Below are 288358 nucleotides of genomic sequence, written 5' to 3'. Positions count from 1 at the left end.
AAAGAAGACAGAAGAGTGTCCGGTTGCTGCAAGAATTACAAACTATCTGGTTATCTGGTGGAGGACTGTGAAGAGATTGTCTCCATATTTATTCTGAATTTCTGGCCCAGAGGGCTCCTCAAAAGGGGCAAGATGTTGTGACAGTGCTGTGATTTGCTATTGCATATGAAATAATTGTGCAACCAAAGGTTTGCACAATTGGAGACAAAGGAGCTAAATATGTATTAAAAGTAAATGGAGTAAAGATAAGCCCTGAGGGACACCCCAGCTTAAGCTAGTAAGAGGTAGATTTAAGCTTATCGAGCCTGACTTGCTGATACTGAATGAAGACATTCTTTGAGAAAGAGAAAGCTGTGTCTACTTGGAAGGAAACCAGTTAACCTGTTGAAACTGTACATTTGCCTGTGGGTCTGCCTAGAAGATGCCTTTGCACAACTTGAGCCCATGGCTGCAGTTCACAGAGACGTTCTTAAAGGTTTGGAGACTTTTATAGCACCACAGAAAATAAGACAAAAATGAGGATGGCCTTGCTGCTTTTGGCAGTCTACCAAGAGTAAGCTAAGGATTCCTCATAGAAACCATTTTAAGCAGAATGTTTTGACTTTAGGGAAACTCAGTCACTGATCACATCAAGACGGAAATTCCTCCCCTTCACATAAAGCCCTATAAGGACTTTCTCAGAAATCCATTTCAGATGCTCTAGTATTTTGTCTTAGACTGCCTCCTGTTTCTCTTCCTTCAAATACTGGCAAAAAGCAGATGTCTTCTGATTGCTTTTTTTAATTTTCAATCATATCTCAACATTAATATACGAATAAAATTCATGAACATATTTTTTTTTAAAAGAAAAAGTTGAGTGCAACCTTTTTTCTTGCGTCTCAAATATTCTCAAATATTCTCCAGATTTAAGGGTCACCATACTTAAGTATTTATCTAGACAGAGCTACATTAAGTTCACTGCAGACAACTGCTTTTCAGCACTCCCCACAAACGAGTGGTATATTGCAACAAATAACTTCAAAATTACCTTGCAGTTTGTTGACAGAATGCACCAAAATGAAAAAATATATATTCCCCCACCTGGGGAGCCACAAATTCCTTCCCCAGAGCTGCAGACACACACAAATATAAACATCTACCTGTTGTTAATATGTTTTGTTTTGCTCTTTGATATAATGTATGCATGTATGTATGTATGTATATGGTATTAATGTAGCACAACCTTAGCCAATGATAATTAAGTGCTGTACAGGGTCAAAGGTTAAGAAAGGGTCATTGTGCAATAGGAAAGGAAGCTTGTTTGTGGACTAGTACTGCAACATTATCTTCTGTCCTTTAAAGAGGTGTGTTCACTTTTTCCTAATTTGGAACAGGGTTGGTACAGTCCTGGTGGATAGGGGAATATTGTTCCAGATCATAGGTACATAGATGGAGAAGTCCTGTTGTCTTGTTTTTTTATTCCTTCTTTGTTTCCATCTGATGGTGTTCTGGTTGTGGGTGTGCCAAGAGCCACTGATGATCGTGTCAGGTAGGCATGTAAGCAAGTCATGATGGCTTTGAAAATTATGCAGCTGGTTTGAAGATGGTGCAGTCCAGCAAGGGCAACCAGTGGCGTTCCATCAGGGTGGGCGTGATGAAGTCACTTTTCTTCAGGCTCTTAATGAGGTACGTTGCAATGTGTAAGATATTCTTAATGAGGGCCTGTATCAGTCTGAGCAGGGCATTGTCATCATACAAGTGCAACAGTACGAGGGCTTCAACAGCAGTTCTAACGTTGCTTTCTAATAGGAACGGCTTCACTTTCTAAAGAGAAAGAGCTGGTTCCAGGTTCCCTTGGTTTTGTTGACAATTAATTATTTGAGAATGATATTGATCGCCCGGGTGAATCAGAGTGACTTAGCATTGGACGAAAGTTGGAGTCCAAATATTCTAGATTCGGTTTGTTGAGCAGGGTTTGGACTAGATTTTGGTGAATAGCAGAAAGTCTGTTTAGATAGAGTTGTGTCAGGAAGGTGCTGAACTGTCATGCCTTGATTAAGTGCAAGCAGCATTTGAGGCTTTTGAAGACTGAAGCTGAGGAGTCTTTCAAACATAGTAGTGTGTTGATGGTGTATTGGTGACATTTGATGTGGTATATGTGTTTAACATGTATAGGTTAAAGATGGCAGGTAACAAGACAGAACTTTCAAGTTCTCCAGAACTGAGCTGGGTCTTCTTAGACCTGGGGGTGTCCATTTGAACGAACTGGAGTCAGTTGTATAGATAGGGGGAAAGCAAGTGAATAATGTTTCTAATGGATTCATTTTGAGACTTCAGGGTGGAGATGAAGTTATGGTCGTCGCCTGTGTTGAAGGCATCTGAGAGGTCAGGTAACATCACAAGGCAGGGTTTCTGAGTATAGTCACGAAGCTTGTTACGAAACAGAGCCTCCTGATACAGTTACCTAGCAATGTTAATCATTATTAAATCACAAGGAATTGTGTAAAATCTGTATTTTTAGTACTATCTGCCTTTAATAGGAGTGCTGCTGATATGGAGCTATCTCTGACATTAATGGTATTAAGCAGAGGCTGCTGTGATTTTCTCTAAACGCATAGCAGACACAAAAGTAATTACACTCATTTGGACAGTTAAACCTGATTTATTTTTAGTAACGATGTGAAGATTTTTTTTAAAGAACAATTCTTTGCCCTGGTTTTAACACTAAGTGAACAAATTGATATGTAAAATGCCCATGAATAATGCTGATGTTAAGCATGGTTATTTATTATAAGTTCCATTAAAGACGTTGCTTTGCAGGATTGTAATAAAAGTTTCTTATTAATCTCACCTTGCTTGTGCGTTGAAGATTGACTTGAAGCTATTATCTACAGCAGGAGACGATTCCATTATTTTTGATGGGTTAAGAAGGGGAAGCATCTGCTAACAGCGTTCAGACAGCTGGGCTCTGCGAGACCCACGGTTCCTCCTTATTACCCGCCTTTTATCCTGATCAGACATGTCACATGGTCGGATTCTTTCACAACTTCATTAGTTTTACAGCTGTGCAATCTCAAACAACTGAGTTTCTGTCGGCTAGGGCCAACTTTACCTTCCATGTTTGATTAAATACACTTCCACAGCTCACTTATCAGAACAAAAATAGAGAGAGCTCAATCCAAAATGTATTACAGTGTCTTTCACTAAAAGAAACATTACAGAAACACGTATGCTTAAATCTACTAATCCAAAAGCCACAGCGTATCTAATGCGTCAACAACACATATTCTTGATAAGCTTGAAACAAACCAAATATCCAACTCCCATGCGCAGGAAGACAATCCTAAAGAACACTCAGAGGAAAGGTAATTTAACAAAAGAGCGGTTAATTAGACATGTGTGCAACTCTACAATATTTGTATGTGTTCATCACCACTTAACAGAAAAGCCACTTTTAACACGTTTTTCAGCTTGTTCTGGTCCAGAATATCATAATAACAACTTTTCATAGCCTAATTGACAAATCAGAACCTCTGCTTTACCTTGCTCACCAACGACATTCAAATCTATTTGGTAAATCAGTGATCCTCATGATTCCATCCCGTTGTCCAAGATGTTAAAATTGGTCTACGAATTGGTCTTGGATCCCGTCGAGCCTCTAACTTTCCTTTTATCTGACCCCATAGTTTCCTGTAAATATAGCAGTGTTTCTTTCCAATGGTAGGTGCAGGCAAATTCGTGGCAGGTACCACTTTTACTAATTTCTATGAGCATGGTCCCAGTTTCCGCTGTTTTGACCCCTGTTGGTTACAGGCATGTGGGAGCATATTTTGAGAAGCATTTCACTTGGGGTTCGGCAAGCTGACTTTCTCTAATCTCCACTTGAGGAGGTGCAGGTAAATCACAGGTGGTGTACACATTGGTGCATTTTGGTCACCTCTGGTTGTGGTCAAGAGGTGATATTTACACGAAGAGTTCGTTTTAGACATGGGGTATTTTTTATTTAAATGACATGTGATGACACTGATTTTAAGCATTGTGGTAATACTCCTGACTTTATTTTTAGTGAGTGTGTTTTCCCTTGACCTTGTTGTGTACTGAGGAGGCGTTAAGACAGGGGCCAAAATGCATCAACGTCTCTGTGTAGAAGCATGACAACATACCTTCAAGGACAGAAAAGGATAAAAAGTTTAACATTTGTGCTGTCATGGACCTTTAGGATTGGTTTCCGGGCTATCTATAGGTAGGACCACATGGACACCTTTGTATTGAAAATTGGTGAGCGACAAAGAGAAAGTGCACTGGGACTAGTTGTGCTATTATTGAAGTTTTGATCAATAAATTTGCTAGAAAATGTTGTTGGAACATGCTCCTTTTGGACAGATACTTTATTTTACAGGTGAATGAGTATGTGTGCAACACATTGTGAAACAAATGTTTTAAAATAATTTTACAGGCTATCCAATGAGATTATATTATTGTTGACATAGTTAGATCGAACTTTATCCCTGCAGAGAACCCCTTTTTCAATAGTGTTTGATGCCCAGGTTCTTTTAAGGTTATTGAACCAAAATTCTGGCCTATAAAAAGGAGAACCTACGTTTGGTATCCTTTGCAGCATTTACTTGCTTCATGCCCGTGCAAGGGTCAAAGTTTTCTGTTTCCATACAAGGGCACATGAAAAAAAAAGTCTGGGTTTGGCAGGGACATTTTGGATGCTACTATCAATCAAGAAACAGATGGGTTTGCTTGATATGGGGCATAAGTATGATGAGAAGTGGGCCCCATTCCTCTGAGGGAAGAACATTGGATATGGATGTCCTAAGTTGCTGAGATCCTTACACCTCACTATGGCCCTCATTACAACCCTGGCGGTGAATGCCGCCTACCCCCGTGCTGACGGCCGCCAACATACCGTGACCATGGTGGTAATCCGCCACGGGTATTATGACCCACAAATAGAATTCCGCCACTATACAGACACCCATACAAGTCTGCCAAACCAAAGGTCAGTGATAAACTGGCGATAGCAAAACCCACACCGTTACACTAACAGGAATATGCCCACAGTATCACGACCCACAAATCACCGCGACGGTCTTTCAATTGCAGTAAAACATTGGTGGTACGCACCGCCGCGCTCAAAATACACACACCCAAACAAAACAACACCACATTGGACAATTCAAAATACACACACCTGACACATATACACACACCACACCCACACACTCACACCACTATAAAACACACACCCCTTACAGCAAAAAAACTATAGCACACAGAGAGAGACAAGGCAGGAGCACCCACTCAATCAGAGACACAGAACACCATCACCCATACACCATTCACGTACATCACAGCATACACCACAACACATCACGCCACACATTTTCCCACACATCCTCACACATATCAATCACAACACATCCATGGCACCCCAAAGACACCCCAGGTTTTCTGAGGAGGAGCTAAGGGTCATGGTGGAGGAAATTATCCGGGTAGAGCCACTGCTTTTCGGATCACAGGTGAAGCAGACGTCCATTGCTAGGAAGATGGAGCTATGGCAGAGAATAGTGGACAGGGTCAACGCCGTGGGACAGCACCCAAGAACCAGGGATGACATCAGGAAGAGGTGGAATGACCTACGGGGGAAGGTGTGTCCGTGGTATCAAGACACCAGATTGCTGTACAGGGGACTGGCAGAGGACTCCCACCTCCTCCCCCACAACTAACAACATGGGAGGAGCAAGTCTTGGCGATCATGCATCCTGAGGGCCTGGCAGGAGTAGCAGGAGGATTGGACTCTGGTAAGTCAAATCTTTACTACTAAATCCCCCCCACCTGCATGCCATCACAAACTCCTACCCCTGCCCTCACCGCATCACTCCACAAACTCACAAATACCCCACTATCACAACCCACCCACCCCAATACCAAACCCTGCATGCAACACCTATGCATGGACACCCATCACAGACCTGTATGGACACCCATCACCACAGCATGCCCAGTGAAGAGACTCACCCAGCCCACAAAATCACCACTCACACAAGGCAAAGCTGACAGGGAAATCAGAGATGGAAACACACCCATTCACAACATGGCCCACGCAGAAACATTAACAATGCATTTGCATCCCAACAGGACCCCTACTCAACGTCACCGGAGAGGAGGTGACAGCTACATCCAGTCCCCCCGAAGAGGCCCACAGTGACGACAGCAGCTCTGCACGCCTGGATCACGATGACCAACCTGGCCCATCAGGGGCCTCTGGACATTTGGTTCCCCTGCCACAGTCCCAACCCACCACAGAGCCTCCCCCCTCAGGAAACACCAGCACAGCACCCACCCAGCGGGCCCATGCCACTGTCCCCAGGACACGTCAATCAGCAGTGTGTCCACAACTACAGGGACCCCAGGCAACCCCACAATCCCAGGACGATCAGGGACCTGGGGTCAGTGGCAGTGGGCACACAGTTCAGGGGACAGAGGCACAGGACAACAGGGAAGCTGGGAGGACTGCTGTGCGACAGGGGGAGGTCAGGCTCAGGGAATCCACTTTCCACAAGGCACTCTCCAACATCCTGGGAGCACACCACCATTCCCAAGAGACCATGGGCCAGATACTTGCCAAGTTGCAGGAGACCCAAAGGCTGCAGGAGGGACAGTACTTGGGGATGAGGGATGACCTACCAAAAATCTACACCATCCTGGTCACCATTGCATGGGTGCTGGCTGACATGGGCAAGACCATGAGGGAGGCAGAGGCACAACAAAGGACGCCTGACACTAGCCAAACTGAGGAACATCCTTCCACCTCCACCGGCGCTAGTGGACAGGAGGCCACGCCACAGGAACAACAGGCCACCAGCACCCCACCACCTGCAGAAGGAGAACCACCCCGCAAACGATCCCTGCGATCCAGGCAGAAGACAGAGAACATTGCCAAGACCCCGCCAGGAAATAGGACTCACCTGATTGTCACCCTTCTGTCCAACTCTATTACCCTGTCGACCTTGAACTGCCATTGCTCCCCTTCCAGTGCCCCATTGGACAATGCATCTGTGATACCAAGAGACTGGACTCTACCATGGGCTTTCCTCCATCATCACCCCAGCCCCTTGCACATACCCCTATACTTATAAGCACCTAAATAAACACCCTTGAAACAAATAACAATCTGGAGTCAGTCTCATTATTCACAAATGTATTAGTACAACATTATCAAAGCATTGCAACATATATGCACAGTGAAATATACTACAGGATGACCTTTGGTAGGCAGCAGAACAAATAGCAGGAGCCAAAATGGAGCACAGTGATCTGAAAATAGAGATTCCAAAGGGAACAGTCAGTGGCCATAGACATAGGGAAACAGGCTGCCATGTACAATGTCCAACAGAAAACAGTAATGTAAAGTGAAGTTACAGTGTCTTACCTGTGTGTCACTGGATGTACTGCTGTATTATGCTTGTTCTGTTGTTCACATCTTCTTCCGCCGCCTCCTCTTCGTCACAGTCCACAGGCTCCACTGCTGCCACAAGACCATCTCCAGGCATATCCTCCTGCAGAAAAGGCACCTGGATTCTCAAGGCCAGGTTGTGCAACATACAGCATGCCACAATGATCTGGCACACCTTCTTGGGTGAGTAGTACAGGGATCCACCTGTCAGATTGAGGCACCGGAACCTGGCCTTCAGGAGGCTGAAGGTCATTTCTATAATCCTCCTTGTACGCCCACGTGCCTCATTGTAATGTTCCTCTGCCCTTGTCCTGGCATTCCTCTCTGGGGTCAGTAGCCATGAGAGGTTGGGGTAACCAGAGTCACCTGCAGATTTCGAGGGACAACTGTTAGACACACACTAACCATTAGGGGCAATCCATACCCATACATCAACATATACACTGATGGGGACCTTTGGCTCACCTATTAGCCACACCCGGTGCCTCTGAAGCTGGCCCATCACATATGGGATGCTGCTATTCCTCAATATATAGGCGTCATGCACAGAGCCAGGATATTTGGCATTCACATGGGAGATGTACTGGTCTGCCTGACACACCATCTGCACATTCATCAAGTGATAGCTTTTTCTATTCCTGTAAACCTGTAAACCTGTTCATTTCTCCGGGGGGGACAAATGCTACATGTTGAGGATATGTCCCAGGGCATAAAAGTCAGCTTTCACTGTGGCCAGATCTGCCACCTGGGGGAATACAATGTAGCTGCACATGTGTTTCAGCAGGGCTGACAACACTCTGGTCAACACGTTGGATGAACATTGGCTGAGACGTCCCTGATGCCATGGCCACTGTTGTTTGGAAGGAACCACTTGCCAGGAAATGGAGCACTGACACGACCTGCACTAGAGGAGGGATTCCTATGGTCTGGCGGATAGCTGACATCAAGTCTGGCTCCAATTGGGCACACAGTTCTAGGATTGTGGCACAATCAAGTCTGTATGTGATGATAATGTGTCTGTCCTCCATTGTCGCAAGGTCCACCAGGGGTCTGTACACCGGAGGATGCCGCCATCTCATATGCTGCCTCAGCGGTTGTAGCCTATGGAAGAGAACGGTGAGCAGAGGGTCATCATTCCACATCTTTTGCACTAATGTTGATTTTTTTACTCTACAGAAGCAGTATGTGAACTCGAGAGTCAGTTGATGTGCCAATGTCTGCTGTGACGCAGTTAGGTGCCATGCCCTGTGTCCCCCTGCAATGGCGGCTGCCTGACCTGTGAGGAGGGACAGGTGGAAAAGAGGTAATTGCACTGCCGTTGTGCGCCGTCACGGTAGGCGGTCGATGACCACAGCGCAACTTCACATTGGTTATCATTGGGCCATATGGGTTCCAGGAGCCAATGGCGATGTACGCTGGTGGTGACGGTACGCACCGCCGCGGACGTGACTGCCATTTTGTAACTATTCACTCACTTGCTACCTGATCTTCGACAGGAGAGGACCTACACAGCAAGTGCTGCTGTGACCTGTGTCTGGAAGCGACAATGACTCATGTGTCTTGGGAAAGGGCCCCTGCCTTCACTGCGGAGGAGTTGGAGAAACTGGTGGATGGGGTCCTACCCCAGTACACGTTACTCTATGGCCCTCCAGACAAACAGGTGGGGGGGCAGAGGGGTCCTGGGCAGAACGCTGCAGGTATGGTGGTCAATGTATGTGCGTAAGGGGATGGGAGGGATATGGTGGGCCATGAGTATGACAGTCTGGATGGTATGACTAACCCTTTTTTCTGCTGTCTTCTCTCTGCAGGTCAGCGCCCACCAGAAGAAGGGTATTTGGCGTGCCATCGCCAAGGAGGTGCGGACCCTGGGGTTCTTTCACAGGCGGAGCACCCACTGCCACAAGAGATGGGAGGACCTGCGCCGCTGGTCAAAGAAGATGGCGGAGGCCCAGCTGGGGCTGGCCTCCCAACGTGGAAGGGGTGCACCATGACCCCCCTAATGTTCTGCATCCTGGCGTTGGCCTATCCGGAGTTGGATGGGTGCTTGAGGGCATCACAGCAGCTACAAGGGGGTGAGTACAGATTTAGAGTCAAGACTTTCTGCACGTTAAGGTGTTACCTGGGTGGGGGATGTGGGCTGTGGGTGCCCCTAGGCCAGGGCGAACATGGCAGTGTTGGCCCCTTGTTGTGCAGGCTCTGGAGCACTCCTACCCCAATAGTGTAAGTGTCCATCTACTACTGGGCAGGGTTCTGTGGGTTTCTGGTGTGCAGATGCTGGCATTAAGCATGTGGGTGCCCCTAGGCCAGGGCGAACATGGCAGTGTAGGCCCCTTGTTGTGCAGGCTCTGGAGCACTCCTACCCCAATAGTGTAAGTGTCCATCTACTACTGGGCAGGGTTCTGTGGGTTTCTGGTGTGCAGATGCTGGCATTAGGCATTGTACCCCATGGGCAGGTGACTAGCTGGGTAACTGGTAGTGCATGCCTACTGCATAGGGCTGATCCCTGTGTGTAGTGTACGCCAAAGGTGGTGTTGTTGCTGGCATTGACCAAGTGTGTCCTCTGTCTCTTCCCTCCCCTTTGTTTTGTCACCCTGACCTTGTGTGCATTAGTATCATCTGGCGGAGGAGCAGAGGCACCGGCGATGGAGGGAGCTACATCCCACATGGGCCTGGAGGGCGACTCCACCGAGGGTGAAGGCCCCAGTGGGATGGAGGGTGAGGGGAGCACCACGACGGAGACAGGAGGGGAGACCACAGACAGCTCCTCCTCCTCCGATGGAAGCTCCCTGGCGGTGGCAGACACCTCTGTGCCCACCCCAACAAAAGGTACAGCCGCCACCCCCCCACCAGCATCGCCCTTCCAGCAGCCCCTCAGCATGTTTCCCGTGCCCGCTCACCCAGGAAGGTGGGCATCTCCTTCATCCCAGGCACCTCAGGCCCTGCCCCAGTCAGCCCTGCTGCCCTCAGTGAGGAGGCTATTGACCTCCTGAGATCCCTCTCTGTTGGGCAGTCAACCATTCTGAATGCCATCCAGGGTGTCGAGAGGCATGTGCAACAAACAAATGCATACCTTGAGGGAATTCACTCTGGCGTGGCAGCCCAACAGATGGCATTTCAGGCTCTGGCCTCAGCACTGATGGCAGCCATTGTCCCTGTGTTTAGCCTCCTCCCTCCAACTTCCTCTACCCAGTCCCAATCCCCTCAACCTCAGCCTATCCCAAGCACACCTTCAGACCAGCATTCACCCAAATCAACACACAAAAGTGGCTCAGGCAAACGTAATCACCACACCTCATCTCACAGGCACTCACACAAGCACCATGCCCATGCAGACACACTAACATTCACTGCCTCCACCGTGTCCCCCTCATCCTCTTCATCCACCTCCCTCCCAGTCTCGTCTCCACTCACACCTGCATGCACTACATCCTCATCCACTACCTCCATCACCAGCACGCCCATCACAACACACCCCTCACTGGCAGTCACCAGCCTGACAACCATGCACACATCCCCTGTGTCCTCTCCCAGTGTGTCTGTGATCCCTCCTCCCAAAGTACACAAATGCAAGAACCCACCCACCCAACAGCCATCCACCTCACAACAGCATCCAGCCCATGCACCTTCACTCAAACTCAGCAGACAGACATCTCCTACAACCACTCCCTCTTCCTCCACTCCCAAACCCTCTCCATCTTCCCGTCCCAGTGTGTCTAAAAAACTTTTCCTGGCGAACGTTGACCTCTTCCCTACCCCTGCCCCCGTCCCTCCCCTAGGGCCAGGGTGTCCAGATCCCAGGCCAGCACATCAGCCACCAAGTCGGCATCTGCTGTGCTCACTGCAACTCCCAGAGGATCAAAGGGGGCATCCGTCAGGCCAGGCAGTGTGCCACCGACCCCTGAAAAAGAGCAACCCATTCCGCCACCTGCCAAGGTGAAGAATGTGCCAGCATGCAGCACGGCCAAGGAGCCCAACCCACCCAGCAAGGCCTCCTCCAAAACTCAAGCTGCCAGTGCTAAGGTCCCAGCGGCATCTGCCAAGGTGAAGAACGGACAGAAAAGCAAATGGAAGGCACTTCAGGCCTCGGCTGCACTAGGTGAGGGCCTGGTGCCCACCATCAGAACCAACAGCCCCACCACCTGTACAGCGGCAAGCCGCGCCGCAAGCACCGTCACCTACACCGCCACCTGCACCGCCACCTGCACCACCACCTTCCCCACCACCTGCACGGCCACCTGCCCTGCCACAAGAAATGTCAGCAGCCGCATCCCCAGTGGGCAGCTGTCCGAGGCTGCAGAAGACAGCCAGGAGCCTCCCACCACCACTGGAAGCACCCCCACCAGCACCGGTACTACCACCAGTATGCAGCCTTAGTCGCCGCAGGATGGAGTTGGGCCCTGCCTCCATAGAGTATCATGCTACCTGTTCCCTGCTAATCTCGTGCCTCAGACACCCAGGGGAGGGAATGTGAACTGCCACACCAATAGTGCAGCATCACTGAGTACCAAGCCCCCTCCAAAACCATTGGAGTAATGCATCCCCTCCCCCTATCCTTGGCAGGATTAAGCAGACTGGGCGCAAAGCCCCCGCCAGAACCAGTGGAGAAATGCATCCACGCCCCCTATCCTTGGCAGGATGAAGCAGACTGGTCACAAAGCCCTCTCCAGAACCAGTGGAGATGCCACCCCCTTGAGAGACTGTGGCTTTGCACTCCCCAGGACCAATCAGTGGGCAACCCACCCATTTGAGAGACTGTGGCTTTGCACTCCCCAGGACCAAGCAGTGGGCAAACCACCCACTTGAGAGACTGTGGCTTTGCTCTCTCAGGACCAGGCAGTGGGCAAACCACCCACTTGAGAGACTGTGGCTTTGCACTCCCCAGCACTAGGCAGTGGGCAAACCACTCACTTGAGAGACTGTGGCTTTGCACTCCCCAGTACATCACTGTGGGCATGGAGCCCCCTCGAGGAGCAGTGGCGTAGTACCATCTTCCAGCTGAGGTGCCCTCCCCTTCCCCGTCCCCCTGAGGTGCCTGTGAGTTTTCTACCTGATGCCCCTGCAGTGTACTCTCCGTATTGAGGCAGAAGCCAAGTGTGGGCTTTGCCCATGATTTTTGGCCCAGTGGGCCACGGACATTTACAAAGGACAGTGTATGGCCTTCTGTACATATTGTAAATAATATAATTGTATATACTGTTTTTGGATTTGTTAGGTATATCTGCCTATTTCTAATATATCAAAGATGTGACTCAATTCCTTTTGTCCTTGCGTTCTTCCAGCGGGTTATGGGGTGTAAATGTAATGTTGATGCATGTTTTTGTGTGTATGGTGTTGTGGGTTAGGGTGGGGGTGTTGAGTGTTGCGTGTGTGTGTCACTCTCTTTTTCCTCCCCTCTCCCCTGTGTGCTAGGTGCAGTAATCACCGTGGTCGTCACCGCTGCCTCCTTTGATATTCCTCGTGTATGAGGAGGTAGACCAGCATGGGCAGAACGTGCACCTCGTGCTCCATGGCGTCCTGGTTCTTCGCTGATTGTCGAGAGGTGAGTGGTTTCCCTTCCAAGTCCTGTTTCCGCTGTTTTTTTGATGGCGTTGGTACTGCCCCTGAAAAGCTGGCGGATTGGCGGGCTGTGATGGGGTGGGCGGTACATTGCTTATATCGATTACATCTTGATCTAACCCTCTTCTGTTTCAAAACATGAAAAACATGTCAGAGCTGTTTTGGAAAGGTTCAAGGAATACGTACTGTTTGTCAAGTTAGAAAAGTGCAAATTACATGTCCCTTCTTTTTCATTCTTGGGATATATGTTGTCAGCACAGGGAGTTAGCATACACCCACAGTAAGTGATGGCTGTTACTCAGTGAAAATCTTTTCAGTCAGTTAAGGAAATGGAGAGCTTTTGGGGTCTTGCCACTGTTTACTGTCACTTCCTTATCAATGTTCTACTTTAGCTTCTCCCATTACTCAGTTGCTGCACAAGGGTGTGAAGTTTCAGTGAAATGCGGAAGCACAAAACGTCTTTCAACAGCTTAAGGCAGTGTTCACTATTTCCTCTATCCTACAACATCAGTCTCCCACCCAACCTTTAATTGTAGAGGCAGATGCATCTCAGGTAGCAGTGGGGGAGTGCTATCCCAAAGAGAAAAAGAAACATGCAACCTACACACAGTTGCATTCTTTTGCTATAAATTGAGCCCCACAGAAAGGAATCCTCAGTTGGGAATAGGCAATTGTTGCCTATAAAAAAGCCTTTGATGAGTGGCATCATTATTTGTTGGGTGCTCTCCATACTGTTACTGTCTTGACAGATCACAGAAATCTGAAGTTTTTGAAGTCTGTAAATGCATTGTCTATGAGACAATTGTGCTGGACAAACCTTTTCAGCAATTCTGATTTTGTTATCCAGTTCCGATCTAGTAGACAACATAGAAAGGCTGATGTTCTCTCACACTTGGGGTATAAGATTCTAGAAATGCCAAATGAATATTCACCCATGATTGGGGCTCTTTACTTAGAAGAATCGTTCATTCACAAAGTGTTACAGGCACAGAAATCAAAAGAAGCAGAAGGTATTGCTCACACACATATTGGGCAAAAGGTACATGATTTAATACATGTTCAGGGAGTTTGTTAATTCCCACAGTCCCTTTGCAACAACAAGCCTCAGAATGGTGTCACTCGCACATACTCACTGGACATCCAGGAGAAAAAAAACCTCTAGACTTGCTTATGAGATATTTCTGGGTGCTTGCCATTCCTATGAACACTAAACAGTACGTACAGAAATGCAGCATATGTGCACAAAGCAAAAGCTATCATCATGCACCCACAGGGTTATTGACACCTTCACCCACTCCTCCTGCTCCTTGGCATACTATTTCTATGGATTTCGTTGTGGAACTTCCAACCCCCAAGTAAAGTTTTACCACCATTTTAGTTGTGGATCTGTTGACAAAAATGTCTCATTTCACCCCTATGAAAGGAGTACCTACCTTGAAAGAGCTGTCTACTGTTTTACTATAGAACATTGCCTTCATGGCCTTCCATCTGTCATTTGTTCTGATTGTGGTTCTCAATGTCTCTAAATTCTGGAAGGGGTTGGGTGACACTTTGCAAAACAACATTTGATTGTCTTCTAGCCACCATCCACAGACAGATGGTCAAACTGAAAGGGTGTATCAATGTCCGGAACAATACCTACATTGCTAGTTGCTACATTCTTCCACTGATTGGGCTATTTATTTATGGGCTGATGAATCTGCTCTTAATAAAAGTATGCACAATTCTACAAAATTCTCTCCTTTCTATTGTAACTATGCATTTCATCATTGTCTCCTGCTCCTCCCTTCCTCTCTCTCACCAGCTATTCCTGCCGCACAGTGGATCACATATATGACATACAGCAATCAGAACAGGAGAATCTAGACAAAGCTTAGGAGGTCTACAAGAAATATGCTGATCTACACTATCCACGTGGCTCTGATTATTCTATGGGGGACGTGGTATGGCTATCAACCCAAAACATGGCCTTGAAAGGATCTTGCAATTCAAGCTTCTTTTTATCGGTCCCTACAAAATCATTAAAAAGATGAATCCTGTTGCTGTGAAATTGGATTTGACTTCCACATTACGGATTAATCCTGTGTTTCACGTTCTCACTGCTGAAACCTGTCTTGCCTGGTACTCAGTATCCAGCGAAACCCTTGCCACTGGTGATGGATAATAAACCTGGGTTTGAGGTAGAGTCTATACTGGGCTCCAGAAGGGTTTGGCGTGGGCTACGGTATCTTGTGTATTGGAAAGAATATGGTGCTGAGGGCTGTACTTGGTAACCTGCAGGTCATCTCCATACCCCCGTTTGCTCTGACTGTTCCATAGATGGTTTCCTGACGAACCAAAACCTGTTGGGGGTTTTGTTGGGGGAGTGTACTGTGATAACTACCGCAATCTGTTTTCTGGATACAACGGGGTAGAGCACGTCTAATATAAATGGGCATAGACAGACAGGAGGTTCCTTGGTATTTTAGTTGTTCTAGTAGTTCCCTGCCTGCAGCTCCCTGCCACCGGTTTCAGTTTCCTTGCTTCCAGGGTCCCTGCACGCTGCTTCAGCTCCTCGCTGGATCCCTTTAACACTGTGAATTCTGTTGTCTGCTTCATCGGATTCCTCTCTTGGTTGCTCAAGCTTTTCAATCCTGGATATCCTGAATAGCAAAAGAAGAAGCCTGTTATAACATTGATGCTCTGCAGATACCAAGCTGGGGGTAACACACTCTGTGCGCTCACATGATTAAAAAGTGATAACAGAACTATACTTATCTGAACTTGAATCTTGTCTCTGCATTCTGTATTATGAACTCTAGTCTCTGATGGCTTACCTAAAAGGACAAAGATACTTTGAATAAGATGGTTTCTATGAATGGAACTACGTTACATTGTTTTCATATCTGAGAACTTTTTAAGGCTCTTTATTTTTTGCTCTTTGACTTATGACTAGAAATGAAATAAATGTAGGAATGTATATTCTTTCCTTCCCTTTCATTTCCTTCTTTTGTCTAAATTTCTAGTCAGTATTTTTGAGCCTTCCAGGTGTGCTTTACTATTGAAAGTACATGTTCTATTCCCTTCTGTTGCCCTTTACCATTATTACATGTACTCTCTCTATATTTTCCCCTTAGAAACACACAAACCATAATTTAGCTGCCACTTATCTTTTTCAACTGAGAAATGGAAGAGATGAGTTGTTCAGGTATTTAGTTACAGATAGAAAAATATATGTACATTAACATTCACCTAAAAAGGCAACGTCACTGACTCCCTCTTTGTCTTTATTTTTCTATTAGAAGGAGTCTTGAGTAGCCTGAGGTAGACACTAGCACCACAACACAGATTCTGTGGGACACAGTTTCCTCTTCCATTCCCCTTTTCCCCATCCTCCTTGGTTTGCCTTGGTTTGCTTTAACAAATGTTGGGCTACTTTGGTTGAGGGTGAAGTTGGGAGCCAGCATTGTGTCTTCCTCTTGCTCCTACGGAAAACAGGGAGAGATTCTTACATACCCTTATTTTTACACTCCAAATGCTCTATCACTGAATTAGTCCAAATGCACGTACTGAACAGTTCCTCTTCTACATTAAGCTCTTATACCTTGGAAAAAAGCAGCCTCTAAATAGCAATTAGCAAGATATTGAAACTACTCAAACTGTTAGGCAGAAATAGACATTACCATTGCGTCTTGTGGTTCATCGTTTAATAAGTCTGCTTGGCAGTGCGTTGTGCAACAATCTCCACAATTACCTGAAAATTCACATTTCGGGCCTCATTATGAGTTTGGCGGTCTTTTGGCAAGACCGCCGCGGTGGCGGCCATGAAAAAATCACCATGTTGGCAGTAATCCATCAGCTGTATTAAGACGTAACATTGTGAAGCTTTCCAAAAAACAGCCACATTTCCGAAATCACCAGGACACTGGAGGACGGAAAAGAGGCGGTCGCAACCACCAGAAATGCTAGCACGACAAAAATCCTCCAACCAGATTACTATCCACAAATCACAACATTGGTTCTTCCATGAAATAAAACCATTGGCGGTGCAAACTGAGGGGGCCTCAACTCACATTACACTGAACACAACACCACATTCGATACTTTGAATACCCCCAAACCTGGCACACATCCACACATCCTACACACTGCACTACATAACACACCCCTATTGGACCCACAATCCTTTGCAAACAAAACACTACACACAGCCACAACCTACATATTAAACAGATACAAAAAGTAAGAATAGGCACCCATAAACACTTCACTATGCACACATTACACACATGCACAACATAAACATATTAATACCAGACAGACCGGACTACCATTTTACTACCGGACATAACCCACAACAACCGTCACCCACTCACATCACACCATCTACACCTCACCATTTACCTAACTCTTCAGCCTTTCACTTTGAACACTCCCACAGTGTCTTCACCACCATTACCATGTCCCCACAAAAACACCCAAGTTTCACGGATGAGGAATTGAGGGTCATGGTTGACGAAATTGTAAGGGTAGAGCCATGCCTGTTTGGGCCACAGGTCCAGCTAACATCAATTGCCAGGAAAATTGAGTTGTGGCAAAGGATAGTCGACAGGGTCAATGCTGTAGGCACCTACCCACGCACAAAGAAGACATCAGGAAGAGGTAGAACGACCACAGGGAGAAGATACATTCCATGGCCGCCAGGCATCAGCTGGCAGTAATGAAGACTGGTGGTGGTCTCCCACCTCCTCCCCCTACTTTCACATCTTGGATGGAGAAGGTCTTGGACACATTGCATCATGAGGGCCTGACAGGAATACTTGGAGGAGTGGAATATGGTAAGTCGCTAAAACATTCATGTCACTCAATTGTCAGGTATTGTATGCTCCCCCAACAAGTTATACCACCCCAGTAAACACAACACCAATGACACCTCTTTTCAAATTACCAATAACCCTCTCTGGCATGCCACATGTCCACTGAAGTCACCTGGCCTCACAGCCCATGGAAATGGCACATGAACGTCTGGCAAATTAAAGCACAAGAGCTCCCAGAATGCAAAATCCCATCATTGTGAAAACCTGGAAAGTGCATCGAATATGAGATGCCATGGATGTTAAACTAACTATCCAAACCATCTTGAACGCCCTACTGTGTAATAGACTATGGTAATGACAGCTATGCAATGGCTCACTCACACCATCATCACAAGCAAAACACAGCTATAGTCGAGTGCCCATTTGTAAAGGCCCCAGATTAAAGATTCCTAAAATAGAACTGTACTCACTTGGGTTGGAAAGTCAAATTGATGAGTGGATGCACATGCAGTACATCCAGATACAAGTCAATGTCCATTGCTTACTCACATACTGTGACCCTACAATGACACTAATGTTCATTGTACAGCTTTTATTTGTGCCACCCATCATGCCAGACAGTTCACTAGGTAACAGCGGTGAACAGCCGTGTCATAATCAGACAATATCAAATGGCATCAGCAGTACAATCACTACCAACATAGGCCCAGATTTATACTTTTTGATGCAAAACTGCACTAACGCAGTTTTGCGTCAAAGTTTAGCTAACGCCATTTCTTAATGCCACCCATGCATCAAATTTATACTTTGATGTGCGGTGGCGTACAGAACAGGTTAGAGTAATTGTTTCTGACGCTAACTATTGTGCCTTGTCATAAAAGGAAAAATTACTCTAATCTGGTTTGCGACATGAAAAAACGTAAAATGGATATGCGCCATTTTTCACCGAATACCGGCAAGAGCTACGCAAACGCAGCAAACAGTGCTAAGGAGCCCCAACATGGATCCCAGAAGCCAGGAGAGACCCCAGGGAGACCTCAATCAACCAGGAACCAGCCAGGAGGGTACAGACAAGACCCAGGGGAGAGACAAGAAGAAGAGGAAGTGTCGCTTCAGTGCAGAGGAGCATGAAATCCTGGTCAGAGAGGTGATGGAGCACCAGCATCAATTATTCATCACCTATAAATTCCCAATTGGAAGGAGAGAGGCAATTTGGCAACAAATTGTAGACAAGATTAACAGTGTGGCAGAGGTCAGGAGAAATGTCACTGAGTGTAAGAAACAATGGCATGACTGCAAGCGCAGGACAAAGGAGAAAATGGCAAGGAATAGGAAGGCAGCACTGCAGAACGGAGGTGGGAGTCCAGCACCTCAAGAGGATCTGGACGAGATGGAGAAGATGGTTGCAGCCATCATCCCAGAGGAAATCGTCACAGGAATCGCAGGACAAGACAGCGCAGACTACCAGGAAACAACATATATGCAGGGTAAGTTGCATGGGGGACCAAAATGACTAAGGCGGTCATTCTGACTCTGGCGGGCGGCGGTTGCCGCCCGCCAGACGGGAACCGCCATTTTGCCGCTACGCGGTCAAAAGACCGCTGTTGGCATTCCAACCTTCCCGCTGGGCCGGCGGGAAGGAGGTCTGCAACACAGAAGCCGGCTCCGAATGGAGCCGGCGGTGTTGCGGGCGTGCGACGGGTGCAGTTGTACCCGTCGCGCTTTTCACTGTCTGCTAAGCAGACAGTGAAAAGCTTCATGGGGCCCTGTTAGGGGGCCCCAGGACACCCGTTCCCGCCAGCCTCTTCCTGGCAGTGAAAACCGCCACAAACAGGCTGGCGGGAAGTGGTCAGAATGCCCAGGGCAGCGCTGCTTGCAGCGCTGCCCTGGCGGATTCGCCCAGCCGGGGGAAAAACGGCAGGAAACCGCCGGCCCCGGTTTTCTGACCGCGGCTTTACCGCCGCGGTCAGAATGGGCTTGGAAGCACCGCCAGCCTGTTGGCGATGCTTCCATCATTCGCGACGCTGGCGGTCAAAGACCGCCAGGGTCAGAATGACCCCCTAAATGTCCAGTGCAAGAAGGGGGAGGCAGATACCTACTACACAATGCATGTCAGTCCTGAAAATCAGGCAGTGGAAAGGGCACAGGGGCACGGCACGGTGCATGGGCTGTGCAGGGGCATCCAGGGGTGCAGCACAACACAACACCAACAACCTTTGCATGGGGGTACACCGCCATGCCACAGGTGCTGGAAATGTTGAAGCAGACCAGGAGGGTAGGGAAGAATGTAAAACTGGGTTGCTGTCACAGGACAGCTGGTATTGTCAGAATTTAAGCTGGAGGACAATGCCCAGTCTCAGGCCATTGGTCTAAGCTGCATTTACCATTGACAACACTTGCCACTACTGACTGTGCTGTGTGTGCTGGTCAATTAGGAAATAGCAGTTTCATCAGGCATTTTCACATACATCATGAAGTACACAGCAGTAATCTCATACCCATGCTGCCCATTCCAGGGTCGACCCCTGTGTCACAATAGCTGCAATGCCATCATGCAACATCTCAGGTGTAATAGTGCTTAGACAACTGCATTGAGGGGGAGTACATATGTATCGTAGCTAGGAAAACACACCCGCACAGTCATAAGAGGAACTGTGCTGTGACCCATCAGTGCAATGCAACGTAGCACACATACACAAACATCAACATGAGAAACTACCAATGGTGACACCTGTATTGTTTCATGGAAATGCAATGCATGGTATGGTGCTAGGTCTCTGGACAGTATAGGTGTATTTGAAAAATGATAGACTGGGACAGGACCAAATTGTTATGTGTGGTGGGTGTGGCATCAGCACACCAACAAGCAGTGCAAGGCCTCACCATGCTAATGGTAGCAGAGGGAGGGTTGATTAGGACAAGAAGGTGGCAAGCCCCAATTTGGACAGAAACCACACCTAGAAGATGTGATGCAGACAAATCCCCCAACTGCCCAAACTACATGTAACATGCAGGTAGGGCAAAGACCTGAAAGACTGCAAACATTAATGACAGGAACAATGCACGGGAACCCAGATTACAACATACCACCAATAGGAAGTCAGTGACGCCACATTACAACTGCCACAACACAGACACACTAATTGTACAATATCTCATTGCAGAGGACGATGGCTCTCCTGTGGATCTGTCTGTCCTGGACTACCCTGATGACATGGATGACCAGCTGACAACAATCAGCCAGGAAACCATCGAAGATGTCCTGGGAACCCTCTAGACACCACGTCCAGTCACAAGGAGGGGCACACATGTAGCAGCCAACCCAGAGGACACACCCACCACCCCAATTGTATGACCTGCCAGCTCAAACAAAGCTGATGACACTGGGACCACCTTTGAGAGGACAGTTGTGGGAGTACCGTGGGAGCTGGCCAAGGAGGTGCTGGTGGGGATGCAAACAATGGCAGCCAGCCTTGAGTGGACATGCATGTGCATGATGACATCCGCAGAACAGTCAGCAGCCATGCAAGTCACACAATCACTACAGCAAGAAGTGCATCAGTGGGTGAGGGACCTCACCACTGCTGTGAGGGAGTTGCCACAAACCTGCCCTCCCAATCTTGCAGCTGTATGCATGACAACAAGCTGGACTCCCTTAGGGCAGACATGGCTGCCTAGCACAGGGATGTTGCTGCCATACTCAATAATCAGCAGCTCCTCTTTGCTGCAGTTATGCAATATCTAGTTCCACAGAAGGCAGCTGCCGGGAATTGGGAGTCCATTTCTCCAACCACTGAAGTGTGTGCTGCCCACTCAAACCCACCACCACCACCATCGTGGGCAGAGAAGACGACACACACATGAGAGGATGAAGATGTGGAACAGATCATCTTTACCTGTAGGAGTACCCGGTAGCACCAGCCCATGTCACATGGACACTGTTTTTCCTTTGTCCTGTGCTTGACAACAAGCCAGTGTTGCTACTGTTGGTGACATGCACTCTTCACCGACACACTGTTAACCTTACCACTATGGACTGCAATTGTCTCTCAGTGCCCAATTTGCAATTCATGTTCCTCTGCACTGAATGACATTTCATCTCAGCATGTCCAATGACATGTCCCTCAAATTTGCACTTGTGTTGCATCACAATCGAATGCTTTACACCAATGGGCTAACAAACCTGGACTATGTAAATATTGCAGTACAACACTTTAAAATAAACAGCAACTACACAACAGCTTTGTCTCTGTGTAATGTGACACATCTACTTTGCTGGAGATTTGTGATGCATGTAACATGCCAATGGTCACAGAGTGTCAATACCAGAGTGCAGAAATAATGTGGGCAGATATTTACGCAGAAGGGCCAGGACTTCTAAATCTTCTGTGCTGCCTGTGCCTCATTCCTGAAGTAAAAGCAACGCAAACTTACAAAATATCATTGTAATTTGTACGTTTGCTGGGCTGTTGCGTTAAATAATGAGGCAACTGCATTGTAATAATAGTATATTTCAGGCCCAAGGTATCTACAAGATGAAACTCAATGCTGGCCACATCCCCTACAAGACAGTCATTGTGTTTGTGACATTTGCCTAAAAAAATACATGCCACACCCACAACATACAGCAGGAATGGCTGTGTAAGAGTGTTTGGCCAATAATATCAGCTGGGAGTACAATTTAAACACTTAGGCGTGAAGTTTGTATACTTGACCTCATCAGAAATTGACACTACTCAGTTTACCAGTGTTGGCATGAACATCAGGCTGCAGGCAGACGTCCCACAGTGGCCTACATTCCAACACAGGACCCAAATGATGACAGCTTTAAAATCACACTGTTCAATACATGGGAACCATAGTCACCTTGAGTGGTGGGTACAATGGATGGCAGATGCATAGAGATTTAGATTTGTTGTAGCTGCCAATGTGACAGCTCCATTGGAAGTGGGAATTAACATGTAAAGAGTGGGATGTGGATGCAGGACGGAATACACAGGCCAACAGAAAATTGGCCGTGTACACTCATGCAAAGACCCAGATCCCCAAGCATATGTCACATGTCGTAAAGGAGTACCTAAAACTTTAAAAACTAAGTACAAAAGAGAACTTAAATTATGTCACACACCTATACTAACCTAACCTATCCTAACTATACATTACCCACAACTGGCCATAACTACCCTATTCTAAACTTACCACATGTAACTAAACCCTCTAAACATTTACCCCCCCCCATTTTATGATGGGACACACATAGGACAACATATACTAACCTAAAGAGAAACTAACTAATACTAAACAAATATATATATATTTTTATTTTAAATTTTATTTTTATTTTTTATTAGAAGACACAAAAGCCCCAACATTGAAGCCCACCCACCTACAAACTAACATGTAATATTATGAACCCGCCATCCCCCAACCTACTTATCCTATCTAAACTACTAGCCTACTCTAACCTACCACTAAACCCCCTAAACCCACTAAAAAACTGGATAAGAAAAGAGAAGGGAGGGGGCGGAATTAGGGGTGAGGTAAGGCAGGATTTCAGAGGTTTGCCCTCTTCAGAGTTTTCTTGATTGCCTTTAGCCTCCAGCTATTTCTGTCCACGTCCCACTGGAGAGTGTCAAGCTTCTTTAGGACTTTCTTCATGTCCCTCTGTAGTTGTGTTATTGTGGCCATGTCCAAATCAGCTGCTGTGGTGGTCTGTGTCTCTGATGTAGTTGCTCCTGCAGGTATCGTGGTCGGGGGTGCTGGAACAGAAGGTGCAGCAAGTGTTGTGTGTGTTGGTCCCAAAGTTAAGGGTGCAGCAGGTGGTGGTGTGCTACTGCCTGCAGTGGTGGTGGTGGCTCCACCTGTTGTGGCCAATGCCAGTCTCCGTTGGCTGAAAGCCCGCTATGCTCCTGTGGCTCTCATCCTCCGATAGCGTCTTGTCATCATTCGGAACCCAAACTCCACATCCAGGATGTATTTGTACCTCACTGCCTGCCTCTGGAAATCCCTTATCTCCCGGCATTCATGTCGGCAGCTGTAAAAATGAGACAGGCAACCATTAGTGTCATCATTGGACGATGCTTGTACATTTGATAATCTAATATTCTCCCTCAAATTGCACATGCAGTCTGAATCACAGTACAGATGATATATTGTCCCTGAGGAATGACATGCAATGCTGCCTAACCATCAAGTATTTAACAGCACATCAAAATACAACAAGGGATGTACCAAATAAAGTGATCTGTGCATTTATGTAGTGCAATGTGTCACAATGCAAATGCAGAAAGTATTTAACATGTGCCAGGCCAACTAATCCCTATCAAATGGATCAACTTCAAGGCACCCAAGACCAGTGATTTGTAGATGTAATTGGCAGGATGGTATGCCTTTGCCAATCAAAAGGGGTCAGTGTTGTTTGGGACATATGCATGCTTGAGTAGGAGGACTGTCATCTACACTGTGACCATCACACCTACCTACATATTCTCTCCCTACCCATGTGCCTCTGGGGGGGATCGGCATGCAATACATCATCACAACTGTCAAGGACAACCACAGAGCCATGTCCACCTGTTCATGGATTTAGTGAGTGGAACACATGTGGAGGCCTGCCAACTAGGATTGAGGCATCCGTTGGTCAATCACATCTATATTCATGTTTCCATTTGTGGACAACCATCAACACCAGATCTGCCAACACTTTTCCAAAATCACCCACATTGATGCCAGCACACATCTGGCCTTGACCTGCATGTACGCCTATAACATACCACATAAGTGTCATGGAAATGGAGTACAACATATGGGGCAAGATGCTGGGGGACAGTTACCCATACAGTCCTACATGTACATTACAATACAGGGATGCACAATTTTGTGTAAAAAATGTATGCATCACTGTCTTGTGAAATGAGGGTATGACTTGCTGACAATATTCTGACACTGGAGCACTTCCAAATCAAATGTGGTCCCACCTTGTTCACATGCTGCTGCCTATTGCACAACACAACACTCCCAAGATATGACTCTCTGCCTGTGAATTTCTAACCCTTGCATGGAACACTATGTCAACCTCCAGTCAAGTAATATATCAGATCACGTGCCAGCTCATCATATCTTGCAATGAGTACAACACACAAGAGTCACTAACATAGCAGCTGCAATCACTACACAGGACAGACATTTTCACACTTACTGGATACGTCTGGGTCCTCAAATCGAGCCACTTCCCTGATGGTATAAGGGGCCGGTCCACCTGTAAAACATGGAAAGCAAATATATGCTCACTGTCTGATCACTGTGCAAATGCGTGGACAACATATCACAGTGTGTAACATTTTATACGAGTGAGCTGCTGATCCTGCATGTAGACACTCCAACAGACATGCCACTGCAAACTTGCACTGACACTGACACTCCAGTGAGTGATAGACACACATATACACACATGCACTGGGCCTAACAATCATGTGATGCTAAACCTGACTACAAAGATTTGTGGCTAATCCATTTCAGGTGGTACTCCATGTCATGATTTGTAATTGGGTGACAATTGCAATGGCACTTCCCTGGTGCACTGCAATACAAGTGACTCAGGTATTGTGGCTTGTGCATCAAGGGACAATGATTAACTGTGTGATGGACATGAAGGTCAATTTTCAGTCAACAATTATCGTGCAATCACTAGTCCATAACAGATGTGGCACAGTTGTCTGTGGGTAACAAATGCCCCATTGGCAGTGTCCCCTTAGCCGTAAATGCCCCCTATGCCAACATGATGGCAGAGATCATGTGTGTGTAATGATGACAATGTAGCGCTAAACATGGATAGGCCACTTTGCTGTCCCAAAACAGTGAAATATGGTATGCTGACAGTGTCTTAGCTGATCATCATTGACAGAATGCATGGGCACAGGTGTTGTCATTGCATCTGAAATGTGTTACTCAGGGCCATATGTACCAAGATCAGGTTTTGTGAGTCACACATTGCAAAACTTAGCAACGAGCAATTAGCAAGTCGGATGATCTGAGGTAGAACACTCTCAATGACGCAGTTTGCAATTCACAAATGGGGTAGCAAATGACCTACCTCATGAATAATGATGAGGTAGGTCTCATTTTGCAAACCCCTTGGGAATGGTGGCACTCACAGGGATGCTGGCCTGCTGGGCTCAGAAGACCACCATGTCTGTGACTACTTTCAAATAGGGATGTAAATATTCATTTTATTGCAGCCTTATTTCAGCAGGGGTAAACAGAAAGTATTTCAAAAACCTATATTAAGACTGAATTTTTTTTTAGAAGCAATCAGTGGTCCGTGGCACAACTTCCTGCTCAGAATACATTTTTGGCAATGCATTCACAAAGGGGAAGTGATCCCATTGGGAACCCTCCCCTTTTGCAAATGGGTTAGAACCAACTTGAAACGGATGGTAACTGCAATTGTTTAGTGCCAGCATTTGTGCCCAAGAAAAAAACAACCAGACGCTTGCGGCTCGATGATAGGATAGGGACACCCATTCCTAAATGCCACTAGCAAACCCTGTTTTGTGATTGGGCAATGTGATAGCAGAATGGCAAAATTGGGGTTGTGCATTTGAATGAATATTTTTCCTGACGTAAACACAAAAATTCAGAATATTAGTCAGTTTGTGAAAATTATAAATAGCTTGGTACATATGGCCCTAAGTAATAGTTGGACATGGCTCAACGAAGCTCTGGACTGCATTGTTAACATGTATAAACATATGTAATACATCTTAGTACTGGTACACTAACAGTTTGTTCTACTTGCATTACACATGGCCACAAACATTGCATGCAGCACGTCAAGTGATCTGCTACTGTCACTCAGGAGCATTCTACTGTACACATTTGTCAATGTGATACTCACCAACAGGGCCACCGATCACCACACCCAGGTGGTCCAGCAGGTTCTGTTCTCGGGCCACCAGGTCAGCCCAGCGATGCTTCAGCTGGTGCTCATTCCTTGAGGTTCACGTTTCAGGTGGAAAAGCACCTTGGCCCAACGCAGCCACCCTGCCTCCATGTGATACCGCTGTATCACATGGCCTCCGACTCCAGCATCATCAGAAGAAAGTGGCACACCAACCACACAAAGGCCCCATGCTGCTCAGCCTCACCCTTCCCGACATGTTATAGCACAGAATTTCAATAATAAAAGGAAAAAAGTAACGAAAATAAATCAGAAGAAAGGAAACGTACAACCTAAATTACAAACCCCAACTAACCCAACTAATCAAACCCCCAAACAGACACCGGCAGTACAAATACAATTCAGATAACACTAAAATACACAAAAACACATACACAGGTACAATACACAAATAGAATAGACACCACAAGATACAATATACGCTATCCAAACAAGAGCAACACCAAGACACAGCCACACAGTCAAGAAAAAGCACAGACTGTAAAGTGAAAGTGAAAGTACACCCACTGTACCATGTCTGTAAACAGGATTTCCTATTATGTCACTTCCTGTCCCCTTTGCACCACGTTTTCCATCTTGCGTGTTTCATTTTTTTGACGCATATGTAGTTTGGTTGAATCTATTTGACAAAAAAACCTACATGTGCCGAAAAATACCATGCATTGCCGGCTAACTACTATTTTTATGGATATCCACATGTGTGGGGTGTGCTGGTGGAATTAACGCTAGGGGCCCATTTATGTTTAGTATGCATTTGGGTGGTTTTTCAATTCATTTGCATCAAAATTTCCGACTAAAACCGTGTTTGCATGAATTTTAAATATTTAATATGCATGTAGCTTGTATCTAGATAAAGATAGGATGGTATGGCCTGCAGTGTGTGTTCTAGTGTTTGGCCACATGTTGTAGACCATGCAACTGCGGCCCACATTTATACTATATTTGTGCAGCCTTTCCTTTTTTTCTGATGCAAAAGCGGCGCTAAGTTACAAAATTATATTGGAATTTGTAAGTTTGCACTGATTTTGCATCAATAAATGTCGGCAAGGCTGCGCTACAAAAGTATAAATCATGGTCTGTGTGTTTTGTGTGTGAATTAACTGTTACAACTATATGTGTGCTGCTGATGGAACGGCATGCAGTACATTTGGCGTAATGGTCATGTATGAATGTGTTACAAATGGGTATCAACATTGGATGTACAACAGTCATGATATGTGTTTGTAATATGTGTTGACTCATTTGATGTATGTAGTGGCTTTAACTTTGGGGATATTACATTTCCCAAGACAAACAATACACAGGGATGATCGAGGATGGCTGATGCGGGCTATGTTGGATATGGTACCCCTCACATGTCATTACTTGTTGGCTACGACTTCATGGTGACTTCATGTGGAAACTACCCATATGTCGGCCATTTGTACATGTTTGGTAGGTACAGTGTTTGTGACACTGAGCCTCAATTCCAATCATAAAATTGTTATGTACACATCAGTTTGACTAATGAAAATTACCTATGTTACTCATGTTGCTGTGGTGGACCTGCAGCCCTGGCTACTTGTGTTCACATATTTTCGAGGTGCATTGCACAAAAGTGTCCAGTTCAAGTGTGTGGGCATGTGTAACCTGTGTCAGTATTGGGCTCCATGGTGTTACAGTTTCTTACAGGTCTAGTCAGGAGTCTGTTGGGGCAACCCATGAGTTCACAAAGTATCTTGCAAGGCAGATTTTTCCTAAAACAGAAGATCAGCTACAGGCATACAAGGGGATAGGGCAGCTATGGTATGGCAAATAATACAGAAAAGTGAATACAGAGCAACCTTAGTGTGGGCAAATGTGGAATGGGTCAGTAATGGACAAGCATGCAGGGCTCATCACTAAGATTGTACACAGGGTATGGCTCAAAACTTTCCACAGCAACAGTGAATGTCAGTGACGCTGTGCAGATTGATCTAACAGCTAGTCACCACGCACGCCCCATAGAAAGGTGGCAGCAGAAGTGAATCTGTGAACATGGATTGTCCTTACATACACAAGACTAGCCCTTGTTTGTTGGGCTGGAGACACAGTAACAAATCCTGGAATACAGCCATAGCACACTGTCACTGTTAGGCACTAATGACTACATGCAAAACTAGACCAGGATGGAGGCTGGATTAGCCTTCTGGAAACCAGGTGCCAGAACAAATACAAAGTGAAACAATTCTACATAGTTGAGGACTGATCGTACACTTACCAGACACAATATCCCAAGAGGAAACAGAGGGCAAGGGAACCAACTAGGAGGCAAAAGCAGGCCCAGGGAACAGGCTTTGGTTGATGTAAAGACTTGAACAAGGCTGAAAAACAGGGAGCAGAGTCTGACTGGAATAAGCAGGAACAACAGTGTGCAAACAGAGAGCAGTTTCAGGTGTAATCAGAACTGTAACACAATCCAACAAGGGCTCTGGTACCCAAATGAATTGTACTCCAATGGATGACGAGGAGCTTCAGGGAATGGCAGCTTCTAAGCAGTTCCAGGCAGCAGCAAGGCCAGGGCAGAGTCACATGGCTGTGCTGCACAAGAGAGCTCACAGGTGTGTGCAGCTTTAGTCTCTCACAAGTCCTGGAGGAGAGAATCCAGTATAAGGGGACAACCAGACTTTTGCCCTAGGAAGCTATGGACAGAAGATTAGAGGTCTTACTGACTACCAGGCAGTGCATTATGGGACCTGAAGTCCATGCAGGCTAATGCAGTTCTTTTAATGCATGCCATATGGAAAAGGGAAGCAAACTGGATTTGGAATGGGAGTCTGGGTGAGTGTCAATGATGATTCCCAGGGTACAGATAGTCCATTTACAGCGCCCCCTAGAGAAGGGAGGGCAGAGACTTCACACATGGCAGTGGCAGGACTTATTACCAGGGATGGACTGCTCAGGGCATATGTTGTGACCATTGCTTGTCATACCTGGGACACTCATGCTATCTATTTTCAGGATTCATGCACCTCTTGTCACAAAAGCTCCTTGCAGAGATAGCAAATGCCACACTTACTAATGTCAGAGGTCTGTTCATACATTCCTGTTACTACCATGATTTCACATCCACTGCCTCATGTATGAGGCTCTTATTTACCTTATGATTGGAGATGTCATAGTTGTGTGTCTTGTGTTGCAGTAGACCATGTTGGCAAGGTGGATGTGTGTCATATGCTGTGGTCCTATGATTTCGTCCTTCATATGTGAAATTAAAAAGATTTTTTTTTAAACTGTGTGTGATGTTTGCTGTACAATCATATGCATCACATGTGATGTTGCATCAGAAGTAGTCGGATTTGTCTTTGTGACATGCTCCCTGAGACAATACTCACATTCCTAAAGGACATGTGATGGAGAAATAAGTAACCAGAGCAGGATTGTGTGATGAAGTGTTTAATTACATATCCTAACAATGTGTTTAGAGGGATTATTGGTGAAAAACGTTTTGAACAATCTTCTGCCGGCGACGCATTCCTGCAGCTGTGTTTGGATGTTCCCCCTCATTTTCCCTGGCACCATCCGCCTCCTCCTCAGGCAGTTCTTGTTCGGGTTCAAATAGGGGGATGTTCCTCCTAACACAAATGTTGTGCAGGATGGCACAAGTCAATATGATCTTGCAGACCATTTCTGTGGAATATAGGAGGCTGGCTCCTGTGATGTCCAGGCACCTGAATCTGGACTTTAGGATGCCAAAGTTCTGTTTCACAATGGTGCGTGTCCTCCGATGTGCCTCATTATAGACACGCTCTGCTGCTGTGCTTGACCTGATATCTATGATTTAGTTTCCAAACTGCTGGTCTTTATGTATGTACCATTCGTTGTGTCATTAGCAACATGTTTTAGTGTGCTTTCACTGGAGGGGACATGATACTTCCACACACACAATAGATTTCAATGTGATGGTAACATGGTTGCACTACGTGGCCTGGACATCCCTTCCACTTAGACATATGTCATTGCTGATGAAATCCAGAAGTGAGGCCCTTTGATTAGGCTTTGTGACAATGCCCAAAACATCTCCCTAAGCTGGCAGTACAGAGGTGTTCAGTATTGACAATGCACAATTGTCCCATGTGTGACTTGGTTCTATGTAGACCTTTGTGGTTCCCTCTGCCAGTGGCTCATGTGCAACCATGCACCTACAGTACCCCACTTGCTCCAGGTAACATGGCTAACTACCTTGTAGAGGTGGATGTATCTGTGTAGGAAGGGCCATCTCCCTGTACCTCTGTTTTTTTGATGGACAATTCACTCATTCAGTGTATGCAGCAGTGTGCAGTTTGCATTAGTGGCACGTCAATGTGTGTTCATAGCACAGTCACTTCCTTATTGCTACCTGGCAACGTCACCCCAGGCATGATATGTGATGTTGGGACTACCTCAGTATTTCCATGTCACCTACATGTGAGTCAGCATCATCATGCTATGTGTCTCATGGTGTTTGACCTGCAGCAACACACATTGCACACACCTTTCACAGTACTTATTGCTTGGGAGGATGTGGGATTGACTACGTGGTCTAATGTAATAGTAAGTGGTTCATCTTCCAAATTTTACTTCCAGGACAGGCCATGTCATTGTCACTGTATGCTTTGACATTGAACCCTTGTAGCTCTTGAGTGGCATCTATTGTTGTTGGTAGTCGTCATTTGTCCATAGGTGAGTATCCCATTGTGTCAGAGTGTACAACATAACTACATATGTCACACCTCAGTGTCTTCCTGCCCACATGTCAATGTAGTGATGTATGTATTGTGTGTCCTACAGTGTTGCTGTACCGTGTGTATATTGCTAGGTTTATGGGCTTACCGACATGAAGGCCATTGCCATATCGTCCATCCTTGAAGTGCAGATTGATGGTGCTGTGACAGAAGATGACGGAATCATGTATACTCCCAGGATACTTGGCCAAGATGTTGGTAAACAATCCCTGGTGGTCAACTATGGCCTTCAAATTTATGAAGTGGGTGTGCTTTATGTTCCCTGTATAGATGCTCTGTTGCAGCAGGTGGTACAATCCAGACATAGGTACAGTCAATAGCGCCAAGTGCATGTGGGAAGCCATGTATTTGGTAAAATCCCTGTTACGTCTCCTGCTGCTTCTGCTGTGTGTTGGGGAAGTTGATGTGGTGGGGTGTGAGGGAGATAACGGCATCTAGGCCCTTGGGAAGGAAGGCGGAGAATGAGGGCTGTGATACCCCAACGATCAGGGTACCCGCTGTTTGGAAGGAGCCACTTGCCAACAGGTGCAGGACAGCTACCAGCTTGGTCATCAACAGTATATTGTGTGGTGTCTGCAGGCTGGCTGTTGTCTGTGGCTCAATTTGGTGCAGCAGCTGCTGTGTGGCTTGCCAGTTGAGTCTGTACCTCTGGATGATATCCTGTTCCCTGAGGCCCTGGAGGGTTGTCCTGGTCCTGAAGACCCTCTCCTGCCTTTGGTGTTGCCTTTGGGGTCCATATTGGGGAAGTGGTGGCTGCTGCTGTTGGTCCTGTGCTCTGCGTCGTATTGCATGGTGCATCAGTATTACCTCCATGTTGTCCTTCTTTAGCAATGATTGTGCTTGTGTGTGTTTTCCTTAAGTAGTTGTGTGTTTGCCCCATTTTAACGCCTGCCCTGACCTAGGCGTTAAAATTTGACGCAAATCGGGCTTTGTGTCATTTTTCAAGTCCGCATCCCACCCGTGCGTCATTTTTGCCCTGTTAGATAAATATGGCGCTAGGGTGTTTGAGTCATTATTTGGACAGGAAGGCCTTCCTTGCATCTCATTGATGAAAGGCGGTTTCACGCATCCTTGAAATGAAACTTCAAAAGTTTGACGATAGACGGGTCTAGCGTTAAAATATAAATATGGAGTTAAGTATGCGCCCGATTTGCGTAAAAAAAGTGACACAAATCCGGTGCATAGTTTGACAACTACAAACAAGGAGTATGGAATTCAAGTCACGGATTTTAATGTTGGTCTAAGCTATTCTGTGCAGCAGCTGTCATTGTCATCACTGGGGATCATGTTAAGGCACTGTCTGCATCTCAAACTACTGCAACAATACCCCCAATGTAACCTGAACGCTGTGTTCCACTTCTCCCACAGGTAACCTTGCCAGTGTCACTATGAACAGGATTCCAGAGACTGTCACTACCCCTCTGGATGGAGGCCCCAGTGAGGACAATACCAGGGATGTCTGCACACTGGCGATGAACCTGGCCCATCGAGAACACGTGGTCAGTCAACAACTGTCAGTCTCACCCTGCCCACATCCACTTCTCCCACCCCTGTTGCATCTACAACACAGGCAGCCATTCGCCCCCCATTCTGTTTCCCAAGGACAGTTTCATCCATTGTGTGCCCCACCGTACTGGTACCTGAGTCTCCTCTTGTCACCCTTGACAAAGATAATCCTGCCACCACAGGAGGTGGGCACACTGTGCCAGGGGAACAGGCATGTGGGGGTAGGGTGTGTGGGAGGGATGTTGTGAGCCAGAGGATGGCATCTCAAAGGGACAATACTGACCAGAAACCATCTCCCGAGGATTGGTAGCCTACCAGAATTCCCAAGGCACCGTGTTGGGGGAAAGACAAAAAGCTGCAGAAGGACAACCACAGGAAGTCATGCAGCAGTGGCAGGCACAAAATTCCACTCTGGCTTCCATTGCTTGTGTGCTGAGGGACATCAACACTACCCTGAGTAGGTCTGAAACACAACTTCAGGCCTCTTCCAGTAGTAATAACTCTTTTGTCCCTTCAACATCTGTGACTGCTAGCGGAATTGAGGCCCTGCCAGAGGAAGGACATGCCTCAGACACCCCACCCTCTGTAGCAGAGGAATCTCCCGCAAACATGTACATCTACCCAGACATCCAGCAGGAGCAAATGCCAAGACCAAACCCACTGCCAGGAAATGAACCTCTCCTGACTTGTTCCCCTTGCGTGCCTCAGATACACCCTGTTGACTCTTTTGCAACCAATCTCCATTTTCCCTTTTTGCAAGGACACTGGACTTGTGTATTCTAATGGTGTAGGAGCTACCCTGATGATTTCAGCCACAATGACTGAACCCTTCACTATTAATGCTGTGTTTCATTTAGTTACTGGTCACGTATACTTTTTTACTGTCCAACATAAATTAAACACAGGTCCTATGTATGTGTCATTTATCAACCATGTACAATAGTTATGCATGCCAACTCAAGTATGTATATGTCCCTCTGTAATGTGCAACCTTGATTGTGGATATCATACTTGAACTCTAACAGCAGGAGACTCATTACATTAGGATTGTAACATGGACAGATTTTTTTAAAGTTTAATACTACATCTACAGACATTTTTGGTAGATATGCATACAGCACATAGACCATAACTGACAATAACATCAGGATGTTTGCTAAGGTGTCAAACAATGCTACCACAGGATATAGAAGTTAGGGTCTTGTTAGACTTCCTACAAGGCAGGAGGCACACAGATTGGTCCTTTGTATCACCTGGCAAAGCTTATCACATACCCATACCTACGCTTCCAAATATTAATTTCCCATGGTACAGATAGAGATCAGTACTGATGTCCCCAGTATGGGGCTCTCTCACTTACATTGGTTACATAACTGTAGGATTGTCACTCACCTATTTCAGTTCACAGTGACATGCACATTGGTCTTCAAAGTAGGAACACACTGAAAGGTAGGTTCAAGTAAGAATACATACTACAGAAGCCATTATGATGGGGGAGGCCATGGTCCCACATCTACACATGAGCTAGGCACATACAGAGACATATATTCCACCTTCTGTACTCTATTGGTGAACTTGACTGGAAAACACATTTCCACTTCAGTGTCCTGGCAGTCTGACAATGTTAGTTACACTCCACATACTCATGGCTATTAGACCCTGGTTTCAGCCTTGTCCACTTCTCATGTCCGCCTGCAAATCCCATCTGCTGCTCACATAGTCTGTCACTTGCCAAGGTTGATGAGCCAAACAGGATCTTGGCAAATTTGTGATTGACTGAGAAAATGGATAGGACATAGCAGAAAAAATTCATCAAATCAGAGAAGTCATGTCCACAAGTGTGACTTTGCATCTGCTATAATAAAACATGTTACTGTAGACCACTCTGTCCTGCACACAATATAAATTTTCAGTCTGCATGCACAATTCGCTCATAGGCATTGGAGCTACCTACAAACCCACAGATGATGCAATAAAGAAGGTGACATGCTACCCATCAACTTAAGGTTGCAAAATTGAATCACAACATTAAGTAAACATCACATACCTTTTGGTCAATTGAAGTACTGATTGATGAGATCTGCCCTGGAGTCTACTGCTTCATCTTCCTCTGGCTCATCATATCTTGGCAAATCTGCATTTCCTCCCAAAGGTGTTGCTGACTCCCTCTCATCTGGTAGAAATGGTATGCAATGTCTCAACGCAAGATTGTGGGGCATGCAGCAGGCAACAATTATTTGACATAGCTTGTTGGGTGAGTAGAGTAGGGCTTCTCCTGAAATATCCAAGCACGTAAATCTTTCCTTCAAGAGTCCAAAAGTCCACTCCACAACATGCCTTGTTCTCTCGTGGGCATCATTGTAGTGGACTTCCCTGGCATGGTTTGGTACCTCACTGGTGTCAACAAACAAGGATGGTTAGGATAGTCAGAGTCAACTGTAAGCAATTTGGTAGAATAACACAAACATAAGTGTGGGACATGAAACATTGTGATGGCAAGAGACATACTTTACAAACACAAATTTCAATTGTTACTTACCAACCAGACAGGTCCGCACTGTGTTGAGTCATGTCATCAGTAGTGGGGCACTGCTGTTCCTCATGATGAAGGAATCATGGATTAATCCTGGATACTTAGCACTAACTTGTGAAATGTATTGGTCAGACAGACACACCACTTGAACATTTTCGGAGTGGTAGTTTTTCCTGTTCCTATACACCTGTTCATTGGCACATGGGGGAACCAATGCTACATGGTTACCATCTATGGCTCCAACCACATGTGGAATGTGTCCCATAGCATAAAACTCTGCCTTCACATATGCCAAATCCGCATGTTGGGGAAACCTGATGTAGCTGTCCAGGTGTACATCCTTCAAAACCAGACTGAACATGGGCTTAGACATCCCTACAGTTAGGGCCACTGTATTCTGACAGGGCCCAGTGGCCAGGAAGTGTAGCACTGACATGACTTGAATGATGGCAGGTATGCTATGGGAATTGTGTATGCAGGCATCAGATCTGGCTTCATCTGATCACAAAGATCCGCGATTGTATGCCGATTCAGCCAAAGTACCTGGTTGGTATGTCTTTCTGCTATGGTGTACAGGTCTACAAGTGGACGGTATACTTGTGGTTATCTTCCTCTCCTAAATGCAGGGTAAATATGTGGAAACATGTAAATATAGTATGTGACATGAAGCATGCACTCATTATGTAACTGTCCAATACAAGTCACACATATATTCTGTCTAGGTCGGTTACAACCTCTGACATCTACCATAGAGCACATAGCTATGCATCCTATGAAACTCTCCTTGGTGCACATTCCCTCAATTACCTAATGTATTACACATGCACAGTCATCTATGACTGGTTTTTTTGTTTAGTCCAACTGACTTGACATGTTATACACATACTGTTGCCCATTGTCTACATTAACAACGCATGTAGGATTCTCAGAGTAGGTGTACGTTGCTATCATCACATGTCCTTCAGTTACACAGCTTTTACTGCTCACATGCACTAATAGACAACTAAACATAAAGGCAGTACTTACAGATTATTATGCACAATATAGAGCTTAGTTTATGACACAAATTACAAAACTCTTCCCTACATTAAACGTGCTATAATGGCAGCCGCCTGACCTACTGTAATGGACATGCAGTAGTGACCTAAGTCTGCCGGCGGAAGTTGCCATGGCAGTAGCCGGTCACAACCGCAGTGGAAATTGCCATTGGAAGACATTGCTGCCTTTGGCAGACTTGGGCCAATTCTGATGTCTGCCGTCAGTGACGGTCATGTACGTGACGGACGTGACTGCCCTCTCCTGAAGTATTCTTCACTTGACTCCTGACACTGCTGCCAACAAGCCCTCCACTACCTGAGCTTCTGAACTGCCTCTGGGAGCTATCATGCCACGTCCTGCATGTGATAGGGCCCCAGCCTTCACCCCTGAAGAGGTTGACAAGCTCGTGGATGAGGTCCTACCGCTGTATGAACAGCTAAATGGAGCACCAGAGGAGCAGGTGAGTCCAATGCAATACCTATGTGTGAAAGGTGTGGTGCACGATGGTGTACCTGAAATGTACAGTAGTGAAGGTGTTGATGCATGCAAATGCTAATTTGTACATGAATGTGAACTGAGAGGATGAGAATGTTTGCCTACTTGCTGTTACTGAAGTGTTCTGTCCACTACTACTGGTATGGTCATCTGGAGCTGACTTTTTGCTTTTTTTGTCCATCCATGCAGGTCAAAGCCCATCAAAAAAAGGGATTCTGGTGTGCCATCACCAAGGAAGTGCGGACCCTGGGGGTCCACAGCCGGCGGAGTACCCAATGTAGGAAGTGGTGGGAGGACATGAGATGCTGGGCCCGGAAGATCGCAGAGGCCCAGCTGGGGATGTCCTCCCAACAAGGGAAGGGTGCCCATCAGAACTTGCCCCCCCCAATGGCCCGCATTTTGGCGGTGGCCTACCCTGTGGTGAATGGGCATTGGAAGGCAGCACAGCAGCCACAAGGAAGGGAGTAAGTACTGACAGAACCCATGTACATAGCTCTAGCAGTTAATTGTATTATGTCTAAGTATTGCAGCTGTGACAATGTGGTAAGTGCTACAGGTAGAGTGTCTCCTAGGAAGACATAGTACTACAGTTGCCAACCTTGCAACATAGATGTGTCCATTGCATTATGTATAGGGACATGTTAATCACCTATGTCAACCAAATAGTATACCTACATGTGGAGATAAATATGTGACTTTGACATATGTGTAAGTCTAATCAGCTATACATATGTGTAACCTGCTGTGTCATCCTTCCCACCTAGAGTTCCAAAGTCCATTTACTCAATTGGTAAGTTGTACAGCTCTTTGGTCAGACCAGTCCTGTTCCACTGGATATTGCTCTATGTGCAACATTGGGTCTGGGTAACAGGGCCAAGTAATCCTGTGTCCTGAGATATATTGAAACATAATGTGAGGCTGTCATCCTAATCAGGGTTTTGATATGGCAAACTTACTACACTCCCTAAGAGGTTTGAGAAGGTGTCCCCATTGTCATGTCAGATTCCTACATTGGGAAATGTGAAGTTTGATCAGGGTGGGCATCCTACATAGTGAAAATCAAGGTGGTAATGATACATTGACATTGCAAAACATAACATTGACGTGTTCAAATACTTTTCATTCTGATGTATATGTGTTGAGATGATAAGTGGATAGGCTGCTGATCCCTTAGCCCTTGAATATTGTCCATGCTATATAAGGCAGTACTATACCTATATGGGTGCAACATAAACTATGTTGTGCCTACATCATTTGTCAAAGGATACTTCATGCTTATTGTTATGCTCTTCTTTGCCAGAATTATCTTTGCTAATTTGAGGCTTTTTGGATAGTTCTAGTAATAGATCTGCTCATTTCTTCCTGTCTTAATAGTGTAGCAGGGCTTTCAGTTTACTAACACATGTTGGTGATATGGGATATGTTGTCATTTAATTTGCTTTCCTCTAGGTTTATGTGTTATTCATGGTTCATTAGTAATTGGTTGTGAAAGTTTTGTACTAAGGTTACATGATTCACATGTCAGGACAGCTTTTAGTGATTTAGGTGTTTAGAAGTTGTCATGTAGATGTTTCTAATCAGCATGTATATTGGAATGGTATGTGGCCTTCATGCACATTGTTTGGTGTCCATTGTATTGGAGGTGTTGGTATGCTTCCTGTGGTTGTCAGTGGTTGTATCATGTTTGATACAGAGGCCCCTATTTCAGGACATGGAATAGTTGTCTATGTGTCAAAGAGTGAGATAAGTGGACCCAGATACTCTTTATAAATCTTTTCACAGTATTTGGATAGATGTTTCGATGTCATACTATGTCATTTTGTGAGGCACCTTATTTGCTTATGCCATTTGTAGTGTAGGTTTTTTACATTGTGAAAGATATGGACAGATTCACAAGTAGGTATGCGATTGCAAAGCAACATGCTGTGTAATATTTGAAGTGAGATGAATTTACTTTCATGGAACATAACTACGGGTGATGGACTGGGCAAGTGTGGAGTATGGGGAGGCATGTTATTATGTTGTTAGTAAACTGCCTTTCCTAAAAATGATTGATTGATACACAGTGATGATCTGTAAGGAGCGAGGGTATAGATGTAGGCAATTCATCTTGTGCATGGTCTTTTTGAGCTACTGCTGAATTGATGGGATGGTGATGTAGTAGTCAAATGGTTGGCTTATGTTATGGGTGAGACTGTGGTCATATGGGAATGTTGGAAGTATGCAGTTGTGACATGATGTAGGATCTAAATGGTTCCTACCTCAGGCTTTATTTGACATAGATGTGTTGTTATTGTTGTGTGTGGTATAATGTATGTGTATGTAAAGAATGTGATGACCCTCTCTCCCCCTCTCTCTTTGTGTGCATCAGTGCCGCAGTCAAAAGAGACAGGGCACAGCTGAGTGGGGAAGCTGCTGGCCACGGGACCCAGAGTGTTGATACCACCAACACCAAGGGACCCAGTGCTCTGGAGGGTGAGGGGAGTGCCAAGGGGGATACTAGATCCTCTTTTTCGTCATTGGAATCCTCCTCTAGTGGACACTCCCTGGTGGTAGCAGACCAATCCGGGACCACCCCAGCAACTTCTAAGTCCACCAGCCCCCTTATTACAACTGCCCTCCCTCTAGCTCCCCTCCCAGTTGGCCGTGCCCACTCACCCAAGAGGGTGGGCATCTCCTTTACACAGTCACCTCTGCCCCTGCCCCTGTCAGCCCTGCTGCCCTCAGTGAGGAGGCTTTTGACCGCCTGAGGTTGATCTCTGTAGGTCAGTCAACCATCGTGAATGCCACCCAGGGAGTAGCAACTCAAGTCCAACAGAGTAATGCGTTCCTGGAGGGCATTCACAGTGCACTAGCTGGCCTACAGACATCCTTTCAGGCTCTGGCCTCCACACTGATGGCAGCCAGTCACCCTTTGTCTTCAGTCCCCCCTCTACCTTCCTCTTCCAAATGCCAAACCCTCTTCCCCAACCCAGCCAAAGCACACAGACAGACAAGCATGCATCCACCTCAACATCCAATGGTAGCTCAGACAAACACAAGCATTACAAGACACACCACCAGCTTGAACACAAGGAACTTACACCTGCACACACAGTAATAGTCACAACCTGCCCTGACACCCCATCACCCCCAGCATCACAAACACAACACCTGATATACCTGTAAACATCACACCAACCTTCACAGATCTAGCCACTATACCTATCTTACCCACAGGCAGCACCACGTCAGACCCTCAGACATCTACCGCAGTCACCACATCCGTAGACACTATGGCCGTCATTACAACCCTGGCGGTCGGTGTTAAAGCGGATGGTAATACCGCCAACAGGCCGGTGGAAAAAAATGAGATTACGACCACGGCGGAAACTGCCAACATAGACAGCCACTTTAACACTCCGACCGCCACAGCAGTACAGACCAACAGCATGGCGGTCACCGCCAACAGTCAAGCGGAAGACAATGAAACGCCCACACTATTCTGACAGGCCAATCCACCACCTTTTCTGGGACAGATTCAACGCAAACAAAAACACGGCGGAAACAGGACTTGGAAGGGGAAACACTCACCTCCACACAACCCACGAGGAACCAGGATGCCATGGAGCCTGAACTTAAAATACTCCCTGCGGTTTTCTTCCTGCTCCTCTACCAGGAGCATGACCGACGGCGGCGACGACCATGGTGAGTACTGCACCTACAACACAGGGGAGGGGGAGGGAAAATAGAGTGACAAACACACAAAACATGCAATACCCCCACCACCACCCTCACCCACAACAACACACATACCAATACATGCTGCAACATTACATTTACACCCCCCAGCGCAGTGACAAAAGGAAATTAGTTGAACGATTGTAATCATGTAAAATCTATTAGTAAAAATGTTATCTACACTATAAACAAATATGTACACCAAGAATTAAAGTACAGGTACTGCACCAATATAGTCTGTGAACCACTGGGCCCAAAATGCATGGGTGAGGCCCACACAAGATACTCGATCAAAACAGAGAGAACACTGCAGGGGCATCAGATCGAAAAAAAAACAGGCACCTCAGGGGGAAGGGAGAGCACCTCAGCCGGATGAGTGCACGACACCAGCTCCACGAGGGGGCTCCATGCCCATTGATGTTTCCTGGGGAGTGCAAAGCCACAGTCTCTCAAGTCTCTCCAGTGGGTGGTTTGCCCACTGCTTTATCCTGGGGAGTGCAAAGCCACAGTCTCTCAAGTCTCTCCAGTGGGTGGTTTGCCCATTGATGTATCCTGGGGAGTGCAAAGCCACAGTGTCTCAAGTGGATAACAGTCTCCACAGGTTCTGGAAGGGGCTTTGTGCCCAGAGTGCTTCATCCTGCCAAGGACAGAGGTAGTGGATGCCTTTTTCCACTGGTTCTGGAGGGGGCTTTGTGCCCAGAGTGCTTCATCCTGCCAAGGACAGAGGTAGTGGATGCCTTTCTCCACTGGTTCTGGAGGGGGCTTTGTGCCCAGAGTGCTTCATCCTGCCAAGGACAGAGGTAGTGGATGCCATTCTCCACTGGTTCTGGAGGGGGCTTTGTGCCCAGAGTGCTTCATCCTGCCAAGGACAGAGGAAGTGGATGTATCTCTCCACTGGTTCTGGAGCGGGCTTTATGCCCAGAGTGCTTCATCCTGCCAAGGACAGAGGTAGTGGATGCCTTTCTCCCCTGGTTCTGGAGGGGGCTTTGTGCCCAGAGTGCTTCATCCTTCCAAGGACTGAGGTAGTGGATGTGACAGTCCACTGACGGTGGGGCAACATGGAAGCTGCCGAGGACCCTGGAACTGACCACCAGCCTCATATGAATGACCACTTGGGATGGCAGCCATGTCTGCGGTGGTGCCACTGGCTCAGGATGTGGCGTAGCCACTGGCGGTGCTGTCGGCGGGCTCAGTAGTGGCGGTGCTTGCGGCAGTCATTGGGCAGTGGTGCTGGTGGCGGGCTCACTGACCTCGGTGCTGGCGGCGGTGTCATGAGCAGAGGTGCTGGTGGGGGACTCACTGACCTCAGTGCTGGCGGCGGTGTCATGAGCAGTGGTGCTGGTGTCGGGCTCACTGACCTCGGTGCTGGCGGCGGTGTCATGAGCGGCGTTGCTGGTGGTGGGCTCACTGACCTCGGTGCTGCTGAAGGGCACAGTGTCAGCGGTGCTTGTGAAGGGCTCAGTATCTTGGGTGCTGGCGGCGGTGCCCGTGGCGGTGGTGCATGTGGCGGTGCCGGTGGCGGTCTTGTCTGCCGTGCAGGACGCAGGGGATGTGTGAATGGTAGTGGGGGTGGTGACTGCACGTGAGTGGTGTGTGCTGATGGGTGTGCTGGTGATAGAGGTAGTGGCTGAAGGTGTAGTGCATGCAGGTGTGAGTGGAGACGTGACAGGGAGGGAGAAGTGGAGGAGGGGGACACAGTGGAGGCAGTGGATGTTGGCATGTCTGCATGGGTATGATGCTTGTGTGAGTGCCTGAGGGATGTGTGGTGCTTATGTTTGCCAGAGCCACCCTTGTGTGTTGAGGTGTGTGCATGCTGGTCTGATGGTGTGCTTGGGATAGGCTGCGATACTGGGGATTGGGTCTGGGTGGAGGAGGTTGGAGGGGGGAGGCTGGACACAGGGACCATGGCTGCCATCAGTGCAGAGGCCAGAGCCTGAAATGCTCGCTGTTGGGCTGCCTGGCCAGAATGAATGCCCTCCAGGTATGCATTGGTCGGTTGCAACTGCCTCTCTACACCCTGGATGGCATTCAGAATGGTAGACTACCCAACAGTGAGGGATCTCTGGAGGTCATTAGCCTCCTCACTGAGGGGAGCAGGGCTGACTGGGGCAGGGCCTGAGGTGCCTGGGGCGAAGGAGATTCCCACCCTCCTGGGTGAGTGGCCACGGGACACACGCTGAGGGGCTGCTGGGAGGGCGGCTGGTATGGGGGTGGCGGCTGTACCTGTAGATGCGGGGGGCACAGACGAGCTTGCCACCACAAGGGAGCTCCCATCAGAGGAGGAGTCGGTGTCGCTGGTCTCTGCTCCTGTCCCCGCCGTGGAGCTCCCCTCTCCCTCCGTCCCACTGGTGACTTCTGACTCAATTGTCTCGGCCTCCAGGGCCATGTGGGATGCAGCTCCTTCCTGCTCCGGTGGCACAGCTCCTCCGCCTGATGATGCTAATGCACACAAGAATAGGGAGACCACAAAAAGGGGGTGGAAGACAGAAGAAAGATATGTTCAGTGCATGCAATATCGCTACGGTTGGCAGACACTACAGACACAGCAGCCCGTGCACTACGCTGTGCACTTGGAGTTCCCTAATCAATCACAGGGACATGGGTTACAAGGCTATGCCCGATTGCTGCACACATGGATGTCACAGGAGCCTGACTAGGTGTAGTTGGCTCTGTACACAGGTGGGGTGGGGTGCCACAGGGCCTGCCTTAAGAAGGGACCTTGCCTACTAAACTCGCCATGGCCTAGGGGAACCCACAGCCCACCTCCCCCACCCAGACACCTACAATGTGCACTGAATCAGCAGAATGAGAGTGCACTCACCCCCTTGTGGCTGCTGTGATGCCCTCAAGCACCTATCCAACTCTGGGTATGCCACCGCCAGGATCCTGAACATCAGGGGGGTCATGGTGCGACGGGCACCCCTCCCACGTTGGAGGCCATCCCCAGCTGGGCCTCCGCCATCTTCTTGCTCCAGCGGCGAATGACCTCCCATCTTTTCCAGCAGTGGGTGCTCCATCTGTGGTAGACCTCCAGGGTCAGGACTTCCTTTGCGATGGCACGCTAAATGTCCTTCTTCTGGTGGGCGCTGACCTACAGGAATAGTACAGGGGAAAAGGAGAAGATATAACCGTCCGCACCGTCACAGTCATTCGCCCGCATCCCTACCCTTGCCATGATGCACATGCACTCACCGTTGTTTCATACACGCCTCATTCTCACCCCCCCAAACAGGCATTGCTCATACAGCATACTCACAGTGTACTCATCCGTTTCTCTGGAGGACTGTAGAGTAGCTTGTACTGGGGGAGGACTCCATCCACTAGTTTCTCCAACTCCTCCATGCTGAAGGCAGGGGCCCTTTCCCCAGACACACGAGCCATTGTCTCTTCCAGACTGAGGTCACAGCAGCACTTGCAGTGTAGGTCCTCTCCTGTCAAAGATCAGGTATCAAGTGATTGAAAAGAGAGAAAATGGCGGTCACGTCCACGGCGGTGCGTACCGTCACCTCCGGCGTACATCGTCATTGGCTCCTGGGACCCACAGGGTCCAATGTTAACCAATGCAGGATAGCGCCACGGTCTTCTACCGCCTACCGCGACGGTGTGCAATGCCAGTGCAGTTACCTCATATCCCCTTGTCCCACTTTACACTCAGGCACCCGCCATTTCAGGGGCCCACATGGCATTATTTTGGACTGCGTCACACATATCTAGACCTTGCTTAAACACTAATACATACATATGTCGATTTGCAAATATTTTTGGATTAAGCTGTGTTTACGTACCTCAGAGTTGGTTGACTCTCTGCTCGCTGTTCTCCTCCATAGGCACCGTCCGCTGGGGCAGGTGAGGAGATGGCGGCATCCTCCGGTGTACAGACCGCTGGTGGATCTGTCGACAATGGAGGAGCGACATGTGATCATCACCTACAGACTTGATCGTACCACAATCCTGGAACTGTGTGCCCAGTTGGAGCCAGACCTGATGTCAGCTATCCGCCATCCCACAGGAATCCCCCCTCTAGTGCAAGTGCTGTCAGTACTTCATTTCCTAGCAAGTGGGTCTTTTCAAACTACAGTGGCCATAGCGTCAGGGATGTCCCAGCCTATGTTTTCCAACGTGTTGTCCAGAGTGTTGTCTGCCCTGCTGAAACACATGCAGAGCTACATCATTTTCCCTCAGGTGGAGGATTTGCCTACAGTGAAAGGTGACTTCCATGCCCTGGGACATATCCCCAACATCATAGGTGCCATTGATGGGACACATGTGGCCTTGGTCCCCCCGCAGGAGTGAACAGGTGTACAGAAACCGGAAGAGTTACCATTCTATGAATGTGCAGATTGTGTGTTTGGCAGACCAGTACATCTCCCATGTGAATGCCAAATTTCCTGGATCAGTGCCTGACACTTATATTCTACAGAATAGCAGCATCCCTTATGTGATGGGGCAATTCCAGAGGCACTGTGTGTGGCTATTAGGTGAGGATATGGACCCAATACAGTGTGACTAGGTGTCTGGGTCTGGGGATGTCCCTATGTGTTAGTGTGTGTCTAACAGTTGTCCCTCGCCATTTGCAGGTGACTCTGGTTATGCCAACCTGTCATGGCTACTGACCCCAGTGAGGAATCCCAGGACAAAGGCAGAGGAATGCTACAATGAGGCCAATGGGTGAACTAGGAGGATTATAGAGTGGACCTTCGGCCTCCTGAAGGCCAGGTTCTGGTGCCTCCATATGACAAGTGGTTCCCTATTCTACTCACCAAAGAAGGTATTCCAGATCATCGTGACCTGCTGTATGCTTCACAACTTGGCTTTGCGATGACAGGTGCCTTTTCTGCAGGAGGATGGTCCAGATGGAGGTGTTGTGGAAGCTGTGGAGCTTGTGGACAGTGAAGACGAGGAAGCAGAAGAAGAGGACATAGACAACAGGAACATGGTGATCCAGCAATAATTCCAGTAAGACACAGGGAAGAAGACAACACTGCCTGCTACATCTGATTTAATTCTACTACCTCTCATCTGTCTGTCATTTTCACCCAGTGTATGGTCACTGAGTTGTCACTTTCCCTTACGATTTCACAGATGTGGGACCCACTGTGTGACATCTGTTGTGTTTCCGCATGGACTAGAGCTGTGTGACATAGGTATGTTGACATTACATTTGATATAGCATTTTGCCACTGTTATTGCTAATACACATTTTCGAAAGCACAGACAGACTCCTGATTGTTTTGTGATTTAAGGGTGTTTATGTAAGTGCTAAATAGTGGAGGGGGTTGTCAGGGGTGATGGTGGAGGAATGTCCATGGCAGACTCCAGTCTATTAGTCTCACAGGTGCATTGTCCAAAGGGGCATAGGAAGTTGAGCTGGGGCAGTTTAAGTATGGACAGGGTGACAAAGTGGGACAGAAGGATGACAATCAGGGTGGTCTCATTTCTTGGCGGGGGTCTTCGCATTGTTCTCTGTCTTTGTCCTGGATCTCAGGGACCGCTTGCGGGGTGGTTCTCCATCTGCAGGGGGTGGGGTGCTGATGTGATGGTCCTGTGGTGGTGCCTCCTGTCCACTAGCGCCGGCGGAGGTGGTGGGCAGTTCATCGTCCATGCAAGTGTCAGAGGCCCCTTGTTGTGCCACAGTGTCCCTCCTGGTGTTGATGAGTTCCTTCAGTACCCCTACAATGGTGCCCAGGGTGGAATTGATGGATTTGAGTTCCTCCTTGAACCCCAAATATCGTTCCTCCTGCAGCCGCTGGGTCTCCTGAAACTTGGCCAGTATCGTTGCCATCGTCTCCTGGGAATGGTGGTAGGCTTCCATGGTGTTGGCGAGGGCCTCGTGGACAGTGGATTCCCGGGGGCTGTCCTCCCCCATCGCACAGCAGCCCTCCCAGTTCCCCTGTGTTCCTGGGCCTCTGTCCCCTGAACCGTGTGCCCACTGCCACTGCCACTGCCCCCAGGTCCCTGGTGTTGTTGGGGTGGTGGGTTAGCCTGGGTTCCCTGTAGTGGTGGACACACTGCTGCTTGACGTGTCCTGGGGACAGAGGGATGGGCCCGCTGGGTGGGTGCTGTGCTGGTGTTTCCAGAGGGGGGAAGCTCTGTAGTGGCCTGTGCCAGTGTGAGGGGAACCGACTGTCCCTAGGTCCCAGATGGGCCGGGCTGGTCATCTTGATCCAGTTGGACACAGCTGGGGTCATCACTGTGGGCCTCTTCTGTGGGTGGAGTGGACATATCTGGAACCTCCTGTCCGGTGACGTTGGGTAGGGGTCCTGCAGGGGTGTAAAGGCATGATTATTGCATCTGTGTGTGCCATGGTCTGCAATGGGTGGGTGACCCTGTACCCCAGTGTTTGCATTCCTGAGTGGGACCTTGTGTGATAATGGTTTAGGGGGGTGTATGGGTATGTGCAGTAGACATGCTTTGGTGATGGGTGTCCATGCTTTGGTGTTACATGCAGGGCTTGGGTTTGGAATGTGTGGTTTGTTATATTGGGACATACGTGAGGAGTTGGAGTGATGGGGTGAGGGCGAGGGTGGGGCTATGTGATAGCATGCAGGTGGGTGGGGGATGAAGTAGTTAAAGGTTTGACTTACCAGAGTCCATTCCTCCAGCTACTCCTGCGAGGCCCTCAGGATGCAGTATAGCCAAAACCTGCTCCTCCCATGTAGTGAGTTCTAGGGGAGGAGGTAGGGGTCCGCCGCCAGTCCTCTGAACCGCAAGGTGGTGTCTTGAGACCACGGAATCCACCTTCCCCCGTAGGTCGTTCCACCTCTTCCAGATGTCATCCCTAGTTCTTGGGTGCAGTCCCACTGTGTTGACCCTGTCCACAATTCTTCGCCATAGCTCCATCTTCCTAGCTATGGTAGTGTGCTGCACCTGTGATCCGAATAGCTCTGGCTCTACCCGGATGATTTCCTCCACCATGACCCTGAGCTCCTCCTCAGAGAACCTGGGGTGTTTTTGCGGGGCTGTAGGGGTGTGTGGGTGGTGTGTGTTGTGATGTGTGGGGTGATATTTAGAGGTGTGTTGTGTGAGGTGCTTGGATGTTGGGTGAGTGATGGTGTTGAGTACCTGTGGATGCTAGTTTGTAGATGGTGGTGTCTCGCTCTGGCCTTCTTTCGGAATTGTTGATGTAAGAGTTTGTGGGTGATGTGGGTGTGTGTTTTATATTGTACTGGATGAGTGGGAGTGGTGTGTGTATGTGTATCAGGTGTGTGTATTTAGATTTGTCCAATGTGGATGTGTTTTGTAAGAGTGTGTGTATTTTGAGCGCGGCGGTGTGTACCGCCAATGGAATACCGCGGTTGAAAGACCGCCGCGTGGATTCGTGGGCCGTGATAGTGTGGGCGTATTCCTGTTGGCGTGACGGTGTCGGTTTTGTTATCGCAAGTTTATCACTGACCTTTGGTGTGGCGGATTTGTGTGGGTGTCTGGATTTTGGTGGATTCCGAGCTGTGGGTCATAATGACCGTGGCAGAATTCTGCGGCGGTGTGTTGGCGGTCTTCTGCACGGCGGTAAGCAGCTTTTACCGCCAATATTGTAATGACCCCCTTAGATTTCAGCAGACAGTATATCTATCACCGTTGTGACAGAGTAAAACATCTGGCAAATTCTAAATCAGGCCCACAGTCTAAAACTATTCAATCTAAAACTTTCATGGTTTAAACACATTTAGAATTTCAAGTTTACTTTCATTTAACATTCTCCACAGCTTGCAGGCAGAAAGAGTTAAGAAATAGGATTGAGTCATTCTGAGCCATCTGTGGTCAGGCTTCCAATTTGGAACAATATAAAAGCAGGTGCCAGGTGTCTGCAACAGAGAAATAAGCCCAATATTATTTGAGAAATCTTCAGAGAGCAATCCAGCTGGACTGTGTTGCTGACATTGTACATTGCAGCAATTAGATTACGATTCATCTATACATGCTCTCTCTTCACTCTACAAACATATCATACACCTTGATGATTTTAAAATGAAATAAAGATATTAGGATATCCCGGTATTAAGCCTTAAAGTAATAAATGTGCTAACTACACATTTTCCATTCTGTTTGCAAATTAGAAGACTATTTAAAATGCTAAGTGATTTAACAGAGAGTCGTAGTTGGATCTTATGCAGCTGGCATTGCAGTTAGAGCTGCATTATGCCATTGATAAAAATGGATTTAATTGCATGCAGAGGGTAAAGAAACCAAAAGTATTTGAGAAAAGGGAACTTAGTAGGACTGGTGATATTCTTTATCTGTAAATGTCCTTCCTCTACTTTGCAAAAAATAACATGTTCTTCAGTAACTTTATGACTACACAATGATAGCAAACACAAAGGTGTAGATAAAATGACTTTCCATTGGGCTGTCTGCTGAAGAAATTAATTTGGCTGGTTAGAATATTTTCCAGTCCGAATTAAGTAATGGAGAAAGGTAACTGGGCTCCATGTGAGAAGGAGGGCAATAGGTGCTTCATCATCGCTCCATTGAAAAAAAAACTATATGAGGGTAAATGTGAGCATCACTGTCTAGTTCAGTGTATAGGGGTGGACGGATGCAAAAGGCAATTAATCTAGGGAGGAGGAAGGAGAATACTCAGTTTGGTTGATAGAAAAAAATGAGTTAGAAATAGGATTCAATTAAGATTTGAAAACATGATATGTAGGTCTTATTTCACTTTGATGGGGGTAGATGAAATTTCAATGCAAATGATATAAATACAAAAGGAATTGTATTAAAGTGGATATACCTACAAAATCTCCATACTATATTGTTTCAGCAAAATCATCTGCTAAGTAATCCCATCATTTGGATACTAGGCTGACGTTCCAATGCCTTTTTTGAATATTCCAATGCTGAACATAGAGGAGTTACCTTTACTGTAAGCAGAATAACAATGTGAGACATTTAAAACAAAGTCTGACCTTGATGGCAGATTACCTTGGATTACAGTAGTCTTATAGCAAAACTGAATGATGTTCAGAGATTTAACCCCAAAATAGGTGCCTCTTGAAAAAGTATAAAGAACAAATAAAGCCAAAAATCTTCAAATGAATTTCATGATTTAAAATGGAATGGTGACTAGAATATCCATAGCAGATAGACAACCCAAATCCAGGGAGGGCCTGGCCTGGCAGTTCAGGCTGGACTGTTCTCCTGGAGAAGAGGATCAAGACTGATTTGCATATGGCTGGGCCCAAACTGGAGGGGGGCATGGTGAGCAAACATACAATGGATTTAACCCAGATCTGTATCTGGGGTTGAATTTCTGAAAAGTTTCAGCACTCCGTCCATCATTTTGTTGTGTTGCTATGTGCACCCTAAGTGGCCAGGGTATGCCCAGGTGTGGGTCCCTTGCTCACTCTGCCACAGGATTAAAGCTAGCCTGGCTGAAGAAGGGTGATACCCCAAAACCAGTCTCAGGATGCATGCTTCCGGTTCAGCGAGGGCCTGCCAGCTCAGGCTGGACTGTTTCCTTGGGGAACAGGGTCAAGACTGATTTGCATATGGCTGGGTTCAAACTGGGGTGGCATAGTGAGCAAAAGAACGTTGGATTTAACCCAGATCTGTGGCTGGGGGTGAGTTTCTGAAACGTTTCAGCACTCTGTCCATCATTTTGTTGTGTTGCTGGCAACAAAACTATCTTTTTGTTTTTCAGTTAGATGTAATTCATCTTCTGGATTAGACTTTGGGCCTCTTTATGAAGCCTCGACATGACGGTCCTTCCGCTGTGGAACTGCCACAACATGAGTTGTTGGCCTTGATAAATGCCAAGCCTCCACAACGCCGCCTGATCAGCCGGTGCAGTCGCACCGCTGTGGCCGGTGGTGAGCACCTTCAACCCTGTGGCAGGCTTCAGCCTGCCGGCTGGCTTATGAGTCTACAAACCGCCAGGCTTTTGTAGCAGTCACCCCACCACAAAAACCCGACACTCAAGCACCAGGTGACAGGATTCTCCATTACTGTTGCCGGCACACACATGCACACATGTCCCCACACATGCACACATCCCCCTCACCCGTCCATATACCCACAAACACCCCCACACCCCTTCATGCATGCATACATACACATACACACCCCTCAGCATATGCATACATCCACACAAACATCCCCACTCACTCGCAAACATGCACACAGACACCCCCACTCACCCCCATACACGTGCACATAAACCCACACACATTCACATTTACTCGCATACACACATGCATTCAACACCCCCCTCTGCAGACACACACCCAAACACACAGACACCCTCCCCCCTTTCAGATGCCCACTTAGCTCCTCTTTCAAGGAGGATGTCTGGGAGGGGATGGGTCCTGGCGGTCTTGCACCTCCAGCACCACCACAACAGCAGAACTCTGCCACGCCATATTAAGGCTTGATGCAACTGCCACTTCAGAGTCAGACTTTTGCCCAGAAATGGGCTGCAGTCCTCCAAGGAGTCCTAATATGGCAGCCAACAGACCGCAAGCACTGGCGGTATGTTGGCTACAGGGCTTTGGCGGTCCTGGAAAAGGACCACCGAAGTCATAATGAGGCCGTCTGTCTTAATTTACCACAGTAGATAGAGAAAGATTTCTGTAATAATGACAAGCAGCTTCTCTGGTCTCTCCTTAGTCATTTTGGAAATAAATATAGGAGTAAACAATCCCTTGATTTCAAGGTTGCTATTGTATTAAAAACTTTTATTAGATATGGCACGGACAAATTCAATGTGTTTATCTATTAAGGATTTTCTTTGGTACAACTTTGATACACTTCCTTTCTTTATAGTTTGGGATACTTTTAAAGCTGCATTTACAGTACAAGTAATATCCAGTACAGGTAAAATAAGAAAAGAAACAATGATTAAAATGTCTGACAAGCAAGCAGCTATGGAAACTTCAGCTGCTTAAATGTTAGTTACTGGTACAGAGGAAAGTATTCAATCAGGCCATTATCAAGGTACTGCAAAACTGCAAGCCTGTTCGAACTGTTGAAAAAAATTGATGAATAATTGTTGAACAAAAGAACTATATGACAGAAATACTGTCAAGATGTGAACACATAGATAACATGCTGGTTTGGGCCAGCAGAAATTATTGACCCTGTACCTAAACTGTCAATCAAGAAAAACAACCTGATACAACTAATATTTCTTGAACTCTATAAGGTGGTCCACAGGAAACCTCATAATGTTAATAATATTCTATTTGTTCAATACCTTCAGAAAACAGTTATCAAAACTATCTCAAGATAAAGGAGCAGAATTAAGCCAAAATATTACATTAGCCGAAGTCAAATTGCCAATGGGTAGCTTAAATAATGTAAAGGATACAAGCTACAATGACATTCCCACTGAATCCCATGAAGAGTTTTTCTCTCAGCTGAGTTGCAGGGCTTTTTATTAATATTATTTAATTAAATCATGTCAGTGAACAGATACCAAAGTTATTCCTGAAAAAACAATAAGCAATCAAGCACTCAAAACACTTTCAGACCAATTTGTTTGCTAATTCTGTTTGCAAACTATTCACAAAAATTTTTATCTGATTTTATTGCATGAGTTGCTCAGGAATTGATAAATCAGGGTCAAAATGCCTTCCTAGTTGGTAGAGTTATACTGGCAAACAGAAGTATCTCACAAACGTCATTGACTGTTTTTCTCAGCATAGCTATAAAACATCTATTTTAATTATGGGGCAATACAGAAAATGCATTCAAACTAGTAGATCATTAGAGAGGAAATTAAATGCAAAGAAATTAGTCTACATCAGACATCTGTAGAAAATTATATAAAATCATATGTGGTGAAAGAGCAGTGAAGGCCTAAAATGTCTGCTAATGCCGGAGAGGTGAAGAGTTCACTTGAAAATAGAATGGATGACCAGCAAGGTCTTAGTTAAAGAAAAAACCTGTACCTGTAATGTTGAAGGAATTAATGGTCATAGCACACAGGCATGTTTTCTGTGGTCCCAGTAAATTAAAAACATGACTGAAAAATAGAAGCAGAAATCTTGGGAGCAGAGTAATAAAACACTCACACAAATACACATACATTCAAGAGTAGTGAAGTTAGTTTGCTAAGCATTGTTAGAACAGCAATGAAGAATGTGCAAGAAATAGGTGAAAGGTTTAGAGACACTGGAAAAGTGACATTTTTGTAACAAACATGTAACTGCTAAGGAACTTACTATTTGACCTCTTGTAATAGTATTGTTCGTGTTGTTATATAAGTGGCTGCCTAAGAAGCAGCAAATTAAGACCAGCCATTTACCTGTATAGAGATAGCTACTCTACCTGCTGCAACGGTAAAAAGCTGTGCTTGCCTTGCTGAGAGAAGCTAAGCCTTTTTTATCTTGTTTCCCCGCAACAACTTCATTTGTTTTTCTGCCCCAATATGTACAATCATTTTAAAAATTATATTACGGTGCTTCAGCTACAATTATAATAATAATTAGGAACCAAAATTAAGGGCACTCTGTAGACAAGATAGGCATGTCTGATGTCCCCATAGTGTTCGTCCTGTTCATTGAATTATTTACTATTTCCAATAACACTCATTGTAACATGACATGACATATCTAGCCCTATACCAAGCATGGCTAAGCCTATGCCATCCACAGATGCCTACACCAATGACATGATTCTTTATTTAACAGCTGATAGAATAATTATTGAGAACACTTTAGATGAAATACAAGAATTCACTGAGATTGGCGGTTACGAAAGCAACCATGGTACGTCAGAAAATTTTATTGTTCAATGCTTCTTTAGACTATTTCTCACCTATTCTTTAATGCTAACACATTCTACCATTTCACATAGGATATCTGAGGATATATGTTACTACTATTTATTCTGATCTTTTCGATCTAAATTGCACTGACACTAGGACTAAAGTCATATGGCTGATTTATAGCCGGAAGCTACTTCTGCTTGCAATCATTGGTAGGATAGCCTTACTAAAAAATGGCCATTCTCTCCCTCTTCATATCTATATTTCTAAACAACCATATGCAAATTTCAAAAAAGTTTGTTCATCAAGTAGACAAGACATTTGTACTCTTTTGAAGCGATCACATTTAAAGATAGTATGTATTCAGCTTGGTAAAGAGTTAGGAATTCTGACCCTATCACATCTATGGCTATATTATTGGGCCTCACTAGTCATTGCTCTTTCTTGATTTATTAACATTGCACAATTTCCAATTTTTGATCATTTTCTTATTCTTACAATGATTTCAGACATTCATTTTTTTTAAATCATCAAATTGCCCACGATAATTAGATGTCGGAGTGTATAGGAGGTGGCTTTTTGATAGAAGGAGTTTGATGGATGTAATATATTTTATATTATCACAAATATTTGATGTTAGATATAAAGTACGTTGCTCTGGATGTAGCTGACAGATCTATCATAAAAATAGGAGGAAATTAGGTTTAGCCAAAATCTAGAACTTAATATGGCATGTTTTTGTCTTAGATTCCAACAGGTTCAGACATTCTTGCAGTCATTTCCTATATCCAATGACAGCAAGGTACAAACCTTTCTAAAATATCTACTTAAAAACTCACTTGAAGGTATTGGCTGTTGGTAGAAAGTCCTTAAAACACATTTGTACTAGTTCATCATTTCCGTAAAACTGAGAAAGAAATAGGGTTGAAAACTACAATGAAGGATCGGCTTGGAATGTTGCAGTTCATTTAAATGTTCTTTTGCTCAGCAAAGTTAGGGTCATTATGTTCTTTTCTAGATCAGTGGTTCCAAATCTGTGGTCTGAGGACCACTAGGGGTCCACAAACCCTCCTCAGGGGGGTCAGTGACTGCTTAGAATATTTAATATTATTAATAAATTAGGTCCCCAGCTTTCAGTAATGACTAAGTGAGGAGTTCCCCGAATTCCAATAATGATTCAGTGGGCGTCTCCGGGTTCCAGTAATGATCACAGAAGTTAAAAGGTTGCAACCCAATGTTCTAGGTGATTGTTGTATTATACTCCTCAATTAATCGATATGTTCTCTCCCACCTACTCAAGCTACTGCATTAAATGCAGAAATGACATGCTGAGAGATTGGCATTATAAAACTGCAGCTTGCCTTGTACTCAAACCCTTCTGGATTAAAGAATTTGGATTTCTTATCCTTAAACTCAATATTCATACCAGATCTACATATAATTTTGTTTGGCTTTGTTAAGAGTTCTATTGGATTAGCTAGAGTAAAAAGAAGATTCATATGTATATCTATGTCTTATGGAATACACGTATGGAATACACATGTCTAAACATAATACAATATGGAACTAATGTAATGTTTTTATACTACCTCCCAAAAACTATTTTCAAAAGTGCACACCTTGCTTAGCTTTTTGTCTTGAGCTCTCTGAAATGCTCTTTGTTGGAAACGTGCCTGCATTTTGCATGCTAGTCCATAGCTTGCTAAGATGTTGCTTGTGAGTAACTGAACAGTGGATGCATGAGATGGAAATCTATGTGAGATCTTTTTATTTACATACAGATGTTGCAAAGGTGGAATCAGTGATTGAAATTTACAGAAAACGTCTTGACACTATTATTACCAAAATACAATGTTCATATGGAAGACCCCGCTGCTTGTCTCTGTACAGTGAAAATGTGGATTATTAGTTGGAGGGAATGTGAGTCCTCACCAGGTAATATTGTCACAGTTCCTTACAACGTCCAGTTAGGTATCAATAATCTAAACCTAAGCTCATACCTTGGTAGGTGTAGCACAAGCAGACAGGCCTAACTTAAAAGAAATGTGTAAAGGATTTGTCTGTGCCAAGTAGAAAACACAAAAACAATAAGAATCCCACTCCAATTTGCAAACATAGAGTAGATTGGTTGTTGGAAACAGTATATATGATTTTTAAAGGTTTTAAGTAAGAATAGCATCTAAAAGCAAGAAGAGCAAATCACGATTCTCTGGTCATGCTTGACAGAGACCAAGTCAAAAGGTAACACCCACTGTGAGCTACTGCTGCTGGCTATAGGGACCAGGTTTATCCCGTGGAAAGTTTACCCTCTGACTTAGACGTTTTTCTGGAGAAAAGCCTTGGGGATAGTCCGACAACGGGTTGGGTTGCAGGATGAATCTGAAGATGGGCCTGATGAAGTGTGGGTCTTTGGTGGGAGCCTTGGTTCTGCCAGGAATATTGCCACATTCATGACAATGGTGGTAAACTTCTGAGCGTATTAAGTCTGGAATCTATGCCTAGGAAGGTCTCCTTGGTGGTCAGATGCTGTTTGATGTTGACCACAGTGAGTCCCTTCTACATTTTTGCTTATAAAAGTTTTTGTGAGTCAAAACTTTTTTAGAGGGGTGTCATAGAAAATATAGAAAAGAGAGAAGGCCCACTTTTGTCCACTTTTGCTAATGCATGGATCAGCTGGCAAAAGTGCAGAGTTGTATGTGGTCAAAGACAAACACAGGCCCTAGCTGTTTACGATGTCAGAATAGAGAACAATGACAGAGTGGGGGACTGGGTGAAAGGCAGAGGCATGAGTTGTGATAGATACAATAATTAGAAACACAGCTAAAATAGAAGGTTATACCATGAATCATAGGCCACATTGTTTATACTTTTATGAGAAAAGAATGTGTTTTTGCAGACTGGAAGACACGTCGGGAAGGCATGCTGATATGCTTCGGGTTGTGAGACTAGAAGATACTGTGCTTATTAGTAAAAAAGTATCAATTGAAGGGGCACAACAGTCGCATTCTTGTAACATTTGGTTAGATGTTTTGCAGAAAAATATTGCTTCGTGCTGAAATTAGTAGAGATAACAATATACTATACAAGCTCTTTGATGAATATGTATGCAAAGCAGTGAAAAAGCTTGCATTGCTTTTTGAGTCTATATAAGACACTGCCTGTAATGTTTCAGTTTGAGTGCGGGTTCAGTCACAAAGCTGATTTTTTCCTCCCGGCCGTATTTGATACAACCCAAACCATATTGCCAACCCGATTTGTGTTGTTTCTTCATTTCTCCAGCTTGACAACATTTGGCGAGCCAGCCAGGAGCTGAAGGAGGCACCACCTGCACTGGCTGAATAGAATAGTGCACAGAAAATCAGGTGAGCATACACCTGCCTATTCAAACAGATGGGCGCGGTTCCAGAGGTTGCTGTCCTAAAGGGTGAGGAGAAGTTGGGCTTCATATCATACAATTTTAATTGCATGATACTGTGGCAATTTTAGTATGGGGGATGAGAAAATATACGCATGATGTATTTGTTTTTTTTTGTAAATGCAATGTCATGTTACAGAAATTAAATCTGATTTTCCGGTCAGACTAGAAGACTAGATACTGGGAATCCCCTTTGAGACAGAAAGGTAGAATGACAGGTAATAGTGTATTACTTAGGGGACAGCTCCTGGAAGGGGCATTGCTTTGGGAGTAGCCAACAGGTATTTCGGTTAGATGCAGAGGGCCAGAGTAGAAGCAGTGAGCTGGACCGGATAACAGGTGTGAAGTCTGATGTGGCAAAGAGACTGTCACCTAATTGTGGCTGGCAGGGGTTTCTCTGAATAAGTCAGACGCCCCGGTTTCCAAGTGCCCAGATTTAAGAAACCTGGAAGGAGTCTTTAAAGGAGAACAACCAAGGCTGAGGCATCAGTGGGGAGTCTGATGTTTAGGTAAGGGGACAACTAGATGATTGGTGTCAATTAACTTCACCCTGAGAACAGTCAGACCCTTGGTTGCAAACCCAAACAGCACAGTACCGCTCCGGACACATGATAAAAACTTTCCGTTCAGACAACAAAAGGATGCAAAAATACTGTAAACAATGGTACAAAGGTACCAAGGGCCACGCCCAGCCATGGCCAAAGGAAGGGACATTGTATGAAGACATAGCTGAACATACACCGACTTTCATTCGTTCTAAGTATAAGAAAAAGAAAAGATAGAAAAAGGAAGCCACCCTGTCATTATGGCAGGTATTCTGTGATACAAAAACAAGCATGAAGCCAACGGCACCTGAAGAGGCAGTGACGCAGCCCTCAGAGTAGCCCCCAGAGAAGCCTACAGGGGAGCCCCCACTGATGGCCTTTATCCCATTCCGGGAGCTGCAGGGTACCAGGATCCCATTAGAGTTCAGCCTAAGGAGGAGAAAGAAGAATTATGGGGAGCTGAGTCAATGTCAGACCCAGCCCCTACAACTTCTCTGGCCAGTCCAGAACCAGACCGGAGAGACAAATGAATAAATATATTGCAGCATACTGCGAGACAGGCAGAATGATCTAGGAGTCTTGCCCCCCTTCGAGGGCAATTGACAACAGGGCATGTTGTTACTAGGTAGGGAGACACATCTGCAGCGGCTCTGAGAGAGGCAGCTGGGGAATAGATAAGAGAAGAAGAAGGATGGGAAAGGAAAGTAGGGATGCCACGATATAATGAACCCCCAACTGAGTAACAAGACATAGCAGGAGCAGAGAACGATGGGGATTGGGGAGAAAGGTCTAACAGGGGTACAGATGAACAGGAGACTTACCGGAGGCTATATAATTTCCACCCGTATCCTACAGGGGGCTTCTAATGACAGCAAGAGACATCTCAGACCTGTAGAGGAAGTCAATCCTAAAAATAAGCAAGCCAGATTTAACACCCATAGATATAATAGAGCAAAAGGAGGGTAGTTACTTTTGCCAACCCTTCTCAAATGAATTTGCAAGGTGGACTAAAAAGGAAGGGAGGAAGCCTTGGCCGACAAGGGTCTTTTTAACCCTTTCATTTGACAACTGCTGAAGATTGTATATGGCAGGGACAGGGTGACCCACATTGGAACTACCCCGATATGCAAGAGTGCCTTGTGGTCTGGGAGCAGTATGCGCTAGACAAACCAACAGAAGTAACACGAGGTAATAAACCAGACCCAAAGTTAGGCCCGAGGCCAGTCAACCCTCAACCAATAACTCAGTTACCCCTCATTTTCAAGGCTGGGCAAGTACCATGGCCACAGACTGTTAAAGAGAATTTAAAGCGAGCAATACCACCACTGTCCGAGGGAGCATGAAAATGGATTGGATGCTTTGCAAAACACACAGTTGGAGTGAACCTCACCTCAGGAGATGTTAAAAACTTGCTAAGTTCTTCATGGGAGATAAAGTAAATGCTAGTTTTGCCAGAGCAGGGTTCCCTCAAATAACATTGATAAATATGCTGTTTGATAGGTCATCCTTTAACAAAGTCCACCAATATGTTTGGAATGCACTCTGACTAACATACCCAGACAGACCAGACTTTGGAGCCTTTATAGAAGAAAGCATAAAACCGACTGAGGACATTGCAGAATCCATTACCAGAATGAAAGAACAATGGGTACAGGAAGAGGGATGTAATTAGGAAAACACAAGAGGAAATTCAATTTTATTTTATACTGTATTGAATTGGGGCCTGCCCGCAGATATACAAGCAAGTCTAGATGGAGTAGTGGGAATAGAGGCTAAACAGTGGCAAAAAATACAAGCCAATATAATACATTATTTCAAGCGGAAACAAGAACAAATTAAAGAGAGCACACAATAGGCACAGAGGGCCACAACTAAGTGGCACAAGAGAAACTTAAGAAACTGAGTACAGAAGGGGCACTTGTAACAGCACCATCAACAGCTGTTGCAATGCCAGTGCAGGTGGAGGCACCAGGAGGGCAACCAGCAAGTAGCATGGGAAAGGGACAAGTAAGTTTTTCGGGAGGCCAATGGTAAGCGCAGGGAAGAAGACAAGGAGAATATAGGTTAGGACAGTAGTGTTATTATTGTGGTAAGATGGGTCATTTTGCCAGGGATTGTAGAACAAGGAAGAACAATGAGCTAGCACAAGGATTGATCACTCTGCAGAGCAAGATAAGGCCACAACAGATGAAATGGGCACCCCAACGACAAGTAATACAGGGACCCCACAAGTCCCTCAAATGTAGTGGACCGCACAACAGGGGCAAATGACATAATGTGTACCCCAGGGTGTAAGAAACACGACAGAAGGACAAACACAAGGCAAGGTGGGAGAAGTATCAGTACAAGATGGTTACCCCTTTTACGCACAATCCCAAATATTCGGAGGAAGACCCCAACAGCTATACTCAATGACAGAGCCCACAGACAACTGCTATGTGTCCAATACTATTGGTAATGCACAGGTCAGATGTGGAGCCCACAGTGAACGTAGCCATAGAAGGCCGCCCCTACAGTTTTCTAATCAACACTGGGGTCACCAAATCATGAATAACAGAAGGGACACTTCCACTTTCTCACAACTCAATGGACACACAGGGGTTTTCTGGGGCTGGCAGGAGGATTCCTTTTCCTGAATCAGTGAGCATGATTGTAGGAGACACACAAATTGAAGGACCATTGTTATATACCCCAGAGTCACTGGTCAACCTTCTCGGAAGAGATCTAATGAGTAGGTTTAACATGACCATCTCTTTTCTGGAAGATTGATCAATGGTATGTTATACACCAGGGCCCTCATTATGACATTGGAGGTAAATCCCATTTACCGCCATGCCGACTGCCGCCAACATAATGCCGCTGCGTCAGATAACCGCCAACCATATTATGACACACACATACCAATCCGTCACTATACAGACACACACACAAGTCCGCCAGCCCAAATTTCAGTGATAAACTGGCGGTATCAAAACCCACACCATTACGCAAACAGAACAACGGTATTCACATTATGACCCATGAATCACTGCGGCTGACAATCAATGGTAAATCATTGGCGGTACATACTCTGCGCTCAAAATACACATACTCAAACAAAACAACACTACATCGGTCAATTCAAACTACACACACCTGACACCCATACACACACTGCACCCACACACCCACACCACTATAAAACACACACCCACATTACCCACAACCCTTTACGACTACAAACAATTGCCAATAGAGAGAGATACAGCAAGATCACCCTCACAACCAGACCCACATACCACCATCACCTATACACCACCCACGCACCTCACATCACACACCCCAACACATCACCCCAACACACCCTCACCCACACCACTCACACTACACCCATGGTACCACAACAACACCCCAGGTTCTCAGAGGAGGAGCTAAGGGTCATGGTGGAGGAAATCATCCGGGTAGAGCCACAGCTACTTGGATAACAGGTGCAGCAGATATCCATTGCTAGGAAGATGGAACTATGGCAGAGAATCGTGGACAGGATCAATGTCGTGGGACAGCACCCCAGAACAAGGGATGACATCAGGAAGAGGGGAACGACCTTCGGGGGAAGGAACGTTCCATTGCAGCTAAACACCAGCTTGCAGTACAGAGGACTGGCGGGTGGACCCCCTGCCTCCTCCCTCCCAACTTACAACATTGGAGGAGCAAGTCTTGGCAATCATGCATCCTGAGGGCCTGGCAGGAGTAGGAGGAGGACTGGACTCTGGTAAGTCAACTCTCTATTACTAACACACCCCTACCTGCATGTCATCACATACCCCCACCCTCAGTCTCATTACTCCACCACCTCCCACATACCCAACCATCACAACCAACTCATCCCAATTCCAAGCCCTGCATGTAACACCAATGCATGGACAGCCCTCACAGACCTGCAGGGACATCTATCACCACTGCATGCACACTGGAGAGAATCACCTAGCCCATCAAATAACAACTCACACAAGGCAAATCTGCAGGCCAATAACAACCATAGAGGGCAACACATCCATGCACAATATGTCACACGCAGAAACAATAACACTGCAATTACACCCCCACAGGTATCCCAGCCAATGCCACAGAGAAGACGTGGCAGAAACATCCGTTGCCCCCATAGAAGAGGCCCACAGTGATGACAGCAGCCCTGCTCGCCTGGATCTGGATGACCAACCTGGCCCATCAGAGATCTCCAGCTAGTCGGTTACCCAGGCACAGTCTCACACCACCACAGAGCCTCCTCCCTCAGGAAACACCACCACAGGACCCACCCAGAAAACCCATACCTCTGTCCTAGGATACGTCAATCAGCAGTGTGTCTACCACGACAGGGACCCCAGGCCACCCCACAAACACAGGACAATTAGGGACCTGGGGTTAGTGGCAGTTGGCACACAGTTCAGGGGACAGAGGCACAGGACAACAGGGAAGCAGGGAGGACTGCTGTGCGACAGGGGGAGGACAGGCCCAGGGAACCAACTCTCCAGGAGGCACTCACCATGATCCTGGGAGCATACCAACATTCCCAGGATACGCTGGGCCAGATACTGGACAAGTTGCAGGAGAACATGCGGCTGTAGGAGGGACAGTACCTGGAGATCAGGGAGGACTTGAAGGACATCAACACCGCCCTGGTCTCCATTGCAGGGGTGCTGGCAAACATGGGCAACACTATGAGGAAGGCTGTGGCACACCACCGGGCCTCTGACACTAGCCAAACTGCCGAACAGCCCTCCACCTCCGCCGGCACTAGTGGACAGTAGGCCCCGCCACAGGAACAACAGGCCACCAGCACCCCTTCCCCTGCAGAAGGAGAACCACCCTGCAAACGTTCCCTGTGATCCAGGTAGAAGCCAGAGACTATCGCCAAGACCCCCACCAGGAAATAAGACTCTCCTGATTGTCACCATTGTGTCCCACTCAGTCACCCTGTCCACCTTGAACTGCCATTGCTCCCCTTTCTATGCCCCCTTGGACAATGCACCTGTGATACAAATAGACTGGACTCTATCCTGGACTTTCCTCCATCATCACCCCAGCCCACTGCACTTCCCCCTCTACTTCTTAGCACTTAAATAAACACCCTTTGAAAAAGCATGGAGTATGTCAAATGATTTAAGTATGTATTTGTTTACAGGGTTTAAACATTGAAATTCAACTGTACAGTAATGTCTACATAGAAAAGACCTGTAGTTGACTGCAGTGAACACACCAGGAGCGATAGTGGGGCACCAACATCTGCAAAAAGAGTTGCCAAAGGGTGCAGTAAGTGGCCATAGAAGTGGGAAATCACATCCTGCCAGTGACAATGTCAAACACAAAACTGTCAATTAAATGTGAAGTTACACTGTCTTACCTGTGTGTCATTGGAAGTATTGACAAATAATTGCACTTCTGCTGTCTTCATCCTCTGCCTCCTCATCTTCACTGTCCACAGGGTCCATTGCTGCCACTCGGCCATCTCCAGTCTTGTCCTCCTGCAGAAAAGGCACCTGGAGACGCAAGGCAAGATTGCGCAACATACAGCATCCCACGATGATCTGGCCGACCTTCTTGGGTGAGTAGCACAGGGATCCACCTGTTAGATGGAGACAACAAAACCTGGCCTTTAGGAGGCCAAAGGTCCTCTCTATAATTCTTCTTGTCACCCATGTGCCTCATTGTGCGTTCCTTTGCCCTTGTCTTGGGATTCCTCACAGGGGTCAGCAGCCATGAGAGGTTGGGGTAACCAGAGTCACCTGCATATATCAAGAGACAACTGTTAGCCACAAACTAACCCTTAGGGCCCACACCATACCCATACACCAACATATACTGGGTGGGAACCAGGGCTCACCTATTAGCCACACCCTGTGCCTCTGGAGTTAAGCCATCACATTTGAGATGCTGATATTCGTCAGGAAAAAGGCATCATGCACAGACCCAGAATACTTTGCATTGACGTTGGAGATGTACTGGACCGCCAGGCACACCATCTGCACATTCATGGAGTGAAATCTCTTTTGATTTCTGGACACCTGTTCATTTAGCCAGGGGGACAAATGCAATATGTGTTCCATCAATAGCCCCAGTAATGTTGGCGATATGTACCATTGCATAGAAATCAGCTTTCACTGGGGCCAAATCGTCCACCTGAGGAAAAACGATGTAGCTGCACATGTGTTTAATCAGGGCAGACAACACTCTGGTCAGCACTATTGAGAAAATTGGCTGAGACATTACTGCTGCCAAGCCGACTGTCCATCGGAAGAAGCCAGTTGCCAGGAAATGGAGCACTGATAGCACTTGCACAAGAGGGGGGATCCCGCTGGGGTGACGGATAGCAGAGATTAGGTCAGGCTCCAATTGGATACACAGCTCCGTGATTGTGGCCCTGTCAGGTCTATAGGTGAGGATAATGTGTCCGTCCACCAGGGGTCTGTACATTGGGGAATGTCTCCATCTCCTATTCATCTGCAGCGGTTGCAAACAATGGGGTAAAATAGTGAGCAGCTGGTCATTATCTCAACATTCCAACCACTACAGTTCAATGCATGTTGTGATTGTAACAGTATTTTGTTGGAGATGTCTAAATGGTGCATTTGTGTACTGTGACGCAGTTAGGATCCATGGCCTTCACCTCCCCTGAAATGACGTATGCCTGCCCTGTATGGAGGGACAGGTGGTAATGAGGTAATTCCGCTGACGATGGGTGCCCTTGTGGTAGGTGGTTGAGAACCACTGTGCAACGCTTAACATTGGGCCCTATGGGGTACAGTGGCCAATGGTGATGTACGCAGGCGGGTGATGGTATGCACCTCCGCAGACGTCACTGACATTTTCTATCTAATTCCTCACTTGCTACCTGACCTTCAACAAGAGAGGACCTACACTGCATGTGCTGCAGTGACCTATGTCTGGAACTGACCATGGCTCGTGTGACTGAGGAAAGGGCCCCTGCCTTCACCTCAGCGGAGTTGGAGCGACTGGTGGATGGGGTCCTACCTCAGTACCGACTGCTGTATGGGCCTTCACACCAACAGGTGAGTACACCATTAGTACGATGCATGAGGCGTGAATGCATGGAGTGCTGTGTGTGAAGGCCTGATGCAGTGGGTGGGTGGTGGATGGGCCCTGGGCAGCGTGCAGCATGTATGGTGGGCTATGTCTGTGCTAATGGGGATGGGAAGGGGCATGGTAGGCCATGAGTGTAACAAGTATGATGGTCGGACTAATACCTTTCACTGCGTCTATTTCCCTGCAGGTCAGCGCCCATCAAAAGAAGGGTATATGGTGTGCCATGGCCAAGGACGTGTGGACCCTGGGGGTCTATGGCAGGTGGAGAACCCACTATCAGAAAAGGTGGGAGGACCTGTGACACTGGGCATGGAAGACAGTGGGGGCCCAGCTAGGGATGGCCTTCAAATGAGGAAGAGGTGCCCGTTGAACCCTGAACCCCCTGAGGGCCCGCATACTGACGGTGGCCTATCCGGAGCTAGACGGGTGCCTGGGGGCATCAGAGCAGCCACAAGGGGGTGAGTACAGTGCCCTAATATACAACTTGCGCATGGTGGGGTGGTATCAGGGTAGGGGGTGTGGGTCCTGTGGGTGCCCCTAGGCCAGGCCTGGCATTGCAGGGTAGGTCCCATGTTGGGTAGGGTTCTATAGTGAAAGTACTCCAACCAAGATAGTAGGCATCCACTAATGGGCAGGGGCCTGTGGGTCTCAGGTATGCTGCAATTGGCGTTAGGTGTCCCTATCCATGGGCTGGTGACTAGCATTGTGACTGGTAGTGCATTGCCTAGTGCGTGGGGCTGTTCCCTGTGTGTGAGTGTGTCGTGTACGCCAACGGTGGTGTTGTTGGTGCCATTGACCAAGTGTACCCTTTTTCTCTTCCCCCCTTTTGTTTTGTCACCCTGTCCTTATGTGCATTAGCATCATCTGATGGAGGAGCAGAGGCACGGTTGAAAGAGGGAGCTGCATCCCACAGTACCCAGGATGCTTAATCCACTGACGGTGATATCAACATTGGGACTGAGGGCGAGGGGAGCACCACAGCAGAGACAGGAGGGGACAGTTCAGACAAGGATACCTTCTCCGATGGGAGCTCCCTGGTGGTGGCAGACACTTTTGTGACCACCCCAGCTACAGGTACAGCCGCCACCCCCGGTACCAGCACCGCCCTTCCAGCAGCCCCTCTGCAACAGACAAATGCATTCCTGGAGGGCATTCACACTGGCTTGGCAGCCCAACATAGATCAATCCGGGGTCTGGCCTCCTCTCTGATGGCAGCCATTGTCCCTGTTTCTAGCCTCCCCCCTCCAACTTCCTCTTCCCAATCCCATTCCCCTCAACCCCAACCCATCCCAAGCACACAGTCAGACAAGCATGCACCCAGGACAAAACACAAGAGTGGACATGGCAAACACAAGCACCACACTTCATCCCACAGGCACTCATACAAACACCATTCAGAAGCAGACATACCAACATCCACTGCCTCCACTGTGGTCCCCTCCTCCTACTCATCCACCTCCCTCCCAGTTGTGTCTCCACTCACACCTGCATGCGCTACATCTTCATCCACTACCACCATCACCGCACACCTAACAGTACAAGTGTCTCACTGGAAGTCACCACCCCTACATCCTTGCACATGTCTCCTGTGTCCTCCCCCACTGTGTCTGTGCCCCCTCCTCCCAAAGTACACAAACACAAGCACTCAAACACCCAACAGCCATCCACCTCACAACAGCATCCAGCTCATGCACCTGCACCCAAACACAGCAGACACCTCCTTCCACCACTCCCTCCTCCTCCACTCCCAAATCATCTCCCTCTTCCCCCCCAATGTCCCTAAGAAGCTTTTCCTCTGCACCACTGACCTGTTCCCTGCCTTCCCCTGTCCCTCACATCAGGCCAGTGCAGTCAAAACCCAGGCAAGCACCTCAGCCACCCAGTCCACGGGCCCAGTAGTGTCCCCAACTACTCCAGGTGGGAAAGGATCCGGCCACCAGCCAGCCAGATGGACAGGGTGCCAGCCCCAAGTACGTCAACGAAGGGCAAGGAGTCATCCCCAGCTGCAGGAAGGAAGGGAGGGCAAGGAAGCAGCCCCAGGTGCAGGAAAGAAGGGCAAGGGGCATCCCCAGATGCAGAAAGGAGGGGCAAGGGGCCTGCAACAGCAGGCAGTAGAGACAAGGGCCCTTGTGCAGGGACTCAGTCAGAGACCCCACCACCAACCATGGTGGTGCAGCCAACCTAGGCTGCAGGGGATGGGCTGGAGCCTCCCTGACCACTGCTAGCACTGACACCAGCACCGCCGCCAGCAGCAGCAGCCCCAGTGGGAAGCCGTCTGAGGCTGCAGGGGATGGGCTGGAGCCTCCCCCCACCACTGCCAGCACCGCCACCACCACCACTGCCAGCAGCAGCAGCCCCAGTGGGCAGCCGTCCGAGGCTGCAGGGGATGGACTGGAGCCTCCCCTACCACTGCCAGCACCGCCACCAGCAGCAGCAGCCCCAGTGGGCAGCAGTCCGAGGCTGCAGGGGATGGGCTGGAGCCTCCCCCCACCACTGCCAGCACCACCACCAGCACCACTACCAGCAGCAGCAGCCCCAGTGGGCAGCCATCTGAGACTGCAGGAGATGGGCTGGAGCCTCCCCCTACCATTGCCGGCACCGCCACCAGCACCACTGCCAGTGCCACCACCAGCAGCAGCAGCCCCAGTGGGCAGCCGTCCGAGGCTGCAGGGGATGGGCTGGAGCCTCCCCCACCACTGCCAACTCCACCAGCAGCACCACCACTGAGCATCCGTCAGTGCCGGCGGACAGTGTGTAGTTCTGCGTCCATCGGCTGTTTTGCGGCCTGGCCCCTGCAAATCCTGTGGGTCGGACACCCAGGTGAGAGACTGTGACCTTGCACTCCCCAAGATCTGCATCACAGGGCACAATGCCCCTTACAGAACCAGTGGAGAAGCCATCCACTCACCCAATCCTCCCCAGGATGATGCTCACTGGGTACAGTGCCCCCTCCAGAACCAGTGGAGAAGATATCCACTCACCCTATCCTCCCCAGGATGAAGCTCTCTGGGCACAATACCCCTCCAGAACCAGTGGAGAAGCCATCCACTCACCCCATCCTCCACAGGATGAAGCTCACTGGGCACACTGCTCCCTCCAGAACCAGTGGAAGAAGCCATCCACTTGAGAGACTGTGGCCTTGCAGTCCCCAGGACCAAGCACAGGGCATGTTGCCCCTCCAGAGCCAGTGGGTAAGTCACCCACTTGAGAGACTGTGGCCTTTCACTCCCCAGGATCAAGCACAGGGCATGTTGTTGCCCCCTCCAGAGCCAGTGGACAAGTCACCCACTTGAGAGACTGTGGCCTTGCACTCCCCAGGACAGAGTAATGGGCATGTTACTACCTCCAGGCCCAGTGGCGTTGTACCATCTTCCAGCTGAGGTGCCCCCCATTCCCCACCCCCCTGAGGTGCCTGGCTATTTTCGACCAGATGTCCCTGCAGTGTTCTCCCTGTGTTGCTGCAGTAGTGAGATGGGGCCTTGGACTATGTGATGTGGCCCTGTGGCCCATGGACATTGAGGACTGGGCAGTGTCCCTACATTAGTAAGGATGCACGTATTTATACTATTTTATCTTAATACACTCACTTTAATTAATTCATTTTGTCCTTGCATTATTCCTGACGGGTACGGGGTGAATATGTAATGTAATGTTATTTCATCTGGTTATGTGTATGGTGTTGGGGGCGGAGGTGCTGTGTGTTGTGTGTGTGTGTCACTCTCTTTTTCCTCCCCCCCTGTGTGCTAGGCGGCAGTACTCACTGTGGTTGTCTTCACGGGCATTGGTGTTCATAGTGGAACAGAACGTAGAAGGGTATGGGGCTCCATGGTGGCGTGGTTCTTCCTTGAGTGTCCAGAGGTGAGTCACTTCCCTTCTGTGCAGTGTTTCCACCAGGCTTTTGATCTCTTTGGTTCCTCCCCAGAAAAGGTGGCGGATTGGTGTGTCATTATACAGTGGGTGGAACATTGTCTGCCACCGGGCTATAAGCGGTTACCTCTGTGGTGCCTGTTGATTTCACCCTGGCGTTCGGTGTGTTAAAGTGGTTGTCTGTCTCAGCGGTTTCCGCCGTGGTCATAATTTCATATTTAGAACCGCCGGCCTGTTGGCGGTATTACTGCCACTATCTCACCGACTGCCAGGGTTGTAATGAGGACTTAGGTTTCACACCAGGTAGGATACCTCCACTCATAGATCATGAGGAATTAGGACCACAGGTCAGAGCAATTCCTGTTGACACAGATGCTTTTTTGTGTGGCATATATGTTTGATAGCACACACACCAGCACTTTTGGGGAAGACATTGCAAATACCAAAAGAACTACTGTTCAGGCCTGACAAGCCTTTGGATCCTATAATATAACCTGATATGATATTTGAAATATCAGCCCTTGAAATAAGGCCAGCATATGCATTGTTAATAGCATTTGAGAGGAGACAGGAAATGTAGGCATCAATAGTACTTACGGATCCAGGGGTCAAATTGAGAGATAAACCAGATGAAGAAATGTCTGATGACAGTCCACCAATTGAGACAGTGGAATTTGAAATGGATATCACCATTAAATTGTAGCTGCAGTACAGGATGGTGCCAAGACACCCACAATACAGTACAATCAGAGAAAAAGATTTGGCAAGGGTACCAGATGGTCTATGGACAAAGGGACCACACAATGTGGGGTTGATAAAAGAAGCAGAGCCTGTGAACATTACACTGAAATATGGGGAGATGCTGCCCAGGGTATGTCAGTATCCTGTCTCCAAAGAAAAAAAAGGAATCTTTCCTACAAGTCAGGTGTTACTTGAGCAAGGAGTAATATATGAGAGATTGACACCATGCAATACTCTGATTTTCCCAATTAAAAAGCCAATGGGGGGACTAGGTGGGTGATTCAGGATTTGGGCTCCCTGAAAGATATAGTAATACCAGAATTTCCAGTAGTACCAGACCTGTCAGTCATACTGACAAATGTTCCTATGGATGCTACTTACTTTTCAGTGATCGATTTGAAAAATGCATTTTTTAGCAATCCATTGCACCCCGATAGCCAATATGTAATGGGGTTCACATATGAAGACACTCAATATTGCCACAGTAGGCTTCCACAAGGTTATTGTGAGTCTGCAAGTATATTTAACAGGACAGTGAAAAAGGATTTAGTGAGCATAGAATTCAAAAGTACCTTTCTACAATATGTGGATGACATTATGGTATGTAGTCCCACTGAAGAAATATGTAGAGATGACACTTTTGGTCTCCTTTGCATTCTTGCAGAAAAATGATACAAAGTGGACAAAATAAATTGCAATATGTGCAGGCAGAGGTCCACTATTTAGGGCAGATAATATCCAAAGACAGGAGGAGGGCGACAACAGACAGGGTAGAGAGATTCAGAAACATGCCTAAATCCACCACCACAAAACATGTGCAGCAGTTTGAAGAACTCTGCAAATACGTGAGGCGTAGGGTATTTGATTATGCCACCCTGACGGCATCACTTCTAACCACTCTAAAAGTGTCTCATACCAATGAGAACAAAAAAAACTGCACTCATGAGAAGAAGAGAGAGATAGCCTTTCTGGAGATAAAGAAAGCAATCACAAACGCTCCAGTGTTAGGTACACCTGACTATAGCAAAGGATTTTGCCTGTTCTGTCATTGTCATGGAATAACAATGACAGCAGTGCTAACTCAAAAGAAATCTCTGGGACACAAACCAATGGCCTACTACGGTGGGCTGCTAGATCCCGTCATGAAAGGTCACTACCCATGTAAGCAAGCACTGGCTACAGCAGCATTTGCAGTCCAGAAAAGCATCACTATAAGGATCACCTTTAAAACTTTATATAGACTATGCAGTATTTGCTATCTTACAAAGAGGCAAGAGCACCCTCAGAAGTCAGAAAGCATCTGGATACGAAGTAATACCTTCAATACCATCACTGCAAGTTGTTTGCTGTCACACAGTTAATCCAGAAACATTCTTTGCACACCCACTTACTGATGATGAAGTACATGACTGCGCTAATTACATACCAGATGAGGGAAGTAAGGTGGGATAAGACCCCATCCCAGGGAGCATGTTGCTCTTCGTTGTTGGGTCCTCTTTAATAAATCAGGAAATTGGGATTAGACATTCTAGAGCATTAGTTGTAAGAGCTGAACAGCAGGGAACATCTGATACATTGCAGATAATGAATCAGATACCAATACCTTCTCATTTTGCAGCACAGGCTGCAGAATTGGTGCCCATCGTTGCAGCACTGCAGCAATCTGAGAGATTAGAGGTCACCATTTACTTGGATTCAGCATACGTCACCACCACTGTACATTTTAGCATTCACAAGTGGGAAGGGAGGGGATTTCTTAAATCTGATGGGTCCTTTGAAATGCACAAATTATAGTGAATATGATGAACACACATTAGGAATGATAACAAGCAGGCACCAGGATGCTACTGAATTACCACCCCCATATATAGAAACAGCACAATTACATTAACGCGAATTGCAAGAACAAGCACTAGGGAGCTGTGGGAACATAGAGGCTGCAAGCAGTCACCAACAAATTTCATTTACAGGCAGGGTAGCACAGGTAAGGCAGTAATGACACAAGCCCTGTTGCACATTGCTACAGAGCAACTACATCTCTCAGTACATGCTGTCAAGCAATACTTTCTTGCTACACTACAGGCAGATTGGCTCATTCCACAACTATCTGAAATTATTACTATGTATATTGCAGAATGTGCAGTAAGCCAACAATACAACCCAAAGCCTACACTGAAAGTGATCACCTCAACAATACTACGTCCAACAGGTCCATTTCAAAATTTACATTTTGACATGATTGAGAGATGCAACAATTACAGGTATCTTATCGTAGTTGTCTGTCCATTCTCAAGATGGATAGAGACATGACCCTGTGTACACATTGATGCAAAAAGCAGCAGCCAATTTCTTAATAAGAGAAATAATACCCAGGTGGGGAATTGCAGAAGTGATTCGCTCACAAAAGGCACACACTTCGTTAATGCAATGTTCTAGCACAGTTGCACCTCCCTAGGAATAAAACATAAGTTGTCATCTGTTTATCACCCCTAAAGTAATGGTAGTGTGGAGCACCTTAATGGCTTCATAAAAAATAAAATGAGCAAACTGTGCTACATTACAAATTAACTGATTACAGTGCCTCCCTTCAGCTCTGTAAGCCTCAAAAATCAACCAGGAAGTGATCTTTATTAGACCCTGCACCCGAAGGTGACAGAGTGTCCCATGCCAACCCCCTCATTGATAGTGCAACAAAAGACAGATGCCCATAAGACAGCTGAGGTTTGGGGGGAAGAAATGATCTGTTATTTATCTCAGTTGTTGAAGTCTGCCAAGTTCTTTTCTAAACAGGTATCCTTACCCACACATTTTTGTAAGAACTGCTCAGTCACACTTAGGCCTCATGATTGTCAAGAGAGACCATATTTCATGGTAAATGGATCAGTATACATCCATGATCACTGGCACCATGACGCTAAATTTGGATGTAGAGCCCTTTCCTTATAGAACGGAAACCAGAGAGATAATATCATGGAACAAAAGTGTGAGGCTCAGCTGCGGCTCACAGGTGTTACAGGGTGCAGGGCAGCGTGGCACGAGGGGGTGAGGGGAGTTTGAAAAAGTAATAAAATTTAAAAAAAACAATAAACGTACCTGCACGTTGTGTTTCTCCACCGCTTCTTCTTCTTCTGCTGCAGGCACAGGCTCCCACTCTGCCCTGCAGCCAATCCTGACGCTGCTCAAATGAGCACTAGAATTGGCTGGGAGAGCCAAGCCAGGGCACTCCCAGGTAGACTTGGAGCCTGTGCGGGCTCTCTCCAGATCACAATGTGGCAGTGGTGCAGAACAGTGTTATGGTTGGTCTAGAATAAACAAGGTGTATCCAATGAGCACAGGAAATAAAGCAAGGGCATCACATTCTGATTGTATGACCCAAGAACTAAATGCACAGACTACAGGCCAGCAGTGCCTACCAAGAATAAATGAGTATGTAGCACATTCTCGTATTAGAGGGAAATATTTTAAAAACCACAATAAAAAAAAGATGGCAAGTTAAAAAGGAAATGTGAAATAGAGACCAAGGGCCTGATTTAGATTTTGGCAGATGGGTTAAGCCGTCACAATGGTGACTGATATCCCGTCCGTCGAAATGCAAATACTATTATTTCCAATGGGATTTAGACTTTGGTGTACGGGATATCCATCACCATTGGATGGAGTAAACCACCCGCCAATATCTAAATCAGGCCCTACATCAAAGGGGACTTGCTTATTGTCCACATCCTCCTTAATGCCACTGTTGCCATGACCCCTGATGTTTAGATGAAAAAACAGAAAGGTATGAGATATCACTATCACTTGGTATGATGATAGATATGCTTCTGGCACACACATTATTGGAACCAGAATAGGTGAAGAGCTCACAGTAAGACTTGTAATTATGCAGTATTCTTGCTGCAGAATTACTGATACCATGAGGCTTCATGAATACGAGAAGTAGGAATAATGTGATATTTTGAGTTTGACCCTCAGAGGCCTTCGAGACACTAGAAAACACTGTGGAAATCTTCTTCACCCATTTCCACTGTTTGGTTTCCATTTTCACCCAGACATTTCAGCAGCTTTTCTACACTGAAATGACTGGGAAGGAAACATCTGGAATGTAATTTTACAGCACTAGTAGTAATTTCCGACTTCAACAATGATCTTCAATCCCTGTCAGATAAAGAAATGTGTAAAAAGTGTGAAAGACTCTCATATAACAATGAGACTGCTGGATTTGGGTGGTTGCACCTCTACTTGTGGGTGACTGAGTCACTCCCACACCAGTTGACAGCTGTGAGTGCAACACTCCCAGCTCTCTAGCCGTACATCACCGAAACGCAAATGCTAAAGGTGATTTGTGGCAACCTTGCGCATGGAACTCTGAAAAACCCTCAGGGGAATCGTGGTGAACAAGCCTTTCTCTTTTCTCTCTGCACACAAGTCTCTTGCACACACATAAGAAAGAAAGGAGATGCAGGATAGTTTTTAGTACGTTTATTAAAAAAGACTGCAATCTACGATAAAATGCATGAGCTGCAATGATTAGGATAATGAGGATTAACAAAATCAGGATTGTGAAAATCAGAGCTGTAAATATAAACAACCTCAACATATTGCAATAACATGGATATACAATTCCTACCTAAAAACCCTAATCTTTAGCCCCCTTAGCGAGAGCACGGCAATGTAAGCCAAATCTGTCCATTAAGTGTGCATGAGAAGCACACCCCACCCCCGTTACCTTGGTACAAAGTTAGGCCTTCAGTCTCCAGATCAGGCTCCGCAGAGACACAAAGGCTGAGGTCACCTTCAAACTGGCATGAAGCATGGATGGAAAATCCTGGCTTGAACCTCCTCTACTGCCCTTTATCCTACTATATGTTTTTATAGGGGACATGTTTATGTTCTTGCACAGAAGCCTGACGTGGGTATGTAGCTAAGCGCTGAACTGTTTACGTATCCTTGTGATGGCAATTCAAAATATTTTCCTGTGTGCCTCGCATTCTGTTCTGGTGAAGCCAGGGTTAAAGAATATGATGCAAAGTATGTCATCCATAACACTGACAGTGATGCTCTTACAGAATAGCAACTGAATATGGAAATAAAAACATTGCCACTAAAATAAGCTAAACTAAAATGAATAAAAATGAATAAATGAATACATAGCATATTATCTGGGTAAAAGTGCACATGCCACAAGCTTAAGCTAAGCCATCACTGTGGACCCCTTATACAGTGGCCAAGCCAACAACCCTCACAGTAGTAAATAACCAATTTAATTTTTTTCAAAACTTCAACGTTCAGCAACAGCAGACAGTGGTGCACTAAAAGCGACAGACAAGAAAACAACTTGCAATTTCTAAAGATAATGAATTGACACTATTTTTACTGATCTCAGAATTCCAGGAGTCTGTGCCCACTAGATCTGGCAGCAACATTATGACACTGCTACTACCAAAATACATACTTCCTGTGTGGTGTGTTTTTTAAAGTTCTCAACAAGAACAATTGTAATGTCTATAGACTCTAGGCAAACTGTGAGTTGCGCTAAACATGGCTCAGGAGGGGCATTTGTCTCGCCTAGATAACAAACATTTAGTGGGCTGCCCTTGAAAAACAAACACACTGCCACTTCCTCTTGGTCAGTAAAGGAGATGATGATGCAGAAGCTAGCACAACAAGTATCAAGACACTAAACCACAGTGTGCCTTCTGTCTGGAGATTGCGCAAAGCTATCACTCTGTCCTTGTGCCCATGACCTGGTATTCGTTTAGGCTTCTTTCCTAAATTATGTGCATATTCACAGGACTCCATTATGAAAGCATTCAAAACACAAGCCAATGTCAATGCTGCTGTGACAAAGGGTATCAAATAAGCATAAAATAATCCTACTGATGATTGAAACAATGAGAATGCCAAAAAGATTTCCCCTTGACCTCCTTACATGTTCCTGGGGAAGAAGAATTCTGCAAATTTATGGAGATGGCTGTCCAAAATATAAGATAGCCAGCACGAGCCAAGCTCGAGTTTAAAAGGGGTATTTCAAATGAATGGTATTGTTGCTAGGCATGCTCCAAGGTGCATTCTTGCCCACCCCAAAACATATTCAATCAATTATTGTATTACGTGTATATGGTGACACATAACTTACTGATTCTGGGTCTTTCACAACACAACCTAAATAGCTTGTGGGATACATTGACTTGGAGACTGCAGCATTTGACAGCACTGCCATCCTATCAGAAACATACAACAGATTTACTAATACTTTGTGTCGGTTTGCATCACCAAAGTGACAAAAAACTGGCTCAAAATGTTTTTTGGGAACTTACTCCAGTGCAATTTATTTTCTGGAACCTTGTCTTAAAGTAACACAAAGCAGAACTTTTCACTGCTTTGCAGTACTTTGTTCCAAGTAGGGATTCCATGGCTGGTATATGGCAATCTTATGCTACTGTCCATGGTTTTTGACACAAAGCAGTATCTAGTATACCAGTAATAGACAGGACTTTTGCACCGGGAAATACACTCTCTTTGAGGCAGCAGTTAAAAAAGAGAAATGTTTTTAATTATCTAAACCTTTCTTGATTCACATGTGTGCCACACTATACAGCACATATTCAAAGTGGGAAATGTTTAAAAGTTTGTCTAGGTATAGTACTTTGTACTGGCAAGGTACAAAACCTATGCTAGATGTGGCATAGACATCTTTGCACTATGATGACAAGTGTGTGACACTAGGCAGCCTGTTTGTGCACAGGCACTAGGGAGAGCGAACTACAATGTCATATCTTAGTACAAATTGTGCTGTTCTGCTCACTTCCTCTCATGCAGTGCAGCAACTTTGGAAGCTGTGTATGTCTCATTGTGTGAGTTTTAGTATGTCTACCACATAAAGCTGCCACACCTCTTCCTTAGGTCACACACACATAATGCAGTAGATGTTGATGAAGCTATTCCGCAGTGTACAAGGATCTTACAGGTATTCGCTTTTGAACAGCAGAGTTATACACTTCAGTTTTTCAAAAACAAATCCTACAGGCTAAAAACTCTGACAACAGAGATACCTGTCAAGTGTCACAGAAAGTACAGCGCTTGAACTTAAATTATTTATTTTCAGCTTCCTGAATCAATGATTTGTGTGATTAAAATTACAATCTGTAAATACATCATACACTAATATAGAAGAAAAATAAAAGTTAAAAACATGATTAAAACAACTGATCAATAATATCCACATAATGCTCTACTGGTGTCTGAGTTTTCCAGACAGCTGTCAAAAAAGTAGTGCACCGAGAACAGCACAAGCAAGAACCTAGTTAAGGAACAGAGGCCCAGATTTAAGAAAAGTAGTGCTTCATGTCATGAAGCGCCACTTTTCTTGTGGCCCATTGCATCCCCCTAATGCCACTATGTGTGCACCGTATTTAATATTTGGTGCACCATGGTGCAGGTTAGGGAGAATAGTGTCTTAATTTGTTACACTATTGTACTTTGCAAGAATAGCACCAACAATGTTGGCGCTAATCCTGCAAAGTACATAGAGGCCCTTTATAAATAATGATGTGCCTCCTTTTAACGCCTGCTCTGAGCAGGCATTAAAAATGCTGCTAAAAATGACCCATTGGAATCTCCTATACTCCACTGCACTATCTTTATGGGTCCCCTAATGAGAGAATGACCCCCTTGCATACATTATGCCTGGCACAGGCATAATGTGGTGCAAGGGTTTTTTCAAAGTGATGCAATGCATGCATTGTGCCACTTTGTAAATATGACGTGGTGTTTTTGTCACACTGTCATCACATTAGCGTGAAAAATAATGATGCTAATGAGGCAGTAGCTAGGCCTCTTAAATTTGGTCCAGAGGGTCATTGCTTCTTTTGTAATTTATACGTCAATTTTCTTAAAAAACGAACTTAGCCATTTTTCATTGGCCTAGAACACAAATGGCAAAAATAAGTTCGTAATATCTTCACACTGTCCATATTCTCAGTACCAACATTCTCATTTGTTTACTCCCCCACTCGAAGTTAAGAAATTTAAGGATAAGTACTTGACTTGCAATTTAAAATGCACAAAGGAAGAACAGTCTAAAGTTCTATTTTCCAGAGGGGGCTCCATGCCATATTCCTCCTTCAGTTCCACATATTTCCAGTCTAGAGACGAAGTCCACATTGATGAATAATTTTTCGACTTTTAGTTCGACAGTAGTAATCTAGTCGTACTTGAACTGCTCATAGGATCATTATAGTACTCCTTTAAGCCTTTGTTGGAGCAGAGTCTCCTTAATTTATGCAACTGAGAGTAGTTCGACAGCACTGTTTATTTTTGCAGTTCCAAAAGAACCTACTTTTAGTCAGAGGTTTCATCCTTTAACCAAAGGCTGACCCAAAACAACAATAGTTTCAGACCTGTTGTGTCATTAATCGCGCTGTATCCCATTTCCAGTCTAGTTGATTTAACAGTGTTTCAGGGCCCAACAATGAAACCCCTTTCATAAATAGGTCGCATCCTTTAACCAAAGGGTGACCCAAAAAATCAGTTGTTTCAATCTTGTTGTGTCATTAATTGCACCGTATCGCATTTCAAGTCTAGTTGATTCAACAGTTTTGCAGGGCCCAATAATAAAACCCCCCTCAAAATGTGGTCACTAATATCTGATGCTTCTTGTAATTACACAGTTCCACCAACTCGCTGCTTATAGGGCAGAAAAAGCTCCATCTGCTTTGTGCACTTCGTTAAATGTGTACACCAGCCACCTCAGTTGCAGATTTCGAAACCTAATATTAGTTGCATAAATCAAGGCTGCTACTAACTTTTCAACCTGTGATGGACATTTGAATACCACAGCCTGATCTCATAGCACACATACATTGAAACATTTTGTGTAGACAACAGAACTATCCCTTGGGCTATCCACAGCCCACAAGCTATGACAATAGACAGCAGATCTATTTCCTAGGCTAAGCAGAATGTACAGGTTGAGGCGTTAGAGAGCAAATCTATTTCTCAGGCTACCCTGAAGGTCAACCCTTTCACAACAGAGAGCTGGGTGATCTCACAAAGCTAAACCTCCGATTAAGCTATCGCCCCGGGCCAACAAAGCTCCCCTCTCCACCCTCCACAAAGATATTAAAGACGTAGGCCCTCATTACAACATTGGCGGTAAAAGCCGCTTAACGCCGTGCAGAAGACCGCCAACACACCGCCGCGGCCGTGGAATTCTGACACAGCTATTATGACCCACAGTTCTGAATCCGCCAAAATCTAGACACCCAGACAAGTCCGCCACACCAAAGGTCAGTGATAAACTGGCGAAAACAAAACCTCCACCGTCACGCCAACAGAAATATGCCCACACTATCATGACACACGAATCCACGCTACAGTCTTTCAACCGCGGTATTCCATTGGCGGTACACACCGCCGCGCTCAAAATACACACACATTAACAAAACACAGCCACATTGGACAAATCGAAATACACACACCTGATACACATACACACACCACTCCCACACAACCAATACAATATAAAACACACACCCACATCACCCACAAACCCTTACGACAACAAATCACGAACGAAAGCCAGAGAGAGACAGCACCAGCAAGAACAACAGCATCCACAGGCACACAACACCATCACCCACAGAACTTCCATGCACCTCCCACAACACCCCACTACATAGCAGCACACTTATCACCCCACACTCCACCCCACACATCACCAACACCACCCCATGGCACGGCAAAGACACCCCAGGTTCTCGGAGGAGGCGCTCAGGGTCATGGTGGAGGAAATCATCCAGGTAGAGCCACAGCTATTCGGATCACAGGTGCAGCACACCTCAATTGCAAGGAAGATGGAGCTATGGCGTAGAATAGTGGACAGGGTCAACGCAGTGGGACAGCACCCAAGAAATAGGGATGACATCAGGAAGAGGTGGAACGACCTACGGGGGAAGGTGCGTTCCGTGGTCTCAAGACACCACCTGGCGGTTCAGCGGACTGGCAGCGTACCCCCACCTCCTCCCCCACAACTAACAACATGGGAGGAGCAGGTCTTGGCGATTCTGCATCCTGAGGGCCTCGCAGGAGTGGGTGGAGGAATGGACTCTGGTAAGACAAATCTTAACTATTACATCCCCCACCGTACCTGCATGCCAGCACATACCCCCACCCTCACCCTCATCCCCAGCACTCCAACTCCTCACATATGTCCCAACATCACAAACCACCCATCCCAGCACCAAGCCCTACATGCAACAACAAAGCATGGACACCCATCACTAAAGCATGCCCACTGCACATACCCATACACCCCCCCTAATCCATCATCACACAAGGTCCCACACAGGAATGCTAGCACTGGGTTACACGGTCACCCACCCATTTCACACCATGCCACACACAGATGTAATAAACATCCTTTTATACCCCTGCAGGACCCCTACCTAATGTCACCGGACAGGAGGGTCCACACATGTCCACACCACCAACAGAAGAGGCCCACAGTGATGACAGCAGCTCTTTCCAACTGGATCTAGATGACCAGCCCGGCCCATTGGGGACCTCGAGACAGTCGGTTCCCATCACACAGTCACAGGCCACTACAGAGCTTCCCCCCTCTGGAAACACCAGCACAGCACCCACCCAGCGGGCCCATACCTCCGTCCCCAGGACACGTCAATCAGCTGTGTGTCCACCACTACAGGGAACCCAGGCTAATCCACCACCCCAACAACAACAGGGACCTGGGGGCAGTGGCAGTGGGCACACGGTCCAGGGGACGGAGGCCCAGGAACACAGGGGAACTGGGAGGGCTGCTGTGCGACAGGGGGTGGACAGGCCAAGGGAACCCACTCTCCACGAGGCCCTCTCCTCCATCATGGGAGCCTACCACCACTCCCAGGAGACGATGGCAACGGTACTGGCCAAGTTTCAGGAGACCCAGCGCCTGCAGGAGGAACAGTATATGGGCTTCAGGGAGGAACTCAGAACCATCAGCTCCACCCTGGGCACCATCGTAGGGGTGCTGAAGTAAGTACTCAACACCAGGAGGGACACTGTGGCACTACAAGGGGCCCCTGACACTAGCATGGACGATGAACTGCCCACCACCTCCGCCGGCGCTAGTGGACAGGACGACCCACCACAGGACCACCACACCAGCACACCACCCCCTGCAGAGGGAGAACCACCCCGCAAACGGTCCCTGAGAACCAGGAACAAGACAGAGCACGATGCCAAGACCCCCGCCAAGAAATGAGACCACCCTGATTGTCATCCTACTGTCCCACTTTGTCACCCTGTCCATACTTAAACTGCCCCAGCTCCACTTCCTATGACCATATGGGCAATGCACCTGTGAGATTAATAGAGTGGACTCTGCCATGGACATTCCTCCGCCATCACCCCTCACCATTTTACTACCCCCTCCAATATTGAGCACTTCAATAAACACACTTAAAGCACAAAACAATCTGGAGTCTGTCTGTGATTTCGAAATAGTGTATTAGCAATTACAGTGACAAAATGCTCTTTCAATTGTAATGTCAACATACCTATGTCACACAGCTCTAGTCCATGAGGAATCTAAGCAGATGTCACACAGTGGGACCCACATCTGTGAAATCGTAAGGGAAAGTGACAACTCAGTGACCATACACTGGGTGAAAACGACAAACAGTAGAGAGGCAGTAGTGTATAAGTACATGTAGTAGGCAGGTCTGTACTCTTACCTGTGAGACACTGGAAATATTGCTGGATCACTGAGTCCCTGTTGTTCATGTCTTCTTCCTCTGCTTCCTCGTCTTCACTGTCCACAGGTTCCACAGCTGCCACAACACCGCCATCTGAACCATCCTCCTGCAGAAAAGGCACCTGTCGTCGCAAAGCCAAGTTGTGAAGCATGCAGCAGGCCACGATGATCTGGCACACCTCCTTTGGTGAGTAGAATAGGGATCCACCTTTCATATGGAGGCACCGGAACCGGGCCTTCAGGAGGCCGAAGGTACGCTCGATCACCCTCCTAGTTCGCCCATGGGCCTCATTGTAGCGTTCCTCTGTCCTGGTCCTGGGATTCCTCACTGGGGTCAGTAGCCATGACAGGTTGGGGTAACCAGAGTCACCTGCAAATGGCGAGGGACAACTGTTAGACACGCACTAACCTGTAGGGATATTCCCAGACCCAGACAACCATTCCCACTGTCTTGCTTCCAGGTGCTCACCTAATAGCCACACACGGTGCCCCTGGAGTTGACCCATCACATAAGGGATGCTGCTATTCCGCAGGATGTAGGCGTCATGCACTGAGCCAGGGAACATGGCATTCACATGGGAGATGTACTGGTCGGCCAAACATACCATATGTACATTCATTGAATGATAACTCTTCCGGTTTCTGTACACCTGTTTACTCCTGTGGAGGGGTACCAAAGCCACATGGGTCCCATCAATGGCACCTATGATGTTGGGGATATGTCCCAGGGCATAGAAATCACCTTTCACTGTAGGCAAATCCTCCACCTGAGGGAAAACGATGTAGCTCTGCATGTGTTTCAGAAGGTCAGACAACACTCTGGACAACACGTTGGAAAACATAGGCTGGGACATCCCTGATGCTATGGCCACTGTTGTTTGAAAGGACCCACTTGCAAGGAAATGGAGCACTGACAGCACCTGCACTTGAGGGGGGATTCCTGTGGGATGGCGGATTGCTGACATCAGGTCTGGCTCCAACTGGGTACACAGTTCCTGGATTGTGGCACGGTCAAGCCTGTATGTGATAATCACGCCTTTCCTCCATTGTCGACAGGTCCACCAACGGTCGGTACACCTGAGGATGCCGCCATCTCCTCACATGTCCCAGCGGACGGTGCCTATGAAGGACAACAGCGAGCACAGAGTCAAACAACTCAGAGGTACGTACCCACAGTTTACACAGAACACCATTTATACACAAAAAGTGGCCTGTATGTGTGTTGAGTCTAGGCCTAGGTATGTGTGACACAGTTGAAAATGAAGCCATGTGGGCCCCTGAAAGGGCGGCTGCCTGACCTCTAAAGTGGGACAATGGGATGTGAGGTAACTGCGCTGGCATTGTACACCGTTGCGGTAGGTGGTCGAAGACCGCGGCGCAATGCTGCATTGGTTAACATTGGACCCTATGGGTCCCGGGAGCCAATGACGATGTACGCCGGCGGTGGCGGTACGCACCGCCGCGGACGTGACCTTCATTTTCTATCTGTTCAATCAATCGATACCTGCACTTCAACAGGAGAGGACCTACACTGCAAGTGCTGCTGTGATCTCGGTCAGGAAGAGACAATGGCTCGAGTGTCTGGGGAAAGGGCCCCTGCCTTCACATCGGAGGAGTTGGAGAAACTCGTGGATGGGGTCCTCCCCCAGTACACGCTACTCTACAGTCCTCCAGACAAACAGGTAAGTACACAGGGAGCATGATGTATGGGCTATGCCTGTGTGGAGAGGCCTGGATGTAAGAAGGAAGGGGGGATAGTGCGGCGTGCTGGTAGGGATGGGGGCCAATCACTTTGACGGTGCAGTTGGTAATAACTTACTCTTCCCCCTGTACATTTCATGTAGTTCAGCGCCCACCAGAAAAAATATATTTGTCGTGCCATCGCTAAGGACGTCTGGACCATGGGGGTCTACTACAGACAGAGCACTCACTGCCGGAAAAATGGGAGGACATTCGCCACTGGAGCAAGAAGACGGCGGAGGCTCAGCTGGGGATGGCCTCCCAATGTGGGAGGGGTGCCCGTCGCACCATGACCCCCCTGATGTTCAGGATCCTGGCAGGGGCCTACCCGGAGTTGGATGGGCGCTTGAGGGCATCACAGCAGCAACAAGGGGGGGAGTACACTCTCATTCTGCTGACTTTGCGCGCAGTGGAGGGGTCTGGGTGGGGGAGGTGGGCTGTGGGTTTCCCTAGGCCAGGGTGAGTTCCGTAGGCAAGGTCCCTCCGTAAGGCAGGCCATGTGGCACCCCACCCCACCTCTATAGAGTGCCAAGTACACCTAGTCATGCCCCTGTGTCATATATGTGTGCAGATGTCGTCCATAGCCTTGTAGGCCATTTCCCAGGAATTGAACAGTGGCGCCCAAGAGCGCGGCGTAGTGCAGGGGGCTTCTGTGGCTGTCGTGTCCGCCAACGGTAGCGGTAATGCATGCACTCAACATGTCTTTCTTCTGTGATCCCCCCCTTTTTTGTGGTCTCACTGTTCTTGTGTGCATTAGCATCATCAGGCTGAGGAGCAGTGGCACCGGAGCACCAGGGGGCTGCCACCCACCTGGCGATGGAGGGCCACACTACGGACTTGGACTTCACCAGTGGGACGGAGTGCGAGGGGAGCTCCACGGCGGGGACAGGAGCTGAGACCAGTGACACAGACTCGTCCTCTGATGGGAGCTCCCTTGTGGTGGCGGCAACGTCTGTGCCACCCCCATATACAGGTACGGCCGCCACAACCCCTTCCAGCACCGCCCTCCCAGCAGCCCCTCAGCCTTCGCCCCGTGCCCGCTCACCCGGGATGGTGGGCATCACCTTCACCCCAGGCACCTCAGGCCCTGCCCCAGTCACCCCTGCGGCCCTCAGTGAGGAGGCCATTGACCTCCTCAGGTCCCTCACTGTTGGGCAGTCTACTATTTTGAATGCCATCCAGGGTGTAGAAAGGCAGTTGCAACAAACAAATGCATTCCTGGAGGGCATTCATTCTGGTCAGGCAGCCCTTCAGTGAGCTTTTCAGACTCTGGCCTCAGCACTGATGGCAGCCATTGTCCTTGTGTCTAGCCTCCCCCCTCCAACTTCCTCCACCCCGACCCAATCCCCTGTACCTCAGCCTATCCCAAGCACACCTACAGACCAGCATGCACCCACCTCAACACACAAGGGAAGCTCAGGCAAACATAAGCACCACACATCCCACAGGCACTCATGCAAGCATCACACACATGCAGACACATCAACATCCACTGCCTCCACTGTGTCCCCCTCCTCCTCGTCTCCCTCCTCCCTCCCTGTCTCTTCTACACTCACACCTGCATGCACTACCTCTACACCCACTATGTCCCTCTCCAGCACACCCACCACCACACTCCGCTCACGTGCAGTCACCACCCCCACTACCATTCACATGTCCCCTATGTCCTCTCCCAGTGTATCTGTGACGCCACCTCCCAAGATACACAAATGCAGGCACACACCCACCCAACAGCCATCCACCTCACGACAGCCTCCAGCGCATGCACCTTCACCCAAAGTCAGCAAACTAACACCTCTTACAACCACCACCTCTTCCTCCACTCCCAAACCCCCTCCAGCTACCCGTCCCAGTGTGTCCAAAAAACTTTTCCTGTCCAACCTTGACCTCTTTCCCACATCTCCCCCACCCCGTCCGTCTCATAGGTCCCAAACTAGCACCTCAGCCACAACATCTCCGGGACCAGTGGTGCCTGTAGTCACCGGATTCTGGAGTGCACCGGCCACCAGGGCAGCCAGTGTGGGACGGAGCCACAGCACAGACAGTCCCCCACCTGTGAAGCATCAGAAGTTGGCCAGTGCCCGGCGGAGAGGGGGAAGTCTCCAGCCACCAAAGCCGCTCCCAGGGGTCCCGGTGGGAGTGTGGAGTCAGCTGTGACACCTTCCAAGGTGGGGAAGGGCCACAAGAAACCCGGCAAGTCTGGGAAGAGCAGCACGGTGGAGAGGACCGCCATCATCCCCGCTGCCCAGGAGGCCACCTCCAGCACCAGCCCAGCTGCCCAGGACAGGACCGCCAGCACAAGCCCAGCTGCCCAGGACAGGACCGCCAGCACCAGCCCACCTGCCCAGGACAGGACCGCCAGCACCAGCCCAGCTGCCCAGGACAGGCCCGCCAGCACCAGCCCAGCTGCCCAGGACAGGACCGCCAGCACCAGCCCACCTGCCCAGGACAGGACCGCCAGCACCAACCCACCTGCCCAGGACAGGACCGCCAGCACCAGCCCACCTGCCCAGGACAGGACTGCCAGCACCAACCCAGCTGCCCAGGACAGGACCGCCAGCACCGGCCCACCTTCCAAGTACAGGACCACCAGCCCAGCTGCCCAGGACAGGACCGCCAGCACCAGGCCACCTGTCCAGGACAGGACCGCCAGCACCAGGCCACCTGTCCAGGACAGGACCGCCAGCACCAGCCCACCTGCCCAGGACAGGCCCGCCAGCAACAGCCCAGCTGCCCAGGAGGCCACCGCCAGCACAGGCCCAGCTGCCCAGGAGGCCACCGCCAGCACAGGCCCAGCTGCCCAGGAGGTCACCGCCAGCAAAAGCCCCGCTGGGCCATGAAGGACCGCCAGCAAAAGCCCCACTGGGCCATGAAGGACTGCCAGCAAAAGCCCCACTGGGCAATGAAGGACCGCCAGCAAAAGCCCCGCTGGGCCATGAAGGACCACCAGCAGCTGAGTCCCTGCAATGGAGACAGCCGCCTCAAGCACCGCTGCACAGGGCACCGCCGTCTCAAGCACCGCTGCACAGGGCACCACCGTCTCAAGCACCGCTAAACAGGGCACTGCCATCTCAAGCACCACTGAATAGGGCACCGCCGTCTCAAGAACTGCTGAACAGGGCACCGCCATCTCAAGCACCGTTGAACAGGGCACTGCCGTCTCAAGCACCGCTGCACAGGGCACCGCCATCTCAAGCACCCCTGAACAGGGCTCTGTCGTCTCATGCACCGCTGAACAGGGCACCGCCGTCTCAAGCACCGCTGGCCCATGAGCGGCAAGGGCGCTTACGCAACTGAGTCCGTCATGGGGTGAATGATGCACTCTGGGCACAAAGCCCTCTTCAGAACCAGTGGAGAAAGTCATCCACTACCTCTGTCCTTAGCAGGATGAAGCACTCTGGGCACAAAGCCCCCTCCAGAACCAGTGGAGAAAGTCATCCACTACCTCTGTCCTTAGCAGGATGACGCACTCTGGGCACAAAGCCCCCCCCAGAACCAGTGGAGAAAGGCATCCACTACCACTGTCCTTAGCAGGGTGAAGCACTCTGGGCGCAAAGCCCCCTCCAGAACCAGTGGAGACTGTCATCCACTACCTCTGTCCTCAGCAGGATGAAGCACTCTGGGCACCATGCCCCCCCCAGAACCAGTGGAGACTGTCATCCACTACCTCTGTCCTCAGCAGGATGAAGCACTCTGGGCACCATGGCCCCTCCAGAACCAGTGGAGAAAGTTATCCACTACATCTGTCGTAGATGGGAGCTCCCTTGTGGTGGCGGCACCATCTGTGCGCCCCACTTCTACAGGTACAGCCGCCACCTCCCCTACCAGCACCGCCCTCCCAGCAGCCCCTCAGTGTTCGCCCCGTGCCCACTCACCCAGGAGGGTGGGCATCACCTTCGCCCCAGGCACCTCAGGCCCTGCCCCAGTCAACCCTGCTGCCCTCAGTGAGGAAGTCATTGACCTCCTCAGGTCACTCACTGTTGGGCAGTCTACCATTGTGAATGCCATCCAGGGTGTAGAAAGTGAGTTTCAACACGGTAATGCATTCCTGGAGGGCATTCATTCTGGTCAGGCTGTCCTTCAGCGAACCCTGCAATCTCTGGCCTCAGCACTGATGGGAGCCATTGTCCCTGTGTCTAGCCTCCCCCCTCCAACCTCCTCCACCCAGACCCAATCCCCTGTACCCCAGCCCATCCCAAGCACACCATCAGACCAGCATGCACACACCTCAACACACAAAAGTAGCTCAGGCAAACATATACACCACACATCCCACAGGCACTCACACAAGCATCACCCACATACATACAGACACAGCAACATCCACTGCCTCCACTGTGTCCCCCTCCTCATTGTCTCCCTCCTCCCTCCCAGTGTCGTCTACACTCTCACCTGCATGCACTACATCTACAGCCACTAGGACTCGCACCAGAACACCCAGCACCACACCACGCTCACCTGCACTCACCACCCCCACTACCATTTACACGTCCCCTGTGTCCTCTCCCAGTGTGTCTGTGACGCCCCCTCCCAAAGTACACAAACGCGGGCACCCACACACCCAACATCCATCCACCTCACGACAGCGTCCAGTACCTGCACCTGCACCCAAAACACCTAAAGTGACACCTCCTACAACCACCTCCTCTTCCTCCACTGCCAGACCCCCTCCAGCTACCCATCCCAGTGTACGTCAGAAACTGTCCCTCTGCAAAGTTGACCTTTTTGCCCCCACCCCTCCAATTCATCAGTCCCGTCGTAGTGCCTCAGCCAAAAAGCCTACAGTACCAGTGGTGCGTGTTCAAGGTGTGTGGAGTGCACTGGCCACCAGGGCAGGCAGTGTGACACGGAGCCAAGGCACTGCCAGTCCACCCCCTGTAAAGGCTCTGAAATTGGAAAGTGGCCGACGGGACCGTGTGAAGACTCCTGGATGCAAAATAACTCACAGGGGTCCCAGGGGGATTGCAGAGTCAGCTGTGACTCCTCCAAAGGTGGGGAAGGGCCAGAAGAAGTCTGCACAGCCTGGTGTGAGCATCACAGCGGAGAAGTGCGGCATCCTTCCCGGCGGCCGGGACGCCACCACCACCACCACCACCGTCGTCACTGGTCAGGAGACCACCGCTGGAGTCAGTGCCCTGGAGGGCCCAAGTATCGTCACTGGTCAGGAGACCACCGCCGCCACCACCGGAGTCAGTGCCCAGGAGGGCCCAAGTATCGTCACTGGTCAGGAGACCACTGCCGGAGTCAGTGCCCAGGAGGGCCCAAGTTTCGTCACTGGTCAGGAGACCACCGCCAGAGTCAGCGGCCAGGAGGGCCCAAGTATCGTCACTGGTCAGGAGACCTCCGCCAGAGTCATTGCCCAGGAGGGCCCCGGCAGCCACAGCCCCGCTGGGCAATGAGGGACCGTCATGCCACACACCAATGCCCAGTCCAGAGAACGTCATGCCACACACCAATGCCAAGTCCAGAAAACGCCATGCCACACACCAATGCCCAGTCCAGAACCACCATGGCAAAGCACCGCTGAACAGTCCAGAACCGCCATGGCAAAGCACCGCTGAACAGTCCAGAGACCGCCATGGCAAAGCACCGCTGAACAGTCCAGAGACCGCCATGGCAAGGCACCGCTGAACAGTCCAGAGGCCGCCATGGCAAAGCACCGCTGAACAGGGCATGCACCGCTGAACAGGGCAAGCACCGCTGAACAGGGCATGCACCGCTGAAGAAGGAAAAGACTGCCACATCAAGCATCGTTATCCCATGTGCAGATGGGACAGTGACGGGACAGAAACTGTCACGGGGAGACTAATGCAGTCTGGGCCCAAGTCCCCCTCCAGAATCAGTGGAGAGATCCATCCACTCTGTCTGTCCTTGGCAGGATTAAGCACTCTGGGCACAAAGCCCCCTCCAGAACCAGTGGAGACTGTTATCCACTTGTGATGGTCCAGTGGGCAAACCACCCACTGTAGAGACTTGAGAGACTATGGCTTTGCACTCTCCAGGATGGTCCAGTGGGCAAACCACCCACTGTAGAGACTTGAGAGACTGTGGCTTTGCACTCCCCAGGATGGTCCAGTGGGCAAACCACCCACTGTAGAGACTTGAGAGACTGTGGCTTTGCACTCCCCAGGATACATCAATGGGCATGGAGCCCCGTCGTGGATCTGGCTTTGCACTCATCCGGCTGAGGTGCCCCCCACTTCCCTTCCCCCTGAGGTGCCTGTTGTATTTCTCTGATGCCCCAGCAGTGTTCTCTCCGTTTGTGGACAGGTATTTTGTGTGGGCCTCGCCCATGCATTTTTGGACTAGTGGTGCACGGACATTGATATGTGCATTTCTGCACTACTTCTCGTAATGTATATACTTTTGAATGATTTTCTAATATATCTGTATATATTTGAGACATGTATATTGATACATTACAATGTTTGAACTGATTTCGTTTTGTCTTTGCATTCTTCCGGGGGGGTTGTGGGTTGTTACTGTGATGTTTCTAAATGCATTGGTGTGTGTGTTGTAATATGCGAGGGTGGGGGTGGGGGTGTTGCGTGTGTGTCCCCCTGACTTTTGCCTTCCCCCTCCCCTATGTCGTAGGTGCAGTACTCACCGTTGTCTTCGCCGGCGCCGGCGTTGGTCTTCGTAGATGAGTAGGAATACAAGGGCCGGTAGGATTTGTAATTCCGGTTCCATGGTGTCCTCCTTCCTCGTGGGGTGAATCCGCCCCGGAAAAGGTGGCGGATTAGCAGGTTGTGATACTATGGGCGGTACATTGTCTTCCGCCTGTCTGTTGGCGGTGACCGCCGCGCTGCTTGTCTGTACTGCCGTGGCGGGCGGTGTATTAAAGTGGCTGTCTTTGTTGGCGGTTTCTGCCAGGGTCATGATTCCCATTTTTTGTCCGCCGGCCAGTTTGCGATATTACCGCACCTTTAACACCATCCGCCAGGGTTGTAATGACCCCCTATGTCTCTTTAAAATGTTGAATTTATACATCAGTGACTAGGCCACAACTCTAAGATAAAGTGCAGTAATGGTGGTGCCGAAACACTCTTCCAAGGAAATAATAATAATAATAATAACTTCTAAAGCTTATTGCTATCTCATTTGAAGTGTCCCAGTGCTAGGTGCAAATATCCATAGGCCTCCCTGCAGTTATTAAACCCTGTACGTACACCATGAGCTAAAAAATGGTTTAATTTTTTTCCTCAAACCCTTTTATGATTGGACCTGACAATGGGGTAAGAACAGCACATTCCTGAGAAACAATGAACAATCTTGTTTTCAATGAAAGAGATCAAATTTTATTAATTCATTAGTGACATAGAAGTTAGCATATGGTGATTAATTTACCTGCATTTAAAGGCCTAACAGAGAAAATAACATGATTTGTAAGTTGTGCGCGTTTGGATTAATGGTGAACCATGTGGCCACCATTTGTATTGTGCACTACGTTTTAACATGAGAGTTTTGCATTCGTGTTAAATGATAGTACTAAAATGAGCTAACGTTAAGAATGTTTAGGTAAACCTTGATGAACAATTGAAGTATTAAAATGAATATGTATTAAGCACATTTCTATTAAATTAATGAATTTTATGAATACAAGTTACATGTGTGCAGAAAAATAAATGCACATGTAAAATTATCTCAAAGATGTTATAAATGATGTTTGCAATAAACAATTTGCTTTGCGTATATGAATTGAAAGGTGTGCAATAGGTTTATTAATGTAGTAATGTATTAATGTGTATTAAGGCTTTCTTAGCTTGACTAGGCTAAAAGAAATTCATTTTGCAGCAGTAATGGAAAATCCCTTGCTTATTCTGTTCCCTCTGCCTGAATTCTTTACCCTAGGTTGCTAATGTGATGTTGAATGTCCTATTGTATTGAAGGCAAGAAATATGTTTCAAAATAACAACGTAACACAATTTGTTCTAGCTGTCGAACAAGAAATACATTTTTTAGTTCTCATGTGAAATGTATTAGTTTATATCAATCACAGATATTTATAGAGCGCGCTACTTACCCGTTAGGGTTCCAAGGCGCTGGGGGGGGGGACTACTACTGCTCGAAGAGGCAGGTCTTGAGGAGTCTTCTGAAGGCGAGTAGGTCTTGAGTCTGTTGGAGGTAGGTAGGGAGTGTGTTCCAGGTCTTGGCGGCGAGGTAGGTGAAGGATCTGCCGCTGGAGGAGGTTCGTTGGATGCGGGGGATGGTGGCGAGGGCGAGGCTCACGGATCGCAGTTGGCGGGTCGGGGTGTAGAAGTTGAGTCTGTCGTTGAGGTAGGAGGGGCCGGCGTTGTGGATTGCTTTGTGTGCGTGGGTAAGGAGCTTGAAGGTGACCCTTTTGGTGACGGGGAGCCAGTGGAGTCCTTTGAGGTGAGGGGTGATGTGGTTGTGGCGAGGTGCGTTGGTGATGAGTCGGGCTGAGGCGTTTTGGATGCGTTGGAGTCGCTGTAGGTGTTTTGCTGGGATTCCTGTATAGAGTGCGTTGCCGTAGTCCAGTCTGCTGCTGATGAGGGCATGGGTCACTGTCTTCCTGGTGTCGGTCGGGATCCACTTGTAGATCCTGCGGAGGGTGCGGAGGGTGTTGTAGCAGGAGGAGGTGACGGCACTGACTTGTCTGTCCATGGAGAGTGCGGAGTCGAGGATGAATCCCAAGTTGCGGGCGTGGTCGGTGGGCGTCGGGGCAGTTCCGAGGGTGGTGGGCCACCACAAGTCGTCCCAGGCGGAGTGAGATGTCCCGAGGATGAGGATTTCTGTCTTGTCGATGTTGAGTTTCAGGCGGCTATTTCTCATCCAGTTGGCCACTGCTTTCATTCCCTCGTGGAGGTTGGCTTTGGCGGTGGCAGGGTCGTTGGTGAGGGAGAGGATGAGTTGGGTGTCGTCGGCGTAGGTGATGATGTTGAGGTCGAAACGGCGGGCCACTTGTGCGAGGGGAGCCATGTAAATGTTGAACAGCGTTGGGGTCAGGGAGGAGCCCTGGGGGACGCCGCAGATGATGTTGTTGGCTTCTGAGCGGAAGGGTGGGAGACGGACGGTCTGTGTTCTGCCGGAGAGGAAGGATGAGGTCCAAGCTAGGGCTTTTTCCTGGATGCCGGCTTCTTGGAGGCGTGACATTAGGGTGCGGTGGCAGACTGTGTCGAAGGCCGCGGAGAGGTCTAGGAGAATGAGGGCGGAGGTCTTGCCACGGTCGAGTTGGCGTCTGATGTCATCTGTCGCGTCGAAGAGGGCGGTCTCGGTGCTGTGGTTGCGTCTAAATCCGGTTTGTGAGGGGTCGAGGACGTTGTTGTCTTCGATGTGGCGTGTCAGTTGAAGGTTGATGATCTTTTCTGCGACTTTAGCTGGGTAGGGGAGGAGGGAGATGGGGCGGAAGTTCTTGAGGTCCTTGGGTCGGCTTTTGGTTTTTTGAGGAGGGCGTTGATGTCTGCGTGCTTCCAGTTATCAGGAAAGGTGCCTGTTTCGAAGGAGGTGTTGATGATCTTGCAGAGTGGGGGCGCGATGATAGAGTCGGCTTTGTTGAAGATGTGGTGGGGGCAGGGGTCAGTCGGTGATCCGGAGTGGATGGAGTTCATGATTTTGCGTGTTGCGTCGTCGTCGACGTTGGACCAGGCGGTGATGGGGTTGGTGATGCTAGGGTACGAGGTGGTGACGGAGGTGGGTGCGGTCGGGGTGTTGAAGCTGCTGTGGATGTCGGCGATCTTGCTGTGGAAGAAGGCGGCGAGGGAGTCGCAAAGTTCCTGGGAGGTCGTTGACATTGGTGCTGGGGGTGAATAGTTCCTTCACGATGCGGAAGAGCTCTTTGCTGTCGTGTGCGTTGTTGTCTAGGCGGTCTTTGATGGAGGACCTCTTGGTGGTCCTAATGAGGTGGTGGTGTCGGCGGGTTGCGTCTTTGAGGACTGCGTGATTGTCCGGTGTGCGTTCCTGGAGCCATTTCTTTTCCAGTTTCCTGCAGGCGCGTTTGGAGGCCAGGAGTTTGTCGGTGAACCAGGAGGCTTTCTTGCTAGCGGGGTTGCTGGGGGGTTTCTTCAGTGGGGCGAGGATGTTGGCGCAGTTGTTGATCCATTGTCTGAAGTCACAGGCTGCGGTGTCTGGGTCGGTGGGCTTGTTCGGTGGGTTCTGGGAGAGGGTGCTGAGAAGTTGTTCTTTGGTGACTTTGCCCCAGTTGCGGCGGGGGAGTTGGCGGCTGTGGTGGTGTGCGGTGTTTTTGTTGTAGGTGAAATGGACGCAGTGGTTGTCGGTCCAGTAGGGTTCGGTGGTGTCGTTGAAGGTAACCTGGTCGCTGGTGGAGAAGATGGCGTCCAGTGTGTGTCCGGCGGCGTGGGTTGGTGACGTGACGAGTTGTCTGAGGCCGAGGTTCGTGAGGTAGCTGATCAGTGTGGTAGAGTTGTGGTCGTTGTTGTTCTCGAGGTAAAAATTGAGGTCCCCGAGGAGGATGTAGTCAGTGGAGGCGAGTGCCTGGGTGCTTGTGAGGTCAGCGATGGCGTCGCAGAACTGGGCTTGTGGTCCGGGGGGTCTGCAGACGAGTGTTCCTCTGAGGGTGGTGTTGGGGTCGGTGTTGATCCGGAAGTGTAGAAGCTCTGCGGTGTTGAAGTGGTCGTCGGTGTAGGTGGTGATCTTGAGGGAGGATTTGTGGACGATGGCGAGTCCTCCTCCGTGGCCATTGATGCGGTCCCTGCGGGAGATCTTATATCCGTCTGGGATGGCGATGGCGATGTCTGGCGCAGATGAGTCGTTCCACCATGTCTCGGTCAGGAAGGCTACGTCCGGGGCAGTGCTGTCGAGCAGGTCCCAGAGTTCTACGGCGTGTTTGCGTGCGGAGCGGGTGTTGAGGAGTATGCAGCGGAGGTTGCTCGGACTGGTGGTCGTTGACTTGGAGGTTCGGTCGCATGAGAAGTGGCAGTTGCGGCAGGCGAAAGGTCCGTGGGTGTGCTTCGGGCGGCTTGGTAGCTGCGTTGGTTTTGGTCTTGGTCGTAGTTGAGTGCGTGGAGGCAGGCGGCGTCGTAGCTGAGCCTGGGCGGTGTGCGGTGCGAGGTACAGGGGTCCTGGCGCTGGGCGCGGGCCAGGCGCGCGCGCCATCGGCGCAGTCGCGCAACGACCTGCATTAAGAGGGGGTGGAGTGAGGGAGGAGGAGCTGGGGGCGGGGCCGAAGCGGTGGCAAACGGGCGAGGGAGTGGCGAGTAGGGAGGGGGGGTGAAAATAATAACACTAGGTAGCTAGAGGGGCGGGAGAGGTGGGAGAGCAGGGGGTGTAGGCTGGGAGAAAAGAGTCAGGGAAGCAGGCGGATGACACTGGATTGAGGGCGGGGGGGGCCAGAGGAGGAGGGAGACGCGCAAGGGGAGAGAAAAAGAAGCGGCACAACACACAGGACAACAAAGACCACTAGGCAACAGATACAGGCACTAGGACACAGGGCACAGATGGAACAACAGTGAACAACAGTGACAACGAGACCACAACACAATACAACACAGTACAATACACAGAATACACAACAGGGAGAGACGGCGAGGAAACAGAGACAGAAACAGACACGACAGAGCAAACCTTACTGCCCACCACTGGGCCACCAGGGATGAGGCGCAGGCGGGGGCCTGCGGGTGGAGGAGGGCCTCGAACTCAGGCATCAGCGGCAGTCAGGGACAGGGCACCTGCAGGGTGTGCTGCGCGGCGGGGGGAGCGTCCTGTCCTGACAACAAGGTCAGAGAACGCACCCTCGGAGCGCAGCGACCTGCATTAAGAGGGGGTGGAGTGAGGGAGGAGGAGCTGGGGGCGGGAGGGGGGTGGTGCCGAAGCGGCAGCAAACGGGCGAGGGAGCGGCGAGTAGGGAGGGGGGGTGAAAAAAATAACGCTAGGTAGCTAGAGGGGAGGGGTAGGTGGGAGGGCAGGGGGTGTAGGCTGGGAGAAAAGAGTCAGGGAAGCGGGCGGATGGCGCTGGATTGAGGGCGGAGGGGCCCAGAGGAGGAGGGAGACGCGCAAGGGGAGAGAGCAAGAACCGGCACAACACACAGGACAACAAGACCACTAGGCAACAGATACAGGCACTAGGACACAGGGCACAGATGAAACAACAGTGAACAACAGTGACAACGTGACCACAACACAATACAACACAGTACAATACACAGAATACACAACAGGGAGAGACGGCGAGGAAACAGAGACAGAAACAGACACGACACAGCAAACCTTACTGCCCACCAGTGGGCCACCAGGGATGAGGCGCAGACGGGGGCCTGCGGGTGGAGGAGGGCCTCAAACTCAGGCAGCAGCTGCAGTCAGGGACAGGGCACCTGCAGGGTGCGCTGCGCGGCGGCGGGAGCGTCCTGTCCTGACAACAAGGTCAGAGAACGCACCCTCGGAGCGCAGCGACCTGCATTAAGAGGGGGTGGAGTGAGGGAGGCGGAGCTGGGGGCGGGATGGGGGCGGGGCCGAAGCGGCGGCAAACAGGCGAGGGAGCAGCGAGTAGGGAGGGGGGGTGAAAAAAATAACGCTAGGTAGCTAGAGGGGTGGGGGAGGTGGGAGGGCAGGGGGTGTAAGCTGGGAGAAAAGAGTCAGGGAAGTGGGCGGATGGTGCTGGATTGAGGGCGGGGGGGTCAGAGGAGGAGGGAGACGCACAAGGGTAGAGAGCAAGAAGCGGCACAACACACAGGACAACGAGACCACTAGGCAACAGATACAGGCACTAGGACACAGGGCACAGATGGAACAACAGTGAACAACAGTGACAACGTGGCCACAACACAATACAACACAGTACAATACACAGAATACACAACAGGGAGAGACGACGAGGAAACAGAGACAGAAACAGACACAACAGAGCAAACCTTACTGCCCACCACTGGGCCACCAGGGATGAGGTGCAGGCGGGGGCCTTCGGGTGGAGGAGGGCCTCGAACTCAGGCAGCAGCGGCAGTCAGGGACAGGGCACCTGCAGGGTGCGCTGCGCGGCGGGGGGAGCGTCCTGTCCTGACAACAAGGTCAGAGAACGCACCCTCGGAGCACCGCGACCTGCATTAAGAGGGGGTGGAGTGAGGGAGGAGGAGCTGGGGGCGGGAGGGGGGCGGGCCGAAGCGGCGGCAAACGGGAGAGGGAGCGGCGAGTAGGGGGGGGGTGAAAAAATAACGCTAGGTAGCTAGAGGGGCAGGGGAGGTGGGAGGGCAGGGGGTGTAGGCTGGGAGAAAAGAGTCAGGGAAGCGGGCGGATGGCGCTGGATTGAGGGTGGGGGGTAGCGGCACAACACACAGGACAACGAGACCACTAGGCAACAGATACAGGCATTAGGACACAGGGCACAGATGGAACAACAGTGAACAACAGTGACAACGTGACCACAACACAATACAACACAGTACAATACACAGAATACACAACAGGGAGAGACGGCGAGGAAACAGAGACAGAAACAGACACGACAGAGCAAACCTTACTGCCCACCACTGGGCCACCAGGGATGAGGCACAGGCGGGGGCCTGCAGGTGGAGGAGGGCCTCGAACTCGGGCAGCAGCGGCAGTCAGGGACAGGGCACCTGCAGGGTGCGCTGCGCGGCGGGGGGAGCGTCCTGTCCTGACAACAAGGTCAGAGAACGCACCCTCGGAGCGCAGCGACCTGCATTAAGAGGGGGTGGAGTGAGAGAGGAGGAGCAGGGGGCGGGAGGGGGGCGGGCCAAAGCGGCAGCAAACGGGCGAGGGAGAGGCGAGTAGGGAGGGGGGGGTGAAAAAAATAAAGCTAGGTAGCTAGAGGGGCGGGGAGTGGGAGGGCAGGGGGTGTAGGCTGGGAGAAAAGAGTCAGGGAAGCGGGCGGATGGCGCTGGATTGAGGGCAGAGGGGGCCAGAGGAGGAGGGAGACGCGTAAGGGGAGAGAGCAAGAAGCGGCACAACACACAGGACAACAAGACCACTAGGCAACAGATACAGGCACTAGGACACAGGGCACAGATGGAACAACAGTGAACAACAGTGACGACGTGACCACAACACAATACAACACAGTACAATACACAGAATACACAACAGGGAGAGACGGCGAGGAAACAGAGACAGAAACAGACACGACAGAGCAAACCTTACTGCCCACCACTGGGCCACCAGGGATGAGGTGCAGGCGGGGGCCTGCGGGTGGAGGAGGGCCTCAAACTCAGGCAGCAGCGGCAGTCAGGGACAGGGCACCTGCAGGGTGCGCTGCGCGGCGGGGGGAGCGTTCTGTCCTGACAACAAGGTCAGAGAACGCCTTATATTGTTTTGTGTCATGAGAGAGGATCTCAAGTAACAAATAATTAGAGAATGTAGTATTTTGTTGAAAATGTGTAAAGTCATGGAATTGAGCAATGAACTTTTGCTGAGAAGATCTGGAAAAGTTGCAGAATTGTTGGTGCCATCTGCAGCCATTGTATGCTGAATCTGACATCCAAAGTGCGCCCACCTGAAGGACCAATCGAAAGGATTGTGCATATTTTAATTAGTGAGAAATTTTTAGTTTGAGTGGAGTTCTTTAGTTAGCATGATGGAGTCAGTCTTAAATTAGATTCCCTCCTGTCTCAAAGCTGTCTACCCCTGTATTAAGTCTGCTGTCACCCTCCTATTCTTAATGTTTCCAGATGGGTTTGTCCATCTTAGTCTGATTGCTATGTGGTTCAGCACTAATAAGACCCAAAATTCTGAACTGCTGAATTGTCCTATGTGCAGCCCGTGTTCTGCACTGTCCTGATACTACTGTCAACTGATGCCGGAAGAAGGTGACTGTCCTGCCTGACTGTAGGAAAGTACCATCTTGCCTGGCATGTTACCCCCATATTTCACTGTATATATGTTGTTTTAGTTGTATGTGTCACTGGGACCCTGCCAGCCAGGGCCCCAGTGCTCATAAGTGTGCCCTGTATGTGTTACCTGTGTTATGACTAACTATCTCACTGAGGCTCTGCTAATCAGAACCTCAGTGGTTATGCTCTCTCATTTCTTTCAAATTGTCACTAACAGGCTAGTGACCAATTTTACCAATTTACATTGGCATACTGGAACACCCTTATAATTCCCTAGTATATGGTACTGAGGTACCCAGGGTATTGGGGTTCCAGGAGATCCCTATGGGCTGCAGCATTTCTTTTGCCACCCATAGGGAGCTCTGACAATTCTTACACAGGCCTGCCACTGCAGCCTGAGTGAAATAACGTCCATGTTATTTCACAGCCATTTTACACTGCACTTAAGTAACTTATTAGTCACCTATATGTCTAACCTTTACCTGGTAAAGGTTGGGTGCTAAGTTACTTAGTGTGTGGGCACCCTGGCACTAGCCAAGGTGCCCCCACATTGTTCAGGGCCAATTCCCCGGACTTTGTGAGTGCGGGGACACCATTACACGCGTGCACTACATATAGGTCACTACCTATGTGTAGCTTCACAATGGTAACTCCGAATATGGCCATGTAACATGTCTAAGATCATGGAATTGCCCCCTCTATGCCATCCTGGCATTGTTGGTACAATCCCATGATCCCACGGGTCTGTAGCACAGACCCGGGTACTGCCAAAACTGCCTTTTCAGGGGTTTCACTGCAGCTGCTGCTGCTGCCAACCCCTCAGACAGGTTTCTGCCCTCCTGGGGTCCAGCCAGGCTTGGCCCAGGAAGGCAGAACAAAGGACTTCCTCAGAGAGAGGGTGTTACACCCTCTCCCTTTGGAAAATGGTGTGAAGGCAGGGGGGGAGTAGCCTCCCCCAGCCTCGGGAAATGCTTTCATGGGCACACATGGTGCCCATTTCTGCATAAGCCAGTCTACACCGGTTCAGGGACCCCTCAGCCCTGCTCTGGCGCGAAACTGGACAAAGGAAAGGGGAGTGACCACTCCCCTGACCTACACCTCCCCTGGGAGGTGCCCAGAGCTCCTCCAGTGTGCTCCAGACCTCTGCCATCTTGGAAACAGAGGTGCTGCTGGCACACTGGACTGCTCTGAGTGGCCATGGCCAGCAGGTGATGTCAGAGACTCCTTCTGATAGGCTCCTTCAGGTGTTGCTAGCCTATCTTCTCTCCTAAGTAGCCAAACCCTCTTTTCTGGCTATTTAGGGTCTCTGCTTTGGGGATTTCCTTAGATAACGGATGCAAGAGCTCATCAGAGTTCCTCTGCATCTCTCTCTTCACCTTCTGCCAAGGAATCGACTGCTGACCGCGCTGGAAGCCTGCAAAACTGCAACAAAGTAGCGAAGACGACTACTGCAACTCTGTAATGCTGATCCTGCCGCCTTCTCGACTGTTTTCCTGGTGGTGCATGCTGTGGGGGTAGTCTGCCTCCCCTCTGCACTAGAAGCTCCGAAGAAATCTCCCATGGGTCGACGGAATCTTCCCCCTGCATCCGCAGGCACCAAAGAACTGCATCACCGGTACCCTGGGTCTCCTCTCAGCACGACGAGCGAGGTCCTTTGAATCCAGCAACTCTGTCCAAGTGATTCCCACGGTCCAGTGACTCTTCAGTCTAAGTTTGGTGGAGGTAAGTCCTTGCCTCCACACGCCAGACTGCATTGCTGGGAACCGCTTCTTTTGCAGCTACTCCGGCCTCTGTGCACTTCCAGAGGAAATCCTTTGTGCACAGCCAAGCCTGGGTCCACGGCACTCTAACCTGCATTGCACTACCTCCTGAGTTGTCCTCCGGCGACGTGGGACTCCTTTGTGTAACTTCGGGTGAGCACCATTTCACTCCTCTTCGTAGTGCCTGTTCTGGCACTTCTGCGGGTGCTGCCTGCTTCTGAGAGGGCTCCTCGTCCTGCTGGGCGCCCCTTCTGTCCCCTGACGCAATTGGCAACATCCTGGTCCCTCCTGGGCCACAGCAGCATCCAAAAACCCTAACTGCACGACTTGCAGCTAGCAAGGCTTGTTTGCGGTCTTTCTTCAGGAAAATACTTCTGCATGACTCTCCACGGCGTGTGGCATCCATCCTCCAAAGGGGAAGTCTCTAGCCCTTGTCATTCCCACAGAATCTTCAGCTTCTACTGTCCAGTAGCAGCTTCTTTGCACCCACAGCTGGCATTTCCTGGGCATCTGCCCATCTCCGACTTGCTTGTGACTTTTGGACTTGGTCCCCTTGTTCCACAGGTACCTTTGTTTGGAAATCCATCATTGTTGCATTGCTGATTTGTGTCTTTCCTGCAGAATTCCCCTATCACGACTTCTTTGCTCTTTGGGGAACTTTAGTGCACTTTGCACTCACTTTTCAGGGTCTTGGGGTGGGCTATTTTTCTAACCCTAACTGTTTTCTTACAGTCCCAGCGACCCTCTACAAGGTCACATAGGTTTGGGGTCCATTCGTGGTTCGCATTCCACTTTTGGAGTATATGGTTTGTGTTGCCCCTATCCCTATGTGTCCCCATTGCATCCTATTGTAACTATACATTGTTTGCACTGTTTTCTAATACTATACTGCATATTTTTGGTATTGTGTACATATATCTTGTGTATATTTGCTATCCTCATACTGAGGGTACTCACTGAGATACTTTTGGCATATTGTCATAAAAATAAAGTACCTTTATTTTTAGTATATCTGTGTATTGTGTTTTCTTATGATATTGTGCATATGACACTAGTGATACTGTAGGAGCTTCACTCGTCTCCTAGTTCAGCCTAAGCTGCTCTGCTAAGCTACCATTATCTATCAGCCTAAGCTGCTAGACACCCTATACACTAATAAGGGATAACTGGGCCTGGTGCAAGGTGTAAGTACCCCTTGGTACTCACTACAAGCCAGTCCAGCCTCCCACACTGACAAACTGCTCTTGTCTGTTGTCCCATGAGGAGAGGTATAACTAAATGTGGATTCTTGTTTTCTTTTAGTTAGTTACTTTAACCAGTGTAGTTTTAGTGAGTTTTCCTAGTTAGATGTTTTCTAAATAATTTTTGTCTTTCTTTTCTTTTTTCTTTTACCTGCATGTGTTATCCTGTTCCCACACATGCAGGTCCAAATGTGTGTTAGTGATAGGAATGGCCCAGCCCTGAAATCTGAAACTGATTGTAAAAACAGTATTTGATAATTTACTGATGTCACCACCATCTGCTTTGAATTCTAATAATAAGTGCATAATGTGTTGTTGTTAATCTATATTATTCTTTTGGAGTGTTTAATAACAGTATTAATGTTTAGTAGGCTAAATCTTTTCAGACATTTCAGTCAGCCTATGGTTTTGTGTATGTACACACCTTAGTTTTGTACACCATATACGTTACATTGATTTTGGAATTGTAATAAAGCTTTGAAACTTATTCAGTTTGGAGTTTGATTTAGTGTGAAATTGTTTATGGTGTCTAGTATTGTTTAGTGTATAATGTTATTATTTTAACTCTTTGCTAAGTCCAAAGGTTCAGTCGGCCTCTATAGGTGAGATTGGTGATGGTGTCTAGCCCGCACACTGGTGATTGTTGAACCGGAACCTGGGATAAGCCTTTCCTGGGCCCAGCTCGCTCCCACATCAACATGTTTTCAGAATTATAGTTTTCTGTAATATGTACAAGTGTTGTCACTTCATGCTGCTCACCCTGTCTTCAGGGGGTTACCAGAATATAACTATCATCAGATGCCACTGAGAAAGGGGGCTTAGGAAGAGACACTTGATGAATCGGCTACCTCTGAGTGCCACTATTTCCCTATAGCACTATTTCCCTACACCGTTGGTCATGTGATCAACATGCATGAGTTGCCTCAGATCTTAAAAAATAGAAACAGACTCTTGCTGCTAAGCCATTCATGAAATATAAACAAAGATCTTGTTAGCAGATTTTTGTTAACATTCCAAAACCTGAGACAAATGTTGGAGCTTCACTGTTTGTATATGGTTAAAGCAGTCTTTCACATCCACTTTTTGGCTTTCTAAACAATTTGCAATGGGTCTAAAATGTTTTACATAACATACACAATGCACCCCACATAAACCTGTTTGATACCCAGAGTACGTGCAGACTATTCCTGTCATACTACTGCATTGCAGATTTCATTCCTTTAAATTATGATTGGTATTAACTTATGTATATTTTATGAAAAACTGAATTGCCTTAACCAGAAAGCTTAACGCTCTTTTATTGTATTATTATAATTGATTATTTTGTTATTTACTTCTTTTGATGTGCAATCTAATGGCAAGATGTTGGCCATCCAGTCAAATGACTGAGAAGCACTGGCATAAGTGTATATTTCTATATCTAACTTTTAAATCCTACATGTTAGAAATGGGGTTTCTGGTTGGCTAGGGTATGCGCCTAAGCCAGGCAGAAGCCACCCACTCTAGTTAGGGCAAGGGAGTTACATGTCGAAGATAACCCCTGCTCACCCCCTTGGTAGCTTGGCGCGATCAGTCAGGCCTATCCCAGAGGCAATGTGTAAAGCGTTTGCACAACACACGTGACACAGTATCCCCATCACAAAGGAAACACAACACCAAGTTATATGAAAATATACTGTATAGTACACAACACAATTATTAGACCAAACACAAAAAGTCAGTAATACCTTAGCAGTTGTCAGAATATTACACATTAGTCACTCTGCAGAACTAGCAGTGGTCACATATAACACACAGGTTACTTAGTATTCTGCAACATAAGCAGTAGTCAGGAATCATATTACTACACAAAAGCACTTGTCATTAAAGTGTCATAAATGTCTGTACCAAGAGCATTATAAAACACATGGCAAGTCAAGAAAACATATTAGCATGTCATACCCATAGAAGGAACATTAGTACATATAAAAAACATCATAAACCAAACAGGTTAGCATGAAAAATTCATAAATTCCATATTAGGAACTTCATAAATCATATGTCCTTCAAAAGTACCTGCTTTGTGATGTAAAGGCACTCCTAGTGCCACAAGGGACAAAAGAGGGCCCCTGGCTCTCCGTGCGCTCCCTCGGGGCCACTTTGATGATGTGGGGTGGGGGGGTGACACGCACCCCCTCTGACTTTATAATGGGCCCCTCCTGGGACCCGCAATCTCACCCATGAAGGTTTCAAGGCACTGGGGGGGAGGGAGGGCCCTCATCCAAAGAGCCATGTCTTGAGGTTCTTCCTGAAGATGGTGAGTGACGGGCTTTGACGGAGGTGCAAGGGGAGGTTGTTTCAGCTCTTCACTGCAGTGTAGGTAAAAGATTGTCCTCGGGTGGTGGTTTTGTGGATGTGAGGGACGGTGGCCAGGGCCATCTGGGTGGAGTGGAGTGATCTGGCTTGGGTGTGGAAGGAGACATGGTGGTTCAGGTAGGCTGGTCCTGCGTTGTGTATGGCCTTTTACGTGTGGGTGAGAAGCTTGAAGGTGATTCGCTTCTCGAGCGGTAACCAGTGAATGGTCCTCAGGTGTTGGGAGATGTGTTCTCAGCGAGGGAGGTCCAGAATGAGTCTGGCGGCGGCGTTCTTTATGAGTTGACGTTTTTTGATGTTCCTAGTTGAGGTGCTGGCGTAGAGGGTGTTGCCGTAGTTGAGTTTGCTTGTGACTAAGGCGTCTGTGACTGTCCTGCAACAGTCTGCCGGGATCTGAAGATCTTCCGGAGTTTGCAGAGTATTTGTCAACAGGAGGAGGTGACAGAGCTTACCTGGCAGGCCAGGGATAGGGAGGAGTCGAGGATGATTCCTAAGTTGTGGGCGTGCTCTGTCCGCGCAGGGAGGTGCGCTGAGGGATGTGGGCCACCATGAGTCGTCCCAAGCTGAGGTGTCGTTTCCGAAGATGATGAGCTCAGTTTTCCGGATTTGAGCGTGAGGCAGCTTTCTCTCATCCAGGTGGCGATGGCTTCCATTCCTGTCTGAAAGTTCCTGTTGGCCATGTCTGGGTCTACGGCGAGGGAAATGATGAGTTGTGTGTCATCGGCATATGACGATGTTTATACTGTGGCTTCTGAGGATGGCAGCAAGAGGGGCCATGTATACGCTGAACAGTGTGGGAGTCAGTGAGGATCCTTGAGGGACTCCACAGTTGACTCCTGTGGGTCTGGAGGTGTAGGATGGGAGTCTGACCCTCTGCTTCCTCCCGGAGAGAAAGGAGTGGATCCATTCCAGGGCTCTTCCATGGATTCCTGTGTCATGGAGTCTGGTGCGCAGAGTGCTGTGGCAGACCATGTTGAAAGCTGCTGTGAGATCGAGGAGTATGAGTGCTGCGGTGTGGCCACAGTCTAGGAGTAATCGGATGTTGTCGGTGGCTGCCAGGAGCGCTGTCTCTGTGTTGTGATTGCTGTGGAAGCCGTACTGGGAGCTGTCAAGGGAGTTGTTGGCCTCAATGAAATTCCGTAGTTGTGCGTTAATTGCTTTCTCTAGTACTTTGGCGGGGTTGGGTAGCAGTGAATTGGGCCGGAAATTCTTTAGTTCTGATGGGTCAGCTGAAGGTTTCTTCAAGAGAGGGCATATTTCGGATTGCTTCCAGTCCTCAGGGAAGGTACCCGTGCTGATGGAGCAGTTGATTGTGTTACTAAGCTTGGTGCGATGGATGTGCTGGCTCTGATGTATATGTGGTGCAGGCAGGGGTGCAAGTGGGCTCCGGAGTGGGTGCTGTTCATGATGTTGACTGTTTCCTCTGTGGTGAGCGTGGATCAGTCATGGATAGTCTGGGTGGTGGGTCGGTTGCAGGTTCCTGTGCCATGTGACAGAAGATTGTCGTAGACATCCTGGAGCTTGTGGTGAAAAAATTGAGGTGAGTTTGCCGCAGAGGTCCTGTGACGGGGGATGCTGGTGGCTTTGAAGAGGGGATCTGTGAACTCGTTGATGACTGAGAAGAGTTCCTTTGAGTTCTGTGTGGAGGAGTTGATGCGCTCCTGGTGTGTGTCCTTCCTTGCATTTTTGATTTTTCATTGGTGGCGGCGGTTGCGACTGTGAATGAGGCGAGGTCTTGGCTGAATTTACTGTTCCTCCATTTTTTCTCTAAACGTACGCTTTGATTCTTGGATTTGGGTGGTGAACCAGCTGGCCTTCTTAGGTACGCGTTTGGCCAATGTCAACCAGAGAGGGGCTTTAGTGTTGGCTCATTTGGTGATCCATGCGTTGAGGTTGCGCGCTGCTGTGTTGGCGTCGTCAGAGGGGGGAAGGTGGGATTTTGCAAGCGATGAGGTGAGTTGCTCATTGGTGATTTCGTTCCATTTCCTGTGGGGGGTCCTGGAGGTGCGGGTGCGACTGCTGGGTGCGGTGATTGTGAAGTGTATGCAGCGGTGGTCAGTCCAGTCTGGGATGGAGATGGTCTTGATGGTGATCCGGTTGCTTGAGGTGAAGATGGGGTCCAATGTGTGTTCTGCAATGTGTGTGGGTGCGGGGACCAGGTGTCTGAGGCTGAGGGTAGCGAGGTTAATTAATCACACATTAAATAAAAAATTGAAAGTGAAGCACTGCAAAGATGCAGAAAATATGGTAATGCAGAAACGTGGGTATTCAAACAGAAAATTAGGACATATCAACTACTGTAGTTCCGGGAACAAAATGAGACAACCTGTTGCCAAACTGGATTAAAGACAGTTTTAAAAATGCCAAGATTTTGGCCAGACAATCAAATGGTTGAGTACACCTGCTATAAGTCCAAATCATTCTTTAACTCTTAACTACTAGACATTTCAAGCTAACAACTAGGTTTACTTCTTGCACCAAATGCATTGAGCCTGAGAGTCTCGTTAGAAGGAGATCAAAATTTCAGGTTAGGCTCCTGTTTTAGTACCTTACCCTCGTAAGGGTAAATTATACTCTATCTCTTGGATTATGAACCAAGGTTATCACCTCTAGAGAAACAATATGCTGTGTGATGAGTCCTTAAGGAATCACGGACAATAACTGGGAAACAGAAAGGGGCGGATTTAAAAAACATACCATGCAACACTTTGCAGCAACCAAACGTGCTGTGCTGCATTGTGTGAGAGAGAGGGAGCAGGAAAACACCAAATCTACTAAGATATAGATTGATTTTCCTTTCTCCTTTGCTCTGGTGTGCAATTATCCTGCCTAGCGCCATTAACACATCTTCATTAGTGCAAGTAAGTATGTGTGCATGATGTCTAGCATAGGTTTTGTACTGGGTGGGTATCCTAGGCAATCATTAACATGTTTCCCATTTTCCCATTCCGTTATTTTTGTCCTCAAACCCTGTCTACTATTGTTAGTTTCTTTGCAATACAGCACTAGCCTCACCTCACAATCTTCTGAAGCTCTATTGCATTTGTCTGAGGTGCCAAGTTGTTGCAACAAAACTGCAGCACACTTTCAGCCCTAATACATGACACCTAACACTTCCTAGATAGGCCACAACATAGATATGTACCCTTTGATTATTTTGTTAAAATTGCTGGTCTGTTACCATACAATACAGCTCCCCTGATCCTCACTAATGGTATGACTCACTATACACCTGTTGGAACACAATGCACTACAATTTGAGTCCATACAATATTCTGTGGAATATTGGATGCTGTACAAATGCTTTTCGTGCAGCGGGTTTTGGGTGCACCGGAGCACATGGGTGTAGAGGGTCCACTGTAAACTGAATATATTTTTTTACTAATCAACTCGGTATGCTATTGGCACTAATGTGCTCCTTGTATTTGGGGCCTTGGTAGCTTTGGTATGGTACAGTCTTGAGTATAACTATTGTTTTAGAATACATAAACATTTGATGCTAAATAAATGAAATCTTGAAGCACTGCATTAGCTACATGGACATCAAATTTACGTTGGAATGCCCCTTCTTCTGCCACACTTTAATGGTGTAATTTTCAAGGGTATATAAAACAAGCATGTAAAACAAAAAGTCTAACCTGTGTTCTACTGGCCCATCGGGAGTGATGCATGTGGTTTGCCGCCTATATCCCTTAGTGCTCTCTGAGTGAGGGAAAAGTTCACTTGCTCCAAGGGTAAGAGTGGTGTGAATGAGAGATGACATGAGAGACTAGTTGATGTTGCTTCACACTTGTTTGGCCTCATAATCTGCAATCTGACACTGTAATAAGGCTATCACATCTCATACATTAAGTTTGCACTACATACCTTATGGTCCTTTTGTAACATCTCAGAAAGACAGTATGTAGTGCTCAGCAGGGTTTGCATGAAGGAACTCAAGGAGCTACAAACTAGGGGGAGTTATTTAGAGGGAGCCTGCACCACCGAATTGTAACTTTTTTAGATGCTCCGGTGGTGCAAGCCTCTTACTCATACCTATGAGGCAACGCAAAGCCACCCTGAATGGTTTTTCGAGGCCTCATATATATGGACAGAGGCAAGGCAGCGCAGAGCGCTGCGTTGCCTTACTCTGCATCAAGGAGGCATTCCATGGGCATTGAGGTGGGTGTTTCAATGCAACACTCATGGATTTTGCCACTGCCCTGATTTACAAAGTAAATTAAAACTGGGGCAGCACCAAAACCTTACACCTCCCTAGAGCAGGAGTAACAAGAAGAAACACTTTAATTTCTCCTTGTGTTTTCCTCTATCCATGTGTGATGCATTCTACATCACACATAGAATGAGGAAAATGCCTCCATGGATTGTTTTTGTGCAGGAAGATGTTTTGTCTAGCACAAAAGCAATCCTGCCAATAATTCAGACACCCTTGCATCATGGTGCATGGGTGCCTGCGCTGGCGCTAGGCACCAAATGGCATGCCGGCGGAAAGAACAGAAATTCAGTGTATCTTCTATACAGTGCAGCAAAAAGACTTGCAGTGCTGCCCTATGCCAAACCTTTGTATATGAACCACCACTTTAGTCATGGCAAGCTAGATGCACACTTTAAATGTATCTGTGCTCACCCTCTGGTAGCTCGGCACAGAGTAGTCAGGCGTATCTAAAGAGGCAATGTGTGAAATATTTTAGCAACACACACACACACAGTAACACAATATAAACACCACAAAAACACTCCACACAGGCTTGGAACAATAGAGAATATTTACCTGAGTACAACAAGACCAACACAACAAAAATGAAATTAATAGAAGTCAAGATACAAATTTTTAACAAATAAATCCAAAATTATTTTGTAGCAGTTAATAGCGCGAAAAGATAATTTGAGGTCTCTCTAGACCAGAGGTCTTCAAACCTTTTGATGCTGGGACCCCCTCTCAAAATGTTGTAGGTGTAAGGACCCCCTTTGACTAAAATTTCTAGAACCAGGTACCCCTCATCATTGACAATCATAAACGTCTCCAATTCCCATAGCAAATCAAATTTACGGTGAGGAAATAATATTAAACAGTGTTTAGCAACCAACAGTCAGTAGTGTGGTGGGCATGGTCAAAGGTGTGGCTAAAACCTAAAGTCAGAATATATGAGGAATTGAAGTAGGGTACTGGCGCAAGTCTTCTTGCTACACTGCCGTACGGCAATATAAAAGGGCATGAATGGACCGTATTTATGAAATACAGTACATTCCAGTCCTTTCCCTCTGTGCTGGTGCAAAAATTGCTGCCTAGCACCAATGAAGGCAGGATTGTTTAGTGCAGGAAGGGCTACCTTCCTGCACAAAACCAATGCTGAGAGGCATTTTCATCTTTCTGTATGTGAGGCAGATAGCAACACACATGGAAAGAGGAAAAAACAAGGAGAAATTAAAACATTTTTCCTCATTATGCCTGCCCTGGGGAGGTGTGCGGTTTTGGCACTACTCCAGTTTACATGATTTTGTGAACCTAAGGCAGAGTCGAAATCCATGGGTGTTGCGTGGAAACACCCACCACATTGCCCATGGATTGCCTCCTTGACGCAAAGAAAGGCAACTCAGTGACTTTCGCTGCTTTGCCTTACTCCATATCTATGAGGCCATGCAAATCCATGCAAAGCCATGCAGGGTGGCTTTGAGTCACCTCATAGGTATGATTGAGAGGCTTGTGCCGCCGCAGCGTCAAAGAAAAGTGATACTCTGATGGTGCAAGACTCTCACGTATAAGCCCCAAAATATTCTGTAAGTTTTTTTTTTAAGTCTTTCACCATCAGGTAGCTACATATAAAATAATATTGAGCTTAAATGAAAAACAAATAAAAGAAAGATGTTACTCATTGGGAGGTGCACTGTAGTACATTATGAAACCTCTATTAGTTAGTGCACTGCAGAGGTAACAGAACTATGGACCAGATGTATCAAAGCTTTTTGCATTCGCAAACGGTGCGAATCACAAATCGTCTGTTTGCGAATGCAAAAATGGCTTTTGCGATGTATGAAAGGCATTCGCAGAGCGAAAATAAGGAATCACTTAAATAGCAATTTTTTGCGAATGAGACATGAATTTGCGTGTCGCAAACAGCGTATCGCAAATAGCAATATGAATTACAGAAATGCTAATTGTGAAATGCAAATTGCGTCACGATTAGCGAATCGCAGATAGCGATCCGGTAAATCGGGACGCTATTTGCGATATGCTGATTGCGACACGCAAAAAATGATTCGCAATGCATGCATCAAAAAATCGCAAATTGCGATTATTCGCAGAATGGCCTTTTGCACATGCAATTTACCACAAATTGAAACCAGGTGGTAACCAGGTGCAACCTATATAAAGAGGCCCATAATGCCTCAGCTGCCCTTCCACAATGGCTACATTCTACGTCATGGCGAGGAGAATTAGGATCTTTGCCGGTTTAAGGAGAGGGAGGAGGAGACAGGAGCTCATTTTCAGAGTGCGCATTACCCTTTTTGACCAAGCTGAGGAGGAAATTTATGAGAAATACAGGTTAAGTTCAGCCATGATACTTGACCTGATAGCTGAGCTACAACCCATGCTGCAGAGCACAACACACAGGACCAATAGCATACCTACCCATGTGCAGGTATCACGCTCCCCGCACCTACTAGCCTCAGGGAGCTATCATGGGGTCATAGCAGCAGCTGGAGGGGTATCACAGAGTGCCCTCTCTAGATTTTTCAACACATTCCTCAATGCCATGCTGAGCAGAATACAACTGTAGATAAGATTCCCCAACACCCCAAAGGCATTACAACAAACTAAAATTAATTTAGCCAGATATCACAGTTCCCACATGTCCTAGGTGCCATCGATGAGACATATGAAGCAATCTGTTCACCATTGGCCAGCGAATATGTGTATTGCAACCGTAAAAACAATTGTTCTATGAACATACAGGTGATATGCAATGCAACCTACATCATTACTGATCTTGTGGCCAGATACCCAGGGAGCACACATTACTCGTACATCTTTTGCCACAGTGGGATTCACACAAGACTGCTAGCTGGGGAGTTTGGTGAACGATATCTACTAGGTAATTTGATAGTTTACAATGTTGCATTGATGGAAGGGTGACATCAGATATCACAAGTATTTATTTTACTCTCTGTGCATTCAGGAGACAGTGCCTACACTGTGCGCACCTATATGCTGATGCCCTACCTGAGCCCTGCAACTCAAGGAGAAAGGAGGTACAATGCTGCACAGAGGGAAACCCGCAATGTGGTGGAGTGCACTTTTGGGCTGCCGAAGAGCCGCTTCAGGCTGCCGAAGAGCCGCTTCAGGTGCATCCATAAGAGTGGAGGTGCACTACAGAACAGCCCAGAGGCGACATGCAAAATTGTGGCCACATGTGCTATCTTGCACAACATTGCAACCACCAGGGGCATACCAGTGGAACTCACAGAGCCGGACTCAGATGAGGATGATGATCCCTTACCACCCCTTCAACCAGAAGACAGGAGCAGTGCAGCAGAGGGCAGGCAAAGATGTGCTGACATCACGCACAACCATTTTTGATGTAAATAATGACAACTCCACTTCAATAATATGTATTTCTGTAGTTAGCATCTTTATTACCTTGACTTCAGGTAACAAATGTGTCAATAGATAGACATGAATGATTAACAGTGTCACACTATTAGCATCATAATATATCTGTATTGCTACATGTTTAGGTAGTCCCCTGTAGCCCTCAACATCACTTCTTACGTCCACGCACTCCACTTGAGTGCTCAGTGCCCGCACTGGCACCTCTAGTAGCAGGTTCACATGCAGTACTGTGTCTGGCACTGCAACGCCTCGGATCAATCAGACTGCTGAGGCTAGACGCCTCCTCACTATCCCCAACACCCAGTTCGCTGGTTGTGGCACTGCGTGCTGTTTGCATTGCATCCAGTATGTTGGTTATTTGCACCAATTCCTGTGCAACGTCCCGACTGCAATGTGCCATCTCCACTTGTGTGGCCACGGCACACCATGATATCAAGGCTGTTGAACTTGATAGTTGATTGACGGATCTACAGAAGCTATCAAATCTTCCAAAGAATTGGTGATGGCGCCTGCGCTGGCTGACGCGCTCCTGCCGTATCTCAGTGCAAAGTTCCCCAATGGCGTGTGTCAACTCCTTGGTGTTTTCAACTGCTGTTTACTGTCCCTCAATCAGAGTCTCCAAATGCTTGTGTAGTAATCCCATATTGTAATTGTGAGACACAAACTGTTGTGAGTGACCTCATGTGTTTGCATTGCAGGCGCGGCACCTTCAGCATGGAAGCTTCAAGGCCGCCAAAGATTGATGGGCCCTCTCCTTCATCTGTGCACTGTCTGTCTGCATCGTGGCGCCTCCTGAGGGGAGTTGACTGGCGCTGGCTCTGGCGCAGGGACTACTGTCTTCCTGTGGATCTAGCCTCTGGTTGTGGTGTGGGTTCGTCTTCTGGCATCTCACCTGAGTTCAGGTTATATTCTGGGAGTGGTAAAACCCTTGCCCTACGTCTAGTAGGAGCAATACTGTAGGACTCACTGGCATTTGAGTCAGACTGTGGCTGTGTTTTTGCTTCCCCCACTTTTTCAGATCCTGCAGCAGCAGGGACCAGGTCTTCTGCAAGGACAATGTGCAGCATGCCAGTTTTTGCATTTTTCACAGAATTTCGCATTGTTGCTTTTAATGTACAATTAAATCGTGTCATTCTAAGTCGTTTGTGGTGTTTCTCTATGCGGTTGACCACTATCTTGCTATTTATGTTGTGTATTCACCTTAGGGTTGTGTGTTATCACTCCCATAAGGCATAGTTGTGTTGTATGTAAAATGTGACATGGACTGCTTTTCACCGTGCATCAAGCTAATATCTATTTGCTAAGGGGCATTTGTACATGCACATATGGGGATACACATAATTACTGGCCTTACCTTTGCTGGTGCTGGGTCTCTCTGAAGTGTCAATGTCAGTAACGCCACTGACAGCTTCTTGAAGCAATGTGGACTCCACCAGGTCTTCCATGGGGGTAGACGGTGTCAGGTGGATGGTCTGCCTCCTGTGCTCCTTGCCTCCTTTAGCCTGCTGGCCACCCTCTCTTTGGCACGGGAACGCAAGTTGTACCATCGCTTGCACATCTCCTCCACAGAGAGCTGCGCAACACTCACTGCGCATATTTTTGACTGGATGTCAGACCAGAGTTTCTGCTTCTCACTCTCAGGCACTTGGAGTGAGTTTTTGCCAAATAGTCTGTCATGGTTCCTAACAACCTCCTCAGTGAGCACCTACAATTCTTGCTCATTGAATTTGAGCTTCCTCTTCCTGTCTCCCTTCTCCTTCCCATTTCCAGCATTGGCCATGTTGCTGTTTGGTCCTGGCTTGCTCACAATGCTGGGTCCCTGGTGCTGGGCTGTGTCTCTCTCCCTGCTCATGTGGGTGTGGGCCCTGGAAACAGAATGGGCTGACTCACTTCCTGGTTGTGATGTCATCAGCCTGTTCCCGTTTGCCGTTTTCGCTATTTGCGATTTTCAGTTACTGAATCGCAACTTTTTTAGCTTTTCAGTATTTGTATCTTGCAAATTGCATTTGTGAATTTTAAGAAATCGCTATTAGCGATTTTCAATTTTGATACATCGCTTTTTACATTTCTTAAATAGCGATTTCTTGAAAATCGATATTTGAGAATCGCTAACTGGAATTTTGATACATTTGGCCCTAATTCTATGTTGGTGCACTGGAAAATAGCGACTTGTGTATTTTTAGTACCACGAGGACACAGCCTGTGACAGAAAGCACTGTGAATTTGTAAGGTTTAAGATAAAACGGTGCTTCCAAAATGTAGATTTAAGTAATATCAGAGCATATGTAATGACATATTTAATGTCTGTCCCTTCAACACCTCCAGGTGAAGTAATCCCTATGTAAATAAAATTACAATTAAAATCACACACTTCACAGTACAGTTGTTAACTCTGCACTACCACTCATAAAGAATAAATGTTTTCATAATAAAGCTTTGAGTGACTCAATCATTTAAAGCCAAGAACCTCCTTTACAGTTGCAGAGCAACTCGTAACGCACATTTACATTTAATTCAGGAAGCAGGCACCCTGGCACGAAAGCATTTTTAGCTGTATGTGTGGCTTTATTTCACAGCACAGGAGACTCAGTAAATCAAAGTTCTGCTGAGGCATTTTAATGATGGTATGAAGTGTGGCAGAGGGAATGCGCGACCCCCTGTCCATGTGTCCACGGCCCCCATGGGGCTTGCAACCCCCAGAATGAAGACCACTGCTCTAGACCGAGGTTAATCTAAAGTTCAGGCTGACTGCAATGGAGAGAAGGCCAGCTACAGGTCTCATGCAGACCAGATTGGAGACAAAACCTCTGTTTCGCCTTTATGGGACATCCAGCAAACCCCAGGGTTTCTGGTGGTTTTTCTAGTGACCATAACAGTAATCTACTTGCAATTAATTTTAAAGTACAAATGCTGATATTAGTCATAATTTGCAATTTTATATGGGTTTAATTGTGGGCTGGAATTACTTTATACTTGAAAAAATATTGCTATTATTTCAGTTATTTAGCACAAAATGAAATGTCAGGAAACATATGCATGTTTGCTTTGTTGACTACCACAAGTATACAAAAATCTGACACATTTCTTTCATGTTATTTTGGGATCGTTCCCAACATGTGTTTTCCAGTCCTTAATTAGGGAAATGATATGGCCTGCCAATAGACTTCTGAGTCGAGACCACTTCGGACTTGTGCCAGTGCAAGGTCATGCAAAATTAAGCAATGTGGTGCACAGCCTGGAAAGGGCATTTACCTTTCAGTTAATCTGTTCCAGAAAAGTGCACTTTTTTTCTGCACAAACTACACTTTGTGAAGCTTTGCACTGCTTTGTGCTTTGTGTCAGGAGAGCATTGCATGGGTAGTATTTGAATAAATCAGCAAAATCATGCATAGTTTTTGACACCATGCCTGATCTACTAAGACATTAAAAATGCAAGGCTGAGCTTTGCATAAAAAAGAATGCCTCCCTCAAACAGCACAAAGTTGGATAATTGTTTTAATTTCCCTCATCATCCCACAAACTGCATGTGTGCTGCACTCTTAGCATAGCATGTTGTACAGGAAGGGTATAAAACCTATGTGAAGCACCACACACACTGTTGCACCATGGTGCAAAGTTTGTGCGTGGCACTAGGCAGCTTGACTGTCCACCAGCACAGGGGCTGAGAGAAGTAGGAGGCCATTTTTAGGTTGAGCATAAGACCTCTTGTGTACTTGTAGTATTCTTCTGTGGGTTTAAAAACATTTCATTTGTTTGTTTCAGTGTCATTTTAAAATTCTTGCTTGCTAGTGACCAGTCATGCCTCCCTGTCCCTCTTTTTCCTCTTTGGGAGTGGGGACTAATTACTGTATCATTACACTTTGCCATGTTTATCTGTTCTTTGGCAGACTTTTTTTCTTGGTTTCCTGCTTGTGTTCGGTGAAGCTTCCCTTTTCAGTTGCAGAGCATTCTTGTTCTCAGCTAATGTAACCATGTTGTTTGAACTCACATTTCACATGCTTTACGTAATGCTTAATTCTCTATGAGTGTTTGCTTTTCCATGTTGTTACTAATTTTTTTTCAGCCAGCATATAACTCTTGTCCCCCCCCCTCATAACCTTAATGCACAGTGTAAAACATTTCTCGAAACAGGAGCTGTGCTTCATTTTTCAGCACTGCACCTGAAAGTCATTGGGGATGTGATGAATTCAAGATTGCAGGGTGCAGTACCTTATGTGGTCAAAAGAGGTCCCAAGGAAAACCTAGTGACAGCCTGTGGTACTGCATCCTTTCCCTGCTTCATGCATATTTTAATCTGTAAAGGCCAGATTTAAGATAAGATGACAGTGTGCGTTGCTACTTCACATTTGGCAGCGTTGCTCACCGTCATTTTTAAAATGCAGGGGTGCACTGTATTTACTCGAATACGGTGCACCCCTGTGTTTCCCCCTGCACTGGCACTAAGGTGCATATTCATACTCCGTTTGCGCATTTTGTGCGTCAACAATTTTGACGCACAATCAGCGCAAACGTTGCCCCGTATTTAAACTTTGACGCCCGAGCCCGCGGATGACAAAATTCTGCCGTGTGCATCATTTTTTGGATGCGGCAATCCGCCCTGCGTTAATGATATACAGGGTAGGCGTTCCCGTCCAAAAAATTACTTAAACGGCCGTGCGTCGTATTTATGCTTTCGGGCAAAAATGACGCACAGCCGGGAGGCGGAGCGAGAAAATGACGCACAGCCCGATTTGCGTCAAAATTTAACACCTGGGTCAGGGCAGGCGTTAAAATGGGGCAAACACACCTGTATTTAATCAGAACACACAGAACAAACAGCAGAGCAGCAGAGCAGCAACAGGGAGCCATGGAGGTCATTCTAATCCAGCGTGCACGCAGACGCAGAGCCCAGCAGCAACAACAGCAGCTACAACAACACCAGCAGGGACCCCAAAGGCAGAGCAGAAGGCAGGAGAGGATATTCCGCCCAAAAACCACCCTTCAGGGCATCAGGGAACACGACATCATACAGAGGTACCGGTTGAACTGGCAGGCCATTCAGCAGCTGCTGTGCAACATTGAACAGCAGTTGGCCCCCACTTTGGTGACACCCCACACCATACCAACAGAAACAAAGCTGCTTGCCGTACTCCACATGCTGGCAAGTGGCTCATTTCAAACAACTGGCGCCCTGGTAGGTGGAATATCACAACCATCATTCTCCGCATTTCTGCCCAAAGTACTGGATGCCATCATTCGCCTGACACCCCGCCACATCTGCTTCCCTAACACACTGCAGAAGCAGCAGGAAACTAAACAGGGGTTCTACGCAATCAGTGGCTTCCCACACGTCCTTGGTGCAATCGACTGCACACATGTACGCCTTGTGCCACCTGGTGCAACTGAACACCTCTACCGCAACAGGAAGCACACACATTCAATCAACGTGCAGGCCATTGTCAATCACCAGGGATTGATCACCAACATCGTGGCTAAATATCCTGGGAGTGTCCATGACTCATTCATCTTCCGTCACTGCACCATCAACCATCACTTCCAGGATGGACGGTATGGCAATGGACTACTTGTTGGTAAGTACAAAAACCTACTTATATACACACTGCATAGCAACCCTCTAGGACACACAACACATACACCACAACAGCAACATCTATACAGGAGCACACTTAGGTCCTGACATCACTAGCCATGTTTCTTAAGTCACACATCGGAAATTACTGTACAGCCTAATGTGAAGACATTAATGAGTGTGGTAGCCAAAATGTCACCTTGCAAATTGTAAATGTCTCAATGACCTTTACATTAATACACTGCCTAAGTCTAAAGGTATGGGATGTCCAGGGTACTTTCATATGAACGTGCTAACAACACTTATAAATTAAACTCTACATTGAACTATCTACTCACCCCAAGTGAAGACACAAGGACACCTGTATCACAAGTCACAATTCTCGGGAGGGCACACTGCACTGAAAATCCCAAAACATACTGCTGACAAACGGTTAGCAGACAAACACTTGCTCAGCCAAGGAAACAACACAATGCAGATGGTATAGCCTACAAGTATAGGATGTCACATCAGTACACAAAAGAGTCACAGACAACACAAGACAACTACTGCCATTAAAGGTCTTTTCAATAGTACCAGCTACATCAACATGATTCCATTCTTTTTCTCTTTCAGCTGATCAGGGGTATGGCATCCAGCCATGGATAATGACACCATTTGGCAACCCGAGTACTGCTGCAGAGCGGGCATACAACGAGGCCCATAAGAGGACACGCAGCATTGTCGAGCGGACCTTCGGCATCCTCAAGTCAAGGTTCCGCTGCCTCGACATCACTGGTGGTAGCCTACTATATTCCCCCAAGATGGTCTGTAGGATCATCCTCACATGTGCAATATTGCACAATATTTGTGTCAAAAGGAACATTCCCCTTCTCGAACCAGACCCATACATGCCTGAAGACGAGGAAGAGGAGGATGCTGCCCTGCAACAGGAGGGGGAACAACCAAACACGGCTGCTGGAGTGCGTAGGCGCCAACACATTGTGAACAATTTCTTTTAATTATTATCACTATCACCACTTAATGAACTATTGTAAATAAACACTGATAATAAACACCACATCATGGTCTGGCTGTTCATTTCTGCACACCTTTAGCTCTAAATATCAGAAGAAGAATGTCGTCTCATAGAGCATTAATGATATAACAATCAGGACACAGAAAAATACACTACAAATGTAATGCCTATCATACAACGGTCACATACACACACAATGTAAATGACTGACATCCTGTACAGTTCACCTTTGAAGGGCAATAGCTGAGGACCACACCTATTACACACATACATGTAGGAAACATGGTTCATCGCAGCAGATGGCACACAACTAAAACACCATCACTCAACTAGGGGAAAACAGGCCTCATACATCAGGCAGTTGACATGCTTTTGCCTCAGGAACAGGAATGTATTACCAGACTCTTGGCAGCAGTAATTCCAACTACATACAATCTTTGCAATGACTATCTGTCTCTAGAGTTACACATAAGCAGAACATACACAGCACAAGTGCCACACATATGACAAGCATCCAGCACATCACATCCCATCTACGTCAGCCCTTTTCTAAAAACCTTACACACCCATGCGCCTGGTCAGACCCCACCTGTCTGAAGAGGTCCCTGGAATGCTGACATGTGTACCCTGAGATTCCCTCATCTACATACACACACTCACAAGAGTCATCCAGTGTGCCACACCCTTTCCTATGCCTACCATTGTCATAGTACCGACTCACTGCATGGAACTCAGCTCATATAATACACTGGCTTGGAGTTTTTAAGGCCTGGTATCACCTGTAGATTGATTCTCGGTTGAAAGGTACTGTAGGCCATTTTAAAGCAAATCTCATCCGACAGGACTAGTGAGACACTGATGGAGGCCACACCAGTGATCCCCTCCATGCACACCACCCAAATTTACATGCCCCGTCCCTGCTGATGCCTCCTACAGCATAGATGTAGACATTTGAGCAATTACACCATTAAGCATTGCTACTAATGTTGCTGTGTAACACTTTATCAGGGTTCATGTGTCACCTTCAAAACAACACAGGACATACACAGTGTGACATGTCAACTGTCTACTCCTCCCTCTGACCAGTCCTAGTCAGACCACTGATCATGTAATTTGTGAAAGAGCTGGCTCCTGATTGACCCAGCATCCTGTCAGCCTGACTGGCAGCTGTCCGTGGGTCACCCTAAAGATACCCGGTGGCCACCTATGGACCACACTTGCTGTCCAAAACCTCTCTTTCCTCAGAGGCTAATTTGTCATTTGCCTCATCAATGTATACTCAAATACATTGTATTGCATCATCTGACTTTTCTTTGTATCATATTTGTGACAGTGCCCTTGAATAGCTAAATCATGGCCCATCCGTTGTCTGGGCCTCATTAATGCCTAAACTACAAAGTGTGACAGTGTACCTGACCCATAGCCTTTGATGGTGTACGTGGCCTCCAGCAGAACCAGCAACCTCAGATAATGTCCATGAAAAGTCAACACATATGAGGACCCTGACAGTTCACATGCTGAGTAACATTTTTCAAATAATAGAGATGGCTCGTGTGTGCTGAATACCAGCCATTTACTTCTCCACAGAGGCTATGATGTTTCCTGATGCATTTCCATCCACAGAGGCCAACTTGAGTACAAATGTTGCAATGACACATGCCGGATCCAGACACCTGAGACATTCTCTCACTCAGCACACCACGGTTGCCCAGTTGAAAGTCTCATTACAAGTCTTCAGTGACAGGGTGGGACCATCTACGTGTAGGTTACCATGTCCTCAATGACTTTACTCACATTTAGCTACAAACGATACTCATTAGATACACGATTAGCTGGCGATAACTCATGATGAGACCTGGACGTTACAGTGACAACATACACCTTAACAGTTAATACTGGATCAACATTGGACCACACACATGAACATGTACCATCCAATCAACAAAATGGTTGCAAGCAGCCTATCACAGTAGTGTCCCAGTTGTAACCTAGCAGGAAGAATGAAACATGCCACTAAACCAGGTAATGCATAAAGGGCCACATACATCAACAACCTATTTGCTATCATGACATAAGGAACGTTGAGAATTTGCTATTTAATCAATGCTAAATGGTATGTCAGAATTCTCCAAAGAATTAATAGGGCAAACGTCAAATGGGCAAATGGGATTACAGATTAGCAAACAAAGAATCATACTCAATTTGCATCTATGGGCCTGCTGTCAATGGTTTAGCATTACTGAATTTGGGAAAACCTAGGATAAAGTTGCAAGTCAGGAACAGCAAACCCCAGGGTGCTGGGGGCCTAAGTCCCCCTCTGCTGCACCCCAAATATACATTTTTATGCACATGTGAAGCACACACATGCATAAGGGGCATGTGTGCCCTGCATGTCAATAGTGAAACATATTTTAGCTACATTAACTCGTAATTAGCACATGGTTACCCCCAAACAAGGTTTAGGTGACAATTGCATTACCTAATTGGCCTTTATGCTATTTGGAATAACTTGATACATGTGCTCACAAATTAGCTAAGGAATACATCCTGGTATCTCTTTCATATTTTGAAATTTGCAATCAGCAATTACCTACATATGTGCGCAATTATGAGTAATATCCATTCTGGCCAATCATTACTATTGCACTGTGAATACCTTCTATACATCCTATAAGGGACATTTGCTATAGCTAACCCCAAAGTTTATCACTTAGCACCGTTTGGTCATGCAAAATTCCATTACTCATTTGGTCAAATGAAATACATATTTGTCATAATGCGTCATATTTTCATGCATACAGCTTGTGCGTCATAATTTTTGACGCACAGGAGTGCAAATAATGCAGAGTCAAAAATATTTTTCATAAATAGATATCATATTTGGCTGCAGCTTAATTTTCACCTCTAGAACTGTAAATTATGCCCCAAACAAATATTAATTACCAATTATGAAAAATATTTTGACTCTGCATTATCTGCACTCCTGTGCGTCAAAACATATGACGCACAACCTGTATGCGTGAAAATATGACGCATAATGGAAAAAAACGGCGGCCATGTTATGCAGGATGTGATGTAATAGGATATCCTGTTTACAGATTCTGTACAGTGGGTGTACTTTCACTTTCAATTTGCAGTCTCTGATTATTCTAGACTGTGTGGCTGTGTGCAAAGTGTTGTCCTGTGTATTAGTGCTTTTGTGTCCAGAGTGCCATCTTACTTGTTGTTTTGTCATCAATATATTGTTGTAGAATACTGTCTGAGTGTGTGTTGTATAAATGTGTCCAGTCCAGTGTTGTATTTATTGTCTGTGGGAGTCTGTTGTGGGCACTGTTATATAGGGGATAGTTGGCCTCTTCTATTTGTTAAGTTTTCTTTGTATTTCCTCACTCTAACTTTCCCCATTTCCCCCTTTTCGTTTTTTCTACTACTTTTTCCCCTTTTTCTGTGCTGAAATGTCTGGTAGGCCACGGCTTTCCAGGATGGGTGAGCAGGAATTGGAGGGGTTCATATGGCTGGTTTCCCATTTCCTCCCACTGATGCTGGAGGCTGGGGGTAGGGTGATACAGGGGTATCACACGGAGGCCCGAAAAGTCCGGTGGGGGAAGGTGCGCCATCACTTGGTGCGTCTGTATGGGAGCCAACGGAATGACCATCAATTGAAGCACCGCTGGGCTGCCCTGATCTCCAGGGAGCAAGATTTGCTGGACCACCTGGGAATCATGATTGGTGGCCATGTTGGTGAGTACAGATCATGTAAATGTGCACAATTTAAAGCTGTGTAGTGACATGAGATGATTGGTACCCAATCTGCCAGATAAGTAGCTGACTGTGTGTAATGCTAGAGAAACATACAGGGTAATTGATGCACTATGTGAAGGATGACAAATGCTAGCAGTCAGGCAGCTCATGTTTTCCACACATACAGGTTGCTTGTAGCAGAATGTAATGTAGTGCCGCCTTTGTGTCAGACAGGCGACACATTAATGACGCAATCAGGACTCTACAGGTCACAATTGCCAGTGAAGTATGGATGTAGTACCATCATACCTACATATGTTAACGCTATAGCTAGACTGACATTGGAAACCCTACATGATGCAGAAAATGAGTGCTGCCTTCACGTCAATTGATGATAGCAATGTGGCCCAGACATATGTCTCATGTGTGTCTGGTTAGTGTGTAGGGAAAGTGTTCACGGAAGTGCCATGCCTGTTCGGGATAAATGTGCTCCTTCACATTTTATTGATACATGCCAGATCTGAACATGAACCATATTTGTAAAGGACTCAGGTGCCCTCAGCTAACATATTAGACAGGTATTTATTGCCGCTTGTGCCAAAATCCGATTAGGGATGGCAGTCCAAAGGTATGGACTAGTGTACAAACATCTATGTTTGGTGTCAATCACCATTGTTTGGACACATCAATTTAGGAAACTGTAACAACATGAGGTATTGCCAAAGTACCTGGCCCTCTGTACCATGTACCTAACTGTCACAAATGTGTCATGACCACTTAGGCTGTTTGACATGTCATGCAGTCCTCAAGTAACCAGCTTTTGTATGTCTCTCTTGGATGCACATGATTAGATGAATACACACCTATATTGTTGCTGCACACTAATGGAGGTGCATGTTTGCCACCACATGACAGTCCGGGCCACTGCATGTGTGTAGAAGTGTGTGTGACTGTAGCATGAGACCCATCCTATGTAAATGTTGCACAGGAATTATTCTATGCAGTATGAGCATGTCTGAAAGTGTTTCATTACTCATGTCAGATTATCACATTGTGTTTGTATTTGAAATTGTTTGTCAGTGCACGGATTCTGAGCATATTCTTCCTTCCATGCTTTACAGGTGGACCTGCACCGTACACAGTGGGAGAGGTGGCTCGTTTTGAGGACCCTGACACCTACAGTGAGTGTTGACATGTGCGGTATGTTTTGTGTTTGCTGGTGATGTGTGATGGACTACTGTGTGTTGAACAGATTGCAAGGTGTGATGCGCTGCCCAATCATTAGTCTTGTTCCATTAGTGGGATTTCAGTTATCACTTTATTTTGAGTTGACCAATGCTTATCCATTAGTCTGATCTTGGGTCTGTAGGCCATTCCTGTAGGGCCCGCTATGGGAAATGGGGTGAGTCATGTGGAATACACTAGTTACATTAAGAGTTGCACTGGGACTCGTCTCGGACTGAGTCTGCATGTCAGACTGACATTCTCCCAGATAGCTTCTGCAAATGGCTTGTCTGAAAACTGCTGCTTCCCTATTAACCGTTGTACTGAGTACACTGTAGGTTGGATCTTCCGGGAGCATGTACTTCCACAAGTTGTACTAGAAGTGTGTGGGACTAGAGTGCAACGGCCTAGGTGTGCATGCTATTCATGATCATGGGTGTTCTTGCTCCTCTGTGTCTTTTGAAATATATGCCTCTCTGGAAGTATGTGATGTTGGCCTAGGTCAGTACATTTTGACATGTGTGGACCTTGGATAGGACAAGGTTTAGCTGACTCCAATTTGTTGATAGCCCTTACTGGTGGTGTGTGTTTGGAGGCAAAAACATATTGAGCTTTCTATACACTCCTGGGTGTGCATCTATTTTGGGATTGTTTGTTGTTCTTCCCACCCCCCCCTCAAAGACAGGCATGGCTTTGTGAATAGGGTACCTAGGACTGAAGCAACCAGTATGTTACACATACTTGTGATTATATGAAATATGGTTTTGAACCTAGTGTACACACTCAGTTATGGCACATGAGTTCTATACTAGCAAATCCCATTACAAATTGCAGACCTTGAAGTTTGTGATTGTTATCACATACACTGACATTTGTAGTCCAGGCAATAGGCGGAGGAGGTGCAGCATGATTGTTAGCTGCAACTGTAAGTACTTTGATGACAAGTTATTGCCAGTTGTTACCCATCATGTAGATTATTGTATATGCTATGTGTGAGATGACCTTTGTATGCAGGCTTCCCATGTACTTCCTCTGAGACTTTCAATGATCTGTATGGTGATATGAACTGTTACAAGTACAGTAAATGTATTGTCAGATTGACCACTTGTGCTATTCCACACAATGCAGTTCCTATGGTAAATAGTTGCCCTTTGTCTTCACAGCTGCAAACATGAGTGCCGCACAGAGGCATGAATTTGAGAGGCGGGCCATGAGGTACCGACACATCCTGCAGGTGCAGTCGGGGTTCCGACGGATGGCCCGAAAATACCAGTCGGATCGGGCCTCCGGAGCATGGTGGGCTTCACCACAGGGTGGCCCAAGGTTGCCCACTACAGCCACCACCACCACAACCACCGGTTCTCCCCAAGTGGCCCCAGCCACAGCGGGGACAGTTGTCCTTGCCTCTGCAGCACACCCAGGCCCCAGCAGTGTGACAGCTGCAGGACAGTCCAGTGGGCTAGGCTCAACATGCACACAGAGCACCTGTGCCGGGACCCAAACAGCAGCAGCACCTCCAATCGACCCTGCGGCATTCCAGGCTTTGGAACGCAAAATGGACAAATTTATAAGGAAGGTGGACAAGCTTAGCCAGGATGTGGCCTACATCAAGAAGCAGGTCAGGTCTATCAGGCGGACCCTCCGGAGGGCCAACCTCTAGGACTGATATATTCAATGGACATAATTCCCTCCCCTCCCTCCTCTTTCCTTGTTATCATGATTAGTGGGCTTGGGGGATTAGTGTTAGGTTAGTATAGGTTGTTAGCTTAGTTAGTGTTCGGGAGGAGGGTGGGGGGTCCTGATTCTTTCTACTTTTCCTTATTAAGTGTGTTGTCAATGTTGGGGTTCCTGTGTGTTTAAAAAAAAATATATATATGTATATATATATATATATATATATATATATATATATATATATATATATATGTGTGTAGGTTAGTATGTGTTGTCCTGCATGTGTCCTGTCTCATAATGGTGGGTGGGGGGTTGATGTTTAGATCGATTCGTTATATGTGAAGATTAAGTTTAGCTTAGGTTAGTTAGGGACAGTTGTGGGTAATGAGTAGTCATGTTAGATTAGTGTAGGTATGACTTTTCCCTTAGTTGCCACTGGTGTGATTAGTTATTAATAAATATATAGATAACCCTTTGCATTTTGTGTTAACTGCTACTTGATCATGGCCTTGCCATCAGTGTAGATGATTGTTGTGCTATGACATTTGTGTCCTATGCTACAAACAAAAACAAACTGAGGTGTAAAATGGCAGCTACCCCTGTGCTACCTTGGTAAGTATTCACCATTTGTTAGAACCACCAATCGGAGTTGACATGGATCACAAAGGATTTGTGTTGATGAGTATGTTTTCTACGTCACAAAGTGTGCTTCCAGACTTGGTATTGTGAAGACATTTTTAGATCGGACTGCAGTGTGATGTTCAGGGACATCTTTGAAGATGAGGTCTTGTTAACATTCTTGTCTTCTTGTCTTCATAAGTGACATTGATCATTTGTGCTAAATTTCAGCATGATTACCTATTTGGATGTTTACTCAGGAAGGTTGATTGATGCTGTGTTTTGTAGTTTTTGCTTAGATTAGACTGCATAGTTCAATGTGTTAGTATTGCATGGTGACAACATTTATCAGCCACTATTAGTTGACTTTGATTTCTCTTGATGAAGCATTATTCTGTACAACACAGCATGATGGTGTGTGGTTCTCCCTTCATCAGTTATTCTCCTCAGGATGGGCAGGCTATGATGCAATCCTGGCCACTGCACAGATGTATCTGACTACATTATGTCAGGACAGTTGTATTGACAAGCAACATGATTGTCACACAGGCACATTTGTGTTATCTGCACAGTTGATGTGTCAAATTACACAGAGACATATTTGGTGTGCAAGTGCAATGTATTGATAGGTGCTGTAGTGCAATATGTACATTGTCCATGTTTGCTGAGTCCGTTCTAGTGCAATCTTACATGGTGATCCTACAGAAGGGGTGTGGATAATGCTCCTGACATGCTGGAGTGATGTTACAGACAGTGCAGAGGGACATGATTTGCCGATTAGTAGGAGAGAGACATTCACTGGCAATGCTGACAAGTTATACAGTGGTTAGCAGAACAGTCATTGAGTATAGTTGTTGTAAGACTGGCATTTGACAAAACGTAGGACCTTGGTCAAAGTAGGCCATGGTGCAGGGACTAGTGCTTCCGGGTACTCTTCCGTGTGAATGTGATCTGTTCCATGTCTTCTTCTTCTGATGTGTGTGTTGCCTGCTTCGTCCTTGTTGTTGTTGGTTGTGAAGGGGCAACACACACCTCAGTGTTAGAAGACGTGGAGTCAGACATCCCAGTCGCTGCTCCCTGTGAAGGTCTTAAGGGCAGTACTGCAGCAAGGAGGGTCTGCTGGTTTTTGAGAATAGCAGCCACATCACGATGGTAGGCAGCCAGGTCGGCCCTGAGGGAGTCATGATTGCATTCGTGCATGCAGAGGAATGTTTGGGGTGTGAGGTGTTGTGGCAACTCCCTTACTGCATTGGTGAATTCCTTGACAGTTTCTTGTAGTCCTTGCAGTATGGATGTTAGGGCTTGCATAGCTGGTGCCTGATCTGCAGATGACATAATGCACGAGCGCACCCCCTCAAGGCTGGCTGCCATAGTTTGCATCCCCAGCCGCACCTCCTTGGCCAGCTCCCGCTGTACTCCAACTACAGTTCTTTCAAAGCTGGTGGCAGTGTCGTCAGAGTCCTCAGCTGTATTGGAGCTGGCAGGTCTTGCAATTGGGGTGGTGGGTGGTTCCTCTGCGCTGGCTGCTTGTTCTGTGCTCCTCCTTGTGACTGAAGGTGGGGTCTGGAGGGTTTCAAGGACCTTTTGGATGGTCTCCTGGGGAATGTTTATGGGCTCGTCATCCATGTCATCAGGGAAATCTGGGACAGGCATATCGGCAGGAGATCCATCTTCCTCTGCAATGAAACAGTGTACAATTAGTGTGTCTGTGTTGTGACAATTATGACGTGACGTGCCTGCCTTTTGATGAATTCACTTTGTGATCTTGTTTTGTATTGATATCTGCTGTCCTTCAGATGAGCATTGTTATAGGCCTATGGCACACCTGTGTGTCACATGTATGTTATTGAATTATCAGACTTGTCACCCTCATCGCCTCTAGGTGTTGCTTTATGCCAAATAGAGAATAGCCACCTTTTTGTCCTACTCGACCCTCCGTGTATATCCATTCTCATGTTGAGACCTTTCACTGGCTGTGGGTGTTCTGATGGTCCTGGCAGCACACTTGACTCTCAGGACCTGCCCCAATCCCTGATCGTTCACATTGACTTAATTGTAATTGACATGTAGCATATCCTATGCATGGCAATGTTATGATGTGATATGGATGTTGATATTGTTAATGTGTCCTGCTGATGTTGGGTAATGTGTGTTACATTGGATTGCCCTGATAGTCGTATCAGTGTCCTATTTCCCCCTCTGACTGTGCAGGTGTATTTCAGTGACCAGTTCCATGTGTCCCCTCCTCAATGCTGTTGTCTGAGCATTATGACTTTTGTGATGTTGCCTTGTTTGCCAGGCACGGGAAGGACCCTGACATATGCAGCATGGGTGTGTCCTTAGTGCTGTGTCACTCCTATTGTTGTTTACATTGGCTGATGTTTGTGACACCTATGGGCATTGACATTTGCGTGTACTGGGGCCTTTGTCTTGTTTCAGGAGATTGTTGCAGATGTCATCCTCACCCCCTAATGTAGGTATGTATGTTCCATGGGGAGGTTACTGCCATTGGCTACTATAGCTGCACACAGATCAGAGGTGGTAGTGTCAACTGTTGTGGCAGTTACATTGCAGTTGTCGTTTTGGCTAGAGGATTGCTAATAGGGCCCTAGTTAATGTAGGAGATATGTTGGTTGACGAGTGCCAGGATGTAAGTTTGACGTAGTGGCCTTCCCTCCTGTCGAGGTTTTCCCTTTGCTCCAGTGTTGGCATGACAGCATGCCCCCAAAGGACTGTTGTTGGTGTAGTGTAATGTTGTGCCCCAGCTTCTGTCTGTGCAGGCCATGCCCCCCTGCCGTGCCCCTTTACCCATGCCACTCCATGTATATGATGACTTACATGCAATGTGTAGTAGGTATTTCCCCCCCTACTTACAGTGAACATTATTGTATTTTAATTCCCCATGCGACTTACCCTGCATGTGTGTTGTCTCGTGGTAGTCTGCGCTGTCCTGTCCTTGAATCCCTGTGACAATCTCCTCAGGGATGACGGCTGCGACCATCTCCTCCATGTGGTCCAGGGCCTCCTGGTGTGCTGGACTCCCACCTCCAGTCTGCAGTGCTGCCTTCCTGTTCCTGGCTATTTTTACCTTTGCCCTGCATTTGCAGTCATGCCAGCGTTTCTTACACTCGGTGACTGTCCTGCGTACTTCAGCCACACTGTTAATCTTGTCAACAATTTGTTGCCATATGGCCTCTCTCCTACTGATTGGCAACTTTGAGGTGATAAACAGTTGGTCCTGGTGTTCCGTCACCTCTTTAACCAGGATTTCCTTCTCCTCTGCACTGAAGCAACACTTTCTTTTCTTTCTATAAATGTCCTGGTTGTTGTATGGATCGTCCTGGCTGGTTCCTGGTCTGCTGTCATCTTCCTGGGGTCTGTAGTGGCATCTGGGATCCATTTTGCCTCTCCTCTGGTGCACTTGCAGTGTTCGCGTTTTTTTTTTACGCTATTGTGTCAAAAAATGGCGCATATCCGGGTTGCGGTGTCGTAAATCGACCCACAGTCATTTCTGCCGCGTTAACGTAGTTTTCCTTTACGACTTGACGCCGCGATGTGCGTCAAAAATAATGACTCCCACCTGTTGATTGCGCCGCCGTGCGTCAAAGTATAAATTTGACGCTCGCACGGCGCTACAAAATGGCGTTAGCCGGCCGTAATTTTTGGACGCAAAACTGCGGCGGCGCAGTTTTGCGTCAAAAAGTATAAATATGGCCCTAAATATGCTGCTGTGCACCAACTCAGCAACTCTTGCACCATAGCACAAGGATGTTCTGGTTGAGGGGGAGATTGTTTTGGTGCAGGAAGGAACACTTTCCTGGACAAAAACTATCGTAAGTGGCAATTGGCTCTTTCTATGTGTACTGCAGAATGCAGCAACCATACAAAGAGCAAAAAACAAGGAGAAATGAAAGCATTTCTCCTCGTTGCGCTATGCTAATGCCAACCCTTGGTGATGTTAGATTTTGGCACTGCCTCAGGTTTATGAAAACTCGTAAATCTGGGGCAGCGTCAAAGTGCAATGGGTGTTGCTGCGGCACGCCCACAGCAACACCCATTGTACGTCCCTTCCACACAAAGTGCTGTGTATGAAGGGGCCGTATTTACAAGGTGGCATTAAGCCAGAAAAAGTGCCTTAATGCCACCTTGTAAATACGCTGCAGTGCATAGCGCCACCAGAGCGTCACTAGAAATTATGCTTCTGTGGCACCAGGGGCACTTAAATATGCCCCAAAATGTTTTTTATCAGCCATTATAAGTGTAAAAGCATTAACGTAACTAAAATACACCAGAATAGCCACACTTCAATCCCTCTGCCTCCAGTTCAACTGGGGATTCCTGTCTGTTGTCTCACTAGGGACTGGAAAATCCTTTTGAAAAAAATGAGACTGAATTAATTAGTTAGCAATAGCTGGAGGGAGGTAGATGAGAAGCGCACTCCATTACTTAAAGAAAAATCGACTAAGTTGGTATTGTGCTGCAAGGGTCTCTGTGAGATTTTTTGTGGTGGATTTCGTTCTCCTACAGTAGGGAACACTTCACTCTGCAGTGAAGGAATTGAATGAGAGGGTGGACATTTGGTAACAGTTTAATTGCAACAGCAATGTTCTACATGTTCGTCTAAGGGTCCAGTTCCAACATGCTGAATGGGAGAACACAACTAGAGTGCCTACTCTTGTCCCCTCACCCTTATAACCTGATTGCACAGTGTAAAACTTTTCTCGAAATAGGTCCTGTGCTTCATTTTTCAGGACGGTGCCCGAAAGTCATTCGGTATGTGTTGAATTTAAGATTGCAGGGTGCAGTACCTTATGTAGACAAAAGAGGTCCCAAGGGACACCTAGTGACAGCATGTGGTACTGCACCCTTTCCCTCCTTTGCGCACATTAGAACATTAAGGCCCTCATTACAACAGTGGCGGTATTGACCGCCTACCGCCATGGCGATGGCAGCTAACATACCGTCACCTTGGCTACCAGCCACCCACCCGCATTATGACCGTAGATGGAATTCCGCCAGAAGGCTGGTGGAATACCGTCGAAGGTCATGGCGGCGGTAAGGTGGCGCTGCTGTCAGCAGCAGCGCCACGCAGCAAAACACCACCGACCGTATCATGAGCAATGATACGGCCTGGCAGTGTTTTGCTGGTGGATGCTGCTGCTGGCAGCAGCGCCACGTCCCGTCTCCTGCTGGAGGATCCGCTGCAAGCAGGTAAGTCGGGTTCTCTGAAAGGAGAGGGGGCGGGGGTGGTGTGTGCATGTGTGGGGGTGTTGTTTGTGTTTGTGTGTGGTGGGGTGTGTGTCTGTTTTTGTATGCATACATGCGGGTGTGAGTCGCGTTGAATGAGTGCGTGAATGACTGAATGTGAGTGTACGTGTATGTTGTGTTGTGAATGCGTGTGCAACAATATATGTTGGTGTGTGTTGTGGTGTGTGGGTATGTATGTGTGCATGTGTGGGTGGATGTGGTATGCATGTGTGTATGAGTGTGTATGGGTGCACATGTGGGTGTGTAAATGTGTGGGGGCAGGAGAGGGAGGGAGAGGGTGGGAGAGGACTCTAGAGAGGGGGAGGGGGAGACCCGTTCCTACCGCCTGTTTTTCATGGCAGTACGCTTGCCACGAAAACCATGGCGGTAGGCGGGGTCATAATCCCGAGTGTGGGATTGTGAAAGCCGCCGGGCTGGAGACTGAAGTCTCCAGCCCAGCAGCCGTTACCACCATGGCGGATGGAGTGGTACATTACAGTTTGGCTTAAGCCAAACGGCCAATGTCATAATTTGTGAAAAGGTACCGCCAGCCTGTTGGCAGTACCTTTCCCCAATTTACCGCCAACTGCCAGGGTCGAAATGAAGGCTCAAATGTTGCAGTTTTTTTCAGCCAGCATATTATAAGTGTATAAGTGTAAATGTAACCATGTTGTTCCTGCTTGCATTTCACGTGCTTTACTGAACCTTGCATTCTCTATGAGCGTTTGCTTTTTTCAGCATGCTACTACTTTTTTTTCCTTAGCCAGCATATTACTCCCTCATAACCTATTTTCTGGTTCTATGCAAATAGCATCACTCCACTGTATACAAACAACTAAAGTAAAAAAAAAGCAGTTTTCAATGCCAAGAGCTCCAACATTCACAAATGCGAGACCGATTGCATTGCAAATGCTTGTTAATAAATAGGGCTCTGTGCTGCTTTGTCCCTGTTGTGCAAAGCAGGGCAGCAACTTTGCTTGTTGCTCTAAAAATTAGTTAAGCTCTCCCTTCTTTTGCTGGATATGAACAGGTCCGCAGTCAAGTAGAGCTACTCAAACCCTTCATCTTTCATTTAAGTAATGTATCGGAAGACATATACAATCATCTTAAGGCGTGAACATTGACATTTTAAAAAGCTACCTAATTTAAATGTCGGACATTAGGAAAGTATCAGTTTCAATTAAAGTTGATACTGGACACACAATATCCAAAAGTTCTACTGTATCTCATTACTTAACTGTCTAGTCCAATTAATGGCACTATTTGTCCCCGCAGGGGTAGAGGACATGGGATTGTGCCACATCTCCTGGGCTAAGATTGTTGCTTACTCTGCAGACTGCAGCAATCACGAATCTTCCTGCTTTTGGGTGCCAAGCGTACAGATGTGAATTATCTCTAGCCAAGGCTATTACTGTTCTAATTTGAAAGTCCGATCGCAGCCAAAGTCCAGACCTTGATGGCTCATCTTTTCATCTGATGAATATGGAGAAGCCGGCTCTGAAGGGAGCTGCTGGGTCACAATCATCATGACTCCTCCGTGGCTCTGCACCAGGCAGACTGCAGCATCACATGTTTGTCTTCTTAATTTTGTTAATTGCAGGAGTAAGTGATGAGCGTTCACTCTAGCTTGACTAAATATTGGACACTGGAGAAGGACATGATTCATTTACAAGAATTAACAGCTGGGCATGCCAATGCATTTTTAAATGGAGATTTTCATGGATGCAAGTGAAAACAGTGCACATAATTAGCATTTGAAAAAAAGTTTCGGATTATTTCCGAAGATTGCATCCCAGATATTGAAGCACCAGATTGAAATGAATATGTCTGAAGAAAAGTCAACCTCTGTCATGCCTTACTCTGTAGAGCAGAGAAGATAGCGTTAATAGAAAATGAACAAGCATTTGCAATGCAATGGGTGTCGTGTTTGCTTGAGTTTGAACTATTAACGTTGTAAACGCCTTACCGGACTTTTCTTGCCACATAAACTGAAAATTAAAAGTCAAGCAGTTAACATAAGCGAGCCGACAGCCACCATGAGCGCGAAGGAGACACATAAAAGGAAAAAGAAGTTTGCTCACAGTTAAACATATCGGCAAAAGTGCAATTATCCATGTAACAGGTTCGATGTCATGCAAAGAGCTTGACTACTGCCCAGCAGGATCACGCTGCGCAGGAAATAAAAAGAAAAAGTAAGCCAGAAGCCATGTGGAAAACACAGAGCCTCGTATGTTTTCAGTAGTTTACTGGTGCTCTCAAGGAGGGCTAAACACAGGAAAAGGCATGACGTATGCATGCCTTTCACTAATGAAATCAAGCGAATTTTAAAAGGTAAGCCCACGAACCAACTAAACTGATGGACATGACAGGGGCATGGTTAAAAGCCCACAAAGAGATTACAACAGGGGCCAGAGCGCTTGAGCGCTCGACCCTGAAACTACTGATCAAAGGTCACTGTGCAGACAGATAACATCATGCCTGTCTCTATTTTTATTATTTTCTCTAATGGTAAACAGCATTTGCTTATAGTTGTTTTTTAATGTTATTTATGTATTTCTTACAAGTACTTATATAGCACAGGCCTAGTCACATGGGCAGCGATGTGTCAGCGCCCATAACTGCTCATAAGCCAGCGGTCGGTGCTTTTAAAAGTCGGAGCACCAATTAAGAAGGCTGGGAAGTCTTTAATCCATCTTGTGCCTCTCGAATGCAAAACCTTATATTCCCTACCCTTTTATCTCACTCTTGTAGGCTCTTGATTTTGCTGTTTGAAATGGGGTTTCCTTCTTTTTCTACCTCCATCTTTCAGTCTTTTGTGTTTTTCACTCTCTTGATCTTAGAAAATGTATGATACAGAAAAAAAAAAAATGTCGTTCCCCAAAAGTGAGTTCTGCTAGCTCCCACCAGGAACCACGGCTCAAATTAAGCATTGAGAGGAGAGCTTTAGTACAGAATACATTAACCATAACCAAGATTAAACATGTGAACAAGGTCAGTGGCAAGTAAAGAATCAGTCTTCGAATAAAGTTTGAAAAGGTATAATTTGAGCGTTCATTTTGCTGATGCTTTTTATAAAGCACCTCTATCTGTGGGATAGGATAGTTCTGTGAAATCGCACTAGTTCTGGGATATCTCGTTTTTGTCGGAATTAGTGTATTTGTGAAACATCCATGGTCATACTGCTTTTTGCAGGTCTGCCAGCTTGTGATTTTCCGTGTCTGAGTGGCATGTTATGGTTTTGCAACTCGCTCGACTACCAATTATTTTGTCAGCACAGAAGGTAGGTGATAGATGAACAACCTCACGAGAACCAGAATTAATCTCAGCCACTGGTAATTACACGAAGCTGCATCCCAATTCATAATTTTTTCAACCACCACTTCATACTAGACTCAGCCATATACAAACCAGCCTTGGTCCTGCACTAACAAGAACAGTCCAACTCGAACTTCTACTTTAGCTCCAGTCAGAACTGAAGCACAAGCCACCCAAAACCAGTTATGGCCTATTCCAGTGGCACAGAGAGCACGAGATCCACATCTAGATATACCAATCACACTAAGGGCCATATTTATACTTTTCGACGCACAACTGCGCCAACGCAGTTGTGCGTCAAAACATCTAACGCCATTCTGAAGCGCCATGCGGGCGCCGTATTTATTCAATGACGTTAGCCGGCGTTAGCCGGCGGAGCTGGCTGGTGTGCGTCCAAAAAAATTACGTACACCAGGCAGCGCCGGCGTAGGGGAATATGGAGCTTGGGCGTCAAAAAATGGGGCAAGTCAGGCTGAGGCAAAATTTTCGCCTTAACCCGATTTGCACCATTTTTTTTTACTCCCATCCCCCATTGAAATGACTCCTGTCTTAGCAAAGACTGTGGACTGGGTGATTCTCTTTCTAGAATTGCACAGTATGTAATAAACAGTGGTCAGAAATGTGACCTGAGTGATTGTCAGTGGCTGAGATTAATTCAAGGATTTCTTTCCATTCACTTGTTGCTTTTGTGTATCAAGTTAGGAGCCCGATGTACAAAGATTACATCTGGAAAAAGAGGTTGCAAATTAAGTCTCAAGTTTTTGTGAATGTGGTCTGATTTTGCAAACCGACCTATATACTTACAGGTAGCCTCACAAAATACTGTATTGCAGGGGGTTTCCAGAACTGTGTACCTAATTCACATTTACTGGACAAGTGGCAATTTGCAATCCCCTCGGATTGGCAACAATCACAGGGTTGTGGCTGCAAAGGCAGCAGGCACCTTTCCCTGTGAATATTTTCCAAAATGAACAACTTTTCTTTAAAAGCAGCTCAATTTCCTTGAAGGATCCAGGGTTGGGAAAAAACCTCTTCCAATTTGGAAAAAAATTGTGAGAGCAGGCATGGTCCACTGTACCACTACCTACTCCCCCTGAAGCTGACACCATGATTCCCAAAGTGAAAGGGTCCAGTTAGCTCATAAGTTATCTCCCCTTGCTTGAGAGACAGTAACTGGTCAGTGGTATGCGACCAGAATTATGGTGACAAACCTTTGAAATATCATGGTATAAATTGCTATTTAAAGGGACGTCCAACACATGTGCCTTCCAAACAGTGAGTCAGAGCCCATTTCTAAACCCATTACTGCAAAATGGATTTAGAAAAGTAAAAATTGCTTTTTGCTGGCAGCAAACCATCCAATTAGGCAAATTTGAGAGTTTGCAACAGTAAAATGTTTTGATCATCAGGTCAAAGTAAGCAAAGGAAGTGCTAATTTCAGACAGGTCCCTGCAACAGATTAGTAATTACATCTTTTTTAAAATTGCATCTTTAATAGCTGAAAAGCTGTAGCTGGGTGATTTTACTACTTTAGACAGGGATATTTCTAAAGGCGTATGCTGCATTTAGCTTGAACTGTATTATTATTTGCTCTGATCTCTATAATAAAGAGAAGCTATGACACTAAACACACGCTATGTGTGAGGAATTGGGCGTATTATATGATATGGCTGTGGGGCCTTATCGTGGAATCCACTTGCAAAAATTGTCTTGGGCCCAATGAGGCTCATTTGTATCACCTTTAGCTCAAACCTGAGTAGCTGTGGCTTTGAGCAGCAAGGTTTAGCAAAGAAACGTATAGCCTGTTTAGGAGTTTGGCGGTCAGTGGACTGCCATTGCAGTGGTCAAACTGCCGCTGGTCAGACCGCCGTATTATGAGTTTGGTGGTCATACCAACTAAAGCTCACCAGCGCTTCACCGACACCCCAAGGCAGCACAGACCACCACGGTCATGAGGAAGTGCAAACAGGTCAGCGGAGTCTGTGTTGCTGCCGGATCCTTTGCACGGTTGCACACTGCCAATGTGACCGTGGTGGTCCAACCACCAAGTCCAATCTGGCAGAAACAGATAGCATAAAGGGAGACACTCAGCCTTACAATTCTGGTGCCGCCATGGAGCCCTTCATAAACGCCATGCTTCTGCTGATGCTCATTGTAAGACAATCAAATCAACAACGCCGTGGATGCCAACAACCATAAGTACGCACACACATGCCTAACTGTATCCTAAACCTTAAAAAACTGTCTGTTACACCAGCTCACAGATCATGGGGGGGTGGGCACACCACGGGCAGCAGGCACAAGTCTCATCCTATGCACACTCGCAAGCATACATCAACACGGAAAGGCACACAGTCACAATACTCCTCCTTTGTTCAGCACACTTACACTGCGCTGTAGCAGTACACAATACACATGGACACACAGCTCTGGCTATACAACATTGTCATACACATCAATCACAACACACCTACAACACATATACAAATACAAATCAAACACTCACATCCACCACTGGCCAGGGACTGTCCTCACATACAACAGACATATGTATTGATGTATCAATGTGGCAGGCAACACAAAAAAAAACACCATTAAACAACTCTGCAATGGACACACACGTCACACACACACAGCACAATGGAAGCACATTCACATGCACAAAACACAGAGACACAAAAAGACAACAAACAACAGGCCATCACTACCTGCACAATTGGGAGGGGGCCATCGGGGACACCCAGGGAAGAAGACTGCACTAGGACACACATCCCTTTCAACAGGCCCCTCATACAACATGTGCACAGGAAATGGCCCTACATGGCTCTCAGGGTTAAACAATTCTAAACCCAAATGCCATGCACATCTGCACAATGGGCAGGGCAAGTCAACAAAGCATATACAACTCCTACTGCATGGGACATCCCTCTACATGAACTAGCGGCAAGGGACACACACCTAAATGGACTCATGCAGAAGCAAATGCAAACACAGGTAGCAGAATTTAACACACTCCATGTATGCACAAACAAAAATCGAGCTGTAACACATCCCTTGAATACATACGCAATATCAGGGGGAGACGTCCAATACCATACAATCCAAGACTGGACAACACAAAAAGAAATAGTTGCCATACAAATCAGAACAGAATACCATTACACCACCATTCGAATTACACACACATACCTATACAAACAAGATATACCCTTCTCTTGGGGGGACACCAGAACAGCCCACAAACTCACATACCGTTAACAACAGCACATGGAGCAGCAAGCAGGCTGAAACACACACAACTGGAGGCATACAACAAAAGTCAATCAGGTAAAACCTCAAGGTAGAAAAGGATTTGCAGGAAAAATGTATACGCAAAAACTGTTTGCGAGTTATTAAAGATAAAAATATAAACATCCAAAGGCCATTGGCCGGTCTATATATCTTATTCCAAAGGTAGCACAGTATTGTGCCAAAACTTGACTCCTAACTGCTAGGGAACCTCCATAGGAAGGGGCATTGAGGAGGAAGGCAGGCATCCCAGGGATTATCCCAGGGTGAGTGATTGGATTGGGAGGTGGGGTTTGAGATTGGGCTTGAGAAGGATGGTCTTCTTCTTGGGAGGTTTAGTCTTCTTCTTGGGAGGGGTGGGCTTCTTCTTCGGGGGAGAGGTATGGCTACTTGCAGGGGGGGCAATTGAGGCCTTGGAGATGGAAGGGAAGGCCTGGGAGCTGGGTGGGGTTGTTCTGGGTCTGAGATGGGAGGGGGAACAGGCCAAAGGTCAAGGTTAGAGAAAACCGTTTTTGGGCACACAGGGACAGTCAACAGAAGGGGGTCAGTATTTGGAGGTTGAGGGAGAGGTTGTAGGTTTGTGCGGATGTCGTGGGTGCGTGCTTTTGGGAGCTAAGGATGTGTGTGGTGGGTGTCAATTGGGTTTGTGAGTGTGGGCATTTGTGTGTCTTTGTGGGATGGGAGGTGGAGGTGCTGGGGGATGTGTGAGTTTAGTGTGTGTCTGTTGGGGTGGTGACTGTAGATTGGCTGGATGTGGTGGATGTATGTGTGTGTAGTTGTGGTGTCTGTGGGTGTGGTGCTTGTGGTGGACAGCTGCAGGTCTGCTCAGGTGGTGTCTTTGGGTTTGATGGGTGTACTGGGTGTGCCTGTGACTGTTGATGTTGTACCTGTCAGTATGGTTGATGTAGTGGCTGTGATTCTGGGGTTGTGCGAGTGTCCAGGGAAGTGGGTAGTGTTGTTTTGTCTGTAAGTGGATATTGTTTGTGTGAGCAACATTTGGGTGCTGAGGTGGATGCCTTCAGGTCTGTCTGCGTGCCTTGGGTCTGTAAGCGGAGGGGCGGTTTGGATTGGGAAGAGGGAAGTGGAGAGATGACTGAGGGAGGGAGGGGTGACTGGCTGATGTCAGTGAGGAGGCCAGAGCCTAAAAAGATCTCTATAGGCCAGCCATCGCATCATGGATGCCTTCCAGGAATGCATTAGTCTGTTGGAGCTGCGCTGCCAATCCATGGATGGCATTCACAATGGCTGACTGACCCACAGTGATACTCCTCAGGAATTCAATAGCCTCCTCTCTGAGGGTAACACGACTAGGGCAGTGGTGCCTAGTGCAAAGGAGATGCCCAACCTTGTAGGTGAGCGGGCACGGCCAACTGGGTGGGGAGCAACATGGAGGGTGATGATAGAACAGGGGGTGGTGGACAAAGATGGTATAAGGGTTGCCCGATGAGTCCGCCACCACTAGGGACTGGCCACTAGAGGAGGAATCAGAGGATGATGAGGATATATATCCGGTCTCCCTGTGGAACTCCTCTCACCCTCCAGGCCACTGGGTCCCTCTTTGTCAGTGGTGTCTTCATCCGAGGTCCCATGGCCAGATGCTTCCCCACTTGGTTTGCCCCATCTCCTCCACTTATTGGTACTGTTGCTGCAAGGACAAAGAGGATTTGGGTCATCACATGTCCATGATAACACTTGACCCACAACTCTGCTTGACAAACAATACCTTTATGTCACATAGGTCCCAGCAAAAACTTGCGTCTAGGTGGCACAAAAATGGGCCATAACATATGTATGCATGCCATGTGGATTTCTGAAAGTTGTCCACAGGAAAATCAGGATCTCAGACAACTACAATTGTGCAGCTGAAGTCTTGGAACCACAATAACCATACAACAACTAGGAGACCTCTTCATCCTCAAAGCTGTCCATATGCAGCAGACCTCAGTTAACTAATGGTAAACAATAGGATCCCATTGTATAGTCCATTCCCACATATCTCACACAATACCATGCACACATCTCACTGGCACATATGTACTAAACCAACAATGAGAAATCATGCCCTGACATCCTGTAATGTTGCTTACAAAAGTACAATACCCAGAAGTAGGTGACATCGAAATACCTATGTCACAATGGAAACATATCAACACTGTACAATTCGCCAAGTGACATCTGTGCCAACAGAGTCAAGGAGGTAGTACCAAGTCACTCAGATAGTCCACACATGAGGCATTAAAAGGAACACTGTTGAGGTCAGATTCAAAATGTCAGGGAGAGATGTCTCCAGAATACACAAAACAATGAATCAGCAAGCCTCAAGATAGTCAGCACTAATGTCTGACACCCTTTGCAATGACATCCTTTGAGTGTTTCTGTTGAAGCCATCTGTCCTTTGTATGTTGGAGAAACACAGACCTTCCAAGGACTAATAGAAGGCCCTCAACCTGTTGCCCAATGAGAAGCCACAGCACTAGCCACATCTTGGACATTGTAATTCTGGTGTCTGTCTGTGGAAGAATGATTGCAACCAAACACATGTTATGTCAACATCACTGCAAGTCACTTCATCATGCATGCCAGCAGTCAAGGCCCAATTATTAACCATTAGACATGTGCAGTGCACTCTTCCACATGATTCCACATCAAGGGCATAGATATACTGAAAGTGGTTACACATTCTGGGCCTATCTGCCATGTCCATAATGCTACTGCAGTTTTACATGACAAAGGACATCCTATGACGCATTAAGTAATTTGTCAGTCAAAAAAACAATGGTGACACACTCTTGTCTGTGACACAAGATAAAATGTAACTCCACTGTAAATATTCAGTTCCACAAACAGGTTGCCATGCACATATATGTGAGGGAATACAGACATCATCCCATCTGCATAGGTAGAACATGCATGAAACTGCAGCTTACAAATGTTTCCTAAAGAGAAAGAGGCACATGCTGACATGCAGGCACGAGGAATGTTGGAAACAGTGATGGCACATAAATCCAGCCAATTGACATTCCCCACTTACCAAGGGAAAGTATTTTGCTACACTCGCAAACAATTAGTCATGTAAGCTATTTCACATTTATGATGGACACCTACACATCACAGACTGCAGTGATGCAGCAGCACCCATTACACACTGAATCTAAGTAGCTTTTGGCTGTCAGATGTCTACATACACAAATACACAGACACATGGCAGAGTGCAGTGATCCATAAACCACTTATCGCTTGGCCTGTAACATGTAGGAGTAGTGATTTCCTGAATACTAATTACACTCACTACAACAACAAACCGTATGTGAATAATCACTGTACACAACCATTTGTGCTCCCTGCAGAGCAAGTTGTTTCTGGATTCGTTCCACTTTTGTCCTAGACCCCAGATCCAAAAGGCTAGCCACAAAAATGTAATACACTTAACATGTCAACACAAACAATCTCCCATCTACTGTGTGACAAATGACCCATCTTTCTTTGTTAGGGGGAGCAGTCAATACGTCACTCAATCACCTGCCAATTGGACAGGCAGGACTTTGCTGTGTACTCACCCCCTTGTGGCTGCTGTGCTCCCCTCAAAAATCCATCAACCTCCGGGCAGGCCACCACCAGAATGCGGGCCGTTAGGGGAGTCATGGTCCAATGGGCACCCTGCCTTTGTTGGGAGGACAGTCCCAGCTGGGCCACCGTGGTTTTCTGGGCCCAGCATCTCAGGTCCTCCCACCTCTTGCGACAGTGGGTGCTCGACCGGCTGTGGACCCCCAGGGCCCGCACCTTCTTGGCGAGGACTCTCCATATCCCTTTCTTCTGATGGGCGTTGACCTGCATGGATGCAATAGACAAGACAAGGATTTATGTCCACAAGTCTCATCCAAAATGTCTGAGTCACATACATGTCAGTACACCAAGCTGGGAACATTCTTTTCTGCCCATACTGCCCAAGTATGGCACATACTAGCTGTAGGAAGTTGGCTCTGTATATACAATTTCAAAGTAAGAAATAGTGTGCACAGAGTCCAAGGGTTCCCCTTAGAGGTAAGATAGTGGCAAAACTAGATAGTTCTAATGCTCTATATTGTGGTAGTGTGGTCAAGCAGTAGGCTTATCAGAAGGTAGTGTTAAGCATTTGTTGTACACACACAGGCAATAAATGAGGAACACACACTCAAAGACTTACTCCAGGCCAATAGGTTTTGATATTGAAAAATATATTTTCTTAGTTTATTTTAAGAACCACAGGTTCAAGATTTACATGAAACACTTTAAATGTAAGGTACTTCACTTAGATACTTTAGGAACTTTGAATGGAAACAATATCATGTACAGTCTTTGTAAAAATGGCAATAAGCTATTTTAAAAGTGGACACAGTGCGAAAATCAACAGTTCCTGGGGGAGGTAAGTAAAGGTTAGATTAGGAGGTAAGTAAAATACTTACAAGTCTCAGTCCTGGGGCATAGGCAGCCCACCATTGGGGGTTCAAGGCAAACCCAAAGTTACCACACCAGCAGCTCTGGGCAGGTCAGGTGCAGAGGTCAAAGAGGTGCCCAAAACACATAGGCACCTACAGTATAGAGAACAGGGGTGCTCCTGTCCCAGTCTGCCAGCAGGTAAGTACCTGCGTCCTCGGGGGGGGCAGACCAGGGAGGTTTTGTAGAGCACTGGGGGGGGACACAAGTAGGCACACAAAACACACCCTCAGCGGCACAGGGGCGGCCGGGTGCAGTGTGCAAAGCAGGCGTCGGGTTTCAGGTAGGAAATAATGGAGGGACCCAGGGGTCACTCTAACGGTGCAGGCAGGCACAGGGGGGGGCTTCTCGGGACAGCCACCACCTGGGCTAGGCAAAGGGTCACCTGGGGGTCACTTCTGCGTTGAAGTTCGGTTCCTTCAGGTCCTGGGGGCTGCGGGTGCAGTGTTGGTTCCAGGCGCCGGGTCTCTTGTTACAGGCAGTTGCGGTCAGGGGGAGCCTTTGGATTCTCTTTGCAAGCGTCGCTGTGGAAGTTCAGGGGGGTCGTCTCTGGTTACTCACGGGCTCTCAGTCGCCAGGGAGTCCTCCCTGAGGTATTGGTTTTCTGCAGGTCGAGCCAGGGGCGTCGGGTGCAGAGTGTAGAGTCTCACGCTTCCGGCGGGAAACGTGAAGACCTTGGAAGTTGCTTCTTTGTTGCAAAGAAGTAGCTGGTTTTGAACAGGGCAGCTGTTCAAAGGAGTTTCTTGGTCCTGTAGTCCAGGGCAGTCCTCTGAGGCTTCAGAGGTCGCTGGTCCCTGTTGGATGAGTCGCTGGAGCAGGTTTTCGAAGTTGGAGACAGGCTGGTAGTGCTGGGGCCAAATTTGTCATCTTCCTCCTTCTCTGCAGTCTTGTAGGTCAGCAGTCCTTCTTCTTTCTTCAGGTTGCAGGAATCTGATTTCCTGGGATCTGGGGAGCTCCAAAATATTGAATTTAGGGGTGTGTTTAGGTGTGGGAGGGCAGTAGCCAATGGCTACTGTCCTTGAGGGTGGCTACACCCTCTTTGTGCCTTCTCACTGTGGGGAGACGGGGACACATCCCTAATCCTATTGGGGGAATCCTCCAAAACTCAGATGGAGGATTTCTGAAGGCAGGGTCACCTCAGCTCAGGACACCTTAGGGGCTGTCCTGACTGGTGGGTTATTCCTACTTGTTTTTCTCATTATCTCCTCCAGCCTTGCTGCCAAAAGTGGGGGCAGTGGCCAGAGGGGCGGGCATCTCCACTAGCTGGGATGCCCTGGGGTGCTGTAACAAAAGGGGTGAGCCTTTGCGGCTCACCGCCAGGTGTTACAGTTCCTGCAGGGGGAGGTGAAAAGCACCTCCACCCAGTACAGGCTTTGTTCCTGGCCACAGAGTGACAAAGGCACTCTCCCCATGTGGCCAGCAACATGTCTGGTGTGTGGCAGGCTGGCAGGAACACTAGAAGTTGGGTAGGTATTCAGGGGCATCTTCTAAGATGCCCTCTCGTTGTATGTTACAATAAATTGCACACTGGCATCAGTGTGCATTTATTGTGCTGAGAAGGTTGATGCCAAACTTCCCAGTTTTCAGTGTAGCCATTATGGAACTGTGGATTTTGTGTTTGACAAACTCCCAGACCATATACTCTTATGGCTACCCTTCACTTACAATGTCTAAGGTTTTGCTTAGACACTGTAGGGGCATAGTGCTCATGCACTTGTGCTTTCACTTGTGGTATAATGCACCCTGCCTTAGGGCTGTAAGGCCTGCTAAAGGGGTGACTTACCCATGTGCTGAGTGAGGGGTCCCTATGGTGGCATAAGACATGATGCAGCCCTTAGGGACCTTCCCTGGCATCAGGGCCCTTGGTACTAGGGGTACCAGTTACAAAGGACTTACCTGAGCGCCAGGGTTGTGCTACTTGTGGAGACAAAGGTACAGTTTAGGGAAAGAACACTGGTGCTGGGGCCTGGTTAGCAGGGTCCCAGCACACTTTCAAATCATAACTTAGCATCAGCAAAGGCAAACGTTAGGGGGTAACCATGCCAAGGAGGCATTTCCTCACACTAGCCATTGAGTACAGGGACATGACTACAGACACATTGGAATCTGCAGACCAACCCACCACCCTGCTCAGGCCCTGCAGTAACTAGAAGGGTCAACTTACAGCTTGTGGGAGATCTATCAATCTGAATGAGATCTGAGAAACTATGTGATGCATCACACCTCTGGCTACTGAAAGGTAGACGCATTAGGCATGAATGCATCAAAACATTCACAATGTGTGAAAATGGTCCTTTGCATACCGTCTCTACGGGCTCCTGCCAGGGTAAAAACTCAAACATTAAGCATGGGTAACATGGAAGAGACTGGAATGGCGGGTATAGAAAGAGTCTAGCCTGTGCATTTGTGGACATGAGCAGAAACAAATGCAGACTCATTCCACTTCAGGGGTGGGGTTCTGTGTGTCTTATCATTAACACATAACCCTTTTGGACATATGTGTCCAAATTACATAGATTGCAGAACAACATAGTCATGCATTGTCCGTTTCCAGCAATGTGACTAGACTACTGAATCCCATATTATGGTTTCCCAGGAAACAGCACACAGTTTGCACTTTTGAAATGTCAGAAATGCAATGAGCCTGCGCAGGACATATGTGACCTGTATGAAGGTGAAAAGAGGGCAGTGGAATTAAGGAACATGTCAGAGGTCTGAGACGCACATTGACAAGGAATCAACTGCACATTAGTCACAGATCATTAACTCTCCCCTAAAACCATTTACATTCTTAGCAGTGAAAAGAGCCTCATTAAGCTGTGTTAGCACAGAGCCAAAATATGGCCTCATGACAGGATATGCTGGGATACAGGGAGTGGGCAAAGTGCCACAGGTGCATAGCAAAAGTAATTTGACACCAGCCTAGTCTTGGACCCATACTGTGAGCTACAATTGACAGTCCCTGGTTTCTGCATGTTGAGCAGACAGAACCTAAATGAAACTCCATTCCCATCACTTCCATTCATGACAGTACATTTGTAGCCAGCGGCAATTTTGCATGTGGTGTGTGTGTTGCATCCTGAAGGGCAGAGTGAATCAGGATATCCTTTCCAAACAACAGTTTAGAAGAGGCAGATGTAGATTGGAATCTCTGTGGCGACATACACATTGCTCACTTCACACACATTCAACATAGATATGCAGCTCATGGGGTCATGCAAATACATATTGTCTCATGTTGACAACATCCATGAGGTAAGATATTTATGGTGATGGCTGTAATGTCATCTCAACTAGTCATGTGCATCCAACACAAGGTGCATCAGGGAGCACTGAATGCCCACACGACAATGTATTAGAACTCAACATCTAGCATTGAACACAAATGCATGCGCAATGACTCTCCCATTGATGCCATACTGACTGCACCTACATGGCCTTGAATTGACATTCTGGCACACATGGGCAAAACCTACCCTGTGAGGAGGAAATATATGGTGATGTCCCGAGAAAATATGTGCACATGAGGCACTTACCTGCTCCTCTGGTGCACCATTGAGTTCTTCATACGGGGTAGGACCTCAGATGTCAGCTTCCCCAACTCCTCTGGTGAGAAGACTGGGGCCCCATCACCAGCTGAACATGGCATTATTGCACCCAGAGGTGGTACACAGCAGCTCAGGTAGTGGAGGTCTTGTTGGCAGCAGTGTCAGGAGTCGAGTGAGGGATTTTGCAGAACATGGCGATCACGTCTGCCACGTATGAGGCCGCCATCACCGGTTGACACAGCTATTCGCCTGCGACCACCACTGGCAACAATGTTAGCCTATGGGTGTGTCTGCCGCAGTTACAACTGCCTGCCGACATGATAACTTCCACTGGCGTGCTCAGGGGGTTCCTAATGTCCACTGGAGAAGGTCAGACCAATGCCATTTTAAAGGCATAAAATGCGTTATATGCCTCTGAAAAATGCATCACAACTCAGAAACTGTTGTGTTTCTAGTGATAAGTGCCTGCCTTGTCCTGTCATGTAGCTCTTACTACTCAGACATCATGTTTGTACATTGTTAGGCACATATGATAATTTACTTTGAGGCACAGTCCCCCCACCAAAGGTCATTTTAAAGCTTAGTACATGAAGTCACAGTCCGAGGGGCAAGTACAATGCACAAATTATTGATTACCAGATAGATGATGTATACACATGTGTTGCAAAGCAATGGGGTAACATGTTTCATCTGTGTGATTAACAGTTGTAATGTGCACTGTGTATCATGTCCTCAACTTATGACATGAATTGTCACAGTTTGTCATTGACATGCATCATGTATGTTGCAAGGGACACATTACATGATGGCCAAAATCTTTTCTTGTCATACATAGGTACCTAGGGAAGCTGAGCATCAGACAACCTCCTGTTTATCGTCCAAAGCCAGACCTTCAGACCATGGAAGAACGTCATATCACCCAGATCTACCATATGACTTGGCAAACAATCATGGGTCTATGTCATCGGTTGGAGCCAGATCTGATGCCTGCCATTCGTTATCCAAATAGCATACCACCCATTGCACAAGTCATGGCAGTGTTGCACTTCCTGGCCACAGGCTCCTTCCAAAATACAGTGGCCCTATCTGCTGGGATGTCCCAGCTTATGTTCAGTCTTGTTTTGAAGGATATACTCCCAGCAGTGTTGAAAAACCTGGACAGTTACATCCAGTTTCCTCAATGTGAGGATTTCGCCCATGTGAAGGCTGAGTTTTATGGTTTGGCACACATCTCATATTTGGTGGGAGCAATTGAAGGTACAATGTTGCCTTGGTCCCACCACATAGCAATGAACAAGTGTATCACAACAGAAAGAGCTTCCATTCCATCAATGTCCAAGTTGTTTGTTTGGCATGGCTCTACATTTCACAGATCTGTGCCCATTATCCGGGTTCAGTCCATGATGCCTTAATTATGAGGAACAGCGCAATCCCCCAACTGATGTCACGACTGAACACAGAGAGGGGCCTGGCTGGTTGGGGAGTCACACATGTCCTGTTGGTTTGTGTGCAAGGTCTGCTGTAAACATTGCGATGAGAGGGACTCATAGTTACACATATGTCCCATTCCATAACAGGGGACTTTGCATACCAAAATCATTCATGGTTGACACAGGTGAGGAAACCAACTACGCCAGGGGAAGTTTACTTCAATGTTGTCCATGAAAGAACACAGCATGTCGTGGAGCAGGCTTTTGGGCCCCTAAAGGCCAGATTTATGTGCCTGGACAAGGCAGGTGGAGTCCTCTTCTACTCACCCAAAGAAGGTTGTAAGATCATTGTGGCCTGCTGCATGCTCCACAGTATTGCCCTGAGGAGGGATATCCCATGCATTCCAAATGAGGGTAAGCTAGCAGTGCCACCAGGTGAGAATTCTGAAATGCCAAGTGAGCATGAGAGTTATGAGGAGGAAGGTGAAGACGTGCGGGCAGATCTCATCAATCACTACTTTACTTGAGTGTAAGTATGTAATGTTATGTGATTACTGTGACTGTATAAGGAATTGTAGTTGTCAGGGTCTGTTGAGTAGGGTTTTTTCCAAAAGACAGGGGATCTTATGCTTTGCAGTATTCAGCCAATTGCTAAGTTGGACTTGAACATTTCACTACCTTGATTATCTGCTTTGTTTGAGTCAATCTCATTGTAATGTTAGTGGATCTACTGATGTTCAATACGCGGTTTTGGTCATGGGTATTAACTTTTCTGAATACACTCCTTGCATTGTTTTTGACCAGGTACCTTCACCTTGCCCTCCTCATGTAGGCATTTCAGTGTTGTGACACTGGCAAGTATATTTTGCTATTCTGACATATGAAATAGACGTGGATTGATCCAGGTAATGTTGGTCACAGATTTAGGGTGTATGAGTCCTGTGCCAATGCAGCTTGGACAGTGGGTAGGTGGATTTCCGAACTGCAGAATATACTGGTTTGATGTGGTGTGTTGTTCCATCAAGTGCACTCCATGCATTCTCTCTTCACACTGTGTAGACAATAACGCAAGATGGCCGCCAAGACAGACGCACCTCTCCGAGCTGATACTCGCCCCCCTTGTCAGCATCTCTTACCCCTCCCCCCCTCTAATCCCAGCTCTCCCCGACCTCTTGCCATTGCATGACTCCCCCTAAAGGGATGGCAGACTTTTGACCCCTGCCTCCCCGCCTCATCCTGACTGAAACTTTCTGGCGTTCATTTTTACAACCCCTCCTCCCTGGAATCCCCCACTTTGTTTGGCCCCCTCTGCTAGTGACCTTTTAACCCCATACTGAGCACTGGCATTTCAACTGGATCTCTTAAGTACCTACACCCAACACAATCAGTAGGACCACGTAACCCTTTTCAAGCAGCAATACCAAGGTAGGACGAACATTACATGGAGCCCCCCCCCAAGAGCCCCAGCCCCGGCCCCCAACCTTGCCCCACCTTATACCTTCTACCTCTGCTACCGACCTTTTAACCCCTTACCGAGCACTGGCTTTTCAATTAGATCTCCCAAGTACCTACACCCAACACAATCAGTAGGACCACTTAACCCTGTTCGAGCAGCATTACCAAGGTAGGACGAACATTACCTGTAGCCCCCCCAAGAGCCCCAGCCCCCTACCTTGCCCCACCTTCTACCCCTACCGCTAACCTCACTAGCCCATAATGTCGATCCCTACAGGACCAGCGCTCTCACCCATTTCCTCCTTCCGTAAGCCCCACGGGCTCAACTCTTTCTCCATATCTCCCCCCAACAACCTCTCCTCCACTGTGCTGAAAAACTTTGAGCGCAAACTTATCAGGCAACACCCGGAGCTACTTATCACCGACACCTATTACAATGCCCATAAAGGCCCTAAAAGAACAGATCCTATCTTCTTCACCAAATGTCCAGCTAGATGGAACACCCTCCTCAATAACCACCTCCTCTCCTCCAAAACTGCCAACATCCCATACGGCTGCAAACTCTCAATCTCCTGCTAACCCACGTTCCAGGGAAATGTCATCATCTCCATTTTCAGAAATGGAACCATCATGATTCAAGCTAACGACACTAACCTCTGAGCTTTCGATTCCATATTCCCTTCTTTAAAGTCAGCCCTCCCACACCCTCAACCCCCCACAACTCACAAGCCCCCCGTAAGATCCACAGCCCCTTGGAACTTCACTCCACCCCCACATCCGACCCCCCTCCCAACACCACTCCCAGCTCACCCTCCGTTCCCAAAGACTCCAGCCACAACCTGATTGACCCACCCATCCCCATCAACCCCTCTTTCCCTGACCAAGCCCCCTGCTCCCCTAACCCTGCAACCCTCAATCACAACATCTGTATAGGCTACCCAGCCCACACCATCACTATCCTCTCACACAATACCTCTTCACTCTCTGAACCTCTCCAAGATTCTCCCAACACAGTCTCCCCTCCCAACCCCCTTCTCCTACCTCCCACTAACAGACTAGACTTGACGAATCGTAGAGACACTCATGTTCCACCCACCTCCCCTATCACCTCTAACCCACCCCCTGATGCCAATCCCAAACACTCCACTACTGCCTCCTCTCCCATACTACCCAGGGATCTTAAAATCCATCAGAAACAGTTGCTTCAGACCCCGGCAAATAGGAGCCTCATCTTCCACACCCCCACCTCCAAACCCACTTCCACCTCAAAAATCAATGAACGGCTCTCCAATCTTGAATCCCAACTCGAACTCATCATACAGGCAATTAACATGATAGCGAGAAGCCTCAACCCGCTGATGCACCCCTCGCTGACCCTGACACACATGCCTTCGCCGGACCTGACCACCCCACAGAGTCTCATCTGGCCCTCCAGGCCCTTCCACCTAAACACCTCAAGGCAAGAAGAACAAACTCTCCTTTGTCTCACAACAAAGCAATCAAACTTGCTAATCTTACAACTCGCTCCTACCCATCCCGAATCCCCCTTCCAACATCCAGGTCATCACTGTCCTAGGTCGACATCACATACAGCCTTCCTCACCTAGACCCCTAGCTCACCTCGTCAATATCCCCCTGATCCCTCCCATGCCAGACCCCAAGATCTATCAGCATACAAACTGTATGCTCATTAACTGCAGATCAGCAGTCAAACATGCTACAGATCTTGCTGATGCCATCCTCAATCATAACATTGACATTGCCTTCGTCACAGAAACCTGGCTGACTGAACTCTCACAACCAATCATGGACATCCTCGTCCATCCCGGTTACTCAATTTCCAGCAAAGATAGAAAAGACCGCCCCTGGGGGAGGCATTGCCATCAGTCACAAAAATGACATTGAAATAGAGTTAAAAGACTCATTCAACTACAACTCCTGTGAACACCTTAATGCCTCCATAAAGACAAGTGACAATTCCAAGGTGACCTTCCTCCTTCTCTACCACCCCCCTGGTAACACTCTACCTTTCGCTGACCACCTAACTGACCTAATAACGCACTGCTCCCTCTCCTGTCCTAACTCCATCATCTTGAGCGACCTCAACCTCCGATGGAATGATGAGAGCAAACGCTCTCATCCAAGCCCTAAATGACATTCTTCACAGAAAAGACCTTTCCCAACATTGCAAGGGCCAAATCCACATCAAAGGAGCTACACTAGATGCGATAATAGCGTATAAAGACTCACTCACGATTGATGATATCCTTCCTGTGGACTGGTCAGATCATCACATCATCCTATTCCATCTTAACTATACCCCCCCCAACACACTACCCAGTCTCAAAAGAAATTTAAATGGAAAAGGAACATTAACCAAATCCCTTTAACTACTCTGGAAGGAAAAATCACCTCCCTACTACTGCACACTCGACCAACCTCTCAACTACGGAGTTAACCACCCAGTACAACTCGACTATTACTACCATACTCGATCAATTAGTCCCTATAAAACTGAAAAGAGTGAGAAACACACCATCCAGAGCCTGGTTCAACAATGATCTCAATTTAGAAAGAAGAAAACTGAGAGCAGCTGAAAGACTCTGGAGATCCGACCCTTCCACTACCCACCCTTGAGCAACTCAGAAGAGAACAGAGAAGCTACAAAAAACACATATCCAACGAAAAAAACTCCTTCTTACGCAATGCTCTAGATAGAGCCAAAAACCACCCTAAGGAGTTCTTCAACATCATCAAACAACAAACTACTAAATCTCACCTGCAACCATAGACACTTTCACTGTCAATTTCTCTAACTTCTTCAATGATAAAATCACCAAGATTGAGCTTTCCCTAGTACTGGATAACCCTCCTACCACAGAGCCCCCCACCTTCCACTACACAATTTTATCCCTGACCCATCACTCTCTATCAACCCACCCCTCAAAACTGAAATCTATCTCCCCATATCTCGGACATCTTCAAACTAGTGTCCACCGCCAAAACATCTTCCCACCTAGCAGACCCTCTCCCTTCGTCCCTGGCAAAAAAACTCCACCAGTCCCTCTACCCGATATGGACTAAGATCATCAACAGCTCCCTTCAAACCGGCATGACTCCTGACTGCATCAAACAGGCCAAATCACGCCGATTCTTAAGAAACCAGGAGCCGACCCTAACATCCTCCAAAACTACAGACCAGTCTCCAACCTTCCCTTCCTTGCCAAAACTCTCGAGAAAAGTGTTCTCCAACAACTAACCCATCACATTGATAACAACAACCTCCTCAATCCTCTACAATCAGGCTTCCGAAAAGGTTGTAGCACAGAATCAGCCATCCTCAACATAGTAGATGACCTCCGTAACTCCCTTGACTCCGACCGATGCTGCCTTCTGATTCTCCTAGACCTAACAGGGGCCTTCGACACAGTCGACCACAAGCTCCTTCTGGATTCTCTCCAGAAGAGAGTCGGCATTGAAGGTACAGTCCTCCACTGGTTCTCCTCTTTCCTACAAAACCAAACGCAACAAGTAAAAATACTCAACTCGACCTCGCTCACCTCATTAATTACCATAGGAGTCCCCCAAGGATCTGTTCTCTCTCCCACACTCTTTAACATCTACATGGACCCTCTTACCACCATTCTCGCTCAAGCCAACATCCCCTTCCATCTCTATGCAGACGACACACGACTTTATATCGAAATATCCTCTTTAGAAGATATCCATCACCTAAACAACACCCTCAAAGAAGCCCACTGTTGGCTATCCCATAACCATCTCAAACTAAACCAGGATAAGATGGAAATACTCCTCCTTTCAAAATTGAACCAGCTCCCCCAGCTGCAAGAATGGTTAAAATCCATTGACGCTCTCAAATGTATTCTCATCCCTTCGGGCACGGTCAAGTCTCTGGAATCACTTTGGACTCCAACCTGACTATGCAGGACCACATCAAGAAGAACGCTAACAACACTTTCCACAGCCTTAAACTTCTGAACAAAATCAGATCTTTCATTCCCCATGATGATCTCAAACAGGCCACACAAGCACTGGTACTTTCGAGACTAGACTATGGGATCTCCATCCTTATCGGCATGGCCAAATCCCAACTTGCCCCTATGAGGTCCACTCTTCAGACAGCTGCCACACTGGTGACTGGAATTAAAAAATATGACCACATCTCCCCGGCTCTGAAGAGACTTAAATGGCTCCCAATTGAGGCCCGCTGCTCGTTCCGCACTGCCTGCCTAATACACAAAGCCCTTCACACTGGAAAACCAGAATACCTTGCCAAAAAACTCTTGAAAGCAGGTCAAACAAGATCACTAAGAAGCTCAAACACCTTTCCTCCTCCTCCTGCCAAAAGCCAAGAAGCAAAAAACTCGGACATGCTCCTTCTCAAACAACACGCAGAGAATCTGGAACTTCATACCTATTCACATCAGATCTAACCCTTCCCATCAGATCTTCAAGAAGTTACTTAAAGAATACCTCCTCAACCAACCTCCACTCCAAAAAGAATCTCTCATCCCCCACCCCTGCCGGATCGCTATCTTCTTGTCCATGAGAATCCCATTGCATAACTGGTCTGCAATGGGATTCTTATGTTTTTCATGTGTTTTTCATGTGTTTATTATCTATACTGTTGTAAAGCGCTCTGATACCCTCGGGGTCTTGCCAGCGCTATAGAAAACTTTCTAAATAAAATCTAAATAAATAAATGATCCAGTAAGACCTATTGTAGCTGTAGATGTGTTTCATCATTGCAGGCCACAATGCCTGTGCCACAACACTGACATAAGTTTGTATCACACCACCAGATACTTGGTCATTGTAAGGGATGGACCTATGATCAGCGAGTGGAGTACTGCCCTCTGTATGTGCCATGGCGTATGTTATGTTGGCAGACCTGGTTTTGGTATGTGATAAGGCTCAAGATGGTGACAACATCCACAAGCCTATTCTACGGGACGAGGTCTGACAAAGCCCTTTCTTCTGTGGTCTGGGGGACGGTACCTTGGGATTTCTAGCTTGACTCAATGTGGTTCGGCCATTCTTGGCTAGAACATTCCAGACATTTTAACTGCCTATGTGCTGTATCATTGTGTTGCAAGTAATCCTCAGCATGACACTACCTGAAACATATCCTTCCTTCAATTAACATTCTGCGTCTTCTTCATGTGCATCACATAGGCTTACATTTCAAATTGTGGAAAATAAGGTAGCATGCAATATTTTAGTAATAAGTGAGTTTATTGACGTAGGTGCAGGAACTAATTGAGAGATGCAACAGAAAAGTAAAGCAGAGGAATCAGTCATGGTGGATATAATCCTATTAGTAGATTTCACAACATTTGAGGTCCAAAGTGCAGTCTCCTACTACCATAGGAAATGGAAGGTGGTCAAAGAATAGTCAACAGAGTAATCTGTGGCACACAAAGGATTTCCTTCAGGAAGAGGTCACTTGCTGGCAGTGGTTGGTGTCTTGCCATCCGCACCTCCTGGATGCTTGGCTGGGCATCCCTGCTTGCAGGGGTTTCTGCTGCTATAGATGCAGGGGTGTCAGGGATGTCTGAGGCGGCCCTTCCCCTGACAGGGCTTCCCTTTCAGTGGCTGCCACAGATGTTGACGTGACTGGTGTTGCTTGGCCAAAAGAAGGGGTGTGGTGTTGCTCAGGGTCCCTGATCAGGGTACTGCTGATCTCCCTGAACACCCCTGTTCGGGAGGCCAAGATTGTGTAGGTGGCCTCTCACTTTTCCAAAGACTCATGATGGAAATCCCTCTGTAGCTGCTTAATCTCCCTGAGTTCGACAAGTCCCTGGCCCATGAAGACTCAGGACTCTTGATAGACTCCCAAGACTTGGCTGATGCTGTCCTGGCCAGGACCATCCCCAGTAGCCTCATGCCACCTGCCACAACATCCCTCCCATGCCCCTAACTCACTGGTGCCTACCCCCTTAGCACAGCTTGCCCACTACCTCTGTTCCCAGGACCACTATTGTCACAGTCCTTGGGACACAGGTTGGAGGGGAATGGCTGCCTGTGATGTTGATGCAACCGGGCTGGGAGGAGCCGATGTGGTCACAGTGAGGCTCACTGGTGTCATCTGACCATGTTGCCCTGATGGGACAGAACCATCCTCAATGTCCAGACGTACAGGAGGGAGCTTCTCACTGAGGCCTTCATCCATGTGAGTATTGGCAGTCTCTTGAGTGGGCTTGGCGTTCCCAGTGGCAGCTAGACCTGTTGATGTGAGGGATACAATGTTACAGGTTGTACTGTGACATCTACCTCCAACAGTTTGAAGTGACACTTAGCAAAGACCATGCACACATTGGGTTTGCAGGTTTACCTTATGTGACATACACATGCTATCAATTGTATTGACCTGAATTCTGAATAACATACCAATTCCATTTCAGTCAACCAGCCGCAGAATGTATGAGTTCATTAGCATTTGGGAGGATGGTCATAGACTTACATCATGCCAGCAGGGCAGACAAAATAGTGCCTGGGCAGACTGTGGTTTGGAACATTTTAAGGCATAATTAACTGTTATGCAGTAATACCCAGGAGTTTGTTGTGTATGTGATTGTTGTCGTCATGTGGTCAGTGCATTGTGAATGTGTCTGCTGCTGGTACCATTCAGGAGATGCATCTTGAGGCCTTTGATTTTTTCATTATTTTGTTACACACAGGTTGAGCTGTCCTTCCTGTCCACAATATTTTTACCTTGGCTTAGCTGCTCAAGATACATTTAGGTGGTTAGCAACATCACAGAGTATACTGTGATCTGTATCTTGGTCCCTCCCAGGGGGAGTGGGTGGTGGTGGGGGGCTTGAAGGTAGGTAAGCTTTATTTGTGAGTTCACAGACAGATGTACAATGTCATATGGCCACTGGCCTGGGTGTTGGAGTTAAAGGGACTGCCCCGCTTGGGATCTACAGTCATGTTACTTCAAGTACTACACACAGTCTACATAGGTCATCCGCTCAGGTAAGTACACTTTCATTGCAATTCATTGGTAATTTTTGGATGTGCTCTGGCTTGGGTGTTTGGCATTGTAGATGCAAAGGATTGTGGTTAGTGAAGTGGTGTGCTTTATGGTGTGCTTTGCAGGTGTGGGGTGTGTCAGGTGTGTTGTTTTCAAATCCATCCAATGTGGTGTTGTGTATTACTTTGGTGGTCGCTATTAGCGGACTGCCATGGCTGACCACCACTGCGACTTTTGACTTGTGAAATGTTTGGTGATTGGTTGACGGGCTGTCAGTACTATTGGTTGGAGCGCCTATTTCCCACCCTCGGCGGTACTGCCAAGTGGAATTTTTGACTTGCTTTCGGTGGCGCTGCCTGTGTAACTCGTAATACAGTCTATATGAGTGCCAACATGGTGGACTTTTGGCAGCCGCCACTAGGAGGTCTGGCGGTCCAACCGCCAAACTCGTAATCAGGCCCTATATGTGACATTTTAAACTAAAAATATTATTAGCAAACATTTTAAAAACACCTTAAAAATAACATTCTGAAGTGTGATATTAAAGTTGATGATGTTCTTGAAATTATTTTCCATGGCATTTTCTACAACCATAAATACTTGCTAATGCTATAATCCGCCCTATTTTTCATCATATTTACATGAGTTAAAGGGGGATAGCACAAACTCTTTAGAGTAAATATTCAACATATTCAAGACTTTCCTGTCAACCTAATCAGGGAAAATGTGTATTGTAATACTACAATACTGCAATGAATACCTATACTTTTCCGATATGTTAATCTTTACTCTATACTATAGCCAGACCCCTAGATATTTCTACCCACTTTTGTGTATCTGAAATGTTTTTTCCACTTCAGTCTCTCGGTTAGTGGTAGGCGGAAGCATACCCTCGCCTATAAGTCGCTCTTCGTTGGTAGATTTAAATATACACTTTTTCCTTATATCTAAAAGATACCTTTATGTCAGTATAGAAATATTAATCCAATGTTTATCATTCCCGTAATAATCCCAGTCTCCTAATTTACTGACTTTGGGAGCATATTCACAAGAAACTGGTGCATCATAAATAACACACCACTTTTCTTGCACCACTCTACCGGTACCTAATTAAATCATGGTAGCGCCGTATTTATGATATGGTGCACCATGGCAGGCATTAGGCCAACAACATCTAACTTTTTTATTTGCTTTGCTGCACAAACTGCAAAAATGTTGACGCTAGTGCTGCAAAGTGCAAGGAGGCCCATAGGTTACTATGGATGCATCATTTTAACACCTGTTTTGAGCAGGCATCCAAATTTACATAAAAATGATGCAGTGAAATTTTGTAAGTTTCACTGCGCTATTTTTGCAGGCCTCTAAGCGCCGGAACGCCTCCTTTGAATATATTATGCCTGGCCCAGACATTATGTGGTGCAAGGGGTTACAAAGTGGGGCAATGCGTGCATTGCACCACGTTGTAAATATGGAGCAGCAAAAATGCCTCCTTAACGCCTCATTAGCATAAGAAAATGATGCTAATGTAGCGCAAGAAGGCGGTAGGGGCTTTTAACTATGCACCATTGTATCTTATTCCTTTCCTTACTACTTGAACTTTTTTAATATTTCAAGGTAAACACATTTTTTCTTATCTCTCTGATTTTTGATCAGTGACTACATAAATTCTGCACTTGCAATATTCTTCTTTTTCTGTTTTCCTACACGAAAAAAGCTGTGACTGATATTGAGACTGTTGATCATTTTGTGATCCTAAAAAGCATCTGTAGACCAAAACAATAGGATGTCAAGCTTCATCACTGGGCAAGCTCTTCATCAGACAGGTCAAGATTAAAAAAGATTTGAGGAGTGCTTTTTTAATCTTGGCCTGAACCACTTTCTGAAGTTGGGTGTTGTCTTGTGTGCATGCTCATCTGTAAGTGTGCCTGGGATGGGTTGGGTTTGAGGAGAATGGGACTGCGAGGTGGAGGTTGGAGGGGGGGCAGTAGAAACAGCGACAATGGCTGTCATCAGAGAGGAGGCCAGAGTCTGAATCGATCTCTGTTGGGCTGCCAATCCAGTGTGAATGCCCTCCAGGAAAGGATTAGATTGTTGCATCTGGGCTGCCAGCCCCTGGATGGCATTCACAATGGTTGACTGCCCTACAGAGATGGATCTCAGGAGGTCATGAGCCTCCTCACTCAGGGCAGCAGGGCTCACTGGGGCAGGGCCTGAGGTGCCTGGGGCGAAGGAGATGCCCACCCTCCTGGGTGAGCGGGCACGGGCAAGGTGCTGCTGGGAAGGCGGTGCTGGTACGGGGTGGCGGCTGTAGCTGGGGTGGTCACAGAGGTGTTCGCCACCACCAGGGAGCTCCCATCGGAGGAGGTATCTGGGTCTGAATTGTCCCCTCCAGTCTCATCTGTAGTGCTCTCTTGCCCTCCATCCCACTAGTACCCTCAGCATCAGTGGACTCTGCCTCCTGGGTCCTGTGGGATGCAGACCCCTCTGTCGCCAGTGCCTCTGCTCCTCTGCCAGATGATGCTAATGTGCATAAGGACAGGATGACAAAACAAAAAAGAGGGAGAGAGAGACAAAGGATACACTGGGTCAATGGCTGCACCAACACCACCATTGGCGTACACAGCACCCACACACACAGGGAACAGGCCTATGCACTATGCATTGCACCACCACTGATATCGCTAGCCACCAAGGCATGAGGAGGGGCACACACCGCTAACTGCAGCACACCTGGGACGCACGCAGCCCTGACCAGTAGTGGATGCTTACAAGCTAGGTAGGCAGAAATATCCCTACCGAACCCTAGCCACCAGAGGACCTACGCTGCTATGTCAGGCCTGGCCTAGTGGCATCCACTGGCACACATCCACCACCCAGATATCACCCCACCAGACGTAAGTTGTAATGATGGGCACTGTACTCATCCCCTAGTGGCTGCTGTGATGCCGTGAAGCGCCCATCCAGCTCTGGATAGGCCACCGCCAGTATGCAGGTCATCCAGGTGGTCAGGATTCGATGGGCACCACTTCCTCATTGGGAGGCCATCCCCAGCTGGGCCTCCGCCATCTTCCGTGGCCAGTGTCTCAAGTCTTCCCACCATTTGTGACAGTGGGTGCTCCGCCTGCCAGAGACCCCCAAGGTCCACACCTCCTTGTTGATGGCACTCCATATAACTTCTTTTGATGGGTGCTAACCTGCAAAGGCAATACACACAGGAAAATACCATTAGACAGTCCAGCCTGTTACAAATATGGCCCACCATTCCCGTTCCCATCACCACTGGCACACACATAACCCAGCATACAAGCTGCACGCCACAAAGAGGACATCCATGCACCCTTTTACACAAGGCCTTCACACTCACACCACTCCATGCGTCCATGCCACATGCATTGTCCCCACAGTGTACAGACCTGTTGGTCTGCATGCCCATACAGTAGTCCGTATTGGGGTAGGACCCCATCCACCAGTCTCTCCAACTCCTCTGAAATGAAGGCTTGGGCCCTTTCCCTGGGCACATGAGCCATGGTAGGTTCCATACACAGGTCACAGCAGCACCTGAAGTGTAGGTCCTCTCCTGTGGAAGGTCAGGTAGCAAGTGAGGAATCAGATAGAAAATGGCGGTCATGTCCGCGGCAGTGCATACCGTCACTGCTGATGTAGATCACCATTGGCCACTGTACCCCATAGGGGTCAAAATAAACCAATGAGGAGTTGCGTGGCTGTTCCCGACTGCCTGCCGCTACGGCGCAATGTGCGCGGAATTATCTCACTTCCACCTGTCCCTCCACACAGGACAGGTGGACGCCATTTCAGGGGGGGCAGCCCTATGGATTCATGCTACGTCACAGGAGAAATAGCACATACTGGACTAATCAAACTGACACATTACAAGTTTACAGATTGCAAACTCCTGTTGTGGCTCCAATGTTCAGTTTGTGACAGCCTCCTCACTCTTGTGTCCCTTAGATACCTACTGCTGCAGATGAATAGGAGATGGAGACATACCTCTGTGTACAGACCCCTGGTGGACTTGGCAACACTGGAGGATAGGCACATTATACTCACTATAGACTTGACAGGGCCACAGTCACAGAGCTGTGTGCCCAATTGAGCCTGACCTGATATCTGCTATCCATCACCCCACTGGGATCACCCCTCTTTTGCAAGAGCTATCCGTACTCCATTTCCTGGCAAATGGTTCTTTCCAAGTGACAGTGGGCTTGGCAGCAAGAATGTCACAGCCAATGTTCTCAAACCTGCTGACAAAAGTCTTGTCTGCCCTGTTAAAACACATGTGCAGCTACATTGTTTCCCCCAGGTTGAGGATTTGGCCACAGTGAAGGCCGAGCTTTCTGCAATGGGACATATCCCCAACATAATTGGAGCGATTGATGGAACAGAACATCAGTTATTCGACAATACTTCCAATGACACACAGGTAGGACAGTGTAACTTTACATTTCAATGACTTTGGTTATAATCTGTGTAGCAATGGAATGCTGATATTTCCCACTTCCATGCCCACTTACTGTTCCCTCTGGCAATTCATTTTGCAGATGTTGGTGACTTGCCATATACTTCTGGTGTGATCTCTACAGCCAGCTACAGGTCATTAAATCTATGCTCATTCTATATACAGTTCATTTTCAGTGTTTGTACCTGTTTCATTCAATACATATTTGACATACATGACATACTCCAAATGTATTTTTTTCAAAGGGTTTTTATTGAATTGCTAACATATAGAGGGCAAGTGCAATGGGATGGAGTGATGATGGAGGAAAGTCCTGGGTATTGTTCCAGTCTATTTGTAGCACAGGTGCATTGTCCAAGGGGACATAGGAAGGGGAGCACTGACAGTTCAAGGTGGACAGGGTGACTGAGTGGGACACAAGGGTGACAGTCAGGAGAGTCTCATTTCCTGGCGGGAGTCTTGGCAAGGGTCTCTGGCTTCTGTCTGGATCGCAGGGAACATTGGCGTGGGGTTAACCTTCTGCAGGGGTAGGAGTGCTGGTGGCCAGTGAGTCCTAGCGGCAGCAGAAGGCTGTTCAGATGTCTGGCCAGTGGCAGGGGCCCGCTGGTATGAGACTACCTCCCTCATAATGTTGGCCATGTCTGCCAACACCCATGCTATGGAGATCAGGGTGTTGTTGATGGCCTGCAAGTCCTCCCTGATCCCCTGGTACTGTCCCTCCTGCAGCCACCTGTTCTTCTGCATGTTGTCCAGGATCTGGCCCATCATGTCCTGGGAATGTTGATGGGCTTCCAGGATCTCAGAGGGTGCCTCCTGGAGAGTCGGTTCCCTGAGCCTGTCCTCCCCCTGGCGCACAGCAGTCCTCCCCGTTTTCTTGCTGGCCTCTGCTTCTGTCCCTGAACTGTGTGCCCAGTGCCACTGACCTCAGGTCCCTGATTGTCTTGGGGGTGAGGTGTGACCTGTGTTCCCTGTAGAGGTGGACACACTGCTGACGTGTCCTGGGGACAGAGGTGTGGGTGCCCTGGGTGGGTGCTGTGATGGTGTTTCCATATGGGGGAGGCTCTGTGGTGGTGTGTGAGTGGGCTTGGGTAACTGGCTGCCCAGTGGTTCCTGATGGGCCAGGTAGGTCACCCAGATCCTGAAGACCAGAGTAGCTATCATCACTGTGGGCCTCTTCAGTTGGGGGGGACTGGATAGTGCTGGCACCTCTACTCCGCTGAAATTGGCTGGGGTATCTGTGGAAATGTAAATGACTTGTTATGGTTTATGTGTCTGACATATTGAACATTGGTGGCTTCGCCTCTATGGTTGGATTTGCTCTGCCAGCTTTCACTTGTATATTTTTGTATATGGTGGGATTGTTAGTTCTCTATGGTATGCATGATTTAGTGATGAGTGTCCATGCAGGGCTGTGTGGGGTGTCCATGCATTGGTACAGCATGGAGGGCATGTCATTGGGATGAGTGAGATTTGATTATGGGGTCTGTGGGATGCAGTGGAGTGATGGGAGTGAGGGTATGTGATGGCATGCAGGTAGGGGCGTGATAATAGTAGAGAGTTTACTTACCAGAGTCCAGTCCTCCTCCGACTCCGGTCAGGCCCTCAAGATGCAGTATTGCCAAGACTTGCTCCTCCCATGCTGCGAGTTGTGGTGGAGGAGGTGGGGGCCCACCACCAGTCCTCTGTAGAGCGAGCTGGTGTTTTGCTGCTATAGAACATACATTCCACCTCTTCCTGATGTCATCCCTAGTTCTGGTGTGCTGGCCCACTGCGTTGAGCCTGTCCATCTTCCTGGCTATTAATAACTGCTGCACCTGTGCTCCAAATAGCTGTGGCTCTACCCTGACAATTTCCCCCACCATGACCCTTAGCTCCTCCTCTGTGAAATGGCGATTTCTTTGTGGTGCCATGGGTGTTATGTGAGGCTTGTTGGTGAGAGTGTGTTGGGTAATGTGTTGGGGTGTGTGATGTGGAGTGTGTGAGTGGTGTATAGGTGTTAGTGGAGTGTAGCTCTAGTTGTGTCAATGGTCTTGGTGGCTCTCTGGTGGCATTGCTTTGTAGTCGTAAAGTGTTGTAGGTAATGTTGGTGTGTGTTTTATAGTGATGTGGGTGTGGTGTGTGTATGGGTGTCAGGTGTGTGTTGTTTGAATTGTCCAATGGGGTCTTGTTTTGTGTGTGGGTGTCTGTAGGAAGTTGGCTCTGTATGCACTATTTCAAAGTAAGGAATAGTATGCACAGAGTCCAAGGGTTCCCCTTAGAGGTAAGATAGTGGCAAAAAGAGATAATACCAATGCTCTATTTTGTGGTAGTGTAGTCGAGCAGTAGGCTTATCAAAGGAGTAGTGTTAAGCATTTGTTGTACATACACACAGGCAATAAATGAGGAACACACACTCAGAGACAATTCCAGGCTAATAGGTTTTTGTATAGAAAAATATATTTTCTTAGTTTATTTTAAGAACCACAGGTTCAAATTCTACATGTAATATCTCATTTGAAAGGTATTGCAGGTAAGTACTTTAGGAACTTTGAATAATCACAATAGCATATATACTTTTTACATAAAACACATATAGCTATTTTAAAACTAGACACAGTGCAATTTTCAACAGTTCCTGGGGGAGGTAAGTATTTGTTAGTTTTTGTAGGTAAGTAAACCACCTACGGGGTTCAAGTTTGGGTCCAAGGTAGCCCACCGTTGGGGGTTCAGAGCAACCCCAAAGTTACCACACCAGCAGCTCAGGGCCGGTCAGGTGCAGAGTTCAAAGTGGTGCCCAAAACACATAGGCTTCAAAGGAGAAGGGGGTGCCCCGTTTCCAGTCTGCCAGCAGGTAAGTACCCGGGTCTTCGGAGGGCAGACCAGGGGGGTTTTGTAGGGCACCGGGGGGGACACAAGTTAGCACAGAAAGTACACCCTCAGCAGCACGGGGGCGGCCGTCTGCAGTGTGCAAACACATGTCGGGTTTCCAATGGAAATCAATGGGAGACCAAGGGGTCTCTTCAGCGATGCAGGCAGGCAAGGGGGTGCTCCTCGGGGTAGCCACCACCTTGACAAGGGAGAGGGCCTCCTGGGGGTCACTCCTGCACTGGAGTTCCGACCTTCAGGTCCTGGGGGCTGCGGGTGCAGAGTCTTTGGGAAGCAGGCAGTCGCGGTCAGGGGGAGCCTCGGGATTCCCTCTGCAGGCGTCGCTGTGGGGGCTCAGGGGGGGCCACTCTGGCTACTCACAGTCTCGTAGTCGCCGGGGAGTCCTCCCTGAAGTGTTGTTTCTCCACAAGTCGAGCCGGGGGGCGTCGGGTGCAGAGTAGCAAGTCTCACGTTTCCGGCGGGAAACGCAGTTGTCTTGAAGTTGCTTCTTTGAAACAAAGTTGCAGTCTTGGGTGAACAGAGCCGCTGTCCTCGGGAGTTTCTTGGTCCTTCTAGAGCAGGGCAGTCCTCTGAGGATTCTGAGGTCGCTGGTCCTGGGGAAAGCGTCGCTGGAGCAGTGTCTTTAGAAGTGGGGAGACAGGCCGGTAGAGCTGGGGCCAAAGAAGTAGGTGTCTCCGTCTTCTTCTGCAGGACATTTCAGCTTAGCAGTCCTCTTCTTCTTAGGTTGCAGGAATCCGAGTTCCTTGGTTCTGGGGAGCCCTTAAACACTAAATTTAAGGGCGTGTTTAGGTCTGGGGGGTTAGTAGCCAATGGCTACTAGCCCGGAGGGTGGGTACACCCTCTTTGTGCCTCCTCCCTGAGGGGAGAGGGGCACATCCCTAATCCTATTGGGGGAATCCTCCATCTGCAAGATGGAGGATTTCTAAAAGTCAGAGTCACCTCAGCTCAGGACACCTTAGGGGCTGTCCTGACTGGCCAGTGACTCCTCCTTGTTTTTCTCATTATCTCTCCTGGACTTGCCGCCAAAAGTGGGGGCTGGGTCCAGGGGGCGGGCATCTCCACTAGCTGGAGTGCCCTGGGGCATTGTAACACGAAGCTTGAGCCTTTGAAGCTCACTGCTAGGGGTTACAGCTCCTGCAGGGGGGAGGTGTGAAGCACCTCCACCCAGAGCAGGCTTTGTTTCTGTCCTCAGAGAGCACAAAGGGTCTCACCGCATGGGGTCAGAAACTCGTCTCTCAGCAGCAGGCTGGCACAGACCAGTCAGTCCTGCATTGAACAATTGGGTAAAATGCAGGGGGCATCTCTAAGATGCCCTCTGTGTGCATTTTGTAATAAATTCAACACTGGCATCAGTGTGGGTTTATTATTCTGAGAAGTTTGATACCAAACTTCCCAGTATTCAGTGTAGCCATTATGGAGCTGTGGAGTTCGTTTTTGACAGACTCCCAGCCCATATACTCTTATGGCTACCCTGCACTTACAATGTCTAAGGTTTTGCTTAGACACTGTAGGGGCATAGTGCTCATGCACCTATGCCCTCACCTGTGGTATAGTGCACCCTGCCTTAGGGCTGTAAGGCCTGTTAGAGGGGTGACTTACCTGTGCCATAGGCAGTGTGAGGTTGGCTTGGCACCCTGAGGGGAGTGCCATGTCGACTTAGGCATTTTCTCCCCACCAGCACACACAAGCTGGCAAGCAGTGTGTCTGTGCTGAGTGAGGGGGTCCCTAGGGTGGCATAAGACATGCTGCAGCCCTTAGAGACCTTCCCTGGCATCAGGGCCCTTGGTACCAGGGGTACCAGTTACAAGGGACTTACCTGGGTGCCAGGGTTGTTCCAATTGTGGAGACAATGGTACATTTTAGGTGAAAGAACACTGGTGCTGGGGCCTGGTTAGCAGGGTCCCAGCACACTTCTCAGTCAAGTCAGCATCAGTATCGGGCAAAAAGTGGGGGGTAACTGCAACAGGGAGCCATTTCTTTACAGTGTCCATTGTGAGCGCGGCGGTATGTACTGCCAATGGTTTACTGCCGTTGAATGTCTGCCGTGGTGATTCGTGGGTCATAATGTGATGGGCGTTGTTCTGTTGGCATAACAGTGTGCGTTTTCATACCACCAGTTTATCACTGACCTTTGTTCTGGTGGATTTGTGTATGTGGCTAAATTCTGTTGGATTGGTGTGTATGTGTCATAATATGGTGAACGAATATCTGCTGCTGCAGCAGTAAGTTGGCGGCCGTCAGCGTGGTGGTAAGTGGGATTTACCGCCAATGTCATAATGAGGGCCAATATCCTAAGGTAAAATCATTCTCAGGGAAGAACCTTCTTACCATATTTAACATGTGCTGTGTCCCTGTCGGGCTGAAATCGAGCCTAGGTTCTAGCCACCCACAAACAGTGCTACTGATTGGTACTTTATTTTATGTGGCACTTTAAGCCTTAAATCTTCAGGATTTGGATTTTTGTTGTTTCTGTGTCATTTTGTGTTAGAAGCTGGGTTGTTTGAGGGAGGTGAAACCCGGCTCAAGGAACAGCCACAATGCTTGCCAGGCTGAACTACAAAAACATCACTAAGTTAACCTGTCCTTAAGCCTTTGGTAGCTGGCACAAAAGCAGTGAGGCTTAACTTATAGGCAATGTTTAAAAGTATTATGGTGCACTCAAACAGGTATAAAATGAGAACACAACAGAATAAAAATCCCATACCAATCTAGAAAAACTGAGTAAAATTAATACATTCTTTGACAACAAAACAACAACAATTTCAAAGATTTATGGTGAAGGTAGCACCTAAAAGCATAAAGGGACTGTAAAGGGGTTATTAGTTCCTTAGAGGCTCCCGCGCAGTTGGGGCCGATGGAGAAGTGCACCGGGGGGCACTTCAGAGAGTGTTGTGCTGCTGTGGCACAACGTAGAATGAAACAGGAAGAGGACGTGCAAGTGTTCGAGAAGGAGGGCGGCAGAAAAGAGTGCGCGGACGGGCAGAAGGAGAGAGACAACTGAACGATGCTGACAGGGAGAACAACAACGGCAAGAGGAAAGGAGAGGAGGCTGTGGAGAGCCACACACCGACAGAATTGAGGGAGGACGGCAGTGGCTGAGTTCACCTTTGGAATCCGACAAACCGCCACGTCCCTGGAGGGACATGGCTGGAGCAGGTACGTGCCCGTATACGGGCTGTGAGCACTTTTTGGGTAAACCAGATATACCGATGTGGGACGGGAGAAGAGAGTAATGAAAACGGGAGTACAATATCAACTTTAGTGAAAGGCAGGGAAAATATCTTTAATGCATTGACTATAAATCAAAATGTGCAAGTTCAAATAATCATTCCTGAAACTTGTTGTTTATAAGCACGCCCAACAATTCACTGGGGAAGAACCACCAATAGAGAGAACAGACATATCACAGAGGGTGCACAGTTATCTCACTTTCCTCCTCACACAACCTAACCCTACTACACGTAAATAAAGAATAAAACCCTCAGACTTGCTTCTTGTTTCTATGGGCCATATGTACGAACACTTTTTCCCATAGACACAGAATGGGTAAAAACCTTTGCTACATCTGGCCCTATGTCCTGTGTTTCCCCCTCATGCTCCGGAGTGTCATTCCAGGGATCCCGAAGAGTACCTGGAAGAAAATAAATTAGAGATCATTAAAAGGTGAAAGAGAAGGGAAAAAGAGACAGTACATTACAGAAGAAGGAATAAGAGAACTAAGAAAAAGAAGAAAAACGGGAAAACAGAAGAGAGACTGGAAAAGCAGAGATACAAAGAGGGCTTTTTGAAACCCTTCACCGAGCACTGGAAAGAGGGTAACCTAAAAACAAAAAAAATAAAGAAAAGTGCCACAGTCTATACTGTAACCCACATTCTTTACAGTGTGAGACCTTGAAAATGGACTGAAATAGAGAGAGGGGAGGTTTTTAATAGTCTAGCCCACTACAGGGACACTTTGCAGTTATCTGGTCAAGCAAGACTGGGTGAAAGTCACAATTTAAGGCTGATGTTGATTGAGAATTGGCAAGATTCAGAGACCAGGTTAGTGCCACTGAAATAGTTACCTCCTGATATCTAGAGGTAATCGTTCTGTTCATTGTGGAGGAGGCCAAGAGAAGCTGGGACAGTGTTGCAGATGGTCGTCACTGTATCACGAAGAACAGGCTGGGCATCTTAAAAAGTCATTGCTATAGCACAAAGATTCTGTTGGGCATTGCGGACGTCATTGCTGGAGATTCACGTCAGCAGCCACTGTGGGCATAGGGGGCAAGATCTTAATGCAAAGAGGCCCATTTGTAGTTGTGAAGAGCCCAAAATTTCAGGATTTCTTCTTTTCTTCAAGGAGGATGCCACATCTTGGAGGCACCGCTTGGGGATCAGGAACACACTCCAGCGGAGGCCAGCAGGGCTTAGACAGGTCTAGTTGCAGGTCCAGGCAGTTCCATGGCAGCAGGTCATCTGTGCAGTTACAGGGAGTCCTCTGGAGCTCGTTGTGCCCCTGTTGCTCAGAATTGGGGGTCAGCTAGCTGATCCTTTGAGTCACTTTAGCATGGGATGAAGGTTGAAGGTGCAATCTTTCTTCTCAGACAGTGGGGGAGGCCACAAGCAGCAAGGCAGTACTTTGGCACCCGGGCAGTCCTTCTTCTGTAGTATCTACAGGCCCAGGAGTGTACTGAAGAGTGGGTCTAAGGGTCCCTTTTTATACTGGCACCCACTTTGAAGAGGAAGAAAGTTATGAATTCTTTCATGTAAAGAATTGTCTGGAATATCCTGTCTCTCTGTCCTGGTCCCTGTTTGTTTGCAGGTACAATGGGCTAGTGTGAAGTCCTTTGTGTGGAAGCTGAGGCAGTGTCTTTGAAGTGCAAGCGACAGCTCAGCTCCCTCATCAAGTCAGGATGGCCCATCCTGCTATCACCCTCGATTGTGTGCCTGTCTGGGAAAAATTTCAAAGGCCAACTACAACTCATCATGTGACCCAGGATGCAAGTTGCAGGTACCAAATTGTTAGGACAAAAAAATACCAACTTTCTCACCCTGCCCTCTGCACTGTTTATGGTCTATCCTAGGGATGACTTGTATGTATTAAAAAGGAAGGTTTAATTGTAAGTCTGAAACAGGTTTTAAATGGCTACTTAAGTGGGTGGCATAATAAGTACTGCAGGCCCACTAGTAGAACTTACAGGCCCTGGGTATATAGTTTATGATTTTACAAGAGACTTAGGCCCTCATTCTGACCTTGGCGGGCGGCGGAGGCCGCCCGCCAAAGTCCCGCCGTCAGGTTACCGTTCCGCGGTCGAAAGACCGCGGCGGTAATTCTGACTTTCCCGCTGGGCTGGCGGGCGGTCTCGTTCAGACCGCCAGCCAGCCCAGCGGGAAAGAGGCTTCCACGATGAAGCCGGCTCGGAATCGAGCCGGCGGAGTGGAAGCTGTGCGACGGGTGCAGTTGCACCCGTCGCGTATTTCACTATCTGCGCAGCAGACAGTGAAATACATGTAGGGGCCCTCTTACGGGGGCCCCTGCAATGCCCATGCCAGTGGCATGGGCACTGCAGGGGCCCCCAGGGGCCCCGCGACCCCCCCTACCGCCATCCGGATCTCGGCGGTCCGACCGCCGGGATCTGGATGGCGGTAGGGGGGGTCAGAATCCCCGCGGCGGTGCAGCAAGCTGCGCCGCCGCGGAGGATTCAATGGGGCCGCGGTACACTGGCGGGACCCCGCCAGTGGTGCCGGTCCGACCGCGGCTTTACCGCCGCGGTCGGAATCCCCATTGAAGCACCGCCGGCTTGTCGGCGGTGCTCCCGCGGTCCTCCGCTCTGGCGGTCAAAGACCGCCAGGGTCAGAATGAGGGCCTTACTAATATATTGAATATGCCAATTGGGAGTGCTCCTATTTTATCATCTTTACAAGAATGAGCACAAGCCCTTTGACACTGGTTATCAGAGACAGAATACACAGAGTCCTAGATACAACACGCATGATATCAGCAAAACAGGATGAGTGAAAGCAAAGCGTTTGGTGGGAAACCATGCCAAGGATTTCAGGTCAAAAATTTTGTTTACAATTGTTTCTCTAAATCGGACTAGTAGTTCTAAACGCTTTATACATTTCCTCAATGTTAGGCCCGTCTGCCCTATGTCATTTCTACCAGGGTTGAGCTCAGGTTTAAATCATTGAAAGCTTTGCCTGGACCGTATGTTTTTATTACATGTGGGGGACTCCCATCTTCCCCAACTAACAATTCACTTTCTTACAAAATTTAAGTATGTCTTTTTCTGAAATAGTATCAGCAATTACCTATCTACCTGCATCATCATTCCCCTGTTACAGTATCTCAACATTCAGAAACATGTAACAAAGAACGGCCAATCCACCTTTATGTCTAAAAACATACCTGATGACTCTTTGGTTAGTCTCTTGCAAAAAAGCCCTATTTTCATAATAAATAACTTTTGTCTTTTATCGGGATTCCCTAGAGCTTGGACATTCCAGTAGATAATGTTAAGCATGTAGAAATGTGAGATTAAAGCAGCAAATCTGACAATCTGGAATGACAAGAAGTACATAAATGTGATAATAATCATGAATCAAAAAAAGTAATGAATATCAAGAGTAAACATTTGAAAGAGTAGTAATAAACAGTCAGTGAAAACAGAAGGATGTATAGAAACATAAAAAAGAGAAAAAAATAGAAAACTAGATTAGTGCCCTTTTCCGAAAACAAATTATAGACAATGAACACGTCTGTTGACAGCATGCTACATGCAGTAGTTATTAAAAAATGACTTTGAAACAATTCCCTGTTAGGCCCTTTATTCTTGCCCCTCACTTCACTGATAATTCTTTCAACAATGAGTTTGAAAAACCTAAAGATAATCCAGAGCAGCAATGTAGCACTGTTTACATTTCATACGTTTAACTTTACCTTGCATTTCCTAATATTAGTTTATTTTTTCACAAGTTGTGCGTCTGTAGTCTTTCATGCAATATATCACTCTTGTATAGTGCATGCTGTGACCTGAGTCACCTTTAAGTATGTAGGTACATTCATGGTGTGGGTGGCTGCTTATGGTAGGGCACAATGGAGAGCTCTGTAGGTGAAGGCAAAGGAAAGGACAATTTCGAACAGTGCCTTTCGATGTGTTCATGGAATTATTGGCTACTTTGCTGAGCACAAAGAATGATGGCCATACATTTGCCAATTACAATTACACTTCTAGTTGAAAGTGTGTGAAGGAATGATAAAGATTCAGGATGTAGATTAAGTAAGCAGAAAAATGAATTTAAACGTTTCTGACAGAAGTATCAGGTGAGCGACCCCCGGCCTCTCCACTCTTCTTCACCCTCCATCAAACGCCTTCCATGGAATCTCTCATTCCAAAATTCCATTGAAGCTGCCAACACAATATATCCCAACCCTTAATAATGAAAAGCATTACACTCTATTAACAACATAATTATTAACTAATCTTTATAACTAAAACATTAAGAATTAAAAAAATGGTTACAAAAAAATCACTATTAATCAACATTAACAGAAAAGTAGAAAATTCCACATCCATGTCACATAAATAAGTCATCCAAGTACTATGCCAGATCGTCATATTTACCTGGTGATAATATCATCAAATCGTCTGATGAAGCACCTTGCATCGAAGGACCGTTTTTGCATCGAAGGACCGTTTAGGATGAGAACTTGATGCATCCTCACAAACCTTGTTGTCAACCTCACCGAAACATGTATGACCACATCCACTTTGTCACCTGGATTTACAATAAGTCTGTTCTTGTTCCGTACATGTCCATCACTGGTAGGTACAGCATGTAGCCACACCCGCAACAGGTGCACTGCACGAAAATACCTTGATCCACAATCGGACATATGAACGAATTTCTTAACCCATACCCAAATAACCTCACTCACTTCCACCACCATGTTGGTTGCACCACAATATCTGCCCAAAATGTTTTCCTGACATTTACCACTCACCCTAACTTTGAAGAATCAATATTGACATGCCCTATCCATTCTTACTCAACTTAGATCCTGGAACATGTCCCTAAGTCAGACAAAAGGAGTGGTGTCATTGGGTGTAAAATGTATACTCCATAAAATTTTACTGCTGGTACAATTGCAATTTAACTTATTGAATAATGTTAACTGTACTTGATCCTTCAGTGGGTGATACATTTCTCCATGAAACCATTGCTTCTAGGATGATATAAAGACATGCGAGTATAAAGTATGCCATATTCATCCAGGAATTTCTCCATCTCCACTGAAAGCAGTTGAGTATTATTATCAGTGACTACGTCATTGGGACACCCTTCCCTGCTAAAACATCCCGAACCACGACTCCATTAGAACGAAGTCGTATACAATGAAAGCGGAACAACGCTTTCGTTAACCACAACTTCGTTCTTCTGTGCCTTAACTATGCATGTGCTGAATAACTCACATGCATGGTTAAGGCACAGAAGAAGGGAGTCGGCTTCGGAGGAGGACGTGGTCAGGTAAGTGGGGCTGCGGCCGTTTTAGTGGTGGAGGTGGGGTTTGGGGTATTTTTAGTTTTTAGGGTCGGGCAGTTTAGGTTTTAGGGGATGGGGGTTGCAGTAGTTTTAGGGGTGAGGGTCAGGGTACTTTTAGTTTTTAGGGGTGGGGTTGGGGGATCGGGTAGTTTAGGTTTTAGGGTGGTGGGGGTTGCTGTAGATTTAGGAGTGGGAAGTCTGGGTAGTTTAGGTTTTCAGGGGTTGAGGGGTCACAGTACTTTTAGAGGCGGGGTGGGGTATTTTTTAGCTTTAGGGGAGCGGGTCGGGGTCATTTAGGTTTTAGAGGGTGGATGGGTCACGGTAGTTTTAGGGGTGGGGGATCAGGGTACTTTTTCTTTTTAGGGGCAGGGTGGGGGGTCAGGATAGTTTTGGTTTTTGGGGGGTGGAGGGTTGCGGTAGCTTTAGGGGTGGGAGGTCAGGGTAGTTTAGGTTTATAGGGGTGGGGAGTTGCAGTAGTTTTAGGTGTGGGGGGTCGGGGTAGTTTAGGTTTATGGGGGTCGCAGTAGTTTTAGGGGTGGGGGTCGGGGTATTTTTAGTTTTAGGGGCGGGATGGGGGGACCAGGGTAGTTTAGGTATTGGGAGGGTCGCTGTAGTTTTAGGGGCAGGGTGGGTGGGTTGGGCTATAAGGTTTAGAGGAGGGGTCACAGTAATCAGGTAAGTGGGGCAGGGTTGGGGGTAGTTTTAGTGGTGGGATACTTTTAATTTTTTAGGGACAGACGTGGGGGGTCGGGTAGTTTTATGGGCGGGGGTGGGGGTTAGGGTAGTTTAGGTTTCAGGGGATGGGGTTGCAGTAGTTTTAGGGGTGGGGGTCAGGGTACTTTTAGATTTTAGGGGCGGGGTTGGGGGTCAGGGTAGTTTAGGTTTTAGGGTGGTGGGGGTTGTGGTAGATTTAGGAGTGGGAAGTCAGGGTAGTTTAGGTTTTGGGGTGGAAGGGTCACGGTACTTTTAGGGGCGGGTGGGGTATTTTTTGTTTTTAGGGGAGGGGGGTCGGGGTCGTTTAGGTTTTAGGGGTGGAGGGGTTGTGGTAGTTTTAGGGGTGGGGGGTCAGGATATTTTTTATTTTTATGGATCAAATCTGTTTATTGGATTTTCAATTAAAGAACATCGCGTACGCAACACATCAGAATAGTACAATTACATTAATAGACAGCTTACTCCATGCGCAGCGGCAGAAAACCTTAATACAAAATACAACTTTGTTTCCCCACAGCTGGCATGTAATACAAAAATCAAGTGGTCCCAGGCCCCGTTACAGTACAATCCTGGCCCTATGTATACATCTCTAATGCGGGTTCACCCCCATTCACTCAATTCAAGTTCAGAACCCTCAAATAGGTCGGACATGTCAATTCTGAAAACTCCCCAGACAGAATTTGTAAGAATGGTTGCCAAAGTTCTTTAAAGTCCCCACCCCGCTGCCATGAAGTCAAAGTAAGCTTTTCCATAGCGAGGATAAACCAGAGCTTATGTAGCCATGAAATTACTGTCGGAATCTGGTCAGTCCCCCACACGGATAGCAACAGCTGTATTGCCGCTTTTAAAGCTAAGGCCATCTGCAGTCCCTTCAATGATCTCAGGGGGAAAGTGAGAGGGTTGGGAAGGCCCAGCAAAATATATGCTGGGAATCTAGGGATCTGAGTGTCAAACGCTGTGTCGATAATGTCTATTATGTTCTCCCAATACCAATGGAGTTTGGGGCAATGCCATAGTAAATGAACAAGCGACCCCCCTCCCCCATACCCCCTTCAGCAGAGGCTAGATTTAGCGGGATCCCAAGCATGAGTCCTTGCTGGGGTGTAGTACCAGGAGGAGGCCACTTTATAGGCTGTCTCTGTACCTGCTGCATTGTAAGCTGTGTGATGCGCCCTGTAGAAAATACTCTCCCACTCCTAGTCTGAGAGCTCTCTCTCCAGTTCCCTCTCCCACCGCAGTTGACCCTTAGTCTTAGGCGGACGGGCCTCCCCCTGCAGGAGAGCGTAGAGCTCAGAAATCACGCGCTTGTCGCCCTTTTTCATTAGAATCCATTTTTCAAACGGTGTTAACGGCCTATCTATTAATATCCTATTGGCTGGTAGCAGGGCCCAGTGTCGTATTTGATAATACATCATCCTGTCAGCCTAGGCTAAGCCGTATGTCTCCCTCAGTTGGTCAAAGGGAATCACCCCCTGCTCATCGAATTGATATCCCACCCTTTTACAGCCCCCCTCATGCCATCGACGTAGTGCCTCCGACTGAAGACCCGGACCAAAATCAGGGTTCGCACCCAAGGGAGTCATCGGGGACGGGAAGGTCGTCAAACCCACCCGCTGGCCACCCGGTCCCACACCCTCATCAAAACCTCTGTGACCGGGGATACATACAACCCAGCGCTCTGTGACGGCGCCTAAGCCAGGGTTCCTTCCATATGTGAGAGCCAACCACTGCCTGGTCCATAAAGCAATTGTGCTGCTTGGAAGTATCGCAGGAGGCAGGGGACAGCTAGCCCGCCCTCCTGCCTAGGGCGGTACAGCACCCAGCACGGTAGCCGCGTCGCTTTCCCTTCCCATATAAATCTTAGAACCGCTGTTTGGAGGGTTACTATCGTTCGCGGTGGGGGCTCTAGCGGAAGAGCCTGAAACACATACAGTATATGTGGTAGGATGGTCATCTTCACTGCTGCCACCCTACCCAACCAAGACAGTTTAAGTCTCCCCCATGTTTCTAAATCATGCTGAACCTCCCGGGTTAGTTTCGTGTAATTCAACGACGCCGTACGGGTGACCGTGGAGCCCAACTCGATCCCCAAGTACGGAAGCCCCGAGGAAGACCATATAAAATGGAATCGGGCCTTCAGATCCCTTTCATGCTCAGCACTGATAAACTTGCCCATAGCCTGCGACTTTAGCATGTTCCTCCGGAATCCCGAGACCCGTCCAAATTCCTCTATTACACCCATTAGCACCGGCAGTGAGGTCGCAGGCTCCCCCAAAGTAAGAATGACGTCATCCGCATATAACGATATGATATGCTCATCTCCCCCGAACTTCACGCCCGTGATCTGAGGGTTGTCCCGGAGCCTCTGCGCCATAGGCTCCATATAAAGCGTGAACAAGAGGGGCGAAAGCGGGTCCCCCTGCTGGGTCCCTCTTTGAACTGAAAATGGTAAAGAGAGTGTCCCGTTAACTCGGACCGCCCCCGAGGCGCCTGATCGATGCAGCAAATCCATGGCATGAAACCTGGGCCCAGCCCGAAGCGCTCTAGCACCTTGAACAAGTATGGCCAATGAACCCTATTGAACGCCTTTTCAGTATCGATAGATAGGAAGAGCGCCTCCCTACGCGAGCGTTCAGTTTTATCCGATAGGTGAAGCAGTCGCTTGGTATTATCACTACACTGCCTATGCGGTATAAATCCCGCTTGATCGGGATCCACAAGCCCCGGCATATAATAGTTGAGGTGATGTGCCAAAATGCCCGTGAACAATTTGGCATCAATATTCAAGAGGGAGATCGGCCTGTATGAGGCGCATTCTTCGGGGTCCTTCCCCGGCTTCGGGATAACCACGATAGTAGCATCTAACATGCTAGGCGTGAGCACCCCTGTGTGTCGAAAGGAGTTAAAGAGTCACACTAAAGCGGGTACAAGTTGCATACAGAAGGACTTGTAAAAAAGTGCAGAGAAACCATCTGGCCAGGTGACTTCCTGGTCTGCAACCGCGCAATTGCTGATATAACCTCCTCTGCCCTTATAGGCTGATCTAACGAAGTCAACTCCCTCTCAGTCAAGGGAGTAATTGCTATACCCTCTAAGAAGGACTCCGGAGTTGAGGTATCGGGCTCCTCGGCCCCATATAGTCCCCAATAGAATTCCGCAAAAGCCTCCGCTATTTGGTCACTCGTACGCGCTTCCGCTCCCGAAGGAGAGCGAACCAGTTTTATCATTGACGCCGCGCGCTGCACTCTCAACCTATGTGCCAGTAGCTTCCCGCATTTATTACTTCCCGCATAGTACTTATGTTTAAGGCAGTCTACCGCATACTCTGCCCTGTCCCAGTCCAACCTCCTCAGCTGCTTCCTAACTTTCTCAAGCTCTCGCCATATTCTGGGTGCACCGGTGTGCTTGTGTGAATGCTCCAACACCCTCACTCGCTGCTCTAAGTCCTCTCTGATTCGTCTCCTTGCCTTATTGTCCCTAGCAGAAAGCGACCTCACCTCGCCCCTCAGCACAGCCTTCAGTGCCTCCCACAGCGTTGCAATGCTTGTTGTCCAATCATCGTTAAAGCTGAGATAGTCTATTATTGCCCTTCGAATCGCCTCTAACGTTGCACCATTATGAAGCATCGAGTCCCTAAATCGCCACCCCGATGCGCCTACGCGCTCCATATTCATGTGAATCTCAACTGTAACCGGGGCGTGATCTGACAAGGCTGGCGGCTCAATCACTGAGCCCCTGACCCGGGGGAGAAGCTCCTGTGATGCCAAAAAAAGGTCCAACCTAGCGTATGTTTTAGTCGCTGCTGAATAAAAGGAATAGTCTCTAAACGTGGGGTGCGCACTCCTCCACACATCCACCAGACCACATTCACTCAGCCACTGACGACCAGCCACCGTCAAAGACCCTGTCTGCCCATACCGGTGACCTGAACGGTCCAGGTCCCCGTCCATCACCAAATTAAAATCTCCCCCCAGCAGGACGGCACCATCAGGGGATTGCAGCAGCGGGGTCAGAGCCTGTTTTAGGAATTTCCTGCTGGGAGTTAGGCGCATATAGGGAAGCAATCGTGAAAGAAAAAAACCCCAGTCTCAATCTCATGGCTAGAGGCCTCCCTGGAACCTCGTGCAGTTTTGATATCACTTCCCCAGGGAATGAGCGCGCTAGAGGTATCGCCACCCCTGCATGCTTTGATGGTAACGAAGACCAGAACTGCCTGGGGAACCACTTAGAGCGCATACGATAAGTATCTTTTGAGACAAGGTGCGTCTCCTGCAAAAGGCATATATGACTCCCCGATCTCTCTAAGGCAGACAAGATGGCCAGCCTCTTGGTAGGGTTATTGAGCCCCCGGACATTCAAGCTTGTACATTTAATAATCATATCCTATAATGAGGGCAGCAAGCAAGAAGGAAGGGAGCACGCAAGCGGACCACACTCTGTATCAAGATCTTGACCACCTTTAACACCCGGGCCTGAGAATATTTCTACAAAGAGCCAGTATCGCAGGGAAACCCAACAACATTCAACTAATACGCACAACAGGTGCATAGAACACAGAAGTCTTCGAACGTACATCTTCGCGAGGTAAAGTCTCCACGGGGCATTATATCCAACCATGTTTAGTAACCAGGTCCATCGCCCCCGCCGCCCCGACCCTCTTCGACGATCAGCATGTTGTTAGCAGCAAGGCCAAAAGCAATCCGGGGCACCCCCGGCTCCCTTCCCTAAGCTGAAGTTCCGGCGGCCACGCTGTTCAAGACAGATTCTCTCTCCGACCTCAGCTCCGAGGCAGTTGGGCGTTGCAGCTTCCTTCTTTTCTCTTTCCGCCGCCAACGCGGACGACCCCCCACAGACAGGGTCGCCATCTCACTCGCCTCTTGGCCCATATCCTCCAGACCCAAGATACGGCTTGCTTCCAAAATGGATTTCACCTGCTGGAGCTGCTCCTCCCGGCGGAAGACCAAGCGGAATGGGTGGCCCCAAGAATAGGACACATTGTGCGCTCGCCAGTGATCCGTGATCGGTCTAAATTCTCTCCGCCTCTGCAGAGTCCGCACAGATAGGTCATGAAATAGTTAGAGCTCATGCCCTCGAAAAAGTAACTGCTGAAGATTGCGGGCCCGCTGTAGGATCTTTTCTTTAAGAACAAAGTTATGGAGACAGGCTAGGATGTCCGGACGGCAGTCTCCAGGGCCACCAGCGCGTCCGACGCGATGAACTCTATCCAGGACCGCCTCCTGTGTCTAGTCCGGGCCAAGCAGAGAGCGAAACAGGCTCGCCACATAGTACCCAATGTCCTCCTTTTCAGCACCCATCAGAGCCCCTCTGATACAAATATTTTGTCTCCTCAAGCGGTTTTCCAAATCCTCAACTGCTATCTGGAGGAGAACCTGCTGCTCTCGGAGGCGAACTACCTCCTGTTGCAGGCCCGCCACTTCTTCTCCACAAGGGATCTCACCATCTTCCAGCTGTGAAACTCGCTCTCCCAAGAAGGTAACCTCCCCTCGCAACTCCTTCACCTCCTGTGATATGTCCCTACGCAGCTCTTGGATATCGCTCCGTAGCTAATCAAACAGGGAAGTCAAAAAGCCCTTCGTAACGGGTGAACTCTCATCTGGGTCTGTCTCCACCCAACCCTCCAGGGCCTTCGCCGCAGGTAAGTCCTCCGCCATACCCCCGATATCAGGCGGGCCCCTGTAAGCATTTCTCGAACTGAGCGCTCACGCTTGGATTTAGACGTCGCCATGGCACACCGGCCTAATCTCGGTTCGCCGGATCAGTCCTGAAGGTCCCTCCAGAGTCCCTGTCTGAGACTGATCACCAAATGCCGCCGTGTCAGAGACCGCGCCTGGGCCCAGCACCTAGAAGGCACCGCCTGCAAAGCTCCGCTTTAACTGCCTCTTCCACCGTATAAACGGGCCCACACTTAATTGAACTCCCGGTGAGAAGGTGCAGCAGTATTGGGGCAAAGCGGCAGAGCCGCCCGTCTTCTATCGGGCCTCGATCTTTTACTCTGCCCCGCGTATGGGCGCCAGGGTGGGGGTGCCAGCCTCCAGCCCCTGATCGAGTTCCACGTGCGGGGGCGCCCCCCACAGCCAAAGCGCCCGAGCGTCCTAGGGCAAAAGCCCCCGCCGCGGTCCCACTGCTCCCGGGCCCAAACTGAGCCCTCCAGGCCCTCGAACTCCCCAGCGTCGAGCTCAGAAGGCCGCCGGGGGAGGGCCCGCCTTGTGGCCCAGGCCGCCTCCCACGCCGCTCCGCGGCCCGATAAAATTTTGGGGCCGACCGCTGCTCTCACCGTGGGAGCAGCACAGCTCACCTCAGGGCCTCCGCCGGGCAGCACAAAGCCCACGAGAGCACTCCACACTTCGGGGGGGGCCTCCAGGCGTCCCCCCGCCGGGCCGAACAGCAGTTTTCCGGGCCGGGGTGGCGGAGCTCGGGCGGGCACGTCCTAGGGCGCCGCCATATTGGACACGGCCCCCTATTTTTCTTTTTAGGGGCGGGGTGGGGGTTGTGATAGTTTAGGTTTTTGTGGGGTGAAGGGTTGCAGGAGCTTTAGGGGTGGAAGGTCAGGGTAGTTTAGGTTTATAGGGGTGGGGGTTGCAGTAGTTTTGGGTGTGGGGGGTCGGGGTAGTTTAGGTTTATGGGGGTAGCAGTAATTTTAGGGGTGGGGGTGGGGGGTCGGGGTATTTTTAGTTTTATGGGTGGGATGGGGGACCAGTGTAGTTTAGGTTTTGGGAGGGTCGCTGTGGTTTTAGGGGCAGGGTCGGGGAGTTGGGCTATAAGGTATAGAGGGGGGGTCACAGTAGTCAGGTAAGTGGGGCAGTGTTGGGGTAGTTTTAGTGGTGGGGTACTTTTAATTTTTTAGGGGCAGATGTGGGGGGTTGGGTAGTTTTATGGGTGGGTGGGGTTAGGGTAGTTTAGGTTTTAGGAGAGTGGGGTTGCAGTAGTTTTAGGGGTGGGGTGGGGTGGGCGGTCGGGGTATTTTTAGTTTTTAGGGGCGGGGTGGAGGGGGTCAGGGTAGTTTAAGTTTTAGGGGGTAGAGGGTGGCTGTAGTTTTAGGGGCGGGGTAGTTTAAGTTTTAGGAGTGGGAGTCAGGGTAGTGGGGTAGGGGTAGAATTGTTTTTAGGGGCGGGGTGGGGGATTTGAGTACGATTGTTTTAGGGATGGGTGCGCATGCTGGAACTACGCATGCCGTTCCATGAATGCCTTTACCAGGAATGCATTTACAACGAAAAATCGTTGTTAAGACATTCGTGGTAACAACGCGGTCGTTGCTCCGACTGAGTTGTTTAGGCATGCGTGGTTCCAGCATTCATTGTTCAGACTTATATTACTGCTAAAAACATTTACCAAAGAATCAATAATGGTGTGAGTCTCAACATTGTTCATGAATGCAACTCCAGACCATTTAGATGGATGACCAATAATCACAATAGCTTATTTGGGACCATCCCCTGGAACTTTAAAAGTACCAGAGATGTCCAAACCCAGCTTGGATGAAGGTGACTTGTCCACCTTCATAGGAATCACAAAGGACAGTTTGGTAGAATGGCTCTTGTCACTTGTAACACCATTTTCATGATCTCTTTCAAAGGTTTCCACTGCTTTATCAACACTTGGCCAGCAAAATTCCTCCCTAACTATATGTTTAATTGCATGTATGCTTGAATACACCTCCCAGACAATCTCAAGCACTTTCTTTTGCAAATTGGCTGACACCATCATCTGTTCAATCCTTTGTACCACTCTTTCATCATTTGTCAACTCTGATGCCACGTGCATATAAGGAATAAATTAAATTTTCACGTTTTTAGGGTCAAACCTTTTCAATAAATATTCTGGCCTGGGACAAAACAGCATCTTGATTCAAGGCATCCCTCCAGTCATGCTCTGAAGTTGCGCAATTGGATAACACCAACACACAACCACCTCATCACCAGTAACGTCATCATCTACATCCAAAGGCAATCTGAATAAAAATTCTGCTCCTACATTTTTTCTCCCTGGAACATATTCTATCCAGTAACGGTATTCCTGTAACCGCTATTGCCATTTGAAAGTTCTGGGTATGGACCTAGCTCCTCCCATTGTACTAAACAAATCTACTAATGGTTTATCAGTATGCAAAATAATGGGAATTTTCCACACAAAAGTTAAAAAATGTTGTGTACGCCGTCACAGAGCCATCACCTCCTTATCTATGGTGGAGTCTGTCAATTGTGATCCTCACGACGCTCTAGAGGCAAATTGAATTGTTTCTTCTCTTCCATTTCCCTCTTTTTAAGTAACACACACCCAAACCATCACTATAAATGCACATTCTTTCATCACAAATTCTCTCAATGGTGCAGTTATCTGTGCAAAATGTGGAACACATTTGGGATAGTAATCGATTAACTACAGGTATGATTTCTTGTTAGTAGGGACCAGGGCATTTTCAATAGCTTAGATCATTTTTTCCTTAGACTCTGTGCCTTTACCACTAATATGATAGCTTAGATAATCAACGCCACTAGCTTCAAATTTGCATTTACCTGCATGTTAATCCTTTTTCTTTCAATATTAACACTATACACACTCTCTCATTATGCTCAACCTTGTAATCACCAGACACCAGTATGTCATCTTGGAAATATAACACTGCCGCTTGTCCTTGAAACATTAGCATCATAAACCTTTAAAACAATTAGGAGGTCAACACCAGACCCAAAAGCATCTTTTTACAATGAAAGGCCCCTCTGGGGTAATAAGAGATGTGAGGTGCTTGGAATTCTCAGTTAGGGCTATTTGATGATATGTTGCAGTCATATCAAGGGTAGTTAAAAGTTTACCCCCTTTCAATGTACACAGCATGTCCTTAATGTTGGGAAGTTGTTGTGATTTAAATCAAGCAATCTACACATAACCTTAATGTATGCTCAGATTTGCGTGCTATTTTAATTGATGCCAACCACTCAGAGCTTTCAATTTACTCAATGATGTCAAGTTCACACAATTGGGTTCTTTCCCTCTTAACTTTATGGTACTTTGCAAACCTCATGCACCACAGGTGTAGCATTGAATTGTAGCACAATCTGGTGCTGAAACCACTTAATTTACCCAATTTATCATATCACCAAATACATCAGGAAAGTCTTGAATCCAATGCATGTTGGATGCTATATTTATGCAATACTCAGTTTTCCCAATCAATAGCTTTGTTTTAGAAATAACTCGATCCTGCTGGTTATGATCTAGAATTATATCTAATTCACCTTGATCATTCCAACTTAATAGATTTGATTCAAACTTGGCCACATAAACACTGCCTCAATGATTTTGTTCCAAACTTCTAGTTGACCATCATATTCCCCTTCAACATCAATCTTGGTTCCACTATAAGCAAATAGATTTACATTAAAAGGTCACAATTCTGGGAATTGTGCTTTATTAAACAACTCCGAACAAACAATGGTGAAAGGAGAACCTGAATTTGCCATCATTTAAATTACGGCACCATTTAAACAAATGTCAAAATTAGGAGGTTTCCTCTTTATGTTGAAAACAAAGTTCTTGCAAAACCCATCCTCGAGTACCATTTCATGTTTTTCTTGATTAGTCACACTGAAGACAAACATCAATGTCATCCAAGTCCTGAGCATCTCCTTTCCCAGTGCTCAAAACAAGGGAATTGCGTGACATGAGAAACACCCTGGTATAATGGGCTTTCTTGTTGCACCTGAAGCACATTTTGAATAAGGCTGGACAGATTTTAGCAGCAGATGCGTTTTTTTTCTACCACATGTGAACACACTATAATACTTTTTCTGATCAACAATGTCTCCATTCTGATTCTCTTTCCATTTATCTGTATTAGAAGTCTTAGAATCAATGGAATAAATAAAAACATTTTTTTTCATCTTGTAACCTCTCCACACATATTCTTGTCATTTGGGAGCTGATATTTGCTTGAAGTATTCATCTTTTTCTTCTACAGCCTTGGCAATCTTATTGGCAGATTCCAAATCTGGATTGTCTGTAGACAGTAATCGTTCTTGTATCTTTCTACTGCACAATTCCTCATTTAACTAGCCACGAATAATTTTTTTCATGCATATCGCAATAACACATGCCGATGTTTGGAATGCTGACACAAAATCATCCATATATTCACCTTGCTTTTGTGGCGTTTGCAGGAACTTGTGCCTTTCAAACACTACATTCTTATTTATTAAAAAAACACTTGTCTAAAGCTTGAATTATAGCTCTGTATTCATCAATTACATGTGTTGGAACTTGTTTGCCAGCTTCACTTAGGTAAGTGTGTACTCTTACCTCAACTAAAGGCAACATTTTTAGAATCGTTCTGCCCTCAGTGCCCAAATTGTATATCAACAGAGCCTTCCTTTTTATTGGTGAATGTGTCACCATCCACTGCATCTAAGTACGCTTCAAATGATTCCTTCCATCATGTCCGCTCCAAAGGCCGGTTGCCAGGCATTACCAAAAATGATAATGAAGGAGAAATAGCATACAATCACCTGCATGCGTAGTGATGGCTGTCAGAAAGTGGATTATTGGTGAGGGCAAATAAGTACCTACAGTTAGCAAAAGCCCACTAACCTCCACTTAGGTCCAGTTAGGTCTCAATAAATTAAACACAGCTAAACCCTTGGTAGCTTGGCAATGAGCGACAAGGCTTAACTTAGGAGACAAATGTGTAAAGCATTTAAAATTCACAAAACAGTAAATAAATAAAACACAAAACACAATACCAATTTATAAAAATAGATTTTATTTTTACCTTTTAAATGACACCAAGACAAATAAAATCAGATGAGGGGAACCAGAGAAATACATTTTTAAAGAATTCGTGTTTTTTAGCACCTAGAAACAAATACGCCAATCTGGTCATCTGGTCGCACTCGACCTGGGCAAAGTCAAAGTTTAAGGCCGACTGCGATGGAGCCCTGCTTGGCTACAGCAAGAGGGAGGCCTTGGTCAAAAGTTTACCTTCAGACTTAGTCGTTTTTTTAAAGATATTCTTCAGTGGGACGAAGTTGCCAGTCCGATCCGAGCTCCCTGGAGCCCTTCCTCGGATAAGCATCGCTGGAGCCCCTGTTGAAGATTTCTACATTCGGACTTAGACGATTTTTCGAGATGAAAATCATTCAACCGGGCCAAACCTGAATCTTGATCCGACATCCCTGCAGCCCTCTTCGGATACACTGCTCGGGAGGTCCTGTTCAACATTCTACATTCGGACTTAGGCTCTCATTATGAACTTGCCAGCAATCACTGCCAACCGTTGTGCTGTCTGTGAACAAAAGACCGCCAGAGGCCGTTAACTGCACCCCGCCGTATAATGATGCCAAAAAGACAAACCTCCAAAAATCTTGCAACCTCCATCCAATACCAGGGCCAATGACGGTGGGAAGGCAGTACTCCCCACCCTGCCACCACCATGCAGAAAAATCTCCCGCCCACCAAATAATGATGCACAAATCAGCTTGGCGGACAGTGAATGTCGAACGACCATTGACGGTGCAGACTGCCAAGGACAGCAATGGGACCTTCCAACTACAAATGCACACATTGGCAAGTTCGAAAACCACACATCTGACACAGATCCACAACACTTTAAAACACACACATACACACCCCACAATCCTTTGCAATGCCAATAGCACAACAGATATTGACAAAACAACATGCATACACTGATATAACCATCACACAAGTCACACACACAAATATACCACCAAAACACATACATATCACAACCACCATCACAAGCCACACACCCAACCACACAACAGCACCCTCACCAATACACCTACAACACACCACCCACAACACACACCATGGCACCCCATAAGCACCCCTGCTCCACAGACAGGGAGCTAAGGACCATGGTGGACTAAATATTCAGGGTTGAGCCACACCTATTCGGGGCACAGGTGCAGCAGACACCCATGGCCAGGGAGATGGAGCTATGGCAGACGATTGTCAACAAAGTCAACACAGTGGGAAACCATCCACACACAAGGGACGACATCAGGAAGAGAGGGAACGACCTGCACGGGAAGGTTCGGTCCATGGCATCCAGGAACAACATCGCCGTCCAGAAGACTTGTGATGGTCCCCCACCTCCTCTTCCTGAATACACTGACTGGGAGGAGAAGGTCCTGGATATCCTGCACCCGGAGGGCCTCACCGGACTCACTGGAGGACTGGACTCGGGTAAGTCAACTACAATACCTTAACAGTCACCTCACCTATAATGTATGTATCACCCCATTCCTCTCACTACCACCACGATCCCATCCCCTACCCAGTCCACAACACCCACACACTCACATTAAAGTCCCCTGCATGCCCACAATCCCCCACACAAATCAATATCCAGCCCCCTGTGCACAGTCACCAACCCCTGCATTGAATCCTAGTGGCACTACACCACCCAGAATGCACCACCACCCCCTCAAAAAATGCATCTAAATTTACACGAAGGGACCTTGCATGCCACTATATGGGAATTTACCCATCTATTAGTGCTGACCAGTGCTGCAATTGACAAAAAAGTACAGGACACCCACTTCTCTATTCCCTCACACACATGCACCACCACCCATGCCACCCGGGGATGGAGACGTCAAGGAGTTCCAGTCCTCCATCTGAAGATGGAGGCCCCACTAAGGAGACTGCAAAGGGATGTCTGGACACAGAGGAAATCCCTGGCCCATCCCACACCCCTGGACAGTCGCCCTCCAGAACCCCCACCCAGGACACCACTGACACCCCTACCACTCAGCCACCACCATCATCTCTTGCCAAATGACCTCACACCAGTGTCACTAGGCCACGGACTGGCTGCTCACATGTACAGAGGCCAGAGTCTCCACCCACCAACAGGCAGGAGGATGAAGGGCCAACTGCAAGTGTCTGAAGTGTGTCACTCTGTACATACCATTGCGTGCACTGGTATCTGCCACTTCAGTCATGATTTTGCATTTTCACTGGTAAAGGACACCACAGTACTTATTACATGAGTCAGACTGAAACAATGCAATGAAGACATCAGCATCATAGAACAGTACCTGAGAGTCACTGGAAGTATAAGTGGATTAGCTGGGATCTTCTCCGTCTTCTTCCTCACCATCACTTTCATCCCTCCTCTGAGGTTGCAGGGTTGGTTGGACAGCACCCTCCTCTTCCAGAAGTGGGATAGCTTTTGTCACAACCAAGTTGAGCAGCATGCAGCAGCCCACCACTATCTTACACACCTTGTCAGGGACATAGCACAGGGATTCTCCAGAGATGGAGGCAACAAAATCTTGCTTTCAGGAGTCCTGTGGTGCGCTCTATCACCCTCCTAGTATGACCATGGGCCTCATTATAATTCCTCTCTGCATCTGTCCTGGGATTCTTCACAGGTATCAGTAGCCATTACATGTTGGAGTAGACAGAATCCCCTGCAAAAGTGGGTGAAAGAGGACTTAAACACACACATTTTACTTGCGTACACCCTGGCTGTCAGCTATGTAACTGATCCAGTGTCATACACACTCACCTATGAGCCAAGCTCTGTCCCCCTGTACTTGTCCCATCATGTGTGGCACACTGCTGTTTCTCAGGACAAATGATTCATGGACTGATCATGGGAACCTTGCATTGACATGGAAATGTATTGATCAGCAGTACACACCAATTGGACATGCATGGAGTGATAGTTCTCACGATTCTGATACACCTGTTCATTCACTCTTGGGGGTATGAGCGCTATGTGGGTTCCACCTGTCACATGGGGGGATATTAGCAAGGGCATAGAATCCAGATTTGAGTGCGCTGAGATCAGCCCTTTGGGGAAACTGGACATAACTTTGCAAGTGTTGAACAAATGCATCCAGGAAACTGGACAGAATGCGGCTGAACATTGGCTGAGATACCCCTGCAGCCATGCCCACTGTTACTTGAAATGAGCCTGTGGCCAAAAAATGGAGCACAGATAGCACCTGCACAGTTGTAGGTATGGCATACTGATTCTGATTGGCCAGCTTCAGAACAGGATCCATTACTGCACAGAGGTCAAGGATTTTAGCTCAATTAACTTGGTAAGTTATGATGATGAGACATTCCTCCATGGTGGTCAGATCTACTAGGGGTCTGTAAACAGATGGGGCTCTCCCTCGCCACATGGGGCTGTACCTATGGGAGATGAAGGAACACATTTTGACATTTCTACAATGCGACACATAGGTAACGCACACAAACACAAAGAATTAGGTAGTCCATCAGGCTACTGTGTGATGAGGTTTCTCACTCATAATGGCATCACAGTGTAGACACACTTCCAACCATGAGTACATGAAGGGAACCAGTTCTCATGTCAGTAATCTATGAATGGTAGAGTGAATGGGGCCAGGGATGAGGCCCCCGGCCAGGCTATGGAGATGTGGTGAAAGTATAATGGCAGCCTCCTGCCATCCAGGTATTGTAGTGTGGAAGTGACTTCATTCCGCTGGCGTTAGTCGTCATGGCAGTAGGCGGTGTTCACTGCCGTGCACCTCATCATTGGATTACATGGATGTCAATGGGGAACCTGGGCCAATCATGATCGCCGCCGGCGATAACGGTTCACACCGCCGCTGTATCTACCGCCATTTCGACAGACACTTGACACTTGACTCCTGCATTACGTGAAGGGAATGACTCCACTGTGTGTACTGCTGTGTCCTGACTCTGGTCCCTGAGATGGCGCGTGTGACAGGGGAATGGTCCCCGGCCTTCACCGCGGAGGAGCTTAAAAAGCTGGTGGACAGGTTCATACCCCTGTATGGGAAGTTATATGGGTGACCAGACGAGCAGGTGAGTTACTATCTGTCCTCCTTAGATGTGTGTGATTGTGTCAGATGCCTGTATGCGTTTTTGTTCACTGTGTGAATACTCACCAATAGTGTGTCTAGTAGTTTCTGCTTGTTCATTTGCAAGTCTCCATGGGCCATGTCAGTATGAACGAGCATGGCATTTGCGTAGGGGGCAGCCATACTGACGTCTGTTTCTTTACTCTGTGTGTCCCATGCAGGCAGCGCCCATCAGAAGAGGGGACTGTGGCAAGCCACCACCAAGGAAGTGCAGACCGTGGGGGTCTACAACTGGTGGAGCACCCACTGCAGGAAGCGGTGGGAAGACCTGAGGCGCTGGGCCAAGAAGACTGGAGAGGCCCAGCTGGGGAAGGCCTCCCAATGAGAAAAGGGTGCCTGTCGGACCCTAACCCCCCCAATGGCCCGCATTCTGGCAGTGGCATATCTGGATTTGGATGGGCGCTTGAAGGCAGCACATCAGCCACAAGGGGGTGAGTGCCAACACTGTTGTGATGCCACTGTGATGAGTGTTGTTAGATGCTAAGCTTTGCATGTATTGTAGTGTCAGGCACATAGACAGTTGTGTCCCTGCAGTCCTGCCCCCCTCCATGGCCATGGGATAGTGTCATAGCTAATTTTGGCAGGGTCAGTAGGCCTGTGAGGGGTCCCCAAATGTTGCCTCATGAATTTGTAGGTGTGTTGGCTTGGCATAGTCTCTCATGGGTTCCCTTCACAAAGTGTATCAGAGAAGTGGTTCAGGATGTGAATCTAGTATAATCTGGGGTCATGCCTACTAGTCATGAGCACATTCATAACATGTGTTGTGTCTAATGAGGGTTAGTGCCTGAGCTGGATGGGAGTGTATGTGTCCCAAAATGTACATATTTCCAGCAATTTACATACTTCTGTATTGTTTTGTTTCCCCACCCCTGTGCTCTTGTGTCCCAGTGTACATTAGCATCATCTAGCGAGGGAGCTGAGGCACCGGCGAGTGGGGATGCAGCAACCCATGGTTCCAAGGAGGCAGAGTCAACTGATGCCAATGGGACCAGTGGGTTGGAGGGCGAGGAGAGTACCACAGGGGAGGCTCTAACCACTGGAGGTAGTGACTCTGATACCTCCTCCGATGGCAGCTCCCTGGTGGTGGTGGACCCTACTGGGCCCACCCATTCTTTGTCATCTTCTGCCACCCCCATACCATCACCTCCCTCCCAGTTGCTCCCCACCGAGTTGCCCATGCCAGCTCGCCCAGAAGGGTGGGTGTCTCTTTCACCGCAGGCACCTCATACCCTGCCCCAATCAGCCCTGCTGCCCTCACGGAGGAGGCTATTGACCTCCTGAGAACCATTTCTGTAGGGCAGAAAACCATTGGGAATGCCATCCAGGGGCTAGCATCCCAGATGCAGCAATGCAATGCAAACCTGGAAGGCATTCACTGTGCCATGTCTGGCCTGCAGAGATCTTTCCAGGCTCTTGCCTCCTCTTTGACGGCAGCCAGTGTCCCTGGTCTTTCCATCTCCCCTCCCATGACCTCTACCCCTTCCAGCACCCCTCTCCCTTTACCTATCCCAAGCACACATACAGACAGCCATGCACACAGATCAACACACAAGAAGCACACTGAGAAACACAAGCACCACACTTCCCACCACAAGCATGCACACACCCAACATACCAAGGCACACACAGCCGCCTCCCCCACTGTGTCAGCCTCCCCCTCCTCCCTGTACTTCACCTTACCAAGCACACCCACATGCGCTGCACGCACAGTCACTGCTGCTGTCCCCATTCTTGCAGCCACCACAACAACTGACACCAGGCATGCACCCCAGACACAACACCTGCACTCACCACAACTACATTCACATACACTTGCAGCACACTCACCAGACCTGCAAACACCCACATAACATCCATCTACACTGGCAGCCTGTCTTCTCCCACTGTATCCACCCCCCTCCTCCCAAAACACTCAAACGTTCACACTCATTGACACCACACACATCCTCCATACATAAGCATACTAAACAGGCACCTTCATCCATGTCCAGCACACCTACACCTCGTACGACCACTCCCTCAACCTCCACTCCCAGACCTGGCTCCAGATTCCCTTTAATTGCACCTAAGCTTTTCCTCTCCTTTGTTGACTTGTTTGAAGCCACTGGTCCACCCCATCTTGTCCCTAAACGTTCCCATGCCCTAGCCCAGTCCACTCCTTCCTTGCCTAAGTCCACCCCAGTCTGCCCTTCCCATTCTGGTACCCCTTCCCCAGGGTGAAAGAAGCCCTGTGTTGCCCCAGGTCCCTCTGCCACCCCCTTGGTCCAGGCCCACTCCCCCTCCTTTCAAGGGCAAGCCTAAACCCTCTCCACCTTCACCTCCTAAACCTAAATCCAACCCCCCCTTCCACACCTGAGTCCCCACCCCGCCACCCCCTGCCCCTGTTCCCTGAGGTGCCTGGCTGCCCCATTGATGCCTCTTCCCAGTGGACTTTCCTTTACCATTGTAGGGGTCAGGTTTGGGCTATATTTGCCAATCTGGGACTTTGCAGTGGACTGGCCAATGGCCTTATTTGGACATTCATGTACTTTGTTGCAATTAAATTTGAGTGACCAGCAGTGCTGTTGGCACAATTTAGAGACATTGTGCAGCGTTTCACTGTGGGGCTGTGGTGTGCACAGATGTGTGCATTGTATGTGTGGCTTGGGATGGTGGGAGGGGTTGGGAGTGCGTTGCGGTGTTGGTGGGGTGGGTGTGTGACTGTGCGCTTTCTTCCCATGTATACTAGGCAGCGGTACTTACCGTGATAGTCTTCATCGTCGGGCAAAAATGTCAGTGTGTGGATGGGCCGCTACTTGTTTCTCATGTGGTACATTATTTAGGGGCCGGATCGCCAGCCTGTTGCCCATAGTTACCTCCACCGCCGGCGGTGCGGTTTTTCCCACCATGTTCATAATGACCACCTTAGTCACTTTTCCGCGATTTTCCTCAGCGGGACGAACCTGCAAGTCAGGCCGGGTCCCCGGTTGAGGCAAGCCAGCTGGAGTTGCTACGGTGGGTCAGTCCCTCTATGGAGCTTTTTCTAAAAAGTTTTCTATTCTTCTCCAAATGTCTGGATCTTCTTCCAGAAGGTCTTTTAAGGTTCTTTTGGAGTCCACAGCTCACCCCAAGGTTCCAGAACCTCTGAGTTGCTCCTGGAGGGTGCAGACTACAACTCCCAGAATGCACCTGGCTCCAACCCCAAATTGGCCACTGGACAGTGGTCAGTTGGTCAGTTTCTTCAGGATCTGAGGCAGGGGGTCTCTGATTAGCAATATTTCCCCTGTAGCAAACAGGGAGTCCCTTGTTGAACTAGTTGAAGCCAGGCAAAGTCCTTCTTGTGGAGCCCAAGTGTGCAGCTGGTGCAGTCCTTCAGAGTGCAGTGTCCAGGTGTAGGTCAAGAGTCCAGCAGGGCAGTCCTTCTTCTTCTGATGTTCTTCCTTGTAGGGATCTGGTAGGGACCTGAGGTGTGGGTGCAGCCCTGACATATTTATCCTTGCTCCTGGGTAAAAAACTGAGGGGTCCTAGTTCTCCAATCAGGTGCAGGGTCCTTACCCCTGTGATGATCACTTCCTGGTAAGTGTGGCAAAAATCAGTCCTAGGGAACAACATTCTTCAAAAATCCATCATGGCTGAAACTGATTTTTGGAGTTTACATCTGGCTGAGCCCACCCACTGGTGTGGCTAAAAATCTTAAACATAGCCCTTTCCTGCCCTCTCCTAACATAATCAAGAGGGCACCTAATTGTCTGGGGTTGCAGGATGTGAAGGGGGTGCTGGGTTGCTCCAAAAGTCCTTCCCTGCTGTTGAAGACCAGTTTGGCAGCCTTCCCGCTTCCCCATCTGCTGAGGTAGTTCTCCTCCCCCAGGCACATCTTTGTGTTCAGCCCAGGCCACTTCACACCTCATCAAGGCAGCCTGGCCATTCTGCCAGAGGCTGGCCAATTAGAGAAGGGCACTACAGAGCTGAGGATGGCAACTTTTTAGATAGAGTTTAAAACTCCTTACCTGAACTGGTTATTTTAAATCCAACAATTGTAAGTTGTGGGATTTATTATAAAAATTAATTGGATACCGAACTTTAGTTATCTGACACCTAAGGGGACTTTGTTAATTAAAATAAAGTCTCCCCATTTTAGCCTATGGAGGCCATTTACTACAGTGAGGGAAAAACTAATTTGGCTATTTTACCTTGCCAGGGCATATAAAACTATTTTATAAGGCCCCTGCTTATAGTTACATTGCACATAACCCTAGGGGTGTAAAAATAAGGTAGTTTAAGACTTTAGAAGTACTTTTAATTCCAAAGTCGAATTTGCATTTAACTTTACTTTAAAAGCAGCCAGCAAGGCAGGCCTGCCTTTAAAATGACCCTGGGCACCTCAGCAGTGCACCTATTGGTGCACTACCTACGCTGGGATCCCTAAACCTAAACCATAGGCAATTATAATTAGCCAAATTTCCATTCTTATTTTACACAGCACACAGGCCCTGGGACTGGTTAGTAGTACCCAGGGCACTATCAGAGTCAAGTAATCAAAAGCAAAGAGTGAAAAATGGGGGCAAAAAGTTAGGGAAACTCTGCAATCAGCCCTGTTTTCCCACAGTGGCCTTATAACTATTATATGTATTTCAAATTTCACTTGACCCCCTAATAACAGCATCATTGCTTGATTCCAAAGTGGCAGCTTTATTCAATTTCCACTAGTGTCCTCATTCCCCTGCTGACTTCAAAATGGCAGCCTAGTACAAATTCTACTTATGTCACGATTTCCACCTGACTTCAAGATGATGGCTGTGACACATTCTGTTGTGCATGTGCGCTGATTCCCACATTACCAAAATGTTTAATGGCCTTGATCTGGAACTGGGGATAGCACCGGTGATGTGCTACGGCAATGGACAGCCAAGAGTTAAGAAACACGGCTGTAAGGCTGGATGCACACAAGGTATAAAGTAGTATGGCGGTCAGTTCATATACTGACCTAGCATAGTTAAAGCCGCTGGTGATATCAAAGGTATCGCTCCACTCCCACACGTAACCACTGAAAAGGAGCCGGGATACAGATTAAGGGGCATATTTATACTCCGTTTGCGCCGAATTTGCGTCGTTTTTTTCGACGCAAATTCGGCGCAAAACTAACGCCATATTTATACTTTGGCGTTAGACGCGTCTAGCGCCAAAGTATGAGGAATGAGCGTCATTTTTTTGCTTGAACGCCTTCCTTGCGTTAATGAGATGCAAGGTAGGCGTTCCCGTCTAGAAAAATGACTGCGACGCAAATGCGGCGTATTTATACTCCCGGGCAAAAATCACGCCCGGGAGTGGGCGGGGCAAAAAACCCCGCATTTGCGCCTCTTTTTAACGCCTGGGTCAGGGCAGGCGTTAAGGGACCTGTGGGCTCAAAATGAGCCCACAGCTGCCCTCCCATGCCCCCAGGGACCCCCCCTGCCACCCTTGCCCACCCCAGGAGGACACCCAAGGATGGAGGGACCCATCCCAGGGACATTCAGGTAAGTTCTGGTAAGTATATATATATATGTTTTTTTTTTTTTTTGGCATAGGGGGGCCTGATTTGTGCCCCCCTACATGCCACTATGCCCAATGACCATGCCCAGGGGACATAAGTCCCCTGGGCATGGCCTTTGGGCAAGGGGGCATGACTCCTGTCTTTACTAAGACAGGAGTCATTTAAATGGCGTCTGGGCGTCATTAAAAAAGGCGCAAATCGGGTTGAGGCGATTTTTTTGCCTCAACCTGACTTGCCCCATTTTAAGACGCCCTAACGCCATTTTCCCCAACGCCGGCGCTGCCTGGTGTGCGTGGTTTTTTTCCACGCACACCAGGCAGCGCCGGTCTGCTAGCGCCGGCTAACGCCATTCAATAAATACGGCGCCCGCATGGCGCTTCAGAATGGCGTTAGCCGGCGCTAAACTTTTTTACGCTAAACTGCGTTAGCGCAGTTTAGCGTCAAAAAGTTTAAATACGGGCCTAAGTACGTAGAAGAATTTATTTCAAAGTTTCTGACAGAAGTATCAGGTGAGCGACCTTCAGCTCCTCCACTCTGCTTCACCCTCTGTCAACCTCCTTCCATGGAATCTCTCATTCCAAGATTCCATGGAAGCTGCTGACATTACGCGGAGGTATACCGATATCACAATATGGTCAGCAGCAAAGCAAAACTAATTACATTGCTTACATGTGAATGAGTGAGCTGTGTGCGGGTGGTAAGTGGAAAAGATGAAAGGAAGTACATGCAGAAAAAGAGAGTTAAACGATGATGTGTGAGAGATGCAGATGGAGAATTTCAGAAATATGTTGAGATAAAGAGTGAAAGTGTCTAAAAGAGTGAGAAACTGAAGGAGAACTTGGTGTGAGGGGGTGAATCTGAGAAAATGAGACACTGAGAATCTAATGTTTTCATAGACTGTAGTAAAGTTAAATCCACAGTCTCATATGATCAGAATTGAAACATTTTCCACTCTATTTATTCACATTAAATTGTTGTTTCTCATGTATTTGATGCTAGTAGCAAGCACTAGCAAAACAAATAGGTATGGCCTATGTAGTGTGTTAGAAATGGGGTCTCTGGTTGACAGTCAGGTTACCCCCTGTTCAAGCAAGGACCCTCACTCTAGTTAGGATAAAAGAGAATCACCCTCAGCTAACCCCTGCTTACCCCCTTGGTAGCTTGGCAGAGCAGTAGGCTTAACCTCAGAGTGCTGGGCGTAAAGTATTTGTACCAACACACACAGGGCCTGATTCTAACTTTGGAGGACGGTGTTAAACCGTCCGAAAAGTGGCGGATATACCACCTACCGTATTACGAGTCCATTATATCCTATGGAACTCGTAATACGGTAGGTGGTATATCCGCCACTTTTGGGACGGTTTAACACCGTCCTCCAAAGTTAGAATCAGGCCCACAGTAACTTAATGAAAACACTACAAAATGACACAACACCAGTTTAGAAAAATAGGAAATATTTATCTAGACAAAACAAGACCAAAACGACAAAAATCCAACATACACAAGTCAAGTTATGATTTTTTAAAGGTTTAAAATAAAAAGAGTCTTTAGGTAGTTGTAACAACACACTGGCGCTGCTAGCGTGTAAATGTACCTGGTTTGCGTCAAAAATAACCCCGCACGGGCGGTGTGCGTCGAAAATAACCCTGCACGGTTATATGCGTCGAAAACAACTCGGCACGGCGATGCGCGTCGAAAAAGCCAGCCACGCGACGGTCCGAAAGTCCCGCGGCGCAGGTTGCGATCTCTCAGCCTTCGTCAGCGATGCTGCGCGTCGTTTCTCCTGCTCCGGGCGTCGATTCTCCGGTCGCGTTTCCTGCGGCGTCGTTTCTCAGCTGCGGAGCCGGCGTCGCGTCGTTTTCTCAGCCGCGATCGGATTCGCGTCGATCTTTTCTCCGCACGGCGCTCGGTGCGTGTATTTTTGTCCTTAGGCTGCCAGCCTCTCCTTTCAGGGTCCCAGGAACTGGAAGGGCACCACAGAGCAGAGTAGGGGTCTCTCCAGAGACTCCAGGTGCTGGCAGGAAGAAGTCTTTGCTATCCCTGAGACTTCAACAACAGGAGGCAAGCTCTACATCAAGCCCTTGGAGATTTCTTCTTCAAGATGGAAGGCACACAAAGTCCAGTCTTTGCCCTCTTACTCTGGCAGAAGCAGCACTGCAGGAAAGCTCCACAAAGCACAGTCACAGGCAGGGCAGCCCTTCCTCCTCAGCTAACAGCTCTTCTCCAGGCAGAGGTTCCTCTTGATTCCAGAAGTGTTTCTAAAGTTTGTAAGTTTGGGTCCCCTTCTTATACCCATTTTAGTCTTTGAAGTCACCTTTCTTCAAAGGGGACTCACACCTTCTTGTGAAATCCTGCCTTGCCCAGGCAAGGCCTCAGACACACACCAGGGGGTTGGAGCCGGCATTGTTAGAGGCAGGCACAGTCCTTTCAGATGAGAGTGGCCACTCCACCCCTCCCTCCTAGCAGAGATGGCTAATCAGGAAATGCAGATCACACCCCAGCTCCCTTTGTGTCACTGTCTGGTGTGAGGTGAAAAACAACCCAACTGTCAAACTGACCCAGACAGGGAATCCACAAACAAGGCAGAGTCATAGAATGGTTTAAGCAAGAAACTGCTCACTTTCTAAAAGTGGCATTTCCACACGCACAATCTCAAAATCAACTTTACTAAAAGATGTATTTTTAAATTGTGAGTTCAGGGATCCCAAACTCCACATGTCCATCTACTCTCTAGGGGAATCTACACTTTAATCATATTTAAAGGTAGCCCCCATATTATCCTATGAGAGAGACAGACCTTGCAACAGTGAAAACGAAATTGGCAGTATTTCACTGTCAGGACATATAAACCACATTACTATATGTCCTACCTTATCCATACACTGCACCCTGCCCTTGGGGCTACCTAGGGCCTACCTTAGGGGTGCCTTACATGTAAGGAAAGGGAAGGTTTAGGCCTGGCAGGTGGGTACACTTGCCAAGTCGAATTTACAGTGTAAAAATACACATACAGACTCTGCAGTGGCAGGTCTGAGACATGATTACAGAGCTACTTATGAGGGTGGCACAACCAGTGCTGCAGGCCCACTAGTAGCATTTGATTTACAGGCCCTGGCACCTCTAGTGCACCTTACTAGGGACTTACTAGTAAATCAAATATGCCAATCATGGATAAACCACTTACATACAATTTAAACAGGAGAGCATATGCACTTTAGCACTGGTTAGCAGTGGTAAAGTGCTCAGAGTTGAAAAGCCAACAGCAACATGTCAGAAAAAAATAGGAGGCAGGAGGCAAAAAAGTCTGGGGATGACCCTGCATAAGCAAAAGTCCAACACGACCCGCTACCAGCCTAAAGCCAGGGGAGAACAATCAATACCTTGATGTACTTCCCTGATTGGGGCGATAGAACAGGGACCCAGGCCCACAACAGCAGGGGCATGTTCCAGTTCTACGCCTTCCTGACTCCAGTTGGATCCCTCTGTCCATACTCTCAGGGCCCACTAAGCTAACCCATGGGGAACCCTTCTCCACATCTACAGACACCATCTGTGCAACACCTAACTTTACTTTGCTCACAGATGTATTGCAATGGGCAGATAGTACCACCAGGGCCAACACAGTGGTGTTGCCCACTCCACCCCCGGGGTGTGACTCTCGTCCTCCCCCCCCCAGGGGCAACTCTGTCCACCAGGACAGCAAGCCACAGTGGCCCCAGACAACTGTCAGGGATGAGAGCCCGACCTCAGGCCTCTCTAACCACTGTGACTGTGGAGAGTGGGGGGTGGTAGCCCCAGGTGCCTGGCACCCTTTGACCACTCTCTCTTCCACCAGGTCAGGGATGACAACCTGACCCTGGTCCTCCCCTCTGGGGCTCTGTACCCTCCCTGCAGAAGCGGCACCCCCAGAGTCAAAAACTGTCAGGGTGCTTGTAGAAGCAGTCCTGCACAATTCTTCCATCAGTGCAGGGATGTTAACCTGCAACTGATCCTCCAACCTGGGGTCTGTACCTTCAGGTTGGACCAGGGCCAGGGGTGAGGCTTCCCTCCCCCTGCCCTCTCTTCTGGGGTCCTGAACCACCCAACTAGGAGTGGCCCCCCCAGAAGACAACATGGTAGGGGCATTGTTAGCAGTAGCCCCTTCCTCCAGGTCAGGGGGGACACCCTTAACCTGGCCTCCCAATCCAGGGTCTGTACCCACAGACTGGATCACTGCCTGGCAAACCAGGACTTCCTGGGGGGCATACCTACCCCCTACCAGGTCAGAGTTTACCCTCTGAACCTGGTCATCCAACCTAGGGTCACCACCCTGCGGTTGAACCACTGCCTGGCACACCAGGACTTCCAGGGGGGCACACTTACCCCCCTCAAGGGACACACTGTCCCGAAGGGCCACACAAGAGTCTGGCTGGCGCAGGTCTCCTGACCTCTGCCCATCTGACAGAGTCTGGATTCCCCCCAACCCAGAAATGGTCTCACCAAGGTCATTCATGGGGGGCTCTGCTCTCAGAGCTGACCCCTGACCCTCCAGGTTCTCCACTGGGGTCCGCAACCCCCTCTCAACCCTCTGTCTGGACTTCTGCACCCCCTCACTAGGAGTGGTACTGCCAGACACCAGAACTGGTGGGACGCTGGCTACAGCCGCCCCCCCAAGTTCTCCTGACACTGTGGGGTCTCCCTCAACAGATGGCCCTATGGTACAGGCTAGGCTCCCCTCCTGGTGTTCCCGCAGGGAACCCTCCAGGACCTGGGACCGGATCTCGGGCACCTTGGGCCTCAACCCATCCCCATTCCCTCTCCTCTGAGACTGGACATGGGGTCCCTCACCCATCCCACTACACTGGGACCTACCTGGGACACTACAATCCTTCCCTACCTCACCTGGTTGGGAACTACCTAGACCACTCCTCTCAGGAGCACCCCCAAATGCCTCTTCAGACTCTCTGGTACTCACCCAGAAGTCTGCCTCCATTGTAAGCTCCCTGGGGTCAGAGAACTCACATTCCACCTGGTGTTGGCATAGCTCTGGAAAATAAGGACTAGACATATGCTCTCCAGCAATTACATCACTCAGCCCCTCACATGAATTAACCAGAGTACCCTTCACCCAACCATCCAGTGACTCTGCTTTGACAAAGCACCCCACATCACCCTCCTGAGACTGGTGAGACAGTACCTGACTGTCCCTGACACTCAACCCACACTCTTCTGGGATGTCTTCACACTCCATAACCAGGACTTCTACCTGGGGGGAACCCCTCTCCCTGTCACTCTCACCTAGAGTCAGTAGAGTGTCCCTCCCACCAGTAGGAATATGACTCCCCATGCCAGTTCCCCAATCCACCTCAGGGACCCTGTGCATCATTGGAGCTACCTCATACCCCTGAACCTCCTGGCGTGTGTTAACTCCCTCCTTCAAGTAGGGCACCACCTCTCTGGGCATGTGCACTTCTGCAGCATCACTGGATATACAATTGTTGCTGCCACCATTCCAGCTGGACTCAGCCCTCATGACTTCCAGCTCTTTCAATTTAAGCTCGTAAGCATAAATCATTTTTTTAATCTCTAAGTTCCTCCTCCTTTCTTCCAACTCCCAATCGAGCTTTTTCAGCTCCCATTGGTACTCCCTCTCTGCCTGTCTGTCCTGTAACTCTTCAGGAGTCAGACCCTTGGGTGACACCCTGCCATCCCTCCTGGGGACCCTCCCCCCAGGCGTAACAGGTTCCTCCACTACACCACTGTGTATCCTCTGCACTTCCCCACCCGTATTCTCCTCCTCTGTGTGCCCTCCAGCCTTCTTGATTGTCACCCAAGCCCTCTGTGCCTGTTGCAGCTCCCCCTCCCTGGTGGAGCTCTCAGTGGGACAGTCAAGATCTTTAAGGAACTGTTTCAATTGAGCAACTGAGTACTCCTTCAGTTTCTCCATTTCAAACACAGCTCCAGCTGTTGCATCTCCAGATTGAGACATGATGGTCACAAGTGCAAAGTTCCAAAAGGCAGAAAAAATAATTTCCCAATGAAGTAAAAAGAATCAGTCAAGGGATCAGCAAAATCATGGAAGTAGAATAAAAAGAGTCCTTAAGAGAAAAATCAAAAGATCACCAAACAAGTAGTATGTGGTCACGTAGTGGTCTGAGATCAAAACAGTAGTGTACACTTAATTACTGTATGTCAAGTACAAATACAAGTCCAATCCCACCGCTGCCACCAATGTTAGAAATGGGGTCTCTGGTTGACAGTCAGGTTACCCCCTGTTCAAGCAAGGACCCTCACTCTAGTTAGGATAAAAGAGAATCACCCTCAGCTAACCCCTGCTTACCCCCTTGGTAGCTTGGCAGAGCAGTAGGCTTAACCTCAGAGTGCTGGGCGTAAAGTATTTGTACCAACACACACAGTAACTTAATGAAAACACTACAAAATGACACAACACCAGTTTAGAAAAATAGGAAATATTTATCTAGACAAAACAAGACCAAAACGACAAAAATCCAACATACACAAGTCAAGTTATGATTTTTTAAAGGTTTAAAATAAAAAGAGTCTTTAGGTAGTTGTAACAACACACTAGCGCTGCTAGCGTGTAAATGTACCTGGTTTGCGTCAAAAATAACCCCGCACGGGCGGTGTGCGTCGAAAATAACCCTGCACGGTTATATGCGTCGAAAACAACTCGGCACGGCGATGCGCGTCGAAAAAGCCAGCCACGCGACGGTCCGAAAGTCCCGCGGCGCAGGTTGCGATCTCTCAGCCTTCGTCAGCGATGCTGCGCGTCGTTTCTCCTGCTCCGGGCGTCGATTCTCCGGTCGCGTTTCCTGCGGCGTCGTTTCTCAGCTGCGGAGCCGGCGTCGCGTCGTTTTCTCAGCCGCGATCGGATTCGCGTCGATCTTTTCTCCGCACGGCGCTCGGTGCGTGTATTTTTGTCCTTAGGCTGCCAGCCTCTCCTTTCAGGGTCCCAGGAACTGGAAGGGCACCACAGAGCAGAGTAGGGGTCTCTCCAGAGACTCCAGGTGCTGGCAGGAAGAAGTCTTTGCTATCCCTGAGACTTCAACAACAGGAGGCAAGCTCTACATCAAGCCCTTGGAGATTTCTTCTTCAAGATGGAAGGCACACAAAGTCCAGTCTTTGCCCTCTTACTCTGGCAGAAGCAGCACTGCAGGAAAGCTCCACAAAGCACAGTCACAGGCAGGGCAGCCCTTCCTCCTCATCTAACAGCTCTTCTCCAGGCAGAGGTTCCTCTTGATTCCAGAAGTGTTTCTAAAGTTTGTAAGTTTGGGTGCCCTTCTTATACCCATTTTAGTCTTTGAAGTCACCTTTCTTCAAAGGGGACTCACACCTTCTTGTGAAATCCTGCCTTGCCCAGGCAAGGCCTCAGACACACACCAGGGGGTTGGAGCCGGCATTGTTAGAGGCAGGCACAGTCCTTTCAGATGAGAGTGGCCACTCCACCCCTCCCTCCTAGCAGAGATGGCTAATCAGGAAATGCAGATCACACCCCAGCTCCCTTTGTGTCACTGTCTGGTGTGAGGTGAAAAACAACCCAACTGTCAAACTGACCCAGACAGGGAATCCACAAACAAGGCAGAGTCATAGAATGGTTTAAGCAAGAAACTGCTCACTTTCTAAAAGTGGCATTTCCACACGCACAATCTCAAAATCAACTTTACTAAAAGATGTATTTTTAAATTGTGAGTTCAGGGATCCCAAACTCCACATGTCCATCTACTCTCTAGGGGAATCTACACTTTAATCATATTTAAAGGTAGCCCCCATATTATCCTGTAGAGAGACAGACCTTGCAACAGTGAAAACGAAATTGGCAGTATTTCACTGTCAGGACATATAAACCACATTACTATATGTCCTACCTTATCCATACACTGCACCCTGCCCTTGGGGCTACCTAGGGCCTACCTTAGGGATGCCTTACATGTAAGGAAAGGGAAGGTTTAGGCCTGGCAGGTGGGTACACTTGCCAAGTCGAATTTACAGTGTAAAAATACACATACAGACTCTGCAGTGGCAGGTCTGAGACATGATTACAGAGCTACTTATGAGGGTGGCACAACCAGTGCTGCAGGCCCACTAGTAGCATTTGATTTACAGGCCCTGGCACCTCTAGTGCACCTTACTAGGGACTTACTAGTAAATCAAATATGCCAATCATGGATAAACCACTTACATACAATTTAAACAGGAGAGCATATGCACTTTAGCACTGGTTAGCAGTGGTAAAGTGCTCAGAGTTGAAAAGCCAACAGCAACATGTCAGAAAAAAATAGGAGGCAGGAGGCAAAAAAGTCTGGGGATGACCCTGCATAAGCAAAAGTCCAACATAGTGTCTTTAGTGTTATATGCTGTAATGCAATGACACAAAGCTCACAGGGAGACAGCTACACACTGGCCAGTAGGGTTTTAGTTTACATGCTTCAACACAATTACATATGGTATAGCCATTGTACACGTTTCCTAGTTATACTTGTTTGGTCACACCCCTTTTAAAAGCCCTCGCCTTTTTTATACCACTTAAATCACTCTTATACAGCATTATTTAGATTTACACTGAGAAGTATCTATATTTACAAAATAAATAGTATAAAGATATTCTCTCACCTTGGCAGAATCTTTAATGGATCATGTTATGCCATAATGTGTTGTTTTACACAAATACGGATAGATATTCCATATCAGATGTTCGGCTCTATGAGTGTAGCGCTCGTGGAGATGAATTACTTTCACCTAGCATTAGTGGCATTAGACAAGTAGATGCTGTAAGGAGATCGTTCGTTTTTTCTCCTGGGCAGCATTTTCTACACAAAGCAGATCTGTATATTCTAGGAGCACCAACATTTTTCCACAAGGTTTTGATGAAGAGCCCTCCTACAATGAAGAACATGTAAAACTGAAGCATAATAAAAACAGTTTGCACAGCCGTACATGGAGCTATTGGCGCTATGCAGCCAAATATGCAGTAGAAATAAAGAAAGAAATGAGCCACAAAAACAGAGCGAGAAGGAAGGAGGAACAGCCATTTTGTATACTAAAGTTGTTGCTGATTACAGATAGGAAGCAGAGGTGAAAAAGAGTTGACTTGGGCAGTCTCAAAAATCGTTTGCGGAGCAGAATTACAGCACTGTCAATCAGCTGAGATGAAGTTTCAACATTAATTCCTTCAGCATGCATATAAGATTGTACATCAGGCTGTGAAATGCCTTCCATAAGGCAGAGAAACAAACTGCATACCTGGCAGCAGAAATTTCAATAATTTGATCCAGGACGTACGCGGATGTGGTGTCAGATAAATCACTTCACATCATTGATCAACCCCCATGAAGGTTTTCATTTTTTTGGAGACTCACCCAAAAGCAGCTATCTTGTCTGACAACGCCCCTAGATGTTTGATATGTAACACAAAACTCCTAAAGAGGAAGGCCGAGAACAAAGACCGCACACTGAGGAGTACACTCTCGCCATTCTACAATTAAACAGAAATAGAGTCTGAAAAAGGACACAAAAATGAAAGGGTAAATATTTCTTCACAAATCTTTGCAAATATGTTAGTGATAAATCACTTTCAAGAAGATGTTTGTGATCAAGGTTTACAAATAAATCAATCTTAGTATGACTCTTAAGGCTTATTAATTACCGCATGAGCACATAATTATGTACATCACGTTTTGGCAACTAAAACTTGGGCCCATATTTATACTTTTTTAGCACCGCATTTGCATCATTTTTTTATGCAAAAGCGGCGCAAACTTACAAAATACAGGCCCTCATTATGACTTTGACGGTCTCAAACTGAGACCGCCATAGCCATGGTGCCAGAGGACCGCCAGTGATGGAGGTCTTCCACCTGCCTTAATATGGTCACTGCCAGATTTCTGGCACATTTAGGGCAGAAATATGGCAGTAACCATGCTGGCGGACGAGGCACCTGGGCGGTGCTACCACCTGCACCGCCCCGCCAGTAGGACGTCACTTGCTGTATTCTGACCAAACAGATGGCCTGGTGGTGTCCTGCTGGTGGCACGCTGCTGGCGGTAGCAGTGCCCCTTCCTGTTCCCCGCCGGATGACCTTCTCGCCAGACAGGGTAAGTCGGGCATCCGACAAGGGAGGGGGGTGGTAGGGTCGGGGGTGTTGTGTGTGAGTGTGTGGTGTCTCCAAGTGTGTATGAATGTATGTGTGCATGTGTGTATGCGTCTGTGAGTGTTGTGGTGTATGCATGGTTGTATGCATCTGAGTGAATGCGTGTACGTTACAGTGAGTGCATGTCTTTGTGTCAGTGTGTATGTGTGTGAGTATATGTGAGTAAATGCGTGTGAGTATGTGTGAGTGAATGTGTGTATGAAAGTGGTGGTACATGGGTGTATGCGTGATATGTGTGTGTGAGTGTGCATGATTGCGGGAAGGGGCGGGAGGTTGGGGGACCGCTGTGATTCCATGGGGCAAGGGGGTTGGGGAGGTTTGGTGATTGCTTGGGGGGAGCCTTCTACCAGTGACAGGGAAGGAATTCCATGTCACTGGTAGCCCTACCGCCATGGTTTTCGTGGCGGTGGTACTGCCGCGAAAACCATGGCGTTAGACCAGCTCATAATACCGCCAGCGGTCATGTGTGGACCACCGGGTCGGAGATGCACATCTCCGGTCTGGCGGTTCATGGCGGTCTGGCCATGGTGGTATGAGTGGTGATGTGAAAGGTTGGCTGTGGCCAACCCACCACACTCATAATGTGGCGGTATACACCACCAGCCTGTTGGCGGTGATACCTCCACATTAACACTGGCGGTCAAAGAACCGCCAGGGTCAAAATGAGGGCCACAATTGTATTTTGTAAGTTTGCGCTGCTTTTGCGTAAAAAAAAATGTGCAAATGCATTGCTAAAATAGTATAAACATGGGCCATAGTACATTAGATTTGTTGCCAAAGATTCCATAATCCCAGACATAACTCCTGAGTGTGGTATGTTCTCATAGGAGTCATATTGTCTACAGAGGCAATGTGCTTTGAGATCTGTTGTTTCCTATTGCGTGCGTGTCATGTGCTTTTGCTTGGAAGTTGTATCTTGTGATAGTATATGTTGATTTTTCTGCAAATTAGTTTATTTGTGCGTAAAGTTTATCATTCTTTCCGCTCCCTCTCTCTCTTGATTAGGGACTCCGCGATGAAAGGAAGGAACATGGTACTTGCTGAAATTGTTATTAGTCTGTATTCGATGTTGAGGGGTCTTGATTAAGAACTACCAAGTGTGTATGTTATCATTTGTATGTGTGTATATATAGTAACTAGTATAGCTCCAACCCAGTTGAGGAGCAACAGAAATTTTAACTGTATGTGTGAGCCCGAGGATAAAAGTTATGAATGTTTACAAGAGTCCAGTTATACATGGGCTCTGCATGTACAAAAGACAGTGTTCTACAAAGAGATGAGTCTTCACATTTTTGTCCTGATTTGCAAAAGTGTAGGAGCTATCGTGACACTGATAGGCATGTTGTTTCAGATCTTAGAATCATAGGAATAGAATGCCTCCCTTGTAGTCTTTTTCTTCTTGGATTTCGTTAATAGTAACCTGGTGATGTACTGGCTCCTGCTAGGACTGTCCATCCAGAGTGATCATTTTCTCAGATGGGTATGAAGTTATGACACTTGTGATGGCTTTGTATGTTATATAGGCTCAGATGAAAAGCCACTGTAAATGATTTAGGCCCTCATTGCAACCCTGGTGGTTGGTGTTAAAGTGGTAGCAATACTGTCAACAGGCTGGCGGTAACTACAGCCAAATTATGACCAATGGCGGAAAGATCTCCGATAGACAGCCAATGTACCACACCGACGGCCAGGGTGGAAACAACAGCCACCATGGAGGTAGCCACCTACAGCCAGGTGGAAGTCAATGTTCGCTCACCATATTAAGACACTGCAATCCGCATCCTTTTCCGGGGCGGTACCAACGACATCAAAAGCCTGGCAAAAATAGACCTGAGAAGGGAAAGGTCTCACCATTGGAGACACAGGGAACAACCGCGCCGCGGTGGAGCTTGAACTGCATGTCTTCCCCATGATATTCTACGTTCTACTCCACCACGAACATCAACGCCGGCGAAGACGACGACGGTGAGTACAGACTCCTAGCACACAAAGGAGGGAGGGAGGAAAAAGAGAGTGACACACACACATGCACCAAACACCCCAACACCATACACACAATCAGCTGCATTACTAAAACATTTTTAACCCGTAACTCGGATGAATAATGCAAGGACAAAACTATTGCGAAAAAGTGAATTTAATGAGAGCAACACATCAAGAAAAATAAGTTAGGCAAGATAATAGATATATACATATGTACAGAAAAAGGGACAAAGCCCAGTCCACAATGTTCGTAGGCCACATGGCCACAGGCCAAAGTCCAAGGCCTCATATGTCACCTGTATCAACACGGAGAGAAGACTGCAGGGGCATCAGTTGGTAAATAGGCAGGCACCACAGGGGACGTGTGCATGACTGTTGTGGAGGTGTCTGCCAGTGAGGTGTATATTCTGCTTAGTGTGGTGATGATGCTGGTAGTGGATGATAATGTAGCGCATGCCAGTGTGAGTGTAGACGGAACTAGGAGGGAGGTGCAGGAGGAGGAGGGGGTGACAGTGGAAATAGTGGATGTTGGTGTGTCTGCATCTGGATGGTGTTTGTGTGAGTGCCTGTGGGATGAAGTGTGGTGCTTGTGTTTGTCTGTACCACTCTTTGTGTGTTGTCTTGTGTGCATGCTCGTCTGCCTGTGTACTTGGGGGATGGGTTGGGGTTGAGGAGAATGGGACTGGGAAGAGGAAGTTGGAGGGTAGAAACAGGGGCAATGGCTGCCATCAGAGAGGAGGCCAGAGCCTGGATCGATCTCTGTTGGACCGCCAATCCAGTATGAATGCCCTCCAGGAATACATTAGTCGTTGCATCTGGGCTGCCAGCCCCTGGATGGCATTCACAATGGTTGACTGCCCTACAGAGATGGATCTCAGGAGGTCAATAGCCTTCTCACTCAGGGCAACAGGGCTCACTGGGGCAGGGCCTAAGGTGCCTGGAGCGAAGAAGATGCCCACCCTCCTGGATGAGTGGGCACAGGCAACTCGATGAGAGGCTGCTAGGAGGGGGGTGCTGGTATGGGGGTGGCGGCTGTACCTGTAGCTGGGGTGGTCACAGAGGTGTTCGCCACCACCAGGGAGCTTCCATCGCAGGAGGTATCTGTGTCAGAACTGTTCCCTTCAGTCTCCCCCGTGGTTCTCCCATCGCCGTCCGTCCCACTGGTACCCTCACTGTCGGTGGACTCTGCCTCCTGGGTCCTGTGGGATGCAGCTCCCTCCGTTGCTGGTGCCTCTGCTCCTCCGACAGATGATGCTAATGCACATAAGGACAGGGAGACAAAACAAAAAGGGGGGGAGAGAAAAAGGATACACTTGGTCAGTGGCTGCACCAACACCACAGTTGGCGTACACAGCACCCTCACACACAGGGAACAGCTGTACGCAATATGCCATAGCACCACCAGAGAAATAGTTAGCAGCCAAGACATGGTGAGAGGCACACACAGCCAAATGCAGCACATCTGGGACCCACAAAGCCCTGACCAGTAGTGGATGTCTATGAGCTAGGTTGCAAGATTTTCCCTTCTGAACCCTAGCCACCAGGGGACCTCGCTGCAATGTCAGGCCTGGCCTAAGGACACCCACTGACACACATCCCCCACCCGGACACCACCGTACCATGCGTAGGTTGGAATGATGGGCACTGTACTCACCCCCTTGTGGCTGCTGTGATGCCCTCAAGCGCCAATCCAGCTCAGGATAGGCCACCACCAGTATGCTGGCCATCAGGGGGGTCAGGGTTCGATGGGCACCCCTTCCTTGTTGGGATGCCATCCCCAGCTGGGCCTCCGCCGTCTTCCATTCCCAGCATCTCAGGTCCTACCACCATTTCCAACAGTGGGTACTCTGCCTGCTGTAGACCCCCAGGGTCTGCACATCCTTGGCGTTGGCACACCATATACCCTTTTTTGATGGGCGCTGACCTGCAGAGGCAAAACACACAGGAAAATGGAATTAGTCAAACAGTCCTGCCTGTTACACTTATGGCCCACTATACCCCTTCACATCACCATTTGCACACACATGGCCCAGCACACCACAAATATGCCGCCTAGAGGACATCCACCCACCACGCTTACACAAGGCCTTCACACACACCACTCCATGCATTTATGCCACATGCATCGTGCCCACAGTGTACTCATCTGTTGTTCTGGAGGTCCATACAGCAGTCCGTACTGGGGTAGGACCCCATCCACCAGTCTCTCCAATTGCGCCGAAATGAAGGCTGGGGCCCTTTCTCCAGTCACACAGGCCATGGTAGGTTCCAGACACAGGTCACAGCAGCATATGCAGTGTAGGTCCTCTCCTGTTGAAAATCAGGTAGCAAGTGAGGGATGAGATAGAAAATGACGGTTACGTCTGTGGCCATTTGGGGGGGCAGGCCCTGGAAATTTGCTGCGTCACTGGTGAAAATAGGACATGCTGGACAAATCACACTTACCCATTACTTACCCATTACAAGTTAACAGCATGCAAAGTTCTGTTGTAGCTCCATTGTTCAGTTTGTGACTGGCTCCTCACTCTTCTGCCCCATATATTGCTACCGCTGCGAATGAATAGGAGATGGAGACATACCCTCGTGTACAGACCTCTGGTGGACTTGGCAACAATGGAGGGCAGGCACAGTATCCTCACCTATAGACTTGACAGGGCCACAATCACAGAGCTGTGTGCCCAATTGGAGACAGACCTGATATCTGCTATCTGTCACCCCACTGGGGTCCCCCTCTTGTTCAAGTTCTATCAGTGCTCCATTTCCTGGCAACTGGTTCTTTCCAAGTGACAGTGGCCTTGGCAGCAGGGATGTCACAGCCAATGTTCTCAATGGTGCTAACAAGAGTGTTGTCTGCCCTGATTTAACACATGTGCAGCTACATTTTGTTTTCCCCAGGTTGAAGATTTAGCCACAGTGAAGGCCAAGTTCTATGGAATGGGACATATCCCAAAAATATTTGGGGCGATTGAGGGAACACATATTGCATTTGTCCCCCCCCGTCAGAATGAACAGGTGTTCAGAAATCGTAAGAGCTTCCAGTCTATGAATGTACAGATGCTGCGCTTGGCGGACATGTACATCTCCCACATCAATGCTAAGTATCCTAGGTCGGTTTATGATGCCTTTGTCCTGAGGAATAGCAGCATCCCAAATGTGATGGCTCAACTACAGAGGCACAGGGTGTGGCTAATAAGTGAGCCGTGGTACTGTCCCTCCTGCAGCCACCTGTTCTCCTGCATGTTGTCCAGGATCTGGCCCATCGTATCCTGGGAATGTTAATATGCTCCCAGGATCTCTGCAAGTGCCTCCTGGAGGGTCAGTTCCCTGGGCCTGTCCTCCCCCTGGTGCACAGCAGTCCTCCCAGTGTCCCTTGTGGCCAGTGCCCCTGACCCCTCAACCGTGTGCCCACTGACTCCAGGTCCCTGATTGTCTTGGGTATGAGGTGTGCCCTGGGGTCCCTGTAGAGGTAGACACACTGCTGATTGACGTGTCCTGGGGACAGAGGTATGGGTGCGCTGGGTGGGTGCTGTGGTGGTGTTTCCTGATGGGGAAGGCTCTGTGGTGTTGTGTGACTTGGCCTGGGTAACCGGCTGTCCAGAGGTCCCTGATGGGCCAGGTTGGTCATCCAGATCCTGAAGACCGGAGTTGCTGTCATCACCGTGGCCCTCTTCAGTTGGGGGACTGGACATTATTGGCACCTCCTCTCCGCTGACATTAGCTGGGTTACCTGTGGGGATGTAAATGATGTGTTGTGGTTTCTGTGTCTGACATATTGTGCATTTGTGGCTTGCCCTCTTTGGTTGTATTTGCCCTGCCAGCTTTCACTTGTGTACATTGGTGTATGGTGGGATGATTTGTTCTCTATAGTGTGCATGCTTTAGTGATGAGTACCCATGCAGGGCTGTGAGTGGTGTCCATGCATTGATAGAGCATGCAGAGCTTGGCATTGGGATGAGTGAGATGTGATGGTGGGGTGTGTGGGAAGTGGTGGAGTGATGGGATTGAGGGTGAGGGTGGGGGTTTGTGATGACATGCAGGTAGGGGGGTAGTAGTAGTAGAGAGTTGACTTACCAGAGTCCAGTCCTCCTCCTACTCCCACCAGGCCCTCAGGATGCAGGATTGCCAAGACTTGCTCCTCCCATGCTGTTCGTTGTGGGGGAGGAAGAGGGGGTCCACCGCCAGTCCTCTGTCCAGCGAGCTGGTGTCTTGCTGCAAAGAAACGTACTTTTCCCCATAGGTCGTTCCAACTCTTCGTGATGTCGTCCCTTGTTCTTAGGTGCTGTCCCACGGCGTTGACCCTGTCCACGATTGTCTGCCATAGCTCCATCTTCCTAGCTATCGATATCTGCTGCACCTGTGCTCCAAATAGCTGTGGCTCTACCCTGATGATTTCCTCTACCATGACCCTTAGCTCCTCCTCTGTGAAGCAGGGGTGTCTTTGTGGTGCCATGGGTGTTGTGTGAGGTGTGTAGGTGAGGGTGTATTGGGTAAAGTGTTTGGGTATGTGATGTGGGGTGCATGAGGGCTGTACAGGTGTGTATAGTGTGTGGCTCTGGTTGTGTCTGTGGTCTTCATGTCTCTCTGCTGGCAATTGTATTGGTAAAGGGTTGTGGGTAATGTGGGTGCATGTTTTATAGTGGTGTGGGTGTGGTGTGTGTATGGGTGTCAGGTGTGTGTTGTTTGAATTGTCCAATGAGGTGTTTTTTTGTTTGTGTGTGTCCATTTTGAACACATGGGTATGTACCGCCAATGGTTTGCCGCCGTTGAATGTCCCACGTGGTGATTTGTGGGTCATAATGTGATGATCGAAGTTCTGTTTGCGTAACGGTGTGGGTTTTCATACTGCCAGTTTATCACTGACCTTTGGTGTGGTGGATTTTTGTATGTGGCGTTAGTGGCTGAATACTGATGGATTGGTGTATGTGTGTCATAATATGGTGAACGGATATCCGCTGCAGCGGCGGAAAGTTGGCGGCAGTCAGCGTGGCGGTAAGTGGGATTTACCGCCAATGCCATAATGAGGGCCTTAGCGTTCGGAAGATGTTGTCAAACTTCTTCAGGCCTTCAATTAGAAAAGCTATAACATGCGTGATGTTTTGTTTGGTTTCATAGCGATGTAAGAGAGGCTTTTGAGAAGTGTTAATGCCTTGATCCAGGTAGGAGAGAATCAAGGCATAGACTGTTCCATCATGAAGACAGTTTAGGATAGATGGAGTGCCACTTATTTCATTGGAGATAGCTGATACTTTGCTATCTGGGCATTTTTGGCATTGGTTTCTGAATTTTAAAAGTACAGGTATGGTTCAAGGAAATAAGATGGTGGTGAGGGACAGAAAATCTGTGTTTCTGAGAAACGAAAATATTGATAAAGTTTGTGTACAGCCATCAGAACTGACAGGAACAAAAAATAGTCCCAGGCACCAAAATAAAAACTGTCTACATTAGCTAGTCAGATATCTAAAAAAAATGGACGCATTTGAAACTCAAGTCAGTTGTGAACTTGTAAAGACAAGCTATAGGTTTTTTTTTGCACAGAATTGGAGACTGCATGGTTTTGTATGTGCTGCAGGCAATCTAGGTGGTTATATCAGGGAAACCAGCAGTGAAAAGCAACCTACCTGGCCATAAAAGAGGCTAAAAATGAGGCTATAAAACTGCTAAAAAATGGCCCACCCACCAACCTGCCAGACCAACCATTGGGCACTGCCTGAATGTCCCATGATCGATCAACTATATCAATAAATAGAGATAAAGGACTATTAGCAGCCGCATAATGGCTTCCAGTAAACGTTAAGTAACATTTCAGAGTTTAACTGATCTAAAATAAATTTACCGTAAAAACAAGGAACACATTTATGGCTTATAAGGAATCTACCAGAATATTTATTACTCCTACTCTGAGGCCTTCTGCAATCTCTTCATAATATAAGCCAATAAATCACGTTGAGTTGACATCTTTGAGCACCAAATCAGACGAAGCCAAGAGAAATGTCAAATTATTTTAAAATATAGCTACTGAAAAAGCTTATCTGTGAAATTGTAAACTAATACAGTATTGCACCATATGTTGACAAATCTAATCGTAAAAAGCATAACATTGTGGGTTCCTGGGATATGGGCTCCATACGAAATGCTGAATGATAGTGAAATAGTCTACAGATGAAAGTATTTATTCTGCTCTAGACCATTCTGCTTTTTTGTCTTTTCATGACATTTCCTGTTTTAGTCAAGTCCATCAGGCACCTATAAGCACACTGGATGACATCTGTATATATTTTTTAGCAGTGTATCAAGCTCGTCTTGACTAGTGGTACACTCGCACAGCAGCTTCCAACCTTAGCAAAAGGTGGCTACTGGCCTTCTACAGGCAATGTGGAGACTGACGTTTCGTTACTGCTCGTATTCACGCGAGGGGCACACTCCCTTTTAGGTTTTACTTGCTGACGCCAAAAGCTAATGTTCTTCTCTTCCTCTTGTGTGTGTGTGTGTGGTTTATAGTTGAGGAATGTGTGTGGTACCACATTTGTTTCTCTGTGAGGATATTTTTCAATTTAGCATGCAACACCAGGTTATACTTCAATTTACAGTGTTAGGACATTAAAGCAGCATCCCTGACCTTGGGCTGCTCTTCAGGGACTATATCACAGTATCAGTCTGTTTTGTTTCCGTCTGCAAAATACCTTCCTCCCGCAGGCCCTGTCTCATAACCAAAGTCTGATCTTTACAGATCTGAGTACTGGGGAAGGTCTGACCACGTTACCTAAATAACATCCTATAGCCATTTCACATATCTGTATTGTTCTCTATTGGTACAGAAGTGAAAAAATGCATTGATTCAAATTAACATTTCCAATGACCTTCACCAAAAGCTGTTTTAGCATCCAAAGTTAAACAACAAAAGGGAACGCTATAATGAATACAAATTAATAATACATGACAAATTGTTTTTGTTTTTTATGAGGAAAATCAGCCTTTCTTAAATACTTTCTAGTTATGATTTTTTATTAACAGTAAAACTTAGAAAGTCTATCAGCTAAAATGTTTCCATATATTTGATTGTCTTCATTTAAAATGTAGGTATTTCGTTTAATGCCAAAAGATGATAATTCTCTGGTTTGGGAATGATTGCAATCATTGCACCTTGAAAACATCTTTTTATTGAAACGTTTTACTGAAATTCTTCATATACCTGTAATAGACGCGGAATTAACTCATGAGTAAACTACTTCATAAAATTCTACAAGACTGCCATCAGGACTAAGAGATGTACCAGAATGAATTGCTTTGATGTCATTATGTATCTCTTCTAAGGAAAACGGACGTTCTAAAACATCTCTAACATGCGAAGAGATCGTGGGCAACTGACAGGATAACAAAAAATCATCAACGAGTTAAATTTTAACGTGTATTTTTTCAAAAATTCAGTAGCTATATCTTCAAATTCCTCAACGGTTTCATTTGAGATGACCTTTTAGCATGAATTGGCTTCTTTACTTTCTTCATGTGTAACTATTTGCCTTCAATTTTTCAGAGACATTAAAGGAATCCCAATTCATTATGTCGGAATTGTTTAAAGATATGTTGTCAATAAAAAATGTGTTTGATATGAGTTAGCATTTTATAGTATTATCCATACTAAGAATAATTTCAGCATCCATTCTCCATTTCAGAGAATGAGTTGGGAGGTCATCCAAAGTGACATGAATAGAAATTAAGGCACGTTCTGAAATATCAACATGTTCAATTGTGGGGTTTTTAATTAAGGGCTATATTTAGAGTTCAATATTTAGAGATGTGTCACCTGTATGTGCTTCTTAAAGAGAACCTACATCAACCTTTAAAAAATAAATAAATATTATTTTTGATAATGAAAACCGATAAATCAGTGCAACGCCAGTATACATGAAGACATTCAGATAAATATCGAATACATATATTTCCTCTTTTAGCAGTAATAACGCCAGTGCAATACTTGACAAATAAATTGATCCGGGGGTTGTAACCTTCCGATGTAGATAGACATCGTGAATGGCGGACATGTGTTTAGGATGCCTCCATGCATCGTGCGTACCGAATGACGGTCCGTCAAACATGCAGGGGGAGACCAAGAGGTAACTAACATTTTATATTGTTTTGGTTGGCATCATCATCTACGGCTATAACAGTACACTGTCACATGGTGGAACCCATGTTGCTGTTGGATCATAATTAGTGTTAGGTCGGCAGTATCGGAGATAGGGAGGAGGCAGCCAGGTGGGCAGGGAGAGTCCTAAGAGTCCCAGTGGACTGACCTCTCCTAGGCACAGTATGTCGGTCGTGAAATGCATTTATTGGGGAATGGGTGGCGTGTGGGTTTGAGCACTTACTTCTTTAGCTAGGGATGGGTTGCCTGTGGCTGTTCCATTTAGGGTGCAGGAGTTCAGTTTATCTGACAGCCTCAACATGTCCTATACCATGGCCATCGCTCCACTTCCCCAGAGCCTAAGGCCATGTTCAGAAGTGCTAGTCTCTGCCACAGCCCAACAAGAGGTCACTCGCAGCCAGAAATCAATTGCGGGCATCTGGGGCACCTTCCAGGACATGGCTATGGGTATGTTTAAACAATATTATTGTGAGGTCTTCAAATTTTAAGTAATGCTTGGTTTGTTTAGTTCTCTTCATGACAACTAGAAGGTAGAGGAGCGTTTCCTGAGGGAGTGGGGTGTCAACTATCTCGGAGATATGTTCCAGTACTTGGGACCAGGAAGCTTAGAGCGGGGGGCACTCCCATGTAATATGGATAAAGGTGTCATCATTCTGGCTGCACCTAGGGCAGGGAGATGATGTCCCTGGGAATATTTTGTGTAAATGGTGCAGCGTTAGGTAAGTCTGAAATGTATAGTTAAACTGCATGAATTTAAATAATACCACTACAGGTGACACCTGTTGCCCCAATCTGGGTTTGCTCCTGCTAACTAGCAGTGCCTCATCTCTACCCAAGAGCAGGGATGATCGGACAGCCGAGCACATGACACAATTGACTCCTGAGGGAAATCGTGGTCACTCAGATTTCATCCATTTCTCTCAGTTACATTAGTCTCACATATACAAGGACACGTAGAGGCAGTATATGTTTCAATAAGATTTTAATGAAGCAACTGCATTTTAGTCAATAAAGCATGTTCTGCAATAACCAGGATGATGAAGCTTGACATGGTTAAAATTGTCGCAAAGAGAGTAAAGCATAGAAATAACGCTACCATATTGTCACTAGAGTCAATGGACTAATTCCTACGTAGGCTATATTAGAGCACAGCATGTTAAGCTCTAGTTCTGCTCTTAAGGTTCCCCTGGGAAGACATCATCCCCCATACCTGAGCATAGGTCTGAAGTCTGCATAAGCAGCTGTAATGAAGCACTCAGCAATCAGCATACAGTCGTGGTCATCTGGATGAAATCTCCCACTAACATGTATGGGACAGGGAAGTGTTTTTATAATAAAACAGCTGATGTTATGAGAAAATGTCCCTATGTAGGGATTTGTATGTTTCTATGAATACCAGAGACAAAGCGATACCACGTTTTACCGGCAACCTACCTTACTGCAGCCTTGAGAGAAGCACAGAGTGAAAGAAATGTCTTATTTAAGGACGCAGTGCTGGCCTAGGCAAAGAACAGCTAGATAGAGAGAAATTAAACAAGACCGCAAATGTGGCTATTGTTAAAATATTAAACAAAGCTGAATAAAATATATCTAGGTTGAAGTGCACAGCAGCAGGCCTATTGTGCTAAAATAACGTGCCTGGAGATATAACTAAAATGGCTACAGAACACCCTCCCCTTGTCGGTTGAAGGTGGTTCAAAGCCTAATTATGTATAAAAGCTATTAAAAATCAACCTAAGATAAATATATAAAAATGACAATAATGACAAGTTAAAAAGGACACTTGAGCATATATAAAAGGACAATTTAAAAATGTTAACTTGTGGTGTAAAAGGCCGAATTTCAAGAGTCAGAGCCATTTTGAAAGTTGCCAATAGAATCCAGGACAATTGAAGACAGGAAATCTTCCACTTCAGCAGGTGTTAAAGTAGAAAAATCCATTGCCAAGAAGGACCAAGGAGCATTCGAGTTCCATAGCCTGAATTTCAGCCAAGGCAGTAGCATTCCGTGGTGTGCCCAGTAATGAGTTCAAATCTGCATCCCCCATGAAGGGCAACTCATAAGCAGCTTCCCGTAGCAAAAACACCCTTAACTCGCATGTCTGGTAATGAACCCTCAGGGAGAACATCAACAGATCAGCGTCCAATGAAAGCAAGCGCTGCGCAGAAAGGCAAACTTTCAGTGCATATTTGAATGAGCACCAGAGGCATCGAGGCATCGAAACACAGGCTGCACACAATGCAAAACCGGTCTGAATGACAGAGATCAGTCATACTCCAATTGCTCCAGGAGTGATGCTCAAAAGTACTGCATCATGCGTTCACGACACAACTGCACTGGTGAGAGCGCTTTCATTCCTCCTTGTAGCTGGCAATGCGCAGAAAAAGTAGCAATAGCAAAATGCCACCTATTGTAGCCAAAGTTATCGGAAATCCCTTGAAAATACAGGCGAATATTGAGGGGATGGCTGATGGTATTAAACTGAATATAGAAGAGAAGGTGCCAATGAAACCAGACCAACTGCATTAAAGAAATTTGCGATTCCAGTAGTACTGGATGCATTACAAATTTGTCCCATGAGCTCACCAAAGTGTCTCGGAAAGTTGGTACTTCAAAGGGACTGTATCTCCGCTGATGACCTTGCCACTTGAAGTGCGTAGGTCTCGCATGAAGATGTGAGCGCAACATGTTTTTGGAAAAATAAAGCCTTGAGTCAGCTCCGCTTCTCAAAATTCACATTTGATGTAGTAATATGGGGCCAAATTTCAGCTACCTCTCTTTGTCTAGTGGGAGGAAAAGTGCATTCCCGCAGCATGTAACAACCATAGAGACCGAAACAACATAAACTATTCCGACTCGCATCCCACAAGAGTCTTCACTATTGAGGAGAACATAGCTGCCATCCTCGACCCATTCATCGAGCTGATCTTCTGTTACATTTATATATTTTTGCCATTTGTAAAAGTTTGCAGGTGCAGGAATACTGGGCGCATTTAAATCCTTAATCTTTGCTAAGCCTAAACAACTTGTTTGTTGTACAGTTTCATTTAAAACTATCATTTGAACAGGTATCAGGCATGCTCTAAACAAAGCTTCCTTCCCCTTTATTTGCCAATTTTGTGTTCGCCACACACTTTTGAAGTCAATCGACCTCAGCCAATATTCATAGCCTTCTAAAGCCAACCGGGAAACAAAGGAATCCAAATAAATAAATGTTGTATCTGTCAATAATATATGTACATTTTCTATTGATGGCAATTTAAAATGATATGACTCAGTATTTTTAACATTGTGCCCAGAAAAATATGCAAACTTTTCAGAATGTGTTGTAGAACTCCCCTGTGGTGGAGTCGGACAATGTTCCCATTGTGTGTAATTAAAAACAGTCTTTGGGGTACTTGCTCTGTGAATGAAATGGTGCCCATAATAATTATAGCAAAACATATCACCATAATTCTCTTTAGGTTGATACACATCTTCACTTTCAAATACAGTATAATTTTGAAATTCAGTCATCATCGAATCAACAGTTTTCACACCCGTTCATCAGAAACAACTCCTGCATGAATTTGAATTGTGCATTGCGCAAGATGTGTTTTACGAGTTCTAGGGCCATTGACCATTGCTTATCTGTCAAGACTAAGGCCAGGCAGTCATCCCACCTGGTTTTACTGCACTGGTGGGGTGGGGGAATTTACCTCCAGCAAGGCCATGTAAAGGGTTGAAACCACTCTCTTGCTTAGGCCATGTGGTAGTTTACAATGTAGTCCTCTGTGGGGCAGTGGCTCGGTAGGGCTGGCCTTTCAGATCTCCCTAATCACTGTTTTGATGGGGTTGTGTGCGAGAAAATGACCCGGTCCTAGGCTATACATATCTGTCAGTTCTTGAAAGGACATTAGAGTGCCATCCCTGTTTAGCTTTCCTATAAGGACAAGCCATTCCTCCCTCCAAGGGGTATAGTTGTGTATGTGTCAAAGATGGCTCAGTTGGGTGGCACTCCACAAGGGGAGCTGCAGGGAGTATGGGGTCATTGGCCTTCTGGGTTGGATGAAACAGTTCCAAACTAGTTTTACAGTGCACGTAAGCATCCCAAGCGTGTTGGAGGTGAATCTGAGTAAAGGAGCCATTCCAGTATATCTCTCTCACCAGTGTCTATTCAATTCATGGCACCCTCCATCGTATTATCCCCAGAAATCCAGCGCATTGGCCACTGCAGCTGGTCTGCTGCAAAGTAGCGCTCCATGTCTGGTACCGCTAGTCCCCCCTCTAGCAGGGGTCACTGGGTCGCGGAGATGGACACCCTCTTTCGCCCTGTTCCCCATATGAGCTCAGTCTTGAGGCCGCAGAGTCAGAAAGAAATTTTTAGTGGATCTCACAGGTAGCGCCACAAAGAAGTACAAAAGCCTGAGGAGGACTAGCATCTTGGCTATCAACATGCTTCCCATGGGTGAAAGGGGAAGGTGTGTTCAGAAAGGTAATGACTGCCAGATTGAGGTTAGGGCCCTACCATGGTTGCCGTCTATTAGGTCAACATCTGTATTGTAGATATTGGCACCAAGGTAGCGTAAGGTCTCAAGAGACCATGGGAGACATCTGCGACTGAGATCTACCTGGTGTGTCGAGTCCAGTGCACGCAGAAGAAAGACACAGGACTTGCCCCAGTTCCCCTTGAGGGCAGCTACTTTTCCAAAGTGGTCCAGCAGGTCATAGAGGGCCTGGAGAGTGTTCACCACATCTCGCACATCATCTGCATACAGTGACGTTCTGTGCCAGACCGCTCCCACTGGACACCCTAATTGGATCTCCTGCTGTGCAGCTAGGGGCTCCCTAGCCAGTGCCAAGCTCACCATTGAGAGGGATAAATCTTGATGTGCCCCTCTCTGTATGACGACGGAGCAAGAAATTGGGGTGCCAGTACAGACTCCCGCCTGTGGGGAGGTATATAGGAGTTGTATCCAACATAAGAAGTTAGGGCACATCCCGATTTGCTCCAGTATCTGTAGCAAGTATAACTAACTTAATGTGTCAGATGCTTTTTCGAAATCTAAGGAGACAGCCACTGAATGGCCAGCCTTTCCAGATACTGTGTCTATAATATGACAGAGTAGCCTAATATTATAGTGTTTCGCTCTCTGTGGTACAAAACCACACTGGTCTGGGTGCTCACTCTTGCTGAGCATTGGAAGCAATCAATTAGTAAGGATCTTGCTCAGTAGCTTGCAATCAATGTTCAACATTGATAATGAGTGGTATGAGCTCATCTTGAGGGGGTCTCTACTGGGTTTGGGTAATACCGCTATGAATGCTTCACGTAAAGAGCTTGGTAATTCACCCCAATGGTGCACCTTCTTATACATGTCCAGGAGGCGAGGTGCAAGGGTAGCCTGGAAAGTAACATAGTATCCGACAGGAAACCCGTCCGCGCCCAGTGTTTTACCATGGGCCATCTGTATAGGTTGCTCTAGGTCCTGCAGTTGGATAAGGGTCAATCTGGGAAGAGTAAGATCCTGCAGGAAAGCTTGAGTGTGTGTGAGGGGGAGACTGGAAACAGAGGAGTACAGCCATTCACAGTAGCGAGTGGAGATTTTATTAATTGTTGTCTGAGTATTTACCACCTGGGCCCTGTCATCTCGTATCGCCCATAGGATAGTTTTGGGTGTATTTGAACATAGGAGCCATGCTAACGTACCTCCAGGTGTGTCCCCATCCGTATGTTGCTGGGTCAGGTATGTCTTATAATCTACCTCACAAAGGTGCTGTAGCTCCTCATGGTACTGGTGGCGCAGGTTAATCAGGAGGGGTGCGCCATAGGGTGTGAGACCGTCTCCTTCTCAAGTGTGTGAATGCTGTTCTCAACAGCCGAGACACTGTGTGTGAGAGAGGAACTAACTCTCCAAGTTGTGGCAATAGAGTGGCCTCTCATTACCACTTTCATTGTGTCCCATTCCACTCCAAGATCACCCACAGACCCTGGGTTGTCATTAAAGTATGCAAAGATATGCAAACCTACTGTCTCCAAGTATGCCATGTCATGTAGGGCCTCTGCCATGCGTCTCCATGATGGGATGGGCATTCTCTCCCTCCCCCATTGTAATGTAATCTTGAGCGGGTTATGATCAGACAGGGTCCTGCCCAGGTAATGGGAGCTTCTAAGAAGGGGCCAGTAGTCTGTAGTGCAAAAGAAGTAGTCCAGCGGCATATGAATTTGGTGTCCCAGTGCTTAATAGGAATATTCCCTGTCACTTGGATAGCCTAGGTGCCAGACATCATGTAGGTCTGATGATGTAGTCCAAAGTTGGAAATGTTTAGTGGCTTGTAGGCCAGGGGTATTCTGGAGGGGGAACCGAGTGGTCTAAAGCTGTGTTATGAATACAATTAAAGTCCCCTCCCCAGAGTCCTGGTGCCTGAAGGTCATTCAATAAAGTTTTGGAAAGTGTATTTAGAAATGCACCTTGGGCTGTGTTAGGGGAATACATTGAGGTGATCCTGATGGGGCGCCCATCCAGAGTGCCTTCTAGGAGAACATAACACCCCTCTGTGTCCATGTGGACTGTCTGTTGAACAAAAGGGACTTCCAGGGGAACCCAAATAAGAACCCCTCTAGCATATATCTGGCCACTCCATCATCTGTTTAGTTTGAGCAGTTCCTCTATTGTAAGGTGCGTCTCCTGTAGACATGCAAATTGTATCTGTATGCACCTAAAATATGCATATACCTTGGGACTTTTGGCTGCAGTACCACTACCACCAATGTTCCATGTTAAGGCAGCGTAAACAGTGGCCATGTTAATTACATGCGATGCCCAAGGTGTCTCCAGACACATCCACCTACCTCACCCCCTCCCGCCTTCTCAAATTGTCAGGTCACAGTGTGGCCAGCTAGACTGTTCAAAACAACAATGTAAACATGTGTGACAACTTCCCTAACCCAGGCCTGAGCGCCTACAGTTGTCATGCCACAGCTCCACAATTCAACTGGTGCCCAAAAGGTTCTTTGCATTCAACCAAGTCAATGGAGTCCATGTGGTCGAGGTAGGTATGTCTGTCTCGGAGGGTGGTAATCAGTTGCGTTTGTTAAGAGTTCCATATTGGAGGCCCAACCAAAGGAATCGGGGAAGTGATCTGGAGCTTAAAATGGATGCGTATGAGTTCCTGGGGTGGGCAGCCATTGGTGTAAGCATCTGGTGCATGAAGGAGGCCACCGGATCAAGTGAGTTCAGGGCAAACATCCATGTGCTCAAAGGTCGTCGGCCAAGAGTAGGGTGAGTGTCGGGCCCCCGATTGTGAGGCCCGGGAGGATGCTGTGGTCCCTGCGCCTGAGCCAGAGTCTGTATGGCAATGTTCTTGTATGGAGGAGAAGGGATTGAGAGTCAATTGTGATATCTTGAGCACCACCTCAGCCCCCTCCCTAGCCACCGGAGCCCAAGATGGCTTGGCCATAACTGGATTACACACGTTGTTGTGTGCGGGGAGTCAGCCAGGCCTCATCAGCTGGATCCTCCTGTGAAGATTGCAGTAAGCCTTTCACATGCAACCAAGTACACACATCCGCTGGTGTGGCGAACATCCAAGTCGCTTCACCATCTATTAATCAAAGTTTTGCCGGGTAGAGAAGTGTATATTTATAGTTTAACTCTCTGAGAAGCTACTTGACCTTACTGTAGGAGCTGTGCTGCTTCTGTACTTCAGCAGTGAAGTCTGGGTAGTCTGTGATCTCTGTGTCCTCATAGTGCCATGGACCTTTTGTGTGGAACAATTGGAGAATTTAGTCACGGTCTCGAAAGTGGAGAAGAGAGTTAACAATGGGATGAAGTGGAGCACCCGGTTTGGGCAGTTTCCCAGGAAAAGTTCCGCACTAAGGCCTTCCGCCTGTTCAGGGAAACCCAGAATCCTAACATTATTGCATCTAGATCTCCCTTCAGTGTCCTCTGCTCCTGGGTGTAGGGAAGCCATGTCCACTCAGAGCTGCACCATCTGTGTCTGCAGTTCCTGTACTGTAGGGCAAAGGGAGGCAGTGTTAGGTTGCCGTGATCCGCTTGGAGTATATTTACATCTATGGATATTGCGTCAATCCTGGTCTCCAAGGAGGCCTTAGTTTTTAGGATGGCTTGAAGGACCTTGTCATACTGGGTGAAGTGCATCTGAAGCGGGGATTTCAGGTGAGTCAATGCCTTGCCAGTTTGATTCAGTGAGTCAAGGGACGCTGAAACCTTTTACAGGGTTTGTTAACTTTAGGCTTCCCCATCATAGCTAACCAGTGTAAGATGGTGGGCTCTCCAAATGAATGAAGTGTTACTTCCGACGGTACCCACTTTGAGGAGTATGTAGAGTATTATCCGCCTCTCAGGGCTAGTGTCTGTATGACTCAGTGAGGCACCAGCAGGTCCCCCGGCCTCGCAGCCACAGGAAGGTGGGAAATCAGGTCCCCTGTGCGCGCTCCGCCTAGGGTCCCTGCAGCGCTGCGGGTGGCGGTCATCCAGGTCTGGTTCCTCTTCAATAGGACATCGGGGAGGAGTAGGTGTTGTGGGTGGGGGTGGGCTTCCCGGGTCCAAGCCAGTGGCCCTGGGCCCCGCTCCCTGGCAGCCAGTGCAGTCAGCACAGGGGCCACCTCCTTCTGGCGAGATCTTCCCTGCGCCACCCTCCCACCATGGCACGGAAGGTGATTTTCATTATTTATTCCCTTTCGGACATGGGTGTATCTAGTATTTATTTAAAAAAATGTCAGTCTCTGTATATAATATTGGTATCCTAAATCATAGATACTGTTTGAATTGTTGGTAATTTGGTCTTTTGATTCTTCCCTGTCTATGTCCTCACATGTTAGACTACGTTGTATACACTGTGTTTTCACATACTTTGCAGCCTTGAAAAAGTCCAGGAGGGGACAAAACACTTGTTAGCTGTCTTTACATTTTTCGAACATATGAAGAATGGATGTTCATACGCAGCAGTAAAATAATTTAATCCACAAGCTCTTCAAGAACTCTTATTCGTGTATACTATGACATACATTATGGTCTTACTTTGAGCGTTGTGGTATTTTTCTCTTATATGGAAAGTTAATAATGCTTGTTTCTATTTTCAACATCAATTAGGATTTTCTTAGGAATAATCAAAGTTACTATAGGAGCATACTGGTACATCCTTTCCTTTATTGTCATTAATTTAAATTTCATTGTCTGACAATTTCAAAGAGAGACCAGCTGGTTCTCTGTGTATATTTTTAATATCATTGCTGATTGTTATCCTTTATATATAATGATTATTCATGAAGCAGACCTGCTTCTCATCATGTCATACAAATACCTCATAGTGGCGGTCAGAGAGAGGTGCTCCCTTTCTTCTACAGTTGTCCATCAAGGAGGGAAACAAAGCAGTTCACAAATCTCCTGACATTAATGACACTTTTAGAATGTCAAATAGTAACATCAGCAGTTTGTCTTTTAAACAAATATGATTAGTCATTTTGCAAGAACTGGATTCATAAGATGAATTTAGCAGTTTTTCTTTTTTTGCATATATATATATATGTGTGTGTGTGTGTGAGCGTGTATATATATATATATATATATATATATATATATATATATATATATAAAAAAACGAAGTTGTCCTCATGTGAAAGCGCACTCCCAACAGGTTATATAAACGGGAAGAAAAAGCACAGCCAGCAACTCACAGTGAATTCTTTAAGCAGTTTCATTATTCCAGGCCTTAAGTTATAAAATCATCTCTGGACACGTGTTTCAAGGTCAATCCTTTCTTCAGCAGAGAAAAATATTAAAGTGTTTCACCCTCGTAGGTGCAGCCAGTGCTGGAGGTGTTCCAGGCATCTCTTTCTTACTGAAAAGACCGGCACGGCTTCAGCTTGTCTAATTACAGGCACCTGATTAGTCTCTTTAAATACTAGTCCGCCCCAGTGGGCCTCTCAATTGAGCAGTGCATGCTGGTTGTGGTGGTCCTGCAATTTTTTCATTTTGCCCCAAGTGGGTTGCTGGAGCCAAACGATATAATGACCCAAAGTGCAAAACCTTTGTAGGCGAATCCAAAGTAAAATTGTCAGATTTGCTGTGAATAACCCAACCTGATTGCTCTTATGTGACAATCCATTTTTAGTCACACAGACCTGCTTTGATGTCTGTCGGCCTGTCCAGCCGGGAAGGCAGCACCACTGCACATCGAAGCAGGTCTGTGTGACTACAAATGGATTGTCACATAAGAGCAATCAGGTTGGGTTATTCACAGCAAATCTGACAATTTTACTTTGGATTTGCCTACAAAGGTTTTGCACTTTGAGTCATTATTTCGTTTGGCTCCAGCAACCCACTTGAGGCAAAATGAAAAAATTGCAGGACCACCACAACCAGCATGCACTGCTCACTTGAGAGGCCCACTGGGGCGGACTAGTATTTAAAGAGACTAATCAGGTGCCTGTAATTAGACAAGCTGAAGCCATGCCGGTCTTTTCAGTAAGAAAGAGATGCCTGGAACACCTCCAGCACTGGCTGCACCTACGAGGGTGAAACACTTTTATATTTTTCTCTGCTGAAGAAAGGATTGACCTTGAAACACGTGTCCAGAGATGATTTTATAACTTAAGGCCTGGAATAATGAAACTGCTTAAAGAATTCACTGTGAGTTGCTGGCTTTGCTTTTTCTTCCCGTTTATATTAACCTGTTGGGAGTGCGCTTTCACATGAGGACAACTTCGTTTTTGAGAGATATATATATATATATATATATATATATATATATATATATATATATATATATATACAGTATATGTATCTGCATATGCAAAAAAGGAGAAACTGCTAAATTTAAAGCTATAGGAAAACAAAAAGATAACATATATATATATATATATATATATGTGTGTATATATATATATATATATATATATATATATATATATATATATATATATGTATATATATAAATATGTTATTTTTTTGTTTTCCTATAGCTCCAACATGTTCTGAAGATAGTACAGAGCTCTGTAGAGAAGTCGTGTAACAGGCTGGAAGAGCAGTGGTGCAATAACTTGAGGAGACCAGGGACACCAACATACTGTGCACATAAATATGGATCAGTGAACGAATACCAGGATAAATTGAACATGAGAATAATAGCTTCCATTGGAACATGCAGATTATAAAGAATTATAAGAACAGGTAGAATAGTGAGCTAACATTGATCAATTAGGGAGATAGCACTATGAATGTATACTACCATGAAATAAGCAGTCTGATAGTTGATGTAAGGAATAAAAAATAGAATATATAATGCAGGGGTCAGGACAGAAAAGGAAGTCCAATGAAATATAGGAGTTTAAGGATTAAAAGATTTATAGACCATTTTTGAATCAATTTGTTGATAATCTATTATCTCAAGGGAGATCATTCCATATTTTTGGGGTATAGCCTGAGACTGTAGCTTCCTTTTACAGGAGGCATTTACAAGCCATATTATGCATTTAGATTATCTTTTTTCTCTTTCTAAATTTGTTTTATAAATCTTTATCCATATTTAGTTTTGAGCTCTATTGACAATACTTGCTAATTTCCAGATGCATCAACCTTGTACTGGCAATGTTTTGACTGCAGGGGAAATATGATCAAATGGGCTGGTGTAGGAATAGAATCTAGCTGCAACACAAAGGACAGATTTAGTGGGGCAATGTGATTGACTGATAGCCTAGTGAAGAGAGAGTTTCCAAAATCAGTTCTCACGATGAAAGGCTCTTCAATAGTAGTTTTAAAACACTCCACAGGAAATAAAGGTTTAGTGGTTCAGTGATTTATTTTGGAAGAAGATATATTTTTGTTTTTTTGTGTCCATCATATGGTGGTCAACTATGGCATTTGCATTAAGAATAAAGTTTGTAGTATAGCATTCAGTACTTTTAACATTGCAGTTTGTTGATGTGACCGTCCCTGAAACCTGATTGATATTTTTTCAGTACATGATTCTAATTAATATTTTGTTTTGGTAGACCACATTTTCCAGTAGTTTATTTGGTAAGGGGAGGATACTGATTGGAGGATACATTTCATTAAAGTTGGGGCCATTTTGGGAGTTTTTAATAATAGAATAGGATATTTACGTTTTTCTGGAACAGCACCTTATGCTACAGAAGCATTGTTGCCAGGGAGGCATGATATGCAGGCTCATGAATTTATCGAAATATGGAGGGTGGATTGTCAGGCTGTGGTGGTGACTACATATTATGCAAGGGCTTCTGAATCTATTGGAGTGAAAGTGATCTATAAAATTTAAGGTATGATAAGCATATTAAAAGGCATATCATAAGGTATGTCCAAGAAACAGTTACTGATATTTTTTGTATTGTCTTCACTTCTTTATTTACATAGTTGTGGCACATAATTACAGTGAATCGTGAATGGGACCCATCATTATTTGCTCAAATGTTAATTCAATTTTATAATAACGAATAAACACATCTAAACTGATGTTTACAATAATCACAGTATTAAAATATTGCAGGCATACAGAAATGATAGTACAGATGTACAATTTTTTATGGTTTGGTAATGAGGAGCATTTCGTGCTACATAAGGCAGATCATCTCAGCATGTGGTCAGTGGCATTTCCAATAAGCTTTTGCACGGTGTATGTTGTCCATATTACTGTCTACCAAAGATTTATCTAAGAAAACCCTCCTTGCTTCCAGAATCGGACTGCACAGAGTCTGGGGGTTAATAAATAGGGCATAATGTATTTACACATTTAAGGCATCAGGAGGTCGAAGCTATATTCTACTGTACACTCACCCAACTAATGGATCAGGGTGATAAAAACTGTTTTATGCATGATCACCCCAATATTTTGCTGACTTGTACTGCTGAATGCAACGCTGGTTTTTCAGCTCTGCACACTGGGCCACTGCTGACCAGTCTTCGTTGTATGTGCTCAGACACCTAAAGTATGATCAAATTGGCTAGTCCTCAATTAGCCTATTTAACTTTCAGCAAGGCCTTCATATGTGTTACTGTAAAATACACCAATGGCAGGAAAATGTCAGCTGCAGACTGTAACACCTATCACACCATCCACTTGGCTGACAAAAAAATATGACTTCAGACCTCATGTGTATCTTGACCGCTGCAGCTTTTAAGCTTGAAGGTGAATTTATCAAAATAACACTTTTTGACAGGTGAGAACCCTACATTCAGGTATTAAATAAGTCACGGTTAAGTAGGCCTCGTAGGCCACAAGATTGAGTGCTTGGTATTTAAAAGTGGAACATGTAAGAACATTGGGCCCAATGTATTATTTGGGGGACAGAGTAATCTCTGTTGGCCTGAAGGAAAAATTAACAGCTTCCAGGCTAGACTATTCCACATACCAAGTTTAGAAATTAATGTCCAGCTGGTAGCCTTTTCAAAGCATTGGCAGGAACCGCTGTCATGTTGGTTCCTGTCACTGCTTTTTCAAAAGTTTGGCACACGTCTCCATCATCATGACAGAGCTGTCTGCCAAACGTATCATTTTTTTGTTTTAAAAAAAATCCAGAGTTAGGATTCTTTTTTATCCAAATCACCATGGGAGTTCTTTCTCATGATTAGGGCAGCACTTTTCATTGTCCTTACCACCAGGGTGTTCATGGCAGTGATTGGCAATGAAAACTAACCTCTATGTCTGCCACTCTAAATTTAGTGGGGGAACATAGAGGTCAGCCTCCAATGTCCCTTACTGTCAAAGCCCAGCTCACCTGAGTCCTTGTTCAGTTCTGATGGAGGTTGAAGACAATCCGACCCCACCCTGAAACTGCTTATTCCAGCACACTAGTTTTTAAAACAGTGCACTAAGAACAGAAGCTCAAGGGAAGGGGGGAAGTGGATAAAATAAAATAAAGAGACAACACCGTTCTTGCGTTTCCACTGTTGAAGTGCTGCACAAATCTGCGGCCCTCTCTGACTTTTGTAGAAACTGGTGCCTAATGAAACATAAACAAAGAACAGATAAGTACAACCTATTCCTAACTGGGTTCCTGACTATCCCTTTATTTATTAGAAATTTTCTTCTAAAAGTACCTCTTGGATCCTGGTCTCTAGTTTCCAGGTTTGGAATGTGTTACTGCTCTGGGATGTGCTTTCTATTACTCTAAAGCTTCTAAAACATTAAACAAATACCGTTATCAGAATTACCAATATCAAACATTCATCTTAATATAACTAAAGCCTAAATTCCCAATAGCAGACTCACTTTTCCCATATTTCCAGAATCTTTTATAAAACAAATACTGTACTTTTACGTCAAAATACAGCATGTAATTTGTGCAAGTCCTTGATTTACTGTTTGCCTTGCTGTTAATGGTTTCCACAGTTCGATTCTTAAAAGTTCCATAAAAAAAAAAATGTTTGCTTCACAAAGTTCCGCAAAGTATTCTTGTAACAAAGAGTTTGAATCACAATGTTCGTGGAAGGTATCTTGTTTCAAATTGTCTATACACGAATCCAGAAATTGTTGTCAAAGTTCTTTCAGGTAATAAAAGTTTTGCACTTACTTGTTGCTGGCAAGAGATACTGATCAGTCTAACCTTGTCTTCTTTCTCTTTTGCAGGTTGCTTGTAGGAGCGAGGCTAAGGCAAGGAGGAACCGGAAACCGGAAGAAGGAAGAGCCAGCAGCTGCGCCCATTGAAGCCAATGAAAGTCTGTAGAGAGCAGGAGTGCCAGCGCCGAGGGATCTGTCCTCAGGTAAGCGGGAGGTAGACGAGCACAAGCACTGGGTGAGGCTCGGGGGCTGCCTTTTATAGACAGGGCTGGGTGTGGTCCTCACATGCTGCACATGTTCTTGAAAGGTGTGCAGAGCTGGGTGTGGTTTGAAGAGCTGGGTGTGGTCCTCACATGCTGCACATGTTCTTGAAAGGTGTGCAGAGTTTCAGTTATTATGCAAATGAGTTAAATTAACACATGGCCTAGAGAGGAGTGTTTTAAAGAAGCCTTGGTAAAAGCAAGGCCCAATGTGTAAACAAAACAGCACATTAAACAACATACACAGAAGCCTGGGGGGGGGGGAAGGTGAGATAACAAGAAAGGCTTTCAATAGTAAGTTTAAAGGGAGCTATTACAGAACCCACTAGTGCAGTGAGAGGGGACATGCTCTTTGCTGTGCACAAACCCTAACAGTTACTCTGTTGAGTCATAAAAGATGTATAACCATGGTAGAAATGGAGTAGTCTCCTCCATGGTTGGACCTATGGTTTACCCGCATCTAAATTCATCTTGGTGGTAAGGATACACTGTTGCCATTGTAACCGAGTATCTGCATCGCCAAGACTCGAATCAGCCCCTTTACAGTGGCAGTTCCCAACAGTGACTAGACAACATAAGCAATTTCATTGTAAAGGGTTCTAGCTGATCTTTTAAGGAAAACTAAAGTTTAAACATTGTTTTGATAACCTTAGCCTAGGATAACCTGCAGAAATGATTCAACTTCTGTTTTTAGTTTTTATTGACAATCCAGTTCAATGTTGAATTTCATTTTTTAAAACTATTTAGGAAAAATAACTTTAAAAAAGTTAGACTTTGTCTGCCTGAAACTCCATAGCCTAATTAGCATTAGCCTGTCAGCAGCTGGCCCCTGAAAGTGCTTCCCCTTACTGGGGTGTGAAAATGTGTTCTCGGAACAGAAACAATGGCTTAGGTCTTTTGCCTTCTAGACCTGGTTGTGAAGTATGTGACTCCTCTTAGATCAGGAAGGAATCAGAGTGACTCCTGCCCATTTATAGTTAAGTGTAAAGGCAGACCTGGCAAATAGAATCCTTTGTTCTCAGGCCAGTTGTAGCCAACTTAGCATCAGTCTGGTGGGAGCTCATCCTAGATCCACTTTGATACAATTGAAGAGGAAGGACTACTCATTTCCCTAGCCGGTCCCTGTCTGGGAAACCAGACATCTCCAAGGGCAGAAGGGTACTGCAATGTTGAATTTAACTCAAAATAGTGCCCTTCTGCATAGTTTGCAGTAAGGCAAACAGGATGTGCTGCAAAAGTGGGAATGTTTGCCCTTGAGAACTTTTTCTCATTGGTTTAAGAGTGCCCAGGAATCACCCACAAGCTAGTAAATCCTTCAAACATGACACCACACCCACAGCTCATCAGAATACCTAGACCAGGACAGGACATAATCCTTTGTTTATGGCATATGTGGAGACCTGAGGGTCTGAACCTGCTACCACTTGAACATAGGATAAAGAAGTGAACTCCCAGAGTCAGTTGCGTGGCTACAGGGACACAACAAGCTGCAAGCTAGCCTTTTTCTGGAATGACCAGCTCACAGGTAGTAATTGGCCCTGGACAGGACACTTTGTGTGGCCTCTTCTGTTAGTGAGTCCTAGGTTTCCAATGCTGTCCTTGAGGTCCAGGCAGCCTTAGGAGAGACCAAGAGGAAATTCTCCTGACAATCTAAAAAGTTAGGACTTGGAAAACTGTTTGGACTTCAAAGACCTCTAGAACTTCAGGATCTCGCAGCAAGGAGGTGCGATTTTGAGGGGATTTGTTCAGGTATAGCTCCGAAGCTTGCCCTGCTGGATGATTTTGAGTTCCAAAAATGAGGCAAAGAATCTAAATTAGAATATGGCAGATGGTACTCTGTCCATCAGGGTTTTAGAGGACATTACCTCCGTCATCCTGATGGACCACCGCCAGCAGATTTAGAAAAGACTACTTGTCCTGTGGTTATCTCTGTTAATTCAAAGAAAACACCTTTTTGGCCCCTACTTCATCATCAGCCATAGTAAGTTTTCCAAGGACGGACCCAATGGGGGCTCCATTGACAGAAAATTTAAGGACCGTCTGTACCTAAATGAGGTGGGTGAATTAAAGGGAGTAGTGGACAGGCTACTTTGCATGTTTGCGACTGAGTACAATGTCTGCCCAACTCTAAAATCAGGGCCTAGATCAATAGGTAGAAATCTGGACTGGGCAGAGGTTGGGCAGAGGTGCAATAACTATCTGACAAACAAGGGAGTTCTGCATGTGCAAAGTATTAGATTTTTCCTAGCCAAACCAGTGTTTTCAAAAGGACCTCCGACAGCTAGCCAACATCAAGAGGACTTCGTCATATACAGTACGCAACCTTGCCCCACAGGAGGATTTCTTCTTCCATCTCAGAGACGAAGTCAGAACGTAAAATCGTTGATCAGGATAACCCACGTGGTTTAATTGCACCTAAATCCTCGTCAACCATGACTAGAGACTTCCCATTGATGCTTTACTTTTTCTTGGTACTTTTTGCCCTACACTTTAAAAGTTCATATTTATGGTATCTCTAAATATTTGTGTCACTTTTCTAATTAAAATGTTCCCTATTTTTATAAATTGGTTGTGGAGGTTTTTATTGTGTTGTGTTTTTACATTTTAAGTTTTGGTACTGCTATGTTCCCCATTTGTCCTTAAGTTAAGCCTGTCTATTCTTTGCCATGGATATCAGGTGCTGAGCCATGTTTATTTATTGAGCTTGTGTATTGGACATGACAAGATTTTTAACTTATGACTTGTGAAGGACTCACATCCTCCCCAACTAACACCCCATTTTCATACATGGGTATAGAGAAGCTCCTGTTATATCACATAATGTATTATTTGTAATAAAGAAACCCATTATCTTTGAATTTATACACATGTCCACCACATATGCATCCAAGGCCCTCCTTACAATCCTGGCAGTCGTAATAAAGTGGAGATAATACCGCCAACAGGCCGGTGGTAATAACTGTGAAATTATAACCACAGCGGAAATAGCTCAGACAGACAGCCACTTTAACACACCGACCGCCAGGGCAGAATCAACAGGCACCACGGCGGTAACTGCCTACAGCCAGGCAGAAGAGAATGTTCCGCCCATTGTATTATTGTACAGGAAACCACCACCTTTTCCGGGGCGGTAGCAATGACATCAAAAGCCTGGCGGAAACACTGCACAGAAGGGAAACGACTCACCTGTGGAGACTCAGGGAACAACCATGCCGCCATAGAGCCCGAGTTACATGTCTTCCCCATGCTCTTCTACATGCTGCTCCACTACGAACACATTCGAAAGTGAAGACAACGACGGTGAGTACTGCCCCTAGCACACAGGGGAGGGGGAGAGGAAAAAGAGAGTGACACACACGCAACACACAACACCCCCACCCCCAACACCATACACACAAGCAGATGCAGTAACATAACATATTGACCCCGTACCCCTCAGGAATAATGCAAGGACAACTACAATAGAGTAAAAAGAGTGTAATAAGATAAAAATAGCACTAATACGTGCATCCAAATAAAAAAGTATATACATTTCACAAATCAAGGGACATTGCCTAGTCCTCAATGTCCTCAATGTTCGTGGGCCACAGGGTCACATCACAAAGTCCAAGGCCCCACCTCACTCCTGCAACAACACGGAGAGAACACTTCAGGGGCATCAGGTTGAAAATAGCCAGGCACCTCAGGGGGACGGGGAACGGGGGGAAGATGTTACAACACCACTGGTCCTGGAGGGGGCAACATGCCCTGTGCTTGGTCCTGGGGAGTGCAAGGCCACAGTCTCTCAAGTGGGTGACTTGCCCTCATGCTCTGAAGGGGGCAGCATGCCCTGTGCTTGGTCCTGGGGAGTGCAAGGCCACAGTCTCTCAAGTGGGTGATTTGCCCACATGCTCTCGAGGGGGCAACATGCCCTGTGCTCGGTCCTGGGGAGTGCAAGGCCACAGTCTCTCAAGTGGGTGACTTGCCCACATGCTCTGGAGGGGGCATTGTGCCCAGTGAGCTTCATCCTGTGGAGAATGGGGTGAGTGGATGTGTTCTCCACTTGTTCTGGAGGGGCCTCGTGCCCAGTGAGCTTCATCTCATCATGTGGAGGATGGGGTTAGTGGATGTCTTCTCCACTGGTTCTGGAGGGAACATCGAGCCCTGAGATCTTCATCCTGGGAGGATGGGGTGAGTGGATGTCTTCTCCACTGGTTCTGGAGGGGGCATCGTGCCCAGTGAGCTTCATCCTGTGGAGAATGGGGTGAGTGGATGTGTTCTCCACTTGTTCTGGAGGGGCATCGTGCCCAGTGAGCTTCATCTCATCATGTGGAGGATGGGGTTAGTGGATGTCTTCTCCACTGGTTCTGGAGGGAACATCGAGCCCTGAGATCTTCATCCTGGGAGGATGGGGTGAGTGGATGTCTTCTCCACTGGTTCTGGAGGGGGCATCGTGCCCAGTGAGCTTCATCATGTGGAGGATGGGGTGAGTGGATGTCTCCTCCACTGGTTCTGGAGGCGGCATCGTGCCCAGTGAGCTTCATCCTGTGGAGGATGGGGTGGTGGATGTCTTCTTCACTGGTTTTGGAGGGAGCATCGTGCCCAGTGAGATCCATCCTTTGGAGGTCATCAGGGGGTTCAGGGTTCGATGGGCACCCCTTCTTCTTTGGGAGGCCACCCCCAGCTGGGCCTCAGCGGTCTTCCGTGCCCAGCGTCTCAGGTCCTCCCACCTTATCCGACAGTGGGTGCTCCACCTGCTGTAGACCCCAGGGTCCGCATGTCCTTGGTGATGGCACGCCATATACCCTTCTTTTGATGGGCGCTGACCTGTATGGAAATGGACACAGGGAAAGGTATTAATCTGACCATCCTGCCTGTTACACTCATGGCCTACCATGCCCCTTCCCATCCCCATTAGCACAGACATGGCCCATCATACATGCTACACGCTGCCCAGGGCCCTTCCACCACACACCCCCTACATGAGGCCTTCACACATAGCACTCTATGAATTCATGCTCCATGCATCTTACTCACGGTGTACTCACCTGTTGGTTTGGAGGCTCATACAGCATTCGGTACTGGAGTAGGACCCCATCCACCAGTCTCTCCAACTCCGCAGAGGTGAAGGCAGGGACCCTTTCCCCAGTCACACGAGCCATGGTCAGTTCCAGACACAGGTCACAGCAGCACATGCAGTGTAGGTCCTCTCCTGTTGAAGGTCAGGTAGCAAGTGTGTGAACAGATAGAAAATACCGTCACCACCGGCATACATCACCATTGGCCACTGTACCCCATAGAGCCCAATGTTAACCAATGAGGAGTTGCACAGCAGTCTTCGACCGTTTCCTGAAACGGCGCACAACATCAGCGGAATAACCTCAATTCCACCTCTCCCTCCATACAGGTCAGGCGGACACCATTTTAGGGAGGTGGGGGGCAGGCCATGGATCCTAACTGCGTCACAGTACACAAATGCACCATTTGGACATCTCCAACAAAACACTGTTACAATCACAACATGCATTGAACTGTAGTGGTTGGAATTAAGAGATAATGACTAGCTGCTCACCATTTTGCCCCATAGATTGCAACCGCTGCGGATGAATAGGAGATGGAGACATCCCTCCGTGTACAGACCCCTGGTGGACTTGGCAATAATGGAGGACAGGCACATTATCCTCACCGATAGACTGGACAGGGCCACAATCACAGAGCTCTGTGCCCAATTGGAGCCTGACCTAATCTCTGCTATCTGTCACCCCACCGGGATCCCCCCTCTTGTGCAAGTGCTATCAGTGCTCCATTTCCTGGCAACTGGGTCCTTCCAAGTGACAGTGGGCTTGGCAGCAGGAACGTCTCAGCAAATGTTCTCAATAGTGCTGACCAGAGTGTTGTCTGCCCTGATTAAACACATGTGCAGCTACATTGTTTTCCCCCAGGTGGAGGATTTGGCCACAGTGAAAGCTGATTTCTATGCAATGGGATATATCCCCAACATTATTCGGGAAATTGATGGAACACATATTGCATTTGTCCCCCCTGGCAAAATGAACAGGTGCTCAGAAATCGAAAGAGTTTTCACTCCATGAATATGCAGATGGTGTGCCTGGTGGACCAGTACATCTCCCACATCAATGCAAAATATCCTGGGACTGTGCATGGTGCCTTTAAACTGAGGAATAGCAGCATCCCAAATGTGATGGCTCAACTCCAGAGGCACAGGGTGTGGCTAATAGGTGAGCCCTTGTTCCCACCCAGTATATATTGGTGTATGGATATGGTGTGGGCCCTAAGGGTTAGTTTGTGGCTAACAGTTGTCCCTTGATATTTACAGGTGACTCTAGTTACCCTAACCTCTCATGGCTACTGACCCTTGTGAGGAATCCCAGGACAATGGGCAGAGGAACGTTACAATGAGGCACATGGGCGAACAAGAAGAATTATAGAGAGTACTTTTGGCCTCCTGAAGGCCAGGTTTCGTTGCCTCCATGTAACAGGTGGATCCCTGTGCTACTCACCCAAGAAGGTCTGCCAGATCATCGTGGCATGCTGTATGTTGCACAACTTTGGCTTGTGTCGCCAGGCGCCTTTTCTTCAGTAAGAGGAGGCTGGAGATGGCCTTGTGGCAGTGGTGGACCATGTGGACATTGAAGATGAGGAGGCAGAGGATGAGGATGAGAACGACAGAAGTGAACTAATTCGTCAATACTTCCAATGACACCCAGGTAAGACAGTGTAAATTCACATGTAATTAACAGTTTTGTGTTTGGCAGGCTGTTTTTCCCACTTCTATGGCCACTCACTGTATCCCTTGGCATCTCTATTTGAAGATACAGGTCTATCCTATGTATACATTACTGTACAGTTGAATTGCAATGTTTAAACCTTGTTAAACCAATACATACTTAAATCATTTGACATACTCCATACTTGTATTTTTTCAAAGGGTGTTTATTTAAGTGCTAAAATGTAGAGGGGGTAGTGGAATGGGTCGGGTTGATGATGAAGGAAAGTCCAGGATAGAGTCCAGTCTATTTGTATCACAGGTGCATTGTTCAAGGGGGGCATAGGAAGGGGAGCAATGGCAGTTCAAGGTGGACAGGGTGACAGAGTGAGACACAAGGGTGACAATCAGGTGAGTCTTATTTCCTGGTATGGGTCTTGGCAATACTCTCTGGCTTCTGCCTGGATCGCAGGGAACGTTTGTGGGGTGGTTCTCCTTCTGCAGGGAGAGGGGTGCTGGTGGCCTGTTGGTTCTGTGACGAGGCCTCCTGTTCACGAGCGGCAGCGGAGATGGAAGGCTGTTCATCGGTTTGGCTAGTGTCAGGGGCCTCGTGGTGTGCCACTGCCTCCCTCATAGTGTTGCCTGTGTCTGCCAGCACCCCTGCAATGAAGAACAGGGTGGTGTTGATGTCTTTTAAGTCCTCCCTGATCCCCAGGTACTGGCCCTCCTGCAGCTGCATGTTCTCCTGCAACTTGTCCAGTATCTGGCCCAGTGTATCCTGGGAATGTTGGTATCATTATCACGTTGAGTGCCTCCTGGAGAGTCAGTTCCCTGGGCCTGTCCTCCCCCTGTCGCACAGCAGTCCTCCCAGCATCCCTGTTGTCCTGTGCCTCTGTCCCCTGTGCTCACTGCCACTGACCCCAGGTCCCTGATCATCCTGTGTTTGTGGTGTGGCCTGGGGTTCCTGTAGTGGTGGAAACACTGCTGATTGATGTGTCCTGGGGACAGAGGTATGGGCCCGCTGGGTGGGTGCTATGGTAGCGTTTCCTGAGGGGGGAGGCTCTGTGGTGGTGTGTGACTGTGCCTGAGTAACCGACCGTCAGAGATTCCTGATGGACCACGTTGGTCATCCAGATCCAGGCGACCAGAGCTTCTGTCATCACTGTGGGCCTCTTCTGTGGGGGGACCTCTTCTCTGGTGACATTGGCTGGGGTACCTGTGGGAATGTGAATACAGTGTTATTGTTTCTGCGTGTGACATGTTGTGTATGGGTGTGTTGCCCTCTATGGTTGTTGTTGCCATGGCAGATTTGCCTTTCTGTGAGTTGCTATTTGGTGGGCAAGGTGATTCTCTCCAGTGTACATGCAGTGGTGATAGGTGTCCATGCAGGTCTGTGAGGGGAGTCCATGCACTGGTGTTGCATACAGGGCTTGGTATTGGGATGAGTGGGTTGTGATGGTGGGGTATGTGGGTGGTGGTGAAGTGATGGGAGTGAGGGCAAGGTTGGGGGTTTGTGATGGCATGCAGGCAGGGAGGGTGATAGTAATAGAGATTTTACTTACCAGAGTCCAGTCGTCCTCCTACTCCTGCCAGGCCCTCAGGATGCATGACTGCCATGACTCGCTCCTCCCATGTTGTTAGTAGTGGGGGAGGAGGTGGGGGTCCACCGCCAGTCCTCTGTACAGCTTGTTGGTGTCTTGCTGTCACTGAACGCACCTTCCCCCGCAGGTCGTTCCACCTCATCCTGATGTCATACCTTGTTCTGGGGTGCTGTCCCACGGCATTGATCCTGTCCACGATTCTCCGCCATAGCTTCATCTTCCTAGCAATAGATGTCTGAGGCACCTGTGATCCAAATAGCTGTGGCTCTACCCGGATGATTTCCTCCACCATGACCCTTAGCTCCTCCTCTGAGAACCTGGGGTGTCGTTGATGTGCCATGGGTGTAGTGTGAGTGGTGTGGGTGAGGGTCTGTGGGGTGATGTGTTGGGGTGTGTGATGTAAGGTGCGTGGATAGTGTATAGGTAATGGTGTTATGTGGCTCTGGTTGTGTGGGTGCTCTTGCTGTATCTCTCTCTGGTGCCAATTATTTCGAGTCGTGAAGGGATGTGGGTATTGTGGGTGTGTGTTTTATAGTGGTGTGGGTGTGTGTATGGGTGTCAGGTGTATGTAGTTTGAATTGTCCAATGTGGTGTTGTTTTGTTAGTGTGTGTGTAATTTGAGCGCAGCGGTATATACCACCAATGGTTAACCGCCATTAATTGTCTGCCACAGTGATTCTTGGGTCATAATGTGATGGATGTAGTTCTGTTGGCGTAACGGTGTGGGTTTGGATAACGCCAGTTTATCACTGACCTTTGGGCTGGCCGGATTGTGTGTGTGGCTGTATAGTGACAGATTGGTATGTGTGTGTCATATTATGGTTGGAGGTTATCCGCGGCGGCAGTGTTATGTTGGCAGCAGTCGGCATGGCGGTAAGTGGAATTTACCCCCAGTGTCATATTGAGGGCCTATGCTGGGATAGTAATCATCAAAGGTAATTGTTGTTTAATGTGAATTTTGAAAATTGCAGAGGTAATGTTTGTTCTATTTGCAAAAGCTCATTTAGGTGGACAAAACATGCCTAAATTATCTTGAGTTGGGCACAACAATATAGAATTTTGTATGTTGTTTCTTAGACGTGAGGGACATTGCAAGCATATAAGCCAGAGACCGGTATTGGATTATGTAAAGAAATGCCTCCTTGGCATGGTTACCCCCTGACTTTTTCCCTTTTGTTGATGCCAGTTATGACTGCGAACCAGGCTCCAGCACCAGTGTTCTTTCCCTAAACTGTACCTTTGTTCCCACAATTGGCACAGCCCTGGCACCCAGATAAGTCCCTTATAAATGGTACCCCTGGTACCAGGGGCCCTGATGCCAGGGAAGGTCTCTAAGGGCTGCATCATGTCTTATGCCACCCTGGGGACCCCTCACTCAGCACATGCACACTGCCTCACAGCTTGTGTGTGCTGGTGAGGAGAAAATGACTAGGTCGACATGGCACTCCCCTCAGAGTGCCATGACCACCTCACACTGCCTGTGGCTTAGGTAAGTTACCCCTCTAGCAGGCCTTATAGCTCTGAGGCAGGGTGCACTATACCACAGGTGAGGGCATATGTGCAAGAGCATTATGCCCCTACAGTGTCTAAGCAAAACCTGAAACCTTGTAAGTGCAGGGTAGCCATAAAGAGTATATGGTCTGGGAGTTTGTCAAACACAAACTCCACAGTTCCATAATGGCTACACTGAAATCTGGGAAGTTTGGTATAAAACTTCTCAGCACAATAAATGCACACTGATGCCAGTGTGGAATTTATTGTAAAATGCACCCAGAGGGCATCTAAGAGATTCCCCCTGAATACCAGTCCGACTCCTGGTGCTAGACTGACCAGTTTCTGCCAGCCTGCCACAACCAGATGAGTTTCTGGCGACATGGGGAGAATGTGTTTGTCACACTGTGGCCAGGAACAAAGCCTGTCCTGGGTGGATGTGCTTCTCACCTCCCCCTGCAGGAACTGTAACACCTGGCAGTGAGCCTCAAAGGTTCATGCCTTTTGTTACATCACCCCAGGGCATCCCAGCTAGTGGAGATGCCCGCCCCTCCGGCCACTGCCCCCACTTTTGGCGATAAGCCTGGAGGAGATAATGAGAAAAACAAGGAGGAGTCACGCACCAGTCAGGACAGCCTCTAAGGTGTCCTGAGCTGAGGTGACCCCTGCCTTTAGAAATCCTCCATCTTAAGTTTGGAGGATTCCCCCAATAGGATTAGGGATGTGCCCTCCTCCCCTCAGGGAGGAGGCACAAAGAGGTTGCAGCCACCCTCCAGGATAGTAACCATTGGCTACTGCCCTCCTGACATAAACACACCCCTAAATTCAGTATTTAGGGGCAACCCAGAACCCAGGAAATCAAATTCCTGCAACCTACACAAAGAAGGACTGCTGACCTGAAAGCCCTGCAGAGACGACGGAGACAACAACTGACTTGGTCCCAGCCCTACCGGCCTGTCTCCAGACTCAAAGAACCTGCACAGCGATGCATCCGACAGGGACCAGCCACCTCTGAAGCCTCAGAGGACTGCCCTGAACCGAAGACCAAGAAACTCCCTAGAACAGCAGCACTGTTCACCAACAGCAACATTTTTGCAACTTTAAAGCAACTTTTAAAGAACTTCCTCTTCCCGCCAGAAGGTTGAGACTTCACCCTCTGCACCTGACGCCCCCTGCTCGAGCACCAGAGAACTAACACTACAGGGAGGACTCCCAGGCTACTGCAACCTCGTGAGTAGCCCAAGACGACCCTCCTGCTCCCCGACAGCGACGCATTCAGAGAGAATCCAGAGGTTCCCCCTGACCGCGACTGCCTGTAACAAGGAACCCGACGCCTGGACCAAGCACTGCACCCGCTGCCCCCAGGACCAGAAGGAACCGAACTCCAGTGCAGGAGTGACCACTAGGTGACCCTCTGCCTAGCCCAGTCAGTGGCTGGCCCGAGAAGCCCCCCTGTGCCCTGCCTGCACCGCTAGAGTGTCCCCCGGGTCCCTCCATTGATTCCTATTCAAAACCCGATGCCTGCTATGCACACTGCAACCAGCCGCCACTGTGCCGCTGAGGGTGTGTTTTGTGTGTCTACTTGTGTCCCTCCCAGTTCTCTACAAAACCCCCCTGGTCTGCCGTCCGAAGACGCAGGTACTTACCTGTTGGCAGTCTGGAACCGGAGCACCCCTGTTCTCCATAGGCACCTATGTGTTTTGGGCCCTCCTTTGACCTCTGCACCTGACTGGCCCTGTATTGCTGGTGCGTGACTTTGGGGTTGCCTTGAACTCCCAACGGTGGGCAGCTTATGCCCAGAAACTTGAACTTGTAAGTGCCTTACTTACCTGAAAAACTAACCCTTACTTACCTCCCCATGTCACGACTCACGTGCTGCTTGCGCCTGGAATTTGCAGATCTGGTGGCGTGAATCTTCAATGTTCGGCTTTGGCCCAAAAAGGGGCGACTCTTTCTGGTAGCCACGGTGCTGTAGGCAATGGAGACACCAAGAACAGACCGTGCCCTTCAGAAAGTAGCGCCAGAGGGAAAAACCCCTTCCAAGGGGAAAAACCTCCAAACAGGAAAAGTCCTGGAGAAAAACAAGAACAACAAACAGGAATCCAAAAGGAGCAAAAATCAGAAAATACAGAATGCTGAGTCCAAAACCAAAAGGCAAGGAAATCAGGAGCGAAGACACCAACTGAGCAGAAAGTGTTGCAGCGCAAGGAAAGAGGAAAAACACAGCCCTTATATACCAACAAACAGGAAGTGACCCACAGGAAGTAAAAGGACACCATCTTAGATAGGGAAACAATATATAGAACAGAATAGTAGAGGAACCATAGAGAATAGGGAACAAGGAATGCTGGGAAAGCACAGGAATCTGGGAAGGAGGAAAAGACATAAAGAAAGGCACACAACAGACTGCAAACAGAAGAAAGGACAAAGAAACGAAGAAAAACAGGTAAGAGGGTTCAGAGACCCCTGGGACAGTGAAAGGCAGAAGGAAGAACGAGGCCCCAAGCAAATCTGGGGCCTCGAAACGCGCAGGAGAGGCTGGGGGCGCGCCGCGTCTTAATAACGCGGTGCGCGGCCCGAGCCGAACGCCCGGTCGAAGTCGAGCTCTCGGCTCGCGCCGCACCGCGCGGCGCGACAGTAGGTCCCCCTCCCGAAGGCCCAGGTTTAAGAGGGAATAAACAGTGAAAGCGTTGAGTCAGGAGAGGAGCGTGAACGGAAGAGGCATCTTCCCATGAACATTCACTGAGAGGATAACCCTTCCAATGAATCAGATACTGAAGTCGTTTATGAAAAAGACGAGAGTCACAGATTTCCTGCACTTCATATTCAGGAGCATCATTCACAAGGACAGGAGGTGGACAAGGAAACTGACGTGAGTAAGGATCAGGCACATAAGGTTTAAGCTGAGAAACATGAAAAACCGGATGGATCTTCCATGTATGGGGTAAGTGAAGACGGACAGTGACAGGATTGACCAACTGGAGAATACGGAAAGGCCCATAGTAACGAGGTGTGAACTTGTTTTGAGAGAGACGTGAGGGCAAGAATTTGGAGGAGAGCCAGACTTTATCTTGCAGATGATAATTTGGATTGGTTGTACGTCTCTTGTCTGCAGCCTTCTTCATATACCTCTTGGTATGTAACAAATTAGATCGAATTAGTTTATGGAGTTGGAGAAGGCGTTTGGAGAAATAGTTAATAGCAGGTAGAGGAGAGTTGGATTGTGGAGAAGTAGGGAAAGAGGTAGGATGAAAACCATAGGAACAGAAAAAGGGAGTGACCTTGGAGGCACTATGGACTGAGTTATTGTAGGAAAATTCAGCTAAAGAGAGGTAAGTGCTCCAGTTACTTTGGGTAGAATTGCAAAAGCATCGAAGATATTGCTCTAGTCCTTGGTTCAGACGCTCAGTCTGTCCGTTGGTCTGAGGATGGAACCCTGAAGACAGGGCTCTATTCATATTCAGTATTTTACAAAAATGCTTCCAAAATCGGGAGATGTACTGAGGTCCTCTATCAGAGATTATGGTATGTGGAAGTCCATGGAGACGGAAGACATGATCTATGAATATTTGACCTAGTTCTTGGGAAGTAGGCAGCTTTTTTAGGCCAGTGAAATGAGCCATCTTTGTGAAAGAATCCACTGTGACCATGATAACCCGGTTTCCTGCTGATGGTGGGAGCGAACACATAAAATCAGTAGAGATAGTATGCCATGGGGCCGATGGAACAGGCAAAGGTTGTAGTAATCCTGCCGGTCTGGTGTGAGGTATTTTGACTTGGGCACATATGGGACAGGCCTGAACGTATCTTTCCACATCCAGTTTCCAGGTAGGCCACCAAAAAAATCGTGAAAGTAATTCTTGTGTGGCTTTGATGCCTCTGTGACCAGCTACAGGGGAATCATGGCACATTTGTAATGCTTTCTTTTGCACCTTGTTTGTAGGGAGGAATATCAGGTCTTGGTAATAAAAATATCCTTGTTTCTTGTACAATAATGGTCTTAGTTCTTCCATGTCATGGTCCGATTGGTTGGCGTATTCTTGTTGTACTTCTTCCAGGAAAGACTGAGCCACTCCAATGATCTTACTGGGTTCTAGAAGATACTGGGATGAGGAAGGAGAACACTCTGGATATCGGCGAGACAGAGCATCAGCCAGAATGTTTTGGGATCCTGGAATATATGTAATATAAAAATCGTACTGACTGAAGAAAAAGGCCCAGCGGGCCTGACGACTATTCTGGCATACAAAATTTCTTAAACATTGTAAATTACGGTGGTCTGTCCTCACCTCAAATGGTTCCTTGGAACCCATCAGAAACTGCCTCCACTCAAGGCAGGCTGTTTTCAGAGCCAATAATTCCCTTTCAAGTACGGAATAATGTTGTTCAGCTGTGGAAAGGATATGAGACAAATAGAAAACAGGATGTTCAAGGCCATCATCCTCTTGTCGTTGGAGTAAGACAGCTCCGATGGCTCTCTCAGAAGCATCAGTTACTACTAAAAATTGCTTGGTGGTATCTGGATGTCTTAAGATGGGGGCTTGGGTGAAGGCTCTCTTTAAGCTTTGAAAGGCTGCTTCAGCAGCCTCAGTCCAGACAAATCCCTTCTTTAAATTGTCCTTCTTTAAGGTGTGAGTTATGTGGCTAGTCTGACTGGCAAAGTCTAGAATGAATTGTCGATAGAAGTTTGCTAAACCTAGGAAACATTGTGTTTCTTTTATGGTAGAAGGAGAAGGCCACTCTAGGATAGCTTGTACCTTTTCTTGGTCCATAGCTATGCCGGTGGGACTTAAATGATAGCCCAGATATTTGACTTCCGTTATGTCGAACTCACATTTCTCTGGTTTGCAAAATAGTTGATGATCACGAAGTCTTTGAAGAACTTGTTTCACATGGGAAGTATGGAGTTCAGGATTTCTAGAATAAATAAGAATGTCATCTAGGTACATCACGACTGTCTGATTAAGTAGGTCTGAAAACACTGAGTCCATAAATCTCTGGAAGATTGCCGGGGCGTTAGTAAGACCAAACGGCATAACCCTATATTCAAAATGGCCAAATGGGGTCCTGAATGCTGTCTTCCATTCGTCGCCTTCTCTTATGCGTAAAAGGTGGTAGGCTCCTCGTAAATCCAATTTAGTAAAACGTTGGGCCCCTCTGATTGCTTCCAGTATGTCCCTGATGAGAGGCAAAGGATAACGATCTTTAATGGTGATTTTATTCAGACCTCGAAAATCCAGGCACGGACGAAGATCCTTAGTCTTCTTGGGCACAAAAAAGAGAGGGGCCCCAGCCGGAGACGACGATGGAACAATAAGACCACTCTGTATATTTTCGTCCAGATACTCCTTTAGAACTTCCCTTTCGGGTTCCGTGAGGGAGTACATCCTCCCAAAAGGAACAATTGTGCCGGGTTCTAATGGAATTGCACAATCATATTCTCGATGTGGAGGTAGCACAGGTTTTGACGGTTTTTGGAAAATATCCTGAAACTCCAAATAGTGGTCTGGGACCCCTTGGACCGTATTAATGGACATACCAGTGGCACCTTCAGTAGCTAAGGATCTTTTCGGAGACCAATACTTGTCGGAAGTAAAACAGTTCTCGTGACAAAATTGCGAAGACAAAGAGACTGTCCGGGTAACCCAATTTATATATGGGTTATGTCTAATGAGCCACGGAATTCCAAGAATGATGGTATGGTTAGGGGACGTAATAAGATCGAAGGAGATGTGTTCTTGATGGTTTCCCACCTGTAGACTTAACATCAGGGTAGTGGTGTCTACAGGACCAGAGGATATCAAAGATCCATCCACAGTGTGTACCTGTTCGGGTACTTCTTTTGCTTGAGTAGGAACTAGGTTAGCAGCAGCCCATGTCTTGTCCATGTATATACCACTAGCACCACAGTCTAGTAATGCCATAGTCTTTTCTTGACGACCGTCAGGAAGTTGTAACAGGACAGGAAAGATGAACAAGGCAGTTGTATTGTCATTAAAGGAGCTAATGGAAGGTATAGCTGTAGATCCCGTCCTCTCCCTTCTTACAGAGGACGGGAGGTGGCGTTTCCCGAAGGTCTGGACGGACGTACTGGACAGGTACGGAGTATGTGACCAGCAGAACCACAATACAGGCACAACCCTCTCTTGCGTCTGTCTTCTCGTTCACTAGCAGAGAGCGGACCTCGGGTAGTATCCACCTGCATGGGTTCCCCTTCGATGTCTCTAGCAGGAGTGCGAGGTTCCTCGGAACGCTGCAGGTATGCACGGGAGCTACTTGGTTGGGTAAACCCTCTACTCCTTTTCTTTTCCGATCTCCGTTCCCGAAGACGATATTCGATGGACAGTGCTTGATCCATCAGGCCACGAAGATCTTCCGCTCTGGTAGAATGCACTAGTTCATCCTTTATTTCTTCTTTGAGTCCTCTACGAAATAATGTTACCAGAGTACGTTCCACCCAAGTGGTCTCTGCCGCCAGCTGACGAAAACGGGTTATATATTGCAGGACGTCTTGGGAGCCTTGTTGGATGTCGCACAAGGCTTCTTCAGCGGAGGCTTCCAATCCAGGACGGCTAAACATTTGTTTGAAGCGACTCACAAAGGCGGAATAGTCTGACAATACAGGGTCGTCGGAGGACACCATCGGGGTTGCCCAGGCCAAGGCTGGGCCGGATAAGGCACTGATAAGATAACCCACCTTGGTCCTGTCGTGGGAGAATTGCGTAGGTCGGAAGGCGAAATACACCGTTAAAGCATCCAAGAACTCGCGAAGCTTGGTTGGTTCACCAGAGAAACAAGGGGTAGAAGCGGAGATTGTCGGAACATCACTGGTGCGGAGGGCCAAAGCCTGTCGTAACGCAGCATTTTCATTACGTAGTTGTTGCAACTCCTGGGCTTGTTGCTGAATCGTGGTTAACAGAGATTGCTCCGGATCTGCAGCAGCCGCCACTGTATTATCCATGGTGTTTGAGGACGTCGGAATGGTTAGGCGCTGCAATCTGTCACGACTCACGTGCTGCTTGCGCCTGGAATTTGCAGATCTGGTGGCGTGAATCTTCAATGTTCGGCTTTGGCCCAAAAAGGGGCGACTCTTTCTGGTAGCCACGGTGCTGTAGGCAATGGAGACACCAAGAACAGACCGTGCCCTTCAGAAAGTAGCGCCAGAGGGAAAAACCCCTTCCAAGGGGAAAAACCTCCAAACAGGAAAAGTCCTGGAGAAAAACAAGAACAACAAACAGGAATCCAAAAGGAGCAAAAATCAGAAAATACAGAATGCTGAGTCCAAAACCAAAAGGCAAGGAAATCAGGAGCGAAGACACCAACTGAGCAGAAAGTGTTGCAGCGCAAGGAAAGAGGAAAAACACAGCCCTTATATACCAACAAACAGGAAGTGACCCACAGGAAGTAAAAGGACACCATCTTAGATAGGGAAACAATATATAGAACAGAATAGTAGAGGAACCATAGAGAATAGGGAACAAGGAATGCTGGGAAAGCACAGGAATCTGGGAAGGAGGAAAAGACATAAAGAAAGGCACACAACAGACTGCAAACAGAAGAAAGGACAAAGAAACGAAGAAAAACAGGTAAGAGGGTTCAGAGACCCCTGGGACAGTGAAAGGCAGAAGGAAGAACGAGGCCCCAAGCAAATCTGGGGCCTCGAAACGCGCAGGAGAGGCTGGGGGCGCGCCGCGTCTTAATAACGCGGTGCGCGGCCCGAGCCGAACGCCCGGTCGAAGTCGAGCTCTCGGCTCGCGCCGCACCGCGCGGCGCGACACCCCAAGGAACTGTTGATTTTTGCAGTGTCCACTTTTAAAATAGCTTTTTGCCATTTTAACTAAAACTGTGTATCTTACTGCTCTAATTCAAAGTTCCTAACTTACCTGTGTTGAGTACCTTGCATTCTATGTATTTACTTCAAATCTTGAATCTTGTGATTCTAAAATAAATTAAGAAAATATATTTTTCTACATGAAAACTATTGGCCTGGAGTTAAGTCTTTGAGTGTGTGTTCCTCATTTATTGCCTGTATGTGTACAACAAATGCTTAACACTACCCTCCGATAAGCCTACTGCTCGACCACACTACCACAAAATAGAGCATTAGAATTATCTAATTTTGCCACTATCTTACCTCTAAGGGGAGCCCTTGGACTCTGTACACACCATCTCTTACTTTGAGATAGTATATAAAGAGCTAACTTCCTACAGATTACATTTTTAATTTATACAAAATCATCTTTGTTTAATGAGAATTTGTTGAATTCAATTCAATTTAGCAAACTTCATTATAATTTTAAAGCTGGAGTTTGCTCAGGACCACTGGAGTTCAGTTATCAAAACAGGGAGGAAGTATTGAGACTTATTACAAAGCTAAGAATATTTTCCGCGAATAATTCCAGTTATGTTATGCAAAGTTATGTTACACATGTTTGTTTAGTGTGTTATCACTCATGAGGGTATCCTGGTGCTTAGCAGGTGTGAGGACCTTGCCCAAGGGTGTGTTAATCAAAGAGCCATGTCTTCAGCTTCTCGTGGAATTCAAGAAGAGAAAAGGCCTAAATATGTGGTGGGTGGTTCTTTTGTTCTCTAGAAGTGATATATGAGGAAGCTCGACCTCCGTCTTTTTTTCTGTGAATGCGTGGGGTGTGTGCAAATAGCAACTCGGCTGAGCGAAGAAGTCTGACTGATTGGTGGGAGGAGATGAGATTGTTCAGGAAGCCTGGTCTTGTGTTGTGTAGAGCTTTGAACGTATTGATGAGGAGCCTGAACTGAGCATGCTTGTGTACAAGGAGCCTGTGGAGCTCTCTGACGTGTGGTGTGATGTGAGCAAGAAAGGTTGATGATGAGTCCGGATAACGTGTTGTGTGTGGTCAGCAGTCTTCTGGTGAGTTGCTTGGTTATTCCAGTTTAGAGGGTGTTCCTGTATTCCAGTTTACTGATGATAAGACTTTAGGTGATAGTTTTCCGGTGTTGATCGGAAGCCATCGGAGCCATTTGAAGATCTTCTTCAGCAGCTTCAGGGGGTGGTGGCATGCAGCTGTGACAGCACTGACTTGTGTGGACATGTCCAATTTTTCATCAATGATGATTGCGAGGTTCCGGATATAGAGGCTGGGGATTGCTGTGGGTTCGAGGTTGGCCAGTCACCAGGTAGAATTCCAGGGTGAGGTGTTTTTTTCTTAGGATCACTACTTCTGTCTTCTCTGAGTTAAACTTGACACAGTTGTCGTTCTTCTAGGCCGCAACATCAGTCACGTAGGCAGTGAAGCAGTTCCTGATTTGAGAGTTTTGTCTGAGAGAGACAGCAAATTGAGTGCATTCTGCATATGAGGGGATATTGATGCTGTGGTTCCAGATGATGTTGGATAGTGTGTCCTACATATATGTTGAGTACGGTGGGGCTGATGGATGAGGGTTGAGGCACTCTGCAGATGACTTTATGAGCTCCTGTGGAGTATGGTGCAAGGATGACCTTTTAAGCTTTTCCCATTAGGAATGTAGGTCCTTGAATGCCAATCTTGTGGAAGAACTTGAAGATGAGTATAGGGTATTAGAGTATGTTGAAGGCATCTGAAAGATCCATGAGGATGATAGCTGCAGAGTACTCTGTTCAGGATCATGCACATGTAAGGCCCAATTCACAAAGGTAAACTTAGACAAAAAGTCAAATTTTACGACTTTAGGTATTCACAAAGGTAAGTTACGAGTAGTATTTTTACATCCCCACTCGGGGCAGATTCTCCACACACGGGGTCGATTCTCTGCACTCGAGTTGGAGTCTCTGCACTTGGGGCAGAATCTCTTCTCTTGGGACAGCAGTAGCTGCCATTCCCCTATCCAGCTCCAGCTGAAACTCCATAGCCCAACAGCAATCATAACCTTGCTGCACACATAAAAGAAGAGCTGCCACAAACAAACTTTTTCAGACCTTTAAACATTTCACTGGATGTGGTTGTTGATTTGCCCCTTGCCATGAAACAGGACGATTCGAGGGGAAGGAGGAGGAGTACACTAGAGAGGATTTTTAGACAAAGGATAAGAATCTTTGTGGTGTCCAACCAAGATGTCATGGTCGGATACTGTTTTCCCCCTGATGTCATCTTAGAGATGGTTTGTGAGTGGGAGCAGGATCTGGACTCAGTAACCTGTTGTTCCCATGCCATCCCAGCCTATGTCAAGATCCTATCAGCTCTCCATTTTATCAAATCAAATCAAATCATTAACACTTATAAAGTGCGCTACTCACCCGTGCGGGTCTCAAGGCGCTAGGGGAAAGGGGGGGGTTACTGCTGCTCGAAAAGCCAGGTTTTTAGGAGTCTCCGGAATGCGGAGTGGTCCTGGGTGGTCCTGAGGCTGGTGGGGAGGGAGTTCCAGGTCTTGGCTGCCAGGAAGGAGAAAGACCTCCCACCCGCCGTGGAGCGGCGGATGCGAGGGACGGCAGCGAGCGCGAGGCCAGAGGAACGGAGGAGGCGGGTGGGGACGTAGAAGCTGAGGTGTTGGTTGAGGTATTCCGGTCCCTTGTTGTGGAGGGCTTTGTGTGCATGGGTGAGAAGTCGAAAGGTGATCCTTTTGCTGACTGGGAGCCAATGCAGATGTCTCAGGTGTGCGGAGATGTGGCTGTTGCGGGGTACGTCGAGGATGAGGCGGGCCGAGGCGTTTTGAATGCGTTGCAGGCGATTTTGGAGTTTGGTGGTGGTCCCAGCGTAGAGGGTGTTGCCGTAGTCCAGGCGGCTCGTGACGAGGGCGTGGGTCACGGTTTTTCTAGTGTCGGCAGGGATCCAGCGGAAGATCTTGCGGAGCATGCGGAGGGTGAGGAAGCAGGCGGAGGACACGGCGTTGACTTGCTTGGTCATGGTGAGAAGGGGGTCCAAGATGAAGCCGAGGTTGCGGGCATGGTCTGCGGGGGTCGGTGCGGTGCTGAGGGCCACCAGGAGTCGTCCCAGGCGGACGGTGTGTTGCCGAGGATGAGGACTTCCGTTTTGTCAGAGTTCAGCTTTAGGCGGCTGAGCCTCATCCAATCTGCGACGTCCTTCATACCCTCTTGTAGGTTGGTCTTGGCGCTGGCGGGGTCCTTGGTGAGGGAGAGTATAAGTTGGGTGTCGTCGGCGTAGGAGGTGATGATGATGTCGTGCTTGCGTACGATGTTGGCGAGGGGGCTCATGTAGACATTGAAGAGTGTCGGGCTGAGCGATGAGCCTTGAGGTACGCCACAGATGATCTCGGTGTGGTCTGAGCGAAACGGTGGGAGGTAAACTCTTTGGGAGCGGTTTGAGAGGAAGGAGGCGATCCAGTCCAGGGCCTGGCCTTGGATCCCAGTGGAGCGGAGGCGGGTGATTAGGGTGCGGTGACAGACGGTGTCGAAGGCCGCCGAGAGGTCGAGGAGGATGAGGGCGACTGTTTCACCATTGTCCATCAGGGTTCTGATGTCATCTGTGACTGAGATGAGGGCGGTTTCCGTGCTGTGGTTGGTTCGGAATCCGGTTTGTGAAGGGTCGAGCAGGTTGTTGTTTTCCAGGAAGGTGGTCAGCTGTTTGTTGACGGTCTTCTCTATTACCTTGGCTGGGAAAGGCAGGAGAGAGATGGGGCGGAAGTTTTTCAGGGTCAGCCGTAGGTTTCTTTAGGAGGGCGTTGACTTCGGCGTGTTTCCAGCATTCGGGGAAGGTAGCAGAAGAAAAAGAAGAGTTGATGACGGCCTGGAGGTGCGGGGCGATGATGTCGTCGGCTTTATTAAAGATGAAGTGAGGGCAGGGGTCCGAAGGGGCGCTGGAGTGGATAGAGTTCATGATGGATTTGGTTTCTTCAGTGTTGATGTGGGTCCAGTTGTTGAGGGTGAAGGCCGGGGGTGCGGGTTCGGTGATGTTAGTTTGGGTCTGGTGTCCGAAGCTGTCGTGGAGGTCGCTGATCTTGCGGTGGAAGAAGGTGGCGAGGGATTCGCACAAATCCTGTGAGGGCATGACGGTGTTTGCGTTGGCGTTGGGGTTGGAGAACTCCTTGACGATGCTGAAAAGTTCTCTGCTGTTGTGGCTGTTTTTGTCCAGTCTGTCGGTGAAAAAGTTCCTTTTGGCAGCGCGGATCAGGTGGTGGTGTTCGCGGGTAGCGTTCTTGAGGGCGGTCATGTTGTCAGCGGTGTGGTCCTTGCGCCAGGCCTTCTCGAGGGTGCGACAAGTTTTCTTTGATTCTTTGAGGGTGTCAGAGAACCAGAGAGGTTTTTTGGTGTTGGTCTGTCAATGTGTGCGTTTGAGGGGAGCAAGGTTGTCTGCGCAGTTGGAGATCCAGTTTGTGAGGCTGAGGGCTGCGTCGTTGGGGTCGGTGGTGAGGGTGGGTTGGTTGGCGGCGAGTGCGGAGAGGAGTTGCTCTTCGGGGATCTTGTTCCAATGTCGATGAGGGATGGGTTGAGTGCGGAGGTGGCGGATCTCGTGTCGGAATGTGAAGTGGATACAGCTGTGGTCGGTCCAGTGTAGAGCGGAGGTGTGGCTGAAGAAGATGTGTTTGCTGGCGGAGAAGATAGGGTCGAGCGTGTGTCCGGCGATGTGGGTGGCGGTGTTCACCAGTTGCTTGAGGCAGAGGTTGGCGAGGTTGTCGAGCAGGGCGGTGGTGTTGGGGTCGTTATTGCTCTGGGGTCGTTCCAGAGGGTCTCCGGTGATAGTGTGGGCATCTCTCAGACAAGCCAGTCTATGCTTGCATCAGGCACTGAGCTGCATCAAAAGAAGAGCCTGTCTCCACATATACCAATGCCCCATACACTGGCCAGAAGGCAAAGGGTAGCTTAAGATTTCCACATCATTTCCCACTTCCCACATGTGCTAGGTGCTATTGATTGCACTCATGTGGCTCTTCAGCCACTTCACCACAATGCACACATCTTCTGCAACAGACACTGCTGGCACTCTATCCACATGCAGGGTGTCTGTGATGCCAGTGGTAGCTTTATTGATTTGCATGCAGTGTTCCAAGGCAATACCCATGACAGCTATGTATTCCACATGTCACCTCGTGCCTGGCAGATGGCAGCGGGAGAATTTGGCAATATGTGGCTACTGTGTAAGTACCAAGCACCATGCAAGTATGATATGTATAATTGGTTTTGTAATATACACGGCCATTGTAAAACAGTAACTCTCATGCCACATACATGCCCCCAAGAGACAAAGCATATACAATTTCATACATCATGTACTGTATGGATGTAAGAGGGACATGCACAAATATTACTTCATTTTCCTCCTCAGGTGATGCTGCCTATGCACTTTCCCCTCATCTCTTCACAAAATGCAGATATTAAATCACTGTACCTCAGCAGAGGTACAATAGGGCACACATACGTACATGAGCCATCATTGAATGTAGTTTTGGTCTCCTGAAGTCAAGATTCAAATGTTTTTACCATACAGGGGGTTGCTGCTGTACTCCCCTCAAGTTGTGTGCACGTTTATAGTAGCCTGCTGCGTATGGCAACATAGCATTAAATCATGGCTTTCACATACCTCTGGACCCTCATCTAGGACTGAATCTGGGCAATTGGGCCATTGTACAAAACAGAGGGCAGGGTGTGCAGGTCCATGGCCAGCTAGTTGACATTTTTCACCTGAGCAACCTTTTGTGTTATGACCTTCAAGTGGTTGGCCGTCTATTGTCAATTATGACAGCTGGACTTTTAACACTGTCAACAAATTCCATCCCAAGACTTCTCTGTAAGCCATACCTGATGTCTGTAGACAGCCGATGACAAGAGTCAAAATATTGACTATGCAGCACGTTATGTGCACGTCAGTGATCAGTGTGGACAACGTCTTTAAGGGCTCCACTGACTCATGGGATTAAGGCCCTCATTACAACCCTGGCGGTCAGTGATAAGGTGGCAGTAATACCGCCAACCGGCTGACGATAACTACCGCCAAATTACGACCATGGCGGTGATATCTCCGATAGACAGCCAATGTACCACACTGACCGCCAGGGCAGAAACAACATGCACCACGGCGGTAGCCGCCTACAGCCAGGCAGAAGACAAAGTACCTCCCACCATATCATGACCCTGCAAACCAACACCTTTTCTTGGGCGGTACCAACGCCATCAAAAGCCTGGCGGTAACAGAGCACAAAAGTCAAAGCACTCACCATTGGAGACACAGGGAAGAACCACGCCACCATGGACCCCAAACTGCAAGTTTTCCTGATGATCTTCTACGTTATGCTCCACCTGAAACACCAACCCCGGCGAAGACGACGACGGTGAGTACAGCCGCCTAGCACACAAGGGAGGGGGTGGAGGAAAAAGAGAGTGACACACACATACACAACACACACCCGACACACACACACCCTACACACAACCATATGCATTACAAAAACAATTTCATCATGAAAATCTGCAGAATAATGCGAAGGCAACAGGAATTTACAAAAATGATTGTAATCAGTCCAACAATAAATTCAGCAATCCGATTTACACATTAAACAGATATGTACACATGTATAAAAAAGGTACACTCCCAGTCCATAGTTCACAGGGCCCACATGGCCACAGGGAAAAGTCCAAGACCCCACTCGAATCCTGCCCCAATACAAAGAGAACACTGCAGGGGCATCAGTTGGCAAATAAGCAGGCACCTCAGGGGGAGTGGTGGGGGGCACCTCAGCTGGATGCGGAAACAAGCCCACTGGTTCTGGAGGGGGCAACATGGCCTGTGCTTGGTCCTGGGGAGTGCAAGGCCAGTCTCTGGAGTGGGTGACTTGCCCACTGGTTCTGGAGGGGGCACCATGCCCTGTGCTTGGTCCTGGGGAGTGCAAGGCCACAGTCTCTTGAGTGGGTGAATACCCCACTGGTTCTGGAGGGGCAGGCCGCACAGCAGCCCTTGGTGGCTGGACTATATGGCGTCTGCTGGCAGCGATGGCTGCACTGTGGTGGTTGCTGTGGGAGGCTCCTGCTCAGCCCCTGCACCCTCCGATGGCTGCACTGTGGTGGTGGTTGTTCGAGGCTCCTGCTCAGCCACTGCACCCTTCGATGGCTGCACTGTTTTGGTGGCTGTGGGAGGCTCCTGCTCAGCCCCTGCACCCTCCGATGGCTGCACTGTGGTGGTGGTTGTGGGAGGCTCCTGCTAAGCCCCAGCACTCTCTTATGGCTGCACAACTATGGCTGGTGGTGGGGCTCTGTGACAGCTGCTGGTGCAGGTTCCTTGCCCTTCTTTGTTTCTTTGTAGCTGGTGCTGGCTCCTTCCCCTTCTTTGTGGCTGGTGCAGGCTCCTTCCCCTTCTTTGTGGCTGGTGCAGGCTCCTTCCCCTTCAGTATTTGTGGCCTGGAATCCTTTTCACCACGAGTAGGTGCTGCTACCTTTGGGCCCGTGGACTGTGTGGCTGAGGTGCTTGCTGCCCTGGCCATACGTGCAGGACTGGGGGATGGAGGGGCAGGAAAGAGGACAATCTGGGAAAGGAAAGGCTTTTTAGGGACATTGGAGCAGGAAGAGGGAGGAGTCATTGGAGTGGAGGATGAGGGAGTGGTTGTTGGAGGTGTTTGTCTGCTGGATTTGGGTGCAGGTGCATGGGCTGTATGCTGTTGTGAGGTGGATGGCTGTTGGGTGTCTGAGTGCTTGCATTTGTGTACTTTAGTGGGGGGACAGACACAGTGGGAGAGGACACAGGGGATGTCACCTGTATCAACACGGAGAGAAGACTGCAGGGGCATCAGTTGGTAAATAGGCAGGCACCACAGGGGACGTGTGCATGGCTGTTGTGGAGGTGTCTGCCAGTGAGGTGTGTTCTGCTTGGTGTGGTGATGATGCTGGTAGTGGATGATGATGTAGTGCATGCAGGTGTGAGTGTAGACGTAACTGGATGGGAGGTGGAGGAGGAGGCGGAGGGGGAACAGTTGAAATAGTGGATGTTGTGTCTGCAAATGAATGGTGTTTGTGTTAGTGCCTGTGGGATGAAGTGTGGTGCTTGTGTTTGCCTGTGACACTCTTGGGTGTTGTCTTGTGTGCATGCTCGTCTGGCTGTGTGCTTGGGATGGGTAGGGGTAGAGGAGAATAGGTCTGGGAAGTGGAAGTTGGGGGGGGGGACTGTTGAAACAGGGACAATGGCTGCCATCAGAAAGGAGGCCAGAGCCTGAATCGATCTCTGTTGGGCCACCAATCCACCGTGAATGCCCTCCAGGAATACATTAGATTGCTGCATCTGGGCTGCCAGCGCCTGGATGGCATTCACTATGGTTGACTGTCCCACAGAGATGGATCTCAGGAGGTCAATAGCCTCCTCACTCAGGGCAGCAGGGCTCCCTGGGGCAGGGCCTGAGGTGCCTGGGGCAAAGGAGATGCCCAACCTCCTGGGTGAGAGGGCATGGGCAACTTGCTGAAGGCCTACTGGGAGGGTTGTGCTGGTACGGGGGTGGTGGCTGTACCTGCAGCTAGGTGGTCACAGAGGTGTCCGCCACCACCAGGGAGATCCCATCTGAGGAGGTATCTGAGTCTGTATTGTCCCCTTCAGTCTCCGCTGTGGTGCTCCCCTCACCCTCCGTCCCACTGGTGCCCTCAGCGTCGGTGGACTCTGCCTCCAGGGTCATGTGGCATGCAGCTCCCTCTGTCGCCGGTGCCTCTGCTCCTCCGCCAGATGATGCTAATGCACATGAGGACAGGATGACAAAACAAGAAAGGGGGAGAGAGAGACAAAGGTTACACTGGGTCAATGACTGCACCAACACCACTGCTAGCGTACACCACACCCTCACACACAGGGAACAGGCCTACGCACTATGCATTGCACTACCAGTGAAATGAATACTCAACAAGGAATGAGGAGGGGTACACACCGCCAACTGCAGAACACCCACGCAGCCCTGACCAGTAGTGAGTGCTAACAAGCTAGGTAAGCGGTATATCCCCTTCATACCCTTAGCCACCAGAGGACCTACGCTGCTATGTCTGGCCTGGCCTAGGGGCACCCACTGACACACAACCACCACCCGGATACCACCCCTCCAGGAGTGAGCTTCAATGATGGCCACTGGCCACTGTACTCTCACCCTTGTGGCTGCTGTGATGCCCTCAAGCGCCCATCCAGCTCAGGATAGGCCACCACCAGTATGCGGGCCATCAAGGGTGGTCAGGATCCGACGGGCACCCCTTCCTTGTTGGGAAGCCATCCCCAGCTGGGCCTCCGCGGTCTTCCGTGCCCAGCATCTCAGGTCCTCCCACCATTTGTGCCAGTGGGTGCTCTGCCTGCCATAGGCCTGCAGGGTCTGCACCGCCTTGGCGATAGCACGCCATATACCCTTCTTTTGATGGGCGCTTACCTGCAGAGTCAATACAGACAGGAGAACACCTTTAGACAAACAGTCCAGCCAGTAACAACAAAACAACAAATGGCCCACCATACTCGTTTCCATCACCTTTGGCACACACATAGTTCAGCACACAACGTGTACACCGCCAAGAGGATATCCACCCACCCCCTTACACAATGCCTTCACACACAACTCCATGCATTCATGCCACGTGCATCGTGCCCACAGTGTACTCACATGTTGGTCTGGAGGCCCATACAGCAGTCCGCACTGGGGTAGGACCCCATCCACCAGTCGCTCCAACTCCTCCGAAGTGATGGCTGGGGCCCTTTGCCCTGTCACACGGGCCATGGTAGGTTCCAAACACAAGTCACAGCAGCACATGCAGTGTAGGTCCTCTCCTATGGAAGGTCAGGAAACAAGTGATGAATATGATAGAAAATGGCAGTCACGTCGGTGGCGGTGCATACCGTCATCACTGGTGCAGATCACCATTTGCCACTATACCCCATAGGGCCCAATTATAACCAATGAAGAATTGCACAGCGGTTCACGACCGCCTACAGCCACGGTGCACAACATCAGCGGCATTACCTCACTTCCACCTGTCCCTCCACACAGGACAGGTGAATGCCATTTCGGGGGGGGGGCAGGCCTATGGATTAATGCTGCGTCACAAGATAAATTGGAACATACTTCACAAATTACACTGTCCCATAACATGTTTGCAGATTGCGGACTGCTGTTGTGGCTCCATTGTTCATTTTGTGACAGCCTCCTCACTCTGTTGTCCCTTAGATACCTACCACTGCGGATGAATAGGAGATGGACACATACCCCCCTGTACAGACCCCTGGTGGACTTGGCTACACTGGAGGACAGGCACATAATCCTCATCTATAGACATATAGACTGCCCAACTGGAACCTGACCTGATATCTGTTTTCCGCCACCCCACTGGGATCCCCCCTCTTGTGCAAGTGCTATCAGTTCTACATTTCCTGGCAACTGGTTCTTTCCAAGTGACAGTAGGCTTGGCAGCAGGAATGTCACAGCCAATGTTCTCAATGGTGCTGATGAGAGTGTTGTCTACCCTGTTAAAACACATGTGCAGCTACATTTTATTCCCTCAGGTTGAGGATTTGGCCACTGTGAAGGCCAGATTCTATGCAATGGGACATATCTCCAATATAATTGGTACGATTGACAGAACACATATTGCATTTGTTCCCCCACCCGGCAGAATGAGCATGTGTGCAGGAATCATAAGAGTTTCCACTCCATGAATATGCAGATGGTGTGTTTGGCGGACCAGTGCATCTCCCACGTCAGTGCTAAGTATCCTGGGTCGGTGTATGATGCCTTTGTCCTGAGGAATAGCAGCATCCCAAATGTGATGGCCCAACTACATAGGCACAGGGTGTGGCTAATAAGTGAGCCCTGGTTCCCACCTAGTATATGTTGGTGTATGCTATGATGTTGGCCATATAGGATAGTGTGTGGCTAAATGTTGTCCCTCAATATTTGCAGGTGACTCTGGTCACCCCGACCTATCATGGCTGCTGAACCCTGTGAGGAATGCCAGGACAAGGGCAGAAGAATGTGATAATGAGGCACATGGGCGAACCAGAAGAATCAATGAAAGGACCTTAGGCCTCCTGAAGGCCAGGTTCCGGTGCCTCCATCTGATAGGTGGATCCCTGTGCTACTCACCCAAGAAGGTCTGCTAGATAGTAGTGGCATGCTGCATGTTGCACAACCTGGCCCTCAGACGCCATGTACCTTTTCTGCAGGAGGAGGAGACTGGAGATGCCCCTGTGGCAGCAGTGGACCCTGTGGACAGTGAGGATGAGGAGGCAGGGGATGAGGATGTGGACAACAGAACATATGTTATCTGTCAGTACGTCCAATGACACACAGGTGAGACAGAGCAACTTTACATTTCAATGACTTTGGTTGTATTCTGTGTGGCATTGGCATGCTGGTATTTACCACTTCTTTGCCTACTTAGTGTTACCTCTGGATATTCATTTTGCAGATGTTGGTGATTTGACAAATACTCCTGGTGTGATCATAACAGACAGCTGCAGGTTATTAATTCTATGTTCATTCTATGTACAGTTCATGTGCAATGAATGTAGCTGTTTCAATCAATACATATTTGAAATACATGACATACCCGAAGTCGATTTTCATCAAAGGATGTTTATTGTAGTGCTAAGATATAGAGGGGAAAGTACAATGGGATGTGGTGATGATGGGGGAAAGTCCAGGGTATTGTTCCAATCTGTTCGTAGCACAGGTGCATTGTCCAAGGGGACATAGGAAGGAGAGCAATGGCAGTTCAAGGAGGACAAGGTGACAGAGTGGGACACAAGGGAGACAATCAGGAGAGTCTCATTTCCTGGCAGTGGCTTTGAGAAGTGTCTCTGGCTTCTGTCTGGATTGCAAGGAATGTTTGCGGGGTGGTTCACCTTCTGCAGGGGGGTGGTGCTGGTGGCCTGTTGGTCCTGTGGTGGGGCCTCCTGGCCACTAGCGGCAGAGGAAGAGGATGGCTGTTCAAATGACTGGCTAATGGCAGGGGCCTGCTGGTGAGACACTGCCTCCCTCATAATGATGGACATGTCTGCCAGCACCCCTGCTTTGGAGATCAGGGTGTTGTTGATGGCCTGCGAGTCCTCCCTGATACCCTGATACTCTCCCTCCTGCAGCCGCCTGTTCTCCTGCACGTTGTCTAGGATCTGGCCCATCGTGTCCTAGGGATGTTGATAGGCTCCCAGGATCTCAGAGAGCACCTCCTGGAGAGTCGGTTCCCTGCTCTTGTCCTCCCCCTGGTGCACAGCAGTCCTCCCAGTGTTCCTGAGGGCCTGTGTCTCTGTCTCCTACACCGTGTGCCCACTGCCATTGACTCGAGGTCCCTGATTGTCTTGTGAGTGAGGTGTAGCCTGGGGTCCTTGTACAGGTGGGCACACTGCTGATTGACGTGTCCTGGGGACAGAGGTTTGGGGACACTGGGTGGGTGTTGTGATGTTGGTTCCTGATGGGGGAGGCTCTGTGGTGGTCTGTGACTGGGCTTGGGGGACCGGCTGTCCAGTGGTCCCTGATGGGTCAGGTAGATCGCCCAGATCCTGAAGTCCAGAGCTATCACTGTGGGCCTCTTCTGTTTGGGGGACTGGATAGTGATGGCACCTCCTCTCCTGTGACATTGGCAGTGGTACCTGTGGGGATGTAAATGATGTATTATGCTTTATGTGTATGACATATTGTACATCCCTGGCTTCCTCTCTATGGTTGTTGTTGCTCTGCCAGCTTTTACTTGTGTATGTTGGTGTACAGGGAGTGCAGAATTATTAGGCAAGTTGTATTTTTGAGGATTAATTTTATTATTGAACAACAACCATGTTCTCAATGAACCCAAAAAACTCATTAATATCAAAGCTGAATATTTTTGGAAGTAGTTTTTAGTTTGTTTTTAGTTTTAGCTATGTTAGGGGGATATCTGTGTGTGCAGGTGACTATTACTGTGCATAATTATTAGGCAACTTAACAAAAAAAAATATATACCCATTTCAATTATTTATTATTACCAGTGAAACCAATCTAACATCTCAACATTCACAAATATACTTTTCTGACATTCAAAAACAAAACAAAAACAAATCAGTGACCAATATAGCCACCTTTCTTCGCAAGGACACTCAAAAGCCTGCCATCCATGGATTCTGTCAGTGTTTTGATCTGTTCACCATCAACATTGCGTGCAGCAGCAACCACAGCCTCCCAGACACTGTTCAGAGAGGTGTACTGTTTTCCCTCCTTGTAAATCTCACATTTGATGATGGACCACAGGTTCTCAATGGGGTTCAGATCAGGTGAACAAGGAGGCCATGTCATTAGATTTCCTTCTTTTATACCCTTTCTTGCTAGCCACGCTGTGGAGTACTTGGATGCGTGTGATGGAGCATTGTCCTGCATGAAAATCATGTTTTTCTTGAAGGATGCAGACTTCTTCCTGTACCACTGCTTGAAGAAGGTGTCTTCCAGGAACTGGCAGTAGGACTGGGAGTTGAGCTTGACTCCATCCTCAACCCGAAAAGGCCCCACAAGCTCATCTTTGATGATACCAGCCCAAACCAGTACTCCACCTCCACCTTGCTGGCGTCTGAGTCGGACTGGAGCTCTCTGCCCTTTACCAATCCAGCCACGGGCCCATCCATCTGGCCCACCAAGACTCACTCTCATTTCATCAGTCCATAAAACCTTATAAAAATCAGTCTTGAGATATTTCTTGGCCCAGTCTTGACGTTTCAGCTTGTGTGTCTTGTTCAGTGGTGGTCGTCTTTCAGCCTTTCTTACCTTGGCCATGTCTCTGAGTATTGCACACCTTGTGCTTTTGGGCACTCCAGTGATGTTGCAGCTCTGAAATATGGCCAAACTGGTGGCAAGTGGCATCGTGGCAGCTGCACGCTTGACTTTTCTCAGTTCATGGGCAGTTATTTTGCGCCTTGGTTTTTCCACACGCTTCTTGCGACCCTGTTGACTATTTTGAATGAAACGCTTGATTGTTCGATGATCACGCTTCAGAAGCTTTGCAATTTTAAGAGTGCTGCATCCCTCTGCAAGATATCTCACTATTTTTGACTTTTCTGAGCCTGTCAAGTCCTTCTTTTGACCCATTTTGCCAAAGGAAAGGAAGTTGCCTAATAATTATGCACACCTGATATAGGGTGTTGATGTCATTAGACCACACCCCTTCTCAATACAGAGATGCACATCACCTAATATGCTTAATTGGTAGTAGGCTTTCGAGCCTATACAGCTTGGAGTAAGTCAACATGCATAAAGAGGATGATGTGGTCAAAATACTCAGTTGCCTAATAATTCTGCACTCCCTGTATGGTGGGATGTATGGTGGGATTGTTAGTTTCCCTATGCTGTGCATGCTTTAGTGATGAGTGTCCATGCAGGGCTGTGAGGGGTGTCCATGCATTGGTACAGCATGCAGGGCTTGGCATTGGGATTAGTGCGATGTGATGGTGGAGTGTGTGGGATGGAGTGGAGTGATGGGAGTGAGGGTGAGGGTATGTGATGGCATGCAGGCATGGGGGGTGATAATTGTTGAAAATTGACTTACCAGAGTCCAGTCCTCCTCCGACTATGGCCAGGCCCACAGGATGCAGCATTGCTAAGACTTGCTCCTCCTATGCTGTGAGTTGTGGGGGAAGAGGTGGGGGTCCACCGCCAGTCCTCTGTATAGCGAGCTGGTGTCTTGCTGCTATGGAACTTACCTTCCCCCATAGGTAGTTCCACCTCTTCCTGATGTCATCCCTTGTTCTGGGGTGCTGTCCCATGGCGTTGACCCTGTCCACGATTCTCCACCATATCACATCTTCCTAGCTATTGATATTTGCTGCACCTGTGCTCCAAATAGCTGTGGATCTAACCGGACGATTTCCTCCCCCATGACCCTTAACTCCTCCTCAGTAAAACGGGTGTGCCTTTGTGGTGCCATGGGTGTTGTGTGATGTGTGTTGGTGAGAATGTGTTGGCTAATGTGAATGGGGTGTGTGATGTGGAGTGCGAGAGGGGTTTATGGGTGTGAGTGGTGTGTGGCTCTAGTTGTCGCAGTGGTCTTGGTGTCAGTCGTGTGCCAAGGATTTCTATTCGTAAGGGGTTGTGGGTAATGTGGGTGTGTGTTTTTTTACTGGTGTGGGTGTGGTGTGTGTATGTGTGTCAGGTGTGTGTTGTTTGAATTGTCCAACGTGGTGGTGTTTTGTTTGTGTGTATCCATTTTGAACGCAGCGGTATGTACTGCCAATGGTTTACCGCCGTTGAATGTCCGCCGTGGTGATTCGTGGGTCTTAATGTTATGGCGTTGTTCTGTTGGCGTAACAGTGTGGGTTTTGGGACCGCCACTATTCCGCTGAACTTTGGACTGGCGGATTTGTGTATGTGGCTGTATTCTGTCGCATTGATGTGTGTGTGGATATCCGCCACCACGGCGGTAAGTTGGCGGCTGTCAGCGTGGCGGTAAGCGGGATTTACCGCTAGTGTAATAATGAGGGCCTAAATGTCAGTACATGTGTGGGACCTCCCTGGACTGTTTCACAAGAGGGGTCTGATTCACAAAGGGCCTCTGCACTCGGGCAGAGATGGCACATAAGAGGGGTGTGTCTGTACTCAAGGTGAAATCACTGCAATGAGATTTCACAGAGCAGAGATCCTGTCCCAAGTGCTGAGACTCCCCCACAACTGGGGTGCAGAGGCCAGTTGTGAATCAGACCCGTTGTATGTGTGTGTGCTGCAAATCATGTGCCAGTGTGGCCATATGTCTGTCATAAGTACACCATGGTATAAGTGGACCAGTGTAAAGACATTGAAAGCCCATGCTCACTGCTGCCATGTGTGGCAGCTGCTCATGTGATGTGCCACTCCAAGCCTGTGGTTAACTATAGTGGAAACTGTGTCTTGTGTCCCTGTTCCACTATGGATTGAAAAGGACCACAATTCCAAGAATTCATCCTGATCATCTGGCCTGAATCAGCACATTAATAGACCTGGGAAAGTTGGCAGGGCTGTGTGATCAGACACAGTCTTCCCAAAGGATCATACCACAACCCACTGGTCCCATGCTAAAATGTCTAGACAGTTTGCATTGTGTGTAATGCAGAATGCATCACACATGCATGTCTATTGTACCCATATGATGATATGTCAGTGTCTCATATTAATTTAACAGGTACTTTGCAAGATATATGACATGGAATGGCTGCCACTGTCTGAGCTGGTAATGTTGTACTAACACACACACCCTGCTCTAATGGCACATTTAGGCTTATCGCAGATACAAAGACACACTACCCTGCTGTGAATAAACTCCATTGGCTGTTTACTACAAAATGCCGCAGATGTGCAACATTAATGTGGATGCACCCTCTGTGCTCACCCCCGGGGCACTTCTGTATTACAGAAAGGGCCCAGACGGTTGTGCTGCCCTTTCTGTAATACAGGTAGCCCTTGTGTACATATAGTGCCTGCACTATCACCAACGAGTGTCCACTTAATTGCATGGGGGCATAACTGAATGCAAATGAGGGAATCACTTTGCCTCTGAGCCCAAGTCATACATTAGATATGGGTGATGAGGAGGCACACTAACTGTGTGGCACAAAAAAGGTGGGGCACTGTCAGTACATCCTGTGATAGCTGCCCTCTGGAGAGGAGAAAGGTGGTCCTATGAACCCCTCAGACATCCCATTGCTGGCGGGTGTAGTCACTCACTGCACCTGACTGCTACATTGAGCAGCTGCTTTAAGGCTGGTCCATTTTTCACTTGACTGTCCTGCCACCTGGGGATAGCGCATTCAATACAATTGGGTGCACTTTCTATGCTTGTGCATGGAGCACCTGTTTTAAGCTTCGCCATGGCGCAAAGAGAACATCCTATATCCAATAAGGCCCAAGATTACATTGTGCACAGCAGCACTCATTTGTTCCTCTGGGACCTCATAATGCAGAGACTGCAACCCCCTCAGTTAGTATGTTCATGTCAGTATCACAGACTGTGTGGGTGCCTTGTCCCAAGTCTCTCAGCCATGCTTGGTTGAGGTGGGTTCAACAGTGCAGCAGAATGGCAGAGGATCCTGCTTGGAGGTGAGGATGACTCAGAATGACCATAAAATGGATGTTTTCCCCTCCATGTATTGAAAGGGGTTGGGAGTGCTACTCCCTACTGATGAAGGACGAAATTCAGAAACATTTTTATGGGCCTGTGGAGATTCTGCCCTGAGTGCTATGACTCCCCTATGACTGAGAGGCCTCTGCCACTAGTGTGGAGGTCATTTGTGAATCAGGCCCTATGTGTCTAGCAATAAACAACACTACCTGCTCCAAATTTGATGAAACACTACAGTCTACTTTGATGTAAATGCCAATAGTGGACTGAATGTACCATAATGCAAAGGGGCAAACTGTTCTGGGGTGTAATGTAGAGTGTAAATAAACACTCTTTCCTTCCTGAATTGGACATACTGTCTTCTTTCACATGTTTTCAGGTTTTACACTTAATAAAGCTTGTTTTCCATCCCGAGTCCAGAATCTCCACCCCGAGTGTGGAGTCTACGCCTCAGGTGTGGAGTATGCTACGGGGGCAGAAACTCCACACTCGGCGTGGAGGTTCCAAAATGGGCCGCAATCACAATGTTTTCATACAGAAAATGACAAAGAGGAAATTCAAGACAGGAAGTTCTTGACAGATAGTTGCAGGCAGCCATTTTATGGTCATTCTGAGTCATCCCCACCTCCTAATAAGATCCTCTGCCATCCTGCTGCTCTGTTTATCCAAGATGCCACCAGCATGGCTGAGGGACCTGACAGGAAGTCACACCACTTCAGTGAAGCTGAATTTGACATATTAGCTAGGGGGTGCTTGATAAGCTTTATAGGGGTCCAGAGGACCAGCTGAGCAATGCAGCACATGCTCCATTCTGGGCCGACATTGCAGTGTGCTGCAGTGCAGGGGTGTGTACCACTGGCAGGCCAGAACATGCCGCAAGCGCTGGAAGGACCTGAAACCCTGGGCCCGTCCGAAGTCTCAGGAATTATTGGGCCAGTTGTCCCAACCCCATGTGCAAGGCCCCGCCTTAGGTCACTGTACAGGAGGGTCCTGAGGGTAGCCTGGCCGACCCTCCATGACCAACTGGAGACATTTGAGCAGCAGAGACCTGGGAAGTGCATGGCCTGCATTATGTGTCTGGTAGTATGATGTGAGTGGTGACAGAGGTGTACCAAAATGTTTCTCCTGTCACCATTCACATAATCAGAGCAATTGCTGCAGTTCTTACATGGCCAGTGCCTGACTGGAGCACATTGAATACACTAACCAGAGTGGACCAGACAATGTACAGTGTGGGGACACTGAATCGTGCATGCCTTTTGTGTGTTTCTCATGTCTCCTTTCACATAAACCGAGCAACTGCTGCAGTAATCATAAGTCCAATGCATCATTGGAGAACACTGGATACACTAACCAGAGTGAATCTTGGGACTTGTAGTGTTCTGAACACAACTGGAGAAATGAGCCTCACACTTGCCTTTGAATAAATAAATGCAATGCTGACACCCTGACTAGTGAACCAAGGGCCTTGTAACTGCTGTGTGCAATGGCAAAGGAATGGGCCAGACAATGTACAGTGTGGGGACACAGTGCCTTTGGGTGTTGGATGCCATATCATGCATGCCTTCTGTGTGTGTTTTATCAATGTAAAATATTATTTCATGGGCCTTGGAGTAAAAGTTGGCTTTGGGATACTGGGATACGCATGCATGTGCTGATAAGCAAGCCTGAAAGTGAGAAGAAGAAAGTACAAGTGAAATCTCCTTCTGTGATGTGCGGTACAGCAGCAGGGCAGAGAATCTTGGCCAGGTTTGAGAGCAAAGACGGTTATGACTAGGTGCAGGAACAGACGTTGTGGTGCTGGGCACAGTTCATGTCGACCATTCTGGGTAAAGATACCCATAATACTGGAATTGTTTTGAATATCTGTATTAAATGGTTACTTAGGAAAGGCCAAGACTGGTGAGGAATGGGCACTCCTGTCTTGTTTTCCTTGTTAGAGTCATCCTATCTGATAATTTGACTTTAACTTTAGATCACTCCTTTGGAAGTCTGAAATTGGCCAGAAAAAATGTTTTCATTGTTACACACAATCTTGTCTTATCCCACAATTTATTTCCTTAGAAGACTAATTGTCAGCCCTAGGGTGGTCTTCCCCAAACTTTTCTCATTTGATCTAATTTTGTTGGCCTTAGGATTTGCAATGGAAAATCCCCTCTCATTGTAAAGTCAGATGTAAATCACAATTTTAAAAATGCCATTTTTAGAAAGTTGGAATTTTCCTGCCCTCGCCATTTAGTACCCAAAGCCTGTTTCTGCTTCATATGGCCGTGTATCTGACTGTTGGGCTTTGTATATTCCTCATAGACAGCCAAATTCAATAGAGAGCTTAGGTCTGACTGGATGGGCCACCGCTGGCAGGATGGGAGGGTGAAGCTGGGCACAGCCCTACTTACACTTGGATTGGCTGAGTCCTGCATCCACTCAAAGGGCTGCACATCCTCTGTAGTTAGTCTAGTGTCAGGACAGAGAAGGCAGGATGTAAGGGGACTTCAAAGGGAAACCTCAGAAGTTTCTCTCATTTTCCAGAGAGAGGGCACCAGGTGTAAATAATGGACCTCAGACACCACCTCTTCGGCACACCTTTGGACCTGTAGCTACTCTGCCAGGAAGAAGGACTACTGTGCTGCTGTAAGGTCTGCAGCTCAGCTGGACTGCTGCTCTGAAAGACTGCTGCCCAATAGTGCTGATCCACTGCCTGCTGCTCTCCTGCCTGGGTGGACCGGCATCTGTTGAACTCAGGACCCCAAAATGACTCCAAGGGCTGGTTGGCTGGCCTCCTGACTAGAGCCTCAGGGACAGAAGGCTCCAACAACCTTGAACCCAGCACTTGGACTCTGCCATCTGTTGGTCATCCCTGCCATGTGGTGCCACCCCATTCCTGTGCCCTTGGAGGTAGACCTAAGGAGTTCAGCCAACCTCTGTGGATTGAATGGAATGGATCCATCTACTCTGCTGTGCTTCACCACCCTGAACAGAACTGATGCATCGTCACTGCTGCATAAATTGGTTCTGTTGCAAAGACCTACATTCCTTTGCAACCCATTGTTTCATCGGAACTGACATTGTGAAACATCCTTGGCACAGGACTTAGCATCCCTCATTGACAGCAGCCTCGATGATGAGGCTGGATTCCACATTGCAGCCTCACAGCTCCTCAGAGGTTTGACTGCGTGACGCATCCTCAATGCCAAACTTCACACCCAAACACTCACCAACGGAATACTCAACAACAATGCAGGACCTCACACTGCAGCCTTGCCGCATCTTGGAACTGATGCATCACTTTGGCTGCATGACGCATCTTCAAAGCGGACCCTCACAACTCTCCAAAGAACAGGATTTAAGATACTTTGTTCAGCAGGCCTAGGTGGGCCCCTGTAGTCAGCTCGTGCTCCATTGCAGTTGTCCTGAACTTGTGACTTTGTCCCAATCAGGTGTGATCAGATATCCACAGTTTGTGCTTTGTGCTATTTGGCACTATTTTCACTGCAAACTTTATACCTGCATATCTCCTGTTCTACTGATTGGATGTTTGTTGTTTCGTTCTTGTTTGTTATTAAAAACTACTCCATGTTTCTAAACTGGTATGGGATCCTTTTGTAGTATGTTTGCAAGGAGTTACTGTTTGAAGTGTTGCATTTATGCTTTATACATTGCCTCTGAGTTATGCCAGACTTCTTGGTGCCAAGCTACCAAGGTGTTTAGACAAAAAATAGAGCTGTAAACATTAGGAGATAGCAATATCTGAAAAAGATATTGTGATTTAATATTATCGTGATACAGAAATATTGTTGTCAAGAATATCTTTTCTTTCAGGTAGGTAATATCATTGTTAAGAATATCATTGTTGTTAATATCATTTTCAATAATATAGTTGTAAAAAATATTGTTCTTTAACAATAATTACTTTAATGTGTTTTAGCTTATATAATAATTTTATGTGTTACTATTTTTCGTATGTTGTAGCGGGCTGTTGGGTTTGTAGGGGGATAGGGTGGGAAGTTAAGTAATATTTCATTATGAATGAATAATAATTTTTAAGTAAGTATGTGCTTGATATTAATTATGTACATTATGCAATACTGATTTATTTACTTTGAATAGGTAATCATTATTCGACCATTAATGTCTAATTTATTAACAATTATTTAATTGATTATCAACTATGCAAATTATGTCATCATCTATTTTGTGATATTTTAGCTGTGGGCTGCTAGGTTTGTAGAGGTTTAGGGTGGGATGTTATTAAATAATAATTTATTAACAATTAATTGTTAATGCGTTATTAATGTATTGATTATTAGTTTTGTACATTTTGTAATACTGATTTATTATAGTTAGATTTTACTTATGGGTTGCTAGGTTTGTAGGAGTATAGGGTGGAACGTTAATTAAGTAATAAATAATTATTATTATTGTATCATTAAATAGTTAATTGATTATTAATTATGTATCTTGTGTAATTATGTATTTTATAGATATTTTAGGGGTAGCTATTGGATTTGTAGGGTATAGGATATGAGGTCATAATAGTTGACAATTAATTATTAATTGTTAATTAATTATGTAATTGATTATTAAGTATGTAAATTGTGTTGTACTTATATATTTTAGCTATAATTTAGGTGTGGGCTACTAGGTATGTAGTTTACAGAGCAGTAAGTTAATTAAGAGGCTTGACAGAGTGGTCCCAATGGCAATTGGAGGAAGAGATCAATGGAGAGGGGGTAAAGAAATCCACAGTGGTTTTGCTTTTGTGCTTTTTTCTGTTAAAAGCCAGGTAGAGCTATTTTATAGGCATCTATTAGAGTTTATCCAATGGCAAGTAAAGGGATGCCTCCCAAAAATAAAAGAAGGCTAAGACTCAAGCTCCCTCAAAGCTAGTAAAAGGTGTAACAACCATAAAGAAACCTGAAGAACATGTAAGGATCTCTTCTGGGCTTGAGAACTCTTCTCATGGACACGATCCATTTGAGCCCTCTGCATGTAGATTGGACTTCTGGTAACAGGTCCCTTACTGCACACTCATCGGCTAAGACATTAATCGTTTCAATCAAGGATTTTTATAGGGTAACACTTTAATATCATAGCGAAACAAGATCACACAAATACCAGCTTTCTTTAATTGGTTGAATGTAGGAGCTGGCCTCACAGATGAGGGAGAACTCTGACATGGCAGAAGACGTTGTGTCAATTAATCCCCATCTATCTACATCCCTATGCTTGGTCCATCATTCTCCTTTAAGTTTTGCTGTTTCCGAGGATAAGCCTGAAGTGGCAGGACTATGAGGGAGTGAGGCAAACAGAGAGGCCTCTGTGGCCTTTGTGGATGTCAGACACTAAATGGCCTTCTGGAGTCATCAGTCACTGTAAACGAGTCTCTGAAAGGTGAAGCTTGTATTTTAAAAGCGATTCTACACAAACTAAAGTTCATCAAATTTTATTTGCTGTCTCTTTTAAGGTCTGTTGAAAATCATTCAGCATATTTGTACAAATGATAAAAGTTGGTAAAGAGATGTCATCAAGGGTGGGCAGTGAATTGCCACCTTTGGTGCTTGAGGGAAAGGAGAAATACATTAGAGAAAGAAGGTGCTAGGAATTTTCCCACAGGAGGTTAGGAAGACTTGTACCACCAAAGAATTGGCCATGCCATTACCATCAAGGTACAATCAAGGAGATATACAAAAGTAAATATGTGAGCGAAGGGAATACAGGAGGGTAATTAGGTACAGAGAGGGTTCCTGCCCATAACAAGCCAGGTACTAAAGCTTTGCATGATGAACCTAACTGTTAGTCTATTAATAAGGGGTTCAAGAATAAAAGGGTGGTTAGGAGAACCACATGTTTGACTGGTAGAAGCGTAGATCTGTCCTGTTTAGATAGCTCTCAGTATACAAATCATCTAGCCTATACTGTGGCTATCTAGGCAGATCCCTAAATGGAGCAGATGTCATCCTGTGCGCAATATAGAGATCGTAAATCCCTACATGTGTACCTCAATGTTTTCTGTAAGGAGAAAAGGCAAATAAATGGAAACCGTCGAATAGATCTATTCTATTGAGGGTCTTTCAAAATTTTAAGATAATGGAGGTGATCACATGAAGAGGCATGGATCACGTGGCTGTAGGAAATCTGTAACTGGGAGGGAACTTATGAAAGTTACTTTCAGTTCCCCTCTGTTTGTTGAACTGTTTTTCAAAGCCAAAGGTTGGAGAAAATTGGCTTCCCATAGTGGAAGTTCAGCTTTCTTAATCAAATAAGCCTCTATTTTAAAAGGAGGGCTGTTAACAATGATTTCAACAAAATATATAAAAGGAACACTTGTGAATCAGATAAACAGCAATTGGTTATTGGCATGCCATTTAAAACTGTATGTCGAGTAACTCTCAACAAATAGTTTGAGAAATTTGAATGTTTATGTGAATCATGGGGAGGTTTAGAAGGAGACTTGGCAAATATTAGAGCCTCCCAAACTTTTGTCCATGGCAATCAGAGCTGCCCCATCAATTATATTTTCATGCAGGTGTGGTATTTTGAGGCATTGAAAAGATTTAGGGCCTCATTACGAGTTTGGTGGTCTGACTCCAAGACCGCCCGTGTGGCAGCTGCCAGAAGACCACCATGTTGGTAGTCATACAGACCTCCGTATTATGAGTTACACAGCTAAGCCTGCCAAAATCTAGCAAAAATCCCAGCACTGCCAGGACTCTGGAGAGCAGGAAAGAAGCAGTCCGATCACTGGTACCGCCAGCCCGCCAACCCGCCAACCAACCACCGGATCTATTACAAGTCGAAAATTGCCATGGCAGTCTTGCCTTGGCGGTCTTCTGGGGCGGTGAGAACTTCGGCTGTCGGCAGTCCCCACATTAATATAATACACCACATTGTATAGATTTGAAAACAACACAGCTAACACACATACACACACCTGATGCACCCGCCAACCACACTTTAAAACACAACCCTTCACATATCACAATCCTTTGCCTCCACAATGCAGAACACAACAACAGAAGTGCAAACAGTCGGATAGGCACCACTCCACCTCACACAGGGCACACATTACATATCTGCACTGTACCCCTAAACACATATGTGCACACTATCACACACTTCACTACACGTCACCCACTCATCAGGCAGCACCTACTAATGTATTGTTTTTTCCCATTCCCTACTTTTCTTACACCACCATGTCACCACAAAAATACCAATGAGTCACGATGAGGAGTTAAGGGTCATGGTGGATGGTGGCTCCGGACGTGTATTGCAGTGTGCAGTTGAGTGTCTCCCTTTATACTGCTCATTTCCGCCTGGTGATCCTTGGTGGTTGCACCGCGACAGTCACATTAGCAATGTGTAACCTTGTAATAGGTCCAGCAGAAACATGGTCTCAGCTGGCCTGTTTGTTGCTCCAGAAGACTGTGGTGGTCTGTGCTGCCTGGCGATGGTGGTGACCCCTGGCAGTCTCCTATTTCCTATGCTGCAATTCTCATAATATGGCAGCCTGCTCTGGGAGACTGTTGGCAGTCGGACCGTCAACATGGCGGTCACTGGACTGCCAAACTCATAATCAGTCCCTTAATATGGTAAGAAAAATAGGTAGTGATCATTAGATTTCAAAAATCTATTTTGATTCTGCTCCCTGCCCAAGAGAAACTGTGATCCCTATGTAAGTGTCTTTCCCAAAACACTTGACAATGAGAATTAATGACAGGTATATCATGCAGTTAGTGCAATATCAAGTAGTTAAAGGCTCTGCCCTGGGAGCTGTGCCTTATGCTAATGTTTTAAATTGGTATTCCAAGACCATTGCAGAGGTAGTTAACTGCTTGACTCCTTTAGTCAGAAAGTGTTATCCTGTGGCTAAAAAGTTAGTCCCCTCCACAGTTGTTAAACCAGCCCTGGTTTGATGAGCAATAGGCTGATGAATGCTAGATATAAGAAACGCTTTCCTGTGGGAATGTGGGGAAGAGATACTTATACCACTGTAGTGAAGGAATACATAGCCCTGATTAAAAAAAACGGAAACAAGATTTTTGTAAAGCAAATTGGGAAGCAATGGTTAGCACCCTCCTTGCTAAAAATATGAGTACATTTTGAAAGTTAGTGCAGGAAGGGTGCAAGAAGGCATATAACCTGTTTGGTGTATGATTTCAGAAGATGTTTAGATTGAATATTTATCTATATGGGCCAGGAGATAACATGGAGAGGGAGACAATAGACAAGAGTTATTGGATTTATTTTCTGAACAGTCCTTAGGTAAACAAATACCCTCCCTTAAGTTAACAAAGGCAGCCATCCCAGACAATCTTCTGGAAATCATTTTGAAATCTAATCCTAAATGATGGGCTAGTTTTTCTCTAAAGCCTACAATTCTATAACAAGAATGGGAGACTTTCCAGCTAACTGCATGGGCTCAATAAACAAGTCTACACATAAACAATGGAGCCAGACCATCCTACAAACTTTTGCCTGTTAAGTCTACTCAAAGCTGCAGCAACATTATATTCCAAAGTAATCTTACCACCCATGAAGGATTGTATTGAGGCCAACAATCTAGTGCCCATGGAACAAGGAGGCTTCAACAGAGACATAGTGCAATTGATCACTGCTTTAACCTGTGGGCTATTGGTCAGAAGGCAATGCACATGTCAGACAGCCTCTTTTGTTGCTTTTTTATATTCTAGCCCCATCTTAGACCTTGTAAATCACAATATCTTGTCAGTTAAGCTGCGGAACATGGATATTCCCCGTACGCTTGTTGTTGTTCTACAAGAACTACATTGGGAGAATTGGGCTCAAGTAGAAACAAGGTTTACAGAGTTATGCTATTTCTCTATGAAACCCATAGCCTGTTATATGATGAAGTCCTGGGATAATCAGTGAGTATACCAGTATATAATTGAATTGCCAACACCCATTTACAATTGCTGCTATTAAAATTTTAGGATGCTTTAAGCCTTTGGTTCTTAAATTATGAAAACATTTCGCACCGTAAAACTGCACTTGCAGGTTATGGTATAATAATTTTAATTATCTGTATTTTATCTGTATTAGATGCCAGATTCCTAAACCACTAAACCACTCTTTTTAAAATACTGCATTTACTATTGCTATGAGGTGCTCTCCCTACTTTCAATCGTGGAGTTTTTAGAAGTGAGGTGTGCTTTGCAACACTTTTTAAAATGAGTTTCGGATAGGAAGGTGTACAATCTTAAACATTATCCAAATGTTTATTGACCTCCTCGTCGATAGCATGCTTGCTCTTGTACAGTGGTAGAAATGGATTTACATTCTTTGGTTAGGCAAGACAATATTGTACTGTGGGTTTCTGTTCTTGGTTAGGGTGCTTCTGAGCTGTTCTGCAAAAAGTTTGTGTTTTAAGAATGTATTGTATAGTATGGGGAAGGTTGGGGCCATTGTATTTTAGATTGTATTTGATGTATAGTTATTGTTTTATGGACAAATGCCTAAATAGTAAAAAAACAATTCTATCTTCTAAGATTTTTATATTTTTTCCAACTGAATAGGTTCATTCAAGTATGTAATGTGTTTGAAGTGATGTATTTTACCTACTGATGCTTAGACTGGAGTGGGAATAGTAAATTTAACAACCTCCAATGCCCAATGCTTTTCCTCCTGTAGCACACACTGGAGTTGGAATAGTAAATCTTACCCCTTTGAAGTCCAATGCTTTCCCTACTCTTGCTTAGATTGAAGTGAGAATAGTACATCCTACCCCTCCTAAGTCCAATGTTTTACCTACTGTTCCACAGACTGGATTGGGAAAAGTAAATATTACCTTTCTGAAGTTCAACACTTGCCCTGATTTTGTGCTGTTTGGAGTAAGAATAGTAAATCTAACCCCTCCAAAGTTCAACCCTTTCCCCAAACATTGTGATGTTTGGAGTGGGAATTGTAAATTTAACCCCTCAGTAGTCCAAAACGTTACCTACTGTTGCCCTGGTTGCAGTGCAAAGTAAACTTAACCCCCCCAAAACCCAACACTTCCCTACTATAATAATATAATATAATATATTTAACCTCTCCAAATTCCTACCCTTTTTCTAGTGTTGCATAAACTGGAGTGGGAATAGTGTATGTGTAATTCTCAGACTCCATAACTTTTCCTAATATTGATAAAATATATTTATATATATTTCAAATATGTGTTTATAATTTTAATTTTATAATATGTGTTTATATTTGTATTCGTTTTTAATTTTTGTATTTTTTAAATGTCTTTTTAGTTTTTATATCTTTTAATTTGTATCATTTATTTGTTTGATAATTTATTTAGATTTTTGGAATTGTTAGGTTAATATTTTTGGATTTCATGTTTTATATATGTGTATGTTTGCGCCAGTATGTAGACGAATGTATATATATATATATATAAAATGTGCTTTGAATAGTAGTAGTAGTAGTACAAACTTTATTCGACTTTCAACAAGTCATAAAAGTATCAAATATTATACATTTCAGTATGTAATAAATAAAATTAAATAAGTTAAAATAGTAAAAGGATAAAAAACAAACGTAGTTTCTAGTATATCATTAAAATTTCCCAATCGCAAATATTTAAATGAACTAAATAAAATTACTTCACTACCCCATAGACTTTCTTGTATTTAATACAATTACACGTATAAAGGTATGTGTTTATATAAGCCTATATGTGTATATAGTACTAAATATTACTGAGATGCATTTAATTAACATTATATTTATGGTATATATTAAAATATTTAAGATTTACCACTTCAAATTATATATATATATATATATATATATATATGTATATATATATATATACACACACACACACACACACACATATATTTATGTTTTTGTACTTCCCATTATAAGGATAGGGACACAATAGTTTTGTAAACAATGTTTTTGTACACATTATTTGTGTATTTGTGTTACCCAATATTGTTGATTTAGATATTGTGTCATTGATTCGCTACCCAAGGGTTGAGCACAGGTTAATTGAGCAATTGCTTGTGACTTCACCCTGACAAGGATTGTGGTTCCTGCCTAAGTAGGGTTTCACCCCCCTCAAACCGGTAACCCAATGACTTTCAACTCCACTCTATCCTATTTAATGCCGTTTGTGATTCACGTCTGAGAAAGACAGTGGGCCCAATTTAAAACTTCCTTCGCCATGGCTATAGAGTAAATTACTCTGTCGCCCTAACATAGGTGCCACTTGCCAAATTTGGAAATGCCCACCGGTCCAGCAGACATTTCTAGCATTGACAGGAATCACCATCACAAAACACTGCACTTCAAAGAGGTTCTGTGTCTTTCACTAATGAGCTTCCCTTGGGGCAGCTGCAACTTCACATCTGCCCTTGGGCTGCGTATTATCTTTTGTAGGGCCCTCTATCCTTGTTCGCACACAGCATGTGCCAAGGCACAGAAAGGGAAAATGTTCACTTTGCATAATGTAGCCCCAGGTGAGTAATTGGAAATGTTCTCACAAAGCAGGGCCAAATTTGGAGTAAAACCAAGCAAAGTGCCAAAAATGGATGGATTGTCAAACCTTGACCCCAATGGCATATGATGGAGAAGACCTACAATGGCAATCAGCAAAACTTTTGAAGTCTGCGTTCACTGTATGCAAATGTATCAGTTAATCTTCAGGTACTGTTACCATCTAAGAAAAAACGTGCCAACACCAAGGGAACTGTGGAGTGTGGAACTGGAGCATGCCATGTGACCTACTGCTCTTGTTGATTCACAGCATACCATTCTAGTTACTTTTGTATAATTTGAGTCAGATTCTCAGTCTGACCGTCTGACTAGGACAAAAGCTGAAGGGTTTATAATTTGTTGTACCCAATTCTTTTGCGAAGCATAGTCCTGAATTTGAAAATAAACTGCAAATCCAGGTCGGCGATAATAATTGACACCAAACCATGTATATGTACATGTAAACCATAGCAAATTCTGAAGCAGAAGAAGAAATGAAATGTGCATAATTTGTGAAAAAAATCTGCAGTAACCAATATAGTGGTGCATTTCTGTCATGACCACACAAACTTGCCAAATCAAATCAAAGAAATGCTTGAGAAAAGCAAAGAGATATCCTCAGTGGAGACAGCAAAGCCCAAACTGGAAGAAGGTTTGCAGAGTAATCTTGCGCTTATTTCAAAGGAAGTATCAAAAAGAGAAGATTCAAGATGGCCGTCGTGAGTCCTGAAGGTTGGTTACAGTTCTAGCCTTGCAATCGGTTGGTTGCTAGGTTACGAGCTCACCAGCTGGAAGCTTCGCACTTCAACTGAGGTCTGACAGGAATCAGCTGTGTGGAGAGAGAGCGCGCTTCAGAGCAGAAACTCCTGTGAGGTAAAATTACACTTGAAGACTATTTTACAGAAAACGTGATAAATATTGTCAAGGTTTATTCAAGGAGTTTGATAGTAGACCGTTCCAGTGGAGGTTTGGCAAGGCTACAGAGTTTAATGTATGAATAAACCTTATGTTTACAAGGTTCCTGTTTAAGATACCAAAGTCAAAAGAAAAACGAACTTTAACAAGCAAGTATTTACAAATAACAAGGTTATAAACGAAGGCTGAGTTTAACAGAGAAATGAATGTTAGCAAGTAAGCATTTACAAATGCAACGGTAATAAACCAAAGTAGAGTTTAAAAGAGAAACAAACTTTAATAAACAAGCATTTACAAATACAAGTTATCGACAGATGTCGAAGTAAGAAAGGAGAAACTAACTTTAATAAACAAGCATTTACAAATACAAGTTATCAACAGATGTCGAAGTAAGAAAGAAGAAGCACATTTTAATAAACAAGCATTTACAAATACAAGTATTGACAGAAGTCAAAACAAAACAGGAGAAACAAACTTTCACAAGCAAGAATTACCAATGCAATAAACGTAATTGAACTCTCTAATGTAAAGTAGAAACCAACTAACATCAGCTGATTTGGAGAACGCATTATCACCAATTATATATATATATATATATATATATATATATATATATATAGCAACATAAAACCAATCTCTAACAAAGGTTGAGAAGTTCTTCCAGAATCAGTAATAAGCATTTTTAAGAAGAGCTTATCATTCATAGAGAGAAGCAAGGCTATAGAGAACTCAGGGTGAGTGAAGAAATAATAGAATTAAAGAGAATTAAGTGTTAAGAGTAGAAATTGTAAAACTGATGTTGTATGTCCCTAGTAATTGCGACTGTGACTCTTGCAGGTGCTGCATCCAATCTTAGACGTGAAGAGGCAGACTGAGTACTGACGTTCATCATCTCTGTGGCAGTCTCTCTACAATCCCATTCCCCTTTCCCACTCCGGGGTACTCAGCACGAAGGATTAAAATTAGTTGTGAGTAGCTCGGGTCGGGACTGAGGAGTTATCTTCTGCTTCTGAGGAAATCTAATTGAAGTATCCTGACAATTTCTTACAATGGGGAAGATCTGTGATGAACTACATTTAAATTCTTCTCAAGTGTTTGTCAACAATAGGCAATCAAACTAATGGTCCAGCAAGTCTTTAATGGCATACTTTTAGTTAGGCATATTACCCACATTTCTTCACATAATTTTGAATAGTTGCAGAAAGAGCTGGCCATTAGAAATTTCTCTGTACCAGACCAAATGCCTTCCTCTCTGCAAAATATTCTGCCATCAGGATTTCATAATAGCATTGAAAACTGTTTTCCCTAAGATTTTCTCTAGGAATATTATTTTCCTTTGTGACACAGCAATCCATCCACTTCAGTTCATCCTTGGGTATCTTTCGACATCCATGTTTGAGGAGTTTCAGAATTTAAGGCTATGTTTACTTCTGCTTAAAACTCTTCAAAGTAATTTGCTATGATCTTATTGAGTACAAGGATACTAGTTGCATATTAAGATGTATCACATTAGTTATCTCTTCTTGAGAAACATCAGTTTTTCTTTGTCTTTTGCCTATATAAATAATTACACTGAAAGATGAATAGCAATCAACGGGCACGTCGAGCATTAGTGACCTTCATTGACTTAAAAAATATTGAGGCCCTGATTATGAATATGGTGGTCCTAGGACTGCCATACCTGCGGTGGAGGTCTGACCACCGCATCTTCTATGGTCCGACCACCAGATTACAAGGAAGGAGGTCGGACCCCCACAAGACCGCTGTAACCACCAGGATCTTTGATCCTGCAGCGGTAAGAAAAGCCGTGGTCACCCATGTGCTGATCACGACCTGCCTTTCTGCCGAGCTTTTCATGGCGGGGACCCCACCATGAGAAGCTTTGAAGAAAGGCAGGGAAAGGGGCCACAAACAGGGCCATGGGATGATTTTTCCAATTGGGTAGTGAGGCTGGGGGCACATGTTGTGCCCCCATGCCTGCATTGTCGGTGCACACTGTTGCGATGCACAAGATTGTGCATGACAACTGTGCACCCGAGGTGCATCTGGCGCTGCACTGCGGTGGCATTTCTTCAGGTGCCCTTTCTGAGTTGAAGTCATGCCGTCGCAGTTACACCACAGCAGACACTAGCGCCAGCCTGATGGTTGTGTTGTAATATGGCAGTGGGGAGGCTGCTGGCTGGTTGCATCTTCCTGACGTCGTATTGGCAGTCCTGCAGTCGGACCGCTGAAGTCGTAATCAGGGCCTATGTTTCTACAGACTATCCATGCTGTTATTGGAAATCTTGGATCTCTCCCCATAATGCCTTCAATGTCAAATTATTTTTTAGTTGCCAGTAAGTCAGACGTTGCGTTCAGTGGATGAATGTATGTAAGGAACAAAAGGTACTGGTTGTAAGTCTCCAGTCTTGGGATCTCTGTATGACAGAGTAGAACCTAGGATGAATAAGGAGGCATCACTCTCTTTCTTTTGCAGAAGGGAAATTGGTGTCAAAAAGGTCTAGAATAGAAGCTGAGCTAATACATTGTTTAATCTAACAAAGGCCTGTTGTTGCTCTCAACCTCATTGAACACAAACTTTGGCCTTGTTGATTTGGTCTATAGGTACCATAACCACTGAAAACCCATCAATGAAGGTTTCATAAAAATTATCGGAGCCTAAAAATAGTTTTGCCTATTCTTTTACAGCAGTGACTTTCTATGAATCCATGCTGATGAACGTATCTAAAGTGACATAGTGGAAATATGACATAGAGAATGCTTCAAAAGTACATTTATCAGGATTAGCAAACAAGACATGATACTGCAAATGCACCAATACCTCCTAAACATCTTTTCTGTATTCCGCTAGAGAATCGGAAAATATCAAGATGCCATCAAAGTATATGAATATATAGGTTTCTAGGACCGCATGAAAAATTTAATTTACAAAATGATGAAACACTGCTGGAGCATTGCATAGACCAAACAGCCACCAAATACTCATAGAGGTCATAACAAGTATAAGATGCCATTTCCCACTCATATGCTTTTATCCTGATCAAATTATATGCACTGCAAAGAATTAACATGGTAAAACATTTGGCTGATTTAATTTGATTCAATAGTTCAGAGGTTAATGGCAGTGCATAGTGGTTCTTCAATGTAATGTCATTCAACTCTTTGTAAATTCACACAAGAGCTAAGCTTCCCATTTAACTTGAACACAAAGAAAATACATTATCCCACTAGCGATGAAGAATGTCTAATAAACCCCTATCCAGATTTTTTCCAGGTACTTTCTTAAGATGTTATCCTCTTTAGCAGTCAGTGGATATGGATGGGAAATTTTATTTCCATGGAACAATCATATGTGCAAAGAAGAGGTAATATTTCTGTTTCTTTTTAGCAAAAAAAAAGTCTGAGAATTATATATGTTTTTGATAACAAGTCACATGAGTTTTTTGTTCCAGCTGTAACTGCACAAACTAGTGGTTGAGTAGTAATTATTTGTCTTTGAGGTAAACAATGTATTTTACAATAGAAAGAAGAAACACTTACAATAGGACAGTGATAATCAATGTAAGTAAAGTATTTTCAAAGTCAGGTAGTATCTAGCATAATAGGAAAACTGGGAAAATCAATGAGATCCAAAGATGTGGTTTCACAGTGCCTACTTTTGTTAACAGTGCAAGAGATTTGGTTTGCTGTCATAACTTCCCAGCAGTGACAGGTGTACCTTTAGTTCCTCTAATTATTTCTGATTATTTCTGCTTTCTTCTTGTCTCGAATGAGAAGGCCTTTTCTGTTTGCATATTTCCAGTTAATTAAACTTTAAATGCACCTAAATTAATCAGGGAAACGATTGGTAAGAGACCTGAGATTTTAGATATAATAGAAAAACTGATAGAGACTTCCTGCAAACTCTTGAGGATTAGAAACCCTTGATCTGGGTCTGTGTTCTAGGAATGAGCAGACTTATTTCCCTGCAGCTGAGGGTACCTTCAGACACAATAAGCTGCCTTGCCACAATATATGTAAAGACCTCTGCAACTTCATTGTGTACAGTCTTCCCCATTCAGAGGGCCTGATTCATAAACTGCATTTTGTAGTATAAAATGTAGTACTTCAGCAATACTAATCACATACTGCAAAATGCAGTTCATGAACCTCTGGCTGGGGACCTCAGAGTGGTGGCTAAATGAAAAATAATTACTATTAAATTGGATGGCTTGTGTAAATTTAGGGAGGGGTTTGAGAGGGGAATGCCAATACAAAACACATATCTACAATGTAGTAACACCACTGTAATCTGCAAGATACACTTCTAAAGTTACATCAGCCCTAAAGGTGTCTAAACAGTCTCAGACTTACTACTAGTGGTGTAAACCAAGCACTGTTATGTTATGTTTATTTGTAATGTGCACAATCACCCATTAGGGTATCCTGGCTCTGACCAAGTGTGTGCTTAGCCCTGCCTATGGTAGGTTGGTTTAATAAAAAGCCAGCCCTTCAGCTTGTTGCAGAATTCAAGAAGAGAGGAGGAGGCTCTGATGTGGTGTCCAAGGCAATTCCACACATTATGATTGATGTAAGAGAACACTTGTCCTCCTGATCTGTGTATGTGTGGGATATATGTGAGTAGGAGATTTGCAGTGTGGAGGTGTCTGTGGGGTTGGTGAGAGTAGATGGGAATGTTCAGGTAGGCGGGCCTAAGTTGGGTTACTCCTTGAATGTGTGTGTGAAGAGTTGGAAATGAGCATGTTTGTGTATTGGGAGCCGGTGGAGCTCCCTGAGGTGTGGTGTGATGTGGGTTCAGTGTGGGAGGTTGAGGATGAGTACAGATGCTGAGTTCTGGATGGTTGGTAGTCTTCTAGTAAGTTGCTTGTTTTTTCTTGCATAGAGGGTGTTTCTGTCGTGTGAGTGAGGGTGTGAGTGACAGAATTTCAAGTGCTGTATGGGAGCTATTTGAAGATCCTAATATCTTCAGGGTGTGGAAGTAGGATGCAGAGGTGGTGTTGACTTGTGCAGTCATGTCCAGTTTGCTGCTGATAATTGTTCTGAGTCCACTGGTATGGTTACTGGATGTGGGTCCAAGTTCGGTCAGCCACCAGTTTGAGTCCCATGGTGAGGAGTCCTTGTTGAGGCAGTTGGCTTTCATCTAGTTAGCAACTTTGGTCGTGCAGGTGGTGAACTTGTTTCTTATGTAGGTGCTCTTTTCCAAAAGTATAAGTTGAATGTCATCTATGTAGGAGAGAATGTTGATGTCATGTGCAGAGATAAAACCGGCCAGAGGGATCACGTATGCATTACACATGGCCAACCTTTGACACTGAAACACTCATATAAAATAATAGCACAGGAAAAAAACATGTAATATAAACTCAAATTGAACTAATTAAATTAGTTCTACATAAATAAACAAATTAACCTTGTTAACTAAATAAATAAAAAAGAATGAATTACATAAAGTTTAACCAAGTTTCATAATTAGTAATTCAAAATAAAGATGTGAGGGTGAGTATTTTTTTATTTCTGGTAATTATTTCTCAAAAATTATATTCATTTTTAAATTATGTTATTGATGAATACAAATTTAAATTGATGAGCTGATGGGATGTAAAATTTGCACGTTATTAATAAATAAGTTAAATTACATTTACATTATACTTGAAACATTTTTAAAATTTTTTCAATAATAAACTGACCAAATATACCCACTCTTTTCAATAGATCGTGAGTTCTCCATCCCTGGTTGCGGAGTTCTCCCCCAATAGCTGAAACGTTATTCGTAGTAACTTTACTCTTGTAAGCTCTCTTTACATGTTTTTCCAAGAGCAATCTTAGTTTTTGCCCGTTCTCTAAGCCACATGTCTAGCCTTCTAGGGTCGTTTTTCAATCTTTTGCTAATCGTAAAATTGTGGCTACATGTGAAATTAATTCTCTCTTTATAACTGCATTAGTACACCCCAGGCCATACATTAGGACACCTCATTCTCTGTATTTTCTTGAAAAACGATTTCCCTATAGTTTCCCTGATTGAGCCCCACACAAGTGTCTCAAAATGCTGTCTGGTGTGTTTACCATGGAGGGCCTATTTCTGTTGTGGTTATTATGTGCTCCGAGAGTAGTGTGACAGTTGACTCTTCTGACAGACGTTTTGTTTGTATTTGAGACTTCTGTATCACTGAGCCTAATGACATATTATTAATGAGAAATATGTCTACCCCTTTGTTTGATCTATGTTAGGTTAAAATGCATAACATTTGTCAATGGGATGTTGCTCCTTCCAGATATTTAGAAGGGCTAGGTCTTCAGGTCCATGTGTCAATGTTGTAGGTATGAGCTGTAAGTAGGTTCTGGCTGTTCGTTGATTTGTATCTGGGTTTAATGCAGCCTTAAAAATGCTACCTACTATACAATCTTACCTTATTAAATTAGTTGCCGTCCTAAAAATGTCCGCAAGATTTCGTAATTGAGTGATTTATAGAGATCAGAGTTATTAATCCATTCTTCAGTTTTCCTCTTATGGCAAATACCCTCCCGTATGTGTTTCAATATTGCTCTTGTAATTTAAAAGGCTTTTTAAAAGTGATATCTCTTTCCATGAAAATCACTTACCTTATGTTTGGACTGTGCTGACCTGAAACTGATAGAGGTAGTGTAAGGTACTGAGTTCTGACCTGCAAGAACCACCATTTTTTGTGCTTTGGGACCTCTGCTGTGAGTGTGTATTGCTAATGGAGCCTTATCTACGTTAACTTGCAGCTTCAAATCGCTTTCTTCTGTAACCATCAGTTCCCCTCTTTAACAAAAACAGGTTTTGCTGCTGCTTAGCTGGGGTAAGAGGTCCTTCGATGTTTATGCGTGAACACTGGTGCACACACATGTCCATATGTGTGCAGATTGACTAAGCAAGATTGGTGTCTGACTTCGACTGGAATCTTCACAGAGGTAGCACCGTGCCTGTTAGGACCCACAGTAAATTGGTCATGGCTTGTTGTGGCCTTATAATTCAAAACGGGATTTAAGCAAAAATTTACCCTTTCTTCCAGGCTGAAGTGTAAAAGCTTATTTACCTGTTTTTAAACTTTGGGTTAAATGTGCCTGTAATATAACTTTGATTGATGTAACTTAGGCGACAGATTGACATGAGTTGTATTTACTTTCCTGAGATCAATAGCAGATTCAGGGTCAAAGTCAGTTTGGACCTTATGCTTTTGTTTATGTATTTTGAAATTGGTCAAATTCTCTTGAGCTAACCTTAGCTGAATGTGGATTTTGAATTACACTGCTGTGTCAAGTTTACTACTTTTTTTTGTTTGCTAGATTGAAGCTCAAAGCTCCCCTCCGAACAATAGGCATCCATTTTTAAGTACCCGAATAAGGAAAGAGACTTTGAGAGGAGAGGAGTAACAGAGTATGAAGTACGGACCTACAGCATTTATAGATACGTGTCTATAGTAGAAGGACTTAGGACCTGTATTTTTTGGACTCCTGTTGGGATCCATCTCCAGAGCAGGTGCCACTAGCTCCGTACTGCTATCTTGGGAACAGAAGAGGATGAGCTTTATGGGGACCCTGAAGGAAGGAAGTCATTGGAAGATAGGCCATACGCTTTCTAAAGTCAACTGCTGCTAGACAGAGGATGCAGCACTGCCCATGTGGTCTAGAAAGCATCAAGAAACCTTAATCGAAAAGCTGTCACAAGGTGTACCAGGCAATCTTTTCCATCTCCTCCGCTGTGCAACGAATAAGGTAATACAGCAAAAACTAAGGATACAGGAAAAGAAGCTATCTACACTGTTGGTATCAGGAGTATGCTAAGCAGGCAAGAAGTTGGTCGGGACCATGTGGACTTTGGGACTCCACTTCAGGCCCTGGCATTGAGTGTGTGGGTGCCCCACAAGAGGATATTGGCAACCCCGAGGAATGCTAGCAGACACTTTAAAGCAAAAGTGAAAAGGAACAAATAATGCGTCTGTGGAGGACACGTTAAAGGGCAAAAATTGCTCCATAATTCCAGGCAGGTTTATAACAAATTGCATTTTGTCATTTTTTCCTAGGAGGAGCAGGGGCCCTGACAAAAATTCACACCTTTTTGTAGGAGCTGCCTAACGTTTTTACTAAAACGCGGAAATCTAAGTATCCGAGGACCCTGCAGACATGGCCCTCTGACAGGTGCTGCTACATTCAAAACAATCCTGAGGCTGCCATTGTGGCACACTCTCTGAGTGAATGGTCCAGTTGACTTTCTAATTCCTATGTTGTTGCTAGATGACCTAGTCTAAGGGCAGAAATAGGACTTCTAAGGGCTGAAATGATCACTGTTTTGTAGGGTTTTTCTTTTCCGAACAATGTATATCAAAGCCCAAAGCTTAATTTGTAGTGAAAGGCAAATTAAGCACGTATTCATAATCGTGGAAACCTTCTGCAATGTTTTATATCGGTGAAAAGCTGTGTATTATTGGATGGTTGCTTATATGGTGACACCTCTAAACAAAGTCAGTAAGCCTGACTCTTACAATTGTATACTACATATTATTGGTTAGGGTCTGATGGTGCACAAACTGGTAAAGGTGCTTCTCCAGCGGGGTCTAGTCCATAGGTAAGGGTTTTGTTTTACCTTTGTGGTCTTTCCGTTTTTGCGCACCTTATAGACTGCAATGCTTTTTAGGAGTTTTCCCATTGGCTTTTCCACCCTCCATCTCGTTTTTAGTTGTCACCTTATGCATAATAATTTTACAAGCATTAAAAACATTAAACTAAGTTTTTTCTTTTGAAGGAAATTCACAGACTAAACGTTGTTTTATTGAGTGGTATTTGTTGTGTTAGAGAGGAGATCCTTAATGTAGGCTGTATGTCAAAGAACATCCCAGGTGGCTAGCCACATGAAGAATCTTTCGACTCCTGTGCCACATATCATTTGCGGTTCTATTGAGATAGTGATTAAATGATTTAGAAAGGAGTAATGGCGAAGTGGTTGTCAATGAGCTGGAAACAACTGAGAAAACGAAAACGAAAGAAAGAGCAAAACACCTTTAAAAAGGTATTCAGGCATTTTAATATCAAATAACTCATCCCCAACGCCCTCCCCTCTCCCCACCACCCCAGGTTCGAAGTAATTCGTGACGTATCTCTCTTTGTCTCTTTAGACCAGTGGTCTTCAAACTGGGGAACGGGCCCCCTCAGGGGAGCATCGAGTGATGACAGGGGGGCCCCAGGCTCTGGTCAAAAGAAGCATTATGCACATAACTGCTTTGTTTAAAGCAAAAAAAACATTTCATGCATTCTTAAAAAGGAAAGAGAACTTAACTGCAATGTTTAAATAAGTCTAGGCATATTTAAACATTGCCAATTTAATAGAATAATTGTCAAAAATTCTGGGATGGGGGTGATTTTTCCCCCCCACTAGGGGGCGGTGCATTAAAATGTTTGAAGACCACTGCTTTTGGCGATCCTGGGCTGCTCGGCATACTCTGCTGGTGCTTTATTTCCTCGAGCTAATCGGAGAATAGTGCTCTAGCCTTGAAGGGCTTCGCTCTGAATCCTGCTTTTTATGGTTCAAAACTGCTTGCGCAATGTCCACAATGAGCTTTTCCATTAATTCTGAATTTCAAGCTGAATGGAAAACGGTATCTATATAGATTTTTTTTATTTCTGAGGAATGCTGTGGCTCATTCTTGTCTCTGTGCCACGTCAGTGAGACTGCTGGTACATACTGAAACAATATTATGTCGCCGTTAGAGCTTACGTTTTCTTCTCTAAACACTGCTTCCAGGTTGTTTTCTTTTATTTGAGAAACGAATTCGTGTTATAATGCCTGGCCCCAGTCTCATTTTAATTTGACACAAAGAATGTAGTTAACGGGTGCCATCTAGAATCGTTACATTGTCGTCTAATTCTTGCTGTTTGTGGCAAACTAGTTGCTGGACGTCGGATCACAGTTCTACATTAGTGACCAGAACATACTTGCCGAGCGTGTGTGCTGCTTCGATGGCCGTGGATGCGGTTTTCCCCATTGTTGATTTCGTCACAGAGTGATGTAGTGTAATTCGTCCCGACTGTTAACCGTGTGCGTGTGCTTGCTCGACCAGACTGGTCTCTGCCCTTTCAGGAATATATATTTTTTTGTGATTTGTCGAGGTCTCTATTGGCGCCATGCTAGAATGTACCTTTTCAGTTCTTGAATGCATATATGAATGTCGCCTTTTGTTGTCGTAGGCTGCAAGCCCGTAGGTGGAATGAAAGGGTCATTTGACATTGAGGAGACAGCTATCCTGCCCCATCCCTCCCATCAGATTTTTCCAAGGTCGTATGTCTTTTATTCAAAGGGTGTTTGTAGATTTGTTTTTATTTGAATCCATACTGGCTGGTGATTATCTTTCAAGTTTTCAGTATGCTTCGGCCAGTTGCTAACCGTCTTGGATTTGTTCTCTGTACCACCTTGACGATCAATTTAGGCAGATATATGATTGAAGTCTGACACCTGTTCATCCCGCATGTGGCAACCTCGATCTAGGAACTACTTTTCTGGAGTTCCAATATAGATCTTCCTGGTGAAATTCGTTAATCAGAGCAATTTGTGCTCTTTCGGCTGGATATATTCACTTCACATTTCCATCTGTTGGGAATGTAGGTGTTGAAACTCTCCCTGCAGTGTTACAGTCCAGACCAAATGTTCCTGCTTTCTGAGTGTCCAAAGGGGATTCTGTAAACACACAAAACTAACAAGTAATATCCTCGTCCCCTCCTCCTGAGCTCTGGCCCGTGAAACTTGTAACTCTTTGCAGACATTTCTCTCATATCATGGACAGCAATCCTCTTTCCATTCCATTTCAGAGACAAGAAACGGTGTCTCTTCCAATCATCTGCAATGTAGTTTAGGGCTTTCCCTTTATGTCTGGATCTTCTGGTCCAGGGATTCATACCTGAATTGCTGTATTCTGAGCCATCTTGGGACATCTCTAAGGAGGGCGAAGGCAGGCCACTTCCGCAGGCTGGATCGTCAGTCAATTGCAATCTTTCTGGTTGGCACGTTAATTGAGTTTGATACATACTGCTTCCTCTGTAAAGATCCTTTCACATTTTTATGGTGTTGACTTTTAATCCTTTTTATTAAATCATGCATGGAGCCTCGTGTCTGGAGTTCAATAAAGACATGTGGCAGGTCACTGGTCCTGCTACACCTTATTTTATGCCGTAATTTTGGGGATCCAGTTTAAGGAGTGTGTGAGGTCTTAAACCACATATGTGTTCTGGTTCAGAGAGGACTTTGCTTGGCAATTCAAGCAGGGCTGTTTCCATTGGAGCATGGCCAAGACTGATTTGCATATAGCTGGGTCCACACTGAGCTGGTTTTGATTGCTGAATAACAATGGATTGGGATGCGGTGCTGAGTAATTGCCAGTGGCTGAGATTAATGGAAGCATTTCATCTATCACCTTTTGTATACTTTAGTGTGTGATGTCAGCTCAACTCTCAAACTTAAAAGATACATTTATAAAAAATGGGAAGGTTGCTCTATCATTGATGGGGTTATTTAATTGGGTGATTTTCTGTATAGTTAATTGATTCTTAAATACGTTTTTGTTCATAAACATATTTATTTTTAAGTGTTTCTATTCTTTTTAATAAGGTGTTAAAGGTTTTTCTTCATTACAACTCAGTCGTACAAATGCTTTTGCTTTCATCATTTAGGTTGAGGTTAACCATCTGCTGCGGGATGATTTACTTATGAGGTCTGAAGAGTGATTTGGTATATATAAGGACTGTTGGGATTTTGTAATATGAGGGTGCTCAGCAGTAGGGATTTCACAACTTGGAATTATTCATTTGGAAAAATAAGAAGAAACATAATAGTGATGAAAGATTTTCTTTAGTATGTGAAGATTGTATAAACACAGCAGTGGCACCTGGTGAATTCAAACAGTGGTGGGGGTAAAACTCAATCTGAGTTGAATTTGTTAATGAGTGTAGTGAGCAGGCTGAAACCAGCCTAAGAAATGCAATGGTATAGACCCAGCCAAAAATGTGAAAAATAATGCATTAAAGTGGTACTTTTTTCAGCATATCCAATCTTGACTCCAAGCACACTCACATGTAACTTCAATCACAGGCAATTCTAACTCAAAGTCACATGCTTGGATTTGGAGTGCCCGTGGCTGGAGTTAGAATTGCATTTACTGGCTTTAGAAGTGACTCTTCTTGAAGTAAGGTTAGGCTTGTTGGACCAGAGTCAGAGTCAAATATCCCTTACTGACCAGAGCAGTTAATCATTGCTTCCTTCTCATAGCAATTCACTGTGCTTGGAGTTGAGTTTTATTGGAATCAGTTTAGAGCAGCTGACACATTAGTATCATTCAAAATTCGTAGTCTACAAAATATGCAAAATATGGATGCACTATTTATTATCTGGTGGAAATATGTATTTGTATTAGGTCTGCCTGTGGTGTGTCCTGTGAAAAATGCACAACTGTGTATGTTCTTAACTCCAAACTTGCAGAAATTCTGCAATTCTGAACTCATGCAATAAAGTTGGCACATATTTAAAGCACTGACTTACGTATAACCGATAAACAAAAAAGTCCCGTGTGCAAGTGGAGTGAATTACCAAAATATGGTTGACAAAATATTGTGATCCTCAAATATTGCATCAAAAATATTGTGAACAGAATATAGAAGGTGAGAAAATAATTATTTTACATTGCTTGTATATTTTATTGTTTTATTTAATATAGTTCTATAAATATTTTTATTAATTTGTTACAAATGAGATATTGTATTATAATTATAAAAAATGTTTGTATTATAATATTTCTATTATTATTTTGAATGTACTGTATTATCATAATATGTACATTAAAATACAAATTGATTGATTTATTTATTAGTGTAGTTTAATTTTTTAGGTGAAATGCATCTTTTCAAAATAAATGTAGTTCTTTTTTTTAAATCTTGTAGTGGGTTCTTTGATTTTTAGAGGATATGGGTTGGAAGTAATTTAAAATTGTAATTGTTTTTTTGAATGGATAAATATTTCTTATGTAGTGGGATTTATTAAATGATAAATAATTGATACTAATTCATACATTAAATAAAATGTTGATGATTCGTTGTTTCTTAATTGCTATTTTTTATGTTAATTATTTAATATTAACAATTTTTCATTTTTATAATTTTTTCATTTTTTCAATTGTTTGCTGGTGTTGGTTTATGCTTTTTAGGTAATAGAGAGGGAATTATTTGTTTTAAAATGTATGATTTTTCAATATATTTTTATATTTTATTTGTACTATACAATTAGTATTTTTAGAATATAATGTAATTTGATTCATATTTAATTAATACATTTTAGGGCATGTTTACACTTTACTGGTGCCGTTTTAGCATCAATAATTTTGCTAACTCCATATTTATATTTTGACGCTAGACCTGTCTAACGTCAAAATATTGGAGTTAGCGTCATGTTGTGGATGTGACAAACTACCTTGCGCTAATTACCCCCACCCACACTAGAAGGACACCATAGGATGGTGTACCCCATCCTGGGTAAGTATTTTTAATGTGCCATTCGGGCCCCTTACATGGGCCCCCAGCCTGGCACAGGGTCTTATGGCCTTGCCCAGGGGACACTGGTTTCCTGTGCTGGCCATTGGGGTGGTGGGCATGACTCCTGTCCTTACTAAGACAGGAGTCATTTATGGGTGCTAGTGCATCAGAAAATGACGCTAGACTGGTTAGCGGCATATTTATTGCTGCTAAGCAGCCTAGCGTCATTTCTAACCCACTAGCGCCTTTTACCCTACTGCAATCCCCCTCCCGGCTAGTCTCTTTTTTTCAGACGTTAGCCTATCCTTAGACCCAGCGTGCGCCATTCCATAGATATGGTGCACGTCTGCCACTATGGAATGGTGCTAGCTGGTGCTAAGGATTTTGCCGAAAAATGGCATTGGTGCCGTTTTCTGGCCAAAACCATACATATGCCCCTTTGTATTTAAACAATGTTTGATGTTTTCTTTATGTTTTTCTATATCCAAATGTTTTTTAAAAAATGTAGGAGTTGGAATAGTAATTATGACTCCTCCAAAGTTCACCACTTTCCCTACTTTTGCCTATGTTAGAATGAGAACATTATACCCAATCTCTCTTCACAGTCCACAACTTTAGCTGCTTCTGCTTGTGTTGGAGTGGGAATTGCAAATTTGACCCCTCCAAAAGCCAACACTTTCCCTACTATTGCTCAGATGAGCATGTGAATTGTAAACCTAATCCATAAAAGTCCAAAACATTTCCTGCTGACCTTTATACTAGAGTGGGAATAGCAAATCTAATCTTTCCACGTTTACCACTTTCCCTGCTTTTGCTTACATTGCAGTGGAAATTGTAAATTTGACCTCTCAAAAGTCCAACACTTTACCTACTGGTACTCAGATTGGAGTGGGAATAGTAAATCTAACCCCTCTGAATGAAGTTCAACACTTTTTCTACTGTTGCTGAGATTGGAGTGGGAATAGTAAATTCTAATCCCTCAAAGTCCAACACTTCCCCTACTGTTGTTTATTTGGGAGTGGTAGCAAGAAATCAAATCTTTGCAAAGTCAAACATGGTCTGTTGGTTTTTTGGCTGGTTATGGCCTACACATATCTGACACTCTTGCACTAGCAGTATACAAATGTGTGTTTGCAGCTGTACAATTGCAGCTTGTGTTTGCTGAAGGACACTATTCACATGAACTGAGAGCGCTCATTAAACAGCTGTGGAATTGACTAGATACCTTTTCAAGGATTTATGTCTACGGTTTTACAAAATCTTGGTGCTACCTCTTGTGAAATGTTAAATGTGGTGCTGTGTTTTCAGCTACCAGGTGGTGTCTGACATTGCAGTGTCATGTTTGTGCACTGTTTATCCAAAGCCATCAAGTTTCCTGATCGATTGCCTTGTACCAAATGAAGTTCATGCTCTTCCCTTCCATTCTTGAACTAGGCTGTTTTCACACTGTAAAATGAGGGCTGCAAGCCTCATAATGCTAATAAAAAACATGCAGTATCTACTCAGGAAGGGCCATTGATGTCTGTGATACTTTGTTCCTGCTCCATAGTGATCCATGCACAAACAAACATGTGTAGTGCTCCCAGAACTGGTAGGTAGATTGCATTAAAGTGAATCGCACAGGCCATCAGTGGTAGGACACATTCACTTCATTGATGAGAGCTTTCTTCAAGATGAAGCAG

Source organism: Pleurodeles waltl, chromosome 1_1 (assembly GCF_031143425.1).
Source record: "Pleurodeles waltl isolate 20211129_DDA chromosome 1_1, aPleWal1.hap1.20221129, whole genome shotgun sequence".
NCBI lineage: Eukaryota > Metazoa > Chordata > Amphibia > Caudata > Salamandridae > Pleurodeles > Pleurodeles waltl.
Note: the sequence above shows the minus strand (reverse complement) of the source record.